A 243793-nucleotide genomic window follows, 5' to 3' on the forward strand; every position below is an offset into this window, starting at 1 on the left:
CCTAACACCATCCAAGGTTTGAGCTTGGGCATCCCAGTGGCATTGAGGAGGCAGTCTTCTGCATGTCACATTTCCTCCACCTGTCAGATGGGAGAGCAGTTGGTGTTGGGTTGCCTTGCTCCATTGGTGTGTTTTTACCTCAACACAGGCACAGAAAAGGAGAAGTCAATCTCCTGACATGAAACGCACTTCCCCAAGCCTCTTCCTCAAGTGATGATTTCTGGAAACTATATCAGGACTGTTCCAGACCTCCTGCAGAGATGTCCTCTGACTTCTTCCTGCCCAGGAATGGGATGCATTGCTTTCCCCATTGACTTTAATGGAAAGCAAATGAGCAAATGGCATGAATAAGCAAAAAATAATTTGGTTTGAAATAAATGAAACAAATTATCGAGAAAAACAAACCAAAGCAATGAACAAACAAATGCTTTTCTGCGCACAACCCTAGTGCGGGGGTTCTCAACCCAGTCCTCAGTTCTCACCTAGCCAGTTAGTTTTTCAGGATATCCACAGTGAACATGCATAAGATATCCTGAAAACTTCCTATGCTGACACTTGATATAAGATAAGCATTTGAAATTTCTGCCGTTGTCCCTCCCGACACAGCCTTTGAGTGAAACACAGGGTCCGTGTCGGGGGACTGTTATCTGAGAACATTTACACAAGAGGAGATGTCCTTTGAATAAAGTACTGTGAATTACTAGACTTTGGTAAGGACCTTTATTGTAGCCACACTCTGCTGTTTTTTGGATTGATTGATTGATTGAGTGTGGGATTTCACTCCACTTCTTCCTTTTACAATTAAATATGGTAAATCACACACCACAGTCTCTGCAGTTTCTCTCTTAATTACAGATCTTTTCTCCTCTATCTGTGCATTAGTCTTTATTAGGCCAGGAATCCACCCACACTTCTGGATTAGATTGTGCAGTGGTCCCTCTGGGCCAAGCCTCCTTGGATGGCCAGGAAACCCCTCCCGATGGCACAAAAATCTATCTTGGCTAGAACTAATATTTCCATCCCTCAGGGCTCTTTGTGGATGCCAGATGGGTGTCCTCCCTTGAATGTAGATCTTTTACTCACAGTTAGTAGATTAATCTTCTGGTGGGATCCCTGGAGGTAGGAATCCTCGCAGACTGCAGTTCTTGCCAGTCCCCTTGATGGGCAGGAAGAGGGGCAGAAAAACACTTTCTTCCAGGTGTTGGAAAACACATCTTCTTCCCTAAATTAGATAACTGCAGGAATCTGCTGCAACAAGTCACCACCTTTGTTGGGCAGATGTTCCCTAACTATTGAGCATCTTCAGTCTAGGGTTCCCCATTCCCTGGACTTCGGAAAGGCCCAGGCCTTCAGCAGGGCTCCTCTAAATAAACGTTCAAAATCCCAAAAGTTAGTCCCAGAGCAGCCACTCTGCATCTTGAGGGGAGAGTAGAGCAATAGAGCCCCTTTCCCCTATCCTGGAGGGGTTTGGAGGGTTTCTGAGGCCCCAGGAAAGCCCAAAATCCAGTTTAGGAAAATACAACCTCTCTCTCTGACTTCCAAGTAATACTGCCCCAGAGCCTATTGCAGAGCTCTGCTATAAAACCTCAGGACCAAAGGTATCCATTACAGCACCAACAGTGGGAGGGCTGTCCATGAATGGATACTCCCCTAATTATTTCCCTAACTGCACACGACTGTGCAAGACCTATTAGTAACCCCCAAAAAAGGTCTGGGTTACAATATTAAAACAAGTAACTGGCCTGCAAATTTAAATCAAATCATAGAAAGTACTTTTTCTTCAACAGGCAATCATGCTGTGAAATCTGCTGCCAGAAGACATGCAATTAACATTAGGGTTGGGCTGGGGGGAAATTTTGTTTCATTTTTTGTTACTTTTTGGGGAGCTTTTTCCCCACAAATTATGTTTTGTGTAATGTTTATTTCATTTCTTTAGTTTAAATAAACAAAATAAATATTGAAAAAAAAATGGAGAAAAAAAAAGTCGAGGGCCCCCCCCACCCAGGGTATACCGTGCCCCATACCCATCCCTCCCACCCAGAAAAATGCAGGGTGATAGGATACTCCCCAGGCTCTGCGTATCTGGTCTGCAGAAATTCCACAGACAAGGCCTTGTGTGGGGCCTAGACCGAGGTCACTAATTCAACAGCTATACATAAAAATGGTGCCCTCCAGAACAATGATCCCAGCAGATGGCACTGGTTGGTGAAAAAGAGCCAAAGAAAGAAGATGCTGAAGAGGAGTTCCCTGGCCTGGGCTCGAACCTGGACCAAGTCCCAGGTGTCAGGCCCTGGCCCAGGCCAAGGCCCAGGCATTGGGACTCTGCCTCTAGGCCAGGCCCCAGCATTGGTCCTGGGTCTGGGACAGGCCCGAGTTTCGGATTTGGAAAGTAGGGGAGATGGAGGGGTCGTTGGGAAATTTCCTGGGCCTGGGCCTTTGCTTGGTTCTTGGTCTAGGCCCAGGCATTGAGCCAGGGCCTAGTCCAAGACCCCGGCATCGCACTTGGTCAAAGGCTACAGCCGATTCGTTGGGATGCAGCCTAGGCTTAGGCTGTGGCACAGAGTCACACTCGGGCATAGGCCGGAACCCCTGCTTTCGGTCTTGGCCTACCCCCTAGGCAAGGCCCGGGCTTTGGACCTAAGCCTAGGCCCAACTGGTGACAATTTTTTAAATAGGTTTTCAAAATGAAATGAGATTTTGACACAATGTTGTCAGAATTTAACTTGTTCTGTTTTGAAAATGATCCAAAATGAAATAGGAAGTTTCATCTCATTTCCTAATTCGTTTCTCCTGAAGTCCCATCCCTAACTAGCATAGAAAGGTTTAAAAGAGGTTTGGACAAGTTTCTGGAGGAAAGTCCATAAAGCATTATTAGCTAGGTAGACTAGGAAAATCATTGCTATTCCTAGGAGTAACAAGAAATAGGAGTAACAAGAAATTGTGACCCCCAGACTGGACACCACGGATTACCTCGCAGATCCTAGGATGCTGGGCTTAATGGATCTAGCATGGTATTTCTTATGTTCATATGAACAAGTCAGTGCAATGCTGTTCATGCTGCAGGGAATTGTACTGTAAAACACAGTATCTGCTCCCACTAGCATATAAGAGGTTAAAGGCAGCTAATACCCTAAGCACTTCACATTAATGCATGTGTGTGTATCAGCTTTAAAGCTTTTTATAGCTTTGTGAAACACTGTGGTTTTCTATTTGCACAGTTCCACTTTACATTTGATCAGGTTAGCTGTAATTAACAGCAAATTATTTTAATGAAAAACAGAATCAATAACCTTTCATGAGGTAATTACATTTAGAAACTGAACCGGACTTGTTTGAACTCTGGCTCTAATTGACACTTAACAAGATTTCAGGAGAATATTAACAAATATATGCACTCTCATTGTTTTTTATTATACTTAACTAATGCAATAGTACATTAGCTAGCTACCAGCCATTTATTTCAGTACAGAGCCAGTCTGAAGGTCATTTTGAACATTCAGCTAAATCAATAGTGCTCTGAAATGTTTCTATTTGACTGCTTTCCCTGCAGGTGTGACTGAGTTATTTTGTTCTCACATTGCCCCTGGCTTGTACATTTCACCTTCAATGCAAAATAGCCCAGCAATTTAGCTCATGGTTTATATACACCATCTAACTTCGCCATGGAACGGATCCATTACAGTATCTGAAGAAAAAGAAGTAGAAGGCAGGAGATTCAAGACTGACCAATATTGGTTAACAAGGGCCAGCCATCGCCAAAACAATTTTGTTGTCTACTTTTCCCTGCTTAAAATTTGTATCTTCAATAGTGCTGTACGCATTTACAGAAAATATTAGCACTGTCAACAACTGGGCAGGTGGGTTTCTTTTTTACTGTGTTAAAAAGCAATCCTCATAGCCCTGTACCACTATAATTTAAATAGAAATAAAGAAAAGACAGATCTTGGTGAATATTTTACCAATTCCTGGAAGCCAGACTTTTGAATGAACACTGTACTTTTCTGCAGCGCTCAGTACTAATGCTACATTAGCTAGGAATTCTACTGACAAATGCTATTTTAATCAGTTAATAAATCAATACCCATAACCCAGATATACCCTGTATTCTTCTATTCCCACAAAACCGGAGATCCCCCTTTAAATTCACCTGGGTCTTATTAATAAGCATTAGTTATGTAGCCCCGCTCTTCCTGGCTGTGATGGGCCTGGAGCAGCATGGTAATGGCATTTTGCCCACAGAAGCTCCTCAATCCTCATTCATAAAGGATTTCTTCCATTATGTGCCCATGGGAAAAAATCCTTTATAAATCAGGCCCTTGGTGTGGATCTTCTGTATCTATCCTGGTCTTCTGTGGGTCTGCCCCTAATGCAATTTTCAAAGAAAGTTTACGGGGGATGAAAAGCATTTTCCCCGTGTTGGTCAGCTGTCTGATTATTGCCTTCCTGCCTCACAACCAAGAGTGGACGCACTAAAGAGCAAGGTAAATATTTTTGAGCCATATTGAAAGGAGGTGTTCCTGAGGGAGTGTTTAAGGTCGGGGGAGGAAAAACATTCACATAGATGCCACTTTCAAATCCCTGTGCCTACGTTTCCAGCAAAAATGGACCCGCAGCAAAAGCAAGGCGCAAGCAGCCGTCTGCATTTTGTACCCGCAGCAAGTCTTGGAGCAAACGTGTGCCTGTATTTTCACTTTAAAAACTGAGGCAAATTCGGTGGGTAAAAAGTAAAAACTATGTGCAGTCTTTGTCCCAATGCAGACAGTTTGAATTTAACATTATTTTATTTTATTTAGATTTATATTCTGCTTTTCACACTTTCTTCAGCGCTTCAACGTGGATTACATTCAGGTACTTTAGGCATTTCCCTATCCCCAGAGGGCTTAGAATCTAAGCCCTCTGGGGATAGAAAAATCAATTGCATCATAAACTGCACTGTAAATGCTCATCAGAATTTCCCTTTCAACAGTTACTAATTTTTTGATTTTTATTCCTCCCCCCTCCCCATTGACAATTAAAGTAGCTTACAGCATCATTAGAATTCAGGTACAATAAATACCTGTCCCAAAGAGCTTCCAATCTAAGTGGATACCTGAGGCAATGGGAGATAAAGTGACTTGCCTAAGGTCACAAGGACTGTCTGTGGGGGGAACTGGGATATGAACCCTGGTTTCCCTGGATCTCAGCCAATTGATTAACCACTAGGCCACTCCTTCTCCTTAATTAGATCTGAATTTTCTCCATGATAAAGATTCATAGGCCAGATTATTTCTGGTTTCTCCAATAAGAACATAAAAACATACAATACTGGATCAGACCAAAGGTCAGTCAAGCCCAGCATCCTGTTTCTAACAGTGGCCAATCCAAGTCACAAGAACCTGGCAAGTACCCAAACATTAAATAGATCTCAAGCTACTATCACTTATTAATTAAAAGCAGCTTATGGATTTTTCCTCTAGGAACTTATCCAAACCTTTTTTAAGCCCAGTTACACTAACTGCTATAACCACATCTTCTGGCAATGAATTCCAAAGCTTTACTATTTGCTGAGTGAAAAAGAATTTTCTTTGATTTGTTTTAAATGTGCTACTTGCTAATTTCATGGAGTGCCCCCTAGTCCTTCTATTATCTGAGAGAGTAAATAACCGATTTACATTAATTTATTCAAGTCCTTTCATGATTTTGTAGATCTCTATCATATCCCCCCTCAGTCATTTCTTCTCCAAACTGAACAGCCCCAACTTCCTTAGCCTTTCCTGATAGGGCAGCTGTTGCATGCTCCTTAGCATTTTGGTTGCTCTTCTCTGCACTTTCTCCAGTGCAACTATATCTTTTTTGAGATGTGGCAACCAGAATTGCAAACAATATTCAAGATGCGGTCTCACCATGGAGCAATACAGAGGCATTATGACTAGAGATGTGCATTCGTTTATCACGAATTAGGCAATTTCAATGAAATTGCCTAATTTGTCGTGGCTTGGAAGCCCCGAACCCCAAAACTGATTTTCCCTGAACTACGAGGAAAATTAGTTTCTCGGGTTTGTATGGGGGGGGAGGGGCACATTTTATTTTTTTAACCCCCCCCCCCCCACCACCACCACCAACCCGATCCCTCCCCAAGACTTACTAACATTCCTGGTGGTCCAGCGGGGTCCCGCAAGCGATTTCTCCCTCCGTGCCATCGGGCCTGCCTCGCATCAAAATGGCGCCGATAGCCTTTGACCTACTATGTCATAGGGGCTACCGGTGCCATTGGTCAGCCCCTGTCAGATGGTAGGAGCAATGGATGGCCGGCACCATCTTGTGCTCCTACCATCTGACAGGGGCTGACCAATGGCACCGGTAGCCCCTGTGACATAGTAGGTCAAAGGCTATCGGCGCCATTTTGATGCGAGGCAGGCCCAAATGCCCGAAGGCAAGGAAGGAGAAATCGTTCGCGGGACCCCGCTGGACCACCACGGATGTTAGTGAGTCTTGGGGAGGGATTGGGATGGTGGGGGGGTTGTATTTAATGTGTTATAGTAAATTTTAATGCTTGTGGTGGGTTTTTTTGAGCTTCGTTTTCCCGCGTCATTTTTTGGGCCCGTTTCGTTTTTCCACGTTTAGTTTTTGTTCGTTTTTCCAAAAAACTAACCGAGGAAAAACGAACTTTACCCCGAAGCGTCCGACTCAAAAAATGACCTGGTAGAAAAAAATGAAGCTCATCTCTAATTATGACATCCACCATTTTATTTGCCATTCCTTTCTTAATAATTCCTAACATTCTGTTTGCTTTTTTGACCGCCTCAGCACACTGAGCTGACAGTTTCAATGTATTATCCACTATGACGCCTAGATCTCTTTCCTGAGTGGTACAGCAAAGGTTATTTTTCCCTATATGCATCACTTTGCACTTGTCCACACTAAATTACATCTGCCATTTGGAAGCCCAATCTTCCAGTCTCGCAAGGTCCTCCTGCAATTCATCACAATCCACTTGAGACTTAACTATTTTGCATAATTTTGTGTCATCCACAAATTTGATCTCCTCACTCGTCGTACCCCTTTCCAGATCATTTATAAATATATTAAAAAGCACCTGTTCCAGAACAGATCCTTGAGGCACTCCACTGTTTACCTTTTTCCACTGTGAAAACTGACCATTTAATCCTACTGTTTCCTGACTTTTAACCAGTTTGCAATCCACAAAAGGACATTGCCTCCTATCCCATGACTTTTTAGTTTTCTTAGAAGCCTCTCACGAGGGACTTAGTCGAACACCTTCTGAAAATCCAAATACACTACATATACCAGTTCACCTTTGTCCACATGTTTATTCACCCCTTCAGAAAAATGTAGTTTTGTGAGGCAAGACTTCCCTTGGGTAAATCCATGCTGGCTGTGTCCCATTAAACCATGTCTATCTAAATGTTTTGTGATTTTATTCTTTATAACAGTTTCCATGATTTTTCCCAGGACAGAAGTCAGGCTCACTGATCTATAGTTTCCCAGATCACCCCTGGAGCCCTTTTTAATTATCAGGGTTACATTGCATGTGCTCATGCAATAATTTTGGTCCGTATCCACAACCAAGTTACAAAAATTATCTTCTGAGAAAGTCCAATATCATTCTATGAGGTGAGTTAATAAGACACAAAAATTGGAAGATTATTTAACTCTGTTGCCACTGTATCAAAGTTACCACATGAAAATTCTTTATTGAGTGGTACAAACAAAATATGTATAGTTTTTTGACCAAGGGAGACCTAAGAAGAAAGGAGGAGTAAGAGAAGGAGACAGAAGAGAGCAGGGAAGAAGAGGACATAGAGGGTGAAGAAAAGGGAGTACATAAAGGAAAGGGATGGCAGGAAGGGAGAAAGCCCCATTAGTAATCTGAATTATAGAATTTGGAAGTGGCATCACAGGAAGCAAGCAACACTGGGATATACCAACCCAGATTCCAGACCTGTAACATCCAATAGTGGTGTGCATTTGTTTTCGACGTATTGTGAATCCGCAAAGTATATGCCATATTCGTTGTATTCGTGGGGGTTCCGAAATGTATGGCGAACCCCCACGAATACAACGGATCACCAACAAATTAGGTCACTACCTTCCTGACCTCCCCAAGACTTCCCAAAAGTACCTGGTGGTCCAGCGGGGTTCCTGGAGCAATCTCCTGCACTCAGGCTGTCAGCTGCCGGTATTCAAAATGGCGCCGATAGCCCCTGTGACATAGTAAAAGCAAAGGCTATCGGCGCCATTTTGAATACTGGCAGCCGACGACCTGCGGCAGGAGATCGCTCTAGGACCCCCGCTGGACCACCAGGGACTTTTGGCAAGTCTTGGGGAGGTCAGGAGGGTGGGGGGTTGTAGATAAATAACTTTAAAGGGTTGGGATGGGGTGTTTTGGGGGGAAGAAATGTATTTTTGACATATGAATGGATCAGGGGCCCCCGAGAACAGATGCAACAGATTTGGGCCCCTACAAATCCCAATCCCGAATGGGACGAATCCGTCCCTGCTGCACATCCCTAACATCCAATTCAGAGCCAAAGAGAATAAACTTCCTCTCCAAAAGATCTAGGATAACCACCCAGTATTCTTCAGAATGTCTAGCAAGAGGTAGTATTATGAAAAGAGATTGCTATGGCTGTCAGCAGTTTGGGGATATCCCAACATATTGCAGACCACAGCAAGAATAGATGAGAGTTCAACCAATACTCTGGGACTAGGGTTCTTAAGCACAACCTTGGGACATACCTAGCCAGTCAGGTTTTCAGGATATCCACAAGGAAAATGCATGAGGTAGATTTGCATGCACTGCCTGAGTTGTATGCAATTCCATCTCATGCATATTCCTTGTAGACATCCTGAAAGCCTGACTGGCTAAATGTGTCCCAATAATTGGGTTAAGAACCCCTACCCTGGGAGAAGGTAGCTAAGATCTGTACAAGCTCATCAAAGCAAAAATGGAGGAGGGAGGCCATGCTCTATCAGTCTCTTGTTCTTCATTCCTTACACTCTGGTAGCACCCCCTACCCCCGGCACCTTCTCCAGAATCAGTAACAGCTGTCTCCCAGTGTCTTCAGGAGCATGAGATCTTCAAACATATGAGTACTATAATGCATGAGGTCAGAAGAATAGAAAAGCAAATCAAGCTTCTGAGAAAAGACATCCAGCATTTGAGTCAAAATCTCACTGAGATGAATACTGTCATCACCCACATATATGGCCACTTGCAGACCAACAGAGACAACATAATTTCCTCAAGCCACAGCCTAGGTAATAGAATGAGGCATAAAAGCTCTGCCTCCATTATAATTCCCTGCTAAGGCCTCAACTGAGTCTACATCGACCTTTTCAAATTTAGGAGCAACCCAAAATTCTAGCGTCTCTGATCAACTCTGCAACCCCAACACACCCATATAAAAAGAAAACTCTTTATATCCAAAGAAACAATGGAGATACTTGCCACAATCTGTCTCACTGTGCAGCCTCTTTTGAAGTTACTTGTTATGGATTCTATGATGTAGTTCCTACCTTTTGGAGCTGTCAGGCTATACTTTGCCACTTCAACTCTGAAATATCTGTGCCTTGTTGTCTGTAGCAGTACTTTCATATCATAGAGCACAATGATTGTGCAACAGTTGACTGCACCTTGTACTTGTTTTTCTTATTTGTTGAACATAATGTATATTTCATTTCTATGATCTTTGCCATTGTTTGCATCGATGTTGTACAATAAAAGAAATTATTGAGGGTGGTCAGATGTCAGTTTATTCTTGGGAATAACAGACCCCCAAATTATTAGACATCTCTCTTCAGCCTCATAAACCAGGTTAACATTACTCATATACCAGGTTACTAACCTTCAATCTTGAAAAAAACCATGACTTTCCCTAAAATATACCTACTAACTGATATGTTCTAAAGAGTGGTCTAGACTTTAAAAATCCTGTCTCTGCACTGCTTGCTTGTGTTATGTTCCGTGGACTACAGGCCCATCCCCCTGCCTGCCGCCCTTACCTTCAGGCCAGGCCCAGCTGCGCAGTCTCCCAACGCCATGCATACCCTGCTACTCGCAGCAGCCCCTGGATGGTGTCCTTCTCTGAATGCAGCAGGAAGCCACACCGTTCCAGTTGGCCTCTCTCCAGTGCAGCAGGACGCCACTGGAACATCAGGGCCTAAACTGCCTTCCATGACACCTCCTCTCCTGCCTCCCTGGACATGCACGCGACCGATTCCCCGACATTTAAAGGACCAGTGGCAGGAACAGCCAGTTGGTGCCCTCTGATGATATCACAGTCTGGCCTCCATATAAGGCTGCTCCGGATGCTCCTACAATACCTCAGCAATAGGTCGACTCTTCCTAGAGAAGTGCTTTGCCAGTGTTCCTGTATCCTGCATGCTGCATCCTGGTTTCTGGTTCCTGGCTCTACTGTAGTGTTCCTGTGTCTGTGTCTTCTGTCCTTTGTTCCTGTCATCTGGTTTGACTCTAGATCTCCTCTTCTGTGGATAGCCTTCCTCCCATCTATCTTTAGCATCTCCTCAGGTTCCTGTGGTCCCTCGTCTTCCTCCTCAGATTGATCTTTTGGGATTGGACCCCAAGGCTTTTTTACCTCCACCTTCAACTGACCACAGCCTGCACCTCATCTTTGATTGAACTCTGCCTGCCTCTGACCTCTGGCTCATCCAGACTCTGCTCCCTGTCACCTGTCCAGATTGTTGCCTGACCTGACAGCGCCACCCGCTGTGCTGGCCTGCCTCATCTACCAAGCTTTGGACTTTCACCTCCACAGAGGCCTGCTCCTAAGTCCAGCTGGCCCCAGCACCTGAGGGCTCAACCTAAGGGGAATGAGGGCTGGTACTGGTGAAACTCCAGTTGGGCCTCTGATCTGGCCAGCTGTGCCTGCCGATAGTGGGAAGCTGCAAGGCTTCTCCCTGCAGGTTGCTCCAACCCCGCCTCAGCCTAAGGGTCCAGTTTGGCCTCCTCTGCAGTGGGCTTGCTGATGCCTAGCCTCCTAACTCCTTTGCTGCTCCTGGGCTCCTTCCCCTTGTTCTCGCTGTCTCTCGTTCCCCCCTTTACTGCCTCTTCTCTTCCTTTGCTCTGCTATTGCAAGCAGAGCACCAAAAAGCACTCCTCCTTAGTGAAACGAGTCATTCTTTTGATATGTGATAAGCACTTAGTGCTATTCTCCAAGTGGTACACTTTTTTTCTATCTAAAATTCACATGATAAATATTGCACCACTTATCACATTTAACTACATACCAATAGAATGCTTAATCAGCTCATTATTCTTCATTAGCATGCCCATTACCATATTTACATAATAACCCTAATAGTAATCATGATAACACCATTTACTATGTCTTAAGAAATGTGATAAATGGTTAATACATAGGGCAAAGTATTTATCACTCAGCAAACGGCTATATCACAAGATAAACAGGGTATCGCCCTTTAGTACTTTGGCCTATGTGAATCTATGAAAAAATAACTTTAGTAAATCTGCTCCTTTAGGTATTTATGATATTTTCATATGGGGTACCTTGAAAGAGGTATATACTATATCTTCATAGTAGAACAGCAGAAGGAAATGACAAAAAAGGAAATGGTATACATCAGAGTACATTATTGAACTATGCCGGTTCCTGTGTAACATTACATTTATTACAAAGCAGGCATCAGATACTATTAACAATTTTGGGAGAAAATTTGGCCCTTTTCTGGTATTTCTTCATTTTGTTCCTGAGCAGGCTTTGATTTTCTTGTTTCCATGTTGTCATCTTTCAGGTTGTCTGCATAATAGTGCTTACCCAAAAAGAAAGTCTTGAAGCTGTCAAATCTTACACAGCAACACAGCCACTTCAGAACTGAGCAAACTTTGCCATGACTCTAGACATAGTCGTCCTAAGATGGTCACAATCTAAAAGTCACAAGTTAACAGATTAAAAAATAAATTAATTAAAAGAATAAATAAATAAAGCTTGGTGGGCAGACTGGATGGACCACTTGGGTCTTTTTCTGCCACATTTGCTATGTTACTATATTATGCAATGACCCCTTGGGTTCATTATCAGTATGGCTCTAGTGAACTCCTTGATCTAGGACAGCCAGTTTAGTAACTAAAGGAGGTAACATTCTGTACTACCTCTTCCCTTGAGGGTGCTGGGATGGTCATTACTCTTGTGGTTACAAAAGCATCTCTTTCCCTTAGAGAGAGAGGCAGTACAGCTTAAGTTTTGGAATTAAACAAGGTGCAGAAGTTTTTCCATGGTTTGGATTTTTTGGCCTACCTTTGGGGTTCAGGCACTCCAGCCTGGTTTCCTTGACAAAAGGTCAGAAGGCTGCCCTTCCAGTTCACTCCTTGGCTGGTTTGCTCTGCCTTCTGGGTTGTTTTGTGAGAATTTCCAATTTTTCTTTATAAAAAGCCTTGTGAGACACCTGAGGGAAACACCTGCCCCTTAACACCTCATAGCAGATAGAGGTATGGTAGAGGCCCATTACAAGGAACTTCTGAGAGAGAGAGAGCCTCTGGGGAGCCCTTCACAGTATTCAACTATTTATATGACTATAGGAGGGCCAGCTAATAGTTCAAGGTGAGGTGTTGGTGGTGGTTTAGAGGCCAGTTTTACATGTAAAGTGAGATGTATGAAATGCACAGTACAACTCGGTGAAGATTTGAAGTCATTTGGAGAGAGGAAAGTCTCACAAAGTTGAGATTTCTACTATGTTATCTCGACCTAGCTTAATGATACCCTCTTATAGAGTCCATCAAGCTAGGGCGAGAAAACTACAGGAGAGTTTTGAGAACTGGGACTTGCTGTGTTTTGATAAGTAATTGGGACTAAATTCTAACCATTCTACTGTGGGAGGATAAATTTGGGATTTGGAAGAAGAATTATGTTTTCTTCAATCTGATTGAAAGGAAGAGGAGATCAATTGTTAAGGAATAGGTTTACATAAATTAGAAGACTTTAACAAAAGAGTGAGGTCACAAATGTATTCATGTTAATTCTTCATTATTATTTATCAGCTTTATTTGAAATCTAAGTGCTGTAAAGATTCTTAGTGTGATTATTGCTGCTATAGACTGTGGAGATTATCAGTGCTATTTACAGGGACTGGAAAGGGCTGTGTACATGGGTTAATACAAAAGGGCCTTGAAACTATGCTTCATCCTACAGGGAGCCCTGGACCTCAGAAGTAAAAGCTATCCATGGAGAACTGGTTGCAGATAGGGTCTATTTGATTTCTATGTGCCTTTGGGGACAGCATGATGGTTCGTCCCACCCATGGGTTATAAATGGATCACCAGATGATTGTCCACAACATCAAAAACACTGTGCCCATTGAAAAGCACCAGGTCCAGTATCACTAGAAGGCAGGCAGTCTACTACTGATTGTATGTCGACAGTGTTTAATAAAGTTGAAAGTTGCAAGAAGAAAAGGCTGCAGTCAGTGTGTTTCCTGCCTCCAGCCTATGAAGTTTGGTCAGCTTTCCCAGAGGGTATTCGCCAGTCAGTAGGCCCTCATTACTTCTTAAAATCTATTGGCTTAGCAGGGTAACTGAGAATGTCATAACTTTATTTCTTTTCACCCAACTTGCTGCCCATATAGTGGGGAAAACCTGAATAGGAATTTGTTTTAATGTTGCAGAATTGGTTGCAGGTACACAGTGGGCAGCAAGGAAGCCTTCCCCTGGATTACCTTTTAGGTAGCTGTTAGCCAGCCAATCAGGAGAAGACTGGACTTTATGGATGTCTGGTCTTCCTTCAATCTAACCAACTTGTTATGTAATTTTGACAAAAAAATGCATTGGGCTAAATGCTAAGTAAACTGCTTAGAGGGAACATATGCAGATACTTTGTACCTGCGTAACTTTAGGCGGATTTTCAAACAGATACCTAACTACCTAGCTGTTACATGGGTTCAATGTAGTCATGTATACTTTATGCAAATTGATATATGCAGGGAAAAATATGCTCATATGTTGAAAAATCCAATATACTCTTGTAGATTTCTCTCCCAAACTAAACCTACCCCCAGGAAAGCATTTTTTAATGTGGGCAAAAGTATGCATGTATTGAAATGAGTGCATACGTTTTACCCACCATGTGGGACTACATTTTCAAATAGCCAGATATAACTGCATAATTCCTAAAATTACGTTGGTCTATACTGACTAAGCTTTTCAAATTCTACCCCATTATTTTTTTATACTTTATATTTATTTAATTTTACACAATTACAAAGAATAAACTTTGCACAGAAAAAACACAAAAAAAGAACCATCATGGTTCAGAAATACAGAAAAATAATAATAATATCAAATATATATAAGCCGCCCACAAATACAGAGGGGAAAAACCATTTGAGGAAAATTAAAGAAACTCAGTCCACATTACTAAGATAAGACAACTGCGATAAACTTGAAAACTGCAGCGATAATGAATGCATGTCCCTAGTAATTTACAGACGCTGAATGTGAACTAGGGGGGCACAGTAATTTTCCTGGAATTAATAAAACTCTGCATTTGCTCAAGAAGAAAAATCTAAAAAGTTTCATGACAGTATTTAACAAAACCTTTGCAGGAATAACGCAAAAGAATAGTACTCCCTAAAGTGGACACTTCTTGGTGTAATGAAAGAAAACCTTTCCTTCTTTCCTGATTTTCACAAGACAAGTCTGGAAAATGTTTATTTTTAAACCCATAAATGGGCTGATAAAGTAAAATGCGCAGGAGAGCAGGCACTCCGAGGCGAGCGCCTGCTCTCCCAACACGCGCCCAGGCCACTCTCCTGGGCACGCAATTTAGTATTCAAATGAGGGCCCACGGTAATAAGGAGATGCTAGGGACACTAGTACGTCCCTAACGCCTCCTTATTGGCAGAAGCGGTGGCTGTCAGCAGGTTTGACAGCCGATGCTTAATTTTACCGGCGTCGGTTGTCGAACCCACTGACAGCCACAGGTTCGGAAAACAGACGCCAGCAAAATTGAGCGTTCGTCTTCCAACCCGCAAGCCGCGAACTGATTTTTTTTTTTTTTTTTTTTTTACAATTTTTAATTTTTTTTTTAGTTTTGGGGCCTCCGACTTAATATCGCTATGATATTAAGTTGGAGGGTGTACAGAAAAGCAGTTTTTTTCTGCTTTTCTGTACACTTTCCCGGTGCTGGCCGAAATTAACTCCTGCCTTTGGCAGGAGTTAATTTCTGAGAGTAAAATGTGCAGCTTGGCTCCACATTTTAGTTTCTGGATCACGTGGGACTAACTAATAGGCTCATCAACATGCATTTGCATGTTGCGGGCGCTATTAGTTTGGGGGGGGGGGTTAGACGCATGTTTTCCACATGCTATTACCCTTTACTGTATAAGGGATAAAAATAGCGCATCGAAAACGCGCAGCCAAATGGGGGCTAAAGCGCACCATACTGCATCAGCCCGAAAGAGAGAATTCACATTTACATAGAAACATAGAAACATAGAAATGACGGCAGAAGAAGACCAAATGGCCCATCCAGTCTGCCCAGCAAGCGTCACTCATTTTTTCTCTCATACTTATCTGTTTCTCTTAGCTCTTGGTTCTATTTCCCTTCCACCCCCACCATTAATGTAGAGAGCGGTGATGGAGCTGCATCCAAGTGAAATATCTAGTTTGATTAGTTAGAGGTAGTAGGGGTAGTAACCGCCGCAATAAGCAAGCTACACCCGTGCTTATTTGTTTTTACCCAGATTATGTTATACAGCCCTTATTGGTTGTTTATCTTCTCCCCTGCCGTTGAAGCAGGGAGCTATGCTGGATATGCGTGAAGTATCAGTTTTTTTCTTCTCCCCTGCCGTTGAAGCAGAGAGCTATGCTGGATATGCATCGAAAGTGAAGTATCAGGCACATTTGGTTTGGGGTAGTAACCACCGTAACAAGCCAGCTACTCCCCACTTTGTGAGTGTGAATCCTTTTTTCTTCTCCCCTGCCGTTGAAGTTATGCTGGATATGCGTGAAGTATCAGTTTTTCTTTTCCCCTGCCATTGAAAGAGAGCTATGCTGGAAATTCGTGATGTATCAGTCTTTCTCCCATGCCGTTGAAGCAGAGAGCCATGCTGGATATGCGTCGAGAGTGAAGTATCAGGTACATTTGGTTTGGGGTAGTAACCGCCGTAACAAGCCAGCTACTCCCCGCTTTGTGAGTGCGAACCCTTTTTTCTTCTCCCCTGCCGTTGAAGCAGAGAGCTCTGCTGGATGTGTGAAGTAACAGTTTTTCTTCTCCCCTGCCGTTGAAGCAGAGAACTATGCTGGATATGCATTGAAAGTGAAGTATAAGAATGGAGTGATCAAGCTAGTTGAAAGGCATCAGGAATAGAGGAAGGTGGAGGTAGTAATTTGGTTATTTGGTTTGGGGTAGTAACCGCCGTAACAAGCCAGCTACTCCCGTCTTTGTGAGTGCAAATCCTTTTTTCCACATTTCCTCTTGCTGTTGAAGCTTAGAGTGATGTTGGAGTCACAGTAACCATGTGTATGTTTATTGAATAAGGGTATTGTCTCCAGGCAGTAGCCATCATTCTGGCGAGTCACCTACTCTTCATTGGCGGCCTCTTGACTTTATGGATCCACAGTGTTTATCCCACGCCCCTTTGAAGTCCTTCACAGTTCTGGTCTTCACCACTTCCTCCGGAAGGGCATTCCAGGCATCCACCACCCTCTCCGTGAAGAAATACTTCCTGACATTGGTTCTGAATCTTCCTCCCTGGAGCTTCAAATCGTGACCCCTGGTTCTGCTGATTTTTTTCTTATGGTAAAGGTTTGTCGTTGCCTTTGGATCATTAAAACCTTTCAAGTATCTGAAAGTCTGTATCATATCACCTCTGCTCCTCCTTTCCTCCAGGGTGTACATATTTAGATTCTTCAATCTCTCCTCGTACGTCATCCGATGAAGATCCTCCACCTTCCTGGTCGCCCTTCTCTGTACCGCTTCCATCTTGTCTTTGTCTTTTTGTAGATACGGTCTCCAGAACTGAACACAGTACTCCAGGTGAGGCCTCACCAAGGACCTGTACAAGGGAATAATCACTTCCCTTTTCTTACTCGATATTCCTCTCTCTATGCAGCCCAGCATTCTTCTGGCTTTTGCTATCGCCTTGTCGCATTGTTTCGCAGACTTCATATCATTAGACACTATCACCCCAAGGTCCCTCTCCTGCTCCGTGCACATCAGCCTTTCCCCCCCCCCCATCGAATACAGTTCATTCGGATTTCTACTCCCCATATGCATGACTTTGCACTTCTTGGCATTGAATCTCAGCTGCCATATCTTCGACCACTCTTCCAGTTTCCTTAGATCCCGTCTCATTCTCTCCACTCCTTCCAGCGTGTCCACTCTGTTGCAGATCTTCATGTCATCCACAAAAAGACAAACCTTACCTTCTATCCCGTCCGCAATGTCGCTCTCAAAGATATTGAACAGGACCGGTCCCAACACAGATCCTTGCGGTACACCACTTAAAACCGCTCTCTCTTCAGAGAAGGTTCCATTTACCATCACACATTGTCTTCTGTCCGTCAACCAATTTGCAATCCAGGTCACCACCTCGGCACTCACTCCTAAGCTTCTCGTTTTATTCACCAGTCTCCTGTGCGGAACCGTATCAAAAGCTTTGCTGAAATCCAAGTATATGACATCGATTTCAGCAAAGCTTTTGATACGGTTCCGCACAGGAGACTGGTGAATAAAACGAGAAGCTTAGGAGTGAGTGCCGAGGTGGTGACCTGGATTGCAAATTGGTTGACGGACAGAAGACAATGTGTGATGGTAAATGGAACCTTCTCTGAAGAGAGAGCGGTTTTAAGTGGTGTACCGCAAGGATCTGTGTTGGGACCGGTCCTGTTCAATATCTTTGTGAGCGACATTGCGGACGGGATAACAGCATTACATTTCTGAAGTAACTCTTCATTACCAAAACTTAAATTGTGCTCAGAAAAAACAAAGTGGCTCTTTCCAGAATTTCATAACTGAAAGACTCCAGGAAAGCAGTCATCTGAAGAATCCATTGAGACTTGCCAATTCCCAGTAGTCAAGAAGTAAACTTTGTTCAATGAAGGAACTCTGTCTGATAGAAAGGACAAAGTCTCAAGAAAAAAAAATCTCCTTAAGGCATTACATGGTGATTCTTCCACAACCCTCAGGAAAATTCAAGAAATGAGGTTTAAGGAGCGAAGTTTGCTTTCAATAAATTCTACTCTCCTATTCAAAAATCCACGTTCTTTAATAAAAGAAGTTTAAACATTTTTTTAATATAATTATCTCTTTAATGATGTTTTGAAAATACAACAATCAAGAAATTCTTGATCAAAGAATACATGTCAGAAATAAAAATACAAGAAAAATGTATAATACAGAACCTGTATACATTGACATTACTTAGTCCACTGTAGGGGAAAGAGAATCTTTAAAACTAGAAAAGAAAAAAAAAAAGAGAAGAGGCAATAATATTTAAAGGACTTGCATAAAAAAGATAGGTACAGGTATTTCTTTATTTTATAGCACATTTTCTAATTCCACAGGTTCATAGAAAATATACTTGACTCCTTGGAATTTAATGCACCATTTTACAGGGAAATTAAAAAAAAAATCTGGATTTCTTAAAGCTTTCTCAAGAATCATTGCCTAAAATTGAATAGTTTTTTTACTTGCCTGACCAAAGGCAGGTCTCTATGAATGAAGGTGGTTTGGACATTAACCCCATTGCTGCCGGGGATCTCAACCTAACAGCTTTTTTGGAATAATCTCAAAATGAGTCACTTGAAATGGCGATTCTTGTGTTTATGGGGAAAAGAATATCTATTTTTCCTGATGTAACTAGGGACATGCAGTCTAAAAGAAAGCTATTTCATGCTTTAAAATCTAGAGTAGTAGCTATTAATGCTCAGTTTCTATTAAAGTTTCTATTAAAGTTTTAAGGAGAAAATATCCTCTTCTACTCTGGAAACTTTTTCTAAAACTTCTTGCTAAGAGCCTCACTTTCCAAAACATGAGAATTTAATCTGGTAGATACAGTGTCTACTTTAGCTGAAACCACAGCATTGGCGAGGCCAATACTGGCCACTAAGTCCCAGAGAGCATCTAAGGAGACCCCATCCAGCTCAGGAGGGATCGAATTCACTTTTAGAGGAGAGACAGGCAGCTGGAACTCACCACAGGCACCTCCAATGTGTTATGGTTTCATATAGATGTGAACCCTTAGTCAAGATGAGAGATGTCTCCGCCCACAGGGAGGAGCCCTATGGGCCTCACCGTCGATAGGCGTGCTCTCAGCGACATAGGACACAACTGTATGATAGACTTCATTATGATGGAAGGAAAAGAAGAGCCCACAGAGCAGGGACTGCAAATAAGTACAGTTCTGAGCAGTGGGTTATACCCAGGGTGATACTATTGATGGGAAGATCTGGTAGTGGCCCGCAGAGTAGGGTGTGCCAGGAAGTCCTTTCAGCCGAGTAAAGATTACCTCAGAAGTGCAGATCCAGTAGTGGCCCGCAGAGTGGGGTACGCCGAGGATGACTGTACTGAAGATGATGATGAACCAGTCTGAGGTGTAGGAACCCGAAAGTGGATCTCGTAGCTGGTAGGGCAATACCCTGCAGCACAGTGTATACTGGAACAACTTCTACTGAAGAGGAACGGTAGTGGCCTGAGGCACGGGGTACACCATAGAGAAGCTTCAGTAAAGCTGGTATCGTTGAAGTCTGTAGTAAGGTACTCACATTGGTAGTTCCAGGAGAGTGACCCAAGAAGTGGGTCAGGTCGTAGTCCAAGGCAGGAAGGCCCTCTGAGAAGCGGATAGCCAGGAATGTGGAAGGGCCCCCGAAGAGCGGGTACCAGCAGTGTCCACACACGAACAGGAAGTCTAAGAATGGAACAGATTCAGCAACAAGGAAACTCCTTGCTAACTCGTAGTAGCAGAGGGCCGGTCAGCTTAAGTACAGCAGAGAGTTGACGTCATCGCGAGGGGACGCCTCCGAGGTTCCCGCCATGATGTGTACAAAGGAGGCCCTTGCGCGCACGCCTTAGTGGATTCCAGACACAAGATGGCAGTCGGCAGTGCCCACACCGTCCCGGGAACGCCGGGGAGGTCGGCGTTGGTTGGCGGAGGCCGCCATTCTTCCTAGGATTGACGGTGCAGGGAAAAAGGAGGTGAGCATGAGAGGTCGCAGCCATCTGCGACTGACGGGTGTAACACAATGGCTCAGGAACTGTCCCCAACATACCAGCAGCAGGATCCAACATCTCTGAGATGGCTGTATCTTCAGTTCCCCTCCGGAGGCTCCCCTCAGCGCCACAGACCCAGTGACATCATCACTTCAAGACAATGCTGCCTCACTCGCGGTAGACGCACATTGAGCCTGTGATAAAAGGACATCAAGGAGGCTGAGGTATACATCCTCCCCAGCTGAGAACAACTCTCTTTCGTCAACTCCGGCATCGGGTCTTCGCTCCGCTTATGACACTGCAGAGACTGCATACTCAAGGATCAACCAGTGTCTGGAGAGCAGTGAGGACTCTGATGCGCAAGACCTGACTTTTCTCTTCTTTTTAGGAGGCATTTAGGTGTAGACCACAAAACATTAAAAAGAAATAGGAAGGACAGCTGAACCACAGTCACTTCATGCTGCCATCTTGATCTCCCCAATTGAATACCCCATAATATTTAACTCATCAGGATGTATAAATGTGTTGCTCCAATTTTGTTCCTCTGAAAAATTTCCTCTAGTTTTCTCTTGGCATATCTCTCTTTGAAACTGCCAGGTTATTTCAATTGATAACTCTGAAGAAATGTTTGCACTGGAGCAAAACTTTGCTTCATCTGCTTCATTACATCCTCTTGGTCACCATAAATCCTCAAGTCAATTTAAGTTCTAAGGCTCTTAAAATCCTAGTTTCAGGGTTATTATGTGAACAGCTGATGCTAGGAAGACTGGTGATCTGTGAAAGAACATTTCTACAGCTGCATTTAATTCTAGGGAATTGCAAGTACCCAAAGTTAAGTATTTTATTTGCCAATTACAGTGTGATCATTTCCACAGTCTAACTTTAAACCAGAGTTTCTGGATTAACTAATAATTCTGCTTGTATTTCATCTGTTCAGATTGGTACTGATCCTTCTGCTGTCCTACTGTTAAAGCCAAGGACTCAATTATTCCTTTTTTTGGATAGCAGAGATTTATAAACCAAAAAATGACTAATTAGTTGGACCAACTTATCTGTTTCTGGCACATAAATACTCTCTGTGTGCTGTGTGAAGGATTCCAATCACTTCCACCATGCAGATGAGCAATACTAAGAATGACACTAGCAAGAGGAACAGTAAGCACCAGCAGCATCAGGTCAAAGCAGGCAGCAAGGTCCACCCATCAAAAATTCTAACTTTGAAACCGGCATTTTTTTTTTTTGTCTTAATGCTCTTTTTCTTCTGTGTCCATAATCTTGTGTTCAGTTTCAGTGTCATTAAGTCTTCCAGTAATTCTTAATTACAGTGTGACAGTTTAGGTTGCATTCTGGCATTTTCATGATTTAGAAAACCATAAACCATGCACATGTTTGAACAGTGAGTCAACCAGGTAGGCCAGCCATGCATGCACACAGATTGTAGCAAGGCTAGTCTGCCCTTTACTATCTTGGGCTGTTCCTAACAGAGACAGGTGTAGCCTGGTTTCTCTAGTTGAGCTACAGGGCCAGCCAGCTTTAGAAAGCATTTCATTTCAATAATTCAAAATGTAACCCTTCTTCACCGGGGTGAGGGTGGGGGAGTCACCTTCAGAGCCTGCTGTGCTGAGCACTAGCCAATTTGTTGCTGCCTCTGGAAAAATGCAAGGATCAGTGCTGTGTGGGGCAGAATTTACCTGCGGGGCCCAAGGGATCACCAAAAAAATGTAGTCCACACCATATTTCTGTTCCAAACCAAGTTGTAAAAAAATGTATGGCCCTGTATTCTAGCATGGGAGCATTGGGACGATCCTGTGCCAGAAATGATGATCCTGTGCCAGAAAAACATGGCCGAAAAATTTCTAAGTTAGCTGTATTATTTTATTTGCATAAAATTTAGTATGCATTGCCTGCTTTGCAGGCATTATGCAATTTTATGCATGCAAATGCATGCAACACAACTAATTGTAATGGGGCATATTTTTCTCATAAAACAACAAGTGAGATCATGAATATCATGCTATATCGCATGATAAATGCTGTTTAAAGCATGTTTTTATTCTTATTTTATGTTTATAGTAATTAAGTTTATTGCCCCATTACTGCTATTCATATTTATGCAATTTGATATTTTGTTTTAGATTTATTTTTATTTGATTTTATCTTTTACTCTAACAGCTAATTTATTTAATTTTCCTCTTTTATGTAGTTTTTAGCTGTTGCTATCTTTTTTTTTCTTTTTAATTTTCTTTTTATTGCATTTTTAACAAAATAAAGAACAATCATACAATGTGTTATACAGGAAAGAAATATCAATTTCAATTTCACAATGATTAAAAGTAAATATTCTATATAGATCCTTTATAGCTTACAAGAAATGCTTTTAACTTCTGGTTTATAGCACATTGATTATTTACTTAAGTAATAGGGGAGCCATTCAAATATCAAGCAGATCCAAAGGCAATAAACAAAATAAGATCTCTGACCATGCTGGATTTATCTGACATTATCTTTTCCAACTCCTTGACTAGGTTTATTAGGAGTGAGAATACATATCCAAATATTGACGTAACTGTTCGGGGTCGTTAAATGCATATCTGGAATCATTATGAAAAAGCAAACATTTACAAGGGTAACACAATATGAATTTCGCCCCTCTAGTAGTTACCTCCTCCCTCATTGCTATAATTTTTTTCCTTTTTATCTGTGTGATTCTAGACATGTCCAGAAATATTTGTACTGGATACCCATAATACTTCACTTTTTGATATTTAAAATAAGATCTTAGAACCATATCTCTTTCTGAAACAAACACAAAGTGGACAAATAATGTTGATCTTATACTAATATCCATATAGGGATTTCTCCAAAAAGTCTGTCAGGTTCAGATTTATATCCATTTGATCTTCCTGTTCTAAAACATTTTGTTCTGATGTAGTTTGCTGAGATAGATAATAGATTTTTTAAATAGCTGGAATGGCGTTCTCAGGATACTTCCAAATATTTAGCAGGTAATTTTTAAACAAATCAATTGCTGATAACATCTTTATTTTTGGAAAATTCAGTACTCTAAGATTTGCCCTCTTCATCTGATTTTCAAGTGTCTCAAGCTTGTTTTCGGCTGTTACTATCTTAACAAAATAATGTATTTCTTGTGTTTTTAACTTGTAAACTGTTGTGAAGGCATGTCTGATGTAACGGTATAGAAATGCTAATAAACTAAACTAAACTATTGCAGTTTAATAAATCAATAAAATTAGCTGCATAAGTTTTTTTTTTGTTTTTTTTTTTAATTCTTTATTTATCCATTTTCCATATTTATACAAGCATCCACTTGCAATATTGTAATTACAGAAACAAACATTATTATACAATAACTAGTACAAAGTTTATCAAGTTAATTTTTCACTTTCTGTATCTTATTAAAGTAAAAAGAGAAGGTTTATCTACTATAGAGCAATCTTATACGAAATTTTTATTTAATAAACAAGTAAAAGTAAGTTGAATAATTCTCCGACTTCTATCTACTTAAGCCTGTTTTTCTATCCCCAAAAGTACTCTGAGTTGTTCAGGATCGGTGAATTGATATTTATGTTCTTTCAAATGTATCACACATTTACAGGGATATCTTAATAAAAACTGACCACCCTTATCTATTACCACTTGTCTTAAGGTAAGAAATTTCTTTCTCCTAAGTTGGGTAGTTTTTACCAAGTCTGGATATATCCAGATTTTATAGCCATAAAATGTCTTCATTCTATTTCGAAAGAAAAATCTAAGAATGTTATCTTTATCAGAGATAAAAGCCAAAGTCACTAACAGATTACCTCTTTTTTCTACAGTTAATTCACTTTGAGATTTTTCAAGCAAATCAGATAACTCGAGCGAGGTTTCATCCTTTTTTTGATCTACTAATCCTGTAGTTTGTTTTCCATTTTGTTCCTGTTCTTTTTTATTCAGAGTATTTATATAAAAAACTCTTACTATTGTTGGCATACATTGATCTGGTATTTGTAATACCTGTGATATATAAGACCTGAATAGGTCCATAGGATTCATTTTACTAATAATTGGAAAATTAATTATACGTAAATTTAAGTTTCTTGAGTAGTTTTCAATATTCTCTAATTTTCTTTGAATCTCATTTTCGCTCTTTATCTGATTTACTTGAATTTTCTCAACCACTGATAGTCTATTATCCATTTCTTTAGTTAACTTCTGTTGGTTATGCGTCATCTCTGCATTACTCTTTACTGCCACTCTGATCTCATTTGTGACTTTAGTTAGATTTTTAATCGAATTGTCCAACTTAGACATAAATGTCCACAGAGTATCTAAAGTTATATTGGAAGGTCTTTTTTCTTCTCCATTATGAGGGTCAATCTTTAGAGTCAATATCCCTTGTTCTCCTTCAATATTTTCACTGTTCTCTTCCACACTCTCAGAGTCTCTTGACGGGTTATCCGATAGACCAGGGAATTTTATCCCTTCTTTACCGGGTTGTGTAGGTGTTTCAGGCGCCCCTGGACTTAGTGAGATGTCATTGGCCAGTGGGGATAAATTTTGCCCTAAATCCAACCCCACAGCGGCCCCTACACCAGGGGTATTTTGTGGAGAATTTAGCCAATCCACAACTAACTTTTGTCCTTGTTCCATATTTGGAGTACTAGAGATTGGCCGCAACTTGGCCTTTCTCTTTGTATGAGGCATAAAAATACTTGGTTTTTGGAACTTAGACAATAGGAATTCACTAAGTAATAATAAACTTACTTATTAAGATAACTCTTAGTTGGAAGACCGAGAGGAGATTTCACATAATTTCCTTCAATATATTGAATATACTAACTAAGTACTCACTTTTAAGGCGTTTACCATTATCCTGAATCAGAAATAATAATTACTTATCCATATGAATCCGCGCAGATCCGTGCGTATCCGGTCGGAGCTGGTCAGAGCCGCGCACGCCTTTGGCGCGCGGCGTCGGCAGCGCGCCGTCGGCTGTGCGCTGATAGAACAGTTGTTTTATAATTTCTTACTGGTCCCGCCTCCTCCAGGAAACGCCCCTCTCAGACAGGCAACCAATGCGGTGGGTGTTGGAGAGAACCGTCGGGGCAAGGCACCGCTTACCCCCGGAAACCGCAATTCAGGTAAAGGGAACACGCTGCTTTTCTCCTCCCGGCTCAGGATTGAAAGCAGCAAGCTGAAATTTAAATGTCCAAGACCAGGTCCCGCCTCCTCCAGGAAACGCCCCTCTCAGACAGGCAACCAATGCGGTGGGTGTTGGAGAGAACCGTCGGGGCAAGGCACCGCTTACCCCCGGAAACCGCAATTCAGGTAAAGGGAACACGCTGCTTTTCTCCTCCCGGCTCAGGATTGAAAGCAGCAAGCTGAAATTTAAATGTCCAAGACCGGGTCCCGCCTCCTCCAGGAAACGCCCCTCTCAGACAGGCAACCAATGTGGTGGGTGTTGGAGAGAACCGTCGGGGCAAGGCACCGCTTACCCCCGGAAACCGCAATTCAGGTAAAGGGAACACGCTGCTTTTCTCCTCCCGGCTCAGGATTGAAAGCAGCAAGCTGAAATTTAAATGTCCAAGACCGGGTCCCGCCTCCTCCAGGAAACGCCCCTCTCAGACAGGCAACCAATGCGGTGGGTGTTGGAGAGAACCGTCGGGGCAAGGCACCGCTTACCCCCGGAAACCGCAATTCAGGTAAAGGGAACACGCTGCTTTTCTCCTCCCGGCTCCTAGCTGCATAAGTTTATTCGGCTTACATTACAACAGCTCTGTGGCTGGCCTAAAGCTTTCCAGCTGCATTAGCCAGATAACACTAAAAATTGACGTTTATTTGACCAACTTAGCCAGATAACCAATTCCACCCCAGAACACCACTGCCCCGCCTCGGAGTTAGCCAAATAATTTTTTAGCCAGACAAAACGTTATCCAGTTATCTCAGGGCTGGTGGGAGCAGCGGTTATTTCAAATCCTAACATCTGTCCTGCAAAGTATGAACTTTGCATAAATGGACCTGAATATGGACCTGTCAGTTACATCGTCAGCCCAATCCTGGAAAACGTAAGGGTTTCCCAGAGGGCTACAATAGTGGGCTGAAGTTTCTATTCACAGTTCTAGACGAGTATCATGCTGGTTCCACATGTAACCCCTGCTTGTGGACTGAATGGGCGCAGGGGCTCAGAGGATTCTTGGGGCTAATATACAAAGTCTTGTCTCTCTCTTGCAGTCTTTTTGACCCCCAGGGTCAGGTTCTTTTACTGGTGGAGAGGGGAGGGGAGGAATTTCTCCTTCAAGGCCCTGGGTAGGATCTACCTGGGAGAGGTATTCCTTCCTGGTCTCCTCTGAGGAATGTGATTGCCAGAAACCACAAAGGAGGCAGTGAGTGTGTGTCCAAAACTAAACTTTTACTGCAGAAGTTCTGGCATGAAGAAAAGGCACAGCAGAGGGAGTACAGTTCTGTTTCATCCCTGCCCATTCAAGGGTCGCTCTCTCTCTCTCTTTACCAGGGCAAGGAAGACATTCTCCCCCCAGGGACTGGATAAGCAAGGCTCCCAACTGGGCAGAAAAAATAATACCTCCAAAATGGCAAGAAAAATGATAACACAGAGTCCCAGCTTCTCTCTTTCCCCAGGTTGAGGATTCCAAGCGGGGATCCTCAGAATATTTTAAATTGGTCTTACCGTTCTCCAGCAGGTCTCTCTTTCCCTCTCCTTGGATCATTTGCTGGAAAGATGATCCAGCAAACAGGAACATCCACAGCTCTCTCAATGTTCTTCCTTTTGGGGCAGGAAGAGGGCAGCAAAACCTTCCTCCCAGAACTTCTAACCTAAAATCTCCTTCCCCAAAACTAAATTCAAACACCAGAAGTCGCTTGCAGCAGCTCAACACCATTTCTCTGTCCTGAAGGAGGGGGCCATGGGGCAGGTCTTCCCTATCCTGGTCCCCCCCAGGGAGAGACTTCCCCGTAATCTCTCTCCAGGTAAAAAAAAACAAAAACCAGGGGTCTTGCAGGGCTTCTTCCAACAAAATAACTGGAAAATCCCAAAAGCAACCCAGAAAACAGACCCAAACAGCCAAAGAGTGGACTGGAAAGGCAGTTTCCCGACCTTTTCCCAAGACTGCAAGCTCCTGAGGCCTGAGTCCAAGCTAAGCCCAAAATCCAAAATTAGGCCAAAGCTCCTGCATTTCCTCAAACTCCAAAATCAAGCCGCACTGCCCCACACTCTCGGGGAGAGAGCTGCTTTTAGACCACGTGGGGGCTGGCCATCCCGGCACCCCTCAAAGGCAGTGGCTCTGCTAAATGCCTGGTGCCTCCTAGCATTGCCTTCCTAGCTCAAGGAGTTAATCGGGGCCTTTCTGGTAATTAACCCAAAGGGTCAGTGCAAATAATTTAATAATTTCTATCCACAAGGCAGCCTTTCATCTTCTTGCCATTTCTGACATGCTTGTTGCTTCCAGAGAAATTCAACAAGACACCCTCCTGCCTGTTAATTAAGACTCCTCCACTTCCCAGCTCGGGAAGAACTCGTACTCTGTTAGGTGGAACCTAAAATCTCCCCTCTGCTTTTCTGCTTTCAAAGAAGATGACACACTCCTCCCTTCTACATTTAAGGAATTATCTCTCTTGGCGCTTCTGTCTCTACTGTCCAGAAAGAATCTAGTAACTTTCCACAGGGCTTTTCCTACCCTGCCTACTGGGCAGATACATCCTGACAGGGGCTGCTGGACTATATTGTTCCTTGAATTAGGGGCTTGGACTAAGGAAGCCAGTGCTACACAGAGTAACATAACATAGTAATGATGGCAGAAAGAGAGCAAATGGTCCAGCCAGTCTGCCCAGCAAGCTTCTTATGGTAGTAACAACTACTGCTGCATGCAGGTTACCCCCAAGCCTTATGTTAAGGGTAGTAATATTAAAAATCAAAACCAAGCAATTGTTAAACCCATAACAAAATTACTGCTAGAAACAATTTTTTTACAGTGTGTGTGAACAGCCTTCCTGAGAATTCATATAATGTTGCTGCTGCTTGAACCTGTTTTTGAACTTGGCTGTAGAAGCAAACCTGTGCTTTTTCCTTAATGTCTGTCTGCATATCCGAACCCTAGACCGTAAAAGTCAGGGCCCAGCACTGGTTGTCATCTGAATCCAATTCCCCTTCTCACAAAAGCCACCATTCAGTTCAAAACTGGTTTTATTGTTTTCTAGATTTCATAGTCATGCTCAACCGTTGTCACACCAGTTAACCCAACTCTTGCCATTTCCTACTTAGGTGGCAGCTCTGCGAGAGCAAACCATTCACAAGAAATAGGTTCAGTCCACTAGGCGCTGGTCTATAGGTGCCACATGCACTGCAGTTCTCAGTTTGAAATAAGTATTTACACAGGTAAAATGGCCTGAGTGAAAAGTGCCCTGCGCAAATGCCCTTAAAAGTATGTATGAGATCCATAGCAAGCGCACTTTCAGCCATGTTAAAAAGGAGTTTCTGTGGGCGTGTTTAGGTCAAGGGGAAAAAACAGTGTATGTAAATTTTGAAATCTATATAAATCATTTTGCTCCCCCACCTCTCACATAAATAACAGATACAAAGTACATGAGAACTTTTAACACACACATATTACACTTGCTAATTTTCAAAGAGAAATAGCTTGTATAGTTTCTCTTTGAGCATTTTTCTTAAAGTAATCATGTTCTCAGCAGCCACATAGTTTACAACTATGTGGGTATCTGAAAATTCTCCCTCCAATGTATCCTGATATTTCTCTTCTACAGATACCATCCATTCTCCTGGGGGCAGGCCACGGAAGGACAAACTTTGGGCTTCAAAGAGGCACAGCCATGGTGTTTCAGGATTTTCTCCTCATTTATTTTAACAAAAAAAGGAAAAAAAAAAAAAAAGATGTATCACACATAGAGGTCAGCCATGTCCTGAGACACCTGTTGGGTTTGATGCAAGGCAAAAGTGCCAATAAAGGGTGGGCTCGACAAACCTGGGGAAAAGATGTCTTCAAGGAGTGCTGATTTGCTACTTAGTTTAAAAATTAACTCATGTTCACCGGGAAACTAAACATGCTGAACAATTATAACGAAAGGCATTTTGAACTGGTTATTCTTACTTGGAAACATTAAAGATGAAGACAGATAAGACGTGCAAGGCCCATCTTATCAGTCTATTCTCCTTGTCCAACAATAGGGCATACTTGGTCTGAAGCCTGACCCTCACAGCGTCGCATGAAAGGACCCTCTGTGCTTTTCCCATGCTTTTTTTTTTTTTTTTAAATTCTGTTAGTGGTTTTTCTTCCACTACTTCTACTTGGACAATCTTTCCTTATGATACTTCTGAATACCCTCCTCTGCAACCCAAAATACACTCATGGTTGTCAGACTGTCAAATGGAAATACAGGTTTTAACTTCCAATTGAATCCTAACTTCCTGGCCATTCCATTAGCCAGGCATAAGTGGTGTTAATCGTGTAAAACAAGCACACTGTAGAAACTGAGATCCAAGCATTATGCTGTGCTTTGAGTTTTCCATCGATCTCGTGCCCTTAATATATTTGTATCTAATATGATAATTCACTGTAAATTAATTTATGTGCAACAAAGTGCAGCCAATTCATGAGGGCAGCTGCAGAGTGACATCTAGTGGTGCTATGTAGAATGCAATTACTGTAGCTTTCTGCTTGGCATCCCAAGCACATTTCATTCAAAATACATTATTTGTAATAGCATATAATTGTAGTGATGACTCATAAATATCACCTTTCAGCACTTCTCTACTGTATATTTTTACTTGTGTTATTGTCTATTAATGCTAGGCGCGGTATGAAACCTTATTCATTTCAATGCATCAACTAAGAAAAAGACCTTGGAGTGATGATATCTGATGATCCTGATGAAGCAAAACAGTGTGATAAGACAATGGACAGAGCTTTAGTGATGCTGGGGTGCATAGAGAGAGGTATAACCAGTAGGAAAAGGGAGGTGAAATTTAGGGATGTATAGTTGTTTGAAATGACCTAGAAAATGTCAATACACTTTAAATTGGCGTTTGACCTTGAAATTTAAATCAAGTCATAGTATAATCTGTCTGCTCCTTCTGATCATTCCAGGTTCCTGTCGATCCTTACCTTATGTCTTAGTGTTACTAGATATTTTATGTTCAAATCTTTTTATTGAATTAGAAACAGTGTACAATATACATAACAAACTTGTAATAGGACCTGGGCGTTCCTTCGCCAGCTCACTACCCAATGACACAATATAATCTCCCTCAGAAAAATCCCCCCACCCACGCACCCTATGACCCTGCAAGTATATCAACCCATTACAATGTTATCAGAAGGAACAGTATAGTCATTGAGCACCAAACTTTGTGCATATGGGAATAAAGATTGCAAATAGGGTTTCCATACCAACAAAAACGTTTCTCTACATTTTAATATATCAAGCTTCTCCATATATTTCTCATCGATACATATTGTAAGTATGCTGTTTCATAATTGCATGATACTAGGAGGATCCGCCTGCAACCAACACTGTAAAATAACCCGTTTAGCTAGTAATAAGACCTTTTGAATCCAAAATTGTATGTGTTACTAGGTATTTTATGTTGTTTCCATGACTTGTTCTATGTATTTGTTTTTAACTTTATCTAAGTTTCACCTGTTTTATTTATATATGGGCATTTGATATGTATGTTTTTATTGGAAACTGCCTTGAACTTTCTAGCTAGGTGGTCTAGAAAATGTTTTAAATAATTGTGATGGTTGCTATATACCCTGGGAGGGGCTGGGGAAGGAAACTAGTGAGGAATCTGGGCAAAAAAGAAAACCTCGGTGGTACCTTCAGAACCAAAGTATCCCCAGCTTAGGAGAAAATCTTATTCACGGAGAAGAACTGGGGGAGAGGGAGGGTAGGAGAACAAAGAGGGAGGGACTTCACAGGCTTCACCTCATGAAGGGGGAGAGGACTGGGAGGAGAAGGGAAGGTGGCCTGAAGAGGGGTTAGACAGGAACAGGAAGGTGCACTACTAGAGGCAGAGGAAGGCATGGAGGAGATGGTGGTGGAGGTGTCAGAGAATCCAGAGCCAGAGCCAAAGCCAATGGAGTTGTGAGATGAATGGTGGAAACCCCCTGAAGGAGACCTGGATTGCTAAAGCCATACAGGTTAGAGTCCGGAGCAGGAATTGCCATGGGTGGTAGTAGCTGTAGCTGGGCAAGGCAAAGTGGATAAGTCTCCTACAAGCTATGGTGGGTGATGGCAGTAAAGGCTTGGTTTGCCTCAAAACAAGCCCATGAGTACTAGAGGCTATACTTGAAAAAGTTCTTCTGGTCTTGGCTAGAAACTGTGGCTGAAGCCAGAGACTGTGTTTAGAAAAGGACAGGTTCAAGTCCTGTGGCAGAAGCCAGAGACTGTGCTTAAAATAGAGAGAGTTAAACCCGGTGTCAGAAGCCAGAGACTGTGCTTAAAACAGAGTTAAACCCGATGTCAGAAGCCAGAGACTGTGCTTAAAACAGACAGAGTTAAACCCAATGTCAGAAGCCAGAGATTGTGCTTAAAACAGAGAGAGTTAAACCCGGTGTCAGAAGCCAGAGACTGTGCTTAAAACAGACAGAGTTAAACCCGGTGTCAGGAGCCAGAGACAGTGCTTAAAACAGACAGAGTTAAACCCGGTGTCAGAAGCCAGAGACTGTGCTTAAAACAGACAGAGTTAAACCCAATGTCAGGAGCCAGAGACAGTGCTTAAAACAGACAGAGTTAAACCTGGTGTCAGAAGCCAGAGACTGTGCTTAAAACAGACAGAGTTAAACCCAATGTCAGGAGCCAGAGACTGTGCTTAAAACAGACAGAGTTAAACCCAATGTCAGGAGCCAGAGACTGTGCTTAAAACAGACAGAGTTAAACCCTGTGGCAAAAGCAAGGGACTGATCATTATCAGGCCGATACAGTACAGTGCGCTCCGACGGAGCGTACTGCTATTGGACGCGCGTTTTCCCTTACCCCTTATTCAGTAAGGGGAGGAAAACGTGCGTCCAACCCGCAGCACCTAATAGCGCCCTCAACATGCAAATGCATGTTGATGGCCCTATTAGGTATGCGCGCGGGATACAGAAAGTAAAATGTGCAGCCAAGCCGCACATTTTACTTTCAGAAATTAGCGCCGACCCAAAGGTCGGCGCTAATTTCTTCTGGTGCCGGGAAAGTGCACAGAAAAGCAGTAAAAACTGCTTTTCTGTGCACCCTCCGACTTAAAATCATGGCGATATTAAGTCGGAGGTCCCAAAAAGTAAAAAAAAGTAAAATAAATAAATAAATAAAATTTGAATTCGGCCCGCGGCTGTTGGGCCGAAAACCGGATGCTCAATTTTGCCGGCGTCTGGTTTCCGAGCCCATGGCTGAAAGCGGGCTCGAGAACCGATGCCAGCAAAATTGAGCGTCGGCTGTCAAACCCGCTGACAGCTGCCGCTCCTTTTCCCCGTTTTTACCAGTCACCTAATTTAAATACAGAATCGCGTGCACCGGCGAAGGGCCGGTGCGCGCACTGGGAGAGTGGGCGTTCGTCTGCTCTCCCGTGGACTTTACTGAATCAGCCTGTATGCGATTCTCTCCACGAACTGCGATTTGTCCTGTGCCAAGAAGGCCGGACTTGCTTTCAGAAGGCCTGCCAGGAACTTGAATCTTAAGGTAGATTAAAGTATCTTTACTGAAGCACTGGCTGTCGTGGGGAATATTACAACTTACTCTCAACATATGGAAAGGCAGGAAAGACGACATAAATTAATACGCAGTTCTGTCTAGGAACTGTTCGAGCTGAATCAGAAACCAACACAGCACATACTTCAGGGGTTTCCAGCCCTGATTTTCAAGGGCCGGTTTACAGAACATCCCCACTATGCATTCACGATGTATTACCTTATTCTAGGCATAATTTTACTAGAAATCAGGTAAGTTATACACTACAGGTTATTGGATTACTGTGCAGAACAAACCTGATTGTATCTTTGAAAACTGGCATAGGCCACCTGTGGTGCTGTCTCTCCAAATCAAATTTTTCACCTTTCTTTTACAGTTCTCAAGCGTTGCTTAACAATGAGCAAGCAAAGGATAAGTCAATAAAAGGGAGGGGTAGAGTGTACCAGCAAAATGGCAATGAATTTAATATTTTTTTGGTTTCTTTAAGTTCTTTTCACTGGATCCTGCTCCTGCAGTGGATTTGTTTATATTCTGCTGGCAGGAAACAAAAAAAAAAGGGAACCAAATAAGTCTAATGCTATTATTGTAACTCTATGCCAGCTCAAGAATAAAACAAAATCTGAAAGGCACTCTTAATGAATTTACTCTTATTGCTGGCTAACATATTCAAAATATTTTTGAGTAGAAGCTTGTTCATATTTATTAGCCATCCTGTGGAGGGCAGTTTTCACAAAACCCAAACCTATCCAGCTAAATTGGTATTTACCTGTGTAAATGGTTTTGAAAATGACCCAGAAAAAAAACATCAAGGGAGCACCAGTCTCTCTGTTACTGCAGTATAAATATGGAACTACCAGCGAACTTGTTCAGCTTCAGGGGACCTTCATCCCACCCCGACGGCAACTCAAACACAGTGGGGTAGATTTTAAAAAGCATACACTTTACTCAAGTAAGTGGGCTTTTCAAAATTGCTACAATATATGCCATTGAATTGTCCATAGGATTTACTCAAGTAAGTGCACTTTACTCGAGTAAATAGCTTTTGAAAATTGCTACGATAGTATGTCACATTTACATGCGTAACTCCTTTGAAAATGACCCCCTTTGAGAATTTTGTTCAGGGTCTCAAATAATCATTAGTCCAATACTGTGTTAATGCTTTTCCAAATGTTTTACCTTTTAAGAAAACCTTTTATGCCAATAAAAAGTGACTTTTTCAGTTCAAGTAGAATAAGATAAAGAATATAATTTTCCTTAGGGATGTAAGTTCCTTTAGGGTTCATTCACTGCGGTAGTCCTTAGCCCGACGTGAAGTCCTGTTTTGTTTTGTGTGCCACTGCTTCAGGGGCAAATCATTAAGGTAACACTAGTGCTTTATCTAGCAAGTAATTGTCCTTTTCTTTTGGTGTGTTTTAGTGAGGGACCATCTTTAAGTGAATGACGCTTAGAACTGAAAGATGGCTGCTCGTAAAATTGAGTGTCAGTTTTCCTAATCCATGCACAAGCACTTCTCCAGGGCATGCTAGGGATGCACAATTTATCCCTACTACATCCTTTCTAGTGTCGGGGCTCATTTGCCCATTGCATCGAGGGCCCATGAGAGGTGATTGCGCACATTAAAAAAACGTGCGACCAGTTTGGACTCCCATTTTTAGTGTGTCAATATTGCACCTGCTGACAGTGTTTTGACAATTACCCTCCATAAACTGTGGTCATTGGAGTTTTTCCATAGCAGCCTACCCCCTTGTTGGTACTAACATTGGATTGAGAGCATTTAGCCATCAGAGATTTTTCCATGCATCATTATGTGGAAGTGGATCTCACTTACCCCGCCTTCCCTCTCCTCCCCATTTATTGACCATCTCTTCTCCCCCATTCATCCTTCCCCTCTACCTCATTCTCACATCTTCTACCTCTCACTCACCCCTTTTCCCTCTGCTTTTTCTCCCTCACCTCTCCCCCCCCCCCCCCCCTTCTCTCTTAGCCCTTTTCCCTTCCTTTCTCTCACCAGGTCTTCCTTTATTTTCTTCCAGTGAGGTGAAGAAACCCCACCGGCACGACATCAGTGGCAGCATTCTGACGTTCCTCTGCAGGCCTGCGGGGGTAGGAACTCCGTGGACGTGTCATCAAGGTGCGCTGTTGCAAATCTCCTCTTCAGGCCCGCAGGGGATGAGAACCCCATGGGCACGTCATAGATGTGCGCCAGCGCAAGGTAATTCTGCAGGCCCTTGGGGGATGAGAACTGCATGGGTGCATTTTTTGTTGTGCACCATCCGTAGAGCTCTTCTTCCAGGCTGCAGAGTGTGAATCTGGTAGGTGTTTGTTTCATGGTAAGGGGAGGTGACTGCCACAGGAGCATTTTGGTGGGCACTTTTTGCCATTCCCAAAAAGTTGCCGCCTGAGGCGGTCCCCTCACCCTGACTCATTATAAAACCACCGCTGCTTGTATGGCCCAATCAGAGCCCCCAACATCAATCCAATTGAAAATCTGTGGCATAATTTGAAGACTGTTGTCTATCAATGTGCCTCAAGGAAGTTGACAGAACTTAAACAGTTTTGTAAAGTAGAATGCTTTGTCCCTCAAAAGATGTGGAGTGTATTGATGAGTAGGAAAAAATAGTAATTTAAAAGCATATAAATAAGACATACTAACACAACAAAATGTGAAAAATGTGGAATGGGGTGTACGCTTTCTATAGACACTATACATGTTTTATTAGTGGAGATGCTTTGAAGGTTATACAAATAGCACAAATTTAGGGGTTAATTTTCTAAGCCGTGATAAGCATTTAATGCTCAAAACACAGGGGTAGATTTTAAGAGGCGCGCGAACAGCCTACTTTTGCTTGCGCATCAGACTCAAGCAAAAGTACGCTGGATTTTAGTAGATACGCGCGGAGCCGCGCGTATCCACTAAAATCCTGGATCGGCGCGCGCAAGGCTATCGATTTTGTATAGCCTGCGCGCGCCGAGCCGCGCTGCCTCCCCCCGTTCCCTCCAAGGCCGCTCCGAAATCGGAGCGGCCTCGGAGGGAACTTTCCTTTGCCCTCCCCTCACCTTACCCTCCCTTCCCCTACCTAACCCACCCACCCGGCCCTGTCTACACCCCCCCCTTACCGTTGCCGGGGGATTTACGCCTCCCGGAGGGAGACGTAAATCCCCGCGCGCCAGCGGGCCTGCTGCGCGCCGGGCCGCGACCTGGGGGCGGGTACGGAGGGCGCAGCCACGCCCCCGGGCCGTAGCCACGCCCCGTACCCGCCCCCAAAACGCGGCCGACACGCCCCCGAAACGCCGCGTCGACCGAGCCCGCCCCCCCGACACGCCCCCGACACGCCCCCCTCCGAAAACCCCGGGACGTACGCGAGTCCCGGGGTCTGCGCGCGCCGGTAGGCCTATGTAAAATAGGCTTACCGGCGCGCAGGGCCCTGCTCGCCTAAATCCGCCCGGTTTTGGGCGGATTTAGGCGAGCAGGGCGCTGAAAATCCGCCCCTCAGTGTTTATCATGTTAAAAAAAACACAGTTTATCGCGTGATATACACTTATCATGCAGATATCACGCAATATTTTCCCCCAAAAACTGCCCTGGATTTAAATGAGCTGCTTTGCAAACATAAAATGTGCAAATGAATATAAAGCAGCACATGCATATTTAATCTAATGCAAATAATGCAACTTGCTTCAGATAATGCAAGCCACTTGGCTCAAATGCAAGCCACGTTATTTTCCAAAAAGTTTTAATATAATTCAGGAGTTGTAGTTAATTTTTTTCAGAGGCATCAGGATACAAGCATGCATCCCAGTGCTTCCATACTGAAATTTAAAGGGCCATGCCGGCACAAATACCCCCCAATGTGTAAAAGACCCCCCCCCCCCCTTCCCTAGTTATAGAGGCAGCTCAAATGTAAATTTGAAAAAAAATTGGCAGTGACCAGCCCGGAGCCTAAAGGCACTCTAGGACCTACTAGACCAGCGATTCTCAACCGTTGTGTCGTGACACACCAATGTGTCGCCAAGCACTGGCAGGTGTGTCGTGGCTCCCAGTGTCCCACTTATCAATTAGAGTATATTACTGAACTATGTAACCGCAAATATTGGCACACCATGGATAACTTATAAACCAAACCTATTTTGTGCCTAAATGTAAACCGTTGTGATGGTACATTACTAAACGACGGTATAGAAAAGCTTTTAAATTAAATTAAAATTAAACTTGTGCTTCCCTTCTCCTAAGGGGTAGGGCTGAAGAGCAGAGAGACCCTGTGTGCTGCCGCGAGAGGCCAGGCTGGCGGGGCCGAAGAGCGGAGAGACACTGCGCACCACTGGAGGCCAGGGCAGCGGCGGCTGATAAGCGAAGGCCAGGCTTAATAGGCCAAACAATGAGAATAGGCTCCATGTGAGCTTATGTGTGTATGAGTGGCAGCTTTGTCTGTGTCCGTGGTAGAATGGATGCCTGGGTGCGTGAGTGACAGCTTTGTGTGTGTGTGTGTGTGGTAGAATGGGTGCCTGGGTGCGTGAGTGGCAGGTGTGTGTGTGTGTGTGTGTGTGTGTGTGAGTGTAGTAGAATGGGTGCATGAGTGGCAGCTTTGTATGTGTGTGTGGTAGAATGGATGCCTGGGTGCATGAGTGGCAGCTTTGTGTGTGTGTGTGTAACAATAGATGCCTGGGTGTGTGAGTGGCAGCTTTGTGTGTGCCCGTGGTAGAATGGATGCCTGGGTGCATGAGTGACAGCTTTGTGTGTGTGGTAGAATGGGTGCCTGGGTGCATGAATGGGAGCTTGAGTGTGGTACGATGGGTGCGTGAGTGGAAGCTTTGTGTGTGTGTGTGTGTGTGTGTGTGTGTGTGGTAGAATGGGTGCCTGGGTGCATGAGTGGCAGATTTGTGTGTGTGTGGTACAATGGATGCCTGGGTGCATGAGTGGCAGCTTTGTGTGTATGCCCGTGGTACAATGGATGCCTGGGTGCATGAGTGGCAGCTTTGTGTGTGTGTGTGTGTGATAGAATGGATGCCTGGGTGCATGAGTGGCAGCTTTGTGTGTGTGTGTGGTAGAATGGATGCCTGGGTGCATGAGTGGCAGCTTTGTGTGTATGCCCGTGGTAGAATGGATGCCTGGGTGTGTGAGTGGCAGCTTTGTGTGTGTGTGTGGTAGAATGGATGCCTGGGTGCACGAGTGGCAGCTTTGTGTGTGTGTGTGGTAGAATGGATGCCTGGGTGCGTGAGTGGCAGCTTTGTGTGTGTGTGTGGTAGAATGGATGCCTGGGTGTGTGAGTGGCAGCTTTGTGTGTGTGTGTGTGTGTGTGTGTGTATGTGTGTGTGTGTGTGTGGTAGAATGGATGCCTGGGTGTGTGAGTGGCAGCTTTGTGTGTGTGGTAGAATGGATGCCTGGGTGCGTGAGTGGCAGCTTTGTGTTTGTGTGTGGTAGAATGGGTGCCTGGGTGCATGAGTGGCAGCTTTGTGTGTGTGTGTGTGGTAGAATGGATACCTGGGTGTGTGAGTGACAGCTTTGTGTGTGTGTGGTAGAGTGTGTGCATGAGTGGCAGCTTTTGGGTTGTGGTAGAATGGGAGCAATAGCATTTGTGTGTGATTGAGAGCTTGTATGTAAGTGAGAGAGCATGTGTGTGATTGAGAGAGAGACTGGTCAGAGTTGATGTGTTTCTGTGAGAGAGAGAGAGAGACTGGTCAAGAAGATGACTGGTGTGTGTGAGAGAGCGAGAGACTGGTCAGGGAGGTGACTGGTGTGTGTTTGTGTGTGGGAGACAGAGACTGGTCAGGGAGGTGACTGGTGTGTATGAGAGAGAGACAGAGACTGGTCAGCAAGGTGACTGGTGTGTATGAGAGAGAGACAGAGACTGGTCAGCAAGGTGACTGGTGTCTGTGTGTATGAGAGACAGAGACTGGTCGGCGAGGTGACTGGTGTGTATGAGAGAGACAGAGACTGGTCAGTGATGTGACTGGTGTGTGTGTGTGTGTGTGTGAGAGAGAGAGAGAGAGACAAGAGACTGGTCAGCTAGGTGACTGGTGTCTGCGTGAGAGAGTCAAAGATGGTCAGCAAGGTGATTGGTGTCTGTGTGTGAGAGACAGAGACTGGTTAGGGAGGTGACTGGTGTGTGTGTGTGGGAGAGACAGAGACTGGTCAGGGAGGTGACTGGTGTGTGTGTGTGGGAGAGACAGAGACCGGTCAGGGAGGTGACTGGTGTGTGTGTGAGAAGAGAGACTACTTAGGGAGGTTACTGGTCTGTGTGTGTGAGTGACTGGTTATGGGTGCGGAGGAAGAGGACCGTGAGGACAGAGCTTCAGCAGCCACTGCCGCTTCTGGTGAGTGAGCATCCTGTTTCCAACAGTGGCCAATCCAGGCCATAAGAACCTGGCAAGTACCCAAAAACTAAGTCTATTCCATGTAACCATTGCTAATGGCAGTGGCTATTCTCTAAGTGAACTTAATAGCAGGTAATGGACTTCTCCTCCAAGAACTTATCCAATCCTTTTTTAAACACAGCTATATTAACTGCACTAACCACATTCTCTGGCAACAAATTCCAGAGTTTAATTGTGCGTTCAGTAAAAAAGAAATTTCTCCGATTAGTTTTAAATGTGCCCCATGCTAACTTCATGGAGTGCCTCCTAGTCTTTCTAGTATCCGAAAGAGTAAATAACCGATTCACCTCTACCCGTTCTAGACCTCTCATGATTTTAAACACCTCTATCATATCCCCCCTCAGTCGTCTCTTCTCCAAGCTGAAAAGTCCTAACCTCTTTAGTCTTTCCTCATAGGGGCGTTGTTCCATTCCCCTTATCATTTTGGTAGCCCTTCTCTGTACCTTCTCCATCGCAATTATATCTTTTTTGAGATGCGGCGACCAGAATTGTACACAGTATTCAAGGTGCGGTCTCACCATGGAGCGATACAGAGGCATTATGACATTTTCCGTTTTATTCACCATTCCTTTTCTAATAATTCCCAACATTCTGTTTGCATTTTTGACTGCCGCAGCACACTGCACCGACGATTTCAATGTGTTATCCACTATGACACCTAGATCTCTTTCTTGCGTTGTAGCACCTAATATGGAACCCAACATTGTGTAATTATAGCATGGGTTATTTTTCCCTATATGCATCACCTTGCACTTATCCACATTAAATTTCATCTGCCATTTGGATGCCCAATTTTCCAGTCTCACAAGGTCTTCCTGCAATTTATCACAATCTGCTTGTGATTTAACTACTCTGAACAATTTTGTGTCATCTGCAAATTTGATTATCTCACTCGTCGTATTTCTTTCCAGATCATTTATAAATATATTGAACAGTAAGGGTCCCAATACAGATCCCTGAGGCACTCCACTGTCCACTCCCTTCCACTGAGAAAATTGTCCATTTAATCCTACTCTCTGTTTCCTGTCTTTTAGCCAGTTTGCAATCCAAGAAAGGACATCGCCACCTATCCCATGACTTTTTACTTTTCCTAGAAGCCTCTCATGAGGAACTTTGTCAAACGTCTTCTGAAAATCCAAGTATACTATATCTACCGGTTCACCTTTATCCACATGTTTATTAACTCCTTCAAAAAAGTGAAGCAGATTTGTGAGGCAAGACTTGCCCTGGGTAAAGCCATGCTGACTTTGTTCCATTAAACCATGTCTTTCTATATGTTCTGTGATTTTGATGTTTAGAACACTTTCCACTATTTTTTCTGGCACTGAAGTCAGGCTAACCAGTCTGTAGTTTCCCGGATCGCCCCTGGAGCCCTTTTTAAATATTGGGGTTACATTTGCTATCCTCCAGTCTTCAGGTACAATGGATGATTTTAATGATAAGTTACAAATTTTTACTAATAGGTCTGAAATTTCATTTTTTAGTTCCTTCAGAACTCTGGGGTGTATACCATCCGGTCCAGGTGATTTACTACTCTTCAGTTTGTCAATCAGGCCTACCACATCTTCTAGGTTAACCGTGATTTGATTCGGTCCATCTGAATCATTACCCATGAAAACCTTCTCCATTACGGGTACCTCCCCAACATCCTCTTCAGTAAACACCGAAGCAAAGAAATCATTTAATCTTTCCGCGATGGCCTTATCTTCTCTAAGTGCCCCTTTAACCCCTCAATCATCTAACGATCCAACTGACTCCCTCACAGGCTTTCTGCTTCGGATATATTTAAAAAAGTTTTTACTGTGAGTTTTTGCCTCTACAGCCAACTTCTTTTCAAATTCTCTCTTAGCCTGTCTTATCAATGTCTTACATTTAACTTGCCAATGTTTATGCTTTATCCTATTTTCTTCTGTTGGATCCTTCTTCCAATTTTTGAATGAAGATCTTTTGGCTAAAATAGCTTCTTTCACCTCCCCTTTTAACCATGCCGGTAATCGTTTTGCCTTCTTTCCACCTTTCTTAATGTGTGGAATACATCTGGACTTTGCTTCTAGAATGGTATTTTTTAACAATGACCACGCCTCTTGGACATTTTTTACTTTTGTAGCTGCTCCTTTCAGTTTTTTTCTAACAATTTTTCTCATTTTATCAAAGTTTCCCTTTTGAAAGTTTAGCACGAGAGCCTTGGATTTGCACACTGTTCCTTTTCCAGTCATTAAATCAAATTTGATCATATTATGATCACTATTGCCAAGTGGCCCCACCACTGTTACCTCTCTCACTAAGTCCTGTGCTCCACTGAGAATTAGATCTAAAAATTGCTCCCTCTCTCGTCGGTTCCTGAACCAATTGCTCCATAAAGCTATCATTTATTCCATCCAGGAACGTTATCTCTCTAGTGTGACCCGATGATACATTTACCCAGTCTATATTGGGGTAATTGAAGTCTCCCATTATTACTGCACTACCAATTTGGTTAGCTTCCCTAATTTCTCTTAGCATTTCACTGTCCATCTCACCATCTTGACCAGGTGGACGGTAGTATACCCCTATCACTATAGTCTTCCCTTACACACAAGGGATTTCTACCCATAAAGATTCAATTTTGTATTTAGTCTCATGCAGGATGTTTATCCTGTTGGACTCTATGCCATCCCGGACAAAGCGCCACACCTCCTCCCGAGTGCTCCTCTCTGTCATTGCGATATAATTTGTACCCCGGTATAGCACTGTCCCATTGGTTTATTTATTTATTTATTTATTTCGAGGCTTTTTTATACCGAAGTATAGCGAGATGACTTCACTCCGGTTTACAGGATAACAACTTATAAATAGTGGTGACCAATTGGTAACTTATACAAATATAACATCTTATACAACTTAAATAACTTGGTAAACAGATTGGTTATCCTCTTTCCACCATGTCTCTGAGATGCCAATTAAGTCTATGTCATCCTTCACTGCTATACATTCTAATTCTCCCATCTTACTTCTTAGACTTCTGGCATTAGCATACAAACATTTCAAAGTTTGTTTTTTGTTTGTATTTTTATTCTGCTTTTTAATTGATAGGGATAAGTTAGAATTTTTTTTAGCTCAGGTGAGTTTCTAGTTACAGGCACTTGGACTACTTTTCTAATTATTGGAACCTCACTGTCGGGATGCCCTAATTCTAATGCATCATTAGTATCCTTTAAAGATACCTCTCTCTGAACCATGCGCTGCTGAGCGACTGTCGGCTTTCCTCTTGGTGAAGGTCAGTTCTGGGTGTGTGCCCGAGGTGAGGTATTTTACTAGCATGTAGGCATTTGTTTCAAACTTGTGTTTTCTCAATAGGACATGCATTAGTGGTAAATTACTGACTTTTTATAAGGAGGGGTATTGTGCCTGCCAGTAAAGGGGGTTTGTTTTGCTTTTACTGAGATGTCATCAGAACCAGAATATCTTTTTTTTGTATGGAGAGTTGTACAGGGTAATGTCCTAGTTCTGCTCTGCATCCATTGTTGGGGGTCGAGGGGATTCCTGAGGATGCAGAATGTATATTTACATTTTGGCCCATGACGGTCACATGTTCACTGTGTCATGCAAGTGAGAACCATCTGTCAGGTGTGTCCCAGACAAATAAAGGTTGAGAACCACTGGACTAGACTGCCAGGGAACTTAAAACTTTTTATGCTTATGAGTCATTTCTAGAGGCAGTAAAGGGGAGTGGGCAGGAATCCACCCAGAATACTGGCAGAGTCTTTTACACATGGGGGAATTATTTGGGCTGACCTAGCCCTTTTAGAACACAGAGGTGCTGGACGAAGGGAGCCATCATCATGCGTTTTTTTTCCCCTTTCCCATTATATTTTTTTGCGTGGAATTTTCTCACAAATAAAAAATTCTGCAGGGAAGCTGCCATGGTATTTTACCACAGAGGGGAAAAATATCATGTGAACACCCCCTTACAGTAATTTACTAAGGGAATACCCTCTTGCAGTGTTGTACCGCAGCCTGCTGTATTTGCCCCCTCCCACAGTAAAATATCGCTGCATAGTAAATGACTTCCTTAATTAGAGAACGATGACATCCTCTGAATAAAAAAAACACAAGGAATTTGAATAACAACAACCATCATCAATACCGCAATAAAGTGAGAATATGAAAAATAATTGTGATTCAGATTATATTCTGCATAAAATTGTTTCAGGCCTTATTTATCTCTTTGATTTGTTATGTTTCAGGGAAATCTTTAGTAAATTGCACTAGTAGCTTTCCCATAAACTAAAGAACAGCTCACCTCTGCATTTCTTTTGCTACCTCTTTAACTGCATTAACCACTCTGGGAATTAAGTAGTGGAATACTGGTAACTGTCATATTACTATAGGGAAAACGTGCTCTCATTCAGCTAATATGAAAACAGTACTGTAGCTTAGGCCCCCAACGTGTCTTTTGCATCATCTTTCCTAAACATTTTCACAGCATGTAATATAAATTTGACTCCACATAAAGTTCCTTAATATTCATTTTCAAAGACTGCATGTATTTCTTCCCAGTTGCATAAGACAATACTGCATGTATTGTGGAGCAAGACATCTATGTAGGCTGTTCTTTAAAAGCACTGGGCCTTTAAACCTTCTTAGGAAAATAACCTAGAGCATTGCGCCAAACATCCTATTGGGTAATTTGTGTATGACAAGTCTGTTTAGAAGAAACAAAAGTGAAGGGCCGGGATTGTATTTCTCCTTAGATTTGTTGGTGCGTCACTGTAGTCTTGGCTACAGTGTACAAAAGAGTGTGGGAGAATGTGAGTATGCAGCACAGTAATTAACTGCTTTATAATCAGCTACAGTTTTCATAGCAAGATCAGATTTAAAAACGTTAACCATGTTCCTTAGTATTTTAAAGTAATGCCAAGTCTCGGGGAGGGTAATTTTGAAAGCCATTAAAGTGGATAAAGAAGTGGTTTTTTTACCTGCATAAATCAGCCATCTGAAAATTGGTTTTCCTCAATGCAGCTACAAGTGCATGTGGTGTTATGGAACAGGCGTGCTTTTAACCACAATAAGAGGAAGCGTTCTTGGGGGAAGGTTTTGTTCTGAAGAGGAAAGATTGGTTTTTCAACTTTAAGCATGTTATTTAACATGAGAAATATACCTGCATAAAAAGAAGGAGTAAATGTCTCAGGTACCCTGTGACAAGTTTCAAAGCAAAAGTAGATGCATACTCTCGTTTGGAAACTTGGGGAAAAGTCAGCGGGTTCCTTTGAAAACCTGTGGACTTTATCTCAAAATGCCCTGTTTGAAAATCGCCCCCCCCCCCCCCCCAGACCATAGACTTATTGACATGTTTTCAGAATTGCCATTCATTAGTAAATTTACAATCAGTAAAAGAAAATGAATAAATAAATATATACATAAGGTAAAATAACTATGAAACTACTGTTGATAATAAGAGGACCATCATACAAGGAACTTCTTGGCACTGGGTTTTATATTGCCTGTGGCATTCCAAAATATAATTTTGGGTCCTTTTGTTTTTTCTAATTTTTATAATGCAAATGAAATATTTCAAGTACTTTCATGCAGAGAAATGTACTTATCTCCATCCATTGGCTAACCGAGCCCCAGATATAATTTCAATATCATAGCATCATTCTTCCCAACACAGATCTAGGTTTCATTTACATCCTGCTTCAAGGGAAGCACTCTTAGATACCAGAAGCTAGCAGCTGGATGACGCTGATGGCTCCATTGGCCATAGTTAACGGCAGAATGCATGACGTTATTCAAAAGTTTTATTGTAACTGTTTTATTGTAACTGCAACCTTTCTTTCAGCACCTGTTAATGTTAATGTTCTTATTATATCTTCTTTTCACCCCTGTTAATTGTAAACCGGCATGATGCGATTCCCATCGCGAATGCCGGTATAGAAAAATTCAAAATAAATAAAAATATAAAAGTTTACAAATAAGATATTGACCGATCACAATGCATTATGTAACATCCTTGCTGTAAATCAATAAAGTGCATTTGTGCATCTCACAAAAGACAGTAAGCTGCTAAAAATCAAGGATGCTAAGGAATGCGTTGTGATTAGTGAGCTGCAAAAAATGTTGGAGCAAGTTATGCAAGACATTTTGATTGTTCAAAATGTTGTACGTGAACTTTTAATATTTGAAGCTTAAGTTAACAAAATTATTTTCTTTGACGACAATATTTTGTATTTTGATCAGTTTTCAGAGAACAAAATGAAATAAATAACACTGTGCAGAGCTTCAGATAACAAGATAGTTGAAAACTGAACATACTTTTATAGTTTACTGTGTGCTCTTGTTATTTCAAATATTAGCATAATTGGTAATAAAAAGAACTATTTTGGGAGAGCAAAACATGTTCACTGTAGACATGGTTCATCGACATGGAAACTGTTTACTGGAAATATAGCACCAAGCTTTGTAATGACTGACTGGAACGATTTGCATGGAAAGTTTAATGTAATAACCGGATACTCTCTGACTGAAGAACCACAATTTTATGGTAGCATTCATTAAAGCTTGATTCACCTTCTCTCAGGACAGAAATGTTTACAGGAAATACTCATCATAGCACAGGAATAAAAATATATGCATTCTGTGTAACCCAGGCACTTCTCAGGTTACCAGTAAGCCCCGGGTATTTAGTGACAATGCCAGCTAGTCAAAGGAGGATAGATTTGCAAGGTACATGCAGATGCAGCCCCTCCTTCTGCAGGTTTTGCCATAGACATCCCACTTGTAATGCTCTATAACCGCTCCCTTGCTACAGCTTTGGGTTTAGTACTGAGTACAGAAGGTAGAGAGGAGTTAGATTTTTGTTATTTTACAGGACCAGCTGGTGTCAGCCAGGCAAGCCCTTCTTGGTGATCCTATCCAGGGTTGGGAGGGGCTCCAGTACACAACTTGTCTGGTTGGGTTATTCCCCTCTGAGTCATTTTTTGGAACTTTTACTCTTTTAGTATTGGGGCCTCTCTGGAACCAGTTCAGAGCCCTGGCTCAGGGAATGAGGAACCCTGGGTTTGGGCCTTCCTCGGTGAGAAAGGGTGTTTAGTGACCTGCTGGGAGCCACCCCAGATTATTTCTGAGTTTTGTAAACCTAATTGAAAGACCCAGGTCGGATGTTCTGACTGCCCTTCCATCCTGCTGGGAGCCTTGAGTCCTGCTCCCAGGATCCTATTTTTCCAGTCCCTAGAGGGTAGGCATTCCCCTGGCTGGCATTTGACCTTCCTGCACAGATTGAGAAGGAAATTGTGACACAACAAATGGAAACATTTCAAAAATTCATTCAATAAATATTGAATGAATTTTGTGAATGGAAAGTTTTGTAGTCCTTTAGCAACATTGAGGTCTGGTCTCCTCCTTTGTGATTGGTTGTTCTAGTTTTATCACGTCTGTTATTGGTTGGGTTGTAGTCACCTGAATGATATATATAACAGATAATTAAACGCAATATGGTGTGCATGAGAGAGAGAAGTGCATGGTATATTTGGTACATTCTATGTGAATCAGCTGAATGATGGAGTGCCATCCCCTGAAGAAAGACTTTTTGTCCGAAACATGGCCTCATTGGGAGGGCAGTAAGCTGTTTTGTGTTAGTGCACAATGTATTGAATATTGCATTTGTTATTCAACACATACAACTCTCTCGTTTTAAGAAATGAGCGGACAGTGTAAATTTGTATAAATCTTTGTTGACATTAAATTTATAGTTTTAAGTCATGTACATATTTTTTAAGTGCGGAAAAAATATTCAAAGCTGTTAATACTGGTCACGCTGAGCATGCTAGTCCTTGGATGGAGGTTGGTGGTTGATGATTAAAACACATTAAAACCATTACCGGATGGTAATGTTGAATATATGAAACCTGCCACCTTGTCCATATATATATATTTATTGAATGATTTTTTGAAATTTTCCATTTGTTTTTTAGCTTAATTGCAACAACAAAAAATAATAATAAAGTATATATATGGATTTGTGATTTTGAAGGTGCTTGAGATTATATTTCATATTGGGATTACACCTTTCCAGTGGTAATTTTTGTCTATTCCAGTCTTTCTTTGGCACATCCAACACGCTGTGAGACAGACATACATTTGTTGCCCCAGGGAAATAATAAAAAGAGACATGGAAGTCACCCTTAGCACTCAGAGCCTCGGGAGTCACCTCCCCCCTCACTCAACCAAGGATCCAGGCCCTGGAAGGAAGAGTCAGTGTTCAAACTAGCCTGGGACGGTTCCTGTCCCCACGAGAACAACAAATATTTTTATGGCCTCATCGGGTAGCAGTCCACACCTGGAGTTAGAGTTACATCTGTGTTTGAAAAAGACAGCTGGCTGGCCCCACATATCTTACAGAACCCCCTCTCCAGGGCATAATTCATTATTTGGCTCAGTACATCATGCATAAGCCTTGCTGTGTCTTTTCAGATCTCAAAAGTCGTTCTCATGATGTCACCAACATCTGAAACAGGGGGAAAGAGAGTACATTCATGTTGTGGCATCAGTATAAACTAAGACCAAAAAGCTAAAAATGTTTTATTTATTTATTTATTTAACATTTTTCTATACCGACCTTCAAGGTTGAATACCATATCAGGTCGGTTTACATCGAACAGGGGTATTTTCCCACAATAATAATATTTTCCCACAATTCAGGCAACACTCTGCCTCATATTAAAAAAAAAAGCTTTGCAAGATGTATACATAGGAAACAATGTAAGAAACAGGAGTTGTAAAAGGGAAAAAGCAAAAAGTATAGTGACTGAAAGGTCAGCTTGAATAGTTATAATAAACCTTAAATAAAGGTTCTATACTTCACTTTGTTCTCATTGTCATTATGTCTACCCATCTCATCAAAGGGAGACAAAATATTCAGACACCTTGCTTATTTCATACCTTCTGCCAACAACCTGTAGGTCACCACGCCCTCTTTAATATGTGCTCACATCTAGGCAATGCATAATACATATCAAGCTATTGCAAAGGGTAGAGGAAAACATGCAAGTAATTATTATTACATATATTGAGATGCCAACTGAATCATGCTTTTGACAGCTAATGAGCTCCACACGGTGCATTTGTGTTTATAAAACAAGGTATTTTTGTCTGGATGCTGCTTGCTAAGGCATTTCCTTACAAGAAATCGTTTTATGGTTATGTTAAAGTATTATTTTGCTATATTATTATGTATTTGAATTTGGTGAACCACTTTGAACCCTTATTATAGTTAGCAATATATAAAAACTTTCAAATAAATAAATAATAAAAGAATCAAGTTATTCTATTAAGGATCTCTAGAATTTCATCATACATGCACTTTATCTTTCTTTCTCGCTCTCTCTCATGAGCAATGTACATATAGGCCATTTAATAGCTGGATACATACACACTTATCCATATTGACATTGCACACAGAGATCATTGAAGACACTACTGTCAAGTGATTACAATTACAATCACAACCTTGTCAAGGTGGAGGGTCTTCATCGAATGACTTATGAGGAGAGACTGAAGAATCTAAATATGTATACCCTGGAGGAAAGGAGGAACAGGGGTGATATCATACAGTCTTTCAGATACTTGAAAGGTTTTAATGATTCAAAGTCAACAACAAACATTTTCCATTGGAAAAAAAATCAGCAGAACCAGGGGTCATGATTTAAAACTCCAGGGAGGAAGACTCAGAACCAATGTCAGGAAGTATTTCTTCATGGAGAGGGTTGTGGATGCCTGGAACGCCCTTCCGGAAGAAGTGGTGAGGACCAAAACTGTGAAGGATTTCAAAAGGGCGTGGGATAAACTCTGTGGATCCATAAAGTCTTGAGGATGTGAATGAAATGAAGAGAAGAGGCATGGGGGGTGGGGCTTACGGGAATGATGGCTATTACCCTTAGGGGCGGATTTTCAAACACTACGCGCGCGGGTACTTTTGTTCGTGCCGGTGGCGCGAACAAAAGTACACCAGATTTTATAAGATACGCGCGTAGCCGCGCGTATCTTATAAAATCCGGGGTCGGCGCATGCAAGGGGGTGCACATTTGTGCAACCTGCGCACGCCGAGCCCAGCGCAGCCTGCCTGTTCCCTCCGAGGCCGCTCCGATTTCGGAGCGGCCTCGGAGGGAACTTTTCTTCACCCACCTTCCCCTCCCTTCCCCTACCTAACCCACCCCCCCCGGCCCTATCTAAACCCCCCCCTTACCTTTGTCGGCAAAGTTTTGCCTGCTTTCAGCAGGCGTAACTTTGCGCGTGTCGCCGGCAGCCCCGCTCCATCCTCCGGTCCCGAGGGCGTGGTCCGGAGGCCTCGACCACGCCCCCGTGCCGGCGCCACGCCCCCGTGCCCGCTCCCGAAACGCCGCGTTGTTTCGGGAACGCCCCCGGACATGCCTCCTCCCTCCCCGTTTCAAAATCCCTGGGACTTACGCGTATCCCGGGGCTTTACGCGCACCGGCGGCCTATGCAAAATAGGCTCGCCGGCGCGCAGGGGTTTTAAAATCCGCCCCTTATTCAATAAACATACACATGGTTAATGCGACTCCAACATTGCTCTATGCTTTAACAGCAAGAGGAAATGTGGGGAAAAGGATCTGCATTCACAAATTCACAAATAAGCGTGGGAGTAGCTTGCTTGTTATGATGGTTACTACCCCAAACCAAATTAGCCTGATACTTCACTTTCAATGCATATCCAATCAACTCTCTGCTTCAATGGCAGGGGGAATGAAGAAAAGAGGATTTATATTCAGACAACAACCAAAAGGACTAAATTGCACAGGCTGGAAAAACAAATAAGCATGGGAGTAGCTTGCTTGTTATGGCAGTTACTACCCCAAACCAATCAAGCCTGATACTTCACTTTGAATACATATACAGTACAGCTCACTGCTTCAATGGCAGGGGAGGAATGAAGAAAAGAGGATTTATATTCAGACAACAACCAACAAGGACTAAATTGCACAGGCTGCGCAAACAAATAAGTGTGGGAGTAGCTTGCTTATTGCGGTGGTTACTACCCCTAACCAATTAGGCTTGATACTTCACATTGATACAGCTCCAGCACTGCTCTCTACATCAACTGGTGGGGGTGGAAGGAAATTAGAACCAAAAAGTTACCAATAAGGGCCCTGACCTCAGCGGTCAGAGTAACAGATAAGTATGAGAAAAATAAGTATGAAAGCTTGCTGGGCAAACTGGAAGGGCCACTTGGTCTTCTTCTGCCATCATTTCTATGTTTCTATGTAAGATGTTAAAAGCCTAACCGTTTTTTCAGATGTGGTATGAAACCAGTTGTACTGGGACAGAGGAAGTGGGAGGCTACAGATATGCAACAATAGATATGAAAAATGTGTCTGATATCAAACACGTATTCATTTGTCATTGGTCACATAGGTAAGATGTCACATAATAATGCATCCTTCTTTTCATATAATTCTAGCTGATTTTTCAGACCTCATATCACATCATGTCCTTTGACAAAGTTCAAATAATTTACAGACTCTTTCATCTGTTTCTGTTTGTTGCCATTGGTTCATATTTCCTGCATCTCTCAAGTGTCAGGGCTTTGGGAGGGGAATAAAAGGTATGTACGTGAATAACTGTTGGTCAGTCTGTGAGTGGAGTAAAGTATGTTAATGGTGTATCTATCTTTTTCGAACCCTGCCAAATATCTTTTTTACCACCTCCAAAAACCCATTTTACAACAGTTATTATACCTGAATTTCTTCTGATATTCACCCTTCAGAGGCTAAAAATACAGTGGCTAAATGGAACCCCCAATTACCAGTGACACCAATAAAAAAAAAAACAACTGTAACTATTTAAGAGCATAGTTGTTGCTCTGTGGTGTTTTATTCTATAGAAGCAAGGATTTCTAAACTTCTGAAAGAAGCCTTAAACCTTTCAAATGTTCTACAAAAATAAGTATTTCATACAATTTATAAGTATCTCTTTGGGAAGAAGTTGGTTATTGACATTTGTTTACTTTTTCACATTGAGCGTGTTACTGGTTACATGCCATAAAGGGCAACCTCTTGGGATATTGTAAGAACAAGCCAGTCACCCTAAAAAGCAGTGTGCAGCTGAACCAAATTCTGCAAGCCTGAGCCACACAAGATGGAAATCCAGCCACATGATGGCCCCTACAGTTTTAAAGCCTGTGAGAACCACACAGAGGAGAAAAAGCTTCTGTTATTCTTCATATCAAGCATCTATCTTCACCTTCTAATTTTTCTGGACACAAACTTACCATAGCTGTGGCCTTTGTAACTAGCAATGAAACTCAGTATTATTCGCCAGATATCTCCTGGTTCATGCCAGCTTAATTGCCCTCCATTGGCTTCCGATTGATTCACGTATTCATTTTAAAGTATTATGTATTCTACATAAAGTAATATACGGAGACCAGAATGATTGGCTGAAAGCTGCAATAAGATTACGTACTCCACATAGAAACCTCAGATCGGCAAATAAGGGCCTTCTGACCGTTCCATCTATTAGCTCGGCGAAGTTAACCCAAGTGCGTGAGAGAGCCATTTCGATTTTAAGGTTTTTAAAAGAAATCTGAAAACCTGGTTATTTAACAGAGCTTATAAGGCATCTGACTGAGTCATGTTTCTAATCTTATTTTTTTTACCTTGTTTTACCATTATTTTTAATTATTCAGTATTTTATCCTAACTCTGATAAGTACCATATTTTTTGCTCCATAAGACGCACCTGACCATAAGACACACCTAGGATTCAGAGAGGGAAAATAAAAAAAAAAAAAAATTTGTGCTAAACCGGCTCTGCGTCTGGGCATCTTATGGAGCAAATTAGGGGAGTGCATAGCTTTTTTTTTTTCTAACCATTTTGTTTTCGGGTCTGGGGAGGGCCATTTCGGTCCACTCCCCAGATCAGAAAACTTTTCTTTCTCTGGGAACCCCTCCCCCCCAAAAAAAACCCCATCCCAACCCTTTAAATTAATTAACAATCCCCACCCTCCTGACCCACCTCCAAGACCTGCCGACTTAATTTACTACAACCCCCCACCCTCCTGACCCCCCCGCCAAACGTCCCTGGTGGTCCAGTGGGGGTCCAGGAGCGGTCCGGGAGCGATCTCCTGGGCTTGGGCCATCGGCTGCTAGTAATCAAAATGGCGCCGACGGTCCTTTGCCCTCACTATGTCACTGGGACCGACCAATAGCAGCGGTCGGTCCCAGTGACATAGTGAGGGCAAAGGGCCGTTGGCGCCATTTTGATTACTGGCAGCCGACGGCCCTTTGCCCTTACTATGTCACAGGAACTACCGCTGCCATTGGTCGGTCCCAGTGACATAGTGAGGGCAAAGGACCGTCGGCGCCATTTTGATTACTGGCAGCCGATGGCCCAAGCCCAGGAGATCGCTCCCGGACCGCTCCTAGACCCCCGCTGGACCACCAGGGACGTTTGGCAGGTCTTGGGGGGGGTCAGGAGGGTAGGGGGTTGTAGTAAATTAAGTCGGCAGGTCTTGGGGGGGGGTCAGGAGGGTGGGGGGTTGTAGTAAATTAAGTCGGCAGGTCTTGGGGGAGTCAGAAGGGTGGGGGGGGGGGGGTTGTTAGATTTTTAGTTTTTTTTTATATTCGCTCCATAAGACGCACATACATTTTCCCCCCACTTTTGGGGGAAAAAAAGTGCGTCTTATGGAGCGAAAAATACGGTAATTATTTTTAGGTAATTTTGTTTGTAAAAAATTTAGTTTTACTTCTTTATAGTATAAAATATCAATGCATAAGAATAATGATGTATTTATACTATAATGATGTATTTATTTTCTTAATCATATAAACCGCTGAGATTGTTTTACTAAACAATGATCTAGAAAACCTGTTAAATAAAATAAATAAATAAATATACATACCAGCTATGATGAAGTCATATCAGAAAGCCACCATGCTAATGAATTTTGATAACATCCAATCCAATTCCGGACTGCCGCTGAACGACCTCCTGCACTCGATCTCCTGCCGGCGCCATTTTCCGTACGAAAACGATTCGCTGCAAGAAATCGCTCCCGGAACCCCGCTGGACTCCCAGGAAACTTTTGGCCAGCTTGGGGGGGCCTCCTGACCCCCACAAGACTTGCCAAAAGTCCAGCGGGGGTCCGGAACGACCTCCTCCGTCGAATCGTTTTTGTCTATGGCCGCCGCCATTTTGCGGCGGCCATTTTGAAAAATGGCGCCGGCTGAAGACAACACGATTCTATTGAGGGGGCCGTTCTGGACCGCCGCCGTTCTGGACCACCGCCGGATCCCCAGGTAATTTAAAGCATTGGGGGGGGGTTCGGGAGGGTGGGGGATTTAATTTAAAGGGTCGGGGGTGGGTTTTAGGGGGTTTTAGTGTGCCGGTTTTCCTGCCCTCCCCCTTCCCCCGATTTACGATTTTTTAACGATAAATCGGGGGAATTGGTATTGTATCGTGGCCCTAACGATTTTTTGACGATTTAAAATATATCGGACGATATTTTAAATCGTCAAAAAATGATTCACATCCCTATATAATTGCTGCCGTTCCTGTGAACTTTGCACCCGATACTTTTCACGTAGCTCAAGCTAAGCTTCAAGACTGGGCTCCCAGCTCAATTCAGCCCAGTCCTGCTCCATTAATGTTTGGGTACTTGCTGGCCTCCATCCATGCCTAAGCCCTGGCAAGCCAAGCCAAGCCATCTTTGCCCTGTCCTTCCTGCATAACATACAGAAGCATCTGCAACTTCTGGATCTCTCCACAGTGAGACAGTGATATTAACCTGTCATTTGTTCACCAGAAAGAAACTGGCTTACCTTCCATGCTGAGAAAGGACCCTGATACTGCAGAAGAATGAGCCAATCCCCAAGACATGTAACTGGCTAAATTACTACTTTAGGTTGGGATAGTTTAAATGGCATTGTATTTGACAAGAGCAAGTTAACTTTGAATTAAATGCAGGGTTTTCATAAAACATTGTTGCAAGAGTGCTTTGCTTTTTTAAATCAGAAATCTAAGTAATCTCTACCATATATTAAACCATTGTACATTACATGCTGCTACAATAAAAATCTCATTATCTATCTATTCTGTTCCCCTTTATTATAAACTTGTGACACATATTGGGGTAGATTTTATAAACGTACGCCCGCACGTACTTTTGTTCGCGCACCAGGCGCAAACAAAAGTACGCCGGATTTTAATAGATACGCATGTAGCCGCGCATATCCTTTAAAATCCGGGGTCAGCGCATGCAAGGCTGCCCAAAATCGGCTGAACCGCACAGCCTGGCTCCATTCCCTCTGAGGCCGCTCCAAAATTGGAGCGGCCTCAGAGGGAACTTTCCTTCCACCCCCCTGCTCCTTCCCCTCCCTTCCCCTCCCTTCCCCTACCTAACCCCCCCCCCCCCAGCCCTATCTACCCCCCTCTACCTTTGTTTGAAAAGTTACGCCTGCCAGAGACAGGTGTAACCCGCGTGTGCCACCGAGCCTATTCAACATAGGCTCGGCGAGCACAGGGGGAACTTGGGGCAGGTTTTCAGGGGGTACGCGCGTAGCTTACGCACGTACCCCTTTGAAAATCTGCCCCATTATCTGATTTTAATGTCACATAATCCATGGCTGTAGAGTCCCTTACCATAGAAATTTGGCATAAGATACCTCCTTTATTGAAAAGCAATAGGAAAAGGAAAATTTGTGAGGAGAATAGTGGAAAAAAACCCCTGTAAAATATGTAGTAAAAAAAAAAAAAAAGAGGGTGTCCACCAATTCAAGAGAAAGAAATGGAAACTCTTCTGTGGTATGTAATTGTAAACTATACCTAAGAATCACACACTGTAATAATCAAACCTTCATTTCAGGCAAAACCCATAAAAAATTTGAGAATCCATCATATTATCCTCTCTTATTTCAAGAAAGTCTAATCCTCCAAAGAGTGTGCAACCTGACTTCAACACTGCTACAGATTAAAACATAGTTAAAGCTCTTCAGTGGTGGCTGCATTTATGCTTTGCAGGCATTACAATTAGGAAGCATGCTGGCATTCTGCTTGCACGTATAAATGTTAATTATTAATGTTATTTTGCAAAAAACTATAACAAAACAAACCATTCAAAAATAGAATAGAGTTGCTGAACTATTTCAAAGTTTTAGAAAAGTAGTGACATTAGTGTTATTGTATCTCATGTACTGAAATATTTATAAAGTCTGTCTGTATGCTGTCCGGCTGTGGGGAAGATGTTTTTAGATTTTCTTTGCTCTAAGGTCATGGCTTAAAATGGATCCTGTACAACTCACTGTTCTTATACTTCAGATAATAAATAATTAAAACAAACACAGAGGTATGTGAAATAAAATGTATTCATAAGATAGTCAGCATTTGGGGTTCAATAGTGCAGTACTTTTTTTTAACTTGCTTTTGGAAACAGATTTCAAATTGATTCAAACTACGAAATGAACTATCCTCTACCATTTCAGAATACTTAAAACTGGTTTAGAACTATTTAAAAACATTCTGTGGAGTAAATCAGTAAAAGAAGAGAAAGGAGTCATACACTAATCCTGCAGTCGCTACTAAGGTCCACTTCACCATCTGCATGACCAAACTAAAAAATCCACCAAATTTAGAAGGTTAAAGCAATAGGGAAATCCCATGCCATCATTTTAAGTGCTCCTTTAATGGGGTTACAGATATAACAAATGAAAATCTGGAATTGAAATTCATGCTAACCTAACTTGATGTTTTTCAGTAAAAGAAGGCTGATGTTTCATGGGAATCACAACTACCTTTCATCTGTCTTACATTTTTACTTCCCCTCTCCTACCCTTCTATATCTCTCCCCCTGAAGCTTCTCCCAGTTGACAGTCTCCCTCTTCCGTGTTTTTCATACCTTGTCCCAGTCCTCCATTTCTTCTCTGTGATCTGAATTCCTTTTTAGCCTCCCATAACATATTCTTCTAGAGTTCTTAAGTGAATAGGAAGTTTTATAAATAATAATAATAGATAAATAAATATCCTTTTTTTCCTCACTCTCAGTCCTACGACAGACCCCCATCTCTCTTTTTGCTGGCTTTCCTTCTCCCAGAGCCTCATTTCTCTCCTATCTTTAGCTCTTTCTACTTCTCAGACCTCCTCACTCTCCTAGGTTTCACCTCCATTTTCCTCCTCTCTGAATCTCAACCTCCCCCATCTTCTCTTCTCTGTTAATTTAAGTCTATTCTTTCTATCTGGCTTCCTTTCTCATCAGCCTCCCATCTTTTGTTTCTCTGATTCTTTCCTGTTTCCTCTCTATCTAGTTCTTAACTTTCCATTTCCTCTGTTTCTGGCTTTCATCCTACTCTTAACCTCCCTCCTCTCTGGTTTTCCCCATGTTATCTCCCATCTCTGGCTCTCATATCTGAACCCAGTTACCTTCTACTGTCTTCTACTTCTGGCACACCCCAGCAATATCAGCACAGGAACACAGAAAGGGAGCTTCACTTTGTCTCCCTTTGCTACCTCTTCTCTCCCTCATCCCAGGGTATATGTTTGCTTTCTACTCGGGAAGTGGGAATAATTGAACCAGGAAGTGGAAGGGCTGGCTTGAGGTGGTCAATAATGTATTTCTAGATACCAGTGTGTGTATTACCACTCTTTTCTAGTTCTGTTGTAATAGATTTTGTTTCTGAGATATGCAAGGTGTCTAAGTTGCATTTTTAAACATAGGATCTGATTATTTTTATCAGCCAAAGTCAATCAGAAATTGTTCTAAGTTTTGAATTTTGAATCTGGTTTTCTAAAAAATCATCCAAGAGCATTAACTGTTCACTGGTACGATATATTTCTTTCTCTGATGTACATTTCGAATGTTCATCTAAAAATGTGTGTGCTATGAAAAAGGCTTAAACATAATAATCTTATATATAACACTCAAAATAATAATATAAATCACTTACTCCAGATAAAAACCAGATAAAAGACCAGATATAAGATTTCTTTCAACATTTCCTTAGCAGACAACATATGAGGTAACACAACAATTTTATCATGTTCATTAGTAAGAATACTATATATTTTTTAAGTGATCATACCACAATTAATTTTTTTATTATTATAGAGCCTTCCATGGTGTCTAAATGACAATTATTTTTATTCATCATTATAGAACTTTTCATGGTGTTTAAATCTACATTGACGAGCCCTTGCAGTCCTCAGCATACAGATTTTCATCGAGATGTTAGGTAACATTGTTTCAGATTACACTTCTTTAATAATAGTTTGTATGTAATGTTCCTATTTCTATAACATTAACCTTTTTATATTATCCCCTTAGAGTTCTAGCAATCTCCATTTTATGTGGAAACTTTACCAATAGTCATTCTATGACATTGGAATGGTTCTACAACAGGCCTTTTAAAAGACTGACACACTTCCCCTGAGGAAACCCAGAGGAGGTGAAACAGAGAGAATGCAGGACCTATTCGAACAGAAGAGCATTCAAAGATCAGGATTCTGCTTGTGGGATGCATCTACGTAGGAAAGCATTCAGAAATGTAAGTATGGATACATTTTAGGCATTTTGTACTTCAAAAACCCCTTTCTTTTGTAAATAACATTGTCTCATCCTTTCATTAGTGAAACAATGTTTAATCAAACGCGATTGATACATTATTTGACTTTGTTTAAATGTATTGGTGCAAGAACTATTCACTTTACTCAGGTATAAAGTGATTGTAATGTCAGACAGGGCTGATTTATATGTTTGTTTCTATGGATAACAGTTTTTAAGTGTCATTATGTAATATTGACATTTAGAGTGTGCTTTGATTATAAGTAACTATGAGTCTGTTATGTTTTTGTATGGATTTGAACCCTGGGCCGAGGTGTGAGATGTCTCTGCCCACAGGGAGGAGTCCTGTTGACCTCACTGTCAGCAGGCTTGGTTTCAGTAGCGCAGGACACAGCTGTTAGGCAGAGACTTTACTATGAAGGAAGGAAAGCAGAGCCCGCAGAGCGGGAGGTGTAAATAAATACAGTTCTGAGCAATGGGATATACCCAGGATGATGTCACTGAAGTGAAGGTCCGGTAGTGGTCCGCAGCGCGGGGTACGCCAGGAAGTCCCTTCGGACGAGTAGAGATTACCTCAGAAGTGCAGATCCAGTAGTGGCCTGCAGAGCGGGGTACGTCAGGAAGTCCCTGTTGATGGTTAGAGATTACCTCAGAAGTGCAAATCTGGTAGTGGCCCGTGGAGCGGGGTACACCGAGGATGTCTGCACTGAAGATGGTGCTAGTGAGGTATGCAAAGGTGTAGGAACCTGGAAGTGGATCTCGTAGCTGGAACGGCACTACCCTGCAACACAGGCTATACAGGAATAACGTCTACTGAAGAGGGACGGTAGTGGCCTGGAGCCCGGGGTAACCCAGAGAAGCTTCAGTAAGCTGGTATCGTTGAAGTCTGTAGAAAGTACTCATAAGAGGTAGTACCAGGAGAGCGTCCCGAGAAGCGGGACAGGTAGAAGTCCAAAGGAAGAAGGCCCTCCGAGGAGTGGATAGCCAGGAACACGGAAGGGCCCCCGAGGAGTGGGTACCCAAAGCATCCACATGCCAGGAGAGAATCTGGAACTGAAGTTCAAGAATGGAGCAGATTCAGCAACAAGGGAACTCCTTGCTAACTCATAGGAGCAACAGGCCGGTCAGCTTAAGTATAGCAGCGAGTTGATGTCATCCGGAGTGGTCGCCCCCGAGGTTCCCGCCATGACGTGTACCAAAGGAGGCCTTGCACGTGTGCGCCTTGGTGATTCTGGAAACAAGATGGCGGTCGGCAGCACCCCCGCCGTCCCAGGGACGCCGGAGAGGTTGGACTTGGCTGGCGGAGGCCGCCATTCTTCCCAGGATTGACAGAGCAGGGAAAAAAGAGAGGTGAGCATGAGAGGTCGCAGCTGTCTGCGACTGACGGGCATAACAGAGTCATTGTTTTAAATTTACCTTTACTTTTTGATTATTTATTTATTTATTTAGCATTTTTTTTATATACCGAGGTATAGCAGAGTTGCCTTCACTCCGGTTTACATACAAAAAACAACATGATACATTGAACGATGTTTGAAATTTAAAAAATTTCAAAAGTTAACAGTAATGAGAAAAAAACATAACAAGAGAATGAATATTACTGGATAACACAGGGTGGAAACCCTGGGTAGGTGGACAGAGATATCTGGGAACATCAAAGACAGAGGACATCTGCATCATGAAACAGGGAATTTGAATGAGGGGGATAATGAAAGATAGCAGGCTATGTTAATATACTTTAAGTCATAGAGTGCAGTCTTTAAAAGATTGGCTGAGTAGCCAGGATTTTAGGTCTTTTTTGAAGGATTTTAAGTTTTCTTGATTGGTGAGGAAATGAGGTAATGAATTCCAGAGTTTTGGGCCAACAATGGAAAGGGCTCTGCTTCTGGTGGAGGATAATTTGGCCTGTGGAAGTGAGGGAATTACTAGTTGAATTTTACTAGTAGATCTTGTTGTTCGGTGAGAGCTATGTAAATGAATGATGTCATCAAAGGTGGAGTATTCGGCTTTATATATTGTATTGTGAAGAATAGAGAGAACTTTGAATTCTACTCTTTTTTCAATAGGGAGCCACTGTAATTGATTGAGGAGAGGTGTAATATGATCGGTCTTTCTTTTACCTGTTAGTACTCTGGCTGCAGCGTTCTGAAGGAGCTGCAAGGGTCTCAAAGAAGATTTTGGAAGGCCAATCAAAAGGGAGTTGCAGTAGTCTAAACTGGAAAATAGGAGGGCTTGTAGGACGGTTTTGAAATCATGGGGGTGAAGCAGAGGTTTTAGATGTTTTAAAATTTGAAGTTTGTAGAAGCCTTCTTTTATTTTTGTAGCAATGTGTTTCTTGAAGTTTAGGTCGATGTCTAACCAAAATCCCAGGTCTTTAACGCTCTCCTTAAGATGTACGAGGGTCTTGTCAAAGAGGAAGGGTGGAATTGTTTTATGATCAGGATTATTTTTGGAGATTAGGATACATTCAGTTTTGCTGGTATTTAGACATAGTTTAAGATGAATTAGCATGTTTCTGATTGTGTCCAGGTGTGAGGCTGCTTTAGACATAGCATCTTCTATCGAGGAGGAAATTGGTATGAGGAATTGTATATCATCGGCATACATGTAATATGTTATGTCGAGTCTTGAGAGGAGATGGCAAAGAGGGGTCAGGTAGATGTTGAATAAGATGGGTGAAAGTGCTGATCCTTGTGGCACACCTGTTTCGAGGGGGATGGGGTTCGATGAGCAATTGTTGTGAGAAACTTTGAAGTGTCTATTATTGAGGAAAGATGTAAATCAACTAAGAGTCTTGCCAGCTAGTCCTATGGATTCTAGACAGGAAATAAGAATTTTAAAGGTGTTTATAAATGTAACTTTAATGCTGAGGATATCTTAGTGTATACCATCAGGGATTGGTACACTAGAGATGTGATTTGGCCGAACCTTTCAGTTCAGCCTTCGTTATCGGCCCGCCGCAGAAAATTTTGTTTTCCCGCAGTTCAGGCTGATTTTAATTCAGCTGCCCTTGAAATGATATCCGAAACCTGCCCCGACTCTTCCAATTTAATTAATTAGAATGGGGTTGTAAAAAAAAAAAAAAAACCCCAAACCCACCCCAACCCTTCAAATTTAATTAATTGCAACCCCCCTTCCCACTCTTCCGACCCTCTCAAAACTTGCCAAAATTCCCTGGTAGTCCAGTGGGGGTCCCGGGAGCAATCTCCCACTCTCGGGCCGTCGGCTGCCAGTAATCAAAATGGCGCTAATGACCCTTTGCCCCTACCATGTGACAGGCTATCGATGCTATTGGCCAGCCTCTGTCACATGGTAGGAGCAATGGACAGCTGGCACCATCTTAAAAAATGGCGCGGGCCATCCATTGCTCCTACCATGTGACAGGGGCCGACCAATGGCACCAATAGCCCTGTCACATGGTAAGGCTAAAGGGCCATCGGCACCATTTTGATTAGTGGCAGATGATGGCACGAGAGGGGGAGGTCACTCCTGGGACCCCGCTGGACCACCAGGGAGTTTAGGTAAGTCTTGTGGGGGGGTCGGGAAAGTGGGGAGTCAGAAGGGTGGGCGGTTGCAATTAATTAAATTTGAAGGGTTGGGTGGGTTTGGGGGTTTGTTTTTTTTAATGTGCCCTTTCTCCTCCTCCCCCCCCAAAAAAAACAATAAGAAAACCACACAAAATTGTGTGGGTTTTCTTATCGTTTCATCGCCCCCCTGAAATGCGACAAAATAGGAAATATTGTCTCTATTTCCTATTTCATCACAAATGAATGCACATCCCTATGGTACACCACCTTTTCCCTGTTTTATTAACCAGTATTTCCTTTAGCTTTTCAAACTTCACTCGGTTGACCAACGTGCCTCCCTGATCAGCTGATCTATCCTGTGGACAGGATGGAGAGGCCTACCCTTGACAAGGTGGTGTTGTGTCCTGCGCCCGTGGATGGCCACGGGCGCGGCCCCCTACCTCCACCGCGGCAGCGACCCACCGCAGCAACCCCTGAAATGCTCCCCAGGGCCGGTGCCCATCACCCCGGGGATGGTCAGCAGTCTGGCCACCCGCTGGGGAGCCGTCCCTGTTCCTCCCTTGCAGCGCTCTGCTGGCTTTCCTCCTCCTCGGAAATCCAAGATGGCCGCCGCCATCTTTAGGCATGAGGCCACGCCCCCCCTGCTGGATTTAAAGTGACCTGATCCCTTCAATGATACTCACCTGCTTCCAATGATCCAGAGCAGAGGAAGGATTTAAGGAGGCTTCCTCTGCTCATTCCTCAACTTGGCAACGTCTCCTGTGAGCTTTGTCCAGTCTGCTTGCTTCGGTGAGTTCCTCGAGCTTGGCTTCTGGTTCCTGCTTCGTCTTCCTGGTTCCTGACTTTGGATTGGCTTACGATGATTTTCTGGTTCCTGACTTCAGATTGGCTTACGGTGATTCTCTGGTTCCTGACCGGATTGGCAAGTGGTGATTCTCTGGCGTACGACTTCAGACTGGTGAGCAATGACCCTCTGGCACTCAACCTAGGACCTCTTCAAGACTACCGCCTCCAAGGGCCCGCCTAAGTCCCAGCAGCCCGGGTCCCTACGGGCTTCTCTTGGGGGACCGCGGGCTTCCAGGGTGAAGCTCCAGTTGGCCCTTGCACCGTTACCCTGACCTCCCTAGGACCACCTAAGTCCCAGCGGTCGGGTCCCTACGGGCTCCTCCCGGGGGGACTGCAGACCACCAGTGGTGAAGACACAGCGCCTCATCTCGTCTCTTCATCGCCTCCATGTTCACCTCAACCTCCAGTGCCAAGGGTCAGCTGGTCCTGCCTCCTGTTCTGCCTCGCCACCCGACGAGAGAGAGCCTACGGACCTTCCGAAAGGTATACCATCCTCTCGTCGGCCAAGGGTCCACAAGCCTGAGCATAACAGCTTGTCAAGTCCATGGACCCGGCGAGATATCTGCCCTCCAGGCCATTCCTGGGATGGCCCAGCGTCTGAAAGATCAACAACAGACCCTTGACGCCCTGGTCTCTGCGGTACAGGGCCTGACCCAACACCTGGAAGCACTAGGGCCTATGAATCCTGTGCTTCCATCTCTGCCTGGGGCGCAAGGAGGTCGCCCTGCCCAACCCCACTCCATCCAGGTCTCCGGAGGCGACCAGGGACAAGTTACTCCCACACAACTCCCGGCACCCTCTCGATACGCCGGAGATGCAAAGTTGTGTTGAGGATTCCTCAGCCAGTGCCAGGTTCGCTTTTCCTTACTGCCGGCGCAGTTTCCCAGTGACCTAGTCAAGACCAGCTACATCATGTCCCTGCTCGATGGAAAGCCCCTGATCTGGGCCTCTCACCTATGGGAAAGAAGTGATCCGATCTTTAGAGACTTGACCCAGTTCCTGTCTGCGTTTTGGCAGATGTTCGATGAACCCGTCCGCAAGTCCACTGCGGTCTCCGAACTGCTCCGGTTGCAGCAGGGCACCCGTACTGTGGCCGAGTACGCCACAGAATTCCACACCCTGGCCGCGGAGCTGAATTGGAGAGAGGACTGCCTGCATGGTATCTTCCTGGAGGGAAACTGTGTGGTCTTTGCCCAAGAGGTCTTCTCTTAGTTGATTCTCTAGACCTTTTTCTGTATCCAGTAGAATCTAGACCTACTTTGCTTGACAGAGTTCGCTGATCTGAAACCCTGACTGTAAAAGTCCTGTGAGAAAAAGTATGCGTCTCGCTGGACTTCGCATCACACCCCTGCCTTAGGCACCTCTGCTCTGCATTGGAATATTTGTGTCTCAGTCTGTTCTATGGTTTTCTTTTGTAGAACCCAACTGTTTTCCTGCCTAGACCTGTTTTGGGGTTGGTTGTCTCACAAGCAAATGGGAGAAGGGTGGAGCTTTTAGCACTGTGGGGTTCCCCAATTTGTCCTATATGGGCAGCTTCTAGCTTGATAATCACCCGTGTGTGAGGACTGCCATCCAGCCTGTCCTTGGAGAAAGCAGAGTTGCTTACCTGTAACAGGTATTCTCCAAAGACAGCAGAATGCCAGTCCTCAAAAAACCCACCCACCTCCCCTGTGAGTTGGTTTCTCCATGTATTAGCTATAATGGACTGAGAGGCTCTGCTTAGGGGGCAAGATGATAACTACAGCTGCACATGCTTAATATGGCATGTTTGAAAGCTCTGGAATCTTTGAAATCTAAGTTTCAGGCTGGGCTCCATCCAATGATGTCACCCATGTGTGAGGACTGGTATCCTGCTGTCCTCTGAGAACACCTGTTGCAGGTAAGCACTGCAACTCTGCTTTTTTATGAATGAACCAGCCAGCAACTATATACATGTATGTGAAGCAGGTTACATTTAGGATAACTGAATACATCAGCAATTTATTGGCTTCCAGCAGTCATATTCCTCTATAATATAACTGAACCTTTGAGAACATAATTGTACATTATTTCCCCTTATCTTTTTTTCTCATATAACTGCTTTCCATGGACCAACTTGAATGGACAATCTACCCTCTCACGTTCCTCTTAAATAGTACTACACTCCCAACCCAATTAAGGATAGATGTTTGCCATTTAGCATACCAATATCAACATTCATATCCATTGGGGACCAAATGTGACTCCCCATTACATAAGTTACTTACACTTTTGGGGTCTTCAACACCCCACCCCCCTTATGATTTTCACTTCACCTTCCCCAATACAAATTTCCCGGAACAATGTACTTCAAGAAATACTGTAGGACACTCTTTTAGGCCTCACCTCACTCCTGAACTTCAGAATGACTTCTTACTTTCACCTCCTGCTTTTTTTCTCCTTCATCTCCTGGTTACTTCCTCAAAAGGAAGAAGAAGCCCTCTCCATTTCTACAGGCCTTTCCCCTTGAGGGGGAAGAGCCCCTATGGGATGCCACTCCCACTTCGGAGAGTCCCCAGGGCCACCAGCCCATGGCCTGGCTACTCCAGCCAGTTGCATACCAGAGGTCTCTAATACCCTTCTGCAATAAGAGCGGGAACCAAAAGGGCAAAAACCTGCCAAAAGTTCCCACTTTTATAGCTCCGCCTAAATTGTGATCATCCAATCATAACAGCTCAAAGTCTTTAAGAGAACATACACACTATTTCCCCAAATAACACATATCCATTAAATATAATGCTCACACATCTAATGGTCTTTTAGTCGTACTGCACAACAGATCTATAGAACATTTTTAAAAACGTGGTTAACAGAGTCACAAGAGGTGTCTTCCCAACCAAGAGCCTCTTGTAAGGCGGCCAGACTCAAAAAGAGTGCACTCTTTCCGGGTCCATTTTCGGTGTCTCCCTATATATCAATATGTTTTGATATATTAAATGGATCATTTTTTAGTTTATCTGAATAAAGATGTTTCTATTGTTGTTTATTATAATATCCTGTTTGTGATTTTTAAACCCCTGAATCAAATATAGGGTTTTGGGTTTTTTTTATCTTTTTCCAATCTTTTTCTTATGTTTGCCTACCTGAACAAGATGAGATAAACAGTCTGCAGAAACAATTTTTTTTTTTTAAAACAATTGAATTGTGAACTTTAAATTTCATTATAATATGGCACAGTTCAAGGGTTCATCTCTCTTTGGGGGGGGGGGGGCTTGTACTTTTAATTAGTGATGAATCATGCAGCATAAAGTGTGATAAAATCTCTTGCAAAACATAGCAAAAAAAAAAAAAAAAACCAAACCATCCTAGCACTGGTACAACTGATGTGCCAATGGAAAGTCTTGGCAGGAAAGTTTTAATTGGCCCCATTGTGAGGAACCATTGACAATTTCAACATCTGCAGTGAATTTTCAGTAAGCTGATTAGCAGCAAGGAAGCAGGCAAGGTTGAAGCAAATTTTATTTCCACCCAGCCAGCTAAGTTACAGTTGAAAATTCACCAAAATGTAGACAGCGCTTAAAGCGATAAATCTTGTTAAAGCACCCCTCATACAAAAATAAAAAGTTGTTGATTAGTTAAACATCAGAAAGACACCACTTCCCCTAGTACTCTCTGACCCCCCCCCCCCCCCCTCCTTTGCCTACCCTGGTTCCTCGACTTTGTTTTTGTGCCTTTTCCACACAGACTGCTCAGCTGAATGAATATATGTATATTTGATTTCACTGGAATAGTACCTGCTCTGCGAAAACACCGATAACAATTTTTGGTAACCCTAAAGATCCCCTAAATATCTGGAAAATAAACACCTACATTTACAATTTATAGACAATTAAAATCAGAAGCCCTAGCTATAATGTAGTTGCTTAAATTATTCCTGCTATTCATGTGTATACACGTGTTACTAAAACCACATAGTTCTCCTTTTGCAGAAAAATTTAATTTGGGGGGAATGGTTTAAAAGTGCACTACTGTCTCTTTAAATCTCGTCATTCACTCGGTGTCCTGTGTGGAGCAACTAAGACCTATAGTGTGGAAAGTGTGAGTCTCAAAGACAGTTTGTGTGAGAGAGACTGCTGAGAGAAGGTTCTGGTTTAGGGAGACTGGTGAGAGTAATAGTTTCTCCTGATTCTTTTTGTGTAAATTACAGGTGCCTAGGGAAGGACTGCAGGCAACCAGCCGATGGGGTATCTGACACTCTCATGCACTTTCTCTGCAGCACATGTGTCAACAGCTCCCTAAAGCACGCCAGCCTGACAGAATTGAGCCAAAATGTCTCCACAATAAACATCCTTCTAAATAACTAAGAAGTTGAGCACATTCTAGACCAGGGGTGAGCAGAGCTGCAGTCCCCCGTTCCATCCATGCAAATTGGTTGGGCCCCCTACACATCTGCCTATATCTCTTTTAGAGATATATTCTGGATTCCCGGTCTGGGTCTTGAACCAGTCGCAAGTAATGACACTGCTAGTCAGTGTCAGACACACATGCTCGGTCACAAACAGATTTTTAGATTGCAGAAACTTTATTGGCACATACACATTGACACTCACAAAGATATATTCTCTCAAACATAGACACACCCATGCAATGAGAGAGAGAGAGATAGTATGTGTGTGTATGTGTTTGTGTCAGAGATAAAAAAAAATACCCACATAAACATGCTCAGAAACAAAAGGGGGTAGATTATATAACATGGCACACTGCCTACATGTGCGCGCACATGTCCACCCGATTTTATAACATGCGAGCGCAAGCACATGCATGTTATAAAATCCGGGGTCAGCGCATGTAAGGGGGTGCACAATTGTGCACCTTGCGCACATCGAGCCATGCTGCCTTCCTCCCTTCCCTCCCAGGCTGCTCCAAAATCGGAGTGGCCTGTGAGGGAACTTCCCTTCCCCATAGCCTGATCTTCCCACCCCTTCCCCTAACCTTTCCCCCCTCCAGCCCTACTCTAGCCCCCACCCCCCCAAATTTAATCCTACCTTTTGCGCCTGCCTATGGGCAGGCGCAAGTTGCATGCACTGGCAGGCTGCCGGCACGTGATCCCTCGACACAGCAGCAATGGCCACTGTGTTGCAGGCCTCTGGCCCCGCCCACACCCTACTCACACCCCACCCCTTTTGTAAAGCCCCTGGACTTACATGCGTCCCGGGGCTTTAAGCGCGCCGCCGGGCCTTTTTAAAATAGGCCCGGCGCACGTAAGGCCAGTTGCGCGCATAAGAAGGGTTATGGGGAGAGATGGGTGGGGAAGGGGAAATAACTGCAAATATTTGCGATATTTTTACCTCAGATGACTGTGCTTTAAAGCATGCAATAGCATATTGCACAGTGTGATAATGCCCCTCATTTTCATTAATCCTGCCCAAACCCCTCCCCAATCCCACCCCTTTGAATAAATTTGCCAAATTTACATTCGTGCTGTGATAACTATCCTGTGCATTATGGCGTTATCGCAGGCGTTAGCGCCATAATGCATTTTGATGAATGACCCTGTAAGTTTTTTTTTTAAGGTGTAAATAAACATGTGGATAAAGATGAGCCTGTTGATATAGCAGCGCCTACGGCTGTGGCCATACTGGCCATAGCCACACACTATGGTTCTCAAAGGCAGCCTCAAAAAGTTGGATCTGTAGGCAGGATTTGAATAAGGCCATAAAGGGAGCATGACGTACCAACTCAGGAAGTCTGTTCTAAGCGTATGATGCAGCAAGGTGGAAAGCACACAGTATGAAGTTGGAGATGCAGGAAGAGGGCATAGACAAGAGTGACTTGCTTGATGAACAGATTTCCCAAGGAGGAATGTACAGAAAGATAAGACAGAAGAGGTAATGAAGAGCTGCATCATGATTACACTTCCAGGTAAGAAGTTTGAACTGTATGCAGAAGTGGATAGGGAGCCAGTGTATTGTCTTGAGAAGAGGGGCTAGAAAATTGTAGCAACATTGATAGAAGACACATCACATATCTGAATTTTGAATGAATTGCAGTGGAGCGAACGAGTTCTGTTATTCAAATGCGAGCACAGTGTTCCGGCACTACTCGTAAAAACATTTCTTTTACAAACATAATTAAATTGAGGATCATTAGCATCCATAATGACAAAACTGGAGCCACTGATCAATCTTTGTTTTACTACAAGCACACAGCCTTATCCTTGGCATTTACCTGAAACTGTATTGACCACAAGTTGGAAAATAAAATAAGTTTGGTCTGGGTATGTGACTGATATGCCACAGAGACAGTGCTTTTGCTTAAGTTACTGTAGGTAGAAATATTTTTTGTGTTCATATATTTTTGACTTCACATGATTTTATTTACAGTTTGAATATAAGGGCCCTTTGCCTTACTAATAGGTAAACATATTCTTAAACTAAAGGGGCCAATGTAAGAAAACCCATGCTAAAATCAAAGCAAAATTTTAAGTCAGGTTTTGATTTACTTACGTGATAGAAATCTGCAGCCTCCACAGGATGCAGTAAGCTAAGGGCATGTAGATGGCCTATGAGTAAAATAACAAAAAGGGCAGTAAACATAAAAACTCCACTTTTTTATACTCATGGGCCATTGGTATGCCATTAAATAGAAAATCTGTGCTAAATAACAAATCTGTGCTACAAAATGGAGAAAAACAGGCAAAGAAACACAGTAATAAGAAATTGCAAGATTCAGCTGTCCTTCCAGGCTGCAGTCCAACCCTCTCCCACAGCAGCAGACCCAACCCACAAATTACATATAAACACCCCCCAAGCCAAAGGAAGCAGGTACTAGTAACAGGAATCCCAGCAGCAGGAGATGAGGAGCTGGGCCAGGGACTTTCTCTCACCGGGCAGTGAACAGCAGAGCCTCTGCGAGCAGGTGCTGAGACCGGGACCGAGACGCTGGGGCATGGCCAGCAATGTGTAGTCCCAGGGCTGCTGTGGCACAGAGGAGATCTGCCCACTTCTGTCTGTCCACTTGTGCTGCTGCTGCCTTCCAACATTGCGTCACCTGTTTCCAGGTGATGCCACATTTTCCTTACACCGGACCAGAGGACAAGTCAAGTGCATTAAACTTGCCTCATCGCTGACAGCTGGTGCAAATTCTTTGGTCCATTCCTGCACAGAGGACTTCAGCCAGACTACTAGTAGCAGGGTAGTCTGCTCTGCACAGAAGTTGTGGTATTATAGTGATGGCGGTGGCAGGTCCCAGCAGCTTCTCTTCATCTCTGAGAAGGAACAGGAGATAACGCTGCAGAGCTGCTCAGAAGAGGAAGAAATCTACAGCTTGAGAGTTGATGGTACTGTAGTTCTTAAGTAGAAGAAGGGGAGGTGGCAGTGAAAGTAAGTGGCCATTGAGCCACAGGGAAAAAAATACACTTTGTTTCCAAATGCAAATGACAATTATAATAAGAATGACAAAGCAGGGAGTTAGCCATTCAGTGGATGCATGGCCAGTTTAAGTTTTCAGGACATAGGAATCAGTTGCAGATTGCTCTTATTTGACTGTTAATCTCATGCCCGCATCTCATGCCAACTCCTGAAAAATAGGGACCCTCCAGACTTGCTGTTGCTTCTCTACCGTGGCAAGTTTAACAGCTGCTGTGACTCAGGAGTTAAATTTCCCCGTGGTAGAAAAAGGTGTGAAATGCAGTCTCCCCTTTAACGAGCTCCATGCATTGCCTGGAATAGCAAATGCCCTCTGTGGGAATCCATTCCAAGTTTTCCCTCTTTCTTACTAGTATATGGGTTGCTTCTTTCACAATAAGCTCCTCAAACAAAACTTCCTCTTAGCACAGATATATTTACTTTTGTTCACTCTGTGTCCCTTCAGAGGGTGACAGCCTACCTCCCACTACATAACAGGTTTACAGCAAGCAAGTGGAACAGTTTCAATTACTGATTTACTTTGGCTACAGCAGCACTTCCAACCAGCTTTGGCCTTTTCCCCAGTCAGACTCTCCCGCTAGGGTTTCTGACTGTGCTTAGCTAGTCTTGCTTCTCCCTGTCTTGGGGCTGTCCTTAGCTTCACTCCCTGGATATCTTATTTCAGGACCCCCTCAGCTTCCTTAACTGCCTTCAGGCTGTCACAGCTTCCTGCTTCCTCACAATCTGTTTTAATCTACCAGAAACAGGACTCTCCCAGTGAGACAGCAGGTCTCCACTTTGCTTTTAAGATGGAGCTACCTCAATCTTTTCTTAAGGGTATCCTCTCTTACCTTTCTATTTTGTACATATCCTCCCCCTCAGCTCCATATTCTACATAGAAGCACTTGCTTTTCTTATCCTTTACCACCCAGGAAAGAAATCTAGGCATCATAGTAGATAACACATTGACATCATCGGCTCAGTGTGCTGCAGCAATCAAAAAAGCAAACAGAATGTTGGGAATTATTAGAAAGGGAATGGTGAATAAAACGGAAAATGTCATAATGCCTCTGTATCGCTCCATGGTGAGACCGCACCTTGAATACTGTGTACAATTCTGGTCACCGCATCTAAAAAAAAGATATAGTTGCGATTTATTTTATTATTAAAATGGCCATTAACATTGGAATATTATTATCATTAGATTAATCGTTCTTTGTTCTAATTTTGTTCTTAATTGTTATATAATATGTGCACCTTATTTCATATTGTCTGTAAAGCTTGTTGCTAATTTTTGTTTATTGTAAACCGAGGTGATGTTATTAACGTGCCACGGTATATAAAAAAATCACTAAATAAATAAATAAATAAATAGATAGATAAATGGAGAAGGTACAGAGAAGAGTGACCAAAATGATACAGGGGATGGAACAGCTATGAGGAAAGGCCGAAGAGATTAGGGCTGTTCAGCTTGGAGAAGAGATGGCTGAGGGGGGATATGATAGAGGTCTTTAAAATAATGAGAGGTCTTGAATGAGTAGATGTGAATCAGTTATTTACACTTTCGGATAATAGCAGGACTAGGGGGCACTCCATGAAGTTAGCAAGTAGCACATTTAAGACTTATTGGAGAGAAAAAAATTTCACTCAACTCACAATAAAGCTCTGGAATTTGTTGCCAGAGGATGTGGTTAGTGCAATTAGTGTAGCTGGGTTTAAACAAGGTTTGGATAAGTTCTTGGAGGAGAAGTCCATTAACTGCTATTAAGTTGACTTAGGGAATAGCCACTGCTATTAATTGCATCAGTAGCATGGGATCTTCTTAGTGTTTGGGTAATTGCCAGGTTCTTGTGGCCTGGTTTGGCCTCTGTTGGAAACAGGATGCTGGGCTTGATGGACCCTTGGTCTGACCCAGCATGGCAATTTCTTATGTTCTTATGTTTACCCCAAAAGCATATTTCTCAGATTTTAGAATTTCCCTAATGGTTATTCGCAGAAAGGCTTTGCAAGCAGTTGGCTTAGCTCCCTTCCTGCTATTTCCCCTGTGCCATCTGAGTCTGACTATGTGTCTTTTCTCAGACTTTTCAAAGGTCCAACAACCTCTGTCTTTTCTGTTCTTACTGTTAGGTATAAAGACTGTTATATTCAGCTGCTCCATCCTTCATACTATATTTCCTACTGAAGATCAGTAGAAAGGTTTTATGTCTGCAAACTTCTTAACCTCTCTTTGGTTGCCACAACTATGGTTATGGGCCAACTTTAGGAGCTGTGTTTCCCTGTGAACCTGGTCCTTTTCCTTACGACCTAAGCTCCTGGTCACTGCAACCTTGTATCTCGCCTGGTTTGGCACCTCTTGTAGGTCTTTAGAGTACCCAGGTGTCCAGCGGTTTCCCACCATTAGCTTTCTCTCTGCTAGTGGGTATTTTAGCCCTTTTTCTTCTCCTATATTCTTTTTTCAACTTTGGCTCATTATCGGCTGGCTTCCACTCTGCCAAACCTTCCAGTGCCACTAATGGTACTAACCCCCTTCACTTCATCTTCTAACAAAGATTTTTGGCCATAGACTTCGTGCCTTGGAACTTTCTCTTTCTGTGGCAATGTAGGTTTGACCTTACAGAGACTCCAAGGCTGGTTGCTTGCAGTGCAAAGCGCAGCACAGACTGCCCCACTAAACAGAGAAGGAAAGAGAAACCGTCAAATGACTCCAATTTAAAATCCTGTGTGTGCCAGCACACTACAGACCACAGGACCTTGAATCCAGTTTGTTGGTGGTATTAGTCTATGGCATCATTGCTCACTTTACTAATTGACTGTGTTAATCACCTTCAGGGCCTCGCCCAACCATTCTACCTTCTCTCCACTATCCTGTCAACTACATTTGCACATTCAAGCAGAAATTAACGACAATAGTTAAAGCTGAATTGGACTGACTTAGAAAGCAAAATGAATGCGGCACTGAGTTTACTGTCAATTTTTATGAAAAAGAGGAGGCAATCTGTGCTATGTACCATGTTCTTAGATGCTGGGCAAATAAATGCAAAGAGACTCTGGGTCCTTCTAAGAAGGGTGAATTGGATTTTTGAAATAAATTACAGGAATCCAGGAAAATCCATTCTGTAAATAAATGAATGGCTCTTGCTGTTGCTTGGGCCAGAAAATGTGTTTCATGGTTTGTTCATTCAGATGTTCAGTTATGTATTTCTTTATTTATAAGCATTTGATATTCTACCTTTCCCTAAATTAGTCCCAAACAGGATTATATTGAAAAACAGATGAGCATTGAGTAGGCAGGTAATGAATATTTACAGATACAATCTAAACATACAAGGTAGATCTTTTCATTGATTTTTCTCTTTTTTTCCAATAAATTTGTTTGAACAATACAATCTATGGATCATTCATATGTATGCCACCTAATTATTCCTTTGTATGAATTTCCACAAACTGAACATTAGTATTCCTTTAATATTCCATTATTATTATTGGGATTAAAAATGTCCGTTTGTTTAGCAGTTCTTATTAAAAGCAAAAATCTAAAATTATTTTCAATAGAGCACCTCAGAAACAAATATGTGACCACGTCTGTTGTGAACGATTGTTTTCGTGTGCCCATGGGACTCAGCCCGACCCAGACCTTCTGGACTGAGCCAAGGGTTGACGGTGGTTCCGTGTGGCTGAACAATCGTGCCCTCGGCCAGGCCGGCAAGCTCCCATGGCCAACATCCAAGGATGATGGAAGGTGAATGGTCCTCCGTCCATTCCGGGCCCTTTTAGACCTGCTGCAAGCAGCATGGAGCAGCAGGCCTGGCCTGAGGTTGAGGGCAGACGGGCCTTGACATGAAAACATGACTATGACTGATGCGACAGCATCCAGGGACGAAGACACATGGCTGATGCAACGGCATCCAGGGACAAGACTCTTGACATCCACAAAGGCAACACGAGGCATGGACATTAGCACTGTCTCTCAGGGCGCCCTACTCAGGCCACCCGCGGGACTGAGTCGTGGACCACCCTGTCCGTTACACGCCCTACACAGCCCCAAAGGCTGGTCACGGACCACGACGGGAGCGGGACAGCACAGGAACACACATCCAGGACATGTCGGCTCAGGAGCACAGGACAACCGTCCACCGGCAGGCTAGTCCACTCAGGAGTACTGCATCTGAGGGACCCCTGGCCTACCGGACCAGAAGGCTCGAGAGCGAAGACGAGGCGTGGCATAGGAAAGAACATCAAGGAAGGCAGGAACACCAGGACAAGGAAGATCACGAAGACACCTGGACATGGACCTCAGGCATGAAGACTTGACATGGCATGACAAGACGACATCACGGTGAGGAGCTCCACAAGACTGGAAGACCTTACAAAGGCTCTGGCAGGTAGAGCGAAGACTCCACGACGATGCAATGCCAGGAACAACAGACGGAGCAGCCCTTTATAGGGCTGAGCAGGAAACAGTCATCAAGGTGGGGTCCAGACACTTCCTGTGTCTGGCCCTTTAAATATTGAAGAAAAACACGGCCACGCGCCTAGGAGGAGAGCAGGAGCTGTGCAGGACCGCGGACAGCGGCCTGCACTGACGCACGACGTCAGAAGAGGCAGGGCTGGCCTGGGACACAGGCCCGATATCGGCAGCGGCTCCAGCCGCTGCAGGAGGCCCCGGAGGCGGCTCCAGCCGCTACTCCAGCCCGGGGCTGCGGCCTTAGCGCCGCGAAGAGGAAGTCAGCGTCGGGGGTGGTCCCAGCCCCGAAGAAGGCCGCGGCTCCAGCCGTGGAAGCCAGAAGGATGCAGGGCGGCCTCCGGGCCGCGTGGGCAAGCTGACGGCGGCGTCCTGCCGCGTCAGCGAAGAAGGCATGGTGAGGTAAGTGAGCCTGCTCGCGGGGGAACCCCGCGGGCAGCGCGATTCATAACAACTTCTGTGCACAGTCACTTATAAAGTGCATAACAGCTTCCTAAAATGTTAAAAACAAGAACATTACCAGTGTTAACCTGTGAAAAACAAAACCCAAAAGGGATTCCCAGTTCTGTGCTGGCTCTAGGCCTGAATTTCTCAGTAGGCATACTAAACTTGTGACTACAGTAGCACAATCTGGGAGCAGCAGAGCAGCAGAAGATTTGCTGCTTTCCAGCTGTGCTAATCTCAATCAGAAGAGAAGAGCCCTCTGCTTCCTGATCCAATGCCAGCCCTCCCAGGCAGTTTGAAGGGAAAAGGAAGAGAAGGGTTGAACCTGGAGAAGACAGAACAAAAGATAACCATTTTGGAGAGGTTAGGAGGCACTGAGTTGGGATAATGGGGGGTAGGAGAGAGGCTGGTGATGTCTGTGAGACAGAAAAGAATGGAGGATGGGAATAGTATTTGTGTGTGAGAAAAAAGAAATTGGTGCTGTGTGTGAGAGAAGGACAGTTTGAGTAGGAGGATAGTGAGGGAATACAAAGGGGAGCAGGACAAAAGCACAATAGGGACACGTGCCTCTTCCTCCAACTTCACCTTCTCAATTCAGATCCTCTCCCTTGACCTTGGATTCTTTCCCCCCAGATCCTGGAAACTCCCTTCCTTCCTGCCTCTCCCTTCACCCCAGATCCTGGAAACCAGTACCCAATCCCCCCAGATCCTGGAAACCAGTACCCTCTTACTCCCTCTGCTACTCTTACTCCCTCTGCTACTTCCTCAATCCCAGAACCTCCTTCCTCTCCCTTCTCTTATCCCATCCTAGATTTCTGACCTTCCCCCTTCCTCGAACTTCCATCCTCTCCTCTTCTCTGCATCCTTTCCTTCTCACACTGCAGCCCCCTATCCCCAGTCATCTCATTTTTTTATCACCCCATTCCTGCTTCTCCTCCCTTCTCTCCCCAACCCTGGCCTTCTCACCCTCTCCTTCTCATCTCCCAGTCCCGGAAATCTTTCTCTCTTCTGATGCTTTGGATCCCTTTTTTTCACCCAATTAAAAAAAAAAAAAATAGACGTAACCCCTTCAAAATGAAAGATCCCCGCTGCAGGAGCTACAGCAACGTTTCAGGGCTGTCTTTCCTCTCCCAGACCTCTAGCACACTCATGCACCAGTTATCAGCCCTGGGGACCAGGGTTCTATAACAGGGAGGAAGCCTGAGCCTCCGAGGCACTAAGTACCGTAATGGGGTAATCAGGCAGCACAGTCGCATTCACTTTTTGCTCAATATTCACAGTAGGGGGTTAGTCGATCCAAAACAGTACACTTGAGTAAAGGTTCAGAGACCAAGGTAAGGATTCAAATCATAAATTAATTTTCTTTCCCTTAAAAAGTAGTACCCATGCTAGGATTCCGAAAATCATAAATAAGATGAAAAAAATCCAAATAAAAAATACATGTTTCTTTATCCATGGTGCCCTCTTTTGATGACCCTACTTGTCTCAATTGTTTCCTGGTGTAAAATGCCCTCCCCAATAAAGGTAGGAAGGTTTGCTTTCCCAACCAACATATACCAGACGTGATGACAAAAAAAAAAAAATCCCTAGCATCAAAAATAGATGTATACTCCAAAACACTTCTTACCACTCAAAAAAAAAATTCAATCTGTCTTCCATCTTGCTGTAACTCAGTATAGGCTGCAAAAACAGGGATTCAGCCCTTCCTTCCAGGGAGTCCCTCCCTCTCAGTCATGAACTAGTCAAAAAAATGAAAGCCCTCTCAAAACTTCTCTAATCTTCTCAAAAACCTCTGGATTCTAAAATCATCACATGACTAGCTCTTGAGGACTTACTCAAAACTCTTCTGCATGTTACATCCCAGACTGATCTCCTCACTCCACCAATAACACTTTCCATTAACCCTCTGACTCTCTGCACATGCTCAGTGGCAACTTATACCGCAGGAGACGCATCCCGAAAAGAGGGCGGCCCAAAAACTGGAGAGGCTCAGGATATGCAAAAACTCCACATTAAAAATCCCTAATTGAACTCTGGGAAAAACATTTGTGTGGGTTCTAAATACACCACATATACAGACACAAGTAAGGATGGAAAATTACCCAGTACTTCATTTTTATAACAATATAATTGAGCTACACTGTTCAATGTATATCAAACATAAGTTCCAAATTGTTAATTAAGATTCCCTGTTACTATCCATAATATATCAGGCTTGGTAGTGTGTCCGTCAGTGCTCGCGCATGTTCCCCAGCCCGCCAATAGATGGCGCAGGCGGCTCCCTGGCCACCTTGGAGGCTCAAACACGCCATACAGCGGCCATGTCACAACACCAGCTACAAGAGGTACTCCTGGGGGGATTCAGCGCTACTGCGGAATGAAGATTTTGTGCAGAATTCCTCCTTCCCACAGATTTCCTCCCTCACCTCGTCGATTTCCTCCCTCGCCAGAAGACTATTCTAAACCGGAAGGACAACGGCCATCGCGAGACAGGCAGAAAATAGCAGAGGAAACCATGGCATGCCGTGAACGGAGCGCATCCTGCGGCACACGCTCTGTTCGCAGTGAAGATGAAGGCCCGGCGCATCGTTCGCAGTGAAAAGGGAAGGCCCCCATGTGCCACGAACGGCGCACCAGGCCTTCATCTTCACTGCAAATGGCGTGCCGGCCTTCATCTTCGCCGCGAATGGTGTGGGTCCCGCAGCATGCCAGTGAGAGAGAATGAGTGTCGGGGAGGGTGAGAGAGAGAGCAGGAGGGTGTCAGAGAGAGCATGGGGGGGATGCCGGTGAGAGAGAATGTGTGTGTGAGAGAGGGGGGTGACAGAAAGCATGGTTGGTAAGAGGGGACTGGGGAGGGTGTGAGAGAGAGCAAGGGAGGTAAGAGAGGGTGGGTGGGGGAATGCTTGACTGTGGGTTTCAGAGAGAGGGAGCCTATATGAGGGGAGGGTGATGCCGGAGAGAGAGAATGTGTGAGAGACAGGAGAGGGGGTGTTGGGGAGTGCGAGAGACAACTTGGTAAATAAACTTTGCCAGCCTTGGCTTTAGCAAATGTGCCTCCATGTCCCTTGCCCTGGGGGAAAACAATTTAGTTTTTTCCTTTTCAGCTAACGCTTCCATACAAGAGCATATGTGCCAATAAAAAGGCTCACTGCCCGGGCGTAGAACAGGTACAGTTGCTAGTGTAATAATAATAAGACACCGTTGTCATATTATTCCACGAGTTTATCTGTAAACTGATGTGATATGCCATATCGAATGTCGGTATATAAAAAACAAACAAATAAATAAATAAATAAATAGAAATAATTGTCAGTATGCTTCAGAGTTGTCTAAATTTTGACACAGAATCTACCCCTGAGCTGCCACAGGAAACTAGGGCTATGTCTTAGACAAAAGGGTCCCACACCTATCCTTGGGGACACTCAGCCAGTCAGGTTTTCAGGATATCCATAATGAATATGCATGAGATAAAATGTGCATGCTATGAAGGCAGTGCTTGCAAATGTATCTCATGCATGTTCATTGTGGATATCCTGAAAACCTGACTGGCTGGGGTCCTCTACGATAGGTTTGGGAACCTCTGCCTTAGACCTTCTGCCACCTTTTGTCTAACATTATTGGACGGGCGGGGGGGAGGTGGTGAGGACAGTGCCTAGTGGTGGCAAAACACTAAAACCGTCATTGACCCATTTCTTCTCTCTTCTTCCCCTGGGTCTGGAGGAAGGGATTCTCCGTCCCATAGTACTTTAACTGTCCTCTGCTTTCATCCTGAGCCCAAGGGATGGGATCCCAAATCGTATGGTAATTCTTCTTTCCTCCCCTTTTCTCCAGCACCCTAGAGGGGATCTGCAGTCTGTCAGCAAATCATTTCTCCTCCTGTGCCCAGAGAAGTGGATCCCCTGTTCTACAGTGACTCCTTTTTCCTTCCTGGGTTCATGTTATATTTGCTGCACAGGAGATGATCCCACAAGAGGCTTCACTCACCTGATGCCCAGACCTGCCACTTAGCATGGATGCCGACATCTTTTTGGGGGGACGTCCCCCCTAGGCGCACATGCATGGTATGTGCTGCCTTTGATAGCATCATGGTGAGAATCCCTGAGGCAGGCGCAGACAGATGATGTCACATGACTTGGTATTTAAACTCCAGCCATGCTACTGACTGATGCCTCAGCAATGGGTCTCTTCACTTCAGCGCTGCCTCGAAGAATCGGTCTTCAGCCTTGTCTCATCCAGCATGTCTTCAGCCTTGTCTCGAGCCTTGCCTCATCTAGTCAGCCTTCATGCTCACCTCGTCTAGCTTGCCCTCAGCCTCACCTCATCCAGCTTGTCTTCAGCCTTGCCTTGTTCAGCTTGTCTTCAGTCCTGCCTCAGTCCAGCTTGTTTTACCTCCAGCCTTGACTTGCCCAAGCCTTGCCCTAAGTCCTGCCAACTGCCAAAACCCAAGGGCTCAACCTGCGGGGGAGGCGACTGGTTCAGGTGAAGCCTTAGTCTGGCCTGCATCAAAGCGTGCTTTCCAGCTGTCAGCAGAGGCCTCGTGGGCTTGCCCACGAGACGGTGTCAACTGTGCCACAAAAAGAAGGGCTCCTGCTCACATCATTCCTTACAGTCCACAGGAGAGATATCCAGGCCCGCAGCATCTTATCTTTCTCCCCTGTCTGCCTTGGCCCCACCTGATACATCTCTTCCTCTAGTGTTGGTGGAACAGCATCCCTAGACTTCTGCAGACTTGTGTCCTCCCAGGCTCAGGGATAAGGATCTTTAAGACCACCACCCTACAACTACTTATGTTTTCTTCTGGGCCCAGAGGAGGCGAATCCCTGGTCTTTGTGCCTAATGTTGAGTGCATCTGCCATTTTTAAAGTGGCAGCTGAAATAGCCACCACATAGGCATATTTTTGTCTTTCTTTTTTTTTTTTACAGTATCATAGGATTGCCAAAAATACTATTTAAAAAATATGACATTTGCTCTTTCAAAGAATACCTCAGCCATGTATCTAGGGCAACAGGACTATTGAACGAGTTGCTTATTAGTATGTAGAATATTGTTGTTCAATCACAGCCAGGGAGACTGTGACAGAGCTAGATCCACGGGAGCCAACCTCCTAATTTGTTTCTGTGTAGAATCCACGATACTGAAATTTGCTAACACTATAATCCAGATTAATTCCACTTTTAAACATAAAGGTCCTTAAAAGAAAAGGTACTCTTCATGAGCTATATAATATTTCAAATGTGCATATTGCAAGTCATTATACATGCAAAACTGTACTGATAGGAGAACATTTGTAAATTTTTATTTTTCAAATTCTTCATGTGGTTCTCCTAGTGATCTGAATCTGTAGAATGAGCCATTATTCAAAGCAATGCCATAAATTACAAATCTGGATTGGTTCACAATGACTATGATGTCACAAATCATATGGAACATAACATCATATAGCATGGTACAATCAGATCTGTTTCTGTGTGATGTAATCCTTGACACTTTGCAAACATGAGACTTTCCTAGAAATTGATAACTGATTAGCACGGCTGTGTCCCTTGCAGACATATTCACAAAGTTATAAAACTGTCTTTTGTTACTCCAGACATTTTCTGTTTTCTTTTAGAGGCCTATTTCCTAAATAGCACTAATTTAACACTCGCACTAGTGCATGTTGAATGCTTGCCTTACCTCTTAATGTATGTCAAGGCAGCTTTAATACAATTGCATTAAAGGTAATGCAGGGATTTTAAAGCTGAATTTCGTGTTAAGATTTAAATGAGACAAAAATATTAAATTAAGCTAATCAGCTCATTTAAATGTAAAGCAGATTATGTTAAACCAGAAATCCATGTCAATGCCACTATTATTGCAAAACTTTAACTACACCTTTAGAGGACCAGGGTTCTGCACCCCTGCTCTAACCAGTGGGCTACACGTTCTCCTTGTGCACAGTATGGAGAATAATCACTGTAACCCCTGGATGAAAAACCCTAATTTTGGACCCATAGGTTCACATCTCAAAGTTTGGACACTAATTGCAAAATTCTCGCAATCCAAAACACAATTCTGAGAATCTAGGATCCTCTGTCTGAAGATGCTCAGCTTCAAGGCTCTTTTGTATTGTTTATTCCCAAACCCCTCTTTAAGTCTCTTGTAAGTAAACAGCATTGTAATCTCCCAGCATAGGCAACAGCAATAATCACATTGGAGACTGTGTGGGTTCTAACTTGATTTCACTGATAAGTGAAGTGATGGTTCTTCACATCTTGAATTGAAAATAATAGTCCAATTGATTATCACAAGATAAACTTTAATAAATGTGTGACCATACTTTTCTAGCAACAAGTATCCAATAACTTTGGTCAATCCCTTGAATAATTAAACTCCTTACTTTCTCTTCATTTTGCAAGTTTCTCTCCATGTTCTACCATGGGAATGAGAAGGAAAAAGTTTATCCGCATTGTCAGAGGATGTGGTGAAAGCTGTTCATGTAGCTGCATTTAAAAAAGATTTGGACAAGTTTCTGGAGAAAAGGCCTTTAAACCATTATTAAGGTGGAGTTGCAGAAACCAACTTCTTGTCCCTGTGATAAGCAGTATGGAATCTATTTATTCCTTGAGATCCTGCTAGGTACTTGTGACCTGGATTGGCCACTGTTGGAAACAGGATACTGGGCTTGATGGACCTTTGGTCTGACCCAGTATGGCAAATCTTATCTACTAATGTGCTTACATAATTTACTTCCAGCGTATAGGAAAGTCCCAGTTCTCTTACCTTTCTGGTTGTCTTCACTATTCTCCACACTCAACTTTGTGGCATCTAAAGGGCACCTTATCACACCTCCTTCTCTGATGATTCTTCTTGATGCTCATAATAACTCTTACACCATACCTCATACTTCTTCTCATGGAAATGGACAGAAGTCCATCCCTCTTTTCTGACACCACTTCTTCTTCAGTCCTTTCTTGGGGAAAGTAATCATATCCTTATAATAGCAGTATCTGAGCTCCTGGGCTCTAGGGTGCTCAGTAACAGAAAAAGGAAAAATCTTATTCAAAAGGGCAATCAAACAGGAAGGGTGAAAAGAACTTCTCCTCTAGCAACTAAAACAGTTACCAAAACATGGATAAAACTACAGAGATAAGGCTCCCTGACTCCTTACTTATCCCATTCTCTGTTTAGAGAGACCCCAGAATTCTAACCCAGGAAAATAATGAACTGGGAACAGCATAGGACATGCTGCCCTTTGAAAGTTAACTCAAAAATCTATACTCCAAGATGATTGGCAGGGGTCTATAATGCTTTTCCCAAATAGGGGAGCAAAACCCAACCTCTACTAACTAATTTAGATATACCTTACCAGGAAGTTGATTCATTCTTTGTAGTAAGGAATCCTTGAGGTTTTCTTCCATCACTATTAGCCAAAAAGATTTTCTGTTAACATGAAGTTAGCAAGTAACTAATTTAAAACAAATTGAAGAAAATTCTCTTTTTCACTCAGCACATAATTAAGCTCTGGAATTCATTGCCAGAGGATGTGGTTACAGCAATTAGTGTAACTAGGTTTAAAAAATGTTTGGATAAGTTCCTAGAGGAAAAATCCATAAACTGCTATTAATTAATAAGCAATAGTAGTTTGAGATTTATTTAATGTTTGGGTACTTGCCATCTACTTGTGACTTGGATTGGTCCCTGTTGTAAATAGGGTACTGGGCTTGATGGACTCTTGGTCTGACCCAGTATGGTAATTCTTATGTTCTTATGGACTATTTTTACCCATATGGTAATATTTGTGATGTGGACAAATATCTAATGAGTAGACTAAATCTCAAAATCTATTTTATTTGACACTCCACTTAAGTATGAATACTAAAGCCAGCATTTGAAAACTGAAAGGCTAATTCATTAACTCACTGTACCATGTATCCCCTACATGCTTGAAAACTTAATCACAAATGGAAATTGTATACCTCATTCAAGAACAAATTTCACGGTCACCACTCCATTTAATTAGTGCTGTCATCACATTTCTGTTTTATTGAAAAATGTTATTCAGCACTAAAGGGAATATTGTTCAGGTGCTTTCCTTCTCTTCCTCCAAATCCTTCACTAATTAAAAATCCTGTGGAAAGGAAAAACAACCTTCACTGTTCACCCAAAGCAGCATTTGGTAGGCAATGTCTGTAAGGGAAAAGGGATCATATGCAATTTCAGATCTACTCTTCAAGAAGTTCACATGTCAGTGCCTTCCTATGGCTTACCCTAATGTACTGTACTATGGTACACAGTTCATTCGTAAGCAAAGTCCCAATTTGTAGTATCATAACTTCCAAGTGAAGACCTTAGAATTGCATAGCTGCAAATCAAATTTTCCTCCTTATCTTCTTAAAACAGAGTTTACTGAGTGTCACACAGCTGACTGATTCCAGAGATCCTGTATTTTCCCCATTATAGAAGAAACTTACTTGGTTTCTTCAGAAAACTTAGTGTCTAGTAATAACAGAGTTAATATTATATTATTTACCTTAAATACAGCTTTCTCGAATCTCACAGTCATTTTCGAAATATACTCAAGGGTGATATTGCTGGGTATCTCCACCAATATCACCAGCAGATCAGGCTTGATAATTTAGGTACAGAGGAAGGCACAATGCCCAAATCTAATCCTCCATGGAAAAAGTTCTTTCTTGGTTCTCCAGGTCTATAGTTCCCCTTGACATTGTGAAAAGAAACGTTTGGTCACGTGAGGTCAAAAACCCCTCCAAGTTGGACACAACATCAGTAGCCCCCCAGTCTTGAACTTGACATCATGGCAAAATGCAGCACTCCTAGAATAAGAAAATGTCCTCCATTCAATGGCGCCAATGTAGAAGACATATCCAACAAAGTGGCTGAGTGTTGTCATTCTCCAGACAGAGTAAAAGTTCGTGGTAGTAGCATAAGATACTCAGGACTAAGCTAAGATTCCCCTGATATAGGAGATACTGCCACACAACTAACAACTGCACTGAAGTCACCATTGCCAACAAACAAAGCAGCAAAGATGTCCATAGGTCCTGTCACCAGCTACACCAAGATGTTCACTGCAGGGTAGGTCTAGATCTCTCCTTCCTTTTCCCTATAATATGTGCAGCAAATTCAGGCTTAGAAGGAAAATTCTAGAGCTATAGGAGGGCATCCCATGTGCATGTGGCCAACTTGGATTCCACCCCCCACCCTCATGTTGTGAAGGGCAATTACAAAGCCATTTACCATGGAAAAAATTTACCAAGGTTAATTAACCTCTCTGAAAACTGCCCTCCTCAGTCCAGCTAAAAATATGAATGGGCTTTCACAACCTGTCTACTTTAAGCTAGATTGTGAAGAGGCATTACTAGGAAGCTGGTTGTGGGAGCAGGGTTTTGATCAAGGAGTATAGTATATGGGATTTTTAAAAGTATGCATACTAATTTACTTAGTGCTAACCACACAAACAGAAGGTGCAAAATATGCATGTGCTTTTAGCAAGTACATTTTATACTACCTAATTTTCAAAGAGAAACTGCCCAGGTAGTTCATGTTTTGAAAATTAACTACAAACTATGGCCTAGATTCATCAATAATGCATTGTGTTATCCAAAAAGAGGTGAGTTTATGGAAAATTATTGCTTGAGAGAGAGAGGGAGAGAGAGAGAGAGACATATCAATATAGGAGGGCCACTTGATAGGTTGAGGTGAGGTGTTAGTGATGGTATAGGGTTTAGGGGCCAGTTATGCATGTAGAATGAGACATGTGAATAGCACAGTACACCTTGGTGAAGATTTGGCATCATTTGGAGTGAGAAAAGTCTCAAAAAGATGAAATTTCTACTATGTTCTCTCACCCTAGCTTGATGGTCTCTACACCTTGGTGAAGATATGACATCATATCTTCACCAAGGTGTACTGTGCTGTCTATACGTCTCACTCTGCATGCGAAACTGGCCCCTAAACCCTATACCATCACTAACACCTCACCTCAACCTATCAGGTGGCCCTCCTATAGAGATATAAAAAGGTGCACACAGTGAGGCCCTCCCCAGAGGTTCTCTCTCTCTCTTTCAGAGACCAAAATACAATTCCAAAAATGTATTGCAAAATTGTGTTATGGCCATATTGCACAGCTTGATACTATGAAAAATGGTGTAGTTATTTCCAGCGTTAAAACCTTGTGATAGTGCCACTATTTCCCACCCACACCAAAAATTTGCATTGCACCTTGCAGTACAGCATTTTTTGCATGCAATAATGCATTATCACATGTGAAAACACCATAACGCACTTTCATGCATGACCCCCTAAATGTGGTAGAAGTAGTCACATACTGTACTTTGAAACTATGCAGGCTACGCAGTATTGCCCTGTTAGTTTTAAGTCTCTGTTTTAACAGAATTTACTTTTTAAAGCAGTTTCACCACCAAAAAACTCAAAAGATAAGTAACCAAGTGATCTGAGTCATAACTGTTGCCAGTATTTAAATGGAGATTAATGCTAATATTTTGATAGGCCAATGGATGCTAGTAGCATGTGTCATTATTAAAACATCTTCCTCCATTATCAGGATCTCTTTTTCTTTAAAATATAAAGCAACAGAGAAACAGAGGGCATATGCTTTTCTATTTAAATGGTTTACTTCTAATACTTGATCAGGGTTCATGATGGCAGATTTGCATAAAGTTTCTAGTCAGATCTGCTTGGTAAAACAAAGACAATCTCATCACATTTTGGGATGATGTGTCATTTCAGTCCAGCAGGAATCTATCCCATAATGCTAAGAGACTGGCTTAGTTGACTCTGTTTTAGCCATCAGAATCCCTTACTCTCCATGGTAATTTGTAAGTAAACCTGTAAATGCAAGAGTTAATGAAGCACTAAATGTAGGGACCAATTGGGAACCCTAAGAAGTGTGGCCTAGTATTTAGGCCATGTGGTGTGGCATAGAAGAATGTACCATCTTTTCCACAGTAAACCCACTGGAGGCTGCTGCAATGGTTTATTCCTGTTTGAATATTACCAAGGGACCACTAGAGTCTGTAGCATTTTTCAGTTTGGATTTCAAAGAGTAGGAGCTGTTTTTTTCAGTTCTCTTAAGGTTTCATAGAATAGGTCCAGAGTCTTGACTGAGGAGTCTTTAGACAGTTCAGAGATTTATTTCAGCTCATGTTCGGTGGTTAATTTATCTCTCCTTTTACTCTGTGATTTTTTTTATTTGTAACCCTTTTTTTGAAAGATTGTTCCTCCTCAGAGCACACAACTAATTTATATCTTCTGGGGCTGCTCTGGCTAGCAATTCCATCCCACACTGACTCTCAGTCCCTGGTGGGGGGAATTCTTTTTATGGTGGGAAGTTCTCGCTTATGGCCCAGACATTGAAAAGAAGTTGCCAGTGTGCATATTATGTAGTGATGCTTCCCATGAGGTGAAAGGTTGTAACAAGCAGACAGGACTCCTCTGGGTGTTAAATAAAAGTTTACTAATTGGTAATTATAAATTAAAGTCCATTGTCCATTAGTGTGAATTTTACATCTGATTGGTGGTTCATTGGGGGTTTTCCTGTGTAGGTAGGTGTCCTTAATTCAGACCTTTGGGTAGAACCCATGGTGATTTTAACTGTATAAACTATCCCAACAGTTTTATGGGAATCCTAATAGAGATAACCCCAGATTTACTGCAAAAATCCAACCTTTAGACATCTTCTTCTGCTTGGACACCCAGCCTGTCCTGGTCCCCTGGGAGGAAATATGGATGGCATCTTCTGATTCTGGTTCTTCCTTCTTTTAGATTAGTTATTCCTGTTATCATTGATTGTTCTTTTTCCTGGGGACCTCTTATGGAAATGTCAGTGGGATCAGGCAAGCTCTCCACTCTGAAATCCCAGTGGGGAAGGGGGATCCAAAAACCTCCCCACTTAACTCAAAGTCCAAATCATACTTTAAAGCTTAAACTGGATATTTTCTCTGCCCTCACTGTCTCTCGCAGCAGGATCCATCACTCGTGCTTGACCACCTAGCGTTTAGAGAAGGCTCACAGGTCTTTGGTCCCCTGAGGAGAGCTCTTCTGCCCCTAAAGGGTATCAGGCTTAAAAGTCTATTTCTCTGCAAATTATAAGAAAGACCCTCAGGTAGGGAATGCACTGGGAGGTGTCTCTCTAATATAAACTCCTTTGGGTGAAGCTGGGAGGCCCCACCAAAGCGTGGAAAAAAAATACATCTTTACTCTCTGACTGCTTCCTTAAACTGAGCCACCTGAATATTAGAATGGCTGGGCTAAATAGAGCTGAGGCATCCAATCCAGACTCTCCAAGTGAGAGGAACTGAAGGGTATAGATGGCTCCTTATCAGTGTTATACTACAGGGACAGTGAAATTTGGTGGCCAAACCCGGTAGGGTTGCCACATATTGGAAGTTTCAACCATCCTTTCCACCTAGGAGAGAGGACTGAAGATTTGAAGTATTTTTCAAGTTATGTAAGCATCCCTCAATCCAAAGGAATTCTTTGTCAGTCTGGAAATTGGTTGTGAAGTGGATACCCAGCCACCACACTGATGCCCATTAAGAGCAAACAGTTAGTGAGATGTCCACAAGGAACAATAGAGAAGGAGAGGAAAACATTGGAGAGTTCAAGAGCATGCAGTGGATCCCAGGTATTCCAAAGGGAAATCCTTAAGAAGATAGGAAGACTTTGTTCAAAGTACCAAGGACAACTTCACTGTCTATCCAAAGAGAAAGAAGGAACTCTGAGGGATAAAGATTCACAGATTTACTGCTTTCAGTTATATTGTAAAGATAACCAGAGAACCATATTATTCTTGTAAATCAACAACTTTAGTAAAGTTTTATGTTGGAACATCATCATGTGTCCAGCTTTTTTATTGGTACTTATAAGAAGACAGCACATGTAAAGGCCAGGGCCTTGCAGGTTTATCTTTCCCTACCCCTATGGAGGACCTGAATTAGGGGCTAATAGAGTGAATCCAGAACTTAACCCCGGTACTGAGTGTGTGCCCTTATGCCATAAGGAGAGCTCAAGCTAGGGCTATATAAATTATTTGTTTGCCATTTACTTTCTGGAGCCCTCTTTTATCTATGACAGAGAAATGGGAAACCCTCATAGGGATAAAGACATTTAAATAGTGCTATAGAAATGATAAGTCGTTAAAATGTGTCAACCATATAACTGCTTTATAGTGCAAATCACTCAAAATCTATGGAATCCTGGCTGTAGCCTATGAGTAGCTTAATTACTTTACATGGAGCATGAGCGGTACCCACTGTTGCTTGCAAAATCTCATAGACATCTGCAGCTTTGTAACAGATTGTACTGTGGCACCACCTTCAGGCTAGTCCATAAAGTGGTAATGACATCAGCCTTAGAAGATTACATCCAGCCTTTTCCTGATCAAAGGAAAATTGAGTTTAGTAAAACCAAGTTATCTTCCTGTAACAAGAGAGCTGTTTGAAAGTTACCCTTGTAATCCCACCCTGGTGTGCCTATCCTGCACGGCTGGGGACACAAAAGAACGTGTTACTCTTTGGGGCTGGAACCTCTCACCGGCTAGCTCTTTCACATTTTCTCCTACTCCCAAGGCTGGATCTTTTGTAGGTGGGAGGAAGATAAACTTCCAGGGCCAGTTTGACAGGGTGATGTTTTAGCACATTCCTTGATGTTCTCTTTACTTTTCCCTGGGGGGTGCAGTGAGTGCAAAAGAAATACTCTGGAGTCACTGTGTTAGTGTCCAAAATAAAAGCCTTTACTGTTTAACAATGATGATGAATGTCACAACTCAAACTGCAGTACCACAGATTCCTCTTCTCAAATAGTTGCAGTCTCTCCTCTCTTTCTGTGCAGGACTCACTTGCATTGGGACAAGGGAAAACATGCACTCTCTTGGATTAGGAAAAGTGGAGCTCCCAGATGGGTCTTATAAGAAGGGCAAAACCCCTTCCAAACTGACAAAACATTACAGAGTCTATGGCACAGAGAGTAAACCCTTTCTTTCTCTCTCCCAGGATGGTGAAACACCGGATTGGTGTCCCCAGTGATGATGCTTTCCCTTACTCACAGTTAGCAGATCTTCTGCATCTCCTTGACTTTTCATAGTCTCTTTAGTGCACGCTCTGGATCCCAGCAGGGAAGGATTCTCTTTGAAATAAGCAGTTCTCTTGTTTCTGGCAGAAAGGAAGGGGCAGCCAAAACTTCCTCCTGGATCTTCTAACAAAATAGTTCTCGTCCCCAAAACTGAATTTAACCAGAGTCCACAGCAGGTCACCACCACATCAGGGGCGGGTCTTCCCTATCCTTGGGCATCCCATACACAGGGTTCCCCAATCCCTGTGGCAAGAAAGACTCAGGTGTCCAGAGAGGATCCTATCACTAAAAATCTCAAAATCCCTGAAAACAGACCCAGAGGGAGAATCCCAAACCAGCCAGTTTGTGGAATGGAAGAAGAAACCCCTCCCAACCCTGGTCAGGATCCATAGGCTTGGCTAACCTGCTTTTACTGACCAGGCCTGCAAAAACAGCAAAAGACAAAATTCCTCTCTAGCTCTGAACTCTTTGCAAACCTAAAGGGACTGCCTGCCGAGCTCACTGTGGAGACCTCCTAAATAAACTCTTAGAGGGATGGCCATTCTAGACCCCTGAAAGGGAGGGGCTGCATCTGAATGGCACTTCCCTCTTACTGACTAACTAAAAGGGTCATCCAGATCTTACTGGTGACATGAGCACAGGGTCCGTCACACACTCTTTAGGGAATAAAATCATTAGTGAATGCCATGTTAAAGTATTTGAACTGAGGCTGGTCATGAATATGCATTACAAGTAATGGTAACCAGCCTCAATGGAGGCTCCATACCATGCTCCCATCCCAGAAGAGAAGCAAACTACTTTTGGTGAGAATCACTATTATCAGAGGAACAGATGCAGCAGCAGCAGCAGTACAGCCAGAAAAATGCAACTACATGCCTACCAGAATTCACATCTGGAAGGGACACAAAGTGTTCACTTGGGGACAAATGGCTTGGCTATGAAGAAAGTTAGAGTAGTACACAGCTCAAGTAGAGTTTGCGGCATTAAAGAAGTGTCTTAGGTTACTGGCTTTCTCTTTTACCTGTGTACACATTTTCACCCACTAATAGACATATACACACTCTTGCTCTCTCTCTCTCTCTCATGCACACACTCATGCTCTCTTTCTCTCACAAACCACAATCACTCATGCTCTCTCCATAACACACACACACTCATGCATTCTCTCTCACACAGACACACACTCACACTCTTGTTCTCTTTCTCATACATACACACACACATGTATGCACGTGCACACAACAGCATGGGTACACATTCACTCATGCTCTTTCTCTCACAAATACACAATCACTCATTCTCTCTCTCTCACACACACACACACCACACACTAATGTTTTCTCATACATAGTAACAGAGTAACAGAGTAACTTGGTGAATGGCAGCAGAATCCAATCTGCCTAGTAATTTTTTTTTTCTGAGTAGTAACTGCTGCTCAGTGCAAGTTACCCCCACATGCAGGTTACCTCTTATTTTTATTTCCATCCTCTAGCCATTAGGGATCTTCTGTGTTTATCCCAAGCCCTTCTGAATTCCATTACTGTTCCTGGCTTTACTACCTCTTCCAGGAAGGCATTACATGCATCCAACACCCTTTCTGTGAAGAAATACTTCCTGAGTCTATCCCTTTGGAGCTTCATATTATGACCTCTATTTTTACAGCTTTCTTTCCATCAGAAAAGATATGATTCTTGATGTAATAGCTTAAAGTTTGTATCACATCTCCCTTATCCCTTCTATCCTCCTGGGTATATATATTTAGGTCCTTTAGTCTCATCTCATAAATATTCCAGTGAAGACCCCCACACCAGTTTGGTTGCCTTTGAACCACTTTGATCCAGTCTCTGTTTTGAGATATGATCTCCAGAACTGAACATGGTACTCCAAGTGAAACCTCACCATTGATCTGTACAGGGGGCATTATCTTCTCATTTCTTCCTGCAGGTTATGCCTCTCTCGATACAGTCCAGCATCCTTCTGGCCTTAGCCACCATTTTATCACATTGCTTTGCTGCTTACAGATCGTCGGGCACCATACCCGAAGATCTCTTTACTGGTCTGTGTACATCAGTTTCTCACCCCCATCACACAGAGTTCCTTTGGATTTCTGAACCCCAGATGCATGATCCTGTATTGAATCCTAACTGCCAAACATTTGACCATCCTCAAGCTTTCTTAGATCACTTTTTATTCTCTCTACTCCTTCAGGTGTGTCTACTCTGTTGCAGATCTTAGTGTCAGCCATGAAAAGACAAACTTTTATTTCTAACCCTTCCAGTATGTTGCTCATAAAGATTTTGAACCGAACAGGCTCCAGAACCGAGCCTTGAGGCACTTCACTTATCATTCTTCTCTCCTCAGAGTAGGTTCCATTTACCACTACTTGCTGTCATCTATCAGTCAACCACTTTGTAATCCATTCCACTACCTTGGGTCTCACTCTCAGGCTTTTTATTTTGTTCATGAATGTCCTATGTGGGACAATATCAAAGCTTTGCTGAAATTCAGATAAATCACATCAAGTGCTCTTCCTTGATCTAATTCTCTAGTCACTCAATCAAAGAAATCAATCAGATTTGCTTACATTAACTTTCCTTTGGTAAAACCATGTTGCCTCAGATCCTGCAACCATTGGCTTTTAGATGACTATCCTTTCCTTCAGCATTTCCATTAATTTCCCCACCACCAAGGTAGGCTAACTGTCCTGCAGTTTCCAGCCTCCCACCTGCTCCCCCTTTTGTGAAATGGGACTACCACCACCCTCCAATCTTGTAGCACCATGCCCATTTCCAAGGATCTATTCAGCAAGTCTTTCAGCGGATCTGCCAGAACCTCTCTGAGCTTCCTTAGTATCCTGGGATGTAATCTCATCAGAACCCACAGCCTTGTCCATATTCTTCTTTAAATTGGATTGCATCTATTCTATTCACTTCCATACTCTTCTACCACAGTGGACCTCCTACAAGCTCTTCTTTAATGAAGTATCTGTTTAATATTTCTGCTTTTTCCTCATCTTTCTCTACACAGTTACCCTTATCTCTTTTCAGTCTTACAATAACACCTCTAGTCTTCCTCCTTTCTCTGATGTATCTTAAAAATGTTATGTCACCTCTCTTTATCTCTTTGGAGATCCTTTCTTACACTCATGCTTTTTCTCTCACACACATGCATACTCCTGCATGCTCTCACACACACACACTCATGCTCTACTCTTCTCCCTCTCTCCCCTCTTCCTGAAATGCTTAAGCAGCAGCAACCTCATCCTTGGGCAGGCCTCACAGCCCAGACACCTCCTTTTTGTCTTCTGTTTGCGGCTGCACAGAAATAGCCGACTTTAACCTGCTTAATGCTCCTCTCTTCTTGCCACTGCTGCTACTGTGCGCAGGCCCAGCTGATTTTACTCCTATAATGGGCTGCTCCTGCTCAATGCTCCTCTTCTGCCATCAACATTCCTCTCTTCAGCCATGCAGATCTGGCTGACACTGCTCAGACTCTGGAGCCTTTCTTCCAGCCCCACAGGGCCAATGCCCCTCCTGTTCCTTAGTGCCATGGTGATTGAGCCTCCTTCTTTCCACCCCCACAGCCCACACTACATAATTTTCTCTTCCAACTATGGGGGGCGGGAAAAAGGAGGCCCAGTTGCCATAGTCCTATCACCAGCCAAGATCCTGGAGGTTGCTCCGATGTCTAAAGGTGAAATCTGAGCAGGGCCAGTAGAAGCACAAGACTGCCACCTTCAAACCTGTAGACATCTAGGGAGCCATGTACTCCACCTAGTACTTCCAATGGCCCTGATTTTACATTTATGTTAACAAAGAAACATGCAACCCATATTTATATTATAGGCTGGAAGGGAGAGTTGAAGGAATCAATTAAATAAACGTTTTAGAAATGCCTGTTCAAAACTGCTATCTTGATACAGTGCATTTTCTAAGCAATAATGAGCAGTAAAGGTATGGATGGAAGTCAAGGTGGCGGCCTTGCATTTATCTTCTATGGGGGTAGAGCTAAGGAAGATGATGTAACCCTGACTTGATGGGTTTTCACCTTACTTTGAATATGTTGCCTGATTTATTATAATAGTAAGAGATGCAATCAGAGATCCAGGTTGTCTCGTATGACATAGTGAGGGCAAAGGTAGCGCCAGCGCCATTTTGAAGATTGGTAATACGGCCCGCGTGCAGGAGATCGCTCCCGGACCCACGCTGGACTTTTGGCAAGTCTTGTGGGGGTCAGGAGGCCCCCCCCAAGCTGGCCAAAAGTCCCTGGGGGTCCAGCGGGGGTCCGGGGGCAATCTCCCGCACGCGTGACGTCGGGAGCCAGGAAACAAAATGGCGCCGGCGCTACCTTTGCCCTGTCACATGATAAGGGCAAAGGGCCACCGGTGCCATTTCTCAATGCAGCGGTGGCCAGAGAGCGGGAGGAGATCGCGTCGGGACCCCCACTGGACCCCAGGTAATTTAAAACATTTTGGGGGGGTTCGGGAGGATGGGGGATTTGTTTTAAAGGTTCGGGTGGGTTTTAGGGTTTTTTTGGTGTGCCGGTTTTCCCGCCCTCCCCCGATTTACGATTTTTAACGATTTTTAGGGGAAAAAAACTCGACGATCAGATTTCCCTCCCCCCCAGCCAAAATCGATCGTTAAGACGATCGATTACACGATTCACACCTCTACCTACCATGTGACAGGGGCCGACCAATGGCACCGGTAGCCCCTGTGACATAGTAAGGGCAAAGGGCTATCGGCGCCATTTTGAATACCGGCAGCCAACGGCGTGAGTGCAGTAGATGGCTCCCGGACCCCCGCTGGACCACCAGCGTGTTTTGGCAAGTCTTGGGGGGGGGGTCAGGAGGGTGGGGGATTTGTCCTTTAGATGGCCTTTAGACAGCCGAATAATTCGGTGAAGATTCGTTGTATTCGTGGGAAATCGCGATACATTTTGCAATGCAACTAATACAACGAATATGGCCCTATAAGTTGTGGATTGCCAATACGTTGCAAATGAATGCACACCTCTAATGAATAGCATGTCCCAGAGCTGAAAGAGCTCCTGTGTGACTCATTGTCTAATGCAGTGGTTCTCAAGCTTTTTTCGGCCGGGACACACCTGACTGATGGTTTTCACGTGCGTGACACACTGAACATGTGACCATCATGTGGCTAAATGTAAACATACACTCTGCATCCACAGGAACCCCCCTCGACCCCCAGCAATGAGTGCAGAGCAGAACTAGGGCAACTCGCCATACAAAAAAGATATTCTGGTTCTGATGACATCAGTAAAAGCAAAACAAACTCCCTTTACTACCAGGCACAATACCCTCCTTATGAAAAGAATGTAATTTACCACTAATGCATATTCTATTGAGAAAATACAACAAATAAAATTGATACAAATGTCTACATGCTAGAAAATACCTCACCTCAGTCACCTCAGTCACACACCCAGAACTGACCTTCACCAAGTACAGAAAAACCACAAATTATAAATATGGAGACAGAAACTGAAAAGGAAAACCAAAAAAGCCACACTGCATGCAGTGCAAACCTAGAGAAATGGAAAGAGAAATATAGCACCTAACATAGTCCCAGGATCTGCAATAATGCACACAAACTAACCCGCACAAAGATACACCTGTATTATGGAACACACTCAACAGTAACAACCCTATCTAAGAAATACAATTATTAAACCAGGCCCTAAACACTAATACACTTCATTTTAGGAAAACAGAATAAGCCAAGCTGCTATAGATCCCCACACACAAATAATTGTAAAGCTATACTAAAAATGTTACAAAACAGTTGCTGAACAGAATAACATTCAACAATTTAAAGCTCATAAAAATTATTAAAAATTGTCCAAATACCAATAAAATATTTCAAAAAGGCAGACATCACATAATACCCAATAATTAAAATGGCAGTCAATCAAGAAAAATAACTTAAAAAGCCACCTTTACTTACCCTCTCCAGCAACTCCCCTACTCCTTTCCCTTACAGGCCAATAGCAAGGGCTGCTGAAGCTCTGTCCTTACAGTCCTCTTCCTTAGCATCCACAACCAGTCACTCACACACTCACACACATACACACACACACACCCAATTAGCCTCCATGAAAAGTCTCAGTCTCTCTCACACACACACACCAGTCATCTTCCTGACCAGTCTCTTTCTCTCTCTCAATCACACACAAATGTTCTCACCCATTCACACCCAAGCTTTCACCCACAGACACAAGTTCTCACCACCAAACCTCTTCTTCCTTCGCTGCAGGGATGGGCTCCAGTTCCATTGTGGCTTTACTCCAGCAGGCCTATAATCCCAAAAATTTAGGAAACGTTGTTAAATATGTAAAACAAAACGCATCCGAGAAGTATATGACATTATACTAATGTAGAGATCCTGTCAGATCCCTACTAGAAACAGGTGTAAGAGCAAATTGCTTTTGTTTTGGGAAGAAACATAATAACAATAGTGTGGGTATATAACTCTCCCCCTGTGGATGAGAGTATTTGGTAAATTCCTCTGGCATACAAAGCCAGCCCATCTTACTGTGTGGATTCCTTCTTTTCTTTTGTAAAGGCAGCATGTATTAGCTGTGCTATGATTTTTCTGTTTGCTTAATGCCACCATTGAGCTCATTATTTTTGTATGGGAGTTTCTGTCCACCTTTCCTATCCTCTTTTCCTATTTTTCCAATTGACTATTTGAGTTCAGAGTACCCATTAATTAAGGACTCCGTTTAGCTATTTTCTTTGCTGCTCTAACATCAAAGGTAGAGGTTGCTTCACTGAGAGAGAATCCTGTGCATCATCAGTATCCAGAGGAGGGATGACTTACTTACAGCCATCCAGAGGAGGAAAAGGAGAAAGGGGAGAAAGGAGTTGATATGGACCCCACATAGGGCCCAGAATCATCTACTAAAGATTTTGGGAGAAATGTAGTATACTTGGGGCAATTCAGGTGCTGGGAGGAAACTAAGGAATTCAGAGGAGAAAACAATATGGAGAGGTAGGAGATAAATGACGATATATTTAAACAAACATCTAAACATGAATTTCACCTTTAATATGTGCCCCCCCCCCCCCCTCGGTCTGGACTATGCTTGAAGTAGGGAGTACCACATGAGAAATTATATATACTAATAATATTTATCTCTGGATTTGTAGCCTGAGTCAGGGATGAGACAGGGCCCCAGTCACCCTATCACAATTCTGTGCCCTTCCCAAACAACCTCTCTCTTGTAGCACCACAGACCAGATAAAATCATCACACCAGAATAAAACAGTGATTAACCCATCTTAAAAAATGGCACGGGCCATCCATTGCTCCTATCATGTGACAGGGGCCGGCCAATGGCACCAATAGCCCCTGACACATGGTAAGAGCAAAGGGCCACCAGTGCCAGTTTGATTAGTGGCAGCCGACGGCCCGAGAGGGGGAGATCGCTCCCGGGACCCCCGCTGGACCACCAGGGACTTTAGGCAAGTTTTCGGGGGGTCGGGAGGGTAGGAGATTGTAATGAATTAAATCTGAAGGGTTGGGGTAGGTTTGGATTTGGGGTTTTTTTATGTGCCCCCCCTGAAAAAGATAAGAAAACCACACAAAATTTCGTGGGGGTTTCCTATCATTTTCGGGGACCCCCGAACTGCAACGAAATAGGAAATATCATCTATATTTCCTATTTTGTCACAAACGAATGCACATCCCTACTGCAGTATGTGGAAGGTCTCTCTCTCCTGGGAGCTTCCCCAAATAGTTTACTTGGAACTAAACAGAAAGTGGGCCTGGTTTCAGTCTCTTACAGAAAGACCATGGTCCATCTACTTCTCTTTCCCTGCTCTATCTCATGTGGCTGTGGCAAGGGATTATGCTTGACTTCGGCTGAAAAGCTGAATCAGTTAAGACGAGATACTAAATTTGTGACAGAAGGCTAAGAAATAAACCTTCTCTCTCCTCTGCTAAAATACTCACTGTGCAAAGCTCAGATTACATAACTCTCAGTCTCTGAGGAGGTTGATCCTGCCATGTACTCCTGGGCCTGGATATCTCTGGAGAGGAAGTCTCTCATTCCCTCAGCTCTTGGCTCCTCTGTCCCTTGTTGGGATTTTACATGTAGTTTGGCCATGAAGCAAAAACAGCTGTCTGTCTCTCTGTTTCCTCAGAGCGCAGACTTCTGTCTCTCCCTCTTGATAATTAGTTCTTCAGGAGAAGAATTGATAGCAGAGTTGCCAGATGCACTCCTCTCTTCCTGGCTCCTAGCTCCAACTCCTGGCTGTCCCCACCCCTTACACACAGACAGAGCCAGCCAATTTGTGCCTTTTCTTCTTAAATAGTCTCCCAGCATTGCTTTGACTTCTTCCTCTGCTAGTTATGTAGTGCTGTTCTCTGGGCAGGATAAACAGTACAGCCGTTTTCCTAACTTGTTAACACTATGAGTGCTGGATGCTGGTTTTTTGCAGAATATTTGTCATTCACAGGAGAGCACACAGTTGTTTCCACGTATTTTTATATAACTTCACCTTGGCTGTGGTGGCTTGCAGTCTCTGCAGGGTTGAAAAACCCTATTTGGCAGGCCCAAAATACATAACTCAGCTCCAGATACAGCTCAGACCACATTGTAAGGCTCCAACACATGCTTGTGGGGGCAGGAACCTGATTTATAGTAGCTTGCTACAAATACTTCACCAACATTGGGAGGAAAGTATAACATTTGCCCTGTGCCAATGGAATGGGAGAAACATCAGATTAAAGACTGAATCAATTGGCTTTAACATCTTAAATTTAAGCAAGACAGTGAGAAGTCACACATTTATTTAAAGCATTTGTAACATTAAAAAGTGAACTGAAGTGCTATAAAGAATCTTTTCATTATTTCATACTTAATCAGTAAAGCTGTTGTTGGAAACCAAATCACTTTCAGTGTCTTTAACACTAATCCATGCTGTGATCAACACTGCTGTATACAAGAACTGTGACTTGGGACTTAAGTTTTGCAATGCAAAGGGCCTTGAAAGTTATCTTTGCCCTGCTCAGGGAACCCTGCCATAATTTTTTTTAACCTCTTAAAATTAACTGCTTAAATCTGTACATTGAGATATAGCCTGTGGATCTACTATCCAGGTTCAGCCATCACAGGGGTTACACTGATATAAGCCTCCAGTGCAGAGGCTGTTAATGATAAGTGATAAAGTGTGATCCTACTGCCTCAAAGCACCCTCTTAGAGCAACATGGGTGTTTATGGGAAAACAAATGGGAAACACGAAGCAGCAAAAAGCACTTATCAAAAACTTTAAATAAGACAGTGACCAAAAATGCAAACAAAAAAATGTGTATTTTTAAACTTTCAAAAACAGAAAAATCCAATATATGTGTGCATAGTCATTCATTTCATTTGATCATACCACAGATTGCAATCATAAATCTCAGGATGTTGTTTCCTCCAATATGGGCCATGTATGGCCAGGTGGCTCTTTCAAGAAGGCTCAATTAGAATAAATATGAAGAGAGCATCAAAGAATCACTCATGGGCATAAATGAAGACCATGAGTTTAGGATGCACATGGTTTTATAACATTTTGTTTTCCTAAAAGTGTTTTTCAAATTTTTTTTTTATTTATTATTTTTTCAGTTTATCCTTTTTCTTGACCCTTATTTCTATGCTCTTTTTATTGGGTTGTTGTTGTTTTTTTTGTACATTTGGGCTCCTAAAAAATCTATTTTATGAGATAGGTCCATATTGGACTTGGGGAAATTAATGCTGAATCCTAGGGATTGAAGGGTTTTCATTGTGCAAAGCATGGAGGAGCAAGCTTGTAAAAGGGTCTGACTCGATACAAGCCAGTCATCCAAATAAGGAAAGACATACATTGTTTACTCTTAGATGAGCATTTTACTGTGAGGAATTTTGTGAGCACTTTGCATGCTGCTGAGAGGCCAAAGGGGAAAAATCGATACCAATAGTGATCATTCCCTTTGGTGAATCTTAGAAACTTCCTGTGAGCTTTATGAACTAGGATATAAGAGTAAGAATCCTTGAGGACTAAGATGGACCTCATGAATGCTTACAAGGAGATCATTGATCTCCATTTGAAGGAGGATGCTACCCAAAGAGTTCATCCTAAATTTTTCTTTTTTAGATGCTTGTTGAGATTTCTGAGCTCTAACATTAGACCGAGAGTAGACATCTATGTTCTTCTCTTATATTGAAACAGAAATTACCTCGTTGGCTAAGAGGAAAGCTGATAGCTCTTGCTGTAGAAGTTTAAGCTGTTCTACATTTAGAAAGTGCTTTTACGAGGAATGTAAGAGAGTAGATTTGAGATTTAATAGATACTCATGCTGTATGATTTTTAATACCCAACTATAGATTGTTAACAAAAGCCATACTGGAAAGAAATGCTGGAACCTAGGAGGAGCCAAGATGGCGACCGAGTGAGGAGCTGGAGCAGAGTTTCTCTGTTACCTCTGTGCTTTTTGCTCTGTTTCTGGTTTTCTTTTGCAATTTTCCATCCCACATACAAAGCACAAAGCCAGGCTTTGAGAAAGTCTGGCAGTTTCAGAAACTCTGGATTCCAAACAGTTAAGTATAGAGACTTTCTTCTCCTCAATGCGGATTGAGTCGGGGGTGAGGGCTATGGAGGGAGGAGACGCGGCGCGAACATCTTCCCCAAAGGCCGATGAGATCTCACTCAGTCCCAGCGCGCCTGAGACGTCGTTCCCCTCCCCAGCATCTGAATGCAACACGTGAGGCTGCTGGTTCAGCTCTCCTAGTCTGCCCTAGAGAGCTAAATGCTCTACACGAGATCGACTTGGGAGCAGTGGGAGAAGGATCTTTGAAGATTTCAGCTCATGGAGAGACCCTGGAGGGCCAAATCAGGGATTATGTGCCTTCCTCGCTGGAAAACAACTTATTATTTGCCTCAGAAATCTACGGAAAACATACAAGATAACATGGATCATCAACAGCAATTGAACCTTACGGATGTTCTGGAACTTTCTCAGGAAGATGAAATTACTCGAAGAGGAACGTTGTTAGTAACTTTTGCATTTATAAGCAAAAAAAAAATAATGTTCTTAGGCTCTTTTTTTGTAACAGATCTTCGTTATTTCATGGTCAAAAATTATGGCTGTACCCAGATATTAGCCAGGTTACTCAGGAAAAGTGAAGAAAGTTCCTAGCCATGAGATCTGAGGCTTTGCTAATTTGTTCTAAGTACACCTTGCGCTACCCATGTAAATGTGTTGTTAAGTTTCATAACTCTAGTTATATTTTCTTTGAACTGTCACAATTGCGATTCCTTTTAGATTCTCACCCTAAGTGCAGAATGGCAATTATATCGGCGTAACCTCAGATTTCCTTTTCCTATATTTCTTACTATTCGCTCTTGGTATTCTTTGTGCTCCTCCCCTGAGGATTTCTTATATTATTGGGGTATATTATATTGTTCTTTAGACTATGATGTATGTAGTTGGATTAAATTGATTTTCCTGTGTACCTCTGATTTCTGTCACAAATAATATTTGTGTAAAAATTTGAAATGCAATAAAAATAAAATTATTTTAAAAAAAAATGCTGGAACCTTGCAATCACCAGATGGTTATCCAAGCCCAACAGGGAATTCAGGTTAACATTGTCAAAAATTGAGGTTTGAATTTGTCTGTAACTGTTAGGGATGTGCAGAGGGACCGCATACGTTACATTCAGTATTTGTATTCGTGGGGGGAGAGATACGTTGCATTCGGCAAGGGGGGCCCCGATCCGTTCATGCGTTCCATTCTTATTTGTTTCTCGGCTAAAATTTAATTAACTACAACCCCCATCCTCCTGACCCCCCAAGACTTGCCAAAACTCCCTGGTAGTCCAACGGGGGTCCGGGAGCCATCTACTGCACTCACCCCGTCGGCTGCCGGTATTCAAAATGGCACCAATAGCCTTTAACCTTACTATGTCACAGGGGCTACCGGTGCCATTGGTCGGCCCCTGTCACATGGTAGGAGCAATGGATGGCTGGGGCCATCTTGTGATCCTACCATGTGACAGGGGCCAACCAATGGCACCCGTAGCTCCTGTGACATAGTAAGGGCAAAGGCTATCTGCGCCATTTTGATTACCGGCAGCTGACGGCCCGAGTGCAGGAGATTGCTCTCAGAACCCCGCTGGACCACCAGAGACTTTTGGCAAGTCTTGGGGGACCCTCCTGACCCCCACAAAACTTGCCAAAAGTCCCTGGTGGTCCAGCGGGGATCCGGGAGTGATCTCCTGCACTCGGGCTGTCGGCTGCTGGTAATCAAAATGGCGCCGATTGCCTTTGCCCTTACTATGTCACAGGGGCTATCAGAGCCATTTTGAATACCGGCAGCCGATGGTTTGAGTCCAGTAGATGGCTCCTGGACCCTCGGTGGACCACCAGGGAGTTTTGGCAAGTCTTGCGGTGGTCAGGAGGGTGGGGGTTTTGTTTAAATTCGCTCCTTTAGACGGCTGAATAATTTGGTGAAGATTCGTTGTTTTCATGGGAATCGCGATACGTTTCGCTTCCCCACGAATACAACGAATATGGCCCTATTCGTTGCGGATTGCCAATATGTTGCAAATGAATGCACACCCCTAGTAACTGCTGCAGAGTCTTGGGTCTTTCTCAGATCTAAGGATAAGGATAAGGCTAGTATCACCGTCTTGCATATTGAGTAGAGTTTTGAAGCTGGGTCTTTCTAGACATAGATGATTGTTCAGTCATCACCAATGAAAGGGTCAGGTGAGTGGCTTTTAAAACTTGCTTAGCGAATGCCAGCCCGACTTGTGCATGTGTCTCCCAGTTTTGGCACGTGCCATGCTTTTAACATTCACCTTTTTATGTGCAAGTTATTTACAATGCAAAGCAAATCAAAACAAAGAATGCAGGTCACTTTAAATTCAGGTACTACTCATAGCAAACAGAGCAAGTTTTAGCATAGGCTGGCTTCTTGCCTGCTCCCTGGGGCATCCCTAACTTTTTTAAGCCCTGGATTCTTAAACTCTGCTGAGGGGCTCCTCCCTTCACCCAGGATTCCCTGTAGGTCTGGATCTTAAGGAGGACTGTGCAAGACTGCTGTGCCCGGTCCCTTAAAGTAGTCTGAAGGAGTTTCCTATAGACTCCCTCACAGGAAAAATATTAGATTAACTTTCATCTTAGGTGTCATTGATTTTAAATGGGGAGACATCTATTCTAGTGATGGAGAAGGTGGAAGTTCAGGACTTAGTTCTGGGAATAAGCATGTGCCTTTACCTTACTTAACACCTTTTTATTGTAGCATGTATAACTTTGACCCAGAGAGTCCAACTTGAAGTTACACATGCTACAGTAAAAAGGTATTAAGGTAAAAAAGATTATATTTGTGTGAAGTGCAAATGGAAGTGAAACCGTTGTGAAGGTCAAAGCTAAACATCGATATATAAAACCGATTAAATAATATAAATTAATAAAAATAATATAAAGTTTGAAATCCTGCTTCTTCTATATGTGAAAAATGTTATAAAATATATTTTTTAAAATATTTTTTGCATGTCATATGCTCATGCCTTTATTGCAATTGTTTATTGTAATGTGTAAGGTTTTTGTGCTTTTTTTTATTATTCACATAGATGTAAGACAGTTCTCCAGGTAATTTTCAGATATCAAATACTAATAGTTGCTTATTTATATCATATCTTTAGTAATAGATGGTGAAACTGCTTGTGGCACTCATTTGAGCAGTGGAGTATGTGGAACTTTAGCTCTACATTCCATTTCTGCAGCCTCTTTTTACTAAAGGTAGGGAGCTAGGACCGGCAGTATCTGGGACCAGATCCTGCAGTGCCTTATAGGGATGTGAATCGTTTTTTGACGATTTAAAATATCGTCCGATATATTTTAAATCGTCAAAAATCGTTAGAGGCGATATTTAATAGGAATTCCCCTGATTTATCGTCAAAAATCGTAAATCGGGGGAAGGGGGAGGGGAAGGGGGAGGGCGGGAAAACCGGCACACTAAAACAACCCTAAAACCCACCCCGACCCTTTAAAATAAATCCCCCACCCTCCCGAACCCCCCCCCCCCCAAAATGCCTTAAATTATCTGAGGTCCAGTGGGGGGGTCCCGGTGTGATCTTTTACTCTCGGGCCTCCGGTGTGTTGTAGAAATGGCGCCGGCGCTACCTTTGCTCTGTCATATGACAGGGCAAAGGTAGCGCCGGCGCCATTTTGTTTTTTCTCCCACGACGTCAGGAGCGTAGGAGATCGCTCCCGGACCCCTGCTGGACCCCCAGGGAATTTTGGCCAGCTTGGGGGGGCCTCCTGACCCCCACAAGACTTGCCAAAAGTCCAGCGGGGGTCCGAAAACGACCCTCCTGCACTCGAATTGTTTTGCCATACAAAATGGCGCCGGCCATACGCACGCCATACGCCGTATGGCCGGCACCATTTTGTACGGCAAAACGATTCGAGTGCAGGAGGTTGCTCCCGGACCCCCGCTGGACTTTTGGCATCTTGTGGGGGTCAGGAGGCCCCCCCAAGCTGGCCAAAAGTCCCTGGGGGTCCAGCGGGGGTCCGGGAGCGATCTCCTACGCTCCTGACGTCGGGGGACAAAAAACAAAATGGCGCCGGCGCTACCTTTGCCCTGTCATATGACAAGGCAAAGGTAGCACCGGCGCCATTTCTACAACGCACCGGAGGCCCGAGAGTAAAAGAACACACAGGGACCCCCCTCTGGACCCCAGGTAATTTAAGGCATTTTGGGGGGGTTCGGGAGGGTGGGGGATTTATTTTAAAGGGTCGGGGTGGGTTTTAGGGATGTTTTAGTGTGCCGGTTTTCCCGCCCTCCCCCGATTTACAATTTACACGATATTTAAAAAAACAAAACTGCGACGATCCGATTCCCTCCCCCCCCAGCCGAAATCGATCGTTAAGACGATCGATCACACGATTCACATCTCTATTATGCATGGGCCATTCTTTAATCAACTCCTCTCAGTAGATCTTGTGCAAGCAATAAGTGGAGATCTTTGCTGACCTACTCTGAACTTTCCCTTTTTCTTTTGTTTCAGCTATCTTTTGTCACTCTGGCAAGAAGTCATAGGCTGGTGCATGGTCTTGGGGTGATAAGCAAGTCCTGCTCGGGACTGGTATGCCTTGCCAGAATGATGACACTTCTGGTCATCTGCCTCTTCATAGACACCGGGGCTACACTTTGGCAAACTCTAAAACAGAACATTCAAGCAATATGAACTAATAATTAAAAGTGTGACCCTGAAATGATAAATGATAACAAACAGAAGCAACTTACATTGCAAAGGAAGCAGGCTTGACCTCTTGACCTGTCTTGCACTGATGTCCCTGATACAGTTAACATTTTCAAAGTGGCATGTCTTTCCAACACACTTCAATGAGATAAAAAAAAAAATGGTGTTACATAAACAAAGCAACTGTTACAGTATGGTAAATAATTACTTAAAAGAATAAGTTATCTTATTAGGGATATCACATTATAAGCTTTCACCATCTGCTCTGCTCTTTAATTATAAATGAAAAAAGATCATCATTTGCAAATGCAGCATAAAAATGTTATGATATAAATTATTAAAATGTGACCAGTATTCTAAAATGTATTTTTCTCTCTCTTATAACTGATTGTTAAGCAGGTATCTCAAATTCAATATCAATTTATTCAGTTTCAGTTTTTCATTCTATGTTTTATGACTTGTAAATACTTCAGTAGAACTGTGTGTTTAAGTGTAGCAGGATCTGTTGAAGATTTGACTTAAGGGTAGTTATATCAGAACTTTGACCAGGATCTTGACATGAACAAGTATAAAGCATTTAAAAAAACTTAAAATAATGTTATATTCAATTTACCTCCTTCAGAGCCAGAAGGCAGAAAACAGTTCTTGTCTATTATAGCCATTTATTATTTTTTAATTGTATTTTAACTCCCAGTTTCCTATGACATCTCGAGGGTATGGGTTGGTTTGTAAAATATTCTCCACTCCATCCATTGCAATCTGCTGATAAACATTGGCTGGTAGTTCCATCATTTAAAGACCAGTATCTTCCATCTACCCTCCACATGGAAGATTCTCAGTGGGGGGGCCAGGGCTTTGAAACACACTCCTACAGGAGCTTCATGAAATCAATTAATTTATGGTCTTTTGTAAAAAGGTTAAAGCCGTCCTTTTTAGAATGGTATTTGATCGATCATATCATTTTTTAAGGTAAATTGATGATAATATTAAATCTATATTAATTTTATTGTTTTGTTTTATGTTTTGAAATGCAAACAAGAAATGTGGAGTAAAGCAGTCACACATGAAAAGTCAATAACAGGGGCAAAATGTGTGATTAGTAGATAAAATTGTTCAATGTTGAGAAGAGATCACTCTTTCATAGAGATCAATTTTCACTATACTGGCAAAGCTGGTTTGGGGGTGTAGAAACCACAGCGTGGTCTGTGGACCCCTAGCCTGAGTTGGAGTTGACGCTACCTGAGAGGGAAAACCCCCACAGGTCCCCAACGTCAGGAGGCGAGGCTGGAGGAAGACAGGGGCCAGCTGGAGCTTCGCCAATACCAGTCCACCTTCCCCGCAGGTTGCGCCCTTGGTGCCGGGATCGGCTGGATTTAGGTGGGCCCCTGAGCCGTGGTCTAGGTACCGAGTCTGAAGCTGGAGCAGGAGCGAGATAGGAGGCAATTGGCTGGCGGGCGAGATTAGATGGCCAGAGTTCAGGTGCCAGCGGCAGGAGAAGAGAGCGGCTGTCTGCCTAGGGAGAAGGAAACGAGCACTATCCGCAGCAGGCCCCCACCAATGGAACGCGCTCCCCCCAGATCTACGGCTTGAACCAAATCATCAGGAGTTCAAAAAAAAGCTAAAAACCTGGCTCTTCCGCCAAGTCTTCCCAGACACTTAATGCTGTCTTACTAAAGATTCTTCCCTTATTAATGATACTGTGCTCAATTGTTTTTTTGTAACTGTTCTATGATACTGGGTTCAATTGTTTCTTGTTACTGTACTATGTTCAATTTATACTTAGTTCTTTTGTTCTATGTAAAGACACCCCCCCCCCCCTTTTTTGGGGCGTTTCACCGTTTTATGTAAACTGGAATGATTTGTATTTCATACAAGAACCTCGGTATATAAAAATTAAAAATAAATAAAATAAATAAATAGGGTCAGAAGGCCAATGGCGGACTGGCCAGGGATGGTCAGGGACCATGCTCCCACTGGGAGATGAGCAGAGTGAAGTCCAGTGCAAGGTTCTGAGGCAGGAGGCAGATGAGCAGAGTGAAGTCCAGTGCAAGGTTCTGAGGCAGGAGGCAGACGAGCAGAGTGAAGTCCAGTGCAAGGTTCTGAGGCAGGAGGCAGACGAGCAGAGTGAAGTCCAGTGCAAGGTTCTGAGGCAGGAGGCAGACGAGCAGAATGAAGTCCAGTCCAAGGTTCTGAGGCAGGAGGCAGACGAGCAGAGTGATGTCCAGTGCAAGGTTCTGAGGCAGGAGGCAGACGAGCAGAATGAAGTCCAGTCCAAGGTTCTGAGGCAGGAGGCAGACGAGCAGAGTGATGTCCAGTGCAAGGTTCTGAGGCAGGAGGCAGACGAGCAGAGTGAAGTCCAGTGCAAGGTTCTGAGGCAGGAGGCAGACGAGCAGAGTGATGTCCAGTGCAAGGTTCTGAGGCAGGAGGCAGACGAGCAGAGTGAAGTCCAGTCCAAGGTTCTGAGGCAGGCGGCAGACGAGCAGAGTGAAGTCCAGTCCAAGGTTCTGAGGCAGGAGGCAAACGAGCAGAGTGAAGTCCAGTGCAAGGTTCTGAGGCAGGAGGCAGACGAGCAGAGTAAAGTCCAGTCCAAGGTTCTGAGGCAGGAGGCAGACGAGCAGAGTGAAGTCCAGTCCAAGGTTCAGAGCCAGGAGATCCATCCGAGGTTTCCAGGGTAAGGCGCAGGGCCCGGTCCTGGAACAGGAATCAGGTACTGGATCAGGACTCAGTTACTGGAACAGGTTAACTTCAAGAGAAGCGCAGGATCCCGAGAGAAGTAATGCAGGAGACTCGTTGCCAAGTTGTCTGGATATGGCCCGAGGGAGACTTATATAGCCCTATGCTAATGACGTCTTCCTCCGAGGTGGACCCAGGTTTCCTGCCGAAGGTCCTTTAAAAGGCAGCCGGCGCCACGCTCGCACACCTAGGAGGAACCCCGGGCGGAGCCAGAAGCTGGTGGTGTCCCGTGCCGACAAGGCTGGGGAGGCCCTGGCATCAGCGAGCGCGAGCGGAGAGTACTCAGAGAGGTAGGCCATGGTAGCCAATGTCCCCGGCAGAGCCCGGAGGCACCACTGGGCAGAGGGAGCCAGCACAGGGGTTCTGCGGGTGGTGAGTGCAACAGGGGGACTGTGCTGCTCTTGGATATTTATGAATAAACCAGCTTTGCAAGCATATTGAAAATTCTCCTCTATGTATGAGTAATCTCCTCTCAATATTGAACAGTTTTACCTTCTAATCACACATTTTGCTCCCATTATTATGTTTTGAAATTAACTTTATGTATTTGAACCACCTAAAAATAGTATTCCATTATAGGTGGTAAACAAACAATTTTAAATACGGTAAATAAAGTCTGCAACATGTTTGAAAATTCTCTGGCAGTTTCTCAAATTTTGTGACAATTATGTGATACATTTGCACATATTTGCAAAGATTTGCAAATTAAATAGTGTTCATTTGCATTTCTGAGACTTCTTGTGTTTCTAGTTAATTTATTTAGATTGTTTCTTAGGGGGAAAGGATCTTAATGATCAGTGCTGGGAAGGGAGTAGAGAGATAGAGGAGGGAACCTGGGAGTTGGGGAATGAGAAGATCATGAAGGAGGGAAATTGAGAAGGAATCTCATTGGGGAAGGGAAGAAGGGTAGGATATGGAGGGACATCTTGGAACTGGAGGGGGGTCACAACACAGAGGGAAGAAAAAAGAGGGGGAATCAAAGATCTGAGGGAAGAAAGGGAAGGGGAGTGTGAAGTAAGGGGAGAAAAGCAAAGGGAGAGCTGGGAAAAGAAAGAAGAGACATTGAGAAGAGGAAAAGGGGGAATCCTGGGAAATCTGAGATCAGAGAAGGGAAGGAGAAAGAATCCACTTACCCACCTCCTCCAGAGGTCGATCCTTTCTCTCACTTACACTCATCCTCTCTGATCCCCTCACTCACATGCATCTCATTGATCTCCTCACTTCCATGTAGCCCTTCTCATTTTTCTCCCAAAATCTACATCATGTTCAGTTCCCATCTCACAGCCCATACCCCTTGATCTCCTCACTCACACCCCATTCCCTCCAATTCCCTCACTTTCACAGCTGATGCCCTCATTCACATGCAACTACTCCAATGCCCTCACTCACACCCTGCACCACCTCCAGTCTACTCACTCGCCACATCCCTTCCCATCCCTTCGCTTAGTCTCCCCCAGCATTCTTCCAATCCTTTCACTCTATTTTCCCCTTCCCTCCCTCCTGATTTCCTCACTCACTTTCTTCTTGAACCCCTTGCAATTCCCTCTCTCAGCCTCACATCCCAGCTTGGGGCTATGAGGACAATAATAGCATCAGAGCCTTTTATGTATTTATTTATTTAAGACACTTTTATATACTGCCTCTCTGGACAAAGCCATTCAAGGTGTGCCACATTCTCTTCCTCTGCTATTAAGATCAGAGTGTTATACTTTAAATATAGACACATAGAAATATGATGGCAGGAAAAGACCATATGGCCTATCTAGTCTGCCCATTCATACCAAGGGGACACTGTCATGCTGTATTGTTCAAAGTGTGATAAACCAACCTCAGCAGCAGAGGAGGAGGATGCAGCCAGTGAAGCTGTACTGCCCTCTTCTCTTAGCTCCAAGCTGGGATCTTCACATGTGAAGAGAGGAGAGATGTGCTTCTGCTTCCTCTTCAACCTGGTCCCTAGTATCTCCTTGCCAATTCCATGGCAATGGTCAGATTTTAAGACCCATGCCATGGAATCATGGCCCTAATTGTAGGCTAATGTATGTAAAGATATCCACAGGTTCCTTACTTAGAAGCATATGCTTCTACCACAGAGATATTGTGATTTAGGTCCAGGAGGAGTATAGCATTAGTCAAACACACTCTAATGAAAACACACTCTAATGAGTGGTGCCTAACGTTTGGAAAAAGGAATAACACCAAGAGTTAAGAAAGTTCTGGGCTTGTTCTGTCTTCTGTAGTTATCCAAGGCTCAAGGTCACAGTCCTGGAGCAAAAGAGTAGCAATGTGCTTGGAACAGCCATGATGGTCTCTAGGGAGGAACTGGCATGAAATTCCTTGTAAGGGGAGTATTTGCCATACTCCTTGCTTTACCGGGATTTATCCTTACCGGTGAGTTTGAAGATGGGTGATACACAAAGAAGCAGAGCTGGCATCTGTAGCTCTGGAAGTTCTGTATATTGGTGTAATATACAGACCTCCATCAGAGTCAGAAGAAATGGATAGAGATTTAATGGAAGTATTCACAAAATTGAAATGAAAAGAGAGGTGCTCTTGCTAGGGGATTTCAATCTACCAGATGTTGAAAGGAACATCTCAGCTACAGTGTCTTCTAGAAATAGAGAGATCCTGCAATCTCTGCAGGGAAAACTGTTCTGTCAACTGTTAAAGGAACGCACATGGGAAGGGATGATACTGAACCTAGTGCTTATCAACAGGGACAGTGAGTCTAATAATTTAGAGGACAATTATCTGGGATCCAGTGATCACCAGATGGTGTCACTCGGTATTAGAATGCAGGAGACGAAGGTTCATTCAAAGGTGAGGGTCCTAGACTTCAGGAAAACTAAAATAGGGAAAAACTCCAAGGTGTGGTTAGTTGGATGTGAAAATCTAGGGGGAGTAGAAGAGCAATGGGCAAAACTAAAAGGAAATATTACAAAGGCAACTAACTATTTTGTTAGGAAAGTAAATTAAGGGGCATCATGAAAGAAGGTAGTGCTGCCTTTTTAAGACCTTCACCGGCATCATGAGTGGAGAGGAGTTGCGGCTCATTCGACCCCCCAGCACTGATGTCATCGTGTGGCCTATATCATCTGGCCTGCAGTGGTGCCCAGCTGTTGGCACATTCTTGGGGAATTTCTCGAGGCTTGGACATGGGCAAGAAATGCAAGGGGAAAACTCTTGGAGACTTGGTGAGTTCGAGTCCAATAAGAGGCCCCCTTGATAATCATTTTCTGCAGTTACACAGCAATGTTGTCATCAATTCTAGTGGGGAAAATGTGAAACATCTTTAAGTCCTAGAGTGCGAATACCCCCACCACTACCCTCAGCCACCATGGAGAGGTGAATATTTTTGCTTTGATTCCAATTAAAGAGGTGTAACCACATGTGACTTTGGACCAATGTGTACACGTCGGTATTCCCTGAATAATAATAAGCTAGCTAATGAACAAATCCACAATGATATGAAGAATAATCTGAATAATAATAAGCTAGCTAATGAACAAATCCACAATGATATAAAGATTAAGGTGCCAGAGCCAGTTAGCCTTCCTCCAGTATCTGGTGAATCTGTTGCAAGAGGATTTCAAGAATCTGCTGATGTGACACTTGAAGATATCTGGATGGTGGTTTCACGGATGAAAACTACCCTAGCAGGCACTATCTTTTGACTTTGCTGCTTTTCTACCAGACTTTCTACGTTAACTGACTTTGAAAACAGAATGGGAGAGTTAAAAAGTCAACTAGCTGTTATGTTATCTACTATATCTACCTTGCAATCTACTTCAGCTGTTGATATTAAAGATAAATTGATTGTATATCACAAGTGTGAATCTTTGGAGAATATCATGAGGGCAAGAAATTTGTGCTTTATAAAGTTTCCAAATACAAAATGGTTATCTCCATGTGAACTGCTTAAGAAATATTTTGGTAGAATATTACAATTCGAGCCAAACCTTTGATCCAAGATGGCGACGCCGTGCTAGCACCATGAGCGTGGGCTCTTACCTAGTACTTATTTCTTCAGAATTTCTTCATTGAAATGCTTCATTCGGTCAGGAAGAGGCGAGCTCGGGAGAAAACTCTCCCTGGAGCCCTCCACGAGACGTCCAAGACTGGCCCGATGGACGCCCCTGTTCTTCGAGGGGTCATGACACCGGGAGAAGAGTTGCGGGAGCAGGTAACAGAAAGTGAGGAGGTATGTTCCCAGCCGGACTCCGAGACCACACTGTCCCCGGTGGTGAGGGAGGCGTCGAGGAATCCAGCATTGCTGCATACCCCGGATGGAGACCCGGAAGCTCCGGTAGCCGAAAGTGCGAGTGGAGCATTTCGGGCATGTAGTCTACCTTCGGGAGGGAGCAGTACAGAAGAACCGCCCAGAGAGGGTGAAGCGTTCCTCAGCAGCTCAGACAGAGGCAATACAGCACCAAGTATACAGGGGTTAACATCTACACCTACATCGCAGCAGATAAGTTTGAAATCTCCTTCCTTTTATTTACAAAAACCAGACCGTATAACTCTGGAAACTTTATGGGAAGCAATGGTTGGTCTAGGTAATCTAATGATTAAACAAACTGAGCCACTTGCACATAAATTGGATGCCCATGAGGTGCGTATTATCTCTATGGAAAACACTGTAAAGGCTATACATATCCAAGAAAATGAAAAGAAAATACTATTAAACTCTGTGAAAAATCAGCAGGATCTTTTGGTAAAGGACAATCTAGGTTTATTAAACAAAATTGAAAATATGGAGAATTTATTAAAAAATAGAAATCTTCGTAAAATCAATTTTCCAAAAGTTCCATATGTGTTACCCAGAGATATGTTTGGTAAATATCTTCAGGAAATATTGAAGGTGCCATCGGATCAAATACCACCACTTATTCGAGTATTTTATATCCCAATGAGGGAAAATTTTAAGAAAGAAGAGGTTATTGGAATGAGTAGCGACCCCCTAAAGGAAACAGGGGAGGTTAAACCTGGTGCAACTGGTTTAAACGTTACAGATCTTTTGGAATTATCAGACCAAGTTCAAGCTGAGCCGGCTACTTTAATAGTAAATTTTGCATTGGAAATGGACAAAGAATGGATCCTAAAATTGTATTTCAAACATCGCTTAGAATTATTTATGGGTATGCAAGTGAGGATATTCCCTGATATTTCTAATGTTACCCAGAAAAAGAGAAAACAATTTTTGTTGTTGAGACAGCAAGTTATACAGATAGGAGCAACTTTTATGTTAAGATTCCCTTGTAAATGTTTAAAGATAAATCATTTTTGTTTTTCCTACCATCACAATTAATACAATTTCTTGCTGATAAGTTTCAATTCCAGGGCATGTGAAAATCTATACTTGTTCCTGTAGCCTTATAATGTCTGAGTTTGATTCACCTCACATAATATATATATTACCCCTGCCGATGTTATGAATTTAGTTAATCATGATTTAAGAAGGTAAATAACCACTTGGATCTTTAATAGTGGACTTGGTAATGTATATTTTGATTGTATTATTTCCTTTTTTTTTTCTTTTCTCTCTAGAAATTATGAAGTATACATTTGATTTATTGTCAAGAGATTGTATCTTGATAAATTATTGAAAAATTAATAAAGAATAAATTAAAAAAAAAGAATATTACAATTCTCATCTCAGGAAAGAATATATTCTTCCAAATGTTATTATTTGCCTGACAAAAAGATTGCTGTTAACCCTGTTGAAGGCCCTATGGGTGTATTAGCTTCAGTTGATAGTAGTAATCATTTATCTGTTCTGCAGGACTCTTATGATGTTATTGCTTCTAGAGCCATTTTACTGGTTACTTTTGTTTCAGAGTCAGATAAGGATGTAGTACTCCAGCAATATTTTAAATATAAGAAAGAAAAGTTTTGTGATTACAGGATCCACATTTTTCCTGATGTTGCAAAGGAAATCACTCGGGGAAGTGAGGGGGGAGGTCCTTTTTTTCTAAGGTTCCTCTGTAAATGCATTATTATCAGGGGAATAGATTTATTTTTATGGATTCTGTATATTTAGAAGTATTTCTTATTGATACGTTCGGGAGATAATTTGTGAGGGTTGGAAGGTGGATGTAAGATTTATTGTATGCTAAGTGGTACCTTCTCTTATTGAAAAGTTTTTCTTTTTTCTTATTTGATTACTTAATTTCCCCCTATGAAGAGGACAAATAGTGTTCTAAGATGTGAAATGTTTTATATTTGATGTATTTTCTCTTCTTTATCTAACATCTTTTCTTTGATCATAAATTTGTATTAGGTTTTAAAAATAAAAGAAATAATTTAAAAAGAAAATAAAGGAAAGTAAATTAAGGAAAAAGAGTCTACTATGAAACAGCTGAAAAGATAAGCAAAAGAAGGTTAACATTTAGGAATGTACCTTCATTTTATACAAATTGGTAAAATACAACAAATGAGGCCATTTTCAGGTGGTACAAATGATACAATGGAAAATCTGCCTCAGACGAAAATACCAGAACATTTTCAGGTATTTTCGTATTCATGAGTTAAAGAAAACTCAAAAAAATGGGCCTAGGGTGGGACCAGACCTCCCCTAGTCCATCCCCAAGGCCCCACTCAAAGACAGGTCCTGTTGAAGATGACTAGGCCTAGGACTGAGTCTCACACCTAACCCAGCTAAGGCCCATCACCGAGGCCCAGGCCTGGAACTAGGCTTAGGCCCAATGCCAGGGCCCAGCCCAAGGCCAGTCCTGGTTGCCATCCTAGGCCCAAAACCTAGGCTTGGGTCTGACATCAGGGCAGGCAAAAGCCAACCATCACTGAGGCCCAGGCCTGGGCCTGATGCAGGAGCCCAAATCAAGCTAGGTCCTGTTTGTCGAGGCCCAAGTATAAACCTGAGGCCTAGCCCTGTTTTGACCTAAGGCAGGGGTCTAGATCTGAGTCTGTGACCCAGCCAAAGGCCAAGTCTCAGTTGCTGAGGACTAGACCTAGGCCTGGATCCAACACCAGGGCCCTGCAAAGGCCAGGTCCCATCAATGAAGCCCAGGCCTGGCCCTCGGCCTAGGCTGGGGCTCAGCCTAAAACCGGGTACTAGTCACAGAGTCCCAAGCCTGATATTGGTGCCCAGCATTGTCTGGGTCCTGTCAGTGATGCCTGTGCTTGGGCCTAAGCCTAGGTCCAGTGCCAGGGCCCAGCCCAAGGTCGGGTACTGGTCACCAAGACCCAGACATAAGCCTAGGCTTAGGCTCAGATCTGACTGCAGGACACGGCTGAGGCTGGGTCCCATTGCCAGGACCGAGGCTCAAACCTAGGTTAGGCCAAATCCCATTAGCAAAAGGGGCAGGCCTTCTGGTGTCCTCTTTCTTCTTCCAAACCATCAACTCAAAATAACGTCTTTCCACCTGGAGGATACATCATAGTGACACTACTGTGACATCTTCCTCCAGAGCAGACAGGGCCATTTTATTGTATGAATGTACAAATGTACAAGAAAATGGCGCTATCCACTCTGAAGATGGACTTCACAGTGACATTACTATGGCACATACTCTAAGCACATGACACCATTTTAAGTCAACAGAAGAAGATGCCGAAAGATCTGCTTCTAGGCCTATATGTCTAAGCCTAGTCTAGCCCCAGACTCCAGTGACTGGACCAGGCCTCAGTTGGATTTGGTGTCAAGCTCAGGTCTAGGCCTCAGGCCTGGGTATATGCCTAGGATCGGGCCTCAGCAACAGGACCTGGCTTTGGCAGGGTCTAGACATTAGACCTGGGCCTAGGTATAGGTGTTGGTGACTGGAACCGAGCCTTGGGCTATGTCCCAGAATTGGCCCTAGGCCTGGGCTCAGGCCCGGACCTCAGCAACAGGACCCTGCTTTGACTGGGACCCTGCATTGGACCTAGGCTTAAGCCTTTGGCCTAGGCTTGGGCTTTAGTGAATGGGACCCAGCCTTGGGCCAGGCTCTAGTGTGGGCCTAGGTCTAGAGTGATGAGTTCCAGCCTTGGTCAGGCCCTAAAATAAATATACCTCCTATTGCAGAAACAAAACATACTCAACACTTGTAGGAGACCTGCCATACCAAACCAGCACTAACACCCAGAACTCAAACAGCTACAAACTGGCCTATTAAGTGATACCAATGTAAACGCTGCAATGAGTTCTAGAACACCAATATACCGTCTTTTGAGAGTTGCAGAATGGAAAATACAATAAGCTAAAATGCTATATATCTCTACAAAGGAGCTACACGCTATCCCTTTTCTCCCCTTCACTCACCCTCCAATCCATAGTCTCCTTCTTTTAAGCTCTCACCTCCCTATCATCTTTCCTTCTCCCACTACCCCTCTGTCTCTCCTTACCCAGCCTCCTATTCCCCCCTCTCTTTCACCCACTCTCTAGATCCCAACTTCCACTCTTTTTAACTTACCCCTCCCTAGCACTTATTTTCCTTCCACATCAGCTCCATCCCCTTTACTGTATCTCATCTCCTCTTGGTATCCAACCCCTTTGTTTTTTCTCTTACCCCCTCCCAGTTTCCCATTACCCTTCTTTCACCTTTCCCCTCCCCTCAGTCCTATTCCCACACTTATTACCCCTTTCACAGCCCTATTTGTTTCCATTGCCTCCTCAATTCCTTCTCAGCCCCTATAGCTCCTTCACACCATTTCTTCATCTCTCCCTCCCTCCAGACACAGTTTCCCCCTTATCAGTCTTGCCTCCCTTACTCTACATGATCTCTTCTCCTCATAGCATCTACCCTCATCTCACTTCCATCATCCTGAGTCTTTTCTGCTCTCACTTCCTTTCCTCAGATGCTCTCACCTCCTTCCCTCCCTCACAACCTCAGCTTTCCTCCCTTTTCACCTCTTTCTCTCACTACCTCAGCACTTCTCCCTGCTTCTCCCCCCTTTTTCACACTCTCCCTCACTCTAAAGGCTCTTCCCTCCTCTTTTTTCACCCTCTCCCTTCCCTCCCTGGCCTTTCTCACCCCATTCCTCCCTCCTTTTTGCTCTTACCCTCTTCTCACCCCCTCCCTATGCTGTTCCCCACTTTCTCCCCATCTTAGATCTTCCCTCTTCTTCCCATCTCTCTATGGCTTTTCTCAACTTTCTCATCCTGTCCCTCCCAGCTTCTTCCTCCTCCTCACTCCCTTCTCCAGGTTCTTCCCCTCCCACTTTGCGTACTGGAGAAGTCCACTCTATGCAGTTTTGTTCACATTGCCATAGTGCTAGATTCCCTCTCCTCTTCCTGTTAGCTGGCAGCAGAAGGAGCATGTGAGTGGAATCATCTCCTGCTGACTTGGTGCCAGTCCTACGGTAGGAGCTGTGAAATCCCGCTCTTCGTGTCACGAGATTGGCCATGCAGCAGCAGGAGAAAATATCACTTGCACACTACTCCTGCTCCCAGGTCGCAGGAAGAAGAGGGAGAGGTTCAATGTGTTGCCGCACCAAATCAGATCGGGCAGGGGTTGCCCTCTGCCCAATCTTCTGCCTAAAACTGAGGTGGCAAAGGGCTGGAAAGCCTTCTTTTTGGGAATGCACTTGCAACCCTGTAGTGAACCTGTCTCCCTCTTCAGCTGCTCCAGAGACTCTGACCTTGAATCCTGGACTGCCTGAGAAGAGAGACCAGAGAACCTTCTAGGTTCCTCCATTTTATTGAATCTCCTTAATAATAGATTGGGCATATCATAAATTACACTACACCTCCTCTTTTGACTTCAGACCCAAGTATCTGTGAAGACACATGCATCGTTAGTAAATGACAGGGACATTTAAGACCCCCTTGCATTCCTAAAAAAAATCTATAACATCCCTTAAAATTGTCAGAAGACAGATATCCCTGTGTGTTAATAAATTATATTATTCAAAACAGAAAGGAAACTTCATAAAAAATTACATTAAAATGACATTGTGCTACACCCCTGCTGTTTTGGGCATCCATGTGGTAAACAATGGCAGAAATTCAGATTTTGACAAATAGCAACAGTCCTAAAAAGATTTATGCGATATTCAGTGCAGGAGGAATGCAGGTACTAGACACTTCCTTAACACTCTGCTTTACACCCAAACAAGCCTTCAAAGAATCATTCACCAGCCCAAGTGACAACCAGTAATTATGGGGCTTATATTCAAGTCCCAGAGCTCTTGGAGCAGAGGTAACTTTTAGGACCTCCCTTGCTGCCGCACAGCTCACGTTTTCTTCTATAGGAAGAAACTTGATCTTTCCAGACTATGGAGTTCTGTTGTAGATTGTGATGTTTCACCTTGAGTAATTTTTTTCTTTTGCTTTTCCTTTATTTTTCTTTTCTTTTTCTTATTTTATATTTTTTAATGTGTTACTGGTATGTGATAAGTATTATGTTTCTGTATACTTTGTAACTCATCTCGAAGTCTTATGGTTGAAAGATGAGAAATCAAATGAGAGAAATCAATTAATAATTAAATCTAAATATATTTTGATTGTCTTTTGCTCCCATGGAAAATTATGGGAGCTGAGCCATACCACCTTCTTTCTTTTCACTCTATCATATTCCATTCACTGTTAGGCTGCTTAATCTGTAGGAGATCCAAGCATTCATTCATTTAAAAGCGCTTTGCCAGACTTTACCAGCTATATAAGCAGCCTAACAGTCTCAATAACCACAGCTGCCCCTTTTTATTCTTCATCTTCATGTAAAAAATTACATTATAACATTATAAAAATTACATTATAATTATAACATTGTTATAATTATTTTTATTTATTTAAAATATGTATGCCTCAGTCTCTCTTACATCCTAGGTGAGTTACAATCTTACATGCATAAAAGCAAATATGCATATGTGTTACTAAAAACAAACAGCATCAAACAATCCCTAGACCACGCGTATTATGGATCATTGTACACAACTACTATAATGGTAAACCTTGGAGAAGAGTGCTTTCTTTACCAAACATCTCTATAAATCAATATTTAGTACCCATCAGAAGATGCAACATATTTCTTGGAATATGGCTGCATTTAAATGTATTTGAAAATGTTTATGTTTATTTCAGCCCTTAATTTCTATGGGAGTGCAAGCCACATCTCTGGACCTGCTAGAGAGAAAGATTAACCCCTACTCCTCTGGGTCTCTATGCGCCAAATCAGGGCAGAAATTCGGGTTTGTCTGGGGTTTTTTTTATTTATTTGTTTATTGAATTTTACAACAAAAATCAAGATGTTTTTGTAAAAAGAAACTGGGAAATACCACAATGAAGCTGGAAAGATAAGCAAACACATTAACGGCCTAATCTTAAAAGGCCGGCGCGCATTAAAACCGGGAGCTACGCGTGCGGCCAGGCCTTTTAAGATTAGGCCGTTAATTTTCATTTTAATTTTAAGATACACATGTGGCTCGCGGCCACATGTGTATCTCCCAGTACGCGCTGAAGAACTGGCTACCAAAAACGGGGCGTCCAGTGCAGGGCGTGGGCGGGGCATGGGTAGGCCGGGACAGTGCCATTAGGCACTGTCCTGCTGAAGCACGCGCCGGGATCAGACTGGCATGTGCTGCTGCACGGCAGAACAGGTAAGTTAAAAAACAAAAAACAAAATTGGTTACTTAGAGGGGTTTTAAGGGTAGGGGCAGAAAGGGGAAAAGGGAAAAGTTAGGGGGTTTAGGAAGTTCCCTCCCAGTCCACTTGTTTATTGGAGTGGAGTGGGAGGGACCTGGGGAAAGGACCTATCGCGTCGCCATGCACATGTAGTAAAATTTCCCCCCGCCTTGTGCTCGTGAGTCAGCATTCGCACGCACATGCGCAAACCGATATAAAATCAGGTGCGCATGTGCCCGCGGGTAGCAGATTTTATAACATGCATGCATTGACGTGTGCATGTCATAAAATTGGTGCATCCATGTGCACGCACCAGGATCCGCGCGCAGGGATCTACTGTAATACCACGAACACCAAATTTCCAGAAGGTAATCAGGTATGCAGATTACAGAAAAATCAAATGCAAATACAGGAGAAGTGAAAATCACATTCAAGGCAAAGTCATTAGTTTAGATCCAGCTGAAGGAAAAGGTTATAAGGCTTTAAGTCATTTGAAAAGAACTCAGCAAATGTAGCTGTCTTGATGATTTGTAAAAAAAAAACAAACAAACCATGGACTGAAGCAATGAATATAAATCTGAAACAAATTTAACAAAGAAAAATATACCATGTCAATAAACCCCAATATGGAGGGATCAAAAAAAGGGAGAATATACTAAGTAATTAATTACAAAAAATAACATATAAGCGAGTTCTAGGATTCCTAAATCTGTATCATGTTATCTAGAATCAATATAGGCAGCTAAATTGGTGGCATAGACCTACTCTGCAAAAAAAAATACACAGTTGCTATGGCTCATAGAAATATACTTAATACACTCCAAACTAATTTCACATTTGCAAGGAAACCTAAGCATGAAGATGGTCCCAAGAGCAAATCACTTCCTGCTTTGTACTCAGGCCTTCTACCTGGACAACTCAGGAAACAGAGCTATTTATGGTCAAGAAACAAATTTTGCTTAGCATGAAAAAAAAAACATTTAAAGTTCAGTTTTTAGCTGACAACAAAAAGCATAGATTTAGCTAACACATCAGACTGAGAATTCTGTAAAATATCAATACGATCTAAACAATCAGTAGAAATGAAGGTTTTGACAACATTTATCAAATATGTTTGGTGCACTTCCTCTACCCAATTCTAGATATTGCTGACTTTAAAAGTACCACTTTGCATGTCTGAACAAGGATAATAAGCTTATACATATTTCGAGGCTGATAACACATTCCACAGATAGGATCTATGTTAGCCCCAAATTCCTCAGCTCATTAGCAGATTCGATTGAGAGTCGATTTTCAGACTCTCAAGGTCAAATTTTTAAACCACATGATTGTGATTAAAATGTTCATTGACCATTACAAATACCTACTGTATTGACTACAACCTCAGCTTTGGTGAATCTACCCAAAAAAAATGAGAAAGATAACAGCATCATAGTAACATATTAATGATGGCAGAAAAGTACCAGATGGCCAATCCAGTCTGCCCAGCAAGTTTCTTATGGTAGTATCTGCCACTCCAAGCAGGATACCTTCATGTTTCTCTCAAGGGTAGTAACTGCCACTCCTTGCAGTTACCCCCAAGCCTTATGATAAGGATAGTAACATTTACAATCAAAACCAAGCAACTGTCAAACCCATAACAAATTACTGCTAGCAACATTTTTACTAGGTAAGGAGCCTTCTTGATAAATCAGACAATGCTGTTTAATGCTCTTTGCTTTGAGACTTGGCCCTAGAAGCAGTACTATGCTTTTTCCCTTATGTCTGCCTATCAGTACCCCAGACCATAAAAGACAGGGCCCATGTTGGTTGTTGCCAGTATCCATTTCCCCTTCCCCCCACCCCCCACTGTCAAAGCGAGGACCGATGTTGCAGTTGCATAAAAAGCATCAAGGCTATTGATTGAGGGTATTAATCCCCATGCCTTCTGTTAAGGGTAGTAACTGCTGCTCCATGCAGGTTACCCCCTGATTGATGATGCACTTTCTGATTGGAAAGTCCATCAAATCAATGAACAAACCAATCAGAAAGTACAGCTTTGGCCCTATTAGAAAGACCACAAATATAAAATCCCTAATGCATTCACTATTTATAAAATACCAAACATATTAAATAAAAACATATTAGACAAGTTTATAAAATACATAGCACTCAATATCCTTATTCAGTCTTGTTGAAGTCACAGTGTGCCAGAGGAAAATCCACCAGTGCTAACATGCAATAAATACAGTGATATATCACTGCTCCAATGCAACTGCACACATTCAAAAACAAAAAAAAAGTCCTCCAGGATGTGAGAATTGTGCCCAATGTTCAGCCAAAGAGACTTCCATTATAGCATTTCAGATACAACTCAGATCTTTTATTATATGGGTATTAATTTTACGCTTTGACTTTCTAATATACAAGGACAAAAAATCTTATAAATGACTTGAGAGGTATTACAGTCTGAGAAAAAACTCAGAGAGAGTGCTAAAGATGTCTCATTCTCTGCCAATTGCCATTGGATTATTGCTCAATCACCTTAACAGCCTTTGTGGAAATTACTCTTTGTGCGATTCTCTGTGGTAGAGTTAATTTACAAGTCCTATATGCAGGGTCTCTCTCATAAGAAAGGGCAGTTGAAAGGTATGTTGTAATAAATGCTTGTGCCTTCCTTGCTCTAACATGATTAATTATTACTACTTATTTTAAAATAAATGAATTCCCTGGCTTGCAAGCTTGAAGAGCTTGGTTCCTCAAACTGGTTAACCAGCTTGCATTGTGTATAAACAAAGAGGAACTACTATAAACTGGCTGCAAAGAAACAGGAACGAACTAGTCAGTAAAACCTCCACCATCAGCTGATAGGAAATTTCTGCCTGTTTATCATCTTCTTACTGAGAGGAGCAGAAGGCTCAGTCTATGCCCAGCTCGGAGTTTCTATCTGTACTAAGAAGCAGAGAAGAGATCAAGGCAATTTTTTCTCCATGCCAGGCTACTCGGAGTTGTCTTTCAATGTGGACAATGGCTACTTGGAGGGACTGGTTCGAGGGTTCAAAGGTGGCATCCTAATGAACTCAGACTATGCCAACCTAGTACAGTGTGAAACACTAGAAGGTAAGGTAATATATTACGTTCTTGGTAAAAATGAATAATAATAATTTGAGTTTTAAAAAATTCCTAGAAACATTGAAACACATGACAAAGTTCAAAAGTCAAAGATGTAAAGAACGGAGAATGCTGCTTTTAGTGTATGCTTCCATATCTTGTGATTCAGTGGATGAAATCCTAGACAGACTGAGAAAACTGGAAAAAAACACTATTCTGATGAAATGCACCATTTCTGATGTTAAACCTAGTTTAGTTTGTGAAGGTGACTTTGAGAACTGGTTGACTGAAACAGTGCTAGAATACTGCCTGGCTGTGGATTAGACCAGCTACAGTGAGAGTAATACAAAAGTGTAAATAGAAAAGGCCAGGCACCTTCAGTCTCAGATCATTTGATGTCCTTGAAAAATTTAACAGAGATCATTCATTTTCAGACTGATCAAGAGTTTCCTTTATCTTCTCCATTATTTTGTTGTACAACTGCAGTGATAATCTGAACACCTAGATCCCGATATTCAAATGCTACCTATCCGACTAAGTGACAGCCACTGAATATCCAGCTACGTTCAGAGCCGCCTTTTAGCTAGTTAAGTCAATTATCCGGCTAAGTAGATAGCCAAGTAAGTTGTGGATAGGCAGTGGGCAGATCAGGGTGGCGCTACATATCCTGCCAACTTATTCGGATAAATAAAGATATTTGTATTTATTCAGTTAAGTTAACCTGATTAGTTAGATCTGACATAGAGTAGGTCTAAATCTGGCCTAGATTCATCATTTTGCTATAATTTTTGTATGAATAGCGCATGCGATTAAAAAAAAAAGGGACATGGTTAGGGTATTTTTTAGTTTCTGCATTGCACAGGTATTTACTGCAATGCATGTTAAATTTATCTTGCAAAAGATAACTTTCTATGTTTTGGGCTTGAGATAGAGAGAGAGAACCTCTTTATAAAGCTCTCATATTTGTTGGGAGGCAGTTTTACATGCACAGTCAGACATACAAACAGCACTGCACACATCAATGAAGATTTGATGTGATTTGGAATGAGGAAAGATACACAAAAATGAAATGTCTACAATGTACTCTCGCCCTAGTTTGATGCACTCTCTACTTGGATGCTATCAAGCTAGGGCGAGAGTACATTGTAGAAGTCTCATCTTTGTGTAGCTTTCCTCATTCCAAATGACATCCTGTGCTGTTCACACATCTGATTGTGCAGGTAAAACTGCCCCCCAAACCCTAGACCATCTCCAAAACCTCACCTCAAGTTACTAGATGACTCTCCTATAGTGGTATAATTAGATGACAAATACGTGTGCCACCCCAGAGGTGCTCACTCTCAGTATGGCATTTCTTATGTTCTCTCTCTCTCTATACCAAAAAAGGATTTTTGAAAATATTGTGAATCCTGTCTCACACATATTGTACACCTTAACACCAGGAAAATAAACTCCTCCCCTTTGACTACATTTTTTGAATTTTCAAACACATCGCGCGATGTGAAAAACAACACATACGTTGTGGTGTTGTTGCGGGCCTAACACCCCAATGAATTTTGATGAATGACCCTGTTAGTCTGATATAACTTATCCAGCTAAGTAGCACCAAATATGGGGATATTCACCAGCATAGCCTTGCTGCTGAATATCCCATGCAGTTTAGCCGGATAAGTTTTATTTGGCTAACTTACATAGACCTTTTCTTTTCGATATTGACCTAAATAAATTGTTGTTACAATTTTACTTAATGAACAGCATTAGAAGTGATTACAAACAATGCATATCTAGCTCTTCATTAATAAAATAGGTCTCACTCTTCTGACTACACATTGAAGTACTTGTTTAATAACATTTGATTTTATAAAAACATATATATATATAAAGTGATACCTTTTTATTGGACTAGCTTATTACCTTTCTTGACTAGCTTTCAGGAACGAATATTCTATTTCTGAGTCAGAATAGAATGAGCAAATCTGTTTAATCCAATAAAAAGGCATCACCTTATATATTTTTTGTCTTTATTCATTACCCTTTCTTTTCATTTATTCAAGTGAATTAACACAACAACCACACTTCTTTATATTTGATTTTATGCACATTGTAAGGGGCTGATTTAACCCTCACAAATTCAAAAGAATTTCTATTAGCAAAATAGCTAAAATAGTAATCTCAATAACTGACCCTGTTAACTAGTTCGAATTGGCATAATTTTACATAGATTTCTGATAAGAATTATGACGGTAACTTTCAAAGCAGCACACGGGCTCACATCGGCACCCAGGGAGGCGGTGGTTTTATAACATGTATGTACATATGTGTGCATGTTATAGAATAGCCTGAATGTGCACATGTGTATGCCTAATTTTAAGTGGGCACACGCGCCTAGGAACGCAAATCCTGATTCTACCACGTAAGTCAGGGAATTTTATAACGGACATGAGTCAATACCATTGCCAGTTACATCAATTCATCCACCAGTTCACCCAGTTAAGAGCTAGGTCATCCAAACCCCCTGGTTTGATAACCTGCAATCCCCCCAGTTACCCCCAGATCCTTTAAACCCCTCCACTTAAAACTCCTCCATAACAAAAGTAAATTTACTTGGCAGTGGGACCAGGGCATGTGCCACCGCATGTAAGTATTTATGTGCACATTTCTGGGCCTTGCCCCAAAATGCCCACACCCCACCCAGACCATGCCCCTTTTTTAAATCAATTGAGATGTGCATGCAGCGGGAGATACGCGTGCATCTGGGTGACTTTTAAAGTTTGGTGGACACGTGGGCTTTTTAAAGTCATCTTTATATGTACACCATTGTGTCTATAGTGACTTTACAAGCAAGAAAGCTTTTCTTGCTCCATATTTCTTCTCCCCACTAACTTCCCCTCTAACCTTGCTGGACTAATTTGGATCCATTTTGAACTAGCTGCTGCTCATCTATGCATTGCCTGTTCTTCTCAGAGCTCCAGTAATTTATTGCATCTCATTACAGTCAATTATCACAAAGCAGCTGATAGGCAAAGTTATTGTTCTTTATTCCCCTTCCTTCCTTCTCCTAAGAGGGCAGGGTAGGGTCCTACCAAGCCTGGCCAAATGCCTCTTCTTTGCTAGCCACATAGGCATCTTTCTTGGCCTACTACTCCCTCCCATCTGAGGTCTGCAATTGCTGTCTTTGCAATATCCTCATCTTCCTCGTACCAGCTTGAGGAGTGAGGGCCTGAGCCAAGACAGTAGGTCAGCCTGTCCATGTGGTAGTGGGGGCATTCTGCTGTCATTCGCTATATGAAACATAATGATCCTATTCAGTAAAGAAGTTTTACTGCAGGCACCAAATGGCAAAAAATTGTAGCTAAACAGTGCTCTTTGGGGATTCAACCAACCAGTTTGGTGTTTGGTGTATATGTAGCGACCTTCGTTTTCAGTTTTTATTTTATTTTGCCTGGTCATTTCAATGTAAGAACAAAAAAGCAATCAGTGGAAAATTAACTTTTCCACTGATTTTTCTCCTCTGTATTATATCAAAGTCATTTTTCCACTGGCTTTTTTTTTTTTTTGTTATAACTAAAATTCCCAGGCAAAATAAAATAAAAGCTGAAAATGAAGGCACCCTATATATATGTTATATATTAACAAGTTGTGTTTGTGCTTTCAAAAGAAATAGAAATATTTCTTTTATTGAAATTTCTATAGAGCTAAAGTGTGCTTTTTATCAAAGCATTTTGAATAATAGCATAGAGTCAACAACAGATGCAACAAGCCAATCAAATTGGATGGAAATAAGCCAAAGTAAAAATGAAGGCCACGTCAGATAAGGTAAATGTCACGCGTCAGGAAGGCCAAAAGATAAAGAAAGGACGGAGTAGACTAGAGAAAGTAAATTGGAGTGTAGACTAGGGTTGAATTTAACATGATAGCACCCATTGGTAAAGAACTTAAGCCAAGGGGTTCTCTCTTACCCACCTCCCCCCTTGGAAAGCAGAGAGCAGCAGGAGAAGCCCCAGGTTTTGGACACCTTCAAAAGTTATCTATCTATTTATTTATTTACTTATTTATTTGGCGCCCAAGGCATGTACCTATGTTACCTATATCTGAAACTTGCCCAAGCACCGATCAGTATTAAAATTAGAGAAGAGTGAAAGGTTAAACAGTAACCAAGCTGCAGTATTTTCCAAAGAATGGAAGCCAGAAGAAGGCATAATCCACCTTTCTATTACAACAGAGGTGGATGGAAGAGATGGTAAAGGTCCAGACACAGAAAGGGCCTGATTAAGGCTTTCCTCCTTTCTGTGACCATAAGAAAAGACTTTGATGAATTAAATCTAAAATGGGAAAATCCCTTTAGTATAAGCCTATTCAATAAACATTTTTCTTATAGGCACAGAAAAGGGGATATAAGAAAAATGTCCTTTCTGAGAAAGGATCGAACCAGGAGAGTAGTTAGGATCTGTGATATTACAGCACAAAGAGAAAATGGGCGGACTGCATTGGCTGTCATAATCTATGTCAGGACTGGACACAGTGAAACATGGCACATCGAAAAGACAGAAAAGAGGAGCAGCTGCTAGGGCAAGAGCTGTCAAGCTCTTAAGAGAAGAAAATAGAAACTGTGTAAATAAAACTGGGAAAAAAATCAATATACAGATATCCATATTCAAAGCATTTAGCAGGATAACTTGTGAGTTATCCGGCTTAATGCTGACTTTTGAATATTTTGGGTACTTATCCAGCTAAGGTTTAGCTGTATATCTCATTATCTGGCTGAAATTTAGTTGGACAGCATACTGGTGTTACACAGGGGTTTCTGAGTGGAGTTAGGATAGCCAGATAAGTTATCCAGATAATTCTGATATTCAGAGTTTTCCGGATAACATATCCAGTAACTCTGGTTGTACCATAGAGCAATTTTAAAGTTAACCGAATAAACTAGCTGGTGGTTAAGATAGCCAACCATATGGGGATCATTTACTAAGGCTTTTCTCCCATTATGCATTATGTGTCTATGAGGAATATGCTTAGTAAATTACCTCCTATATTCAATAATGCTGCTATACAATTATTACCCCCATAGCTGCCTTCATTTCCTATAAATTGTCCAGAAACTTCTGGCCTATAGTAATCTCTTCAAAGATATAAACTCTTGTAGAGGGCCAGGAAAGGATATTACTCATCCTAGGACTTGTGCAATCACATGCAATATCATGGCAAACTCTGTTTTTAAACTTCCTTGCAGAAAAAAGATTTTTATTATTTCTTACAACAAAAATATCAAAATAATACTTATTTGTAATTACTGAAATTATTGTTTTAGAGTATTCATACAACCTGGGGTGCAGAAGAAGTCTGGTCTGATGGATGGCCTAACCATAGGAGGGCGCGGAGCCCAGGGCGAATCAACCACAGTCTGACGCTGAAACGCTGACTTGCATGACTCCATCCCCAAGCTGACAGGAAATCATAGTGTTGACAATGGGGCTTATCATGTTGGCATGGGGCTCTCCTACATGTAGGGCCCAGCGCAGTCGCCTCTATTCGCCCTTTCCCACTCAGGGTAATCATGTCTGATGGCTCAGTTATTATAGCTGCAAGCAATAACACATTGAGAGGTGACACAGGGGGGGCAATTTAGAGTGCTCTGAACTCACAGGGGCTTCTAAACATTCCTAATGGGATTTAATATTGAAAAGATGGGAATCCTGACCTTCAAAATAACCTGGGATTTTATAACTTTCACATGCTTCCACACAGCCACAGAACGCTGGGAGCATTATTTGCTCAGATATGGAGTAGAAAGGTGAAGGTTAGAGGGCAGATTTAAGGAGTGAAGGGTGAAAGAGGTACGTTAAGAATCAGGCAAAACATCCGCAGTGCTCTGCACAAGTTTTTTATTTGCTAAGTTTTTTAAGGTGAAATGTTGTACTTTACCAATGTTACAGGAAATTCAGTCCATGCACAAAAAGTGCTTTATTTCAAGAGCGTGCAAGTTAACTGATTTGCAGAATTTTGGATAAAAGAGTTCTAAATTCATTAAATTATGAGTTGCAATATGTTACACGCCCCACCTGCGGCCGTCCCGCACGCAGGCCTGCTCACCTTCATGGTTCCATAGCGGGTCCCAAGACGACCTCCCTCACGGTAGTTGCCAGTCCTGCCAGGCCCCGCCGTCCCGCAGCGGCGGTCGCCGGGCCTTCCACTGTGTGCCAGGCCTCATACCGAGGCCCGGCATCCTCGACCATGTTAGCCACGCCCATACGCGAGCACGGACTGCCCGGACTCATGTAGCGCCAAGGGTGGGTCCTAGCTTCGCGGCACGCCCTGATTGATCCCTCGATATAAGGAAGTTCCTGTCTCTGCTTCCTTGCATTGGCAATCGGGTCGGTTTGTTCTAAGATTGCCTCTGCGCTTGTACCTGTTCCTGCTTGTTCCTAGTCTCATTCCAGGATCCTTCTGTTCCAATTCTATTCCTGACTTGTTCCTGCATCCTCGTTCCTGTGTCCTGCTTGTTCCTGTGTTCGTCTGTCTGTCTACCCAGGTAGTACCCTCGGACTGTCTTACTGGTACTGACCACAGCTTATTCCTGACCTGCCTGCCTGCTTGCCACCTGCCTCAAGACTCCGGCCTGCCTTTGACCTCATCTGACCTCCGGTACCTGACCCCTGCTTTGCTAACCATTCCTCGGACTGACCTCTGGATCTTGACCTTTGCCTGCTTGACCTCGTCTCCAGATTCTGGCTCTGTTCCTCGCCTTGTCATCACCAACTCTGGTCTGGTTCTCCTTGTTCCAACCAGCAGCCAATCGCGCTCCCCCTGTCTCCATGGGCACGCCGGACTTTCACTCTCTTAGGAGACCCTGCGAGGCCCACCTAAGTCCAAGCGGCCCGGGTCCCTATGGGCTCCTCCCGGGAGGACTTCGGGCTTCCAGTGGTGAAGCTCTTCCCAGCCTCTGTCTCCTCCAGTGCTCCGCCCCCTGGGGGCAGGTGCTTCCTGGTCCCTTTCAGGAGGCGTTCCATCTCTGCCCCAGGACAAGGGTCCACCCCCGAGCGCAACACAATGTTATGAGTATTGAACTTTTATGAATTATATTTTATGAATTGCATTTTTAACTTGTTGTAAGTCCCATCAGGAAAGGAGGGCTATAACTGAAAAGACAGAATTTTGCCTGATGCTTAGATCCAGTACTCACTCAGGGCCTTTTTCAATAAAGAAATTTTCATAGAGAATTACTTTAAAAATCCTCTATCTTTATGGCATTGTTTGGAGTTCAAGAGAAGAGGGTGATGCTAACTTCACTCATGAGATAATGGGCCCTTTTTGTCCTCAGAAGCAGGTTATAACATAACTTATTTAATGGGACATAGGAAGAGACTGAAGTGATACCTGAGGGCCTTGTCAGATAAACCTAAGGCCAACTCATTAACAAGCCCTCCCCTAGGATCAGTCCCTGAATGGCAAGTTTAAATTCCATGAAAGACTTAGACTTGGAGATTAAGATACAAAGCCATGTTTTTGATCATTTCTAATCTTCCCTTTTTAATATGTGCTGTGCTAAGTGCATTTTTGCCTGGTTCTATATTTGGAAAGGTTGAACTAATAAGCTGGCAAATCAGATTAAACAGTGGTGAGTTTAAAATCATCTTTCCTTTTGCTTTTTCTCCAGGTACTTTCTTAAAGTTCCTATTGTTTCTTGTAAAATAACCACTTTGCTTATTTCGAGATGACCAATCCTATATGTTCTCTGCATGCAGAAGAGCTTTATAGTGTTTTGGCAACAGTAAGGTGCATACAGCTCTGGGCAGCAGTCTGTTTGACAACAAATATTTCAGTAAAAGAAATGGGTTCCTGCTGGGAATATTCGGTCTGCAGCAGTGAGAGGGAGAGAGAAGCACAGATGGCAGGACTAGCTGTAACCAGTGTGACTCTGACAATCATGGTTCTGTAAAATGTGACCTTTTATTTAGGAATGGGGGGTGGGAGTTAGTGTCAAGAGTTATTGTAAGAAACAATCTTATTTTTCTCAACGAAAAGTTAAAAGTTTGACATTTATCCACAGAATATCTCTTTACTCATTTTCTTAATATTAGTTATTGCCTTATACAGACTCTAAAAATAAGCAAGTTTGCTGTCTGTTCCATCAGGAGTAAATCTCATTTGTAATTCCCTGATAGATAAGCTCGTCAATTTAAGTTTCCATTTTTTGAACATGATCAGGATTGTCACAGAGATTTTCCAAGGAATGAGGAAATGATATGTTGTGATTTCCTGCGGTACTTATATTGCTGTAATATTAAAGGCGATTAGGTAGCAGACAGTCTGAGGAGAGGAAGGAGGATAATTGTATTCATAAAATGGCAAGGAGAATATGAGCAATTGTGGAAAATGAAACATTATGATTTAGCATTCACCATCATGTGACCGTGCATCAAAATCTTTTAATGCACAATCAGCAAGCACATCATGAGCAGTAACTAATGGAAAGGCAGTGCTTAGTAGAAATTGATTGTGAGGAAATGCAGAAAATGTTGCGCACGGAGTGGACCCTTGACCTGCTGCAGGGTTGGTACGGCTCTCCGGTCGGACCCGGAGGGCACCTGCCACCAGGAGGCAGAGTACAGGAAGAGACTGAGTTTAGCTGGAGCTTTGCCAATAGGAGATGGTCTTAGGTGGGCCTCGCAGGATCACCTATACAGGAGCGCTTGGGTGTCAACCTAGGAGAGTGCTCGATGAAGGTCCAACCAGACCTGGACTCCGGCCATCGAGGAAGGCGGACACTGGACGGAACTGATAGTCCATACGATCAACCAAGGACAGGATCCAGGGCAAGCAGCTGACGGGACAGGAGACACAAGTGTGACGACCTGACGACAGTGCACGATGAAGGTCCTGCCAGACCGGTGTCTCCGCTACCTGGAGAGGAGCCATCAGATGGAACAGTACTCCGGGAATGGTCAGCAAAGAAAACGATCCGGGGGGGAACAGCAGACAGGCAGGAGTGACCCATGTCCTCAGGGAGGAACGACCCGATTCCAAGGCGAAGTGGAACTGAGCAAGGGATCCTTATGTAGGGCTGAGAGGTAACTCCCTGGGAGGAGCTTACAGGTGGGGCCCAGGGATTGCACCCTCACTGTCCCTTTAAATAGGGAAGAGGGCCGCAGGCCTGCCCCCTAGGAGGAGCTGTAGCCGTCGGTGAAGCACAGAAGCTGGAGGAGGGCTGCGGAGCAGGCCCTGACGTCTTCGGCGGCATCCTGCCATGAAGAGGAGGTCCGTAGGCGGCAAGGATGCAGCAGAGGTCTCAGCTTCGGCGGCCTCTGGGCTGTGAAGCAAACAATGTTGTCGGCGGCCTCTGCCGTGCAGGAGAGGCCTGGCATGGCTCCTGCCGTGCCGGCAAGATGGCGGTCGGGCCGCAGGGATCCAGGGCATCGGCAGCTTCAGGATGGCCATGGGAGCGGTGAAGATGGCGGCCTCCGGGCCACAAGTGAAGACTGCGGCCTTACTGGGCCATGGGATGGCTGCGACGTCAGCGGCCCCGTCACGGAGGTAAGAGGCGGCTCGTGGCTCCAGCCATGGGCCACATCACAACAGTACCCCCCCTCAAGGGGGGGTCCCCTCCCCTCATTCGGGAGGTTGGAGATCCAGGAAAGCATCTGGAATAAGGTGCAGGTGCCTCCTGCAGGTCGTGGAAGAAACAAAGGAAAAAGGACATAGGAACTACAAACGAAGGAACAAGGAAACAAACAAAGGAACAAAACAAGGAACATGGAAACAGAGCAAGGAATACGAAGCAGAGCAAGGAACACAGGATGGAAGAAACAGCAGAGCACAAGGAGCAAGAAACAGCAGAGCAAAGGGACAAGACAGCGGAGCAAAGGAACAAGACAGCAGAGCAAAGGGACAAGATACAGCAGAGAGCAAGACAAAAAACAGAGAACAGCAGAACAAGCAAAAACAGTAGAAAAAAGAAACGAAGAAACAAAACAAGGAACAATTGGAGAACAGCACAAAGAACAAGAGAACAGCACAACAATGGAAGGAACAAGGAACAAAGAAGAACAATAGAACAGACAACAATAGAACAACAATGGAACAGAACAAGGAACAAACAGAGAACACCAGGGAGGGAATTCAGGGTGGGATTAGCCGGTAGCAGAAATCACTAGATGGGGTGCAGGCGCCTCCTGCAGGTCGTGGGACCCCAACCTGAAAAAGCAGGAGATGTTCTGGAGGAGCTGGCGAGGAATGGTGGGAGACTCCGCCGAGTCCATGGCCTTGGAATTCTGTTGCATACGGAGTGGACCCTTGACCTGGCGCAGGGTTGGTACGGCCCTCCGGTTGGACCCGGAGGGCACCTGCCACCAGGAGGCGGAGTACAGGAAGAGACTGAGGTTAGTTGGAGCTTCGCCAATAGGAGATGGTCTTAAGTGGGCCTCGCAGAATCTCCTATAGAGGAGCGCCCACCACAGGCTAGGGCGTGCAGTCAAAGTTCAAGGAGGAAGGCCAGAGGTCACAGAAGGCCAGCATAGAGAGTCCTAGTGTAATGCATGTGTCAAGGCCAGATAATCAGTCCAGGATAGCTAGCCAAGGCGAGGGTCAGGTACCAGAGGTCAGTCCAGACAAGGTCAATGGAGAAGCCGTGGTCAGTACCGTGAGGTCAGTCCGGGGGTACTACCAGGAGATGTGGTCAATGGAGAAGCAATGGTCAGTACTATGAGATCAGTCTGAGGGTACTACCAGGAAACGTCGTCAATGGAGAAGCAGTGGTCTGTACAGAGATCAGTCCAAAGGTTATTACCAGGAGACACGAAGGAACAGGAGATGCTTGGTTTCGACGCTTGGTGTCGACCGAGGAGGGTGCTCGATGAAGATCCAACCGGACCTGGACTCCGGCCATCGAGGAAGGTGGACACCGGCAGAACGGATAGTCCATACGATGAGCCAAGGACAGGATCCAGGGCGAGCAGCTGACGGGACAGGAGAAATAAGTGTGACGACCTGACGAGAGTGCTTGGTGAAGGTCCTGCCGGACCAGTGTCCCCGCTACCTGGAGATGAGCCATCGGACGGAACGGTACTTCGGGAATGGTCAGCGAAGAAGGCAATCCGGGGCAAGCAGCAGACAGGCAGGAGTGACCCATGTCCACAGGGAGGAATGACCCAATTCCAAGGCGAAGTGGAGCTGAGCGAGGGATCCTTATGTAGGGCTGAGAGGTAACTCCCTGGGAGGAGCTTACAGGTGGGGCCCAAGGGACCGCACCCTCACTGTCCCTTTAAATAGGGAAGAGGACCATGGGCCTGCCCCCTAGGAGGAACTGTAGCAGGGAGCAGGACCCTAGACAGAGGCCTGCAGCCATCGGTGAAGCACAGAAGCTGGAGGAGGGCCGTGGAGTAGGCCCAGACATCATCAATGGCGTCCTGCCATTTAGGAAAAGACTAAAAACTTGGCTTTTCAAAAAAGCATTCCCAGGCCCTGATTAAAACATCCACCCTTCAGCACAAATGTATTCAAAAATTGGATCAAAATAAGAATCCACCAACCACAAACTTATACTCAGCACAATATTATCATCACTCACAACTGTGTCATATCTATTCACTTGGTTGTCATATTTATTCTCTTGGCTATATTTATTTTCTGCGTCATATCTATCCACAGTCATATTTACTCACGTTGTCTCATTCACTCACAACTATGTTACTTGATGCAACTGGCTGATATTTACTCACTTTGCTATACAATTATGTTACTTGATGAAACTGGTTGATTTGTAAATATCTCTTTGTACAATTTCTCCCCCCCTTTTCTGATCCTAGTTAATTTTCCCTGTTTTATTGTAACTTTCTCACATCCTTATTATTGTTTTACTGTATTTAAAGTTTCAATTGGGAAATTTGTTTATTATGTTACGTTTTACCCTACACACATTGTTAGCTGTAAACCGGGTTGATGTGATATTAGTCATGAAACTCGGTATAACAAAAATAATAAATAAATAAATAAATAAATAAATAAGAGGAGGTCCGGAGGCGGCAAGAACGCAGCAGAGGTCCAGGCTTTGGCGGCCTCTGGGCTGCAAAGCGAATAACATTGTCGGTGGCCTCCGTCGCACAGGAGAAGCAAGGCATGGCTCCTGCCGTGCCGGCAAGATGGCGGTTGGGTCACAGGGATCCAGGGCGGAGGCGGCTTCAGGTTGACCACGGGAATGGTGAAGATGACAGCCTCCAGGCCGCAAGTGAAGGCAGGCTGCGGCCTTACTGAGCTGCTGGATGGTGGCAACATCGGCAGCCCCATTGCAGTGGTAAGAGGCAGCTCGCGGCTCCAGCCACGGGTCACATCACAACAGAAGAACCTTGTGAGTTTAGGAGACTGGGCATCTGAATGGCAGATGAAATTTAGTGTGGAAAATTGCAAAGTGATACATAGAGGGAAAAATAATCTCAACCTCAGATACACAGTGCAGGGTTTCATATCAGGAGTCATCACCCAGAAAAAGGACTTTGGAATCTTTGTGGACAATATGTTGAAATCCTCATCTCAGTATACTGCTATGTCAAAAGAGCAAACAGAAAGTTAGTAATGATCTGAAAAGGAATGGAGAATAAAATGGAAAATATCATATTGCCCCTGCATCAATCCATGGTGCAACTGTATATGAATCCCTTGAGGAAGCCAAAATACCTGGTAAACTGAGGGGGTCCCAATGTTGGGATCAGGGTTGACATCAAATAATAAGTAGGTTGTCAGTGCAGTCTACAATCACTACTTAACTGCAGGATAAAATGAGACAGTCTGTTCTTGTGATCTGTCATTATTGCACAGTTATATGAATATGTTAGCTTACCTAATATAACGAAAATATACAGATTATGAATTGTTCTAATAGTGGGGTTATATAGGAATATTTTACTTTAAGTATGCACACATATATTTGGTGTGTGATTTAAAGTAGGTTGTTAATATTTTACACTGATAGAGTGGAGCTTTTTGGAACAAGAGGACATACTGAAGACTAGAGAACAAAATTTTTTTAAGGAAAAATAATGGCTTATGGGGCATTCTTGAGCAGCGACCAAGATGGCTGCCTGAACCCGTAGCTCTGCACTTCCTCACTCCTAATTGGGGGGAAAAGTGAATTTAGAAGGCGATATTGCTCAGGCTATTTAGAGAATTTTAAGTAGCTCTACGGATGGCATCAACTAAGTCGGGGAAAATCTAGGCTGCCTTTGCTGCGACTTCAGGATCCAAGCGTGCGAAGCAAGATCCTCTGTCTGCCAATAAGGTAATGGCGTCTGCCGATTTAGTTTTAACGGAACTCAAACAACTTAAAGATATGATTCAAATTAATATTGCCGCAACCTCTGCTATTTGAAGCGACTTACAAAACATGACAGCGCAAATGCAGACTTTTCAACCAGACTAGATGACATCGAATCGCAGGTCTCGTCCATGCTTTTTGCTACCGCACCAATACCGTGTCTCTCTAAAGAAATAGAAAAGCTACAACAGGACGTGGAAGACCTTTCGAACCGGAATCGTCAGAATAATATCAGAGTCCTAGGGATCCCAGAAAGCGTAGAGGGCATGGATACAATTCAATTCTTGCTTCAATTGTTTCCTACCAGCTTACAATTGGAATTCGACCGCCCTTTTGAGCTGGAATGTGCGCATAGGATTCCATCACAGCCCTTATGGAACTCAAAATACCCCAGGCCAATAATCTTTAAAGTTCTCCGATACCCTCAAACGCTTGCGATCTTCACCGCTGCCAGAACCAGGGCACCCATACAATATCAGGGTCACTCAATTTTATTTGTTCCTATTCTGGCAAAGTCTATGGCTGACAAGCGAAAGGCCTTTCTGGCACTGAGGCCTTGCCTGCAAAAATTAGGGGCGAAATATGGGCTGCTTTATCCGGCCCAAATGCGGGTCACTTGCCACAACCAGACCAAATTGTTTCATCACCCGAAGGACCTTGAAAATTTCTTACAATCGTTGGAACAGGAGCAATGCATGGTCACTTGAACATAGACTCTAATGCTTTTTACATACGTTTCCAAATCTGGTACCTTGCCTGCATTTGACTGTTTTCTCTTTCGATTGGATCCCATATTCCAACGAAATGTACCTTACTATTATATGTTCTCTGTTGCATCTAGTGACCTGTGATGATGTCTTTTCTTTGAGAATGAAAGAATTCTCCTTTTTCATTTTTCATTTGGCAGACCAAATTGTTTCATCACCCGAAGGACCTTGAAAATTTCTTACAATCGTTGGAACAGGAGCAATGCATGGTCACTTGAACATAGACTCTAATGCTTTTTACATACGTTTCCAAATCTGGTACCTTGCCTGCATTTGACTGTTTTCTCTTTCGATTGGATCCCATATTCCAACGAAATGTACCTTACTATTATATGTTCTCTGTTGCATCTAGTGACCTGTGATGATGTCTTTTCTTTGAGAATGAAAGAATTCTCCTTTTTCATTTTTCATTTTTCATTTGGCAGAAAAGACCATTTTCCTTTCCCCTTTTACATATTTTATACGACGTAATCAGCATGCGGAGTGGTAGACTCAGGGTGCCAGTGGTCTGCCTTGAGGCTCTTTATTTGCCCTTTTCTTTTGCCTAATGGTGCCTATGGCATGGTTAAGAACATAAGAACTACATTTATTTATTTATTTTATTTAGAAACTTTTATATACCGGTATTAGTGGGGACATCATACCGGTTCATACTTCCGCAAGACCGATCAGATCCACCTACAAAGGTTCTCTCAAGGCCCCCCCTAACAAATCCTCGGTCCACAACTCCATTCATAAGCGAGCACTTTCGACAGCGGGCCCGCTCCATTGGAATGCGCTTCCCCCGGATATACGCCAGGAACTTTGCCATCTCTCCTTCAGAAAGAAACTGAAAACCTGGCTGTTCACTCAAGCTTACGGTTGAAGGAACACTTTATCAAACCATTGTCTCTCACCCTTGACTGCCTCCCTTCTCCCTCTACCCCCATCCCAGCCCTCCTACCCCACCCCCCCTGCTTACCCTCATGCTTCCCCCGTCCACAAGATTTATGAATAATTGTGAATAATTACCCAAGATTAACCCACAGCCGAGTTTAATCTAGCTGATTTTGTATCGCTGTCTTTGGTTTTCTTGGTTTTTCAGTGACTATGTTAGCACTCTTCAGTTGATATCGTTTTAAAATATCTCTCCATAGTTTTAAAATATCTTTCCTGTCCTCCAGCTCCCAAGATTTTCGCTCCCTGTTTGATGTAACTTTTACCTTCTACATAGTTGTTAATTGGTTTCCCCTGTTCTATTGTAAACCGGTACGATAAGACCGCGTCTTGAGTATCGGTATAGTAAAAGAATTTAAATAAATAAATAAATAAATAACATAAGAAATTGCCATGCTGGGTCAGACCAAGGGTCCATCAAGCCCAGCATCCTGTTTCCAACAGAGGCCAAAACCAGGCCACAAGAACCTGGCAATTACCCAAACACTAAGAAGATCCCATGCTACTGATGCAATTAATAGCAGTGACTATTCCCTAAGTAAAATTGATTAATAGCCATTAATGGACTTCTCCTCCAAGAACTTATCCATACCTTTTTTGAACCCAGCTACACTAAGTGCACTAACCACATCCTCTGGCAACAAATTCCAGAGCTTTATTGTGCGTTGAGTGAAAAATAATTTTCTCCAATTAGTCTTAAATTTATTTTTTTATTTATTTAACAGTTTTATATACCGAAGTTCTAGTAACAAAGTTACTAATCAATTCGGTTTACATTGTAACAATAAAATTGACAGAATATAGAATAATGTCTTACAGAGAACAGGGAAGATTTAACTTGGAAATAAATAAAATAACTTAATGAGAGCAATAAATAAATGTGCTACTTGCTAACTTCATGGATGCCCCCTAGTCCTTCTATTATTCGAAAGTGAAAATAACCGAGTCACATCTACTCGTTCAAGACCGCTCATGATCTTAAAGACCTCTATCATATCCCCCCTCAGCCGACTCTTCTCCAAGTTGAACAGCCCTAACCTCTTCAGCCTTTCCTCATAGGGAAGCTGTTCCATCCTATTTATCATTTTGGTTGCCCTTCTTTGTACCTTCTCCATCGCAACTATACCTTTATTGAGATGCGGCAACCAGAATTGTACACAGTATTCAAGGTGTGGTCTCACCATGGAGCGATATAGAGGCATTATGACATTTTCTGTTCTAGTAACCATTCCCTTCTTAATAATTCCTAACATTCTATTTGCTTTTTTGACTGCTGCAGCACACTGAGCCGACGCTTTCAATGTATTATCCACTATGATGCCTAGATCTATTTCCTGGGTGGTAGCTCCTAATATGGAACCTAACATCGTGTAACTACAGCAATGGTTATTTTTCCCTATATGCAACACATTGCACTTGTCCACATTAAATTTCATTTGCCATTTGGATGCCCAATCTTCAAGTCTTGCAAGGTCCTCCTGTAATGTATCACAGTCTGCTTGTGATTTAACTACTCTGAATAATTTTGTATCATCCGCAAATTTGATAACCTCACTTGTCGTATTCCTTTCCAGATCATTTATATATATATTGAAAAGCACCGGTCCAAGTACAGATCCCTGAGGCACTCCACTGTTTACCCTTTTCCACTGAGAAAATTGACCATTTAATCCTACTCTCTGTTTCCTGTCTTTTAACCAGCTTGTAATCCTCGAAAGGACATCGCCTCCTATCCCATGACTTTTTAGTTTTCGTAGAAGCCTCTCATGAGGGACTTTGTCAAACGCCTTCTGAAAATCCAAATACACTACATCTACCGGTTCACTTTTATCCACATGTTTATTAACCCCTTCAAAAAAATGAAGCAGATTTGTTAGGCAAGACTTCCCTTGGGTAAATCCATGTTGACTATGTTCCATTAAATCATGTCTTTCTATATGCTCTACGATTTTGATCTTGAGAATAGTTTCCACTACTTTTCCCGGCACTGAAGTCAGGCTCACTGGTCTATAGTTACCCGGATCGCCCCTGGAGCCTTTTTTAAATATTGGGGTTACATTGGCCACCCTCCAGTCTGCAGGTACAATGGATGATTTTAATGATAGGTTACAAATTTTAACCAATAGATCAGAAATTTTATTTTTGAGTTCCCTCAGAACCCTAGGATGCATATCATCCGGTGCAGGTGATTTGCTACTCTTTAGTTTGTCAATCTGGCCTACTACATTTTCCAGGTTCACAGTGATTTCATTCAGTTCATCTGACTCATCACCCCTGAAAACCATCTCCGGAACTGGTATCTCCCCAACATCCTCATTAGTAAACACAGAGGCAAAGAATTAATTTAGTCTTTCTGCAATGGCCTTATCTTCCCTAAGAGCCCCTTTAACCCCTCTGTCATCTAATGGTCCAACCGACTCCCTCACAGGTTTCTTGCTTTGGATATATTTTTAAAAGTTATTATTATGAGTTTTTGCTTCTATGGCCAATTTCGTTTCAAATTCTCTCTTCACCTGTCTTATCAATGTTTTACACTTAGCTTGACAATGCTTATGTTTTATCCTATTTTCTTCAGATGGATCCTTCTTCCAATTTTTGAAGGATGATTTTTTGGCTAAAATAGCCTCTTTCACCTCACCTTTTAACCATGATGGTAATCGTTTTGCCTTCCTTCCACCTTTCTTAATGCGTGGAATACATATGGACTGCACCTCTAGGATTGTATTTTTAAACAATGTCCATGCCTGTTGAATACTTTTAACCTTTGCAGCTGCACCTTTCAGTTTTTTTTCTATTTTCCTCATTTTATCAAAGTTTCCCTTTTTAAAATGTAGTGTTAGAGCTGCAGATTTACTTATTGTCCCCCTTCCAGTTATTAGTTTAAATTTGATCATGTTATGATCACTGTTGCCAAGTGGCCCCACCACCATTACTTCTCTCACCAAATTTTTATGTCTCTAGCAAGTCCTGATGTTACATTTACCCAGTCAATATTGGGGTAATTGAAATCTCCCATTATTTTTACACTGCCAAATTGGTTTGCTTCCCTGATTTCTCTTAGCATTTCATCATCTGTCTGACCATTTTGTCTAGGTGGACGGTAGTATACTCCTATCACTTTACTCTTACCCAACACACATGGGATTTCTACCCATATAGATTCTACTGAGCATTTAGTCTCTTGTATGATCTTTATCCTGTTGGACTCTATACCCTCCAGGACATAAAGTGCCACATCCCCACCAAGTTGATCCTCCCTATCATTGCGATATAATTTGTACCCTAATATAGCACTGTCCCTTTGGTTATCCTCCTTCCACCAAGTCTCTGTGATGCCAATTATGTCAATCTCATCATTTGCTGCTATACACTCTAATTCTCCCATCTTACTTCTTAGACTTCTGGCACTGGCATACAGACATTTCAAAGTGTGGTTTTTGCTTGTTTTAACAACCTGCTTTTCAGTTGTTTGGGGTAATTCGGAACTCTTTAGCTTTGGTGATTTTTTACATATAGGCATATGAACTATGTTTGCATTTAATGGAACCTCTCTGTTGGGATGCCCTAACGCTCCTGTTTCATTAGTATCCTTCAAGGATACATTTCTCCGAACCATGCACTGCTGAGTGACTGTTGGCTTTCCCCCTTGTTCTAGTTTTAAAGCTGCTCTATCTCCTTTTTGAAAGTTAGTGCCAACAGCTTGGTTCCACTCTGGTTAAGGTGGAGCCCATCCTTTCGGAAAAGTCTCCCCTTTCCCCAAATGTTTCCCCAGTTCCTTAGAAAGCTGAATCCCTCTTCCCTGCACCATCGTCTCATCCACGCATTGAAACTCTGGAGCTCTCTCTGCTTTTGGGGACCTGCACGTGGAACAGGAAGCATTTCAGAGAATGCCACCCTGGAGGTTCTGGATTTCAGTTTCCTACCTAAAATCCTAAATTTGGCTTCCAGAACCTCTCTCCCACATTTTCCTATGTCGTTGGTGCCCACATGTACCACGACAACCAGCTCCTCCCCAGCACTGTCTATAATCCTATCTAGGTGACGCGTGAGGTCTGCCACTTTCGCACCAGGCAGGCAAGTTACCAGGTGGTCTTCACGTCCACCAGCCACCCTGCTATCTACATTTCTAATAATCTAATCACCAACTATGATGGCCGGCCTAACCCTTCCCTCCTGGGCAGTAGCCCTGGGAGATTTGTCCTCAGTGCGAAAGGACAATACATCACCTGGAGAGCAGGTCCTTGCTACAGGATCACTTCCTGCTACACCAGGGTGATGTTCTCCTATTGGAAGACCTTTCTGATCCAAGGCAGCACTGGGGCTGCCAGAAAGGATTTGGGACTTAGCTACTATGTCCCTGAAGGTCTTGTCAATGTACCTCTCTGTTTCTCTCAGCTCCTCCAAGTCTGCTACTCTAGCCTCCAGAGATTGGACTTGTTCCCTGAGAGCCAGGAGCTTTTTGCACTGAGTGCACACTTACAATCTCTCACCGGCGGGTACAAAATCATACATGTGACACTCAATGCAAAAGACTGGAAAGCTTCCCTCTTGCTGCTGGACTGCTGCCTTCATCTTAGTTTTATTGAGTTCCTAGTTAAGTTTAGGATACTAAGGGAGTTGGAATGAGAGTACTTTAAATTTACAGGTGAATTTAGTAATTAATCAGCTAGTGTCCTACAAGGGGATGATTAAACTTTCAATAAGGGCTGGTACAATATTATGTTTTAGATAAGACCCTGATTGTTTTTTAATGAGAAAGTGTTTTGTTCCCAAAAATCAAGGGTTGAGTGGGTGGGAAAGTGTCTTGTGCCTAAAAATCAAGGGTGGGAAAGTGTCTTGTGCCTAAAAATCAAGGGTTGAGTGGGTGGGGGAAGACAGACACTAGAATTAACTATCTCTGGCTTGCTTTTTACCTCAGACACACACAAACTCTAAAGAATATATCCCTTAATTTCACCTTTCACTAAACTTTTATAAGTCCAAAAATTTCTGAAAACTATACTTACCAATCCTCTTAAACCACGGTTAAATTAATCTTCACTCAGTTAATGGAAGGATTTGAGAATCGCGCGCCATTATGCGCGCGCTTCCGGTCCTCCTCTACTGCAAACCGTGCAGGGCCTCTGGAAGCTGGGCTGTGGAAGTCAATCCCTGGATCGCTTGCGGTGACCTCTGGACTCCTCTCCCGGGGGATGCTGGGAGCAGTATGCAGATGAGCCTTCCGGTCCTCCTCTACTGCAAACCGTGCGGGACCTCTGGAAGTTAGGCTGTGGAAGTCAATCCCTGGATCGCTTGCAGTGACCTCTGGACTCCTCTCCCGGGGGATGCTGGGAGCAGTATGCAGATGAGCCTTCCGGTCCTCCTCTACTGCAAACTGTGCGGGGCCTCTGGAAGCTGGGCTGTGGAAGTCAATCCCTGGATCGCTTGCGGTGACCTCTGGACTCCTCTCCCGGGGGATGCTGGGAGCAGTATGCAGATGAGCCTTCCAGTCCTCCTCTACTGCAAACCGTGCGGGGCCTCTGGAAGCTGGGCTGTGGAAGTCAATCCCTGGATCGCTTGCGGTGACCAAGAAAACGATCATACCCACCTGCATGAAAAAGTGTTGAAATAAGCCCATGACTCCCATGTTTCAGGTCACCCTGGATGGGCATGCACCTTCAAACTGCTTCAACAGTACTACTGGTATATGCAAATGAAGCAATATGTCAAAGCATATGTTGACTCATGCCCGACCTGTGCACAGCAGAAACCATTCCATGGCAAACCCTAGGGTTGTTACAGCCATTGCCAGCCCCCGGGAACACTGGACATACCTGCCACAGATTTCATTGCGGACCTCCCTCTTTCAGATGGCACCACCACAGTCTGGGTGGTTGTAGATTGCTTCTCAAAGACGAAACACTTTGTCCCACTACCAGGCCTCCTGTTCACACCAGAATTGGCACAACTCTTCACATAAGAACTGGATCAGACCAAAGGTCCATCAAGCCCAGTATCCTTTTTCCAATAGTGGCCTAGCCGGGTCACAAGTACCTGGCAGGATCCCAGGGGTAGATAGATTCCAAGTTGCTTATCCCAGAGATATGAAGTGGAGTTTTCTACCTTAATAATGGTTAATGGGCTTTTCCTCCAGGAGCTTGTCCAAACCAATTTTAAATGCAGCTACACTAATAGCTTTCACCACAACCTCTGGCAACAAATTCCAGAGCTTAATTATGCAGTGAGTGAAAAAAATATTATCTTTTATTAGTTTTAAATGTATTATCTAGTAACTTAATTGTATGTCCCCTGGTCTTTGTACTTTTCAAAAGAGTAAACAATTGATTCACGTTTACTTATTCCATTCCACTCATTATTTTATAGACCTCTTTCATATCTCCCCTCAACCAATCTCTTCTCCAAGAGAAGAATCCTAACATCTTTAGCCTTTCTTCATAAGGGAATTGTTCCATTCTCTTTATCATTTTGGTCACACTTCTCCGTACCTTTTCTTGAACGCTATCAGCTACAGAGTTGTTTGGGCGCACATTTTGGACGTGCTAATCTCATTGCATCCGGTGCTAGTCTAGTGCATCCATAACGTGCGTCCAACAGCTGTAAACCTGTGCGCTAGGCTGGGTACAAAATATTGCATCAGCCCTTAAGTGCCTATGTCTGTCTCTGAAGCAAAGGCAGACCCATCTTGATATTTGTAATTAGTTAAGAAGTCTCATTAGTACTCTGTTCCTGCTTATCATATATAGGAATTATTGTTTTTGCATGACTGCTCTCAATAATAGTCCTGCCTTGTAATCATTGGTCTGCAGTCTCATTTTTTGTTTATTATTAATCCTATCTTTGAGTTCTATAGTGATTATTTATATTCCTTCTGGCCAGATTAATAATAAACCAAAAAAGAGACTGTAGACCAATGATTATAAGACAGAACTGCTCCAGTAAGCAGTAATTACTGAAAAAAAAAACCCAACAGTAAGTCCTATCTATGATGGTCTTTATCTAATGGTTCTGGTAATTTAGTAGATCTTAATTGGATTACACATTAATTCTGCCATACTGTTGGTTTGAAGTGGTATTACAATTGTGTCTTAATATTTCTATTCAGCTACATTGTCAGCTTTTTAATGAATATTTGAAACAGAGAAAATATCTTGGTGTTAAAAAAAAAAAGTTGCAGGAAGGAGCGCTAGGAGTGGATCGTTTCCATTGCTTGTCTTGTGCAGCATGCAAATTGGATATCTTTTTTTTTAATTTGATCTTTATTGAGTTTTTTAAACATAAATACAAGATAGCTAATGTATATCCAGAAATTTCAGGAAGGTAGAGTATACTAATTGAAAACAAAATTGAAATAAATATAAGGCAATAACAAATATATTTGAAATATATAATATGTAAAAATAAACCTTAATTCTTCTACTTATCCCCACCTTTAACCTGCTTTACCATGTATATATAGGGGAGAACAAAATCATATAAGAGCAGAATACAACAATTTAAACTTCCAAACACATAGTAAGAGGGAAATTATCAAGTTATATTTAAACAGTGGCACCCACAGCTGTTTCCTCTCATGTATCTTCATGTGAATTTAAAAAAGATTCTAATTGAGTCGGTTCCATGAAGACATATCTTATACCATTAATTTTCATTAAACATTTACTAGGAAATCTTATAGTTATTTGGGTGCCCATTTGGTGTTATGCTCAGGCTTGTAGACCCTTGGCCGACGAGAGGATGGTATACCTTTCGGAGGGTCCGTAGGCTCTCTCGTCGGGTGGCAGGGCAGAACAGGAGGCGGGACCAGCTGACCCTTGGCACTGGAGGCTAAGGCGAACACGGAGGCGATGAAGAGACGAGATGAGGCGCTGTGTCTTCACCACTGGTGCTCTGCGGTCCCCTCGGGAGGAACCCGTAGGGACCCGACCGCTGGGACTTAGGTGGACCTAGGGAGGTCAGGGAAATGGTGCAAGGGCCAACTGAAGCTTCGCCCTGGAAGCCCGCGGTCCCCCCAGGAGGAGCCCATAGGGACCCAGGCCGCTGGGACTTAGGCGGGCCCTTGGAGACGGTAGTCTTGAAGAAGTCCTAGGTCGAATGACAGAGGGTCGTCGCTCACCAGTCCGAAGTTGTACGCCAGAGGATCACCACTTGCCAATCCGAAGTCAGGAACCAGAGAATCACCGTCAGCCAATCCGAAGTCAGGAACCAGAGAGACGAAGCAGGAACCAGAAGCCAAGCTCAAAGAACTCACCGAAGCAAGCAGACTGGACACAGCTCACAGGAGACATTGCCAAGTTGAGGAATGAGCAGAGGAAGCCTCCTTAAATACTTCCTCTGCTCTGGATCATTGGAAGCAGGTGAGTATCATTAAAGGGATCAGGTCCCTTTAAATCCAGCAGGGGGGCGTGGCCTCATGCCTAAAGATGGCGGTGGCCATCTTGGATTTCTTTCGAGGGGGAAAGCCAGCAGGGCGCCGCGAGGGAGGAGCAGGGACGGCTCCCCAGCGGGCGGCCAGACTGCGGACCATCCCCGGGGTGATGGGCACCGGCCCTGGGGAGCGTTTCAGGGGTTGCCGTGGCAGGTCGCCGCCGCGGTGGAGGTAGGGGGCCGTGCCCATGGACGGCCACGGGCGCGGGACACAACATTTGGTGTGCTCTGGGACCTAACGATAAGAATTTTTTTCACCGTGCTTGTGTGGATCTAACTATAGATCCAGATTTTTTTCACCGAAGTAAATCTTATTACGATTCCATAAGAAAACCTTAATACAGTGTCTCTTTCTGCTGCTATCATAAATTTCACAATTAAAGTTCCTCTTCTTTCAATTTGCTCTTCCTGCATTGTCTCCAGGAATCCAGTTAAATCCAACGGGGAGGGGGGGGGGGGGGAAGCACTTTCAATTTGCTTGTTTGAGATTCAATTCCAAATTTCCAATTCTCTGGTTGTCTGATGTTAAATAAAATGTTCTTAATATAGTTGGTAGCTCTCCACTTGGCCAGGACAATATATCAAGCAAATATTTTTTAAATTGCTCTTTTGGAGAAATTAAGCTACGCTTAGGGAAATTTAAGATCCTTAAGTTATTATATCGCATTGTTCTCAAGGTGTTCCAATCTCTTTTCCATTTTTAAGTCTCCTTGTATTAAACTTGTTTGTATCGATTGTATCTGAGTAATTTTTTAATCCATTTCTTGAATTTTACTAGTATGTGAAAGCACAACAGGGTTCACTGTATTTAGTTGTATCTATGAGTCTTTAATTACTTCCGTTAAAGAAATAATTGCATTCTCCAACAAAGAGACAGCATTCCACAAAGCCTCCATCGTCACCACAGAAGGTTTAACAAGTAATTTTTTAGAGGTAATATTTACCGAACCTTGCATTTGTTGTAATTCATCGTGTTCCTGGAGAGGAATCGTCGGAGTCCCTCCCTGTAGATTCGGCGGGTGTAACTCTACACCAATGCCACTCAATACTCCAATGTTTAGTTCACTCAGGGCGGTTGAAACTTCTTCACCCTGAGGCTGCCCCATCAGACTCAAGGATGGACCACCCTCGACTGCCAATCCTCCATCTGACGCCTTCCATCTAACGGCTATGGCTGGTCCAAACTCACTGGTATGGGCGGGAGGGGAGGGAGTTGCCGGGGCCCCGGGGCTCAGAGATGTTTCGCCAAACAATGGTAAGGCCTGCTCCACCTCATGCATTGCAGCCGGCTCTCCCGGGGCATTATCTCCTGCGGCGTAAAACTCCTGAATCTTTGTTTGCTGCAAGGGAGGCTTCAGGGGTGTCGAGGTATCTTCTCTCACCTTCCTTTTCTCTTTGTGTGCGGCATTCTTACTCCAAGGCAATAATAAAGCAAAATGATCAGGAGCTCCACGTCGCCGCATCTTTCCCTCACGGCGCCATTTTGTTCTCCCCTAAATTGGATAGCTTTTAGTATAAACCTGCCACAGTCTATCACTTGTAAAACTCAATGAAACTTTATATTTTCAAGGTTTGTGCATTTTTCTTACAGCTCTTTGTTCAGGTCAAGGGGATTTATTTTATTTATTTATTTAACGAGGATGTGGTGTTATTGTGTATGGGAGGTGAGTATTTCATATTTGGTATCTTTTTTTCTCATTTCATTTTAGATTTGAAATTGCACCTGCAGTCCACAGACTACGGAAGCTTCTTAGCAAATGAAACTGGGTCTCTCACTGTCTCCATGGTTGATGACAAGCTCAAGGAAAAACTGCTCACAGAATTTCATTACTTCAGGAACCACTCCTTCGAGCCACTTGCCACTTTTCTTAACTTTATCACGTAAGTGGTTTTGTGACTCTCAACACTAAAAACTTGGATTCAGATTGAACTGTAGCTGTTTATTATGACAGTTACGGAATAAATTGTTGGTCAGAGTAACAGTGATTCAGAAAACTGTCAACAGGCAGCTGCCATTTATTTTGAGAAGCTTTATGGAACTAAACTTTGTGGTTAGATACTAGGAATGTAAAATCTTGGCTACATGACTTGGAATCCTTAAGATATTGTTAGTAGAAGAAACATAGAATCTGATGGCCCATAAGGACCCTAGGGCTTATCTAGTCTGCCTACTTTATTTCCTAGTACAATTCCACAGACCCCCTGTTGATCTCTAATACATTAAAAGCTGATGAAAATAAAAGGGTAAATTTTCATTAGTATGCCTATCTTCAAAGAAAGACTTGTAATTGTAAAAGTCATCGGCCAGCACCAAGGGCAATGAGACGGACAGGCAGGGAGCTCCCTCCCCCCCCCCCCTCCAGAAGGAGGAGGTGAGTCCTCTCTCCTGGTGCTGACGTGATTGCTCTGCCCCATAGCCTGCCCATCACCCACCCACCAACACCATCAAATCCGCAGCAGCAGTGCCAAAGGCGTCAGTGGAGAGAGCTGCCAGGGAAAGTGGCAGCCATTGGGAAGCAGGGTCTGCTTTGCACAACCATTGAATTGGCGGCTGGCACTGAGGACAATGAGACGGATGAGTAGGGAGCACCCTCCCCCCATGGAAATAGGAAGTAAGACTTCTTTACTGGCACCAATGCAACACTCTGCCCCATAGTTCGCCCACCAACACCATCAAATCCATGGTGCAGCATCAAAGGCGCTTTCACTGTGAGGCACACACCCTTGACGCATGCACAAAGGAGCACAACAAAGGAGCTTGCCTCTTTGTACGCCCCTTCCTGCATGCCTGAAGTGACACCTGAAGTATATATTTTAAAATCACCCTGACCAAACAGCATTTATAATCGAGACAACCCACCTCATTGAAACCATCACAAGACAAGGAATATATGGAAATCCTCAGAGAACCTCAAATCACAAGCAAACAACGAGCACAAAGATGATCTAACCCACAATAAGTAACAACTCTCTTGTAATCTCTTCCTACCTAATGTTTACTCTCCTACTACTAAATGTAGTCACTGTCAAAGAAAATCCCACTGATAAATGATCTGCTAGAGGAACTAAATCCTGCTGTCTTCTGTATTACTGAAACATGGCTGAAAGACAAAGATAATGTTCTCTTAAATCAAATTGATCACCCCAACTATAACATCTTTCACTTCCCCAGACACAAACATAAAGGTGGGGGGCCTAGTAATAATCAGTAAAAAAAACTTAAACCCTACAAAGTTGAGACTAACCCTCCCTATGAGGTGGCAATACTTAAATCACCACAACTAAATACAGGTATTTTATTTATTTATTTAACATTTTTCTATACCGGCATTCGTAGGACACATCACGTCGGTTTACAAGTAACTGAGAAAGGAAATTACAAAAAACGGGGAAGGGGGCTAACTGGATAATATATAAAAGTACAGATGAAGAGAGTCAAAGAGCAGAGTTACAACTTTTGCATTCATGCTAGGGTTAGATATGCAAGTGAACTATAAACAATGCTAAGGAGGCATGTGCACTTAAGAACTTAGCATATAGAACTTATTTACAGTATGAAAGGAGGCAAGTGCACGTATATACAGATAAATGCTGGTGCGGGGGGGAGGAAAAGAAGGAGGGAGCGGGAAGGGAGAGGGGAAAGGGAAAAAGGAGCAGGGGGGTGTGGAGGGAAACAGGGGTACAACTGAGCAAGGGTATTTTTAGGGAGAGCTTGCTAAAGGGTGAAGAGGGCGGGGTAGGGAGGAAGGGGTACAGGGAAGGTATAGGGGAGGTCAGGGAGAAGGTAGGTAGGTTGAACGGGAGCTGAGGGGGTTCAATGAGGGAAAGGACTAGGTTTGAGAGGAATTGGGGTATGCCTGTTGAAAGAGCCATGTCTTGATTCCTTTTTTGAAATGGCTCAGGGACGGTTCTAGGCGGAGTTTGGCGGGGAGGGAGTTCCAGAGGGTGGGGCCCGCAATGGTGAAGGCTCTATCCCTGGTGGTGGTGAGGTGTCCAACTTTAAGTGAAGGGGTTTGGAGAGTGCCAGCAAGGGAGTTTCTAGTGGGGCGATTAGCTTGGCGGAATTGTGGTATATCTTCAAGACAGGGTGAGTTGTTATTGTATAGTGTGTTATGGAGGATGGTAAGTGTTTTGTATTGGGAACGGAAGGTGATGGGGAGCCAGTGGAGGTCTTGGAGAATAGGAGTGATATGGTCAGTTTTTCTGGTGTTTGTTAGGATTCTTGCCATGGAATTTTGAAGGATTTGAAGGGGTTTAATGGTGGAGGCTGGGAGGCCTAAGAGAAGGGAGTTACAATAGTCGAGTTTGGATAGTATAGTGGTTTGCATAACAGTGCGGAAGTCGTGGGCGTGGAGAAGGGGCTTCAGTTTTTTGAGGACTTGAAGTTTATAGAAGCCCCCTTTTAGGAGTGATTTAATGTGAGGTTTGAAGCTTAGTTGATTGTCTTAGTTGATAGTATGGACTATTGCGCTCCTGAAACACTCCAAAAAGACTGCTCACCTATAATCAAAATTTTCACAAAAGCATTTCCATCTCCTGAATCCACTCTAATAGTAGGGGACTTTAACCTACATGTAGACAGCATACCTAAAGCTACATCATATGAAATATTTCTAGACACTATGGAAGCAATGGGATGGTCACAATTTGCAACCAACCGCACTCATAAAGCAGAACATATCCTTGACCTAATATTTGCCAATCATAATAACTGTATAATTAACACACCTCACAAAATATTACCCTGGTCTGACCACCAACTAATAAAGCAGTGAAGAAACGGAGATCGGTGTATATGAATGCCCTTTATTTGAAATTTGCCCTTCAAATAAAGGGCATTCATATACACCGATCTTCGTTTCTTCACTGCTATACAGCCAACTGGATCGGCTTCCGATTTGTTTTCTGGGTCCACCAACTAATAAAAGCAGAAAAAACCCTTCTCAACACACAGCTAACAAACATATAATAATCAATCTTTCACATACAGAACCAAAAATACTTGAAGAAACTATTAAAAGTAAGAAAATTGACTTTAATCATGATAATGCCTCATCATCTTCTGACTCCTGGGATAAAATAGTCAATGAAATATCTGACAACCTACGCCCAATCCTGACAAAAACGTTCCAAAAAGAACACAATACCACTAAATATTAGTTAAAATTTGTAACCTATTATTAAAATCATCCATTGTACCTCAAGACTGGAGGGTGGCCAATGTAACCCCAATATTTAAAAAAGGCTGCTGGGGCAATCCGGGTAACTATAGACCAGTGAGCCTGACTTCAGTGCTGGGAAAAATAGTGGAAACTATTCTCCAGATCAAAATCGTAGAGCTAATAGAAAGACATGGTTTAATGGAATACAGTCAACATGGATTTACCAAAGGGAAGTCTTGCCTAGCAAATCTGCTTCATTTTTTTGAAGGGGTTAATAAACATGTGGATAAAGGTGAACCAGTAGATGTAGTGTATTTGGATTTTCAGAAGGCGTTTGACAAAGTCCCTCATGAGAGGCTTCTATGAAAACTAAAAAGTCATTGGGGATAGGAGGCGATGTCCTTTCATGGATTACAAACTGTTTAAAAGACAGGAAACAGAAAGTAGGATTAAATGGTCAATTTTCTCAGTGGGAAAAGGTAAACAGTGGAGTGCCTCAGGGATCTATACTTGGACCAGTGCTTTTCAATATATATATATATATTTATATATATATATAAATGATCTGGAAAGGAATATGACAAGTGAGGTTATCAAATTTGCGGATGATACAAAATTATTCAGAGTAGTTAAATCATAAGCGGACTGTGATACATTACAGGAGGACCTTGCAAGACTGGAAGATTGGGCATCCAAATGGCAAATGAAATTTAATGTGGACAAGTGCAAGGTGTTGCATATAGGGAAAAATAACCCTTGCTGTAGTTACACAATGTTAGGTTCCGTATTAGGAGCTACCACCCAGGAAAAAGATCTAGGCATCATAGTGGATAATACTTTAAAATCGTCGGCTCAGTGTGCTGCAGCAGTCAAAAAAGCAAATAGAATGTTAGGAATTATTAAGAAGGGAATGGTTAATAAATCGGAAAATGTCATAATGCCTCTATATTGCTCCATGGTGAGACCGCACCTTGAATACTGTGTACAATTCTGGTCACTGCATCTCAAAAAAGATATAGTTGCAATGGAGAAGGTACAGAGAAGGGCAACCAAAATGATAAAGAGGATGGAACAGCTCCCCTATGAGGAAAGGCTGTTCAGCTTGGAGATGAGACGGCTGAGGGGGAATATGAGAGGTCTTTAAGATCATGAGAGGTCTTGAACAAGTAGATGTGACTCAGTTATTTACACTTTCGAATAATAGAAGGACTAGGAGGCATTCCATGAAGTTAGCAAGTAGCACATTTAAGACTAATCAGAGAAAATTCTTTTTCACACAACGTACAATAAAGCTCTGGTATTTGTTGCCAGAGGATGTGGTTAGTGCAGTTAGTGTAGCTGGGTTCAAAAAAGGTTTGGATAAGTTCTTGGAGAAGTCCATTAACAGCTATTAATCAAGTTTACTTAGGGAATAGCTACTGCTATTAATTGCATCAGTAGCATGGGATCGTCTTAGTGTTTGGATAATTGCCAGGTTCTTGTGGCCTGGTTTGGCTTCTGTTGGAAACAGGATGCTGGGCTTGGTGGACCCTTGGTCTGACCCAGCTTGGCAATTTCTTATGTTCTTATGTTCTTAAACAACAGAAACCCTGGTATAGCAAAGAGCTAAGACACACTAAACAGACACAGAAAATGTGAAATCAATGGCAGAAATGCCAATCTACAGAATCCCTAGAAAAATACAAATCCATACTGACTAAATACTGAGTACAAATCAATAAAACAAAAAAAGACTATTACACTAAATAGATTAATGGTGTAATATTTAATTCAAAATTACTCTTCGAAACAGTTAAAAACTTAATTTAGGATCCATCTTCCACCATCTCTAATAACTATGAATTTTCAAAGAATTTCTGCAATGAACATGCCATGTCTTTGTTAGATAAAATCAATAGATTGAAAACACAATTCTCCACCTGCTTGCCAACAACAGAACATGAAGGAAAAAAGCAAGCTAAATGGAACATATTTGACACAGTATCTAAATTTGAAATTAACCAAATAGTAACAAAAATAAAGCCTTCTATTCACCCACTGGACCCAATCCCCACAAGTTCCCTAAAAGCAGTAAACAGCAGCGTAATCACCCCATCAATCATAACCATAATCAACCATTCACTATCTGAAGGACTAGTACCCACTGAGGCAAAACAAGCTGTGATTAAACCAATCCTGAAAAAAAAAAAAACAGGCAGAATTGATGATATGGACAACTACTGACCAATATCCAACCTGCCATTCTTCACTAAAGTACTAGAAAAAGCAGTGTTATCCCAATTAGAAAGCCACCTAGAAGACAATAATATTCTATTCCCAAACCAATTCAGATTCAGAAAATATCGCTCAACAGAAACCCTACTAATTTCCTTAACGGACCCTCTACTACAGGGGTTTGACAACGATGGATCCTATATCCTGGTACTAATTGATCCATCACCAGCCTTCGACACTGTAGTCCATTCCCTGCCATGCCATCAGTTGAAAAAAAGTAGATAGATGGAAATGTTATCAAATGGTTCTCTTCCTTCCTGACAGATAGTTCATTTCAAGACAAACTGGCAATCACATATCTGACACCTTCTCAATCGATACAGGTGTCCCTCAGGGTTCTCAGGTGTCCCTCAGGGTTCTCTACTACTAGTTCTCGGCTACTCTATTCAACATTTACATGCTCCATCTATGTACACTGCTAGCGGAGCTAGGAATCAACCTCTTCCTATATGCCAACGATATAAAATTCTACATCCCATTCAACAAATCATTTGAAAAAACTGCATCGACCCTGTCATCATACATGAAGGCAATACAATAAAAGCTATCTATGCTGAAACTAACACTAAAAAAACTGAAATCATGGAGTTGAGAAATGCCTCGATAATCAAACTAAGCCTGGGAGATTTTATTACATACTCAGATCACGTATGGGACCTAGGAATACAGATCGATGAAAAGTTCACAATGAAAAAGAATTTAATCAAATTAATCACCACTGGATACACGAAGCTGAGAATATTACAAGGGCTGAAACCATTTCTAATAACACAGGACTTCCATACTGTTTTATAAACACTAATATTACTACAATTCCCTATTACTAGGCCTACCTTCTGGACTATTAAAACCACTACAGTTACTACAAAATGCCTCAGGTAGACTCTTACTAGGGACAAGGAAATTTGACCACATCACCCCCTCGCTGATAGCCCTGCACTGTTTTCCTGTTCAATCCAGAATACACTATAAAATATTAACTCTAATTTCTAATATCATCAATAACATTAACCCATGCTTATTAGGAGTGATACAGTAAGCATACACACTGCACAGGCCTCAAGTTGTGGAATTCTCTACCAGAATCATTACTCTAGATAACAGAAAGAAAGAGTTTCAAACGTGAACTGAAAACATGGTTCTTTAGAAATGCATATGATCTTACGTAAAATATCAATATGCCGATAACTTTGCTGTCAAAACATAGATAATGCTAATAAAATAAGCAATAAGTATTGAACTATGTCATGTGGAACTGATTAATACATGATGGATAGTGAAATATAATTTATGAATTACTAATCATGATCGTAGCCCCCTAGATAACTTATACCTGAAGCAGATATGCTAATCTAGAAATGTATTTGCTCTTGTATTGACCTAGAATATGAATGTTGTCCAAGAATAAGAATGCTGATTTTGTAAACCATTGTGATCTTTTTTGGAACAACAGTATATAAAACATCTAAATAAATAAAATAAATTGTAAGCATGCACAAAACCTCATTTTCAAATGCTAGCTTAGGAGATATTTCACTCTGTCCATAATAAATGCCCATAAGTACATATATACAATGGCAGTCAATAATTAACCTTTTTAAACTACAAGTCTAGAGATCAGTCATATTAAATACTTAAAACCATGATACTGGAAAACTAGGCAATTACCTTAATGTATTCAAGAAAATATATTATATAAAATATAGGGATCATCAAAATGATTCATGGGAATTTATGGGAGTTTATTTTTAATTCTTAACAAACAGAAGAGAACATATCAGTAAACCTTCCATAACAATGATGACAGTTTACACAGAGTAGTTTCACTGACTATGAGATTGATGCAGAGAGACGAGAATCATTTTTTTAATAAGACCAATGCTCTTTCATCTAGGGAAAGAAAACAAGTAACTACCAGCAAGTAGAACCCTATATAATCGGTTAAAAGGAGGCCTGAGAGTTTCTTCTTAATAAACTGTGCAGTTGGTTGTATGCACTGCCGTAATCACATCTGACAGCCCTTCTAAGCTGGAGAAATAAATAGAAATGGATTGGGATGACCCTTAACAGTGCAATGCCTGACTGATTTTTCAGCTCTGTTAGTGGAAGAATCATGACATCTAGTGGCGTAATTTATGAGCTAGCAATGCCTTTAAGTATATTCCTTGTTTGTGAAAAGTACTGTTGAAAGGAAAACGATTTAGATAATTAAAAAGACAGTTCAAACAAATTAATTTCAAGTCCTTTTTTTATTCTGATTTTTTTTTTTTTTATCAGTCCAGATAAGTTATTAGTGTTTAAAGTTTTTTTGAGATCACCTGCTGCATAACTATTTCCACCATTATGAATCCTAGTAGATGGGAGCAATGTTACACTAATATTTATCAGACTCCCCTTGCAGACAGCATCCTGATACATGTAAATAGCTCTGAAAGTTCTGAGTCACTGGGCAAGATTTTCCTAACCTTCCTCTTCATCTCTTGTCCTCCACCCGACAGTTTTTCTTATTTTTATCTCATACCTTCAGGTTTAACCCTTCTGTTGTCCCTTCTATCCTTCATTTCTTATACTTTGACCATCCTTTGTCACTCTTTCCCCCACTGGCCCTTCCCACCTCCATTTGTTTGAGCCTTCCCCCATCACTGCCTCCTTTCTCCTTCAGCTTCACCTACATTGCTCCATCTCGTCTAAACATTTCTCCTACCCTCTGTGTCCCTGTACTTGTTCCCCCTCTCTCCTACTACTTTTCAGTACCTCCGTGGCCAGCAGATCCCATCACACCATTCACTGCAGTGGCATTTTCAAATAGTCCACGTTTGCATTGCTGGCTTCTGAAAGACCAGGAAGTGGGGAGAAGACAGAAAAATTATACTGAAGAGCTCCACATATACCCACGCACACACAAAAGAAAATCCCAAAATGAGCATTTAGAACCTGTTGCACTAAAGGGTCATCTCCATTTTGTGTCTCTAGGTTAACTGTAAGGTACACAGGACTCTTGCGGCCTTATTTTAAAAGGGCCACGCGCATAAATTACAGGGGTTATGCGCGTGGCCAGGCCTTGCACGCACAGCATGATTTTACAACGGGCCGAGCCATGCTCATAACCCCCATTACACGCAGAAGTGCCAGGCCCAAAGAAAAGCATAGGGCGGGGAGGGGCGAGGTGGGGCTGGGGGCATCATTCGATGCTGTCCCAGGGATGCACGCGCCGGCGGCTGGTCAGCGTACAGAGATTACTTCTGCTCCAGAGGAGCAGTAAATACTAAAATAAAAAATTTGGGGATAGTTAGGTTAGGTTTAGGGAGCAAGGAGGAGCGGGGAAGGTTAGGTATGGGGGTAGGGAAGTTCCCTCCCAGTTCACCCCTTAATTGGAATGGACTGGGAGGGAACTGGGGGAGACCCGATTGCGTCGCCGTGCATATTTTGCGAAATTTCACATCCTGCGTGCACCACGTGCAGATTTTAAAATCCGGAGCGCATGTGTACGCGGCCATTGTATTTTATAACATACATGCACATGGTATAAAATTGGTGCATCCATTTGCGCGTGCCAGGAGCCGCGTGCACGTGGACGCACATGCGCTGCTTTTAAAATTGACCCCAGTATGAATTGTAGAGCATGCTAATGCGAACAGCAGTATCATGTCTCACTATAACTCATAAGGATGGCAATTTTATAACTGTGCAAGTTGGGGGAAAGTCTGTTCGTTCCTTTTACATGTAGACTTTACCCCAGATTTTGAAATCAAACTTACTTGCATAACTTTGCTTTGGAAATTTGGGTGGAAATGGGCGCAAACAGAAAGATACTTTATGTGGTGGGCATAAAGTTGTTCATGGCACTGAGTGGCGGGATGCAGGACCTCTGCGTTATATGCAGATGTCTGGTTTAGTCTGCTCTTTTTTATTTGATTTGTTGGTTTGGTGAGTTTTATTCTGAACACCGCCTTGGGCAGTCTGAAAAGATCATAAATAAGTAAACGTCCACGTATACATTTTAAAATTGAAAAGTATACACATTAAGTTCGAATTCTGCCCTGGAATGCCTCTCCCTAGTTCATGTAAAAGTACACACATGACTGGGTTAATTTTTCACAAACTGAGGCCTGGCTATTTTATTGCAGTCATTTACAAGATAAGATCAAATTTTATGTGCCTAAATGTCTTTGAAAATCCAACCCATAATGCAACTAAAATAACGATAATTGTACATTTTAATTGTAATAATTGTAATTGTAATTGTATAACAGCCCTCCATTAGGTTGAAGTTCACGTGTACAAAGTACATGCAGCCTTCAACCCTAATTTTCAAAGCAGAATTACTGCTAGAAAGCAGATGCAAATGTATTCGCGAGCATTTGTGGAGGGGCTGTAGTCCACTTGTAGAAAGCACGTGCAAACTTCAGCCCTAATTTTCACAGTGGCCTTAAGGGCACAAGTCCAATTTAAAAATGAGTGGGACCGCACATTTACACCTGCTAAGGAGCACGCTAGCTTTTCCGCGTGACTTTAGAAAATCGAAAGTATGCGTGGAAATGATTTCCCCACCCTAGTTTTGCCTTCAGAAACCCCTGTTTAAGTACACATAAAAGTATGCATGAAATCATTTCCATGCATATCTTTACATGTGCAACCTTGAGATAATTTTCAAAAAGCCCATTTATGCATGTAAAAGTGTCTTGTATGCACATAAATGCTTTTAAAAGTTACCCTCATGGGGAGATCACGTGATGTGGTGAACTCTGTCGCACCTACGAGACTGAGCTCCGGTCACCACCCACCTCAAATCCCCTGCCATCGTGCTCCTGGGGGTTAGAGACATCGTCTTTTTCCACTGAACAGACTTAATTCACCTTCCGCCTTCACCTCCTGGGCAATTTCGACTTTTATGGCGTCCCGAGCGGTGTGGAAAGACAGAGAAAAGCCGAAGGCCCCCGGAACCAAGATGGCCGACGCAGAGCAAATGGAGGAAGAATCGCTGGAAGACAAAATTTCTCACGCGGTGATCACCGCTTTAGACATACTTTATCAGATTTCTGAGCAAATCGCTGAAGTCCGAACTTCACTCAGCAATTTTGATTCCCGAATAGAGCGAGTGGAGGGGCGTGTTGCCTTGGCCGAGGACGACACGGGCGCCCTGGAGAGGAAGGTCGCTGCCCTGGAACAAGCGGCGAAAATCAGCGAGGACAAGCTGGGCGATTTAGAAAATCGTTCTCGCCAAAACAATCTAAGGTTTGTGGGGTTTCCCGAGAATATAGCAGACGCAGACCTCCCCTACTTTCTAGAGGCCTGGCTGTTAGGCCTAGTTTCCTCGCTTGCCTCTCCATCGGGCGGACTACTAGAACGTGCACATTGGGTGGGCAGGAAAATGGATGGCGATTCTAACTGGGGTCCACCGGTGGTCATAGCTCGCTTCTTGCACTTTGTGCACAAGTCGCTGGTACTTCAACACTACCGGAAGCAAAAAGAATTCCTACATGATACTATTAAAATATTAGTGTTTCAAGATTTTTCTCCCCGTGTATCAGCGAAACGCAAGGAATTTACCAGCATATATTCTGACCTTGTAACAAAAAAAATCAGGTTTGCCCTTGCATACCCAGTGCAGCTTCGTATATCTCACAATGGCACCACAAAGATCTTCACTTCTGCTGCTGATGCTCGGTCTTATGTCCACTCCATTCCAGGATCCGCACAAGTGGAAGAGGCTTGATAACTATACATACTACCTCCGGCTGGAGCTTCTTATTCTACTCCAGACGCTTTGTCATAGGTGACATGAGCATGGGTGCTATAATATAAAGAAAACCTGGGTCTCCATTTAGTCCATCTTTCAGACTACGCACCGCGAAGGAATCCGTTCTATGGACAAGATCCTTCAAGCAAACTCATAACATATATGTCTTGTTTTGTTCAATGTGCTCCAAACTACTTTTTAGGTTGTTTTTCTTTCTTCTTTAATTACAAGGCATTATTGAGGGGCGTCTACACCACTGCTTGTGCAGGGGGGACGGGGTGGGGGGTGACCGAACACATCCTTTGTTTTTGAGTGATCTTCATCCCACATTGAGGGATAATATCCAAACATGGTGAAAGGTGGGGAATTCTTGCTTTCCCTTTGGAAGCTGGGAAAGGGGAATAAAGGGCAAGGTGGGTTGGGGGGGAAAGTACAGAGAGTCTCAATATATTGCAAATATATGTCTGATTTTTGTGTGTGTTACTTTTGTAAAAGGTCCTAATGGGGAGTCTACTTGTTGCTTGAATTTTGTTATAAAGGTACCAGAGCTGCACCAAAACATTTATAAGGTAGTTTTATGGCTTTAAACATTGTTACATGGAATGTGGCTGGCTTGGGAACCCCGGTGAAACGTGAAAAGGTCTTAGCCCATTTAAATAAACTTCACACCAAAGTGGGTTTCATCCAGGAAATGCACTTATTGAAAACTGAGGTGCTAAAGTTAAAAAAAAAAAAAGGTCTCCCAAATATTCTTTGCAACAGGCACCACACATAGTAGGGGTGTAGCAATTCTCATCCATAAATCGGTTTCTTTCAAAGTCCAAGAGACAGTAACAGACGCTGGGGGAAGATTTGCCTGGTGAAGGGTCTTCTCATGGGGGCCCCAGTTCTGCTGGCTTCAATATACGCTCCCAATACATATGAACATTCATTTTACACCAGTCTCACTACGCATATTTCTAAATTGGGAGATTGTCCCATCATTCTTGGAGGGGACCTCAACTTTGTAGCGGACCCCTTTTAGACAAACAACCTCTAGGGACCGGCCGTAATATAAGTACAAAGAAAGGACCACATTTTTTATGCAATCACCTCCAACTAATTGATCTTTGGAGGTCTCTTCACCCCGGAGAGTGCGCATTCACACATATAGCAAGGGCGCACCCGACCAGATCTCGTATCGATTACCTACTGGTATCTGAAATACTATTCTCTCGATTCAATACCTCCTCTATTGAAAATTTAGTGATCTCTGATCACTGCCCAGTGATGGGTGAATTTGGCTCCAGTGCTATGCCACCTCTGGCTCAATAGCGACTTCCCCATCATTTGCAAAGTGACCCAGCCTTTCCCATATACCTCCAAAAGAAATGGCTAGAATTTATGCAGTTTAATGCAAAGCCTGATGTTGACCCAGTGCTCCTCTAGGAAACTGCAAAAACAGTTCTCAGAGGAGATATCATTAGTAATGCCAGCCACAAGAAAAAGAAAATGGATGTGGACCTTTTGAAAAAAAAATGAAGGCTCTCCGACCGAGAATAATGGGTAGATTTTAAAAGGGTTACGCGCATAAGGTACACGCATAACCCTTTTAAAACGCCTCTGCGCACGCCGAGCCTATTTTGCATAGGCTCGGTGGCGCGCGCAAGCCCCAGGATACTTCACTAGGGGGGCGTGTTAGGGACATGTCGGGTGGGCGGCACGATGTTCGGGGCGCCAGGCGGGGGCATTCCGGGGGCACAGCCGAGGCCTTTGGAACAACCCCCGGGAGATGGCACACCAGCAGCCTGCTGGCGCGCGCAATTTATGCCTGCCACTGGCAGGCATAACTTTTACAACAAGGGTAAGGCGGGGTTAGATAGGTCCGGGGGGTGGGTTAGGTAGGGGAAGGGAGGGGAAGGTGCAGGGGGGAGGGAACGGTCAGCGCGCACAAGGTTCGGCGCACGCAAGTTGCACAAATGTGCACCCCCTTGTGCGTGCCGACCCCGGATTTTATAAGATATGCGCAGCTACGTGCATATCTTATAAAATCCAGCATACTTTTGTTTGCGCCTGGTGCGCGAACAAAAGTACATGCGCTGTTTTTTAAAATGTACCCCTAAATGTTTTGGGTGAGGAGGACCTTCTTCCTCAATATAAAATGCTACAGGTGGCTATTAATGATCTGATACATATTAGGGCTACCCGTACCCTGAAATACCGTCAATATAATTTTTTTCAATATGGCAATAAGGCAGGATGGCTGTTAGCGCGTCTGTTAAAATCACAAGATCCCTCAAATTTTATAGCAAATTTACGGTCCTTCAAAGGTGAAGTTAAAACCACCTCCCAAGACATTGCACAAATTTTTTCTGAGTATTACCATGCATTGTACTCTAAGGAGGCAGTAGATGATCAAGCCATAGATGCCTTTTTGCAATCTATCCACCTGCCAACCTTAACAGATCAACAACGAGCCCACTTGAATCACCCTATCAAGATTCTTTGCATGATGGGAAGGCACCAGGTTCTGATGGCATGATAGCGCTCTTCTACAAATCCTTGGCGCAGGAGGTGGCCCCAACTATGCAATCCCTTTTTGAAACAATGGTTACAAAAGGTGAGATGCTGCGCACTTTGCGATCAGCGACTATTGTGGTCCTCCCGAAACCAGGCAGGGATCCCCTTCAAGCTTCCTCATATCGTCCTATATCCCTGCTTAATTTAGATATTAAATTATATGCGAAAATTATAGCTACCCGACTACAACCCATTATGCCTTTGCTAATTTCACCGGACCAAGTGGGATTTGTGGCTGGACACCGCTCAGCGGTAAATCTACATAAAGTCCAGACAGCTCTGGAAAATTTGGTCATTCTCTCTCTCAAAGACCCCTTGCTGATAACATGTGACGTGGAAAAAGTCTTTGATTGGGTTGCATGGCCCTTTCTAAAAAAGACGCTCCTTCAAATGGGATTTATAGGCCAGATATATGACTATATTACTCTGCTGTATTCCAATCCAGTTTTGGTAAATGGGCTACTCTCCACAGAATTTCAGTTAGAAAGGGGCACTAGGCAGGGATCCCCGTTGTCTCCTCTATTATTTATAATGACGGTGGAACCTCTCATTTATCACTTACATGCCTCCCGGAGTGTAACGGGCATCCCGGTGAGGTCCTATACATATACAACTCTTTTATTTGTGGATGATATTCTACTTCTTTTATCCCAGGCATGTACCGCCCTTCCTGTAGCCTTACACATTTTTGCCACTTATCAATCTCTCTCGGGATTTAAATTAAATCTAGACAAAACTGAGGCTTTGGATTTAACTGGCACCTTGCAGAAGGAATTGGAGTCCTTTCCAGTAAAATGGGCGGGTTCCACCATTAAATACTTGGGTGTTCAGATTCATTCTGATCCCAGGAAATGGTACACCCTCAATATTCCTCCTCTTATTACCAAAGTTTCCAAAACCCTACAAAGCTGGCAGCTGTTACCTCTATCGCTCCAGGGGTGTATCACAGTGGTAAAAATGGTCATAGCCCCGAAACTCCTATATCTGCTCTTAATTGTCTATTCCTATCTACCGATAACTGTCAAATTCAGAAACATATCAGTCAGTTCATATGGCAGGGGAAAAAGGCTCGTCTGGCATACACTACCTTGTGCACTCCCCACCTTCAGGGCGGTTTTGGGCTCCCAGACTTCAGGATGTATTCCAGAGCGGCTAACCTTAGATTTTTAGGGGACTGGGTCTTGGGTACCTCCAATCATACGGATAACCAGTTAATTCATAATCTTTGTGCTCCATATGCCCTGACATTTGCTGGGACCTCCTCTATGGTTTGGTTTGGTGCGCACAATCCGGAAAATTTGGGCCTATACTAGACGTGTGTTATCTCACCACACTATCCTTTGTGTGGTAACCCAATGGATTACTCTTATGTACCCACCCAGCATTCCTTTAAGGTGTCTCCTACTTGGCCACTTGGGGAGTTGCTTGATCCTGAATCAGGCAGCTTTTACACCTTTGCTCAATGCCAAGAATTATTGGGGCTGCGACCACAACATTTTCTTATATATGGTTACCTCAGAGCAAAATCTTCTGTAATTTCATGGGGAGTCACTGGACCTATTGATTGTTCTCAATATTCAAAATTGTTTACTTGTTTTAAAGCTAAGTTGGGAAGCTTGTCAAATATATATTTATTCTATACTCTGGCCCGTTCATTCAATGTCTTTCCTTCCTTGCTTCCAAAATGGTCTCAGGATTGTGCTGAAATGCTGGATGTCTCCATGCTTCAACACTCTTACTCCTCTCTATTCAAGATGACGGGCAATGTATCTCTCCGGGAATTGCAACAATTCATATTCCACAGAACTATTATTTCACCAGCCAGAGCAAAGAAACTGGGTTTAATATCTACTGATGCATGTCTTAAATGTGCTCAACCACAGGCCAATTTGATACACTGCTTATGGGATTGTTCTGCAATTCAAGCCTTTTGGGAGAGCATTCATTTGCTTTTATCCAACGTGGAAGGCACTGAGATTCGCTGGTCTTGTTCCTTTTGCTTACTAAATGTTGAGAATGGTGACTCAAACATAAATGTGGACAACATACTGTTTTTATTCAAGGCCTGTATTATTGCAAAAAAGTGTATCCTCCTACGCTGGATTGATTCTAATCCTCCATCACAATCGCAATGGAGTAATTTGATGACTGAGCTATATCAAATGGAATATGGCTCGATGTACCGTCGCTTTACTCTGAATAAGAAACGTCACTTTCAAGACATATGGGGACAATTCTATAAAACTTTGCCAACATCCATCCAGGAGATTTCACCTCTAACCGACTTTTGAGTCTCCAAGGGATCCGGCCTCTGTCATCTGTGTAGCTATGGAACCGTTGAGACTGTCCTATATTACTACTTTATTCATGGCCACATTGGGATTCCGTTCTATAATTTATTGTACAGGCTATTTCATTATGGTGTGTTCTTTTTTTCTACATTGAGACTCTCTGTACTTGGGGAGGGGGTGGGTAGAGAGGGGGGAGGGGATGTCAATGTGGTTTATTTTCTATGCTGGTTATGTGGCATTTAAGGACTGTCATCCCAGGGGGGAAAAAGAGAACACCCTGAGGATTGTTTCTTCTGTTCTGTAAATTGATTGGTAAGTGTACTTGTTCCTGTTTAATCCTCAATAAAAGATGTTTCAAAAAAAAAAGTTACCCTCACAATATATACATGTAAAACTTAAAAAAAACCCTATAACTCAGTATCTAAATTAAAAAAAATGTTTTGTCATTTTACATACTCTTACTCAAAGGGGTGGGTAAGAGTATGTAAAATTAACAGAGAGTTCATAGGCTACAGGTATTACCAATTATTAGGCTTATTCAATATTTGTTGATAGTTAATGTGGCTTTCAATGCATACTTCACTTTCAATGCATATCCAGCATTGCTGTCTGCTTCAACGGCAGGGGAGAAGTAAAACTAATACTTCACGCATAATCCAGCATAGCTCTCTGCTTCAACGGCAGGGGAGAAGAAAAACAACCAATAAGGGCTGAATAACATAGTCTGGGTAAACAAATAAGTATGGGTGAAGCTTGCTTGTTGCGGCGGTTTCTACCCCTAACTAATCAAGCTTGATATTTCACTTGGATGCAGCTCCATCACTGCTCTCTGCATTTATGGTGGGGGTGAAAGGGAAATAGAACCAAGGGTTGCTAAGACCCAAGAGAAATAGATAAGTATGAAAGGAAAGAAGTGTGAAGCTTGCTGGGCAGACTGGATGGGCCGATTGGTCTTCTTCTGCCGTCATTTCTATGTTTCTATATTGGACTATCTGTGATTAGCTTTCAAGAGTTATGCTCCCTTCATCAGTTCAGGAAAAAACAACGCAATTTCACTCGGTTTAAGAATACAGAGTCTGCTAGACATGAGGTTATCTATATGTGCCTTTATAGGTCAGTAAAGGAATGGGGGGAGGGGTGCAGTGTTTGCCAGAAATGGCAGCGGCAGTAAAATGTTACAAGTCCTGAGGGCCTTAGTCTGATAATGGGTAGAAAATTCAGTGTTGTTGATAAGTCCTTCTGTGTATGTTTCAAAGCATTTATCATCTAAATTTCAAAAGAATTATCAGGAAAAAGAAGAGGGAAAGAGAGGGCAGTCAAATGAGCAAAAGCCCAGAGAGGAGAGCTAGTGAATGTGGTTGCTGGTACTCGGTGTCTAAAGGAGCCTTTTATTCTCCACTGTACTGCAGTGTTTTTATTCATCTCTCCTCCGATATAAAGCATGTCACAATATATGAGTGATGGGTAATAAACAGAAATGAGGCAAATATTGCCCAACTCAGAAAAGAAAGCGATAAAATATTCTTTAGATATATATGGGAGAGAGACATAAAACCAAAAGGGGGAACAGTTATGCACACAGGGCAATGCTGGAAGCTGCAGGGAGCAATAGGAGTGTACCATGATCCTGGAATCTGAAAAGGGTTTGGTAAGGTGCCAGGTGGGTGGCAGGTGCCAGGTTGGGATGGAGGGACATTCCCATCTTATTTTGGTCACCCAGGGATGCAGCAAGGGAGGACACTGTCAGGCGGACCTGTGTCATTTTTATTTTTAAACTTTAGTTGGAAGAGTATGGAAGGGTGGGAAGGCTCAACCCAGCAAGGCTCATTTTTCAGACATCAGGGAGGGGTCAGGGAATCAGGCCATAAGGCCCACATGCTCTTTTGTTTTTCAGACACTATTGCCATTTAAGCATTTAAAATATAGACAATTAAACCTAAAGTTATCCAGCTACCTTTAGCCAGATAACTTTAAGCCTTACCAGTGATATTCATAGCCTTTTAGGTTTAAAGGTATCCACCTAGAGGTAGCTGGATACCTTTATTTGGGGAATGTGAGGTGGTCTACAGGTAACTCCCTCAGACCACCTTAAGGGATCGGCCACAGTTATCTGGCCCAGTCCTCCTTAAATCCCAACCCATAAGAAGACAGGGCCCAGATCGGTTAAGGAGGCCCCCAGGGAGCAGGCAGGAAGCCACTCTATGAGAAAACCTGCTAAATAACATGTCTCTGTACTACTTGAACTTAAGGTGAGCTGCATCATTTCTTTCTTTCTTTTTTCTTTGTACTTAGTTTTCACTGTAAATAAATTGCACAAAAGGAAACAGCCAGAGTCTGCCTACCGAAGTTGCTTAGCCCACTAAATATCATGGATAACTTGTCCAGCTAATTGTAGTCTGATAAGTTATCTATTTTCTGAGTTTCTGAAAAATATATTAGAATGAAGAAGGAATGAAACCTAGGAAAGTGGTCAGAAGAGTATGCAGTAGAGCCAAGAATCAAGAATCTAGCCAGTACTGCTATTTTAAAATAGTATAAGTTTAAGTCTTGAAGAAGCTCCGTATCTTCTTCTTCTCAAAAAAGGTGGTTGGGATGAAGTAGTGTCTACAGGAGTATAGTGCTGAGCAGGACCATCGCTGGACACAATGGCACCCTGGGAGGCTGGGAGGGATATCCTGCCAATGATGCAGCTGGCCCACAGATGAAAGCAGCTGTCTACTGTTAGACTGATGGTGATAGCATAATGCCCCCCCCCCCCCTAGCTTGTTACCTCAGGCAGACACGCTGAAGTACCTACCCCTTATAACACTTCTATCACTGAATGCTGTCAATCCAATGTACATGCTTTTGTCTTACTGCACTTGTAATGTATTATTGATGATTTGAACAGGACTGGTGCTTCCATTAGGCAAACTGGCAGTTGCCTAGAGCACCAAACGTTTAGGGGCAGCAAAATCCCACCAGTGCAAGGCCCAGAAGGGTGCTGTGCAGAGACAATACTGATAAAGAATGGAACCCTGTGCTGCTGGTAGGAGGGCGTTTCAATCAGTAGGTAAGAGAGGCAGAGGGGGAGAGGGACACATGACCAAAGATTTGCCTAGGGAGCCAAATACTTTTGCACCGGCCCTGGGTTTGAAAAAATATGAGGACAGTTTTCAAAGTCATATACCCAAGTAAATAGCGATTTATCTTGATAAATTGGCTGGCTGAAGATTACTGTCCCTCAGTCTAGCTAAAAGTATGCACAGCACATACTTTTTGCTGGATTGAAGGGAGGCATTCCCAGGGGCATGCCCCTGGGAAGCAGAGGCATGCCCCTGGGAAGCAGAGTGAAGCAGAGTGAAGCTTCAAATCCACATGCATTCTTTTTTGGCAACATTTTGCCCACACTAAAAGCTGGTGCACATATGCTTTCCTTTTGAAATCTTGTACAATATCTGTGAGTAAAAAACTATTTGAGGACTTTGCACCAAGATAGCCAGTTTGAAAATTGTCGCCTACATGAATACCTGCTATTATTATTATTATAAATCTACATAAATTCTGTCTAGGGATAAACTCAGGCTTTCCCATACTTTGTATTCCCATGTTATACTAAACCTTTGGATGAAAACATGAACTGTAATTTTTGTGCATGCATCTATTGTACAGTCCACATATTAGTACATTTCAGATGCATCATATCTCCTCTGTTCAGCTTCAACAGAAATAATCACAAAGTGTGAATGGAACTTTAAAGCGCAGCATGAAACCTGCTGTGATTAATGACTCATCTGTGAAGCATATTTAGGTAACCTTGTTTTTCCAATGCAGATACAGTTACATGATTGACAATGTTATTCTGCTGATCACTGGGACCTTGCATCAACGACCTATATCTGAACTTGTTCCAAAATGCCACCCACTGGGCAGTTTTGACCAGATGGAAGCAGTCAACATTGCCCAAACGTCCGCAGAGCTATACAATGCAATTTTGGTTGACACACCCCTAGGTATGAAATCTTTTTTAACTAATTATTTGTTTGCAGATGACACTGTTCATTGTTCACATATGTGTGTGCCCATCAGATCACATATGTGTGTGCCCATCAGATCATATATGGCATAGTATAAGAGATATTTCAAACCACTATTGTAGAGTGATCTGGTGACCCAGTGGTTAGTGTTTTGAACTGCTAAACAGATTAACACACAACTGCTAAATGACCTAGTTCAAGAAAGAAGACTTTTGGCCAGTCCTGGTTTTTGAACTTATAGTTACCCCCCAATGCATTGTGGTATTTGTAGTCCCTATTTCTTCCATTTTAAATCAATAGTACAAGCATCCTAATGCATTAGAATGGGAGTGCAAGAAATCCAAGACTCACCTAAAATCTCCCTTTACAACTAGGTCACCTGTCATTTCTGATAATGCTTTCCATAAAGACTGTCAGCTTACACTACTGTTGATCTTGCTGACTGGAGCTGGAGTGCTGCCAAACTGCCCTATTGTGGAATGTATTCATGGACAAGTGAGAGGAACAGTTGGGGGAGGGAAACATGGCCACAGTACCCAGAACGCCATTGTTCAGGTACAAAATTAGTCAGAGTCTGTGGCCAGGAGGCAGGAGGGGGAGTAGATAGCTCAGGAATCTTCCAAGAAGGAAAGGAAAACCTGGGCTGAATATTATTTGGCCACCAGTATTCATGACTAAATTTCAGCAGAAAGGCAGCCGAAATCTAGTGACCAGTGGCAATCATAAAACAATTAGTTGGCTAACAGTTTTCATCAACAAACCTTCTCTGTTGAAAAGAAATTAGTAGAACTTGGGGTCACGAAATGAAACTCCAGGATGGAAGAATCAGAACCAACATCAGGAAAAATTTCTTCCAGGCATCCATGTGGTGGATGCCTGGAATGCCCTTCCGGAAGTGGTGGTGAAGACAAAAACAGTGAAAGATTTCAAAAGAGCATGGGATAAACACTGTGAATCCCTAGGGACTAAAGGATGGAAATGGAGAGGGAAGTGCATGGGGATAACTTGCTGTGTGGAATTTGCCATCCTTAGCCAATAGGCCTTCATGCTGTTGATGCAACTCCAATATTGCTCTCTGCTCTAATATTACTCTTTACTTTAACGGTAGGGGATGGAAAGGTGAGAATTGGACACAGACAGCAACCAATGAGGACACTAAATTTTAAGGTTGGGGAAAACAAGTAGGAGTGGAAGTTACTTGCTGATACGGCTGTTACTACCCTTAACCAATAAGCCTGATATTTTTTATGCTGCCACAAGTTTGCTGGGCAGACTGGATGGACCGTTTGGTCCTTTTCTGCCATCATTTCTCTGTTTCTATGTTTGTATATCAATAGGTGGCCATATAGATGCCAATCTAAGTGTTTACCTGAGGCAACCAAAATTCACTCTCTCTAGACTTCCCCAGTTGAAAAATAGTGTCCTTCTGGATTAGAGCTCCTTATAATTCTGGATGACCTGTTACCCTTACCAGATAGAAGTGCTCTGCTCTCCCTGGTAGATCAAAAGAACCATACTGTGGCTACCCTACTTTAGCAGCCAACAAGATGTCTTACTCTCAAATCAGTCTCATTAAGCTACAAGCAAAAACTCCTCCAAATGTCTCTTGCAAGCACCATATATATACCACAGAATGTCCATCTCCTCTGGGGGAGAACCCTTCTATTATTCACACTACAAAGCACCCCCTGAACTTCCCATTGCTAGAAATGTCTTCATTATAATGAATAGTGCACTATAGTGAAACCCAAACAGATATCATGCGTTAATAGAGGAGGGGGAATTTTAATCATTAGCATAAGCTTTATTACCATCATTGCCTCTTCTTTTGATTGCACTCTTTTCTATAATTATTAACATCTAGCTATTGAGCACATAAACCCATTGCATTACTGCCTGTGAATTTATCTCGTAATTGACTTATGTTTTGGTTTCAGCTGCTTTCTTCCAAGACTGTCTGTCTGAGAATGATATGGATGAAATGAACATTGAGATAATGCGCAACAAACTGTACAAGGTAAATGGTTTCTTTCAGTTGTATTTTTATTCCTGTACTTCAGAATTCTAGTGATAATGAAAACAAGACATTATAAATCTGAAAGAGCACAGACTATTGGAAGGAACTTGGTTGTACTCATTCTAAGGGCATTTTTCATACTCTTCATGTTACGTTTGGTGGCCCATAGGAGGTTTGCCCTCAAGGCTGCATCAGCTACACCACAGCACAAAGGGCTCATACACCTGCTACCCTTCACGCTTCATGGTGCTTGCAAGTCAAAAAGCACTTTGAACTTTGTTCTCGCAGGGCTGCAAGCTGATTTTCAAAGCAAAACTCCCTGATGGAGTTTCCCATCAAAGTTTGAGGAGTGATCTAGGATCTGGCAGCTATGATTTAGTGCTAAAAAATGCAGTCATGCATCTAGTCTGCAAAACCCCAAGAAAACAGTACAGTATATGGAGTGAAATTCTTTCTCTGTACTAAACATGATCGGGATTTGAGGGTGATTGTATCTGATGATCTCGAGGTGGACAAACAGTTAGAGATGATGATGGCAAAAGCCAAAAAGATGTTTGGGTGCATAGAGAGAAGATTGGCCAGCAGAACAAGGAAGGTGATATTGCTCCTGTATAGATCCCTAATGAGATCTCATTTGGAATGCTGTGTACAGTATGGGAGACTATACTTATTTATTTTATTTATTTATTTAAGGTTTTTATATACCGGCATTCATGATACAATCACATCATGCTGGTTTACAGTTAAACAGGGGTGTAAATACATTAAAACTAAAAAACAAGTGCAAGGAAATTGCAGTTACAAATAACAAGGGAGATCGAACTGGGAGAGAAAGGGAAATACAGAAGTAGATTAACATTGAACTAGTGGCGTAGAGAAATACTGAATTGGATTAACATCTCGTGGAGTTATTTACAAGGGCAGCTGTGACTGAGTTGTGAAAGTTGATGAGGCAGCAATTATGAGGGGTCCGGAAAAGCTTGTTTGAATAACCAGGTCTTAAGTCTTTTTCGGAATGTTGGGAGGCAGGGCTCCTGTTGGAGATTTGGAGGGATGGAATTCCAGAGTGCTGGTCCAGCTGTTGAGAAGGCCCGTTCTCTTAAGGTTATGTGTCGAGTGAATTTGATATGAGGTACTTGGAGGGATCCTCTGTATGCTTCTCTGGTGGGTCTTGTAGAGTGATGATGGCTGAGTGGGAATTGTAAGTCAAGTGTTGTAAGGTGGTAGATGGATTTATATATGACGGTGATGGATTTGAAGATAATTCTGAAGTGAATAGGGAGCCAGTGAAAGTGTTTTAGGATAGGTGATATGTGGTCTCTTCTCCTGGTGATGGTGAGAATTCTTGCCGCCGCATTCTGGACCATCTGTAGAGGTTTGGTGTACGATGATGGGAGGCCTAGTAGGATGGCGTTGCAATAATCAATCTTTGAGAAGATTAAAGCTTGTAGTATTGTTCTGTAATCATTAGAGTGAAATAGAGGTTTTATCCTTTTCAGAACTTGGAGTTTGTAGAAACAGTCCCTGGTTGTGCGATTGACAAATGATAACTTTCAAAATGATATAGACCGGATGGAATCCGCCCAAAGGATGGTTACCAAAATAGTCAGTGGCCTTCATTACAAAGCATATGGGGACAGACTTAAAGATCTAAATATATATACTTTAGAGGAAAATACAAAAACTCTAAAGAACCTGTGTAGTGAATATTGCTGACACAGTCCAACAGCAATTCACCTATTATCGATCACTGAGGCAAATCAAAACAAGTCATATGCTATAAATCTTATGACCTCATATGGTTAAAGACACCTACTGCACTAATTTGTGAGAGTAATTAAAGTCTTGTTTGATTACATCAAGGTTTATAATCATAGATCATGGTTTAATAATATTATTGTTTACTTTTTTACCTTGCAGATAAGCGATTTTATCTTTCAGCTGAGAGTGAGGGTAACTCTTCAACGGCAGTCCGATATTGTGACAGTACTTCAAAATCTGCATCAGGGGCACACAAAACACTTTTTGTTAGTATATCTATACCCAGTGAAATTCAAATCAGCAACAAGGAAGGTATCATGTCCTAAACACAGCAATAGTTCAATAACATGTATACAAATACATATAATAAAATATGAAGTCAAAGTCTCTATGAAAATATCACAGCGATATGTATATTCTTATAGTGAATGTATATACACTCTGTGGGCATTATTGCCCACAAATTCAGTTTGACATTTGTTGACATCCAAGCATCTAGAGTGGGTGGCCGCCATTTTTAAAGGGGATAATGGTAGGAGCCTGCTATTTATCCCTTGCTGAAACAGCTGATAGGATATGGATAAACTATTTAGAAAATGTCATATTCCACATTACAGTGTGTGCCAGTCAATAGCTTCATTCAGCCCATATGGACTGACAGTATTCAATTAGAAAATAAAACATTGTTCACATTAATTAAGCATCACAGAAGTGTCACTTCTCCTGGTGACCTATGTATGACTTGTAGGACCGTTCACTGTGATGTGCTTCTATACATTGATTTAACAAATGGTGCAATGCTCAATTAGTCGTGTATGTATCACTTGGCTTGTGCATCCAATATATGTCAATGAACATGAGCATTGCATAGCATATGCAATGCTTTTAGTATTGCAATCTGAGTACGATCTGTGGAAAATCCTGGTCTGTGTGGCTAGATGGGTCCATTCTATTCCAGATATTGTGTTAGCACCCATATCACATGTGTCACATGCAAAGTGTCCAACCTGCTGATATGTTGTTGAATCAGTGGCTTATAGCACTGCTTTTACAATGTGTTCCCTGTTGTTCCTACTCCAACAGTATGCAAAACGCAGCATCTCTTGAAGTGAAGGGTGCAATGCCAAAACCTTCCAATGTCTTCTGATAATATTGGCCATATCTTGTGCACAAATGGAATACTTAAGTGCACATGTAAGTTGCTCTGAAACTGTCGGTCTGAATCTGTAATCCAGCAATTGTGTGCTGTCTGAATATTGGCCCATAAATAAGCTTGCCTAATTGCCTTTTTTGGATAGCCCCTTTCACTGTGAGATCATTGGAATGTTGTTTAAAATTATGAAAATCTGAACAGATTTGCCGGGCTCTAAAAAATTGGCTTACTAGTAGGCCCTACTCAAAGGCTCTGTGATAATACCTTTTGAAATTTTAAAAGGTTGTTCCTTTCACATGCTTTGTGGTACAGCATGGTATGAATCTATGAGTCATGTATATAGATTTTTATAACTAAAAAGGAAATGGACTCTACTATATTGAATTGTAAATCTCAAATTACTTTCCAAATTGTTGAGCCATGCATGAAACTGTTGAAGCCCATCTTCATTCCCTCTCCATGTGAAAAATATATTGTTGATATATCTCGACCACAGCACTATTTGCTAAAACGTTGGTGCTGCATAAACATAAACATATTTCTCTTGAAAAGAGGCCATATAAATGTTGGCAACATCCAGTGCCTAAGGAGACCCCATGGCCACCCCATAACTGATTAAAAAATTGTGTCCTGAAGGAGAAATAGTTCTAGTAGAAAACTAATTTGGTTATAGGAACATAGAAATGACGGCAGAAGAAGACCAATAGGCCCATCCAGTCTGCCCAGCAAGCTTTCACACTTATTTTCTCATACTTATCTGTTACTCCAACCGCTGAGTTCAGGGCCCTTATTGGTAGCTTTTTTATTCTAATTTCCTTCCACCCCACCATTGATGCAGAGAGCAGTGTTGGAGCTGTATCAAAGTGAAGTATAAAGCTTAATGTTTAAGGGTAATAACCATTGTATTGAGCAAGTTACCCCAATGTTTGTATACTCATACTGCTCAGATCAATGCCTTGTGAGATGTTGGCTGGATGTAAATCCTATTTCTTCATTCTCCCTGCCGTTGAAGCAGTGAGCTGCGCTGGATAAGCATTCAAAGTGAAGTATCAGGCTTAATTTGTTAGGGGTAGTAACCACCGCAATAAGCAAGCTACTCCCACACATTTGTTTACCTGGACTGTGCAATTCAGTCCTTTGTTGTTGTCTAATATAAATCCTCTTTTCTTCTTTCCCCTGCCGTTGAAGCAGTGAGCTGTGCTGGATATGCTTTCCAAGTGAAGTAATAGGCTTAAATTGGTTCAGGGTAGTAACCGCCGCAACAAGCAAGCTACTCCCACACTTATTTTTTTACCCAGACTGTGCAATTCAGTCCTTGTTGGTTGTTGTCTGAATGTGAATAATCTTTTCTTCATTCCCCCCTGCTGTTGAAGCAGAGATGTATGCTGGATATGCATTGAAAGAGAAGTATCAGGCTTAATTGATTTGGGGTAATAACCACCGCAACAAGCAAGCTACTCCCGCGCTTATTTGTTTACCCAGACTGTGCTACCTTGTTGGTTGTTGCCTGAATGACATCCTCTTTTCCACATTTCCTCTTGCCGTTGAAGCATAGAGCAATGCTGGAGTCTCATTAACCGTGTGAATGTTTATTGAATAAGGGTATCAATCACCAGGTAGTAGCAGTCATTCCTGCAAGCCACCCCCATACCTCTTCTATTCATTCCCATCCTCCAGGCTTTATGGATCCACAGTGTTTATTCCTACAAGGCACCCCCATACCTCTTCTCTTCATTCCCATCCTCCAGGCTTTATGGATCCACAGTGTTTATCCCACGCCCCTTTGAAATCCTTCACAGTTTTGGTCTTCACCACTTCCTCCGGAAGGTCATTCCAGGCATCCACCACCCTCTCCATGAAGAAATACTTCCTGACATTGGTTCTGAGTCTTCTTCCCTGAAGTTTTAAATCGTGACCCCTGGTTCTGCTGATTTTTTTCCAATGGAAAAGGTTTGTCATTGACTATGGATCATTAAAACCTTTCAAGTATCTGAACGTCTGTATCATATCACCCCTGCTCCTCCTTTCCTCCAGGGTATACATATTTAGATTCTTCAGTCTCTCCTCATAAGACATTCGATGAAGACCATCCACCTTTTGGTCACCCTTCTCTGGACCGCCTCCATCCTGTCTCTGTCCCTTCAGAGATACGGTCTCCAGAACTGAGCACAGTACTCCAGGTGAGGCCTCACCAAGGCCCTGCACAAGGGGATAATTACTTCCCTTTTCTTACTCGGAATTCCTCTCTCTATGCAGCCCCGCATTCTTCTGGCTTTAGCTATCGCCTTGTCACACTGTTTCGCTGACTTCAGAGCGTTAGACACTATCACCCCCAGGTCTTTCTCCTGCTCCATGCACATCAGCCCTTCACCCCCCATCAAATACAATTCTTTCAGATTTCCACAGCCCATATGCATGACTCTGCAATTCTTGGCATTGAATCTCAGCTGCCTTAACTTCGACCAGTCTTCGAACTTCCTTAAATCCCGTCTCATTCTCTCCACTCCTTCCGGCATGTCCACTCTGTTGCAGATCTTAGTATCATCCGCAAATAGACAAACCTTAATTCTATCCCGTCCACGATGTCGCCCACAAAGATATTGAACAGGACCCTTGCGGCACTCCGCTCATCACCGCTCTCTCTTTAGAGTAAGTTCCATTTACCATAACACATTGTCTTCTGTCCTTCAACCAGTTTGCTATCCAGGCCACCCCCTTGGCACTCTCACCCATACTTCTCATTTTATTCACAAGCCTCCTGTGCGGGACCGTATCAAAAGCTTTGCTAAAATCCAAGTAGATAACATCAAGCGCTCTTCCTCGATCCAATTCCTTAGTCACCCATTAAGAAGGAAGATGGAACCCACTGAGGGAGTGAATGATGGTCTAATATTTCTTGTACCAACCCCAAAGCTGAAAGTTGGTGGATATTCATGTACAAAAATTCCACATCCATACTGACCAAAATAAAATCTGATGAAAACAATATATCTTGTAGCTTCTTCAACATGTGAGGAGTCCTTTATGAAGGATCTGGTTGATTGCACTTCCAGTTGTAGGAAAATATCTAAAAAGATTGCTAGTGGTTCCAAGACTGTGCCATTGGCCGATACGGTAATGCAACAGAATGGCTTTATCAATGGCTTATGTACCTTGTGTACTCCATATAATACTGGGCATCTGGGGCACCACACTTTTAAGAAGGAAAGTTCCTTAGATGTCAAATGTATTTATCCACTCACAATAATTTCCACAGAGACTTAAGAAAATACATATCGCTGTGATATTTTCATAGAGACTTTGACTTCACATCTTATTATATATGTTTTTATACATACATTTCATTGAACTATTGCTGTGTATATGACGTGATGCCTTCCTCATCGCTGACTTGAATTTCACTGGGCATATTAAATATACTAACAAAAAGTGTTTTGTGTGCCCCTGATCCAGATTTCAAAACAATGTCACAGTGTTGAACTACCATTGAAGAGTTGCCATCGCTTTCAGCTGAAAGATAAGTGATTTTATATACAAGATAAAAAAGAAAACAATCATATAACCATGATCTATGATTATAAATCTTGACACAATCAAACAAGACTTTAGTCACTCTCACAAATGAGTGCAGTCATAAGAGGTCATAAGTTTTATAACATATGACTTGTTTTGATTTGCCTCAGTGAACGATAGGTGAATTCCTGTTGGACTGTACCTTAGAGGAAAGGCAGGATAGTGGAGATATGATAGAGATATTTAAATTTACTCTTTATTAAGCTTTTCACATCATACTTACAGCAATGATAACTGGTAAAGTATCATTATCAAAGAAACAACATAAGAAAATAATAATCATACAAAATTACAGAATATAATCATACACAAGCCTACATCCAGGAGGAAACGTTAGGAAATGTCTACCAATAGTATACAAAAACGTTTTACTGTGCCAGGACAAACAACCATGCCACAATCATTACACAGGATTTCTTTTATCATTAATAAACCTTTCAAGATCTACTGGGTCAAGAAAAATAAACGTGTTATTCTGAAATGAAATAACACATTTGCAAGGAAATTTCAAATAAAAAAATGCTCCTAACTCTAATACTCCAGGTTTGAATACCTCCAATGTTTCCATGCACAGGAGACAGGTCTTTGAATGGAAAGAAGACTCTGGAATGAGGTGTCATGGGATGAGAGTGAAAGGGGGTAGACTCAGGAGTAACCTAAGGAAGTATTTCTTTAGAGGAGAAGAAGAGGAACAGATAGGCAAGGTAGGCAGGTGAGGATAAGAACAAGTAGGCAACAAAGATGAAGGCAAGCTGGTTAAAGTCTAAATACAAGTTGGCCAAAACCTGAAGACAGTCTAGAATGCATGGAATAACCTCCCAGTGGAGGTGGTGGAGACAAGGACAGTATCTGAATTCAAAAGAGCATGGGAATCTGTGAGTGAGTGGTAGGGACTTTAGGGCTAAATAGTTGGTATAGAAGGGCAAACTAGTTAGATCGTATGTTATTTTCTCCTCTCACATTTCTATGTTTTTATATGAGTTTTCAGCAACTCCCTTTCACTAAATTTATGTGTCTGTTGAATTGATATAAGAACAATCTTTGACCTACAAATGAGACCACATGCAGTTGCTGAAGTTAAAAAATTGGTCTTTCTTCTCTCATTGTTTTACTTTTTTGCTTGTGTTCACATAGGGGTATATTTTAAAACGCCTACATGCACCGGGCCTATTTTAAAAAGGCCCAGCGATGTGCGTAAAGCCCCGGGATACGTGTATGTCCCAGGGCTTTGAAAAAGGGGTGGGGGCGGTTCAAGGGCAGGGTGGGGTGGAGCTAGAGGTCCCCACTACAGCGGCTATTTGCCGCTGTGCCGGGGATCGCATGCTGGCAGGGTGCCGGTGCGCGCAATCTGCACCTGCCCCAAGGCAAGTGCAAATGGTAAGTTAAAAGAATCGGGGGTTAGAATAGGGTTAAGGGGCGGGAAGGTTAGGGGAAGGGTAAGAAGGATAGAGTAGGGGAAAGGGAAGTTCCCTCACAAGCCGCTTCTAAATTGGAGCAGGCTGGGAGGGAACGGGTGAAGGCCACAGGCATCGGCACATGCAAGATGCATTAGTGAGCATCCCCTTGCATGCACCAACCCCCGATTTTATAACTTGCATGCACTTGCGCATGCATGTTATAAAATTGGGCGTCCATGTTCTTAAAATCTACCTGTGGTAAGAACATCAATGTACATGTAGCTCCTGTGGCTCTTTCTCTAAACGACATCAGTGTTCCAACAACTGGACATTTGCAGTGTAGGAATTGTTCCAACTGCAATCAAATCATTGAATGTATTGCATGGTATCCACCCAATAGGGATCTCGGTATCAAATTGTGGTTTTCAACTAATTGTTTGACACAATGGGTAGTTTACGTGCTGGTGTATCCATGTCAGTTATATTATATTATATAATTTTGCCTCAGTGAACATAGAAGTTGTCATGTTACTCAGAAAATTGGTGCACCAATTGTACAATATTGTATGGATCATAATTATGGTTTTTCACAAATATGGTGGCTGGTTATTGATCGAGTGTCTCCACTTAATCTGTGGTGGTAATAGGGAGGCTAGGTTAAATTTACTTGAGTAATTTTGGATACATAAATTAAACATAGTGCAGCCTCATTGACTGAATCTAGAAATAGATTGGTATACTTTGATATAATGAGTCACTATTTCCCAAGGTGTCAATTGAGAATTTTGTGTACATCATCATGTATCAATAAAGTTGCATTCATTGTAGAGGTGATGCGCACTACTGTGATTGGTTGCAGATTAGGTTGAATATAATTATTTATTTATTTATTTTGTTTGGTTTTCTATACCGAGGTTCACTTAGACATATCACACCGGTTTACAGATTAACAGAGGAGTCTATTAAACATAGACTTCTTATTGTGCATTGAAACTTTGTAGCATGATTAACAAATGGCCTGTGGAGAGTCATAAGTGACATTATAAATTATAACATAGTAAGAACATTGAAAACTTCGTAACCTATGCAACAACATTTAAACTTCGTGACATATGCAATAACATAACTTAAGGGAGGGTTTCTAAGTATGGTGGAAATATGTTGAGACATGTTGCATCAGGATATGGGGGAGAGGGAGGATTCTATATGATGCTTGATTATTTCATGGTATCTGTGGCTGGAATCATGTGAGGGGAAGGGGTCGGGAGAAGAATTTGGGTAGGGGGGGATTTTGAATTAGATGTATGTCAAAGGTCAGGTAGTGAGCCGTGGGAGATCTGAGGTTTTGTTGGCCAGAGGCGCGAGGGGAGGGTCACTAGGGGAGTGGGGCTCTAGGGGAGGGATGAGAGGGGTGGAGGAGAAGGGGGAGGGATGGGGATATAAGAAGAAGCAGTAGCACAAATGCCAACAGACACTGTGTGGTTGAAAGCATTCTCAAGTGGTCATACGAAGTAACTGGATGTGGCAACATGGGCTGCGACCTAGGGAAGAAGAAAAAAAACACATGAATATGTGTTCCCCTGAAGCAGGGAGAATGTTCTCCTGAAACACATCCCTTATTGGGTTGCTTTTTGGATAAACGTTTGGAAAAAATCATTACAAAAAGTTGTTGCATAAGTAGGACCAATGATTATGCAAATATAAGGGCATTACAACTTACATTTGCCTTATGAGCAATTTGCGATGCAATGAACCCTAGAGATGATGGTCCTCAGATATATAATTAATGCAGAAATTAGTAAATGCATTTAATTTGAGTGGTATTGTGCACAAGTGAGTAAACTATATTTATATCATCGATAATATAAGTTTGGAGTAATTGGTTTAGTATGTTGTAGTTGCCATCAACATCCCTAACAATCTGTGTATTTTTAATTTAAAATCTACTTATTTCAGTTGTGATATTGCATTGCCCAAGATTTGGGAAAGATGATGTTTTCAGGTGTGCATAAGTACACCAATCACACCTGCAAAGTTTTTGGGAAGCACTAAGAAAGGAAGGGATGCTTCGAGACTAGGGAGCTAAAGAGCAATTTCTGTCCAGGACATTGAAGCTATCCATAATGTTATAACAAACTGTCAATTTACAGTATGGAATAATGTCTTGAGGGGTGATAATGTGACCTCAGTCCTTGTTTTTTCACAGTGCAATCAACTGTAAATGACATTCATTAATATGGATCCCTCATAGTTCACTATCCATCTATATTTGTATAAAGAATCTACAAGTCCTGTTCCATAACTAATTTCTGTTTCTTTCTCTTAGTCTTACCTGGAAGCGTTCTACAAATTCTGTAAAAACCAAGGAGGCACTACAGAGGATATAATGTGTCCTATTCTCGAGGTAAGAGGTATGGTAGGGGAATAGAAATGAGGTCACAAATTCACTGCGTATCCTGTGTGAGGAAGTACACCTGATCTCAAGAGGTTTTTGAAACACACAGTCATGTTCAGACATGCCCAGACTTGCACATCAGTGCTCTGTGAGCTTCCATCAGACGTGTTGGTACTGCTATTACCTTATTTGTTGTTGCTTTACAAGGATGTGATGTACATGGATGATTCAGAATCCGATTTAGCCATGATTGTAAAGAGACATTACTAAAAATGACGGCTCCAGAGGAGGGGACATGGGCAGGCATAATCCTCTAGATGCATTAGTTTATACTTTTTCTTTGTTTGGTAATATTATTCCCTGTCTTGATACAGCATTAAATAAGGAATCCCCATCATAACAGGTACATGGAGATTACACTGAATAACATTCAACAATGAATGAGATGATAACAAAAAGCAAAAAGAGAGGAGAGGCAGTAAATGTTAAAACGGAAAAGACAGAAGGAAAACAGGGAGAGGAAAAAATATAAAGGAAAAGAGGCAGAATGGGAAAGAATTTAAAGAGGAGACAAAAAGGAGGGCAAAGGGTAATGAAGAAAAGCAGATAAAGAGAGTAAGGAACATAAGACAATATATTGTACAGTGCCAGATACAAATGAAAATGTGCATAAATGTAAACAATGAGGCTGGAAAATGGGCAAATTGATTTAGTGAATGCAAACCTTAAAAACCAATCAATAACCTCCTTGTGAACTAAGCTGAGATATTAATCTACCTCTTAGTTTACAGGGGGGAAGGTCCTCTATAAAATGTGATACAGTCTGGGTCTCTCCATGTCAGGGGTAGCATGGATTAAACCTGTGGCCCTGGGTGCTTAAGGCCAGGGGATCTTGCAGCAGAGCCACAGGGACCCTTGATGCATTAGGAATCCATAGGAAATACAAAGTGAAAGAAAGTTAAGGCTACCCACCTCCAGGGACTTCCTATTTGACCAGCGTTAAATGTGTCCTAAATTGAGAGCCATTTATAAAGAGCTCTAGCCTGACACACCTTTGCTGGTCCAGCAATCTACATAGAGTTTGTTCTGTGATAGTCTGGGGCCTGGTTGTGTTCCTGATTCCTGGTCTTCAGGTCTTTCCTGGTTCTTGCTTCTGCTTGGCAAGTCCTGGCAACCACCCCCACCCAAGGGCTCAACCTGCGGGGAATGGCAGCTGCTTCAGGCAGAAGACATTGGCTCTGGGCCACCTGCCTCTCTAAGTTACACCCCTGCCTAGATACTGTGCCTTCTTTCCAACCCCAGCGGAGAGAGCTGTGACACTCCACAAGTGCACAATAGGTTAGCTCTGAGACCTCAGCAGGGAAAACTGATTGTGCATTGATTTTTGCCTGTCCTGAGGTTTGTTGGCAGGAACCATTCCCAAATGTGTTAATTCAAAGCCAGCAAATTGATCGTGGGGTTTGACATAAACCTGCATTTGATTTTCAGTGATTCTCTTGTCTTCACTGATAAGGTATCAGCAGACAGATCCTGATCAGGGTAGCTGCTTCATATAGAGCATCATGAGGAATGGCAGATCTTAGATGAATTATGCAAGTCATTGGAGTCATAAGGTGAAGTATGACTGGTTTCAGCCAGTTTAGGGGTCCTACATAATGGCAAAAGGTCAGAGACCTTGGAGCATGGCTTGATAATCATCTAAACCTAAAAAAGTTCGTAAACAATACCACAAAGGACTGCTTTTACAAACTGCAAGTCCTCAAAAAACTTAAACCCCTCCTTCACTTCTCCGACTTCAGGCTAGTACTACAATCCATCATTCTTTCTAAACTCGACTATTGCAACTCCTTGCTACTAGGTATACCCGCCAACACTATCAAACCATTACAGATGGTTCAGAATTCAGCGGCTAGAATTCTAACTAGCACCAACAAAAAAGATCATATCACCCCAATCCTCCGGAACTTACATTGGCTCCCCATTAAACAAAGGATACTCTATAAGGTACTCACTATCATCCACAAAGCGACAAATAAACTAGCTCCCATCTCATTAAGCTCTCAACTACAACCACTCACCTCCTCCAGACCAATCAGAAGCGCATACAGAGGAACACTGCAGGCTCCACAAATTAAATCATCATTGAGCAAACGAGCGCTATCTTCAGCAGGCCCTCACCAGTGGAATATGCTTCCCCCAGATCTTAGACTAGAACCCAGTCATCAAGAATTCAAAAAAAGATTGAAGACATTTCTCTTCCAACAAGCTTTCCCAGACGATTAATTTTACGGTGACGAACAGACTTCCCAATTCCTAAGTATCCTAATTACCCTAATTATGGACACTGCATCAAGTACTAATTTTAGAATCTGCTACTGGACAATTACCGTTGAGCTCAAAAATTTACTATATTTTATATATATATTTGGCATTGCTTATATTTATATTTATTGATACATTAAACAGTTAAACTGTCTTTATAAAATATTATATTGCTTTATTTATTTCCAGTTAAACTATTATTACTTTATTTAGCACTATCTGTTGAGCAGTTCTTCGTTTTATGTAAACTGGATTGATTTGTAGTCCATACAAGAACTTCGGTATATAAAAATTAAAAATAAATAAATAAATAAATAAAAAGAAGAGGCAAAGCAAAAGGATATTAAAGAAAGAGACAGCAAGTAGTACAAAATGGGATAGAGAGAAGGTGGCACAGAAGAAACATGGTATAAAGAAAGTGACGTACAGCAAGGATTATGTATATTGTTCTGGGCTAGATTTAAGATTTTGGCACCCATAGCAGAACTAGAAAATGAGAGAGGGGTAGGACTGTAAGTAAGTTTAGGGATACAGGGACTTATCTGCTACAGGACATTTCCAGTTCCCCTCCCACTTCACTTCATGATTCTAAGTTCAGGAAAAGACAATGTGTTCTTTTCAGAATTAGACTTTTATTTATCAGAATTGGTAGGATTTAGCATTTAGAAGATAACAACAATTCCTGTCTAACATCCTGGCCACTAACCACTAATTTACTCTAAAGAAAGTTCTGTACCATGGGTGGTTTCAAACATGCCATAAACCTTAGCCTGCCTAATATATTGATACTTAGAGCTAACTTACTTAACCTGGTCCCAACTTCAAGCGATTTCCCTCTGTTTACCTCTGAAGCAGGCTCTGGCTGAAGGTCTGAAAAACCATCTGGGAAGGAGGCTTGCTTCCAGGTCTGGCACTGGCAGAGTTGCTGGGCTGTCTGGGGTATTCTTTCCCTTCTCCTTATTGCCCCACCCCCCCCCCCTCCTCTTATACTTTCCAACTGATAAATATGCATAAGCTTGTGCATAAAATCATGAGGTGGGTAAAGGGTCTTTCCCACATTGTAGGTCTTTCCCCCTCCCCTTTTCTTCGGGGGTGGGGGGGTGGGGGCTCCTGCATCATCTGGACTGAGGCTGTATGCCGGCATCAGCATTTTCTCTGTTTCAGAATGCTCCCCCTTCATCCAAGTGTGGGGGTCTCTGTGACCTCTGGACTTCCCTTGGCCAGTCCATGACTTCTGCTTATGATCTTAAGTTGCTGCATTGTTCCTTTGCCTTGGTTTTATTTACACAGGAGCTTACAATCAGGCAGATCTTGATAAGGATCCTTCAGTTCTGGTTTAATTTTAAAATAGTTGGGTATATTCAGCGGCACAACTGCACCTCTGAATATACCCTGCTAGTTAACTAGATATGTTTATCAGGTTAACTAGCCAAGCTGCAGAGCAGCTGAAAATAGACCCCGAAGTTGATAGCTTATGAGCCCCTCCACAGTTAGGACAGGATTCAACATAGTGGTAGACATCTTGGGTCATTTAAGGCCACCAATAGTAATTCCAGAGTTTTCTTGGTGCCAGGCTGATCAGCTAGAGGGGAGTTGTGTGCCCAACAAAGTACCTTCTCCCTGAGCTGCTTAGGGATGACCATCTTCCTGGGGAGGTACATCAGTAGCAGCCGTGGCCAAGATTCTTGAAGAATTAATAACAAGACGGGGTGATTCCTGAATACCAGATGCTTCAAAGGACTGGGAAATGGTATCTGCATGTTGGTTTCTTTCTGCAAGCTGGTACCTAAGCTCAAAGTCAAAATGATTAAAGAACAAGGACCACCTGCACTGACAAGGATTTAATCGCTACACCTGAAAGTACTGGAGGTTTTTATGGTAGATGTATATGGTCATTGGTGTGTGGCTCCTTCTAATAGGTGGTGCCACTCTGACAAGGTAAGTTTTATGACTATTAGCTCCCTGCCCCCAATGGTGTAGTTCTCTCTGTGAAAGAGAACTTCATAGAATAGAAGGAGCAGGGAATGAGGGTCCCATTGTCATTGTGCTGCAAAAGGGTAGCCCCCTACTCCAGTAGCCAATACGTCCACTTCTGTGATGAAGGGTTTCTAAGGATCTGGGTGCTCCAAGCATGAGGCTTTGAGAAATGCCACCTTAAGCTGCTTAAGGCTTGGATTGCCTCTTCTGGCCAGTTCTTAGTATCAGAGCCCTTCTAGGTGAGAAAGGTGAGGGATGCCACCAGGGACGAATAATTATGTATGAATTGATTATAATAATTCATGAATTCAATGAATTTTTGCAAGGCTTTGAGGCCCACTGGCTGGGGCCATTCTTGTATAGCTATTAATTTTTCAGGATCCATGCGGGGACTATGATAAGAAATAATGTAATCCAAAAAGAGTAACTCCACCTGCTCAAATGTGCCCTTCTCTAATTTGGCGTATAGGTGATTTTCTCAGAGCCTTTATAGTAACATTCTCATGTGTTCACAAAGCTGAGAAAGATAGCAGGAAAAGATGCAAATATAGTCTAAGTAGACAAGTACAAAAGAGTGGAGAAGGTCTTTAAAATGTTTGTTGACCATTGCTGAAACACTGCGAGGGTGTCACACAGGCCAAAAGACATAGTGTCCATTTCGAGTGTTAAAATCTGTCTCCACTCATCCCCATTGAAGATATAGATAAGATTATAAGCCCCCCAGCTTGGTAAACATCATTGCACTCTGCAAGTAGTCAAAGAGCTCCATGATCAATTGTAAGGGATACCAGTTCTTACAGGTGATGGTATTTAGCCCTCTCTAATCGATACATGGTCAAAGTGATCCATCCTTCTTCCCAACAAAGAAGAAATCAGCTCTTGCTGGGGAGGATGAAGGCTGAATGAAGCCATGCTCCAGATTTTCCTTAATGTATGCCATCATGGCCTTGGTCTCCAGAACCAGATAATGGGTATACATGACCTTGGATGGGATCTTCCCTGGCAAAAGGTTGATGGCACAATCATACAATCTGTGAGTTGGCAGTATCTTTTTTTTTATATATTCCACTTTTTGCATTGCTTCAAAGTGGATTACATTCAGGTACTGTAGGCATTTCTCTATACCCAGAGGGTTTATAATCTAAATTTGTACCTGAGGCAATAAAGGGTAAAGTGACTTGCCCAAGGTCACTAGGAGCAACAGCAGGACTCAAACCCTGGTCTCCTGGTTTGTAGCCCACTGTTCTAACCACTAGGCCACTCAGCCTGCTGCTTCCCTTCTTGCCTTCTCAGCCTGCTTCTTGTCAAATACATCAGAGAAGGTAGCATGCTGGTAAAGTAGACCGGTAAGAGTTGGCACGGTTGTTCGGGCAGCAAACAGCAGCAGAGATACTGAGAGAAGATACTTCTGTTGGCATCGGGACCCCCAATGAGAGATTTCAAGGCCCTGCCAGCCAATGATGGGATTCTGTTTAATCAGCCAAGGTAGTCCTAGAACCACTTTGGGAAGAACAAAGGAGATCTGTTCTTTATACAGTGCCCCTAACTGCAGGGTCAGAGGAGCTGTTGTTGTTGCCTGGAAGCCAGAGAGAGGCTCTCTGTAGATCGATGAAATTCATAAAGGCAAAGCCAGTGGAAACACAGGTAGATTATACTACTGCACGAGTGATTCTTCAATAAAATTGCCCTCAGCCCCAGAATCAAGGAAGGCCTCTGTGGTGACCTCCATGAAGGTAGATTCAAGGCAGACAGTAAGTAGCAATTAGAAAGAGGAAGAACTATGACCTAGGGTGGTTTCCCTAATGAGCCCTAGCCCTGGAAGTTTCCCAACTTCTCAGGGCATTGTGTAGCATAGTGTCCTTGGCTGGCACAGTAGAGACACAGATTAAGATGTTGACATCTCGATTTCTCCTCATTGGTTAGCCTAGATCTCCAAATCTGCATGGGTTCCTCAGGTGTCAAGATAGGAGTAGGCTCCTTGACTGCAGCAACCAGGGATCGTTGGAACCTGGGAGACAGTCTTAAGTGATGAAGATAAGTGTCATAATAATATAAGAACATAACAAATTGCCACACTGGGTCAGACCAAGGATCCATCAAGCCCAGTATCCTGTTTCCAACTGTGAACAATCCAGGCAACAAGTACCTGGCAAATACCCAAACACTAAGTAGATCCCATGCTACTGATGCCAGTAATATTTATTTATTTATTTATTTAAAAATTTTATATACCGGCATTCATGTTGCAAACACATCATGCCGGTTTACATATAACAGGGGTGTACAGTGAACAATTCAATAACCTATTTGTGTAGAAGGAAGCAGTTACAAATAACAAGGTAATAGAACTGGGAGGAGAGAAGAAAAGGGAGAGAATAACATTAGGTATAGGTATTTACATTAGTAATAACATTTTTACATGTGGAAGTGGATCTTCTCTAACTCCTTACAATTTCATACTTCTAACAGGCCAATCAGAAACCCATACATGGCTACCTTGCAAACCTCCTCACCCCAAATCTTTAAATATACATCCACTAAGGCCCGCGCCCTGTCACTAGCTGGCCCTACCTTATGGAACTCTATGCCCACTCAACTACGACTTGAACAATCCCCAAAAATCTTCAAAATAAATCTCAAGACATGGTTATTCACTCAGGCCTACACCTGATCCCCCCTGCTCTTTCCCACCTCATTCTACCCTCCTTGCATTTTCTCTAAATACACTGGCACATCCAATCCTCTCTTCCTCCCCCCCTCCCCCCTTCTTTCCCCATACTTTTAAGTTTTTGCCGTTTAAATTACTTAGCTATTCTCACGATTAGTTATTTATGTATTAGTTCATATTTATTAACTTGTTATATGTACAACGTTACTTCTTCCCTTAGTTATTTATATACTAGTTCATAATTATTACTACCTTGTTCTATGTACAATGCTTTGACGTTTTGTTTTCCTGTAAACCGACGCAATATCCTAGGATGAACGGCGGTATATAAAAACCAATAAATAATAATAATAAATAACACAACTCCATGAACCTATACAAACCTTTTTTCAACCCAGCTACAATAACTGCACTAACATCCTCTAGCAAGAAATTCCAGAGTTTAATTGAGCATTCAGTGAAAAAGAATTTTCTCTGATTAATTTTAAATGTGCTACTTCATAACTTCATGGAATGCCCCCCTAAACCCTGCTATTAACCGAAACAGTAAATAACTGATTCATATTTACATGTTCTAGACCGCTCATGATTTTAAAGACCTCTATATATCCCCCCTCAGCCATCTGTTCTCCAAGCTGAACAGCCCTAACCTCTTCAGCCTTTCCTCATAGGGGAGCTGTTCCATCCCCTTTATCACTTTGGTTGCCCTTCTCTGTACCTTCTCCGTCGTAACTATATCTTTTTTGAGATGTGGTGACCAGAATTGTACACAGTACTCAAGGTGCAGTCTCACCATAGAGCAATACAGAGGATTATGACATTTTCCAATTTATACACCATTCCCTTCCTAATAATTCCTATCATTCTGTTTGCTTTTTTTGACTGCTGCAGCACACTGAACTGATGTTTTCAGTGTATTATCTACTTTGATACCTAGATCTTTTTCCTGGGTGGTAGTTCCAAATATGGAACCTAACATTGTGTAACTACAGCATGGATTATTTTTCCCTATATGCATCACTTTGCATTTATCCACATTAAATTTCTTCTGCCATTTGGATGCCCAATCTTCCAGTTTTGCAAGGTCCTCCTACAATTTATCACAAACTGCTTGTGATATAACTACTCTGAATAATTTTGTATCATCTGCAAATTTGATTATTTTACTCATCGTATTCCTTTCCAGATCATTTATAAATATATTGAAAAGCACCGGTCCAAGTACAGATCCCTGAGGAACTCCACTGTTTCCCCTAATCCATGGAGAAAATTGGCCATTTAATCCTACTCTCTTTTTCCTGTCTTTCAACCAGTTTGTAATCCATGAAAGGACACCACCTCTTATACCATGACTTTTTAGTTTCCTTAGAAGCCTCTCATGAGGGACTTTATCAAATGCCTTCTAAAATTCCAAATACACTACATCTACTGGCTCACCTTTATCCACATGTTTATTAACCCCTTCAAAAAAATGAAGCATTTGTGAGGCAAGACTTGCCTTGGGTAAATCCATGCTGTGTTCCATTAAGCCATGTCTTTCTATATGCTCTATGATTTTGATCATTAGAATAGTTTCCACTATTTTTCCAGGCACTGAAGTCAGGCTCCCTGGTCTAGAGTTTCTTGGATTGCCCCTGGAGCCCTTTTTAAATATTGGGGTTACATTGGCCATGCTCCAGTCTTCAGGTACAATGGATGATTTTAATGATAGGTTACAAATTTTAACTAATAGATCAGAAATTTCATTTTTTAGTTCCTTCAGTACCCTAGGATGCATGTCATCCAGTCCAGTTGATTTGCTACTCTTTAGTTTGTCAATCTGGCCTACTGCATCTTCCAGGTTCACAGTAATTTGGTTCAGTTCATCTGACTAATCACCCTTGAAAACCATCTCCGGAACTGGTATCTCCCCAACATCCTCATTAGTAAAGACAGAAGCAAAGAATTAATTTAGTCTTTCTGCAATTGCCTTAGCTTCCCTAAGAGCCCCTTTAACCTCTCAGTCATCAAACGGTCCAACCAACTCCCTCACAGGTTTTTTGCTTTGGATATATTTTTTAAAGTTTTTATATGTTTTTGCCTCTCCGGCCAACTTCATTTCAAATTCTCTCTTACCCTGCCTTATCAATGTTTTATACTTAACTTGACAATGCTTATGCTTTTTCCTATTTTCTTCAGATGGATCCAATTTTTGAAGGATGTTTTTTTAAGCTAAAATAGCCTCTTTTACCTCACCTTTTACCATGCCGGTAATTGTTTTGCCTTCCTCCCACCTTTCTTAATACATAGAATACATCTGGACTAAGCTTCTAATAATGTATTTTTAAACAATGTCAATGCCTGTTCTTCACTTTTAACCTTTGCAGCTGCCCCTTTCTGTTTTTTCTAACTATTTTCCTCATTTTATCAAAGTTTCCCTTTTGAAAATTTAGTGTTAGAGCTGTAGAATTATATATTGTCCCCCTTCCAGTTATTGGTTCAAATTTGATCATGTTATGATCACTATTGCCAAGTGGTCCCTCCACCGTTACCTCTCTCACCAAATCCTGCATTCCACGAAGAATTAAATCTAAAATAGCTCCCTCTCTCGTTGGTTCCTGAACCAATTGCTCTATGAAGCAGTTGTTTATTCCATCCAGGAATTTTATGTCTCTAGCATGTCCTGATGTTACATTTACCCAGTCAATATTGGGGTAATTGAAATCACCCATTATTACTGCACTGCCAAATTGGTTAGCTTCCCTGATCTCTCTTTGCATTTCCTCATCTGTCTGACCATTTTGTCCAGGTGGACGGTAGTATTCTCCTATCACTATAGTCTTACCCAACATATTTGGGATTTCTACCCATATAGATTCTATTGAGCATTTAGTCTCTTGTATGATCTTTATCCTGTTGGACTCTATACCCTCCCAACATAAAGTGCTACACCCCCCACCAAGTTGATCCTCCCTATCATTGCGATATAATTTGTACCCTAATATAGCACTGTCCATTGGTTAGCCTCCTTTCACCAGGTCTCTGAGATGCCAATTATGCCTATCTCATCATTCACTGTATTACATTCTAACTCTCCCATCTTACTTCTTAGACTTCTGGCATTGGCATACAGACATTTCAAAGTGTGTTTTTTGTTTTTATTAACAACCTTCTTTTCAGTTAATATGGATAATTTGGAATTCTTTAGCTCTGGTGATTCTTTACTGTAGGCACATAGGCTACTTTTGCTTTTATTGGAACCTCTCCGTTGGGATGCCCTAACTCTCCTCTTTCATTAGTATCCTTCAAAGATACATTCCTCCAAACCATGCACTGCTGTCCCTCTTCCTTGCTTGCTCCTTGAATTGGACATCAATTTAGAAACAAAGAACAATGAAGTCATCTAAGCCAACCAGTATCTCACACCCCACGAGCTTGACCTTAATATGGTCCAATAGATCATCCCAGAAGATGGTTGTGAAACTTTCTTCATTCCATTTGAGCTCAGAGGCTAACATTCCAATGTGCATGGCGTAGTAACCGACCATCTTGCTTTTCTGCTTGAGGTGAAGCAATTCTGAAGCTGCAGAAGAGGTGCGCCCTGGTTCATCAAAAATGAGGCAGAATTGCTTCAGGAATTCCTGCATGTTTCCAATGAGGGATTCATTATGTTCCCACAGGGGAGATGCCCAGATGAGGACTGAGCCAGTCAGGAGAGATAAGATAAAGGTGACTTTGGTTTGGTCAGATAGGAAACTGCCGGCTTGCAGCTTGATGTGCAAGAGGCACTGATTAAGAAACCCCAAGCCTTGGGATCTCCGCAGTATCTAGGAGATGCTGCCAGATGAGGCATAGGCTCTGGAACCCAGGTGCTGGCGCAGAAGGTGGAGTAGGTGCTTTTATCGGAAGATGGGCTTGTATCCATCTGGACAGCCAGACCTTTGGGAAGCCCTGCTATCTGATTCAGCTGGTCTTGCTGTTGTTGAACTCAGAGAACCAAACCAGGATTGGCCTGAATTAGGGACAATCCACCGAGCTCATGGCCTCAGAAATCTGTCATAGAGTGTGAACCCTTGAGCTATGGTGAAATTGGCACTGCCTGACTGGTAATCCAGCTGGACCCCTACCAACAGTAGGTGGATTTGCTCTGACTGGGACAAGGTCTTAGACTTCATCTGTATCAGCCTCTTTCCCTGCAGGTTCAGCCCTTGGATTCCGAGACCGGCAGGACCTAGGTAAGGATCCAGAGAAGAATGAGGAGACAGAGTCTGTAACCAGACCAAGATCAGGGCAGGTGGCAAACAACAGTGGCAAGGCCCAGGCAGCAGTCAGAGCAGGCAGAGCTTAGGTGTTATCAATATCCAGACTATGGTCAGGGCAGGCAGAGATCAGGCAGCATCAGTTTCCAAAGCACAGGAAAGCAATCCATAGGAGAGACAGGGCAGGACTGGAGCAAAGGCATGGCAGGCAGGAACAAGGTAAGAGACAGGACAAGCAGGAAAGAGCAAAAGTCGGGACAAGCAGCATCAAGGCAAAAGGCAGGACAAGCAGGACTGGAACAAGGCAAATGCAGGATCAGAGAAGGAATGCTAGTAACTCATACTGCAGCATGGAGCACAGCAGAAGACCTGTTGCTGAGGATCAGCTTGAGCTGCAAAGGAGGTTTAAATAACCCTGTCAGGCTGACATCATCCAAGAGCACTGAGTCCACTTTCCCATGGGGCCTTTATCAGGCTGAATTGTGCATGCACGTGGGTGTAAGGTAGCCTTTAACATGTCAGTGAGGGTCGGCATCGGGCAGTGTCCTGCCATGCCATCATTCTGGAGGTGAGTGAGGCCGGCCGTGGCACTGCGCTGTGGTCAGCCAATTGTTACGTTTTTTCTTGCATTCATTTTTATTTCCCATTAAAGTCTATGGAACAAACAAAATTTCAGAGGTGAGGATTTCTGAAGGCACCTAGCATCAGTGGTGTCACCCTTGACCCTAGCCTGACTGGAGCTAGGACGGGAAGGGAGAGGGAACAAGGTAGAAAAAAGGAACAATAAAGCACAAGCATATTTTTAACCAGCCTATACTTGCTAGCCTCTGCATAGATTAACAGTGACTTCCTCTTTTTTGTTCAAGTTGAAACAAAATTAGATCAGGCAGGCAGTGCTATTGACTCATTTGTCTCTGGATAGGAAGAGAGACGGAGATTGGATTTTGAATTCTAAGAGCTAAAGAAAAACTGAGGAAAGATTGGGAAAAGACTGAGACCAGGAAAAATAAAAAAAAATTGAGTGTGCTCTAGCTGTACTGTTTCTTTTTGTCAGACACACTTTTTTACTGTGGTTTTGCAGTAATACAGCACATACATAGTGTAACTATAACACTACAAAAGCAGAGCAGAAGGAAAACTCAGTGTGATCACTCTGTAGAGGGTGCAAATCAGTGTACTGACAGAGATTATTAAACTATAGAAGTGCACTGCAGTGTGTGAGTGTGCTGACTAGGAAACAAGGCAAAGGAGCCAGGTGCCATCGGATTAGGTTAGTGTTTAAACTATATGTATGAGGTGGTATGCTTTTTTTCCATACACTGTATCTCCATCTATGGATAAAAAAGAGTACCATTACTACCGGGTACAGGTAATGTGTGTGAGAGTAGTGAACAGCAGAGTATATACACTAACACTTGTAAAAAGACAAACCCCTTTTTAAGAACAGTGGGCACTGTTAGTGATGACTATGTCAAATTTCTCTCATGCCACAGGGCTTGGGAGAAAGAGAAAGGTGCTGTGGTAACAATAGCAGAGGCAGATGAAATGCTTTTCCTCCTTCTGGGCAGGGCCAGTGCAAGGGTATTAGGTGCTCTAAGTGAACCTTCTGCCTTTTGCCTACCCCCTCCCCCTGGTCCAGGCCCTAGCTCCAGCCCCAACCTCATTCTCTCACAGGCCCCCTCTCTTACACACACTTAGGTTCCTTGTCTCATTCACACATGCTCCCTTACACAGGCTCCCTCTCACTCACACACATACACACAGAGGCACTGCTCGTGACTCACCGAGACTCTGCTTCTCTCAGCCTCAAGCAGGATGGGCGCTGCTTATGGTCCAAGTGTCTGCATTCCTTGGCCGTGAGCAGGATAGGTGCTGCTTGCTGCCCGCCGAGTGTCTGCATTCCTTGGCCGCGAGCAGGTTGGCTGAGTGTCTGCCGCTCATGGCCCACCGAGTCTGTACTCCTCTTAGCCGTGAGTGGGATGGGCTCTGCTTGCGGCCCCATATAGCTGCTTTTTGCCACCTCTTAATGGCTGGCACCCTAGTTGACTGCCCAGTTCGTCTATTGGGACGCGCCGGCCCTGCTTCTGAGAAGGCACCTATAAGTGCAAATCCCAGTACATTTAGCACTAGTACCAGCACTCCCCGACTCCTTCGCACAAGCTAAAGAGATTTTTTTTTGCAGGAGGGAAACCACAGGCAAAGGCACCAGTAAGCAAGAAGCTGAGACTGAAAGAACATGTGCTGCCTGCTGCCACTGTTAGCTCTATTCCTAAGGTACAAGAGCAGAAGAAGGCAGAGTCAGTGGAGAGTGGCATTGACACTGGAAGTAGAGGGACAAGGGCAAAGGCAAGGCCAGTACTAGGAGATGAGCAGCTAAAAGCAGTACAGCACTCTTCCCTGATGCCTCTTGAGAAATGTCTGCAGAAGATCCTGTAAAAACTATTGTATCAGAGGAATCATGTCCAGGCTTCTCAGAATCAGAGGATAATAACAGGAGCTGTGGGGAAGGGGGTCTAATTATTAGCATGCTATCCTTTATTGAGCAGGTAAAAGAGGCAGAAAGCAATCCGCGAGGGCAAAGAGCATCCTCCCAGGAAGAGGAGGTGGTGGAGGGCTTGAGTAATCTACCTGGCCTTTTGCCTCTGTCCACACTCAACCCCTAGCTCCAGCAGCACCACCCAAGCCTGCAGAGAAGGAGAGGAAGTCCTTTAAGAATCCAAGGTGTGGACACTTCAGAGCAAAGGAAGACCCAAGATTTGCAGAGTGCATTCACTGTTGTAAGTGCATCAGTAGAGGAAAAGTTCTGAGGTATCATACAAACAGTAACATCCTGCATCACATGAAAAGAATGTCTTTTGGCATGGTCTTCAGGGGAGGTGTTGTGCCAGAGGTGGATCCTTGGGCCGAGGTGGGGTTGATGCAACCCGTAGGCAGGGACCTACGGGTCCCCACCTTTGGCAGGCAGAGTGGGCTGATGAACAGAGGCCAACTGAAGATTCACCAATCAGCCCTTGTTCCCCATGGGTTGAGCCTTTGGGTGCCAGGGCCAGCTGGACTTAGGTGGGCCTCTGTATGACGTTGATGAGGAGATAGTGATCAGCCCAGAGACAGCAGAGGGAAGATGGTACAATCTTACACTGGACGAGGTAGTGTCCTGAAAACTCGAGTGCCAAAGGAACGTAGGCAGATAGGGGGCGCCCGAGCAAGAGCAGGCTGAAGCCTGAATAGACCAAGTCCAGGAAGGATGCTGGAGAGGCATCAAAGAACAGGTTTGAGTCAGGGCTGGTGGCAAACTGGACGTAGTGGCAAGAAAGGCTGAGGTCTGAACACGGAGAGGGTCAAGCATTGTCAAACAATGCTGAGGTCTGGGTCGAGGCAACAATGTAGTCAGGCAATGCAGAGGTGTGGGTCTGGAGAGAGGCAACAACCTAGTCAGGCAATGCAGAGGTCTGGGTCTGGAGAGAGGCAACAACTTAGTCAGGCAATGCAGGGGTCCGGGTCTGGAGAGAGTCAATGGCGTGGTCAGGCGAAGCAGAAGTCCAGGCTTGGAGAGAGTCGAAGATATGGTCAGGCAAAGCAAAGTCAAAGTCCGTGAAGGCAATCCGAAGGAAGGTGTAGAGCAGGAACGTAGAGGCAAGGAATCAGGAACCAGGAACAGTGAGGAACAGGAACACAGGAGTAAGACAAATCTCTCCGGAGGCAACGAGTACTTGACCAGCGAGGAGACCTGTTGCAAAGGCAAAGCTAGGGAGCGGAGCCTGGGTTTAAGTACCGGGGCTCCGCTGACGTCATCATCCGGGGCCGCGACCTGTGTAGCAGCATCTCTCCGCAGGCCACGCGGAGAGGCCCGACGTGAGGCAATGGAGGTGGTGGCTGGACCGGGAACACCAGGTACTGTAGCTGAGACTGAGGCGCCAGGGAAGGCCCGAGGACAGAGCTGGCAGCCCACCGCCGCCAGAGATGAGGAACCAGGAGCTGGAGTTACTGCAGAGAGGTGAGAGGGCCGTGCCGCGGGTCTGCCGCAGACGGCACATGTAACAGGAGGGTGCCAATACTAGCCTATGGACTCCTTCTGTCACTTAAAGAAGCAGTAGCATCAGAAAGAAAGTGTTAGAAGAGGGGAAGTTAGTTTTTCAAGCTAACCCTGCCCCTTCCCCCCCCCAACTCCAGCCTCTTCCTACAGTGAGGTGACAGCCAAGCAGCTCCGAATCCCATGTCTACAGCAAGCCACAATGGAGCAGGTGGGGAGTATCACCACCTCATTGTCCCACAGTAGGAGGCAGTCAGCATCAAAAGTGGTTAGAAACTGCATCAGAAAAATGTTTGACTGGATGTCCAGCCCCCTACAGATGGCAGCTATTACCCTCTAATTACAAAGTGCCCTCCTGGATGCCATTTAGCAGGCGTGCTATCTCTGGTCCATATGTACAGTACCATACTCGCATGCAGGCGTACTGGCCAAGGTGGAGAGGGGAAGCATCCATTTCACTAGCCACATCTAGACCAGTCAAAACGCTACACACTTATCTTTCCCTGACAACACACTTGTGGCTGCTGTCCAAAGAAAGCACAGGCAGCAGTTCTAGCAGTAGGGTACAGGTGGGCTATGCCCCACCTAGTTGATGGACAAGAACCATACTGCTGTGAATATTTTAGCAGCAATAAGAAAGATGATGGAGGACTGGCAGCTAAAGCAGGGAGACAGGATTGTGTCTGGTTTTATTGTGACAGATAGTGGTAAAAATATGAAAAAGGCAATGGAAGATGGGGGCTATGAGGGGATCCATTGCTTTGGACACTTTCTTCACTGGACAGTAAAGGTAAAGCAAGGTGGGGGCCGGGGAGCAACACAGCAGATTAGTTCTGAAAGACATGATTGGGAGGTGCAGAAAAATAGTGAAACATTTTAATTGGAGTGTGAAAGATGGGCAGCAGCTGCGTAAAAGGCAGGAAGCATCCAAGGGTCCTGTGCACTGGCAGATTCAGAATGCCTCTGGATATGCTTGACTGCCACCTGCCACTGACCACTGCCTGCCTCTGGATAAACTTGACCGCCGCCACCCACTGATCACTGCCTGCCACCGGATATGCCCATCCTTTGTCTACTCGTACCCCGCTAGCTCGATGGATCTCTCCACCATCAGCAGAGGCCCCCACCTAACTCCTGCTGGCCCCAGCACCCAAAGGCTCAACCTAAGGGGAATGTGGACTGGTAAAAGCAAAGCTCCAGCTGGTCCTCTGCTTCATCTGGATCCACCTGCTGATGGTGGGGACCTGTAGGGCTCCTCCCCGCAGGTTGCGTCAACCCTACTTCGGCCTAAGAATCCACGAGCATAACAGCCGGGCCTGCTCCTGACTCATGGTGCCTTAGAGAACTTTTGCCACTGCTGGTACCATTTTGCCCCTTTACAGTGCTTTGGGGTATTCATGCCACTGTTTTTGTGCCCTTTGCCACTGTGCTGTTTGCCATATCCCTTACTCTCTGCCTCAAAATGTTCATTCCACTGTCACTGCTGCTTTGTCCTACTCACTAATCTTTGGGGCATTCATGCCATTGTTGCTAAGAACATAAGAACACCTGTGAATCCGGCTATATCCAGAACCCAAGGTTTGGAGGGGGATGACCTGCCTGCCAAAGTTGCAGTTTCAGAGGAATCCCAAGCAGGCCCCAATTCCTTGGAATTGTCTGAGAGAATAAGTCGGACAGAAGTCCTAGATGGACAGACCACCTCACTGGAAATGGTACAAGGAAAGTCCCAACCAAAACCTAAATTGACTGATTCTGACCTTTTACCGAAATTATCTGTACCTCAAATAAATAGTCCAGATGTGGTTACATTGGAAGTTATAATGGATGCAATAGTAACTCTGCAAAATTCTATGATAGTTCAAGTTAATCCTATTGTAGATAAAGTAAATACTATACAAGAAAAAATATCTGAATTGGAATTCTGTAAAGTTAAGGAAAGAGGAGTTAGAAAAGATCAAGAAAGATTTGGAGAGTTCTAAAGCGGTTCAAAATTCTGTAATAAGAGAAAACCAAATACTACAGACAAAGCTGGAAAGTTTAGAAAATGTTAATAGAAAAAGAAATTTGAGATTTGTTAACTTTCCAATGTTACCTCATGTCTTACCTAAAGACATATTTAAAAGATATTTACTAGAAATTTTTAAGATACCAGAAAATGCAATACCACCAGTAGCTAAGAGCTATTATATTCCAATGTATAAAAAGAAAGAACAAAAGTTAGATCGGGATGGAATACAGGTAATGGATGTATTAGAAGGTATTTCAGATGTATCCAAATTTTGGAAACCTCTGATAGTGAAATGGTGCAGCCCACCACATTGTTAGTCACAATTGTTTTTGAGACAGACAGAGACTGGGTATTCCGCCTTTTTTTCAAACATAGGTTAGAGAAATTTCTGAATTTACTTATAAGGGTATACCCAGATTACTCCAAAAGCACACAAAAAAAGAGGAGGGAATTTCTTTTGTTAAAAATGAAGGTTCTCCAAATAGGAGGTACCTTTTTTCTTAAATATCCGTGCAAGTGTTGCGTTGGATATAAAGGTAATTCCTATATGTTTTATATTCCCTCTCAATTGGAAAAATTTTTGAGCAATAAAACAAAAGTGGCTGGTTTTGGAGAAAGACTTCAACTAGATACCATTGAGACAGTGAGCCCAATTATAGAATAATTGTACGTTGAGAGACTTTATAAATTAATTGAATATATGAAAGAATTATATGTTATTGATTCCTTTTGATCATGGACTAGAGTATTATTGACAATTAAGTTGTTTTATAGTCAATACAATTTATTTCTCTGTGTATCAGATACTTTTCTTAATCAAGATGTTTTTCTTGTAAATGTTATAATTAAAAATTTGACAAATAAAAAATTAAAAAAAAAAAAAAAAAAACATAAGAACATGCCATACTGGGTCAGACCAAGGGTCCATCAAGCCCAGCATCCTGTTTCCAACAGTGGCCAATCCAGGCCATAAGAACCTGGCAAGTACCCAAAAACTGTCTATTCCATGTTACTTTTGCTAGTAATAGCAGTGGCTATTCTCTAAGTCAACTTAATTAATAGCAGGTAATGGACTTCTCCTCCAAGAACTTATCCAATCCTTTTTTAGACACAGCTGCTACTTTGAGGCTCTTTAGGTGCCTTGTGATGTTCATGCCACTATTGTTAGTGTCCTTTGTTGCTGTTTAGATGCCTCGTAGCACTCATGCCACTACTGTTGGTGCCCCTTACCTCTCGTTTGGAACCTTGGGGTGTTCTTGCCCCTCTTGGTGCTGCAGTGGTCCTCTCACAGTAGCTTGGGTTGTTGCTGCCTCTATTTGGGTTATTTTGTGCTGTCATGATGCTTCGTGCTTTTCATGCCACTTTTGGTGACACTTGACATAGTCTTGGAATGCTCTTCCCTCTTCTGGGGTGCACCTACAAGTTTCATCAGAACTGAATAGAAAACCCAGTTTTAGAGCCCTCAATAGAATGCGTTGTTCATTACATTGACTTTAATAGGAAATAAAAGAACAAATAACACAAATAAATGAAAATATTTTCATTTAAAAAGAAGACAATGGATTATGGAGGCATACTAAATGAATACACAAGTCAAAACAATTTTTCTACGCACATCCATAAGAGATTGATTTGGTTTTAGTATGTATATGTGACATGAAAAAGCAAAACACAAAATGTAGTGCTTACTCAGATGGAACATAGCTTTTTTTTCATCTGCTGAACTTTTAAAAGCAATTCTCTCACTACCTAATTGATGACCTAAGGCAAAACATTTTCCATCCCAGTGTCTCACTTTACCAATCTATAATTAGGCAGCAATGTCTCCACTAGCATTGCATATCTCCCATCTCCTCTTTTGAAGATATCATACAGGTCCTTCCAACCCAGAGGTATTTACAGGAATGTCTCTGTAGTATTATCCTTTTAAAACATTTTAGAGGGAAAAATGAGTTCTCTGTAGTTTGATGGTACATATTTGTGTATAAAATATCCAAATAGACATGACATTGCAGGATTATGTAGGCAACAGGACATGACAGTATGTTCAGTGAAGAATTTAGACACATAATCAGAGTGCATTGTAAAACACGAACCACATGCCAGGTAATTTCACTATCTGAGAAGTGCTTTGAAACCTTGTAATGCATACTACTATATTTGCCTTTAACCATGGAAAGTTTTATAAGTGTAATGACACTATTTTCAAAATAATAACTGTAACTATTAGAGATGTGAATCGGAACCAGAATCGGTTCCGATTCACATCGTTAATTTTTTTTTGTGCGGCCAGATCGCGGTTTTATTTATCGGTTGCGCCCGAGCCGATAAACAAAAAAACCCACCTGACCCTTTAAAACTATTCCCTTAGCTTTCCCCACCCTCCCAAACCCCCCCAAAACTTTTTACAAGTACCTGGTGGCCCAGTGGAAGTCCCGGGAGTGATCTCCCGCTCTCGGGGCCATCGGCTGCCACTAATAAAAATGGCGCCGATGGCCCTTTGCCCTGTCACATGGTAGGAGTAATGGAAGGCTGGCGCCATCTTTAAAAATGGCACGGGCCATCCAGTGCTCCTACCATGTGACAGGGGCCGGCCAATGGCACGGATACCCTGTCACATGGTAAGGGCAAAGGGCCATCAGCGCCATTTTGATTAGTGGCAGCCGACGGCCCGAGAGCGGAAGATGGCTCCCGGGACCCCCACTGGACCACCAGGTACTTGTAAAAGGTTTTGGGGGGGGGGGTTCGGGAGGGTGGGGGAAGCTAAGGGAACAGTTTTAATGGGTCAGGGTGGGTTTAGGGTTTGTTTTGGTGTGCCGTTTTTCCCGCCCTCCCCCAAAACGATAAGAGAACCCCAGGAACAAAATCGTGGGATTTTCTTATCGGGAGCCCCCGATTTCTGACGATTTTGAAAATATCGTCCGATATTTGCAATCGTCCGAAGCCCGATTCACATCCCTAGTAACTATTCCTTCTCTTAACTGTTATCCTCAATCTACTTGGATAACCTTTGAGTGTCACTGACCCATGACACTGCCTTTTGTTTGACTGGTTCCTCATGAGGTGTCAAAAAAGAATTTTTGTTACTGTCTGAGCAATTATAGAGACCGAAGCAATATTTGTGTGCAGAAAGTGGGCGCTGAACAGTCAGCGCCCACTTTCTTAATGCACCCCCCGGCGCCCCTCCTGGGGGCACCATGCAATATTTAAATTAGGGGGTCGCATTAGCAACGAGGCGCTAGGGTCGCTTGTGCGTCCCTAGCGCCTCCTTGCTAACGAGAGCACGAATGCGTCGGCCATCTGCGTCAGTTTCCCTAAACGCCACACAGCCAGAGGCTCAGGAAACAGACACTTGTCAATTGAGCATCTGTTTCCTGCACCCGCTTTTTTTAAACTTTTTTTTTAGCTTGTTTAGTTTCGTTTTTCCTCCTACTTAATATCAGAATGATATTAAGTAGGAGGCAGTACAGAAAAACAGTTTTTTTTTCTGCTTTTCTGTATAAGTTTTAACAGCGCTATTAGATTCACTCCGCGTTGGATGTGCTGTAGAGGTGCTGATCCCCTTATTGCATAAGGGGATTAGTAAGCGCTTATACAACCCGTGTCCAACTGCGGGTTATACACTGCACTTGGCTGAGCACACTGTATTGTATCGGCTCCATAATGCTTAATTTTTCTCAAACATTTTATAAATGCATATAATAAAATCTCAATTATAACATCAATTATCCAACCAAGTTTATTTTCGGTGGGCTGTCACCATACTTTTTTTTCTATATTATGACATCATAACAGTGAAAAGTAGTTCTTTTATTGAATGAATAAAAGAAATCCCATTTAAACAGAAACCTCACTCTCTGGGGAAAAGAATTACCTGCTGTGCCTGAATATACATTGCCTTGAGCTTGGATTTGGAAAAGCAAGTAATTCAATCTAAACATCCAAATCAATATTATTATTTATTTTTTATTATTATTTTTCCATTGTGCAAGTGTCATGGATTGTGAAACTGCGTATACTTTAATAATGCTTGCTAGTTAAAAGCATTTCTCTGTGTCTCACAATCAAACCAGGCTATACGCCAAATCCCTAGCCAACATCATCAATTGCTCCCTCTCCTCAAACATGCAGTTGTCAAACCTCTGCTCAAAAAACCTTCGCTAGACCCCAACGACCCAACCAACTTTCGCCCTATCTCAAACCTCCCTTTTATTGCCAAAATCATGGAAAAGGTAGTCAACCAACTCATGGATTACCTTGAAAGCAACAATATCCTACACCCTTCACAAATTGGTTTTCGCAAGCACTTTAATACTGAAACACTCCTACTCACCATATCAGACCACCTCATCAGAGGCATGGACCAAGGTCACTGCTACTTTTTCGCCCTTCTTGACATCTCCTCAGCGTTCGACAAATAAGCCACAACCACCTCATCTCCCGCCTATGTGAGATAAGCATCTCAGGCTCAGCCCTCCTTTGGTTTAAATCATACCTGTCCAATAGACAATTCTCTGTCAAAATAGGCAATGCTGAATCCACTCATTACTCCCTCTCCCAAGGAGTTCCTCAAGGTTCCTCCCTGTCATCTACCCTATTCAATATTTACCTCTGCCCTCTGCCAGCTCCTATCCGACCTTGGCCTCGAATTCTTCCTATATGCCAATGATGTCCAAATCATCATACCAATTCACAACTCAATCTCTGATTCTCTAAAATTCTGGGAGAAATGTCTCGATTCTATTAACACCCTACTCATGAATCTCCACCTCACCCTAAAAACCTCTAAAACTGAACTGCTCTTCATCTCCCAACACCAGATCCCTAAAGCTTCCCTTGCAAGCGACCCTGCTTATAGCTCCATCTCCTCTCAGCTCTTCGTACGAGACCTTGGTGTTTTAATTGACCAGCAATTGAACCTGAAAAAATATATCAATTCTATCCTCAAGGAAGGTTTCTATAAGCTTAATGTCATGAAAAACTAAAACCTTTACTCCATATCTATGATTTCCGTACCGTCATTCAAGCCACCCTCTCATCCAAGATGGACTATTGTAACTCCCTACTCCTAGGCCTCCCTCATTCCACCATAAAACTGCTTCAAATGCTCCAGAATGCGGTCGCGAGAACTATCACAAATGCCCGTAAATATGACCACATTACCCCTATCCTTAAAGACTTGCATTGGCCTCCGAACCCCTTGCTTATCCTCTATAAAACCCTTACTTTTATTCACAAATCCATCTACAGACATAACTCCAACTGGCTTGATGAGCTGTTCCACATCACACTCTCAGAACTCTCCACCAGAGCAAATAAAATAGGAACTCTCCATATCCCATCCCTCAAGAAAGAACACCTCACCTCCACGAGGGAACGAGCCTTCTCCATTGCCGGTCCCACCCACTGGAACTCACTACCCACAAACCTCCGACTTGAGCCTTGCACCATCAAATTAAAAAAAAGTTAAAGACCTGGCTTTTCAAACAGGCTTACCCAGATTTGATCCACTATGCCTCAACCCCCTGCTGCATCTGTACATTACTTGAACTTAGTTGTTAAATTATGTTACATTGTTTAAAATGTTATCTCTTTATTCTGACCTCTTGTTTGCCAGTTTCCGGCTACTCTTCTCTACTGTTCCCTTTAGTCCCTTCCCCTGTCCCTGTTTGATGTACTTTCTACCTTCAGTTCGGATGTAAACCGGTATGACGTAACCACAAATACTGGTATAGAAAATAAATAAATAAATAAATAAATAAATCTTAAGACCCAAAGAAATCTAGTTAAAAAAAAAAAAAAAAAGCATAGCACACTTTTGCTCTAATTTATCATCTATTTATCAAAAAGCTTTCCCTGTTTTCCGATTCTATGTCGATTCAACCATTCAGAAAGATAAGACATAGGCATCGCTAGTAAATTGAGAGCACACCTATAGACATGATGAAGGAATATTTTGCAATATGTTCGGACCACTTGAGCATTGATCACAAGCCTCTTATTCCCATTTCCTGCAGTTTTCCATTAGTTCTGTAAGGATGCATCTCATGCCCTGTCATGCATTCTAATATACTGATGCAGTGGATATCAGATATTATATGTATGTAACCAGCAGCACTGAGTAGCAATACTGCAACTCTCTAGGGAGGGGGATCAGAAAAATGGGTGTGAAGAGATGAAAGGAAGGATGAAAGTGTAATATAACATCAAGTTACATATAACTCACAGCAAAATGAAGACAGAAAATGGGGGGTAGCATGAATTCACTCAACCGGTTAATGCTGAACACAATTATTAATCCTGTATGTAATTGCTTTTTGTTTCCCAAATTAAGTTTGAAGCAGACAGACGAGCATTTATCATCACGATTAATTCATTTGATACGGAACTGACCAAGGAAGACCGCAAGAACCTGTACCCAACTTGTGGGAAGCTGTATCCAGAAGGCTTACATCTACTGGCCAATGCAGAGGACTATGAACAAGTGAAATCTACAGCAGACTACTATGCAGTATGTATGGCAATTTGACTTCTTGTCTTGTAGCCACAATGTTTCTATGATAGGATACACAACCTCCTAAGGATTCAAGTTTCACACTCACCCCTTAATTTCAAATCTATGTCAATTGCCCAGGTAAATATGATACTATAGCAATTAATAGTAATAGTGGCTTGAAATTTGTCATTAGCATCCATGTTCTGTCGATATGATATTGAGTGTATACATACAGAGGTCCATATTCAGGGCATCTGTCCGCTATGCTAATGGACCCCAGGCTAACCAGGCATCTTTTTATTTGGCTAAAAGGTTATCCAGCTAGCTCAGGGGCAAGGCAAGGATGTTCTGGAACGGAGGCAGTTATCCAGCCAGTTAGCTGGAGAAATACTGATTTTTAGTGTTATCTGGCTAACAAAGCTGGATAACTTTAGGACTGCCGATGACCAGTCCTAAAGTTACTAGTACAAAAATTCACTCACCTTACAGCTGACCAATCAATCACACAAATGCTATGAATGTGATCATCATAAAGAAATTAGACCTATGGCACGTTGCATTCTGTGTTTTCTTTATGATGGTCATATTCATAGCATTTGTAAAATTGATTGGTCAACTGTAAGGTGAATGACTTTTTGTATTAGTATTTTCATTTTTTCACTCCTAGGTCTTATATAGCTATCTAGCCATCTTAAAATTAGCCAGATACTTAATTAGCTAACTTTAGATAGCTGGGTATATTCATTGGCATGGGTACACTACTGAAAATCCCAACAAAGTTAGATGTACAACATTTATGTGGCTTTGTTGACTAGCTGACTGATGAAAATGGACTCCTCAGTATTTGAGCCTATAATATGAAAGTCAGTGAATATTACTAAAATGTCTCTCATATTTCTTGAATGTAGAGTATAACTTATTTTAGGTTATGTCTATCTTGCACAGAAATTATTATAGAACAAAGTATGAATATCATTATATAAACATGCTACAAGTAGTTTCAGGGGTTCTAGCAAATTAATGATACAAGCTAGGGACCAATTCAGTGGCTCAGTTGACAGCACTATGCACAGTGCTCTGCCATGCAGAGGACCTGGATTTGATTCCAAAGCTAGACCTCTCTTTCCCACACCGACCATGCTATGGAGTCAGTGTTCAGAGATCCTGAGGTGAGGAAGTCCTAGTCATTGCAGAATGATGGCAGGTAGTGGCCATACTTAGGAACTGTGAATGCAGAGCTCCAGAGGGAACCCTGGTACTTGCCACTACCTCCCCTTCTTTGCAGCATCCAGAAATCTATCCAATTCCCACAGAAGATTCAGAAACCCAGGAATAAATGGTTTAGGGTGGATTCTAATAAAACAAGACCTTTGACTCTGAGACATCCAATTTCTTGAACTGCACAGCATCCTGTATATCAGCCCATACTCCCACAAAGAAGTCAGACATCTAGAATACAGGAACCCATGAATAAATGGATTACAGTAGGCTCTGGCAGAATAAGACCTGTGATGAAAAGACACCCACTACCCTCCCTTTTACCCTTGCATAACCTTTTCTGCATTGGAAAACAAAGCTCCAGCAATAGAATATGAAGTGATGTCTGAGAGGGATGTACCCAAAGCACCCAGAAAACCTTAAATATTAAGAAATGTCATGGAAGAAAGCTTCTTCTGCTGAGAAACTCGGTCATCAGAGGAACCAATTTGGGTTCTCATTTTGATAGGGACACAAAAGTTAAATGCCTTCCAGGATCCTCAGCTAGTAGAAATGCAAACCAGGTAGTCAAAGCAATGATCGAAGAAAGTATGGACTCTGATATCAATGTTATCATCTCATCTGGGGACCAATGACTTTACTAGAAATGATATACATACATTACAGAGAGACTTCCAAACTCTTGGTAAGAAAATTAGACATGTGGCAAAGACTATTCCCTTTTCTGAAGTATTATTCATTCATGGAAAGGGAAAGGGAAGGCTATGCCACATAGATAACATCAATTTAATGCTCAAAACCTGGTGCAAAGAAAATGGTTTTGGATAAATTGAAGGCTAGGGCCATGTATGGAACATTAAAGGTTCTATGCTAAGGATGGCCTACATTTGTCTTGTAGTACAAAGAAAACTGCCCTAGAAAACCCAGATTCCCAGGAAACACAATATCAAGGTCCAAAGAAAGAGTTATCTCAGCACATGCTTTAAGTATACAGTATAGGACTATTCTTTTAACCAGCCTCAATAATGTGTATTATAGGCTGCAATTACCTCATGGTTCATATAAATATATTATAATTTTTAAAAACTTTTATTTTTGCATATAAAATCCAAGAACCAGCAACCTCTGGGGACCTTTTAGAAATGATGACATATCTTCGAGATAAGTTTGGCACATCATATGACGTTCTTTTTTTTTTTTTTTTTGTGCAAGTCTTTGATATGATTTACATAATGTTGCTGGCTGCTGGATTTTATATGCAAAAAATAAAAATTTAAAATGTTATAATATATTAATAACAATCATGAGGTAATTACAGCCTATAATATACATTATTGAGACTGGTTAAAAGAAAAGAGCTACATATTTAAAGTGTGTACCAGGATAACTATTTCTTTGGACCAGAATTTGTCTGTGGCAGGAAAGAGGATGCTTAGCAAGAAATTCAAATCATACATTATTAGGCATTTAAACTAGAAGGTAGGAGTGGCATGAGTTGGCTAATGAAATTGCCAAATCACCCCTAAGCAATGCTGAAAGTGGGAGGTGAAAATAACAACATCAATCAGCTCAAAAAAGCAAAACAAGTGACTAGGTAGAGCAGCACACAAAGGGAGAAAAGTTGGAAAGCTATGACCACAAATGCTTGTAGTCTAGGCAATAAAATCCCAGTGCTACAGGTCATAATGGTAGAGGCAGATTTGGACATTGTTGCTGTTATGGAAACATTGTTCACGGAGTTTCATGATTGGAATATGTTTTATGTCACCCTGCTGTCCCAGGACTGTTTTACAATGTCTGGGCTAAATGAGTTGGGAAGGGATATAAAATTGGGGTAAAAAATTCATGAATGAAGCTCTTGGTGCCGTAGCCCATCAAAAGTCAGATCTGATTGAGCTAGATGCCAAAGGATCAGGAGGAAAATGCTTGACCAAAAAGTAAAGTAAACCACAAGTAATAAAGTTTAAAAGGTAACCTAAAACCTCTAGCTGACTTACAACTTTTTATACATTTTCCATCTTGTTTGCAGTTTTGTAACAATACTTGGACAAAAATTCAAGTATATGTGTTACGTGGGCCGGCCATGGTAGACCCGCAGCCCGGCCCCTCACCTCTCTTAGACGAATCCAGTGCCTGGTTCCTCATCCCTGGCGGCGGTGGGCTGCCGGCTCCGTCCTCGGGCCGCCCCCGGTGCCTCCAGCTCAGCTGCAGATCCCTGTGCTCTGCGTCGGGCCTCTCCCCGTGGCCTACGGAGAAACGCCATCGCTCAGTGCTGTGCCCCTCCCTAGGTACGCATGCGCGCGCATTTCATTCAGTCTTAAGTAGGGCCCGCGGCGGGAACCTAGCCGTGACCCCGGATGATGGCATCAGCGGAGCTCCAGTACTTATGGCCGGACTCCACTCCTAACGATTGCCTTTGCAACAGGTCTCCACGCTGGTCGTGTACTCATTGCCTCCTGGTGATTCTCCTTCGTTCCTGGTTCCTGATCCTCACTGACTCCTGTTCCTGGTTTCCTCATTCCTGTGTTCCTGATTCTTACCTACCCTCGGATGGCCTCCTCGGATTACGACTTCTGCTTTGCCTGACCAGGCCACTGACTCTCTCCAAGCCCAGATCTCTGCATTGCCCGACTACTCCGTTGACTCTCTCCAAGCCCAGACCTCTGCATTTCCCGACTACTCCGTTGACTCTCTCCAAGCCCGGACCTGTGCTTTGCCTGACCACGCCATTGATTCTCTCCAAGCCCGGACCTCTGTATTGCACGACTACTCTATTTCTCCTCTCCAAGTCCAGACCTCTACATTGCCTGACTACTCCATTGCCTCTCTCCAGACCTAGACCTCTGCATTGTGTAATTTTCCTGACTAAGTTCTTGACTCTCTCCTCATCCAGGCCTCAGCCTTGCTTGCCACTGCTTCCAGATTGCCGCTGGCCCTGATTCTAGCTTGCCCTATGACACTTCTTCAATCTACATCCTGGACTTGGCCTATTCAGGCTTCGGCCTGTTCTTGCTCAGGTGCCCCCTGTCTGACTTTGGTTCTACTGGCGCCCGGGTCTCCGGGACTCTGCCTCGTCCAGTACAGACTTATTTATTTATTTATTTATTTATTTATTTATTTAAACATTTTTATATACCAAACATATTGTATACACTTCAAGTCGGTTTACAATCAAACAACTGACTGTCTTTAACGACAAGTCTTAAAACAAATAAAATATTATAAATGATAAAACTAAATTAGAAATTAAAATAAAACCCTATAAATAGTAACATTAAATTATACTATAATCGATTAAAAAATAATAAAATACATACATTCATTCAATCTTCAAACTAGTAATAGGGTTAAAAATAAAATAAAATAAAATAAAATCTAGCAGTTGTATTTTAGTATTTTAGTTCCCAGAAAATCTGTTAGAATCAATCTGTTATAGTAAATGCTTGCGAGTACAGCCATGTTTTTAGGTGCTTCTTGAAAAACTGAATATTTTCCTCTAATCGTAGCTCAAGCGGGAGGGAATTCCACAATTTAGGGCCAGCTATCGAAAGAGCCCTTTCCCTTACTGCATTGAGGTGAGCTGATTTTACTGAAGGAACAGAAAGCAAAGCCTTGCCTAAAGACCGTAGATTACGAGAAGGAGTATGGATATGCAAGGCTGCATTCAGCCATTCATTATTATTGCCATATATGGCTTTATGAATCAGCGTTCTCTCCACTTCTTCTCTCCACTGTTACTGCCTCTGGGTTGACCTCTCGATCCTTCCATCGACGATGATATACGGAGGCCCACCTAAGTCCAGCCGTCCCACGTACCCAAAGGCTCAACCCGCGGGGAATGAGGGCTGGTATTGGTGAAGCACCAGCCGGCCTCCGTCCTTCAGCCCACTCTGCCTGCCGATGGTGGGGACCCATAGGACCCCTCCTACAGATAGCGTCAACCCCACCTCGGCTCAAAGGTCCACCTCCGGTGCAACAATATGCATGGCCCCCAGGGGGTCGCAATTCTGCTGCCATAGAAATTGCCCCTGAATTAACCCTTTTGCATGTAAAGAGGCTCATTTAGTATCTCCACTAGATGGTCCTACTTTATAACATGGGTATAGGGGTTAGGACAGGAGTGTACCACGACTTACAGCACCACTGTGAAGCTGGCTGGGGTGGCGAGCTCCTGTCTGCTCAAAGACAGGCACAGAGGGAGATCAGGGTTGCATTTCTGAGTTAGCAGACTAAGTGGTCCCCTGTTTTCTGGTGGGTTAGGTCTCGCAACCTAGTGTCCCTAGGGTTAAGATGGCAGCGGTCTACTTCTCTGGTCTACAACCTGGTTGGAGAGGATGCTTCAGGTTTGCAGTGTGTGGAAGACTTTTGGACTTTTAGTCTGGCTCTGGGAAGACTTAGGATGAGAGAAATGTTTTGTTTCCATCTCACACCCAGAGGTGACTCTATTATGAGTATTTTTGTGAAGATTATTTTCTTTTGTTTTTTATTTATTTTATTTATTTAAAGCTTTTTTTTCATACCAGTATTAGTAGTTACATCATACCGGTTTACATCAGAACTGCAGGTAGAAAATACATCAAACAGGTACTGGGGATAGGACTACAGAGAAAAAGGGAAAGAAGTAGCCAAAACTGGCAAACAAGAGCAGCAAACTGTATAAGATAACAAGTGAACAATGTAAAATAACTTGTACATAGGTTCAGGTCAGGTACTGATGCAGCAAAGGGTCAAAGGTGCAGGGGATCTAATCTGGGTAAGCCTGCTTGAAGAGCCAAGTCTTTAATTTATTTTTGAATTTGCTGGTGCAAGGCTCAAATCGGAGGTATATGGGTAGTGAGTTCCAGTGGGTAGGACCAGCAATGGAGAAGGCTCGATCCCTTGTGGAAGTGAGGTGTGCCTTCTTGAGGGATGGCACATGGAGGGTTCCTTTATAGGTTGCTCTGGTGGAGTGGTTAGAGAGTATGAGGCGGAATGGTTCATCAAGCCAGTTGGAGTTGTGTCTGTAGATGTAGATGGATTTATGAATAATGGTAAGGGTTTTATAGAGGATGCGTGAGGAAATTGGGAGCCAATGGAGGTCTTTAAGGATAGGGGTGATATGGTCAGATTTACGGGCATTTGTGATGATCCTCGCTACCACATTCTGGAGCATTTGCAGCGGTTTTATGGTGGAGTAGGGGAGACCTAGAAGAAGAGAGTTGCAGTAGTTCATTTTAGAAGAGAGGGTGGCCTGAATGATGGTACGGAAATCGTGGGTATGAAGTAATGGTTTTAGTTTTTTCAGAACTTGTGAGGAATTTGCTGTCAGCCTTTCTGCCCCCAAAGTGGGGAAAAGAAGTTTATTTTTCCCTTGCTTTGGGACATTTCATCATGCAAGATCTCTCATCTGGAGAGAAGAACTATGAGTAAGAAGTTTTGTTAATCTAGCAACCCCCCTCCCCGGAGTCTCTGCTCTGGAAGAAGAGAAGAAAATTGGGAGTTTGGAGATTATGAAGTACAATTGGACCTCAGGAATTGTTGAGGATGGAATTCCACGTCATTTAGGAGACACCTGGGCCACCTGGAATACTTATCTTTCCAAGCCCTGGAGAGTGAGACCATCAACGGCAGGGGAGAAGATAAACAACCAATAAGGGCTGTATAACATAATCTGGGTAAAAACAAATAAGCATGGGTGTAGCTTGCTTATTGCGGCGGTTACTACCCCTACTACCTCTAACTAATCAAGCTAGATATTTCACTTGGATGCAGCTCCATCACCGCTCTCTACATTAATGGCGGGGGTGGAAGGGAATTAGAACCAAGAGCTAAGAGAAACAGATAAGTATGAGAGAAAAAATGAGGGAAGCTTGCTGGGCAGACTGGATGGGCCATTTGGTCTTCTTCTGCCGTCATTTCTATGTTTCTATATGTTTCTATGTTTCAATACCAAGGTACACTTTCACGGATAGAGGAGGAAAACTTTACGTCTTGGGTGTAACTATAATTAAATGTGTATGGTGCTAAATGATTTCTATTGAAGATCTACAGCAGTAAAGTTTTTAAATTGACCCTCCCCTCAACGGCAGAGTGCCCAAACTGGTTATTTGCCCAAATCCATATACACTATATAGACTGAGAATAACACCCACAGAAGAGGTTTCTCTTTTAAAGTCCATAAGGGTATGGACTTTAAAAGAGTCCATACCCTTATGCTCTTTGGACTGTACAGGGAATTAGCCCTGAGACTGAGTGTGAGCCCTGCCTTCCCAGATAATACCAGAAGGAGAGCTATATGCAGAACCGCAGGAGATTGTTGGACGGTTGTCCCCTCCTTTCACCCGCACCTGTTGCTCTCATCCCTGCACCTGTGGTCTGTCATCATCTTCTCCTCCCTAATGTGGTGGCATTCTCTATCTTACACAGGCTAATGTCAATTACCTTCTTCTCCCCATGCCACAAGTCACATCTGCCTCTCTTGCTGCCACTATAATTGCCTGCTGGCTGGCCCTGTGTGAGACATGCGGCATCAGTAGAAACATTGATCAGGAGAGCAGTGTCTCCCTATTGTATGTTTATGATTCACTTCACACAGAGAGCCACATGGCAGCTGGGCTGGCAGGAGCATGATGGGAGCTGAGGAAGACAGGAGATGCTTGTCAGATGTAGGGATAGAAGAGGCCGCACCCTGGCATGTGGGAATGAGTGGAGATGAAGTATGTGGGAGGAGGAAAGAACAAAAAGAGAATGGGAAGGAGGAAAGGAGGAAAGGAGAAGAGGCAACAGTCTGATGGAGAGAGAAGGAAGAGGACAGCAGCATCCTGGTGAGGGGAAGAGGGATGGAAAGAGAGAGGTGGCAACAGCCTGGTAGGGATAAGAGGGAGAAAGAGGTGGCAGCAATAGTCAATTACTTTTGGAGGTGAAGGGACAACAGGCTGAAAAGGAGGGAGGGAGGCAGATTGGAAGGAGAACAGAGAGAAGCAGGGGAGAAAGAAAAAGAGATTGAAGGGTAAAGGATGGAGCAAGAGATGAGGCTAGAAAAGAAGAACCTTTGGAAAGAGATGAAGCAAACTGCAGTGAGAGGATAAATAAGAAGAGAAGAGATAAAAGAAAGGAAATGAGAGAAAGAAAATGGAATGCAAAGTAAAAGAAAACAGATGAAGTACTGAAATAGAAACAGTAAGTTAATGAACAAAACAAAGTTAATTATTCATACGCACATAGGTTGAAAAACTGTGTTTTAAGGCAAATATTTTCAATTTGGATTGTCAATAAGAATTGATCGAAGGAGACCAAGATGGCCGCAGTCTGAGAAGCAGCATTTTTGAACCCTCTCCATTTTTCTTATGATTATTTGCTTTATGTCTCATACCAAGTGAAAGGCTAGATTGAGGGAGAATATTCAAGCTTCTCTCCCAGCAGACCTTTCTCAACTATGGATCGAGGGTTTTCTTACCCCTACACCGTCAATTTGTCCAGGAGAAAGAGCTGTTGTGGTGTCCAATGTAGAGCGAATGCTGTCACTGCTTGTCCAAGCCATATTGAGAGAGGTAGGAGCTACTGGCGAACAGGCTCAAGAAATATTTTTAAACCTGACAGATTTCTTAGAATCCTTACAAGAGCTTTCTATTTCAAAAAGAGGAACATTATTGGTTACTTTTGCTGGCTTGAATGATAGAAATTTTGTTCTCGGATTCCTTTTTCTAAGCAGGTTGATCCCATTTTATGGACAGAGAATATGGCTATAGTTGGACATTACTAGGGTTACTCAAGATCGTAGTAAAAAGTTTCTTCTTATGCACCCAGAGGTTTCCGCTCTTGGAGCACAGTTTATACTGCAATACCCATGGAAATATCTAGAGAAACATCAGAATGTTAATTATGTGTATTTTGAACCTTCTCAGTTAAGATATTTTCTGGACTCCCACCTTAACAATTAACTGTTTATGATTCTTTTTTTGAATAATGGTGTAGGCAGCTCCTCATTCTTTTCTTTTTATCTTATTTTTCAAATATTATTCACTCTTTTTCTTTTTGTTCTCCCTTCTATTTCCTTATTACATAGAGATATGTGTATGAGGAATTTATAACTGTGCCTACAACTTCTTTCTTTTTGATTTTTATTACACATTTTCCTTTTGTTTTCTGGTACAAGGATGCTTGTGTTAGATTTATAAATTCATTAAAATAACATTTATAAAAAAAGGAATTGATTGAGTGCATTTGAAGTAATTTATACCTACTTGCAAGTGAAGCACAGAATCTCAGCCACTCTGCCACAGAATTGTCCACCCTATGCCACAGAATTTGCTCCTGAGCTGCCGCCTGTTACCAGGGATCTTATCTTCGTGCTTCCCATGCCAGTCATCTTTTCAAGAGGCTGGAGGACTCGATTTAGAAACCAAGTGCAGGAATGTACAGTAGCTGAAAAATGATACCTCTGAATTTACAGAAATTGCCCAGCAGAGGGGGCATCAGAATACAAACTTGAGTGGAACAGAGTAACAGGAAAAGCAACCACACCAACCAGAAAACTCAAAATGCCAACATATCTATTTCTTAAGACTCTTTGTTTTCATTCTAGTACTGTCTTTGGGGGGTTTGTCCTAATATTTATTTTTCCTGCCAACAACTGATAAGAGCGGCAAAAAGGACTTTTAGGACATAATGGATCAACCACATCGCACAATTATAATGAGATCAGACATTATACCTAAGAACATAAGAACATAAGAAATTGCCATGCTGGGTCAGACCAAGGGTCTATCAAACCCAGCATCCTGTTTCCAACAGAGGCCAATCCAGGCCATAAGAACCTGGCAAGTACCCAAACACTAAGAAGATCCCATGCTACTGATGCAATTAATAGCAGTGGCTATTCCCTAAGTAAACTTGATTAATAGCCGTTAATGGACTTCTCCTCCAAGAATTTATCCAATCCTTTTTTGTACCCTGCTACACTAACTGCACTAACCACATCCTCTGGCAACAAATTCCAGAGCTTTATTGTGTGTCGAGTGAAAAATAATTTTCTCCAATTAGTCTTAAATGTGCTACTTGCAGCCTAAATTTAGACCAAGCAATGAGCAGCTTGCAGTATCTCAAGGCCTCCAGCATAAGAAAGCACAGTTAAAATTCAGGAACCACACAGAGCTTAAGAAAGTGAAAAGGCCTATGGGTTTTGTGATTAGGAGATAAGCAGGTGCGACAAAATCGGGCCTTCGCAGACTGTTCAGATCTTTATCAGGACAATAGCATCCACCTGTCTGATATAGGTCAGGCCTTTGTGATTTTTCCCTCCAGGATATTTTACAAATACTGCTGCTGTTTGATTATCCCCTGGCTGCAGCTTGGTTAGTCAGACCTAAGACAAGTAGGACACAGCTCCAGGCCTGTGGCAGAGTATCTGAGTTAAGGGGTGGTTAGAGAGGAGGCTGTGATATATTCAGATGTTAACCCTCGAACTATGGCTGGGTTGACGTTGTACAAACCATCTGCTAAGAAGTACTGGTAGGCTATGTGGCATGAGTTGGGAAGAGCCTTGCCAGGTGAGGGCACCCTATCTGATAAACTTGGCAGGGTCTCAATAGTGAGTAACTGTAGGTGACACTGACTCCCTGAGGATAAAATAGCCAAATGAAAAGTGTAACATTGGTGCAGGTACAGTTTATTTTTATTCAGCTTCTATAAAGTCTCGATGTATTACTTGTCTGTGGAGGTGAGCTTGGTGGTCATGGTTGCCGATGCTATATAGAGGTTTTCCAGCAGCACCTCACCCAGGGCCAGATATAACATTCTGAGATCTTAGGTTGATCAAATGTAAGAGGCCTGTACCATAAAAAATGTGCATTTATTATTTTCACAGAAAGAACATAGAATACATAAATATGAAAGCTTTATATCTGTATATATACAAAGGCAAAGTTATAATCTAGAGGAATAATAGAACTAAAGCACATCTTGCAATATGCTTGTTTGCATTATAAAATAGTTTCAGATTAAAATTTTCATGTAAGATTTCTTAATTAGTAGGAATGAAAACTTTATGCCTACAGTAACACAAAGCAGTTACAGTTACACAACCCAACTTACTTAATGGAAGCAGTACAACTTGTTTCTTTGCACATCGTGATCATTTTATTACTTGCAGCATTATTGTCTGCAGTTCATTTGTTATCTATTTTAGCTGTGAAAATTACCTTTCTCCTGAGCAGTTTTGTTTCTATTAGACTCAAAAGAAAGCTGCAAAATCATTTGGGAATGTCCGCTGAATCTTATCTTGAATGATGACTTGGTAAACGTTCTGATGGTTTAAATGTCCTTTATCTGTGCTTTATTTCCCCAGTGAGGTTCACATCAGAGTCTTCAGGATGATTTGTCATTGGGAGCATAACACTTTCATTTAGTTTTTTCTCCCATGTATCTCAATCATCCAAAAATTTAAAACATTGATTCTGACATTTTTGTATATGATTGGTCTTCTTTTCTTCAAATTGGTTTGAAGTGCATTCATTATAAGGATAAAGGGTTTCATCCAGCATTTGTATCTAGGAGAAAATGTTTCATCAGCATTAGGTACATCACCATCAATTCTTTTTTTCTTTAATTCTTTTCCATTTATCTATACATTTGTAACCTACATCAGGCAGGTTTTCTTTTTCTTTACATTCAATTTCATCAAAACCTTCAAGACGTTTCTTCCAAGAAGTCAGGGAGTGATGAGGAAAGTTGTGAACATGTACTACAGGTTATCTATGTATCATGTAAGGCTCTGCTGGTCTTATGGAACTGATGCAAAAGGCAATTCCAAAGCTCCTGCTTGAACTTAAACTCTAAGTCCTCCATTTTCTCAGGCAGAATAGCATCTTCTCTCCTTGTATTACTTTTTTCACTGTCATCAGTATGAAGATGACCAAGCGCATCAATAACTGAACCATAATTATCTGCTATTTCTGAAGTAGACTTTGCATGCTCTTCCTATCTAGTGTCAGAAAGGACCTGGCACACTAGCAGTTAACTTCTGTGGGGAGGAAGTGTCCTGGGCTTCTCTGAATCAAAGTAGCCCTCCCCCTTCCAGCACAGCCAAGATCCCCCACACCTGACTCATTCACCCCTCCTTCTTACAATAGAGACATCACCCTTCTCCTTCATCAACAGTGAAGACTGCCTCCTCCATTCCTCTGCCAAAGTTGATGAAACTCTGAAGATCCCCTTCTTGCCATGTGTGTTACCTGCCAATTTTAACTCAGCTTAGAAGATATGACTCTAAATATCATAAAGAATGTCCCAGCAGTATAAAGGGAGTAAGCAGGAACAGTCAGGGTGAGGATCAGGTAAACAAAAAGAACAGTGGTAATTATGCACCAAGATCTAATACTATGAGGTGGACACAAAATCTCAGTGGGACAGTGCCAAATGTCCCCAAAAACTTGTAGCAGCATGATAAAAAAAAAATGTAACAGGCCTAATATTTGTAGATATTCAGTCGCATAGGATACGCAGGAAATTTGCAGAACTGAGGCCTAAAGATAGGACAAGGCAAGTAGTTAACATTAGCTACTTTTAATCTCCACTCTTTATTTATTTATTTATTTAAACATTTTTATATACCGGCATTGGTTGTGGACATCATGCCGGTTTACATCTTTCATGGAAACCTCGCAATATGGGGGTCACAAGACATTCAGTAGAAGGTTTCAATAGGGCACCAACGTGTCTTTAATGCTATTATAATTTGGCCGTTCTGATGACAGCAGGGAATGAGTCAGGACTGCAGAAAGAGTGGTAATTAGTATGACTTGAGACAAGATTCAAATACTAAGACCCTTAGGCACCAGCTTTGTGGGTGCTTTGGGTGCTTGAGCATTCCCAATATTCTGTGGTCTGGAGATGAGTCCGACACTGTTGCAGGGCAGGCAGTAAGGCTTCTAATGCCCTGGATATCATCTCTGTGTGAGTTATGTTTGGTATTTTGGAAACTTTAACATATCTCTCAAAGTATTTAATATGCCTATCAAAATTCTATAGTGTTAATTACTTTGCAATATAAACCCTGTATAAAGGTAACATCCCTATTGTTACGGTCCCGGGCCGTGCCCCGGGACCTGCACTTACCACGCAGCCAGCCTGGCCGCAAGGACGCCTTCCCCCTGGCCTCCAAGGCCGAAGACGCGGCCCTCCGCGGCGTTCTCCCTGCAGGGGAGATGCTGGTGCTGATTCCCGGCTGGCCCCGCCCTCTAGGCGCGCGTGCTAGGTTTCCCTCTTAAAGGGGCCAGCGTGGAAAAACACAGGAACAGCCCCTGATGACGTCAGACGCTGCCGGGCCATTTAAACCCGGCAGCTGCAGCAGTTCAGGGCCTTGCAACGAGGTTCCACAGTCTCCTGTGTCTTTAGTTGCTGCTTTGGACTTCGGTTCGCCTTCGCTGACTCTTGACTCCTGGCTTCTGACCCTGCTTCGTCTCCTGACCACGTCTCCGGCTTCCGCTCCTGGTTTGGTTCGTTCTCTGACTTCTGGCTTTGACCCGGCTCCGTCCCACGACTCCGTCTTCGGCTTACGTCCATGGCTTTGGTTTGGATATCGGACTTCTGGCTTCTGACCCAGCTTTGCTCTTGGACTCTGACTTCGGCTTCTTCCATCATCTCAGGTATCCGGTACTTGCTGGCTCAGAGGATTCTCCTAAGCCCCAGCGGCTCGGGTTCTCACGGGCTCCTCCCGGGGGAGCCGCGGGCTTCCGAGGGTGAAGACTCTTCACTATCTGGGCCCAGCCGTCCTTCATCCATCTCTTCGGCCGCCGTCTGGACCTTTGGTCGCATAGGGTCCCACCTAAGTCCAAGAGGTTCGGGTCCCTACGGGCTCCTCCTGGGGGGACCGCGGACTTCCAGCGGTGAAGCCTTTTCCGAGTCTCTTCAGTGCCACCTCCCAGCTGAGACACTCGCTGTGGGCCTCCGCAGCTTACCATCCACTTTTTCAGCCGGCCCAAGGGTCCACAACCGTAACACCTATGCTTATGTTCGGAGACTTTGACTCTATTGCATTTGAAACTCCCTATATACCAATTATTTTTGTTGTTTGGAGTTGGTTGTGTATGTTTCAGCAGCTGGACAGAATAATGCATTTGAGACATTATTTATTTTATTTATTTATTTAAGGGTTTTTATATACCGCGGCACGTTAGGAAACATCACCTCGGTTTACAATGAACATTAACTTAGCAAAAGCTTTACAATCCAAAACAAATAAATAAGGGTACATAGCTCATAACATTAAAACTATAAAATAAAATAAAATAGGAGAGCATAAAATGAACTAAAGGGTACATAGCTGATAATATTAAGCTCGAAAATAAATAATATCAAATAAATTCAAAAGAAGCGCATTTGGCCAGAGGATCAAAATTAAGAGTACAAATAATTACATACTGAGCAATATAAAACATGATATGTAGAATATTTATGATTCAGAAGAAAATTGATAGATCAGTTACAATGTTAGGAGAGCTGCAAGTATATAGGTCAAAGGGAGTGCTAAGCGTAATTGAAAGTAACTGCATTGCGTGAGTAGAATAAGTGGTATAATTAGCCTATTAAATATTATTGTCTGAAGGGAAGAGTTCATAATATTCACATATTTTCATCTTTATCTTGAATTGTGCTTTCATGTACTCTGTGTATTTTTGTCACACCATACATCCATCCTACTAAGGATTATTTTCACAGGAAACAAAACAGTTTGGAAAAGAAAAAAAACCGCAAAGAGAATGTTATGATATCGTCTTTGTATTGCTGTCAGGTCTTCAATACCCTAATGAAACTCATGCACCCAGCTCTCAAGACTCAGGCTGTTAAAAACCTGCAGATCTACTCAGGGCCGGCGGAACCACTAGATGAGCTAGGCCTGTGCCTAGGGCGCCGAGACTTAGGGGGCGCCGCGGCAGGCAGCAGAATTTTGAAAGGGCAAAAAGTGCCCTTTCAAAATTCTGCCAGCCTTCGACTCGCCTAGATGGAGACCAAGCGCCGAGATTTAGGGGGCGCCACGGCAGGCAGCCAGCTCCCGACTCTCCCTGCCTCCCCCCGAGTGTCACCCTCCCGACACCCCCCTAGTGGTCCCGCGGAGGTCCCGGAAGCGATCTGCCGCTCCCGGGGCCTCGGCTGCCACTAAGCAAAATGGCGCCGGTTACCTTCAGTCCCTACCATGTGACATGGGTCAACCAATGGCACCGTTAGCCCCTATCACATGGTAGGGGCTGAAGGCCACTGGCGCCATTTTGCTTAATGGCAGCGGAGGCCCCGGGAGCGGCAGATCGCTCCCGTGACCTCCGCTGGACCAGTAGCGGGGTGTCGGGAGGGTGGCACTCGGGGGGGAGGCAGGGCGAGTCGGGAGCTGGCTGCCTGCCGTGGTGCCCCCTAAGTCTCGGCGCCGATCTTCTTTCTGTGTGTGTGTTTCTGTGTGGGTGTATGTGTGTGTATGTGAGAAAGGAATGGAGCTTCTGTGTAGGTGTATGTGTGTGTATGTGAGAAAGGAATCTGCCAGTTTAAAAAAATGAAATGTGATAATACATATACCTGAACTTTTGAAAAGTTGGATGAAAGATGAAATTACTGAATTTTAAGCATCCCTCTTCTGGAAAATAAAATTTAACTTAAAGTGGGTAGAGACAAATACTAAAGCAAAATAAATTAAAGTATTTAAAATGTTCATCTCAGCAAAATCACAAATTTAAGATACTGATGCCAGGTTGGGGGGGGGGGGGGGTTGAAGCATAATTTAAGCATGAAGACTAGAATAGAACCTGAAATGGTTTTGCTTTTTTTTTTAAAGCCTTTAGAAAATGTATATTTTTAAATGACTAAGACTGGAACCTTCCCATTTAAAAGGGAAGCTGACTAAGGATGTCTTTCTGTTCCATTTCACCCACATGAATAATCATACGACTGATAGTTTGAAGAAAGACACTTGCTTTATTGCCTGGAAGCGTAAAACAAGAGAAGCTGTACTGTGTGGGTGGCTGTCCCTTGGGAGGACAGAACCTGAAGGAAGGGTGTCATTTCGTCTTTTGATAGGAATGTGGTTTTCTTATTTAACGGTTGGGAGCATCACTTTCACTTTTAATAAAAGTGAAAAATGCTGCAAGTCTGAAAGCAAGGTGCTTCCGTGAGAGTGTAACATGTATGTGAGACAGGGAGGGTGCTTCTGTATGTGTGTGGTGTATATGTGAGTCAGGGAGGGTGCTTCTGTGCATCAATGTGTGTGCGCGAGAGAGATGGAGCATGTTTTTGGCTGGCTTATGGCTGTGAGAGAGGGCATGTGTGTGATTGAGCCTGTTTGTAAGTGAGATAGAACATGTGTGTGATTGAGAGCTTGTGTGTAAGTGAAATAGAGCATGTGTGTGATTGAAAGCCTGTGTGTAAGTAAGAGAGAGCGAGAGCATGTGTGATTGAGAGAGACTGGCCAGAGAGGTGACGTGTGTATGTGTGAGAAAGGCTGATGAGGGAGATGACTGGTGTGTGGGTGTGTGTGAGAGAGAGAGAGAGAGACTGGTTGAGGAGATGATTGGTGTGTGAGAGACAGAAACTGGTCCTGAGGGTGTGACTGGTGTGTGTGTGAGAGAGTGAGAGAGAAGAGACTGGTTGTGATCCCTAAGGAAGAGGACAGCTTCAGCAGCTACTGCTGCTTCTGGTATGGCCTGCAAGGAAAAGGAGTAGGAGAACTGCTGGAGAGGGTAAGTAAAGGTGGCTTTTTAAGTTCATTTTTCTTGATTGACTATCATTTTAATTATTGGGTAGTATGTGATGTGTCTGCTGTTTGAAATATTTTATTGGTGTTTGGTAAAGCTTTCAAAATTTGCATGAGTCTTTAATTATTGGATATTCTATTCATCAGCTGTTTTGAAATTATTTTATTTGTATGATTTTATAATTATGATTAATGATTTATATATCTTTATTTTATTGATTTGTTTCACGAGGAATGGTGAAATTTTTGTTTTTCCATTGGTACACTGTATAGAGTCTGGCGTGATGCGTTTTACAGTTCAGTTTTTGTCTGCACATTTCTATGTATACTTTATGTGGCTTTATTCTGTATTTGGTGAGGGTTTGTGTTCTGCATGCAAAGACTGAGATGAAGCATTCTTTTAGCATGTGGTTTCTCTGTAGGGATTTGTAGTAGCTTAGCCTGTTCTGTTTTCCTGATAGGAGGTGTATTGATATTTTAGATTCTGGTGTAATATTTTTGGTATTCTTTTTCATAGGTAGGGTTGTTATTCTTTGAGCGTTGGCAGATAGTATTGTGTTGATACGGGAGGACCATGCCGAAATATATCACAATAGGTATGATGCCATATGAATTCCAAGATGCAAAGTTTTCTTGTTGGCATCACAACAGTGCATGAAATTATCACAACAACTTGTATATTAATTTTACCTTAGAATGTCATTTTTCATGTAACATATGTTATAAATGCATAATTTAAAATTGTGTATGGGGAGGGGGCGCCAGACTGTAAGGTTTGCCTAGGGTGCTTAATACCCTTGCACCGGTCCTGGGTCTACTTCATTTCTGTAGGGGAGGTTTGACTGAGGTTTATCACAGCAGCCTTTGCTTTTGCAATATATATCTGACTGGAATGTGAAGCGCTGTTCAACAAGGACTCTTATTTGGTAGCGGTAAAAATAATTACTTTATCTTTTTTATTAATATATTAGTTTTCCTCCATAATCTGCCTTCCTCGCCACAAGCTTTTCCGGAGAATTAAACTGATTGGACTTGGAAGAGTTATGTTTGTTAAGGCTAAAACATTCAGTTCCTCTGATATATTAGCAGGGACTGACCTTTCAGAAGGAAACCAAGAACCTTACCTGTGCAATATACCTGCACCAACTAGACCTTTATAAACAAAAGAGTCAAACTTAGGTCACTTTGCCTGCTGTGCACAGTTGTTGAAATCAAGCATGTTGCTGGCTCATTATGTCATTATTTTTTAAGGCACTAAATGGCTTTAGGTCCCGTACCATATAGCCTTCACTTCAAAATTAATTTTTGAAAAATAAAAGCAAAAAATGTTCTCTGGGAGAATTAAGTCTCCCCATTCAAGCAAAAGCAAGATGCGAAGCAAAACAGTGCAACATACAGGAGGAATAAATGTTAACTGTTCCTTAAGAGATGCTAACCTAGTTTCTCGCCACCTTTTCAAGCCTAAGGCAGATTTACATTAACAAAAATGTTGTGTGGCAGCCCAGCCTTGGGAGAGCAGGCTGTGCAGACATAAAGAGGACTTATACGGCCATAAGAACTAGAGAAGCACTGAAAGTCCCATCAGCCATGCTTCCAAATTTTAAAACAAAGGGAGAGGGCAGCAGAGACACACATGAACTCATCACACTGGACCATTTTCTTCTATTTAGAGTAGAAGTGCAGGAAAAGAGAGGTCTATATGATGTGGGCAGCTGGCTCGGTGAGTTACCTTAGCTGCCAGAACTCCTTCACTGCTGTTGCTCACAACACTTAGACTGAGTTGCATGCTCTCCCTGTCTCACTCAAGCTGGGGATAAGATAGAGGTTAGAATTCGAAGGAGGAAACTCAGAGGGGGTAAGATGAGGAGGTGCTGTGTGCAGTGTGTGCACCTAACAAACAGGCCGATTCAATAAAGATCGCAAGAGAATGGACGCTCCGTGTTGAGCGCCCACTCTCCCGACGCGTGCCCAGCCACCTCTCCTGGGCACGTGATCCTATATTTAAATGAGGGGCTGCGCTAAAAGGAGGCTCTAGGGACGATTACATGCCCCTAGCGCCTCCTTGGCCCAGGAGAGGTAGCTCTGTCACCTGCTGTCAGCGGGTTCAGGAAACCGATGTTCAATTTTAGGAGTGTCAATTTTCGAAGAAATCGGCTAAGAAAATGGATGCCAGTAAAATTGAGCGTCTATTCTCCTAACCAGACTGGCTGGCACATTTTTATTTTATTTTTTTACATTTTTGGTTCCTCCAACTTAATATCGCTAGCATATTAAATCAGAGGGTGTACAGAAAAGCAGTATTTTCTGCTTTTCTGTACACTCTCCCGGGCTGCTCATAAATTAATGCCTGCCCCTGCGGATTGGACGCACATTTTACTTTTTGAATCCCGGGTGACTGACTAATAGGCTCATCAACATGTATTTGCATGTGATGAGTGCTATTAGTTTTTAGGGGGTTTGGCCGGGCGTTTTCGAGGCTCTAAACCCCTTACAGTATAAGGGGTAATAGGTAGGGATGTGAATCGTTTTTCAACGATTAAAATTATCGTCCGATAATGTTAATATCGTCTTAAATCGTTATAGAACACAATACAATAGAAATTCTAACGATTTATCGTTAAAAATCGTTAAATCGTGTTAGTGCGCACTAACGGGAGTTAGTGCGCACTAACTCCCCGTTAGTGCGCACTAACTCGATTTAGTGCGCACTAACTGAAAATGATACAAATAAACACTTTCCAGGTCACTGAAGGTCAGTTAGGAATGAATATGTGTTCCTATTGGCTGGCTGCCCTCTTATCTATTGATGTTACCACTGAGGTGATGGTTGGGGGGATGGGAAATGGAACTGGAAACTCATGAACACCAACAGAAAATGAAACAAAGTGTTCACACTTCCCAGGTCAGTAAAGGTCACTTAGGAATGAATATGTATTCCTATTGGCTGGCTGTGCTCTTATCTATTGATGTTACCAAGGTCACGTGACTAGAACTTGTTTGTTTATTATTTTTGTTAGCAGGCACGTGAAATTTGCCAATCACAGTGCATTTTAGAAAGGTGGTCCTGGCTGGAACTGTACACAGTTCAAATATATGTAATTGATTGTTGGTAAGTGTATTTTTTAAGTAGCCACACTGGCACCAGTATGTTTACTTTTCCTCCTACTTAACTCACTAGCTCAGCTTTGTAAGAAGGGCTTCTCTGCTTGTGTGTTGCTTTTGTTTGGTGTGAGGAGAGCAGAAACATCAGATCTTTATTCAATCTACTACAGTCATCTCTTATATTAACCTACTCAATTTTTTTTAAATGATTTTAAAAATCAGGAGGGTGGGGGATTTATTTTAAAGGGTCATGGTGGGTTTTAGGGTTGCTTTAGTGTGCTGGTTTCCCTGCCCTCCCCCCCACTGGACCCCAGGTAATATAAGGCACTTTGGGGGGGTTCGGGAGGGTGGGGGATTTATTTTAAAGGGTCGGGGTGGGTTTTAGGGTTGCTTTAGTGTGCCGGTTTCCCTGCCCTCCCCCCCCACTGGACCCCAGGTAATATAAGGCACTTTGTGGGGGTTCGGGAGGGTGGGGGATTTATTTTAAAGGGTCGGGTGGGTTTTAGGGTTGCTTTAGTGTGCCGGTTTCCCTGCCCTCCCCCCCACTGGACCCCTGGTAATATAAGGCACTTTGGGGGGGTTCGGGAGGGTGGGGGATTTATTTTAAAGGGTCGGGGTGGGTTTTAGGGTTGCTTTAGTGTGCCGGTTTCCCTTCCCTCCCCCCCACTGGACCCCAGGTAATATAAGGCACTTTGGGGGGGGGTTCGGGAGGGTGGGGGATTTATTTTAAAGGGTCGGGTGGGTTTTAGGGTTGCTTTAGTGTGCCGGTTTCCCTGCCCTCCCCCCCACTGGACCCCAGGTAATATAAGGCACTTTGGGGGGGTTCGGGAGGGTGGGGGATTTATTTTAAAGGGTCGGGGTGGGTTTTAGGGTTGCTTTAGTGTGCCGGTTTCCCTGCCCTCCCCCCCACTGGACCCCAGGTAATATAAGGCACTTTGGGGGGGTTCGGGAGGGTGGGGGATTTATTTTAAAGGGTCGGGGTGGGTTTTAGGGTTGCTTTAGTCTGCCGGTTTCCCTGCCCTCCCCCCCACTGGACCCCTGGTAATATAAGGCACTTTGGGGGGGTTCGGGAGGGTGGGGGATTTATTTTAAAGGGTCGGGGTGGGTTTTAGGGTTGCTTTAGTGTGCCGGTTTCCCTGCCCTCCCCCCCACTGGACCCCAGGTAATATAAGGCACTTTGGGGGGGTTCGGGAGGGTGGGGGATTTATTTTAAAGGGTCGGGGTGGGTTTTAGGGTTGCTTTAGTGTGCCGGTTTCCCTGCCCTCCCCCCCACTGGACCCCTGGTAATATAAGGCACTTTGTGGGGGTTCGGGAGGGTGGGGGATTTATTTTAAAGGGTCGGGGTGGGTTTTAGGGTTGCTTTAGTGTGCCGGTTTCCCTGCCCTCCCCCCCACTGGATCCCAGGTAATATAAGGCACTTTGGGGGGGGGGGGTTCGGGAGGGTGGGGGATTTATTTTAAAGGGTCGGGGTGGGTTTTAGGGTTGCTTTAGTGTGCCGGTTTCCCTGCCCTCCCCCCCACTGGACCCCAGGTAATATAAGGCACTTTGGGGGGGTTCGGGAGGGTGGGGGATTTATTTTAAAGGGTCGGGGTGGGTTTTAGGGTTGCTTTAGTGTGCCGGTTTCCCTGCCCTCCCCCCCACTGGACCCCTGGTAATATAAGGCACTTTGTGGGGGTTCGGGAGGGTGGGGGATTTATTTTAAAGGGTCGGGGTGGGTTTTAGGGTTGCTTTAGTCTGCCGGTTTCCCTGCCCTCCCCCCCACTGGACCCCTGGTAATATAAGGCACTTTGGGGGGGTTCGGGAGGGTGGGGGATTTATTTTAAAGGGTCGGGGTGGGTTTTAGGGTTGCTTTAGTGTGCCGGTTTCCCTGCCCTCCCCCCCACTGGACCCCAGGTAATATAAGGCAATTTGGGGGGGTTCGGGAGGGTGGGGGATTTATTTTAAAGGGTCGGGGTGGGTTTTAGGGTTGCTTTAGTGTGCCGGTTTCCCTGCCCTCCCCCCCACTGGACCCCTGGTAATATAAGGCACTTTGTGGGGGTTCGGGAGGGTGGGGGATTTATTTTAAAGGGTCGGGGTGGGTTTTAGGGTTGCTTTAGTCTGCCGGTTTCCCTGCCCTCCCCCCCACTGGACCCCAGGTAATATAAGGCACTTTGGGGGGGTTCGGGAGGGTGGGGGATTTATTTTAAAGGGTCGGGGTGGGTTTTAGGGTTGCTTTAGTCTGCCGGTTTCCCTGCCCTCCCCCCCACTGGACCCCTGGTAATATAAGGCACTTTGGGGGGGTTCGGGAGGGTGGGGGATTTATTTTAAAGGGTCGGGGTGGGTTTTAGGGTTGCTTTAGTGTGCCGGTTTCCCTGCCCTCCCCCCCACTGGACCCCAGGTAATATAAGGCACTTTGGGGGGGTTCGGGAGGGTGGGGGATTTATTTTAAAGGGTCGGGGTGGGTTTTAGGGTTGCTTTAGTGTGCCGGTTTCCCTGCCCTCCCCCCCACTGGACCCCTGGTAATATAAGGCACTTTGTGGGGGTTCGGGAGGGTGGGGGATTTATTTTAAAGGGTCGGGGTGGGTTTTAGGGTTGCTTTAGTCTGCCGGTTTCCCTGCCCTCCCCCCCACTGGACCCCAGGTAATATAAGGCACTTTGGGGGGGTTCGGGAGGGTGGGGGATTTATTTTAAAGGGTCGGGGTGGGTTTTAGGGTTGCTTTAGTGTGCCGGTTTCCCTGCCCTCCCCCCCACTGGACCCCAGGTAATATAAGGCACTTTGGGGGGGTTCGGGAGGGTGGGGGATTTATTTTAAAGGGTCGGGGTGGGTTTTAGGGTTGCTTTAGTCTGCCGGTTTTCTCGCCCTCCCTTTCCCCTCCCCCTTCCCCCAATTTACTAGTAAACTAGTGTGTTGTCTTACACTAGCCAGCCACTACCCCTGTGTTGGTCCTGGACTTGCAAATGCACGTGAGCCTTAAATTTATAAATAAATTGTTTGTGTTAGTAGTGCAAGTATAAGTAAATATAATATTATGGGGTAGCCTAGTGTCAATGGCTAGTGGCTGGCTAGTGGCTACTAGCCACGCCAGTGAGCCACTAGTCAGATTACTAATCACACAGTGACCTGTCACTGACTGACGAAGTCACTCACTAACTGTATTTAACCCTTCTATATATCTTATCTATTAGGTGCTGCTCAGTACACTGCTGTGCCAGCTTACTTGTTGGTACTGGACTGGACTTGCAGCCATAACGTTTTAAAATGTTTGCTGGTAAGAAGAAGAGTGCTACTGGAAAGAAAATTCCAGTCAGTAGGAAAAAACTGCGATTTGATGATACCCCTTCTACTTCAGCGAATGTAAAGGAGCAAGGTAACTTGCAGGACAAGGAAGGAGCAAAATCTGGAAAGGTGAAAGTGAAATCTGTGCGGCAGCAGCAAAGTTTATTGATGGATGAAGTGCTACAGAAAGTGCTGAATAGAGAATCAGAGGACTCTGAGTCTGAGGAGGAGGATGACAATGATGATAATCAGGATGAGGAGAAAAACACCGCCAATGACAGTGATAGTAGTGATGATGAATCAGATGATGGTAGTCCGATTGTCAAAAAAACCACTGTCAGCGCCAGTAGTATCCTCTCTAGTCCTAAACCAGTTGAACTTTTGCAGGTTACTACAAGAACAACTTCTGCTACTTCTACTCCTAGTACTACTACTCCTACTCTGATGACAACACTGACAAGAAATGTCCAGCCTAGAGTAAGGGACAGTAGAAAAACATCTAAGGTTTGGAATCATTTTAATGTTACGGATGATTGGAGATGTGCTCAATGTATCCATTGTAAAAGGATGGTGAGCCGTGGAAGAACTATTGGACATCTTACTACCACCAACATGAAATATCACCTTGAAAGAGAACATAAAGCACTGTTGCTTGCAGAAGAAGCTGCAGGGAAGCCACAGAAGGAAATTACTTCAGAAGATTGTGTGTATGTGAAGCAGAAGCAGTCTTCTTCTTCTCCTCTTCCCCGGCAGCAGCGGCAAGCTACTGTTGAGCAGATGGGGTGGTGTCCTTCTTCAATTTCACAGACTAGGAAGCAAGTAGTATCCAAAGTGGTGACACGACAAATTGCTGTAATGATTGCTGAGGATGATCAGCCACTGCAGATTGTAGAGAATAGTGGATTTAAGAAGCTGATCCATCTTTTAGCCCCTGACTACAAAATTCCTTCAAGAACTACATTTACCCGTCAGGTGATTCCTTCCCTGTACTCACAATGTCGTGCTGAAATGCAGATTGTGATGGCAAGGGCAAAGGGAAGGAGCATACATCTCACCACTGATCTTTGGACTAGTAAGAATGCAACACATGCATATTTGTCTCTAACAGCACATTGGTGGCAGCTGGATGAGGCATTAACTGACAGCACAAGCAGTGGCAGTAGCACCAGCAGCTCCAAAAAGCTTTCTCCAGGATACCGGTGGGCTTTACTGCATGCTCAAGTGCTAGACCAGAGACATACTTCTGCAAATATCTTACAGACAATTCAGGGGATGATGGAAGGATGGAAAGGGCTACTTAGAAGCAGTGATATGGAATGTTTAAATGGATATATCATTACTGACAATGCTGCCAATATGATTAAGGCTCTGGAGGATGGTGGATTCAAAGGCATCCGATGCTTTGCACATACACTGCACCTGGTAGTGAGGGATGCGTTGGGGCTAGGTGCCAAGGAAGTGCAAGGTACTAGTCGTCAAGCCCTGAAGCGGTTGATTGAAAAGTGCCGCAAAATAACTGGGCATTTCAATCGCAGTGTGAAAAGTGGGAAGGAACTCAGAGAAAAACAAAAAGCAGTTAGGGCACCATTGCATAACCTCGTACAGGATGTGCCTACCAGATGGAATTCCACCTATCTTATGTTGGAGAGGTTGTCTGAACAACAGACACCTCTGCATGATTTGGCAATGGAATCTGAAATTGGATTGGAAAATCCACTTGGATGTCAGGACTGGACAAACATTGCACAGATGGTGCATGTCCTCAAGCCTTTCAAAGTATATACTGATGCACTGAGTGCAGCTACAGCCACGTTAGGTGATATCATTCCTGTAATATATGATCTGGAGCAGGTATTACAGGAATATCTGCATCAGACAGATTTGTCGAAGGAAGTGTTGCAGCTTGTGAGATGCTTAAAAGAGCAAGTACAGAAAAGGTTGAAACCTCTAATGGAGAAGGATAGCTATATCTTAGCTACTATGTGTGACCCACGTGTGAAAGGCAATGTTGCTCTCAAGTGCAATACTCTTGCATCCTGGACAAATAAGTTGATTGAAATGGTTAAAAAGATTTCAACTCCTCCCACTCCATCCTGCTCAGCTGCTTCCAGTTCCACCAGCTGCTTCCCTCCCATGATGACAACCCATTCTCCTCCCAAATTTCATGAAACTGGTCCTATTTCAATAGCAAGAGCAAAATTTGTCACATTTCAGAGTGGTGGGGCTGCTAACCAGCAGCACCTGCAAGAGAAGGTTGCAGAAATTCATGTGAATAATTTTCTCTCTGAGCCAGTTGAGAGCATGGAGTCAGATCCCCTGAGATATTGGGCAGAAAAAGCTTCAATGTGGCCTTATCTTACCAGAGTAGCACAACACTTTCTTTCCTGCCCACCCACCAGTGTGCAAAGTGAACGAGTATTTTCATTGACAGGGAATATTGTGAGTCCACTCCGTGCACGTTTGAATCCAGACTTAGTAGAGGAATTGGTTTTCATCAAAATCAACCTTCCGCTGCTTCATAATGTGAAAATTCGCTGTGACTGGGAGGAGGAGTGAGTCTCTTGTCTAGGATGGGGATGCAAGGTCATTTGGGAACACAGCAGGATGGAGCATTCAGCAGAAGCACTGCCAGTGCCTCATGATAGAACTGCCCCTGCCTCTTCACCTCAGGTGTCTGCTGTGCTGTTATCATCTATCTTGTCAGCTTGATGAATAAGGACTTTATATGTGCAAGAAAGAAACCTAAGTTTGTGTCTATCAACTGTGTGCGCTTATTTAGCAGCTGTTAGAAAACAGGCAGTTAAAGTACTTTGAGTTTTGACCATAGTCTCTCTAAGCAGTTAATGTATATCATACTGTGATAGGGGCATGGTTTATTTTTCAGGCTGAGACAGTTTATAGCTCAGCTTACCAAACCGGTCCTGGGGATTCCACAGCCAGTTGGATTTTTAGAATATCCACAAAGAATTATGCATGAAATACATTTGCATATCATGGGGACTCAGTATATGCAAATTTACATCATGCATAAAATCCTGCTGAGTGAGTGGTTATTTATTTGGAAAACCCTGGTTTGTAGGGACCAATTTGTCTCACTCTCTAAATAAAGCCTGACCACGTAAGTTAGTGCCTAAATCAAAACCATCTCCAGTTGTGTCATGAGTTACCTAACCTCCCTGTGGTCAGTAAAAGGTTTCTCTGGCCGAGATTTAATTATTTCTCCCTGCGGAGCAGATACATGTTAAGTTGAATTTTCAAGTTGCATTAATAAAAAACAGCATTTACGTGTTTACATAAATAGCATATACTTCTTTATATAGTACAACATGAGTAAATCTACACGTGTGAAAAAAGGGATGGTCTAGGTGTTCCCAAGTGGAGGCCAACATTTATGTATGTTAGTCGCTATTTTATAAGAGATTTACTGTATGTGTAGATTTGGCAGCTTTATATTTACTCTCACTCTTTATCTGGAGTAAGTGATAGTATAAGAAGTCTTAACAGTCAAATCATGACTAGGTCGTGGTCTGGGAGAAATGGGGGAAGCTGAGGCTGATCTTGATGAGTTGCAGATGGACTGGATTGGAAACTGAAAGACTAATTGATAACACTGGTAATTTTATTGCTGTGTGCATGTTAGAAAATCTGTTAACTATAAATCCCAATTTATAATAATTTTAATAATTGAGTCCACTAATATTTCTCAAATTTAAAACATTTTATTAACTACAAAACTATAACGAAATTAAATAACACTGTTATAAAAATATAACTTTACAATGACAACATACCAAAAAAAAATTGTGTTTTAGCACCCAGTACTCAAGGATGTGGAGAGGAGAATGGCAACCCGAGAGGAGGATCCTGCTCTGGAGCAGAGGGCAGTGGCATCTCCTCCTCACGAGGCATCTCATGAGGAGGAGATACCTGTGCCCTCAGCTCCTGAAAGGCCTCCTCCATGGCTGACAGCCTCCTCTGCACATCCTTGACATCTGCCCTGATGCTGTTTACTCCCTGCAGGAGCTCCTTCAGCATGCCAAACTGCGCATGTGCAGTACATACGCAGCTTGGAGGAGATCCTGCAAGGAGTAAAGCAGCAGTGCTGGTGCTGGTGCTGCTGGGCCCGGCTGTGGCTGCCTCCATCCTTTGGGCACTGGCAGTGGCACTGGTGGCTGTGGCTGCCTCTTCTTGCCCTGTAAAGAAATGTAAAAAATTCTACATAAGATATAGAACAGGGGTGGGCAGTTATGGTCCTCGAGGGCCACAAACCAGTATTGTACGCACCAGCAAGTTTACAATATTAAAATACATTCAACCCCTTAGTTTACTAAATTGTAGGATTTTGGAAAAATGAGTTTATAGTCTACAACCTCGGAGAGGGAGAGTGGAGGGATATCATTCTAGATAATTAGAGATAATATTATATAAATATATAACATAACATACATCTATCCCACCCTATATAACTGACTGATCACAAACAATAATTTTGATTTTCTGCCTCAGACAGATACTAGACAAACTACTACTACTAGTACTACAACATACATACTGGCCCTGTGGGCCAAAATACAAGCCATTAAGCCCGTACACACGTGCTACATTAAAAAAAAATGTTTTTCAGTTCATTTTTTAACATGGCACTCTTCTACAGTTCTTCTTCCTCACTCATCCTCTTTCTCCCACTGCCTCCCTCCCCTCTCACAGTGACTAATACCCCCCTTCCCTCAGTCTCACATTTATCCCCCATTCACATTTGCAGCATGTTGGTCAATGGTCAGGGCTCAATTATCTAATAATATAATACCTGGCCCACCAGTGACGGTTTGCTCCGTCCTCCTCTGCTGACAGCTACTGGGCCCAGGAAGCCCTGCCTCGTCCCTGCTGGTGTGTGGTTCTGTACGAAGACACAGATCAAATTTCACAGAACAACAGTTAAAATTTAAAAAAAAGGAATTGGAACTGACACAAACAAAATTAAACACAAATTCCATTACAATTAATTGAATAATATTTGTGTACTTGTGGAGTATTCTCAAACAGCCTACCAGGCGAAGGACGCGCTAAAGTCAGGCGGACCTCCTCAAGCCAATCACCCTCGTGAAGTCTCAGATGCCGACCTGAGAATTAGAGGTAGAAAGGAAATAGAATAACATTAATTGATTAATAAATTACTTACAAACACAACATGCCCTGCTAGGTTATTTTTTTATGCAATATATAACATTTAGTAATAAAAAAAAATTAGCTATCTTTTAATGTGGCATTCAAAATTCCCAAATACAAATCACATCATTTCAAAATGATAAATAAATATAAATAAATATAATACACCACTAACATTATCTCTCACCTTTCTTCTTGAGATCTTCGATCTCACGCGGGTAAGAGGCTCTCCGGCAGAACTCCTCCTGGAGAGCCACCCAGGCTGCAGACTCCCTTTGAAGGTTAGGCCTGCTGCCTGAGGGGGTGTAGAGATGCTCCTCATCCAGGAGGAGTAGCCGGGCTAGGAGGTCCACATCTGCCTGTGTGAACCGTGGCTTCCGGGACCTAGCATCACGATCGGCCTTTGAGGAGGACGGTTGGGCTGACTCCCTATCATGATCCATCTACAATGAGAAAATAAAAAAGAAGATGAAAAAAAGTAAGTTCAGAAGCTCAGACTGGAAAGGGCTGAAGTATCCCACCCTTCACATCCCCCACTGCTGGTATATGGGAGAGAGAAGGGGAAGGGGAGGGGGTGGGGGGAGGTGAAGGGGCAAGCAGCCCCACTCCCTGTGAGGGATGGGAAGGGAGAGCCAGCCCCACTCCCTGGGAGGGATAGGAAGGGAGAGACAGCCCCTGAATGCAGGGGCTGTCTCTCCCTTCCCATCCCTCCCCCCCCCCCCCCCACCACTCACCCACACACTATTCACTGGCTGGGACATGGGGGAGGGGAGGAGTCAGGGTCAGGCACTGTGTGCAGGAAGATCACAACACCCCTGGTGCCAGGGTTAGGGCACTGTGTGTGCAGGAAGATCACAACACCCCTGGTGCCAGGGTTAGGGCACTGGGTGCAGGAAGATCACAACACCCCTGGTGCCAGGGTTAGGGCACTGTGTGCAGGAAGATCACAACACTCTGACCCTTGAAAATAAATCCCCCACCCTCCCGAACCCCCCCAAAGTGCCTTAAATTACCTGGGGTCCAATGGGGGGCAGGGCGGGGAAACCGGCACGCTAAAGCAACCCTAAAACCCACCCCGACCCTTGAAAATAAATCCCCCACCCTCCCGAACCCCCCCAAAGTGCCTTATATTACCTGGGGTCCAGTGGGGGGCAGGGCGGGGAAACCGGCACGCTAAAGCAAACCTAAAACACACCCCGACCCTTAAAAATAAATCCCCCACCCTCCTGCCAGGGTTAGGGCACTGTGTGCAGGAAGATCACAACACCCCGACCCTTGAAAATAAATCCCCCACCCTCCTGCCAGGGTTAGGGCACTGTGTGCAGGAAGATCACAACACCCCGACCCTTTAAAATAAATCCCCCACCCTCCTGCCAGGGTTAGGGCACTGTGTGCAGGAAGATCACAACACCCCGACCCTTGAAAATAAATCCCCCACCCTCCTGCCAGGGTTAGGGCACTGTGTGCAGGAAGATCACAACACCCCGACCCTTGAAAATAAATCCCCCACCCTCCCGCCAGGGTTAGGGCACTGTGTGCAGGAAGATCACAACACCCCGACCCTTGAAAATAAATCCCCCACCCTCCTGCCAGGGTTAGGGCACTGTGTGCAAGAAGATCACAACACCCTGACCCTTGAAAATAAATCCCCCACCCTCCCGAACCCCCCCAAAGTGCCTTATATTACCTGGGGTCCAGTGGGGGGCAGGGCGGGGAAACCGGTACGCTAAAGCAAACCTAAAACACACCCCGACCCTTTAAAATAAATCCCCCACCCTCCTGCCAGGGTTAGGGCACTGTGTGCAGGAAGATCACAACACCCCGACCCTTGAAAATAAATCCCCCACCCTCCTGCCAGGGTTAGGGCACTGTGTGCAGGAAGATCACAACACCCTGACCCTTGAAAATAAATCCCCCACCCTCCCGAACCCCCCCAAAGTGCCTTATATTACCTGGGGTCCAGTGGGGGGGAGGGCGGGGAAACCGGCACGCTAAAGCAACCCTAAAACCCACCCTGCTATGGCCGGCGCCATTTTCCTTACGAAAAAACGATTTGCGACAGGAGATCGCTCCCAGACCCCCGCTGGACCCCCAGGGACTTTTGGCCACCTTGGGGGGGCCTCCTGACCCCCACAAGACTTGCCAAAAGCCCAGCGGGGGTCCAGACATTCACCACCACCTAATAATAATGAATTATTAATTCAGTGATATAACAAATCATTTAAAAAAAATTGAGTAGGTTAATATAAGAGATGACTGTAGTAGATTGAATACAGATCTGATGTTTCTGCTCTCCTCACAGCAAAGAAAAGCAACACACAAGCAGAGAAGCCCTTCTTACAAAGCTGAGCTAGTGAGTTAAGTAAGAGGATAAGTAAACATACTGGTGCCAGTGTGGCTACTTAAAAAATACACTTACCAACAATCAATTACATATATTTGAACTGTGTACAGTTCCAGCCAGGACCACCTTTCTAAAATGCACAGTGATTGGCAAATTCAACATGCACTAGCATTTCAGGTGCCTGCTAACAAAAATAATAAACAAAGAAGTGCTGATCATCACATTACTTTTTTTGTCAAGCTTCCAACTGTTTCCATTTCACATCCCCCCAACCAATGCCATTACCTCAGTGGAACCTTGGTAACATCAATAGATAAGAGCACAGCCAGCCAATAGGAATACATATATTCATTGCTAAGTGACCTTTACTGACCTGGGAAGTGTGAACACTGTTTCATTTTCTGTTGCTGTTCGTGAGTTTCCAGTTCCATTTCCCATCCCCCCAACCATCACCTCAGTGGTAACATCAATAGATAAGAGGGCTGCCAGCCAATAGTAACACATATTCATTCCTAACTGACCTTCAGTGACCTGGAAAGTGTCTATTTGTATCATTTTGAGTTAGTGCGCACTAAATCGAGTTAGTGCGCACTAACGGGGAGTTAGTGCGCACTAACTCGATTTAGTGCGCACTAATCGGAAAAAACGATTTTTAACGATTTTTCAATGAAATAATCGTGCCTAAGACGATTTTCTTGCCCTGCCACACGATTTCTATCGTTAAGACGATATGGAAAACGATTCACATCCCTAGTAATAGGAGCACCTTGAAAACACGTGGCCAAACATGTGTTGAACAGTGCCCACGGCCCAGCTCCCTTTACTGAATCAGCCCAAAAGCGGGACTTTTCTATACATGCTCTGCAGGCTTCCCATCAATTACCACATTCCAGGGTTCATTCTGGAGCTAGGAAGAAGAGGCTTGCATAATTACACATGTTCTCAAAAAAGGAATTCCTATATGTTGAAGAACCACCACTGGTGGGTCTTGCTGCTGTGAGGTGCTGAGAGCAGAATGCAGATGCTGGTCTGGATCCAAGCATCAGGCAGTAAAGACTTTTCCATGGTACACCTAATTAGGTTGGAAGGCACATCAGTGTGCTGTGTAGCACACTGATTGGGACAAACTGTGCTAACCTATCGCAAAACCAAAATTCCCTTGTGATACCACCCTGACACTGCTACTCACATAGAGTAAACCTGGGAAATACATGATAATTTGTCTTCTATGAACCACAGCTGCTACAGAGGGAAAATAGGCAAGAGACACTTTTGAAATAGCTTAAACCATTACATTAGAACTTTAAATATGATACGCAGCACCTCATTTGAACTTGCAGACATACTGGCAGCCAGTGCCAAGTGCGGGCAGAGTACACTCTTCCTTGGCAGATCTAGTGAAAGAGATAGCAGTCTGTTCTGCAAAAACTGGAGTCTATGAACACTTTTCAAAGGAGCCCGAGAGAGGTTAAATGCAGCAGTCTGGTCTAGCATTTGAACCCATGCATTCTTATTGCATAAATATTGCCATCTGTACAATCATTGCTGACTGATATTTCTGTTGTTTTTTTTCTCTTCCCAAGGAGTACAGATCTTTGTTTGAAGGAATAGGAAATGAGAGCGGAGATAAAACACTAGAAGACAAATTTTTTGAGCATGAGGTAAGAGATGTAACTTCCCAAGCTGGAAGGAAAGTAGGGTCATGGGAATCTTCAAGCACCAGGGGTCTGACCAGTCACTACTTTTGAAATCATTTTCCAACTAAGGGCCTCATTTTCCAATATCGCATTAGGGGGCGTTACCAATGCAAATGAGGCTTCTTTCGTGCAGTGGGGAAACATCGCGTGCGGCGATGTTTTCGCCATTTGCGAAAACATTAGCACCGCACGCAATGTTTTCCCAGTGTGCAATGATTGTTTCGGGGTTTCATCGCAGTGCACAATATTTGCCGGTTTTTGCACTTCAATCATCACAGGCCACAATAGTCCCGGACAGCCTGTTTCAGGCACAGAGAGAGAGAGAGAGAGAGAGAGAGAGAGAGAGAGAGAGAGAGAGAGAGAGAGAGAGAGAGAGAGAGAGAGAGAGAGAGAGAGAGAGAGAGAGAGAGAGAGAGAGAGAACCTTACTATACTGCCTATGCCCTAGACAGGTATTTTAACCCCTATGGGAGGGCCACCTACTAACTCGGGGTGGGGATAAGGTATCAGCGTCGGGGGTTGGGGGCCACTTTCGCATTCCACATGAGACCTACGGAAAGAACAGTGGTCTCTAGTGAAGATTTGCTGGCCGTTGGAGTGAGGAAACTCACTCCAAGAAGAGATTTGGGCAACGTTCTCTCCACCTAGCTTGCTGGACACTCTACCTGGGCAACAACAAGCTAGGTGAAGAGAACGTTGCCCAAATCTCTTCTTGGAGTGAGTTTCCTCACTCCGACGGCCAGCAAATCTTCACTAGAGACCACTGTTCTTTCCGTAGGTCTCATGTGGAATGCGAAAGTGGCCCCCAACCCCCGACGCTGATACCTAATCCCCACCCCGAGTTAGTAGGTGGCCCTCCCATAGGGGTTAAAATACCTGTCTAGGGCATAGGCACTATAGTAAGGCGCTCTCTCTCTCTCGCTCTCTCTCTCTCTCACTCACTCAAACAGGCTGTCTGGGACTATCGTGGATGGCGATAATCCTTTTCTGGCCCATAGCGCAGTCCATAACGCAAATTTGAGGGTTGTAGTTATTAGCCGCGAGAGCAGCCGCGCTAACACTGCGGCTGTTTCGCCGCACATGATAAACAGGTTCCCGCTTTACATATGCTCCGCCCCCTGAATACCAAATCACTAATTTGCATTCGCACGTGGTAAAGTGCTTGGAAAATGAGGCCCTAAGGGCCACAATTAAAGCTGTGCATCATCGGTATAAAAAAAAAGAACAGAAAAAATATACAGGCAAAAATCACTATTTGTCTTTTGTTAAACTGTTAGATTTAGCCCCTTTTGGCAAAAAAAAAAAAAAAAAAAAAGCATACTGTGTTTCTTGAGCAAATGTTTGCCGACTTGCTATAGCAAGTCCTCAAGAAATCTGGCTCAGGCTGTAAGATTTCTGTGATTCAGTTACAATGATATGAGCAACATTTCGGCAAATTCCAGTAACAAAGCATTTGGGTATTACAAAATCCTAAAGAGTGTTCTTGTACTTGTGATGTTGTAAGTTCATATTACTGTTCATATGTTCTTAGATTGTCTGCAGAAAATAGACCTGTGAACGGTGTTTCAGGAAAATAGACTCAACAGTAGAAGTTCTGTGAACTTTTACTTGGTACACATTTTGGCACAGTGTGTGCGGTTGGCTGAGTGAACATGGGGAGTGCCACGAGACGGCAGGTCAGGACTAGGGCCAGTCTTAGGCCTAGCCAGCCCCCTCCCCCTGAGATTGAGTTCTTGGGATCTGGGGGTCAGGAGGGCTTTGTGGCAGCACTGGTGCATCTTTTTGAGTGCTGGCAAGGGCAGGAGCTGATACTGGTGCAGAGTGCAGGCCAGGACTGGAACAGGGTCTTGGGTGCAGGCAAGGACTGGAACAGTATCTTGAGTGCAGGCAAGGACTGGAACTGTGGCTTGACTCAAGGACAAACACTGAACAAGGACTAAGGAAGGACACAGGTTGAGGCAGGACAAAGGCAGGGTAAGACAAGGACAGGACACATGAACACGGAACACCGAACATAAGGCCCAAAGGCACACTGGGCTAAGGAGGCATAGAAAGGCCATAGAAGGAGGAACTGCGGGCAAGTGGGCACATATCTCCATATCTGGTGGACGTGCCCTCTAGTGCTTCCTTTCTGGGCCAATGTGCAACAATGGCTGCGGATTGTTACTGATATGGATGTTCCCCTGCATTCGACCCAAGTGTTGCTTCTCCTTCCCAATGAGGACCTGACTAAGCCTATGCAATCTTTTATATCACAAGTCTATATTGCAGCCCGATGTGAACTTGCCAAAGCATGGAAATCACCTCACTTACCATCGTTGTCTGCTGTGATCCATAGACTTCACTCGTGCTATAGGATGGCTCATCTCACTGCTATTCGTCGAGATCAGATGCCTGCCCATTGCCGTTCTTGGGATCCCTTTATCAAGTGGCTTGCCACTCACTCTAAGCCAGGGGGCTCATGAGAATCCTATCTTCTCTTTTATTTTTATCTTATCCCTTTCTTGTGCATCTTGTTGCACTAGTCTAGACTTGGACAAGTAGAAATAAATACCTAGAGACGCTCTTGTTCCTTCATGAGATTTATTACGAATTCTATACTCTTGACATTACATTTTACGTTGTATACTATTGTCATACTGTTTTGACCATTTTGCCTACTTTTCACCTTGCTGATATCATCATGTTTTCGTTTCTATGATATATGTTTGACGAAGAGATGGGAGGGGGAGGGGGGATTATGGGGGGTTTATACTATGAAAACCCTATTGACTTACGTGTCTTTTTTGTATAACATTGTTTTGTTAATTATGTCAATAAAACTTTACATTAAAAAAAAAAAAAAAGAAAGGCCATAGAACAGGGAAGGCCTAAATAGGCCACAGAGCTAGAAATGGCCAAAGTAGGCTAAAAATGCAAGGAAAGGAGCGATAAGGCCAGATGGACATGAGGCAAGGCAAGGAGCAAGAAGGCTAGATGGCCACAAGACAAGGCAAGGAGTGAGAAGGCTGGATGGCTTCAAGGAAGACAAAGCAGGAAGTCAGGGCAAGGAGCCAAGGCAGACTCGATGTGAAGACATCGAAGCAGCAAATAGGGTTATGTAGGGCTGAGATTTGGGTGTGGTACAGGCAAGGAGGAGGAGCTTGACAAGGCTGGAGAAGGGCATACTGAGGACTCCTGATGGCGAGGAGGATGCACCACAGGCTAAGTAGTGAATAGCTGATATGGATATTTTATTTTATTTTTTTTATTTTAACGTTTTGTATACCGTATATTCGGTTTTGCCATCATAACGGTTTACATTAGGAGAGTAACATTAAAGTTTTAACAAATACAATTTAAAGATAAAGTTGGGTAGCATTGGGGGGTAATAGGGGGGTTAGATTATAAATGGAAAATTTCTTAGATGTCTGTTGTAGAGTTGATGGTTTTATTAGTCCATTATAAGTTGATAGGGTGGTGTCTCTGTTTTCTTTGGATTTGTCTGGTTGGGAGTTTGTAGGTGTTGGTAATTAAGATAATATGACAAAGCTTTGGTAAAAAGCCAGGTTTTTAATTCTTTTTTGATAGCATGGAAAGGAGCTCTGAGGAGACCTCTGCTGGTGGGGAGGCATCATGGTCAGGGTATAATGAGGCTGCTGAAATCATTACATACAGTACTGAGGTTTATTTTCTATCACAAAGTACTAGTCTGTTTGAAGACAGTTCAGTCCAAATTGTATCTCTGGGTCTTTGGAGTTGTTTGCAATGAAAATATTAATGAATGCAGCAACACAACAGAACTATAAGAGCCATCATTCCCCTAAGAAAGAGAGGGTATGGAGTTTTAAAACAAGGGATTGGCTAACAATCAGGCCGATACAGTAAAGCGCGGCCGCAGTTACCCTGTTTCTAACTCGCTGTGTGCTCACAATTTCGCCGCGTAAGTCTAATCCGCGATTCACTATCTGTTTTTACCGATCCTTACCGCTTCTTTAACTTGACGCATATTCCTTTCCGCCCGCGGCATGTATATGTATGTAAACGATCTGATTAGCTATTCCCTCCCATACAGTAAAGTGTGCCCCGACTAAAGCCTTTTTAACCTGCTATCTTGCCGCATCTTTAACCTACTAATTTACCGCCTACCCTGACCCTTGCATTAGTGTGGTGAACTTAGCCGCCCAGTCCCAAACCATCCCAATCCACAGAAAAAAAATGCTTCTCACACTTAGCCGCCCAGTCCCAAACCAACCCAATCCACAGAAAAAAAATGCTTCTCGCACTTAGCCGCCCAGTCCCAAACCAACCCGATCCACAGAAAAAAAAATGCTTCTCGCACTTAGCTGCCCAGTCCCAAACCAAACCAACCCAATCCAAGCCCAAGCAGAGCGAGACGAAATTTCACAGTCCCAAACTTTCCCCCAGCCCCCGCTCACCTGCCCTGGCCGCGGCCACGCAAGCCCCCAGCAGCAGCAGTAGTTGTAGAAGGGCGGTGAGAGAGAGCGGCTTCAGCAGCCCCGCCGGCGAAGGTGAATACGTGCACGCCTGTAGGTCCAATATGGGCACTCAAGGCAGCGAAGGCGCATGCGCACAGGCCGTGACCTCCGACGTCCAGCCGGTCACGGCGTGTGCGCCTGCACCTTCGCTGCCTTGAGCGCCCATATTGGATGTACAGGCGTGCACGTATTCACTTTAGCCGGCGGGGCTGCTGAAGCTGCTCTCTGTCGCCGCTCTCTCTCGATGCCCTTCTACTGCTGCTGCTGGGGGCTTGTGTGGCCGCGGCCAGGGCAGGTGAGCGGGGGCTGGGGGAAAGTTTGGGACTGTGAAATTTCATCTCTCTCTGCTGGGGCTTGGATTGGGTTGGTTTGGGACTGTGAAATTTCGTCTCTCTCTGCTGGGGCTTGGATTGGGTTGGTTTGGGACTGTGAAATTTCGTCTCTCTCTGCTGGGGCTTGGATTGGGTTGGTTTGGGACTGTGAAATTTCATCTCTCTCTGCTGGGGCTTGGATTGGGTTGGTTTGGTTTGGGACTGGGCGTATAAGTGCGAGAAGCATTTTTTTTCTGTGGATTGGGTTGGTTTGCGACTGGGCGGCTAAATTTCATCTCTCTCTGCTGGGGCTTGGATTGGGTTGGTTTGGGACTGTGAAATTTCGTCTCTCTCTCTCTCTCTCTGCTGGGGCTTGAATTGGGTTGGTTTGGTTTGGTTTGGGACTGTGAAATTTCGTCTCTCTCTGCTGGGGCTTGGATTGGGTTGGTTTGGTTTGGGACTGTGAAATTTCGTCTCTCTCTGCTGGGGCTTGGCTTGGCTTGGATTGGATTGGGTTGGTTTGGTTTGGGACTGTGAAATTTCGTCTCTCTTGTCCGTCCGAAGGAGGGTGCTTTGTTGCGCTCCCTGCCTCCGATCGCCGGCTGCTGGAGCTTGCTGGCGCCGGGCGCTCAGGGCAGCGGGGTCTGTAGGAGAGCCAACCACTTCCTTGTACCTGTCATTTCAAACGTCATTTGAAATGACATTTGAAATGACAGGTACCAACGCACCCAGGATACTGTATAGGCGCTGTATAGCACCTATACAGTAAAATGGATTGCGCTTCATGGATGTGCGTTGGACGCGGCTTGCATTTGCATGCCATTTAAATACAGTATCGAGCGGTAGGTGATCCGAACTGTGCGTGCGGCAAACGCGGGTGCGCCGGGCACTAACGCACCTCTTTCTACCACACCTTACTGTATCGGCCCAAATGTATTTATTTAGTCACATTTGATATTCCACTTACCATAGTTGAGCACAAGCGGATTACAAAATGGTTCAAAATACATATATACGCACATATAAAATGCTGTGATAACATTAATGCACTCCATAAGTCTTAAAACAATAAGTAATGTAAACATTATAAAAGCTAGACTATATTTCCTTAGAATTGCTATTATAAGCTTGTCCTAGATTTTTTAAATTCTTCAAAGATATTAAGAACATAAGAACATAAGAAAATGCCATACTGGGTCAGACCAAGGGTCCATCAAGCCCAGCAACCTGTTTCCAACAGTGGCCAATCCAGGCCATAAGAACCTGGCAAGTACCCAAAAACTAAGTCTATTCCATGTAACCATTGCTAATGGCAGTGGCTATTCTCTAAGTGAACTTAATAGCAGGTAATGGACTTCTCCTCCAAGAACTTATCCAATCCTTTTTTAAACACAGCTATACTAACTGCATGAACCACATTCTCTGGCAACAAATTCCAGAGTTTAATTGTGCGTTGAGTAAAAAAGAACTTTCTCCGATTAGTTTTAAATGTGCCCCATGCTAACTTCATGGAGTGTCCCCTAGTCCTTCTACTATCCGAAAGAGTAAATAACCGATTCACATCTACCCGTTCTAGACCTCTCATGATTTTAAACACCTCTATCATATCCCCCCTCAGTCGTCTCTTCTCCAAGCTGAAAAGTCCTAACCTCTTTAGTCTTTCCTCATAGGGGAGTTGTTCCATTCCCCTTATCATTTTGGTAGCCCTTCTCTGTACCTTCTCCATCGCAATTATATCTTTTTTGAGATGCGGCGACCAGAATTGTACACAGTATTCAAGGTGCGGTCTCACCATGGAGCGATACAGAGGCATTATGACATTTTCCGTTTTATTCATCATTCCTTTTCTAATAATTCCCAACATCCTGTTTGCTTTTTTGACTGCCCGCAGCACACTGAACCGACGATTTCAATGTGTTATCCACTATGACACCTAGATCTCTTTCTTGGGTTGTAGCACCTAATATGGAACCCAACATCGTGTAATTATAGCATGGGTTATTTTTCCCTATATGCATCACCTTGCACTTATCCACATTAAATTTCATCTGCCATTTGGATGCCCAATTTTCCAGTCTCACAAGGTCTTCCTGCAATTTATCACAATCTGCTTGTGATTTAACTACTCTGAACAATTTTGTGTCATCTGCAAATTTGATTATCTCACTCGTCGTATTTCTTTCCAGATCATTTATAAATATATTGAACAGTAAGGGTCCCAATACAGATCCCTGAGGCACTCCACTGTCCACTCCCTTCCACTGAGAAAATTGCCCATTTAATCCTACTCTCTGTTTCCTGTCTTTTAGCCAGTTTGCAATCCACGAAAGGACATCGCCACCTATCCCATGACTTTTTACTTTTCCTAGAAGCCTCTCATGAGGAACTTTGTCAAACGCCTTCTGAAAATCCAAGTATACTATATCTACCGGTTCACCTTTATCCACATGTTTATTAACTCCTTCAAAAAAGTGAAGCAGATTTGTGAGGCAAGACTTGCCCTGGGTAAAGCCATGCTGACTTTGTTCCATTAAACCATGTCTTTCTATATGTTCTGTGATTTTGATGTTTAGAACACTTTCCACTATTTTTCCTGGCACTGAAGTCAGGCTAACCGGTCTGTAGTTTCCCGGATCGCCCCTGGAGCCCTTTTTAAATATTGGGGTTACATTTGCTATCCTCCAGTCTTCAGGTACAATGGATGATTTTTCAAAAAGAAGTAGCTGGTGCAAGCATTTCAAAGTTAACAGCTCAGTCTGTAATACAAAGGATTCCTTGTATATTAATGTACTGATGGGTCAATTTTCAAAAAGCCTGAGATACTAGGTTCACGGCTGAAACTTATTACCCTAAAACTAGCTGAAAACTAGATTTTGGACTGCTATTTGCCGGAATTGTGTGGATAAATTTAACCAGTTAGTGGTTAGCCGGTTAGCACTGTAAATATGTGCTAATGGCTAAGTTGTAAAACCCCTGGGAAGGTTCCTGGTCCTGCAACTTCTCTGCTCTGCTAAATGTAGGTGCCTTGCAAGTTTGTTCACACAAATTTATCTGGTTGCGTATTTTTTATCCAACTGAATTTATCTGGCTAACTTCTGAAGTTAACTGGATATACCTTCTGAAAAATCCACCCACGTATGTGAAGCAATGCGGTCACTCAGAATCAAACTTAACATTTTGCTTAGCTATAATATGTCTTATGGACACAATTTGAAGTTACAGATTGCATAGAAATATTAGTTCTAAAGCAATAATCTGTAAAGACATGTGTATTGTTATTTTGTTTTTCCTTGTAGGTAAAAATGAATGTTCTGGCATTCAATAACCAGTTCCATTTTGGAGTGTTTTATGCATACATTAAGCTGAAGGAACAAGAATGCAGGAATATCGTATGGATTGCGGAATGCATTTCCCAAAGACACAGGACCAAAATAAACAACTACATTCCCATTTTTTAAGGAAAATAAAGGAAAACAGGATATTTTTGAACAACATGTATCTAAATCGCATTTGTTAAGAAAAAACAGCTCTTTGATTTTTTAAAAAGGCAATGTTAACATGGTATGCAAACTGTATCTGTAAGGAATCCTACTTTCTTGTAACTTACAGGGTCATTCATCAAAATGTGTTATGGCGTTAATGCATGCGATAACATGTTAACGCATTTGTTAATGCCATAATGCATGTGATAATAACACTCGTGCACAACGCAAAAGCAAACTTTTGGAAGGGATGAGATCAGGGATGAGTTTGAGTGGGATTTATGAAAATGAGGGGCAATATCACACTGAGTGATAGCACAATGCATGCTATCGCACAGTTT

The 243793-nt window shown here is 43.1% G+C and overlaps 1 protein-coding gene across 1 annotated transcript; it reads left to right on the forward strand.

The window, feature by feature from the left end:
* The first annotated feature begins 120928 nt into the window (after positions 1-120928).
* On the forward strand, positions 120929-243482 carry ATP6V0D2 (ATPase H+ transporting V0 subunit d2). The gene is made up of 8 exons (XM_029591604.1): positions 120929-121186; positions 146320-146491; positions 166450-166628; positions 168590-168669; positions 178880-178957; positions 202526-202702; positions 235069-235146; positions 243267-243482. The coding sequence occupies exons 1-8, from the start codon at positions 121057-121059 to the stop codon at positions 243426-243428; spliced, it is 1056 nt and encodes a 351-aa protein (XP_029447464.1). The 5' UTR covers positions 120929-121056; the 3' UTR covers positions 243429-243482.
* The last annotated feature ends 311 nt before the right edge of the window (positions 243483-243793 follow it).

This window comes from Rhinatrema bivittatum, chromosome 2, assembly GCF_901001135.1.
Source record: "Rhinatrema bivittatum chromosome 2, aRhiBiv1.1, whole genome shotgun sequence".
Classification (NCBI taxonomy): Eukaryota; Metazoa; Chordata; class Amphibia; order Gymnophiona; family Rhinatrematidae; genus Rhinatrema; species Rhinatrema bivittatum.

What these genes read in the sequence shown, in the direction of transcription:
- ATP6V0D2 (XM_029591604.1), top strand. Translation starts at nt 121,057, where the DNA reads ATGCCAGGCTACTCGGAGTTGTCTTTCAATGTGGACAATGGCTACTTG. An exon ending in ACTTTTCTTAACTTTATCAC is followed by an intron (nt 146,492 to 166,449) that starts GTAAGTGGTTTT and finishes TTTCCAATGCAG; the next exon opens with ATACAGTTACATGATTGACA. An exon ending in TAATGTGTCCTATTCTCGAG is followed by an intron (nt 178,958 to 202,525) that starts GTAAGAGGTATG and finishes TCCCAAATTAAG; the next exon opens with TTTGAAGCAGACAGACGAGC.